The sequence below is a fragment of the Lasioglossum baleicum genome, chromosome 6, assembly GCF_051020765.1.
Source record: "Lasioglossum baleicum chromosome 6, iyLasBale1, whole genome shotgun sequence".
NCBI classification, from domain to species: Eukaryota; Metazoa; Arthropoda; class Insecta; order Hymenoptera; family Halictidae; genus Lasioglossum; species Lasioglossum baleicum.
Window position 1 is genome coordinate 3,134,415 of NC_134934.1, and position 260,697 is coordinate 3,395,111.

The following is a 260,697-nucleotide window of genomic DNA, read 5'->3' on the forward strand; positions in this document are numbered from 1 at the left end:
TTACCCCTCGAATGAGGTTTAGGCCCATAAAAAAGGGTCGCGATTCACCGATAATAGTCGAAGATCGATTCCAAGGAACGATTTCCGGCGAACTCGTGCAGATGCAGCATCGACCACGATGTAAAAGCTTTTTTTCTGCCGCGGAGTGCAACAGCAGCAGCAACGACGCCGATGCATTAGCTCCGCAGAACACAATGCTTACGGTGCGTAATAACGGTGAAAAGAAACGGGCAGGATGAAAAGGGCACCGTGCGGGGAGAAAAGAGAGGCGAGAAGAAACGTCGGGTTTCGCTACTCGCGGTTCGTTTCCGGGGTCGCGGCTCGAAATAGAAGTTGCAAGCCATCGCTTGGCGCGCATCATTCTGGTTTTAGCTTCGGTTTTACGGCCTGCCTACGAGCTATCGGTCCGTTTGACGGCTATGAATCTCCGCGTCGCCGTCGTTGCCGGGTTTTTGACCGCGAGCTGTCACGAACTCGCCTGGCAATTTGTCCGTTGCACCGCGAGAAAATTCGGAAAATTCCGAGCCGCGAGCTTTCCTTGAAATCCAGGGGTTCAAAGTCGTTTAATTGTGGCTGTGAAGTTGGTGGGAGCATCACTTGGCCCGTTGCAGCATTGGCCACAGGCGAGAGCAACGGTACGGAGACAAAAGGGGCCTTGATGTTGAAAAATTGTTTGCGCACAATAATTCATTCTATATAAATATCTAATAATAACAATTCCACATCTATATATTTACATATATAATTGCCAGAAATTTGGTACACAGGCAGCCGGCAGCCCAAAGGGGTGCACGAATATACTTTTATCTCGAAAATCCTACAGGATTAATTGCTGGAAATAAATTAGTGGCATACCTTCAGAAATAAGTCAGCCGTTGATTTTTCTACGGGATTATCCTAGTAATTTCAATATTCACGAATAAAATGAGCGCATAACAAGCGACTAGCGGTTCGAACGAGTAATCGCATGCCCTTAGAAGGGGTTGACCCGAATCGCAATCGGATGATCGTGATTTTCCGAGACTAATCGGTTAATTCGTCGGCGTAGGACCGAAATTCCGCGACCTCTTTATAATTCCCTGTAGCGACATTTCAGTCGGCTTCTGCACAGATGAAGTTGAAGGGTGAGGTCTAAGGTCGTCGTAGCAGGGGTAAGCAGGGCGGCATGCACGAGTGCCGCTCCCGATGGAAAAATTAATAGAATCATTTTGCCGAACTGCTCGTCCGTTCCGTTTCAGTGTAGCTTCTCTCTCCTCTTCCTCCTTCCTCGCGGTTCCTTTTCCGTTTTTCTTTCCCCGGGATCCACCGGTATTATGATTCTAAAGTCGAGGGGGGTCAGGGCTCGCGAGGGCAGAAGGGACGAAATGGAAAATATAGCTACCCTAACCTCTTATCCCCGACGAACAACTACACTGCCTTTCTTGGATAAGGGAGAGTTTTATGCGCTTAAGCAGCCCGGCCGAGATTTGTCACGAGCTGGTTTGCTCGAGCTCTCGTGCCCACTGTCTTCCACCCCCGAGTCCCTGATAAGAATAAGCGCGGCCAAAGAAGCCGGGAGAGTCGAAGAAGCCGTAACTTCCGGAACTCGTTACTTTGTCCCAGATTCCCTTCGGACGTACCGCGATCTAATTTTCTCCCGAGAGCCGACGACGCGACGCGACGAATTCTGTCCGAGCACACGTACGAGACGTCAACGTGTCCCCGCATTTTATCATTGCGTCGCGGTGCGTCGCGACGACTTTATCACTCGGATTACGATTTTATCAGTCGCTGCAACCAGGAAACACGACCTCGTGCAACGTCTTAGAAAATTCTGCGCGTTCACGTTGGAATTAGATTGTTTTCAAATCAACTGTAGATTGGTTTACTCGAATGAATTGTTCATTGCCCTCTTAAATTGTTTATTAATCCCTTCAGTACTATGCCGTAGTCGTATACGAGCGATCCAATTATTTTGCTACACTTGAACATTCATTTCTACTCCTGTATGGTTAAATAATGTGGTTGGTCAATAACACATGGTTAAACTATTAGAAATAATCTCGAACTAAATAGTAATCTCTTTGAGCCACGTGTTCACCTCAACCAGTCACAGAACATTGAGACTTCTATGTCTTTTTATATTCAAAGCAAATATACCAACGTTTACACCATCATCCACACCATAATATGTTCCTAAAACCAAGTCCACAAATAAGTCGTCCATAAATAAAAGAAAATAGTGAATGAGACGTGCAGTGTTCGGTACGCTTCGTATTGGAATAGTGTCGTTTTCAGGTGCGTCCTAGGTCCTAGGTGGTAGCACATCGAGGTCACCAGCCAGCCCAGAAAAAGGATTAAAATAATAGCCAAGGGAACGATCGTTTACACGATATCGCTGCAAGTTTACTAGGATAGCACTCGAGACCAGGACAGGCCGAGTCGAGGCCAGATTCTCGAGATTATTTGCGTTTCCCTCGGAAAGGTGGCGCGAAGCAAAGTTCTGGCCTTCGGTCACTCTCTTCCTCTCTCGGTTTCGAGAGGGTAAAAAAAGAGGATCGTAGCTATAGGAGATGGTCTGAACGCAAACTAAACACCCGGAGAGTCACGGGGGAGAGCCACGAGGCGCCACTGCGACCTCCTACGACCCCGAACCATCCGTCACTCCACGGAATCAATGTGCCAGGAACGAAAAGGGTCGGGTCACGAGTCCGATCTCTCGAGTCGGCCCAAACGACTCTTGTCCCTCCTCCGATCTCGCCGTCCTTTTGTTCGAACCCGAGTTATATTCTCTCCTCTCTCTCTCTCTCACCTCTCTCGCACACCTTCCTCACACACACCATTAGGCTGCTTCTCTCGAAGCGTCGAATCCTCCGAAAGAGTCCCATCCGAAGATGACCCCGCGTTTTCATTGAAATCGTCCGGCTACCGCCTTCGCGGTAACCTTAATAAACCGAGGAGCAATAGACTACTCGATGCTGGATCGATTCCTGCCCTGTTGATATTCGAGGTTCTTGTTTTCTTTTCCTGTGCTTTTCTACCCTTTCCTGCTTTTTCCTTTGGCACTGGTTTTGTTGTTCTCTTGTTAGAACACTATTTTTCCTGATTCTTCTTGTGCTATTGTTTTCGCAATTCTTCCCTCGTCGGAGAACTACTCTCTTTTCTGGAAAAAATGATAAAGACTGTTCTTATTTCTTACAAGGATCCACAACAGCAGTCTAGTCAACAGTTTTTCAATAGGATCATTTTATCGATCGCAGAGTATAGCTGCATCCTGGCCAGAGACCCAACGACACGTGTGCTCTCTCTACCTGCCTGCACGGCATTATTAGAGTCCCTCTAACCGTCGCGGGTTGCATTGTTAAACGACAAAGCGGGAGAAGGAACAAAGGGCAGTCTGTAGCTTTTTCTGCGCGTGGGCGCGAGAAGAGTCGGCTGGCTCGCGAGAGAGGTGAGGTGATCTCGCGATCTCAGACTCGTCCTTCGAAATATCGAGGTCGGACATTTCACACAGTACCCATACGTACTCGTCAACAAGCTGAGATCACCGACAATGTTTTCATCTACATCAAGTTTCGTCGACAATGTCAACATTCACATCGGGTGGTCGACGTCTACTGCGTATAATCACAGTACGGTCGTGGAAACTTTGGGTAGACGAAAACATTGTCGGTGATCTTAAGGTGTCGATGAGTGTCGGTGACTGTCCAACTTCTGGCAGGCCACAGATTCGTGTCTGTCCGGTCTCCAATGCCATTTTCTCAGAATCTTCCAGCCACCAGACATTTTCCAAGACCGCGATCTCCCAGCAAGAAAACCCCGCTGATTCCACAGCTCTTCAGGGTAAAATATTTCTCTCTCTCTCTTCTCCCGACGAAGCTGTTGTCTTCGTAGCAAGAAACTCGTCCGTGTTCCCCGCGGGTTCGTACTCGCGTCGAGGAGTCTTGTCGCTCGTCAGAATCGATAGGGACAAAGCGGGGCTGACACGTCCTACGCTCTCGGATCCTCCTGCAACCTGACCCGCGCGCGGGTACAGTCATCGTAGTCATTCTCCTCTTACTCCTCCTCCTTTCGTACCGGCAATCACAAGCTCGATTCCACGGCGTCATCGTGTCGCGGTCGATGCGTACGAGGGAAAGGCCAACATGAATGGAAAGAGTGAATGGATGGGCTTGGGGTGAATGCATTCGAATTACCAGGCCGAGGAGTTCTTCTCCGACACGGGCCCCAGAACTAGAAGAGGAGGGAGGAGAGAAGGGAAGCCCCGGGACGGTTCAGAGCCGGGTCAACGATGGTATTGTACCGGTACACCCACGATTGCGTGTTTACAAATTGTCTAATCTTGTCGACGAATCGGTACCGGGCCCACTTTTCGTGCCCTCGAGCTCTCTGCCTCGTGCCAGCTCCGTCCTCGACGTGTCAGCTGACTGGCGAGGCAGAATCGACACCCACTTTCGGCCCAATCGTTGCCACAACTCCGCGCGTTCGATCTTTCACAGCTACGTGCTGAATGAAAAGGCCCGAGGCAATTACTCGGTCGCCACCGAATCCTCGGAAGATTCACGGGGTAAATCACCTTCAGAATGGATACTGTGAAGGCGCCACATTTTTCGCTCCAAAAATTTTTCGCACCACAGACGATGCAATCCATCGTACAAATTAGGTTGCTTCAACCGTCTGAAAGACAGTTGCAACGTTTGTGGTGCGGTTGTACAACTTGTGGAACGACGCGGTTGAACGTACGACAGGTTTCACAGTTTGTTGGATGATTATGTAATAATAATAAGGATAGCGCATGTTTATATTAGAGGCGACCTTGTAATAAGTGGCCTGCCCATGCAATAAATCTCTGCATGCCGTCATTTGAAAACGATACACAGTTTTGTAAGCATCGAGTAAAGTGAGCGTCGCGTATTATAATGACCAAACGTGTGGAACAACGGATATATTACGGATGCATTAAATTTTGCCAGAAACTTGGGCATTCTTGTTCGAAAACCATTGTTGTGGCTTCTAACGGACAATACTTCGAAGAGGACATCATTGATATCAACCAGGAATGTTACTTCCACCCGCTACAGCACAAGGTCGGGTACTTTCCGGACAGACCACGTATACTAAACGTACAGCTGCATCTACACGAGCCTGTCATCCCGACGGCTATCGAACTAATGTGCTCGGAGCGAATTACAACCGATAGAAGGGCGTAATGAACGGTTGGACCAGTCGATCGTTTCGCAACGAACGGCTCGGATCTCCTCTCCGGTATCGGGACCCGCGCAAGAAGAGATCGGGTCTGGCAGGAAAGGCAGTCCTAACGGCTTGTCCGGTGTTTTGCCAGTTATAATTATACAGGCTCGTTTTTCGTGGGACGATCGTGTGGGCACGCTCGGGAGTGTTGGTTCGGTGCGCGCTAAGAACCAACGCGCCTCGGCTCGGTTCTTTTAACGGACGGCCATAACGCACGACCGGGGTACAGTGGCTTTTTATTGGCTAATTGGTAATTAAGTTGGGTTAAACAGCGGCCAGCCAACGCTTTCTTGCCCGCCTCGAGTCGTTCGGCGACTCGCTAATTTAATTTGCGGTTTCGTCGCGTTCGTCTCACCGTCGAACATACACCCGTGCTTCTCGGGGGTAGTTCTAGACAACCGCGACTCCTTCGCTCATCTTTCCCGGTAGCTCCTGTCCCGAGAGTCCATGGTTCGTTTTCTGCTTCTTGGCTCTAATTGTCTTTACGGTAAGTCCTCGAGACTCAAGGTCGATTTATACTATTCCGCACAAACACGGTACGTAATCGACCAGGCAAATATTCTTCAATGCATTCGAATAAAAAAGTGTCGGTACGTGTCTGTGCGATTCCACTACGGTCTCGGTATCTCCTAAAAGATGGGTGTAAAAAAATTGTAGGTTTACTTATCAAAAACTGAAGGTGACCTTGATAACTCTGGGAAAAAAGAGTCGACAAAGAATTTACGATCGAACTGCTAGCAACAGAGTAATCTAAGCTGATCACGCTTTGTGACTCACTCTGTATATCCGAATTTTTCGGGTGAGCTAAAAGAATATTGCGAATCTTACGAATTCATGTATGGATTAAACGGTTTTGTTGCAATTGGACAATTTTGATTTTGCATGAATATCCGCAGTCTAGTGAGGACTAGAAAGAGGTGAATGGGGAGCAGTTTCTAGCCTAAGTGAAGTCTTTAGGACATTTATGTTCCCTAAGTCAGAAGCAGCCAGGCCAGCGATCCGTCGAAATAAAGACACCCACAGATGATCTTTGACGGTCGCATCCGGTGCGATAGAAAAAGGAACGCGACGCGGAGGAGGAAGAAGGTGGAGACAAAAGGACGCCGGTGAACAGGGAAAGAAGAGAGACGGTTCTTCTCGCTCCTCGGGGGTCCTGATAATTGCCGTGCTCTCCAACTGTTATTATTAAGCCGATATTTTAACCGAGGGGACACATGTTCGCGCATATAATTTGCGAAAGCCTCTAATTATGGGTTAGCGGGTACAAGCGCGGCCAGACCATGGCCGAGGGAAGTCCTCCAGCTGGAAGAATGGCGTTAGAAGACGACAGACCGGGACCACGGGGACCTGGAAAAAGGGCGAGGCCCTTCACGATTCGCCTACGCACATTTCTTTTTGCACCTTATTATTACTAGCGTCCCGCGATCTCGTTCTCCAACCGATTTCGACAATGTTCAACATGCGTCGATGTCGACGATGCGCCACAGATTTCCATTAACATGTACGCCACACAGGCAACACGCCAGTCAAATAGGTACCCCGAACAATCTCACATAATCAAAATAATTTAACATGTTCACGCTGGCTATGGTACATGGTTATTCAGAGACGGCGTTCAACCATCAGTTTCTTTCTGTATTTTAACAATATGATAATGTTTAATTTAATTTTAATAACGTAACACAATTGTTTCAAGATAACCTATCAATCATCCGAGAGTCAAGCATCAAACGTCGCTACTTTTAAACAGCATCTTCAAATGAAATTCTTTGAACCAATTACATACAACCTACAAGCTGGCCCAGCAGACAGACGCAACATCAATCATCATTCCACCATTTCCCAGCGAAACCGGGCATACCAAGATACCAGCTCCCGAATCCCAAGAAGAAGCTCTCGCTCGTCTTCAGCAACAATAAAATCATCCATTGAACAAGTCCTGCCACCACGGTCGAAAACTGTCGAATTGGACCGCTGTCAAAGAGACGAAGAATGCCTCGAAGATCGCAGCAGGGTCTACGTGAGATTATCGGGAGGAAAAGCCCGCGAGTATGGTAGCAGGAGAAGCGATAATCGGATCGAGGGTGTCCGGAGTAACCAGAAATCGAGATCGATCTCGAAAAGAAAGCAAGATAAGTCCCGGTCACCGGGACGAGACCGCTTGTCGATCGCGATTCAACGATCCTCCTCTGCGATCCTGGTTCATTGTGTTCCGGGGGGCTCCTGGACGTCGCGGGACGTCCGCGGGACATCGGTAGCGTGCCGTAGCTATCTGGCACCTCTATCGATCGCAGTTTTTGTCGGTCGGGGACCGGGTTGCACGAATTATCGTGGCCGGTTATAAATGATTGTTCGAACCCAGCTGACGACCCGACACGTACCCGGCCCGGGGAGAGAAGACGCGGAAAAAGTGCCGGAAAGGAGAATGAGGATGAAGAGGAGGACGAGAACGAAGACGAAGAGGAAGAGGAGGAGAGGTGACGGTGGTGGCGGTTACCTTGCGGCTCGTGTTTCTCATAACTCCGGACCCCGCCGGGCCAGAAGAAGAGAAGCTTTTGAGTGACGTGAGTATAATGACGCGCCTCTGCACCGAGGTGCACATACACAGCGAAAAAGAAGAGGAACAGAGGGAAAGATGGGGGATGGGGAGGGGCAGAGGGGTGGCAACCGCGTCTCGAAGTTAGCCCGGAGGCTTCTTCCCGCCCAGGGAGCACAGAGTAGGAACCGTAAGGCGAGATAAGGAATCTGCGATTTAATCGCTCCTTACCGATCCCACCATTAGGCACCGACCGTAAGCGTCGCCCCGGTGATCGAGGCGTGTACCACTCCCGATCGCTGGATCCCGAATGATCCGGATCACTTCCTCCGAGTTTCCCCGCGATTTCTCTCGCCGCTCCGGGATCTCTCGCGTTCCTTCCCCCAGGGGAACCGAGGATCGAGCGAGGATCGAGAACTCGGGATCCCGTCGAATCTGCCCACCGCCGGCGATGACGATCATCATGGCCCGATGCCTGGGATGTTTGTTTTCTCGTGGGCGGGCCGACCGAGACTCCAACGGGCTGGCTCTCCTTCCTGCACTGCAAGTCACGAGTCAACAATAGTACAAATAATAACAAGACCGCGCGGTGGTCTACGGCGAAGCTGCAGTTTTTTGAGTCTAGTGGCTGCTACCCTGGTACCCTAAGGCCTTGTGCACAGTGATGCAATCATTAGGTCTTGGGAGAACTGAGTCGACGATTTTTTTGGAAAATCTTCCTAGTGTTTAGAGCTACCAACAGTAATAAAACTTCTTAAAGAGTTAAAGTGGACGACAGTTGGATCTGCACACAGCCGACGAACTACACCTGTCTCTGTGATCTCTTTGGCTCGGTTTCCTCGGCAAGACGCTTATCCTTCCCGATGCCTATCACCCGTAGCCACAATTTCAATCATGCGCCACCCAGAGCGTACACTGTACCACAAGTTTGAAGATTGAAGGATTCCTGCGAGCAGCATCATCCCCAGGAGCGAGATACGAAGTTGTATGGGAAAGACAGTAGTCAGAAGCGGAGATTGTGAAGAGAATTGCAACCGTTCGGAAAGTCGAGCGTTGTGCGCGTGTCTTTATTCAACGTATCGCATTCCCATAAAGTCGAACGGAGCCCGCGAGCCATAGGACCGTGAAAGCAAGCAAGCAACCAGGCAAGCAAGCAAGCAAGCAAACCCGACGTCTCGGGCCCGGGTGGTTGCTGTTGCTCCTGCTACTTTTGCTTGCGGTTGCCGCGCGCGGCTATCGTTCTTCTCCCGGTTGAGAGGTGCCCACCCACAACGCACGATCTCGGTCCGGTCTCGCTACCGGTATTGAATCCGGCGCATTGTTTTTCTCCGGTCATGAGAGGAAGAGGATTATTTGCATCGGACTCGAAGCCACCGAGTTGAAGGGAGCTCCGGCTGATATTCAACGATGTTCACATCGGTGTTGGAGAGGCTACTGCCTTCGACCGGCCACGCTTCCCGAAGGAGCTTCCCGAGGAGGATGCTAAACCCCAAACCGATCGTGACACGGTGCGAACCGAGGAACGATCAACAATCACCTCTCTCTTTCTCTCTGCTTGGCCTGCTTTCCATAAGTTTCCCCTGAACAAAATCAGGGAGCAACCTTCTACAAACCTCCTAAAGAACACCTAAAATTTCCTGCTGCAATCCCAATCTCCTTTTGTCATGCTCCGCCCCCTGCAAAGCGCAGTACTTATTACTACTGTCTACACGACAGGACGATTACTCATCAGGAGTCCCCTATCGCGGTAGCAAAGATTCGAACTAGGAAGAGGAAGGCGATCGCGTCAGTCGCGCATTGACGCGTAATGGCACCTAATACGGGCACGTAGGGTACCGTCGGAGGGCCGGTTGCAAGAAGAAGGTATAGTTTATAGTGATTACATGGGGTCAGGTCCTGGCAATAAACCATCTCATGGTGGCCGTAGCTATAAGTCTCGGGCCCTGGTCGCGGCCGTTTCCTCTCGTTCGGTCGGTGTGTGTGCGATCTCTTTGTCCCGCTCTCACTCTCTCTTTCTCTCTCCCCTGGGTTCTCGTTCTCGGTATCCGATCTTCTCTCGGGACGACGACGACGGCGACGGTGGGATGCCGAGAAGAGAGAGTCGCGCCTACGCGCGGGCGGAGCAAAAGCAAAGCGAGTATCGAGGAGAGCAAAACGATCTGAAGAGAGAGAGAGAGAGAGAGAGAGAGAGAGAGAGAGAAATAGATAGGAGAGCAAGCGCAGGGAGCGACCGGTACACGAGAGCAAAAAGCGCGTGGCTGCGCAGCCGTACGAGAGCGCAGCGCCCGTGGAGATCGAGAGCGAGAGTGAAAAGGAGTCGGCGTAGCATCGGTATCAGCCAAGAAGAGAGCCAGCAAGCGAGCAAGCCAGCCAGCAACCAGCCAGCAAGCAAGCAAGCCCGAAGAGGGACGAGAATAATAAGGGAAAGAGAAACAAGAAGAAGTCACGAGGGGAAAGGGAACGAGAAGAGACCTGGCACAGAGCGCGCGGAGAGAGGAGAGCCGCAACACCGGGAGCCATCCTACTGGAATTTAAATAATAATTATAGTGTTTAATATCATACGCACGGGGCTCAGCCTCGAGTGGACCTTTTTCTCTCGCTCCATCCTCCTCCTCCACCTCCTGTTCCTCTTGCTTTATCCCCTTGAACCCGGTCTCTCGGTTTGTCCCGACTCGTCTCGTCTCTCGTCCTGTCTCGTCTCTCGCGTCTCCTCTTCTTGCAGCACGACGAGAGACCAGAAGCCCACCGGCTGCCGTTCGTCCCTGTGTACGCGCCCGGTAAGGTTCTTCTTCTTCTACCCGTGTCCGTGTAGACACGTGCAGCCGCCGCCGCCGCCGCCGCCGCGCACCGTACAACCTGGCCGGCCCAGTCTGTAATAAGGCATCCGCCAGATTGGAAACCGATCACCGGTTTCCCCTTTGCTACGCTGTTGCTGCTGCTCAACGACGAGCCGAAGATCCGGCTAAATTTGATATTTAAATGGTATCTCGTTAAGGAATAGCCTCCACAAGATCCCCCCCCCTTCTTCCGCGAAATAAGGGTGCAAGCCTGTTAAGATACCACCACCCCATCTCACTCTCCATCGCCTTCGCCTCGTGGCTCCAATTCCGATCGCATGGTAGCCGAATAGATTTTTAGGATATAGATTTTCGGAATTACGGTGAATTAGCCCGGGAACCGACTCGCGGTGCTAGGATCAGGATAAATGGAGGTTTGTTAGAGGTCGAATGGCGGCGGAGATTTCTTGTTGGGACTAGAGGAGCCAGGAGCTAGATAGGCAGCGGGGAAGCTGGCTAAGAGTAGCTAGAACATGATGGAGCAAGACTAGGACCCGGTTAGATCCTGGTAAAGATACGCGGCTCTCGCTAGTCCTTAATAGAGCTAGCTGAGGTGTACATAGTCCCTGATGTAAACAAGACTGGTTAGCTACCGGGAGTACTACGGATAATTGCAATAAAATTTTCTTTACAGGAAAGACGTATGGGTGCAGGTTGGCGAACGGGTTGCTTAGAAAAAAGGAGACAATCGGTGATCGCCTGACGCAGTTGGGCCGGCAACACGACCGCGAAGAGTTCGCGACCAATATCCTCAGAGCTCGTACAGCTTAATGATCCCTGGCGATCGGAGGCGTCACGGTTTCGCCTTCGGAATCGCTTCCGGGCTGAAAACGTCCGCTTGGTCTCTCTCCCGGCTCGCAAGGTGGTCTACACGGCAGCCGGCGCGCCGCGCCGCGCCGGTGGATATCGTTCGGCAATATCATTCCAGTGAAGTTTGAACGCGTTAAAGCGTGCAAGGAGTCGTCGGGCCATCGGGGGCCGGCTCATTTGCTGTCGTTCGCTGCCTACGGCGAGGCCACCGGTGCCTCGAAATCCATTAACGTTCGCGCGCTGCGCCGCCGTCGGCCCGGCCAATAAATTTTATTAATACATTCGTGGCGGGGCAATAACGACAGCCGGCATTGTGCTCAGCGAGAAGAGAATCGACTCTCTCTCGGGAGAGCAAGATTCTCGGGGCTGCGAGCCGATCCGCGGACTCTTTCGTCGGAGATGCTGAACCCGGAGCCGTAAACCTCCGGCACGGCGATAATGGCAGCGTTTTGTGGCGTACCAGAACAGCCACTCCGCCTTCCGGGATATCCCGGTTGCCCGGCTTGGAACGTGGAACACGACTAATGCATTTACAGTCTTAAAGCGACAGCGTCGTGATTGCCAAACACATATCGGTACTTCGCGAGGCTGCATACTGCTTCGATTACTCTTGGCGCTAGATGGACGAAATTATTTTTCACCGTTTCTAGCGGCGTTTCGGGTTTTATTCATTTTGTCCCATTAATGCTTCAAACATTTGTCGTCCTCGGGACGCCGAGTAAAAGGTGTCGCGACCATCGAGACAGAAGGAACAAGCGTAATTTTGGATGTTTCGAGTATTCATTTGCGCGTGAATCCGTAAGATTGTTTTTCGGGTGTAATCGCGATTGGAGCTACCGCGAGCTTGGCTGAAAGTTATTGATTTATCGATTGGCTCGTCAAACGATTAGGAGGGTCCGTTGATTAATAGTCGACGTATGCCAGAAGATAAACTGACGGACAGTCGGTCGTTTCCTTCCTCTCCTTCTTGCGGCTCTTCTTCCCGCCACAGTGCCTGGTTCAGAGCTCGCCTTCAAATAACTCGCGTCATGTAAGTTATTTGTACGGGAGACGAACCTCTAACGACCGTGTCTCGCTTGGAGGATCGATGTTTTTTCCGTTCCTGTTCGCGAGAAAGAATCTCGAACGGATTCTTTCGGTCTGTTGCGCGTCTACGCTTGTCCGCGACACGATTACCTTATGCTGCCGCACTACTGGCGACCCCGCCAAACCATGCAATCCATTCCAACTTGGAAACTGTCATCGTACTATGTATTGGCAATTTATAGTTAACAGCCCCTAAACGCAGTATTCGTTGCAATACTGAACATACAGAGCAAATGACACAGCTTTTATAATTTCCAATGCAGCTATATTTATAATCTGAATAATTGTAAAATAAAAGGTGAGACCTATCAGTAGACCATCGCTGGTGGATTTAACCATTTCAGAGCTTTAAATTGTTAAGAGAATAGTGACGTTACTCGATCGGTAGTAATGAAAGTTTGCATGTTGTATTGGGAAAGAAACAGAGTTTCGAACGTAAAGAAGTTTATAACGTGGAAAATTGTTTCTGGCTAATTTAGGGGTTGTGTGCGAGCTTTCCTCACGAATCACCGACGCCACTCAAAGTACGATTTAGTTCGGAAAACATTGTTTTAATCGTCGGTGGCATGTTAGCGACCACTCGTTCTATAACGAGCCGTGACTCTCTCTCTTTCTGCTGTGCAAAACGGTCGAGACACGCGACGGTCCACCACCGTAATAGAAATTATACTATTACGGTAACGATCGAGCTGGAACGAACGCAATTAACGGCGACGGGAATTATCTCGCATCGGTCGAGCACCGAGGTCTGTACTGAATGACTGTTTGTTCTATTAATAATTTGCTTTTCAATGTGAAGTCGCCGTCTAGCCAGAGAACTTCAATCCTTTGCATCTTACAGATTGACCACTGAAGCATCTAATCAAAACAATAGGCAGAAAATCTTTACTGAAAGCGACTAGGCTAAAAACCTTTTATAAAATCACCTTTTATGAAGACATGTACTCTCCGGGCCTTACTCGCAGCCAATGGTTAGGTCGTGACGTCACACACTTTAGCCAATAATTCGACTAGAACCGAAAGTACGAGTGGAACGACCCAATCTTGGTGCTGCATTCCTTTCGAATTCCTGCCAGTAAGTGTAAGTAGAAAGTCGAAAATCTCACCCCGTTAAGGTGTTTCTGTAGAAGCCATCAATCTCTGGCACACTCCAGGTGTTAGAATACGTCAATCTCGAACACAGCAATGACGTGGAAGGTGCCTGCATTGCATCGGAAGCTGCGTTCGATTCGAACGCGGAAGACCGCGGTCATCGATGCAAAAAAAATGGTGGATTCTTTTTGCTCGGGATCGGAGCCTTAATCCGGTCGGTCCGGCGAAGAAGCGCTTAATAAAGTACGAAGTTATGATTGGCGCGGCCGGCTAACTCGATTAACCTGTCGGGTAATTAATTTATTCAAGATCCCGCAAATCGATAGACAGCCGAGGAGGAGAAGCCCGCGATGATCGACTCGCAGAAGTTCGTCGGCACCTTCGCTTTATCTCTCTCTCTCTCTCTCTTCCTCTCACTCTCCTGTCGCAGCTTGTTCCCTCGTGAAACTTACGATGTCGTTAGCGAATCCGCTTTTATCGGCTAGCTTTCGACGCGCAGTTACGCTACACACCCTCCAACTTGCCAGCTTGCCGATACCATTCGATTCGTGAAATTAAACTTTCCTAACGATCCGTATCCTACCCCCTGTGTTCGTGCGTGTTCCAAAATCCGACAACGCTTCCGCTTCGGTCGCTTATCGAAAAATTACTCTCATTCGATCTTTGAAACTCCTCCGAGGAAAAACCGTGGAGACGAACAGGGAGGAGTCGCGATCGGAAATAAGTTCCGGTGGTCAATGCTGGCGCCGGGAGTCTGTAAGTCGAACCAATTTATCGATATCAATTCCGTGGGATCCCGGAAGGCGACGCAATTCGACGAATTGTGGACGCGGAGTCGCGCTCGAGGATATTTGGCTCCCGAATCGGCGGTGGGAAGTATGATAAACCATCTGAAAATTGTTTTCGACGGACGATGCATGCTTTTTTAAAACATTCGTTGATTTTTAACAAGACTACACAACTTCGAAGTGACCCATCTCGAGGTTCCAACTATTCGATTGGCAAGACAAGTAATTTGGGTATCTTAAGGTGAAATAAAAGCCAATTTTGTTTTTGTTCAAGCAATGAAGTTTAATCGATAAAATATTTTTCATTTTGTTCAATGATATTTTGCCATCTTACCGCTGGCTTCATAATTCCGCGCTCATAAAACTGGTCCTTGCCGGCAAAAAACTGATCCAAAAATCTTCATAATATTCCAATTGGTATCGAGACGAATCCAACGACTTATAATAATATAACATTGAACCCTAAAATAACGCTACAATAGTTTTGGCCAGGAAAAGCGGGCTACTGGACCACTGTGCGGGGGTGAGTGCTCCCTCTTCGGCCAGCGGTCAATCAATGCGATTCAGTTTGTCAAAGAGGGCGATACTCCTGATCAGGGTGAGCAGGGTCTTAGGATAAGGAGTTCGAGGCGAAAGAAAAACGTGTGCGCCAGCCTGTTACGACAAATTGGGGGCCTGGCCATCGTAACAAACTCGTGGCAGCCTTGCCCCCGGAGTATCCTTCGGTGACCTTAGCTCGCGGGTTCATCTTCGGATCCCGCAAGCCGATCTATCAGTTCTCTCTCCCACGACCCTTTGTAAACGGCGCGGCGCGTCTCCTCGGGGACACCTCTAATAGCCGGATTATCTGTCCGCTTGTGTTTCTTCCGTCACCCTCTCGGGCCTCGCCCCCCAATAAGGATAACGAGTCCGCGCGGCCCCCGGTCTTTCCACGTCTTTATCGGTGTTCCGGCGGGAACTGCAGGTGGACATGGTCCGTTACGACCGATTCATCTCGGCCAACTACCCTGTCGGCCTCTGTCTCCGCTGGCGTATCGCGCTGATCGATCGAACCGCTTCCCGGTTGCGATATACAGTCGTTGCAAACTGAGCAAAAGGTGGATCTGCTGTTTTTAATTGGGGGTTTCTAGATTTTGTTCGATCAGAGTCGGTTCTAGATAAACGTACCGATCTAGACTGTCGCCAGGGTATTTTCATTCGAGGATAGTTGGACGTAAACGTTGCCGGTAGCGGATCGATAGTTCTGTCATTAATGAGGGATAGATAATTGTGCCCAGAATTATGAAAGTGGTCTAACTCATATATAGACTACTAATGTTCATGCAATTTGTATTTTTCTAGACAAAATTTCAAGAATGTGGAATTAATGTGTATTAAATTCTGTTAAATTTTGTACTCTAGCGTTTTTTGAAAATCTTCAGAAGCCATAAAATAATTTTAATCTTAATTTTAATTGGATGTTTCTATCTTGTATAGACTTATCGTCCAGATTGTCGAGAAATGCATCAAGAAATCATTCAATTACACCCGCAGAAGCAGCCGACGATTGCGTCGCGTGTCGCCGAGCGAGTGACACAGCAACGTTTTCGGCGAAACTTCGATCTCACTAATCCTTGTCCCCGAAGTTTCCTGTTGGGATCGTGACCAGCGGATTTTTCGCGAGGCTGTAACGACGCGGGTCATAGAGAGGGTGGTTGCACTACGGTACGTCGAGGAAATCCAAAGGAAAGAAATCTCGACGAAGCCCGCAGAGAAAGTCGCAGGAAGGAAAGAAAGAAAGAAAGAAAGAGGAAAGCAGGGAACGAACGTGAGCGGGCCGTAGGAAGAGAGAAACGGCAGCACGTACACCCCGGTGAGTTCGATTCCACGAGTTTAGTTGCAGGACGGGACAGGGCCGCCGCACGGTCGCCGGTGATTAATGATCAGGCCAATCAGATATAGTTGGCCGGCGAGGTGCGCGCAAGAGAGAGAGAGAGAGAGAGAGAGACAGAGTGGGAGGAAGAGAAAGAGAGGGGCCCCGTTCGATCAAACAGGGACGGTGCGATGGCCACGGAAAGGTGAACGGCGAACGGAGAGAACGAATATCGAGGATCGAGCGAAACGGAGAACGAGGAGAGGAACAAGCCTGCGGGGGAGAGGCACGAGGAACACCGCGGGAAGGGAAAGAGGGAACGTGAACCGCGGTTGATATGTTGCGCTGTCACTGCGTTGTACCTGCGCCGGCGGGACGTTGCCCGTTGCCTGGATTGTAATATTGTATTGTACTGTTTGTTGGCCCGGTGTTCCACGACCGTCTGCGCGCTCGACAGCCTGTCCAAATACCGCCACTGGTTCGACGTACGTACCGAGATAGAGAGAGAGAGAGAAGGAGAGGCCTGGCCCCGGACGTGTACCGCCTCTGGTCACCCGCATTCCATGTTTACCGGTGTTACACCCGCGATAAGGACCACCCCCTCTCATACCAGGCCGGGGAATATATTATGTCCGGCAAGACGGAGCGAATCGATAAGTCGTGCCCCAGAAACTCACGCGGCCGCTGAATGAACGGGTCGAAAGCGAACAGTAGCCGTACCGGTGGGCCCTGGAGGCTGATCTTACGCGCAGACGATTTACAGAAAGAATTAGAATGTATTGTCAGTGTCACGTAACGTGCTACACGGTACGGTAAAGGAGGATACACCTGAAGTAGCTGGTATCTGTACTAATTTGAACAAAAAGGAAAACTGAAGTCGGCGAATCAGGAAATATCTTTACAGGATAGTTTGGATAAAATCGACGAGTTCAGGTACCTACAGATTTCATACAGTTCGTGCAACTGAAAGTACGCTGGAATGTAGTTCAGATAATAGAAGCTCGGTTCTAAGTTCGTATGATTGACGGTGAATAAAAACTTGCTCGCATAAGCGAGGTGTGGATAAATGTTCTACTGTGCTCGTGACAGGAAACAGGGCTGTCGAAAATTAATGGCAGCCGCATTCTTTGCGACTTGTCATTTCTCCACGGTCGATCAAGGATGTCTGCTTCTATGTGCTGAACTCCTAAACAATGCGATAAGTGGGAACAGTATCGTTGCATTCGATTTTCATTCGACAGTAATCTGTGTCTTTGTTCGTCCACGAATTTCAGTTCCTCGTTTCAGAGAGGTTCTGAAAGTCGTAGGGACCGGAACAGACTTTGCGCGAATATTTCGCGAGAGAGGCCGGCCGGCGTCGAATCGTCGGGTTCATCTCGCCGGCAACACGGGTCCATACGCGGGTAACTTTCGATTTCGTCCGCGGAGGTTGCATTAAGTGGAAGCCCATTGCTTTCCGAGCGTTTATCGGCAACTCCGACAACATCTTTCGGCTCGAGCTTCGGCTTCAACCTCAGCAGCGTATAATCTCGCTGGTTATTAATGGCGATGGTTTGGGAAACTGCTACCGGGCAGCCGGTCCCCTTCCGTACCCCCCTCTTGTCCCTTCGATCATTCTCTCTCTCCCTCCCTCTCTTTTCACATCGTTCCTCTTCCTCGTCGATCCTCTAAATCTCTTCCTCCTCTTTTTCTTTCTCTTCTTTCTTCATCCTTCTCCCCCTTCTCCCGTCTTCTTCTTCTTCTTCTTCTTCTTTGTTCCCGTCGACTTTGCCCTTCTTCTGCCCCCACTTAACTCATCCTCGCCCTCCTCCCCCTTTCGCGAACCTGCATTCCGATCGTTGTTAGGGCTCGCCCCGCGCCTACCGAAAACTTTGCGAGCCTAAGCGCGGAGCCTAAGCGCGCGCGCGTCGCTTTAATTGCCTGTCCGCGTGCTGACGTTCCATCGGACCCTTTGGTCGGGCCTTCGCTCTGGCATAACACGCGGATCCGACCTTCCTTAATTATCGACCAACCGTCGATTACACCTCCGATCCACTGGACTTCAGAAAATCACTGCAACGAGAGATAGCTTTTTCCTCGTTTCCTTTCTTAATTGAGAAGTTTCCTGTCGCGTTAAGACGAAAGACAATATTAAATACACACTTTCACTCGAACCGAATTAGATTTGTAGCAAATCGATTCAACGTGCCATCATCTCCTGAGCTATACAATTGAAATCTATACATTTCTTCGTCGCTCCACAATGTATTAGGTTGGAGGGAAAGTTCTGTCGTATTTTAAGGAAAACATTTGAATCACTTTATAGAAATATATATTTAATATTATTCAACGATATAATTTCCATTATTTGTAACAACTTGTTGGCATCTTTCAGATAACCTGACAATTCCTGTTTCCCAATGACTCACTAGCAACACGTGTTTTCGATTTACAAGCAAAATTACCTGCTTATTTCAAGTATGACAGAACTTATCCTCCAACCTAATAAATAAATGTCAAAAATGTGAACCTCAGAGTTTTGCACTGCTGGCTAGCGAATTTCAGGTCACAAAAATCGGTTCCGCGAGCAGCATCCTTCGACGAAATAATAGACCGTGGCGATCATGGAGGCATGGAGGTCCCGGGGTTCAAGCCTCGCCCGGAGATTCTGAGATCGATACCGCGTGTCGGGTCGGAGTTTAATTGAGAAAGTCCGCAACAACGGCGACAGGAACCAGGAACGAGACGGGATCCTCCGTCCCGGGGGCGAAATCTACGGGCTGCTCGTAAATCGGTGGGCCCCGCTCGTGGAAGATGGAGAAAGACGGTGGAAGCGAGAGCGCACCGGAGAACCCCGCTAAAATGACCGTCCCGGTCGATATAAAAGAGCGCAGGAAGTTCATTTAACAGACCATAAAAAGAAGCGAGAGAGAAAAGATAGAGAAAACACGGAGAGAAAGAGAGAGAAAGAGAGAGAGAGAGAGAGGGAGAGAAAGCCGAAGCGGCCAAGCACACGGTCTCTCGGAGTGGATGTTTGCCAGCGGCATCAGCCGGTTCTCTGCGGCCCCAACCGGAAAGGGTGCCTGCCGGAGGATTTGGAATTGGGTGCTAGTGTCGGTCGAGTAGGTTAGAACGACGGGCTATCGGTGATCAAGCTCCGGGGTCGGATCCGAACGCTTATCTCTCCGAGAGGAAGGCTTACCGGCAAGGAACGCCGGCCAGGACCCTGCCTGATGCTACTCGCGCTGGATCGACCGCAGGATCGCCCGATCCTAATCTCTGACCCGGTCTTTTTCGCGTAATGCTCCTTAAACGTCGGCCTACTACACCGTTTACCGCTCCTGGATCGAGTCTCTTTTTATCCTTTCGATGAGTAGAATAAAAGGTAATAAAACAAATTGACGACCTTTCGACCTTGAAATTAATTTTGCGGCAAGCTTTCTTGCCGAGGTTGTAGAATCACGATAGTAGCGATACGACAGTAGCGACATATAATTTCTTTACACCCTGTACAATCTAGGCACTGGTCCAAATTTCTTTGTTGAGTACTGTACACCTCCTAGTGTGCACACAGATCAGTTGCAGATTGTTCCTGCAATAGAGAGTTACATGACCAACCAAACTGTTCGATGAGAAGAATGCTTGTTTCGAACGATTCGTGTCTTTCACTTATATCGGATGTCCCGAGGTATCGATAGGTCGGTCACAGGATCGTGAAAAGGCAGTTTCGCCAATAGCAACCGATGGCATTAGAAACCTCGAGACGGAATCGCGTTTACGAGCCGCGCATGACCACCGACAATGGCTAGCGGAAGGCCATTCGTCGTTCGAAGCGCACGTTTTCTTTTCTGTGTTTTTTTTTCTCTCTCTCCTCCTCCTTCTTCTCCTCTTCTTTCCCAGCCAGAGAAAAGCGTTTTACCGCAAGTCCTCGATACGCACCGCGACTCCGTCAGGGTTCACACACGCGCTGGGAAAAATGCCAGTTAGCAGTGGGACCAGTCGGTAAAGGCAACTTGCCGAGAATGAGTAATCTTGTCCCGATTTAACCCGTGTCCTCGCTTATTAACGATATCGAGCCGTTCGTGATCCCCGGAGAATCATGCTTGAAACTTCGTTAAACTTGTCTTTGACTCTTGTACCATAACCGCTTCAGCGCTTCGATGCTTCACGATCTTATCTTTGACTCGTTGCCTTGAATACTTTTAGCACCGATAACCAGCTTAAAAATTCAATGAAATCAGAACTATTAGGTTGGAGGGAAAGTTCTGTCGTATTTTAAAGAAAATATTCGATTGAATTTATAAAAATATATGTTTAATACTATTCAATGATACAATTTCCATTATTTGTAACAACTTGTTGCCATCTTTCAGATAACCTGTCGATTCCTGTTTCCCAATGGCTCACTAGCAACATGTGGTTTTCCTGTTGTTTTGAATATAGCACCGAATATAAATTAAACTAAAATACCATCTTCGCCATCAAAGTCCATGCGAAGGATCAAGCCTCTCTAGATCCCACAAAGAGTACGCAACGCATCTCCAACAGCCCAGAACAACCCCATTGCCGATCGACCGTCCAAAACGCGTTCCGCAGTATCTTTTATGGAAAATCGTTCAAGGGAGCCGGTGGCGTAGCTAATGGTGCACTTTGCAGCCCTCCAGCGTCGGCAGGACTGCAAGCGGAATTAGTGCATCCGCGCAGGATGCATCTCAGCGAACGGAAGAAGCTCTTTCGCGCGGCGAGATCGTAAAGAACATCTCGGCGAGCGAATTCCGCGGATCGTCGAAAGCGGCATTCCTTGTTACGCTCGCGGCCCACGAGGCATGTCTCTTCTGCACGGACTGGCTCTGATCGGCAGCCGAACTCCGATGATTTTCTGGTCGGTACTCCGGCTGATTGACCGTGGTCGATTTTCCGGGCCGGGTAGCACGGTAGATCTCGCGGACGTTCGCAAGCGTTCGCGCGATTTCCAGCGAATTCTTTTCCTGTCACCCATGGCTGGACTCGCGTTTTCGGTTTACAACTACCATTGCCTTCTTGGGATCCTCCAGACCCGCCAAGTCCCATAGAGAGCCCGAGATTAATCGTCCGTGGAGGAAAAACTGCGCTGGATTTCAGTGAAATGTTCGGCTTTGCGAGAATTGCGAGAATCGAGTCTCGTTCGTCGAACGTCAAAGATCCACCGTGCTGGAAAAGAGAGAGAGAGAGAGAGAGAGAGGGGGAGAGAGAGAGAGAGAATGGTGGCGAGTATCGGCGTCGAAAATGTTGGAAAACGTTCGACGCGCGCTATTTTTTCCGACCTTTTTTTCCCCCCCGGTCGGAAAACAACATCATGGAGATCCAGGTGCGACGGTGTTTGCGTTAGCAAACCGTTTCCCGGACGGACAGGCTTCGTTGTGGCCGGGCGACACTGATTGCCAATCAATATGCCCATCTCGCTGGAGTCTAATTCGGCAACAATGTTGATCAATCAGTACGCACACGGCCTGGCCGGGAAGCCCCCGTTCCATTTTGCGTTCCGCCGTGTTCCGCTCGCAATCGCGCATCCACAACGAACGAACAACGGACCGCGCCGCGCCGACCCGTTGTGGTGAGGGAACAAGCGGCTCTCTCTCTCTCTTTCTCTCTCTCTCTTTCTCTCTCTCTCTTTCTCTCTCTCTCTTTCTCTCTCTCTCTCTTTGCCCTCCCACGATCCCTCTTTCTCTCGCTCGTCCGATCATTTCCGCTTCCGGTCGTACATTGCATGGGCACCTACCACTTCAATTTCTTGTCGCTGTGTTCTACGATTCTCTATCTACGAAATCTACGATTCTTCTTTCGAGTCTTCTTCGAGTTCTGGTTGGTGTTGGATTTGTTAGGGGATAGAGTGAGGATTTATGGTTAGAGGAGCATGTAGAGTAACGATATGGGGGATGGATACTGTTTCCTCGTAACTGATGATTTCTACATTCACTCTAGTAAGTCAGTGATGTCTCGAAGCTACTAAAACGAGCACAATGGTTTTCTCTTATTAATGTCATGTGCTTCGAGGACGTAGCGCGACACTATCGAGTAGCGAGCATTATTTTCTATCGGCAGATGATTTCACTGTTCACTTTGCTAGCTTAGTACGAGAATATAGTGAGGAGAGCTCTGCTGTGATTTTTCTCTCTATGTGCACCGCTTCACTATGAACAGTCGCATTTAATTGCATAGGTTTGATTTTGATGTTCACACAGCTCCACTCTATTTATACCCTTAGGGACGTGTAAGATCTAAAAATATAGAGGACTAATGCGGTTTTCTCTCGTTAACGTGATTAATAGACTGCGGATCTTTATGCAAAATAAAAAATGTTTGCATTGACTGCAGGACACAGAAGCCAAATAAAAATTGTATCCTTCTTTTAATTATCCTATTAAGCTGAAACCAATACGTTGATGTCCTTAAATGTTTATAACATGTCCACTGCTTGAAATTATATGTATCCATTTTTGTCATGAATGTATAAAATTCGCGGTACAAGTGATTAGTAGCCTACGGATTATTACGAAAAATTAAAATGGTCTGTGTAGATTGTAAGATACAGGAGCTACATAGAGACTGCTCCTCCTCAGCAATTGAAACACCAAGACGATGAGCTGCAAACGATTCAGATCCTCTGAAACGATCAAGCGCGAAACACGGCCGAGCGGTTGCTAGTTATTGGAAAAGGGCGTCGATCGTCGCTCTCGCCGAGTGACGATCCGTAAAATAAGGAACAGCCGGACACAATCGAGGGCCAATTGTTACGACAAACGGTGTGTGCGCGCCATGGCCGCGCCGTTCGTCCGGTAGTTTCCATCGGGTACAGCGAAATGCTACAAAACGTACGGTACATGGCATATACGCGGCAGAGCAGCCGGGTGTCCGCGCTCGACACGGGCTGATAGTCGCATCCCTGATTGCATCTCTGTTTGTACGTTCGCGCGTTCCCAGCGAGCACCGCGACGTTGTTCGATTCACGGTGGGACGAGCGAGAGATAGTGTGAGGGACAGAGAGAGAGCAGCGTTCCGCAAATCAAATTCGCTGCATCGTTGATTACGGGAACCGGAAGATCGCAATCTTGCCGAGTGGGCCCGCGTAGTCACCGTGCGAGCTGGGCTCCGGACGTCTTCCGGGCGAGCGACGTCCGACATCCGAGACCATTCCGGCCCGATGACTTTTCTTCGAAACCATTACTACCCGCCGATCCGTTCCCTTCGATTTTGGTGCCAAATACTCACGTTCCTGACGAAAGAAATTCGCAACAGAACATACTAAAATTGTATTATATTCTTGGTGTTTTTTGAAGAAACGTTAAATCAATCGTCCGTTTATTTTGGATCTAAAATGGACCATTATTATTAAACAGTGGAAACATTAGAAGAATGTAATAATATTGTTCTGTTATTTTCCATCTATATCTATCTATATACAGGGTGTCTCAGCTGAAGGAGACCACTTAAATATCTCCTTTATTTTTAATGGCACAGGAAAAATATTTTTGGCATGATACCATAAATATTTTTTGTATCGTTAAAGATAGAGGAGATATTTTGGTGGCCTCCTTCAGCTGAGACACCCTGTATATAACCATCTATCATATATTCCATCTAAATTTATATGAATAGAATTTATATGAATAGAATTCAGTGTAAAATTGTGCCGATGCATACATTACGCAATAATGAGTGCTATTTAAGAATTGTGTGACACAATTACCAGCAATCTTCCCATGTCTTTCCAAAAGGAAAATCGAAGTAGCTGGATTTATGATCTCCAGGTAAGACAGTCGAGTACCAAGCTTTAATAATGGATAAGTAACCAAGCGAGGAGCTGGAAGATAGCTTCAGGCTTGAAAGTGATCATTGGATTTGTGGTAGAATGTAGTGGAATTGCTGGAACAGGATGTAAAAAGCCAGGTGAAAATGGGCCTGGAAATTTCTGGCGGGTTTGCAGAGAGCTCGCCGGGCTCGAGCACGAGACTGTGTAACCGGGCTGGACGCAGATACGCGTCATTCGTCCGCGAAGGGTTAATTTATTTATCGCGTGGCGTAACACGCGTCGAACGAATCGATTCACCGGCAAATAAAACGCGATGTCGGACTGCCGGAGCCCAATGGACAAATGTCGGGTCTGGTGTTCGTCGACGGGAAGGGTCAGTCGCTAAACCAATACAGCGACCGCTTGTCCGCGGCTTGCCCCGTGGAAGATGTATGCTGGCCGGAAGCCATCGTACCCGGAAACCATTACTGCCCCTCTAATTTCTTTACGATCACGATGCCATTGGTCACGCTCCCGCTGCGCCGTGGTTTACGGGCCAGCCTCGCGGTAAGGAGAGGACCTCTACTGGCTGTTTTTTATCTTTTCTTTAATCCTCCATCGATTCCTCCCTATTTCTCTTTCTCGTTACAAATTGCCTCGTCCCTTCACCCTCGAAATATTTCAGCTCGAGGTCAGTTTTTAAAAGTAACCACCGTTTACTGGTTTCGTAACTCGTAACTCGTAACTCCGATCGATAAAAACGTCCCGAGGATTTTCGAAGAGCATTCAAATGCGAGTTGTAACATACATTAAGTTAACATACGTTAAGTTAAGATAGAGGCAAAGGTCCATTTGAGAAAGATAGTCTGTAGCGTCTCTCAATGTCATCGGATTGTCCGTCGACGTCGATTCGCTGAAACCAGCAGGCCGTTTCGCTTTCAACGGTAGATCGATAAGGTTCCGCGGGTCGTTGCCGAGTCGTCCGCCGGTTTCTCCGTTCACGGAAGAGTACGTTCGAATTCCACGGATACACCGGTTCCTTCCGTATCTCAATCCGATCGTATTTCAGGCGCGGCAGCATCTCGCGTGCGAGAATCGCGGCGGTGTTCTGGCTGTCTGCGTTGAAATTCATCAGCCGAAGTAACGACATTAGGCACGCGCGTTCCTTGCTGGCTTGTTCGCGTTTACGATCGCAGCCGCCCTATTGTTCCGGATAGTCAAAGAGAGGGAGAGAGCGAGAGAGTGTGCTAGAGAGATTACAAGGGAGAAAGAGAAAGATAGCGGAGAGCTCGAGTTCGATAAAGGCCCAGCGAAGCAGGGAGGATCGGTGGTAGCATCGACATCGGCATCGCCGTCAGAGTCAGAGTCAGCACCAGCGTCGAGAGCGTAGACCCCCGAGGCGAAGCGTATAGCAGCTAGCTATGGCGTGGCTTGAACTCTCGGCTCGGCTCTGCTCGGCTCGGCGTGCAATGGCTTGCCGTGGCGTGGCCGTGTGCGATGCGATGCGATGAGGTGCACTCTGCCGTGGTACACGCTGCCATGCCGCGGCTTCGCTCTCGGCTTTCGGTTCGTGTTCCATGGGGTTCTCTCTCCCTTCGGATACGCGGGCTGTTCATACGTGTATCGACGCGGCTCTGTGTTGGCAGAGCGTCGCGGTAGCCGCGCCGGAGAGATGGGATTGCGCGATAGGCCGCGTGTCGAAAATAGAAATATAATCTGATAGGCTCATTGTGCCTCGAGCCACTCGCTGCTATCTGCCACTACCACCGACGAATCGTACTCGCTACCTCGACCCTCTCGCTCACGCTTTCTTTCTCGCTCTCCACGTTCTCAAACGCCGATTCCCGTCTTCCTCATGACTTGGTAAAAAAGATGGAAAATGTTGCGTCTCGATTTGGTTGGTCTACACGGAGTCCTTGGAATGAGACAATCGTGGTCCGGAAGTAGAAACGGGAGGTTGTACATAGTTGGGCTGGTTCGAATCGAGATTGTGGTTTCCGGCCAAGATCAGCGCGTGCTGATTGATCGCTATTGTAAATAAATACTTGTGCTCACGGTTTTTCGTTGCTGTAGAATAAAATTAAAGAGTAGATAGCTGTTCCGTAGGCTCGGCCAAGTCTGCGGCCGTGATCGGGTAGGAGGGAGCAAGGTGTCGCTCGCAGTCCTCCAACAGCTGCTCTTGCTCGCTGTTTACGCCTCGAAGGATCGACAAAATATCTAGCCCAGCGCTGATAACAGTGTTCGGCCGTCGCGTCGCGTCGAGTCGGCGCAACGCGGCGGCGCTAGCGCGAAGTGGACTCGAGGTACACTTTCTTTGGTATGTGGTCTCGGCTATCCACGTCGAGAAAGAGTAGTCCGGGGAGAAGAAGAAGGGCCCTCTCCGCGTTGCTTTGGTAGGATGGGCATCCGGTGGTAGCTCCCGGCTACTTCGGAACCGCATCTTCGTCCGCGGAACCCAGACCGCCGAGCCCTGGCGGCGTTCCACGTCTCTTCGTTCTCAGCTCCCTTCTTCGTTCTCCGCGCTTCCTGCAAGACGTCTCGGATCGCGAGGATGATGGCCACGCACAGCCACGCACAGGCCAACGCACAAACCGACGCACGCATGCGGTGCAGCTGTGCACACGTGTGCGCAGTGCACGTGTGACAGGGACAAGGAGTTCCACGATGGAGAACAGAAGAGAGCGAGACGGACGCAGGCTCGAACCGCTTTCCTTCCTTCGGGCGGTGCAGCTTCTCTCGCGATGGGCACCAGCGTTCGTCTCTCTTCAGCGTCCTCGTCGTCGTCGTCGTCGTCTTCGGAGCTTGCGCGTCGTCCTCCTCTCTTCCTACGAACGGAGCATTGAGAATCTCTTCTTCTTCCATTTTCTTCACTCTTGTTTGCAGACTTCGAGACTTCTTCTTCTTCTTCTTCTTTCAGAGTCTCTCGTTATCTCGAGGACTAACGAAGCGAACGGACGCTGTCCCCAGCAAGTTTACCGCTCCGTCGCTGCCTTGCTGGACCAGTTGATGCTGCTGGAGCCTAGGATTTTCCAAAGGGTGAGCTAGGTCGCAAAGACCGCAGGGTTCAAGGAGTTTCTCGAATGTCTATCTTAAGTAAAAATAAAATACTCATCAATAAAAATGAATAAAAAGAAACAAGAGGATCCGAAGAAGGGACGAATTTCCAGCGTCCTCGAATGCGACCCGTGCATGTCTTCGACGGAGGGGGATGTCGCGGGACTCCTTTGAGAAAACGTCAGAGAAGACGTTGAAACTTCTCGGGGTGGTGTTCTGGCATCCTGGTCGACGCGATGGAAAGGACTCGGCTTGACTTGGCAGATGGCTGCCGAGCAGCGAAAGCCTGTCGCGCTGCTTGGTGAGTGACGTCGAAAAAAGAAACGACCAGCAACAGCAACAGCGCCGGCAGCCGCGAACCTAGGGAAGGAAAAGCACGCCGGTTATCAGGACTCTTGCGACGCGAGCTTCTCTCGCCGAACCCTCCTCGCCCTGCGGACACCGACGACACGCGTACGTGTGTACGCACGACACTGTAAAATTACCGCGTCAAAAACAATTACGTTACACGCGAACAGTTCGCGCTGCTCGTCGTCCTCCAGACAATGAAGATTCTCCGACCTCGCTCACCCTCCAAATGTTTCGCCAACTCTTTCCGCACACTCCGAACCTTGTCTGTGTCGCTGATCTCACCCTCTCCCTCTGGATCTTCGAAAATTTCCTCTTAGACTCAATGCTTTACAGCTTTACATTTTTTTAGGTACCCGTTTTAGTCATTCGGCTGTTTTACACACGGCATGTGATTAGACTGCGGATTTTATGCATTTCTAACAAAAATTTGCACGTACAATTTAAAGTAGTGGACATGTTAAAAATATTTAAGGTTTAAATACTGAAGTTTCCGATGTTTGCTCGGTTGGTATCCTTCCAAGAAAATTATTTCTCGCGGAAATCCAACGTGTTTCCGTACGATGAAACTCGCCGTACGAAAAGTTGCTGATTGATGTCTGCTTCTCCTACGGCCCTGAAAATTTGAACAGCAATTGCGAGGTAGCGTGGCTCGCTATTTGACGGTGTTTCGATGGAGTGTTGTCGAAAGTGTAGATTGCAGCGAAAAAGCGCAACGCTGAAAAATGGTAGAATCGTCGGTCGACACGTTCGAGCTGGGTAATTGCGACGGCGGATCATGAGAGACAATAAAGCGCGTTAATGAACGTTAAACGGTAGCCGGGATTCGTCGGAAAATATTGGAGAAAAAGCTTCCCTTTACGGTGTATCGTGCAATTATCGGCCGGTATTGAGTGTCAACGCGATGCTAGGTGCGTGGTGCGTGACGCGCGCGGCGTGGCGCGGCGTGGCGCGGCGTGGCGCGGCGCGACGCGTCAAATATTCGCGAGTACGTCGATGCCTGAAAAAGAGAGAGATGAAGAGGGAGAGAGAGGGAGGAAGAGAGGAGGACAGGAGAGCCGGAGAGAGCAGGGTGCTCGATAATATCAACGATGTTGGCTCGCTCGTGGGGCGGAATCAGCTGAACGGGGACAGGGGATAGCGGTGGTGCACCGTTGTCGAGTGGAAAGGGGTCCAATCAATCAGCCGCAAATCAGTATGCACGGCACGTTCTCCTAATGCCGCCACTCTTTCATCATATTCATTTGATCGCGACCCCCTCGGCTTGTGCACGCAATCGTTAATGGCGCTGTTTAAAGATCGCCACCGATCGATGACGAAACCCTGCGCATCCGTCAGGGAGGAGCGTTCTGCCACGCGAGCGAATCGCCTGGCCAATATTTCCTCTTCTGCAAACGAATCTCGCGTTGCGAAACTCGTAGAGGTCGGATCTGGTTTGGTTTTTCGTCGGAGATCAGTCTTGCGGACGTTTGGAATGGTTCTGTGCAATAAATGCCCTCTGGGGCATTGCTTTGGCTCCGTTCAGAACGATGAAGCCACGCCTACTGTAGCTAGATCAATCAGATCCTAGCTGACCAAGCGGGCAATCATTGTGCGGTTTGGAGACAGAGGTTTAGGGGATGTATGGACCATGGTGAACATAGATTGTCTTCGCAAGCATTACCCTGGATCTGTACAGGGCAACTAAGCCACGCCTACTGAAGTTAAATCCACCAGAAGTCACGTAACGAAGTCGACAATCTTCGGAGCTAGATTACTAGGAGTTGGAGGATCTATAGTGGACATAGAGTACACGGAACAGGGGTCACTGGCTCTTAGCTCTGTCCAGAGCAACTAAGCAACACCTCCTGCAGCTAGATCAATCAGAAGCCAGTTAACGAAGTAGAGAATCGTTGTAGTCTTCGAAGATGGACTTTAAAAGAATGTAATTTTTGGACACGCTGTTCTGGTTCCACGCCAGCAAAGCCTAATCAATTGGGGGACCAATTACAAGATATCCCGTTGCGAATAACGTCGTCCACGTCGACTTACTAAACCGCCAATTTTTTAAAATAACAAAGGAAATTTTCCTGATAATTATTTCTACGTTTTCGTCAGTTCTCAGATCCTACAAACACGAAGAGATCGAGCGCCCATCGACGCAAACAAAAAAGGCGAGCGAAAGAGGGTTAACGGTGGTCCAGGAAGCCTCTAAATCCGTCATTAATCCGAAAAGGTGTTTAGAACGACTCGATCACTGTTTGCACGAGGGCTGTGGCTGTTGATTGCGTCTCGAAAATTTTCGAGTCTGTTCCCTGTTGCGATGGAAAGAGGACATCGGCCGGTGATCGTTCGTCGCGGAGCGTTAAACAGATTACGGACAACAGACGGCGCGTTGCCAGAAGGCAAATACGTCTTTGGCTCCGACTGGCACGAGAGATCGAGATGGCAGCAGGCAGAGAACCGGGCAAATACGTAATCCGGATTACGGTGGATCCGCTTAGCTTACCGGACACTTGCGCGGCGGAACGATACGGCGCCGATACCGGTGCCCCGTTTTCCCTCCTACTCTCTCTCTATCTCTCTCTTTCTCCTCTATTCTTGCCGATCTCCTCTCCTCTCTCCTATCGTACCTCAGAGCGTTATCCTTTCACGGGCTCGAAGAACTTTTTAAGAGGATTGCTCACCTAAGCCTTAATATTTTTAACGAGCGGTTCCCTCGATCGATCGACTATCGCGACAAGAAAACTTCCTCGCCCGAAAATTTACCTGACACGTAATCCCCGAGCGCCGAAAACGACTTCCGGTGCTTCGCCATCGCTGAAGACGTACTAGGACTACAACACGTGGAGGATCGTTCAGGAATGGTTGGACCAATGGTAACTATACGTCATAGAGAGCTATGAATGGTCGATCGGTATTAAACAAAAATAATCTACTTCAACTTGCTCACCTGAACAGTCGCTTCGAAAAATTGATTGTAGCTTTTGAAAAAGAGCGTATCGAATTGATTTTTAAAACATCGTTTGACGAACGTTTCGGGAACAAATGAGGTAACGAGAATGACCAAAAAACGGGAGGCCGTAACTAACCGTAGGAAGAATAACTGCAACCGGTAGCGCGGCGCTGGTGCATTGAGGAGAATCATCGAGGCGTAAGTCGCAGGAAGCAAATAGAAAATGAGTGGAAGCGGTGGCGGTGGCAAGCGGGGAGAAGAGGGGTAGGTCCAATTTAAGCCGAGCCCACAGCGCAAAAATGCTTCCGAAGGCTCTCGGCTCCGGCTACGGGCTCGGGCTCCGGCTCGGTTCATTAAGTGGAACCCAATAGCGGTTGTTTGCGTTGCCAGACAGCGAATCCGTCGCAAATTGAATGCCATATTGCATACGTTCCGCCCATGGTTCGTGTAGAACCGCGTTCCCGTGGCTTCGGGGATTTCGACGTAAACGCTCGCCGGCCCCCCATTATACCTCCAATTTCGAGAAAATTAACGGATTTAGCTACCGACGAAATAAAGCGAACCGCCAATCAGTCGCGATCGATGGACAAACCCTTTCCTTGACATTGAGACGTTCTGGAGAGACAGACACTGTGTGCCCGAGTGCAGAGACTCTTAAGACAGTGAGCGTACAGTACACTTCTCATAATCGCTTTTCTTGTAATAGTTAATTTCTAGATGTATGTACTTACATCTTGGAAAGCTCAAGGACACTCATGTATCGGAATCTTGTCTGCTGTCAGATTGCTTTATTTTTAGTTTTGGGTTGTATCCCGTTGTATCCCGGAAACATTCAGTCGCGGTGCTCGACGGGACGCGCTTCGTACAATATGTATCCGTGGAAAATACAGGACGAATATCACCGCTGTACGAAACACAGTTAAAACACAATTACCCGCGCACCCCCGTGCATCAACCCCAGGACAGACCGCGGCCGCACCGCGCTGTCAAAATAGATAACGTTCAGGGTAAGTCACCCCGAAGTTAAAACACGTCCCGTCCCTGCGCCGCTAGAAAGAGAAAGGGAGATACAGCGTAGCACGGCCGCTATAGGACCATTCACTTTGGGTTAACGTCGACAAAGGGTGTGCACGAGCGCGGGGGTGGGTGTAACGAGGGGGGTTGGTAGTGCAGGGTTGTCGCGGGGGTAGCCACGGGACCATGATACGCCCCGTGTGCGCGTCTTGCCGCTACGCGGACGGAGTCAGGGGTTGATATTGCCTCTGTCGGGGGTGGCAGTGACGTCACGGCTGATTAACATAAACGATTCGAACGGGCATCCGTTGCCCGGATCAACGGCGTCGCTTCCACCCGCTTTGCCTCTCGCGGAACGCTTCTTCGCGCTCTGCAACCTTTTAATCGCTCGCCGTTCCGCTTTGCTGGAAGAAAAAAAATAGTGCTTTCCCCCATATCGTCGCGTGACCTCTGAACCGCTTCTTTGCGTCCCCTATGCTATTGAGCACTCGCTGTTTCACATTGGTGGAAGTAAAAAATGGTACCTTCTCTCTGTAGCGTCGTGCGATCCGTCGTGAGATAGAAAATTTCTACTTACCCCCGCGGTACCGTCGCGCCAACCCTCGAAAACCGTTTCCTCGCGTTCTATAACCTTCTCATCGCTCGCTGTTCCCTTTTTGCTAGAAATAGAAAGAAAAAAAATGACTTCGCCCCGTATCGTCACGCAACACAGTACCGTCTGTGGGCGCACGTGCACAATTTCGAACGAATTTTGACAAAGGGGTGGGTCTTTACGATCGCGGGGATTCGTGGAGGCTCGGCAACCCTTTTATTACGGGGGCCGGATGACTATAACTATTTGACGTGACGACATTAGCGGACCTTGTTGGTTCGCCGTTACCATTATTATTCTATAAATGGCTGCGGCGTAGAGAGAGAGAAAGAGAGAGGGAGATACGGATTACGGGACACGAGTTGCATACTTATTGCCCTCCCCTCTGTTCGATTCGTCTGTTTTTATTTTTGTCTCTCTTCCTCTATCGCTCGCGCGGATATTTTTTTTTGTTTTTTCCTTCCCCGGGGCGAAGGGAGCGACTCGCACGTTCCTTTACCGGGGTTTACGAGCCTCCTCTACGACTTCCTCGTGACGCTCCGATGCCGGAACGACGGCTAAACGAATTATGCAGCTACTCTCTTTACTGCCTCCTCTTTCGAGAGCTGGCGGCCGCGATTTACAAGCGCGAACGCTCTGTCGTCCGCGATCACGGATCACTTGCATCGTTCCGCGCGTGCGCGCTGCGTATCGCGAGTCGGTTCCCACGCCTCGTAAAAATCGAATGTCATCGTTAAACCGGCCGGCAACCGATCGTAATAAGACCTTTATGCTCGCCAGGCGACGCGACACCACGAATTTTATCGAAACCTAAACACCTTTGACTCGTGTCCCACGCTTTTTTACGTTCGTCTCTCGGTGGCTGCTGTTTAGCACAACTTCTCCTGCGGGACACTTCAGACAGAACTTTACAACTCCAGATAAAATTTTAATGCAGCTAATTTCGAGCCAGAATCGTTTACATAATCGAGTTTGCTTCAACAAATCTCTAGAATGTATAACTAGGTGAATTTTCTAGGGTAGAATCGGAGGGGAATGGGAGAGAGATGAACGAATCACCAAGAAGGACACTTAGGTGGCTCGCGAAGGCCATCGAGGAGTCGTGCGACCTCTGTTCCGGTATTTTGGGTGCTGTCGGAGGGTTTGGTAGGTAGGAATCCGAATCCTAGGATCACACAAAGCCCTCGGAAGCAGCTCGCGCGAGCTGAATCGCTGGCCGGAGCGGTAGCGATGCATCGAGGAACACGCGTACCGGGACAGTCGTATCGAGGCATCGCGGGGATCCCATGCATTCCGCGATCTTGCATTACAATTGCTAATAAACGCCCTCTCCTGGCTCTCTCTCCTCGTTCTACCGGTTCCACCTCCGAGTTCGCCGCTTACACCTGAACTCGAGGGGCTACGTGCTTCTGTCAGCCCGTTCTCTGCCTCCCCGCAGAGCCTTTCTCTCCTCTCCTCTCCTCGATCCTCTCCTCTCTCCTGTTGCAGATGTTCTCTGCTGAACCGCAACCACGGAATCCGGGAGAGTGTACCGTCGTGAGAGGAGTACCGAGAGTGCGGGCGCCGTGAGAGACCCAGAGATTCGCGTTTGGGGAAAGGGAAAGAATCGAGGATCCTGGAGAACCTGAAGAGAATAAGGGAACTCGAAGAGGAGAGGGGATCATAGCGGGGAAAACTTTGTCTCATTCATACTTTTGCATTTGAAAGCGGGTAATTTATGCGCGCGTCGAAGTGAAACGGAATGCAACCGGGAGAGAGTAGTGTGGACCCAAAGAGGGAATGAGTTGAGAGCGAGGGAGAGAGACGTCAGGCGTTGGTGAAGGGAGAGAACGAGGAGAAAGGGGAACAAACGGCGCCATTATAATAGATATGTTAGCATGCAAACGCTGTCATTTGTACGCTTGGTCAGGGCGACGCGGTGGTGGCGATCGCGCAGGTGCGTGATGGACGGTCGTTGCGCCTGATGGATTGATCATGGTCGAACTGGGACAGGGTGATCGAGACGGTTGACGATCGGAACTTAGTTGTAGTACATTCAGCATTGGACCAGAGGGTGAACTCGATCGAGAGGTGAACTTCAGGATCATCGAGGATTGCTAACGACTCAGATCGTGGAACCCCAACGCCAACTACTATGTCCTCCACGCGGCGGAACACCTCGTGGAGCATTTCGCGAACGATCAAGAAGAACCGCGGGATCCGTGGATCGGCGGGCCAGCGATTGGAATATATAATATCATGGATGGATACGTCCCTGGGGGCCCGGAGAGTAGAACGCGGGTTGGTAGCGAGAGGGGTACAAGTCGGGTTGGGGCAGGGTAGTGGATGGTATGAGGCGGCGATCGGGTGAATGTGGCGTCGCGTCGGTGACGGTGTCGGTAGCGGTGTCGGTTCCGATGACGGGGGCGGGGAGGAGCCGAGGATCGGCTCTGCTCGGCGAGCGGCTCGACGCGGAGCCGCGCTTCGTGTCTGCGGGGCGGAAGGGGCGAGGGGAGAGGGAGAGAGGCGCGGGTTCGGGACGTTCGAGGGAACGGCGTGCGGCAGTGGTGGAGCGGAGCAGAGCGGAGGAAGGGGCGGCGGTGGCAGGGGTGTAGCTACTTACCATACTCCCAGTATACCAAAGTCCCGCGGCCGACTCGCTCCGCGGCAGATAGCAGTCGCTAGCACACCACGCTTCTCACCGCCACCACCGCTCGGGGAATCGCGAGCAAAGAGTTTTCGGCTCGTCGACCGCTTAGACAAAAACTCGGAGGAATCCCTCCTGGTCGGTCGCGGCACGCGTGCCCCGTGGGGTGGGGAGGGGGCGAAAGAGTCGCGATAGGAGCCTGCCGCGCTGTTCTGTCTTCTCGGCGGGTCGAGAAGCGAGTCGCGGAAAGGCGGGAGGGTCGCGAGGGGAACCGCGCGAGAAAGGAGAACGCGAGTGTCGAACCACGACCGAAACCGCGACCACGAACAACGAACGGCAACCCCAGCACGAGACGCGGTTCCGCGTTTCGTGCGGTTCCGGTCACGTCGGTCACGTGGTCGCCGATCTACAGACCTCCCCACTCACCCACCCTCCGCATCACCCCGCCCCCCGCAAGCCGTCGGATCCCTTAGGTGAGCTTTCCCACCGGGAGCACGGGGGAGGGAGTGTCAACGCTGGGACGGCGGGTGGGGGCGGGATCGTGACGAGCAGTGGCGGGGAGAGGGAGACGGAAACATCGAGGAGCCGCGCGAACCACTAGCGAAAGAGGAACATGGAAGGAAGAGAGAGGTGGTGGAGGCGGACGTATGACGACGGGAAGGATATCGCGAGTCGACGGTCACGACCACGTGGGGTAAGTGGACTGGAACGCGTTTTAGTTTTTCTTTTTTTCCCCTCTTTCTTCTTTGGCGAACTCGGTGGTGGCGGTGGTGGTGGCGCGACCGATCGTTTCGCACACTTTCGTAGAGCGGCCCTCGAAATGGAATCCTGAATGGAATCGATGTAGCCTTGAAGCCGCGTGATGTACATGCTCGCGAGAACGTCTGCTGCCATTTCTCTGTTTCGTTAAGTGTCATTTAATGTTTATTGATGACACTTTGGTGATCATTGTTCAAGTCGTTATTTTAATAGTCTATCGAAGTCGAAGTCTGGTTTCCTTAAACAGGCTGTTGATCAATGAAGGTTGCTGCGAGCATGCTGGAAAGAAGCTTCTCGACCGAAGGCGTCCCGTCGCGCTATAAATTCCGCCAGCAAGAAATTAAATCCGGCCGCGAAATAAGCGGCGAAAACAGCGACTATTCCCGCGAATCGAGACGAGAGAAAACAAACGAGGGGCTATAGATTATGGGCGGGAGCGGGCAATATGCGAGCCAACGGAAGGCCGTTGTCGGGCCTCGAATCATCGGTTGGCAGCGTCTGCGGACGGGTCCTCGGGCGGACCTAAATCGTGCCCTTGGCACGCGGGCTAATTGGTCGTATCTCGCGTTACCCGGCGTGCTTTATCGCATCATCCGAAGCCGGCTGAAAAGAATTCGCACTCGCCCCGTTCCAACGGGCCGTTTAATGGCCGCTCGCGGCCTCCGCCGATTTTTCATTCTCCGTCCGCCACGTGGCAGCGCACCACGTGCTCCTCCGTCATCACTCTTTGCCAAAACATCTACCAACCTCTCCTTTAACCCCTCGCATTCATTCTCTTCCACCCTTAGCGCTCAAGTGGTGACTCTGAGGCACCATTAATAATTGATGCACCATTGTTCAAAATATAGTTTACATTATTAACCCTTACCACTCGAATGGTGACTCTGAGACGCTACTAAAACTTCCTGTACCATTATCCAACATATTGTTTACATTATTAAATATATTCATATCTAATCAATTACTGAACGTATTGTAAAAGCCACAAAAAAAATATAAATTTTCTTTTCTCTTCTACGACATTTTTCGGGATAAAGTCGTTTTATCCACTGTAACTGTAAAGAAAATGATAAGGCTTTAAGAAAAGCGTAGCAGTTAGCTGCACCAGGAAAAGGTACAATGATCACTGTACTTTCGTCGGAACGTTTCAAGCGTTAGCTTCAATCTTGAAAACCGCCGCTCACCGGCCGGCGGCCGGCTCGGTCTGCGTTTTTTAATTAACCGGAAAAACTGCGGCGTCCGATCGATCGGGTCGCACGTGCGCCGGCTGGAAATCGATTTTAACGCGAAACCAATCGACGACACCCAGGGCGAGAGAGAAGAGGTTGGGGGGTATAACTTTATCCTCGCTTAATCGCCTTTTCGATAGGTACGAGCCGATCCCTTTGTTCAGACAATACCTCCACCCTGTCCTCGCTAATGTATGCAGCGTGCCGGTCCCCCAGTCCAACCCCCCTCGCCTCCTCACCCTACCGGTCCCCCCCGTTTCTCGCGCGATGACTTCGGGGCTCCTAGGATTCTCCCCGAAAGCTGGGTAAAGGGAGACAGAGAGAGAGAGAGAGAGAGACTCGTACTCGGTTCGCCTTTATTGAATTTTGGGACCGTTCCAGTTGGAACTGAGAGACAGAACGAGAACGAGAGAAAGAGAGAGAGAGAGACCTGAGGGGACAGGACTCTTCGCGGTCTCGCGCAGAGAAAGGACCAGAGAGAGGCGGCGCTCTACGGTGGGTGGAGTGCTAGCCCCAGAATTAATTCTCATCCCGGTGCATGGCTTTTTACGATATAACTGCGGTTTGTTAGTCGTTATTCACGGCCCGAATTCAATTCCCCGACTGCCCCCGGGTAGAAACGCCGAGCTACTGCCTTTCTTTCTATGGTGGCAACGGTGACACGCGTCGCGGGTCGACACTTGTATTCCGTGGTCCAAGGAATGAGGTTTGACCCTCCATTATGCCGTTGTTCTTGTCTTATTCTTCAGATGAAACAGAGAACTTTCGAGGACAATTTGTATATTGCACAAAAATCCACTGTCTAGTCGTCAGTCATCGGAAGCATAATTTAACACCTAACTTAAACAAAACCTACTGAGCACTAAATGTAGCTGGTCTAGCGTTATGAAAATGAGTGTGCAATGTTTATTGTATAATAATATATGCTTGAACGAAGAAATTTATTCAATCATTTCCGATGAAAGAATCGTTACATTGTCGAAAAAACGTAAAATTTCAAACAGGTCATTTGAATGTCGCTGGTTTAACCTGTTCACCGTTCGCGATCAAACGTTGTATCCATCGCAGCTCGCGGTCTGTATCCACGGAGTATTATCTCTCCCGCGGGGAGATTAGGGCAGGCGTGGCCGTGTTACACAATGCTGCAAACTCGGCTGTAGAGAACGTGGGGTACACAGGATCCCTGGAAAGGAGCCGGAAAGACGCGATGAAGAAAGAAAGTAGACCGTAGAAAGAACAGAGAACGAGGAAGCCCGAGGACAGGCGGGTTGACAGGACACAATATTGCAATAACTTCAATTACGGCGACACGACGGATCGCCGTGGGGTGAGGCGTATCCCCTCGACCCGCCGCAACCCTCTTCCACCCTCCGCGGACCCGCTCGTTCCATTTGTATAGGCGAGTGACACAGACGTCGCGGTCGAATTGGCTGTCGGATCCGAAATGGGGCTACCTTTAAACAAGTGCTTCTTAATAAACCATTGACGCGCGAAACCACCCTCGAAAATTTGCCCCTTGGCGGTCTCGCTTGGCCACCCTCTTCCACCCCCGCCTTTCTGTCGTGCTTCTCTCTCTCTCTCTCTTCGCGTCGCCATGGGACGCCCCGTTCTCCGTTACTTCGTTAAACTCGAAATGCCAGCCGGTTCTTCTGCCGAGAACCGGCCGCGGACGTAACGAAGCGTTATTCCGTTTTTATTTTCGGGGGAACATTTTGGACAAGAGCCAGACGCGAATAAACTTCGCGCCTCGTTCGCGTTATCCAACCAACCCCACCTCTCCCTGTCCACCACCCTCTGAACTGTGAAATACGCTGGCCGTCAGACGATCCGCCATTAATACCGGAAGATTATTCGTCGCGAGATCGACGAGCCTTCGCTCTTTTGTTCGAGATTCTTCGTTTTCCAACCACCCCGACTTCGACGAGGGCTGCTTCGACTTTAATAGATCACCGGGGGGATGAAGAAATTCCCCGCTCATTGTGAGTCTACGTCTACGACGATCGCTCCTACATATTGATTGCTGGAAAATGCCATTTCGACGAGGCTCGATAAAATGAATAATACGGAAGCTTGTTACCGAGCTGACGATCTTTGTGCATTTAGAGTAAATTCTATCCCGGGAAATTTGCTGGAAATAATTACACGGTCCAACAGGAGTTTAAGCGGTCTCTGTGGGCCGAATTCTGGCCTGGTTTCATTGATTGGCCTTCAGAAATTTTTCATTCGCGTTCGTGTGCCGCTGTGTACACTTTTGTCCATGATAAAATTTTCTTTGTCCAGTGTACATACATATGTAGATAGGGGTTAATCTTTTTTTCAAAATGACCATTGATATGGATATTTGATCTTCCGATGCTGCATGACCGGTATACATGTTGAAGGATTAAAAAGACAATTTTACAAGCTCGAAAGAAGGGGTTGAAATTTTCTGGACACAAAGGGTCGGTGAATTTTTGACTTTTAAGTCCGCGAGGCGAACGGCGATGACTTATCGACCGTTCGAAGCGTGGAAAAATCGTGCAGAGCCTTTTGCCCTGCGGGCTAAGGGTATTTTTAGTGGGGTGGGCACGCACCCCTGTTCGTTCTCTCGCTCGTCCCACTCGAAATTTCGCTCGGGCAGCGCTTTTTTCAACATTTATTTGACAGCTGTCGTCCGCAGTGCGTGCGCGTTTACCTATCGCGCTCTCTCGCCACCCCTACCGCTAGAACAAGGGGTGGTTTCCGAGACGAATATCGGCCGCCTTCGACTCCAAAGATTTACGGTCCTCCATTCAGTAATTGCTTCGCGCAACAATCACGAGACTCGCATTTATTCTTTTCTCGGGAATCGGGAAATAAGAGTATGGGATCAGAGTAAATAAACACTAGAAAGGATTTGTTTTCAATACCTTTGTCCGATAACAAAAAAGACAACAATGTAAACCCTATATAAACATCGTAAGAGCCGGTTAAGTGTCATGAATAGACTGCGGATCATTATGCAAAATAAAAATTGTTTGCATCGATTGCAGGAGATAGAAACTACATTGAATTTTATATCTTCCCTTAATTATTTTAATTTTTTTAATTTTTCAACTTCGAATTTCATCTACCTAATTTCACACAAAGATCCGCAGTCTAGTCATGAACAACCAAAAACAATTATTAATTGAAACGTTCACTCCTTTAATTACACATACAATTAAAAGAAAAGTTCTCCAATCCATTCCTCTCCATTCTCGCGCAAGCCTGGCTCGCCACGCTTGTATGTATTGTACATTGCGAATCGACGAATAGGCTTGATAAGGAGGAGGGTTAAGTTGATCGCGGAAGCGCGATTTGTCGCGAATTCTCGGCGCTCAACTGTCACGTAAACCTCTGTCACGCGACCGCGGAAAGTATCAACGACAACGGCATGCTCCCGTTTAATTACTCGTGGCGAGGGGCGCACACGGGGTGCGTGGGCGTAATTCCTCGCATCGTTCGCGGACACGCGAAAAATAGCCGCGAAATAGCGCGGCGACACGACACTTTTCCACTTTCGTTATCCGCCGCATCGGAACCGCTGATATCTTAATTCCACTTACGGGCGGCGATTAGTCGGCCGCGGATGCCGGTTCACGCTCGACGAGGTTCTCACGGCTGCGTGACCGCATAGTGTTCTCAAACAACGAATTCTGCCTGGAGAGAAGACCAAAATTTCATTCTAGAACTGTGTACGTGAGTGAAAATTATTCCGAACTTCAGTTCTAATGAAAGAAATTTTAAGTACCGTGGGTCTTCAGAGTTAAATTTAAAAAAAATTAATTCTGCATAGTTTTTCAAAGAACGAAAACATTTCAAATTGACATAGTTCTCGGGAAACATACATTGGATGGGGAACTAAGTCCAATTATTTCTTCTACATTCAAAAAATGTGTTCAGGTCGTTGATATTGATTTGAAAAACGTTTCTATGTTTTAAAGTATGCAGGTAGACTTTGATCGAACTACTAGCGACAGAGTAATCCAAGTTGATCACTAGACAGCGGATCTTTATGCAAAAAAACGCACTAAAAATATGCACTAAAAGGTATGAAATAATTTCCATTTAATTTATGTGAATATACACACGAACTTAAATACAATACAATTTTTTGGAAACACCGTTTTTGGACACTGGAAATTACGAAAATCCTTAAATTCTTCAACATGTTTTCACATACTAATGTATCTTCTCTTCCCACCTACTGATTTCCAAGTTCACCATATTCCAATGAAATCATAATCAGCAACATCTGTCAATTGGAAAATTTTCAATTTTGCGCCGCCTCCGAAAAGATTGTATTGTATTCAAGTGCGTGTGTATTCACATAAATTAAATGGAAATTATTTCATACTTTTTAGTGCTTTTTTTAGTGCGTTTTTTTTAAGCCGGTTTAATTTTTTTTATAAAATTTTTTTATTTCGCACTTTTTAGTGGAACGAGCAGAATTTGTAGAACACCGTAGGCTGGTTTTTCGGTATTATTGGTTATTTGCAATAAAAACTGCAAAGAATGAAAAAATGCAAAATTTGTTTTCACGGGACCATCCCGGGGACATACTCTACAAGATGCAGAAGGTTTCGTTCCGATTGGTCCATCCATCTCGGCGTAATCGGTGAACATATATAGAAAAAAAAGCGAAAAAAAGCCACATAAAGATCGAATAGAGTAACCTCCTCCTTTTTCGAAATCGGTTAATAAACATTTCTTTTCGAATTTGTGTAACCGGTTGAGAATAATGTAACAGTATTATTCAATTCTCTTAATCTTTTTACTGTTTTAAATTTCACCTGCTCATTTTTGTCATAAATGCATACAATCCGCTGTCTATTGATCACGCTTCGTGATTCACCCTGTATATTCTCGAGACAAAATCAAAAATTTCGAAGTGAAATTTAACATTTGAACATTTTATTCTCTCTTTCTGTTGTGGTCGGCCCGAAAGAGTCTGTCTGGCGTCGATTTTCCCCGGAAGTGAATCTCGTTGCCCGCGATCCAACCATCCAAAACTCGATTTCGGTGAAGGAGAAACCGGCGGCGCTCGGCCACGTTGAATTCCGAAGGCCGGACTTCTTTTTCCCCGAGGAAAAAAGAGAAAACGATGTCGATACGGGAGCACGGTGCGCGGCGTGCTCGCGCGCTCGAAACGTGTTCGTCGGCCGCGTGCGTGTTGCGCCGCGTCCGAGAGCCTGAGAACTTCGTCAATTAGAGGGAACAATTAGTCGGCGTGGCCGCGATCGAACGCCGCGCCGGCTCGCACGGACGATAGGCAATAAGCAATAACGGGGCCTGTGCCGATCGGTCGACTGTCGACGGACCTGTCGCCGCCGCGCCGCGCCGACCGCCGACAGACCATGTGATGCAGAGAACATGATCGCGTTCTGCCATGCCATACCATGCAGTCCCTTTCAGAGACGTTTCCCGTGTCGCGCGGCACGTTGCGCAACATTTTTTCGATCCTCTCTACCGATCCGGCATAAATCCCGACGCGGCGGTTGCACAAATAATAACTGGTCTGAAACGGTAACGATCTACCGCCGTGACCGATGACGAAATCGTTCTTCGGCAACTCGTTGCAAGAAACCGCAGCTTTCTGAAATCTGGAGATGCTGCTCGGATTCTGACGTGGATCTTGTCTGGGCCACGTAAACAAGAGTATTTTACGATCGGAATTATTAATTTTTTATTATTCTTTTATTAGTTCCAACCAAAGAATCGACCCGACCTCATTTGTACCATAAATTATGAAACACCCGGTATAATCGTTTTTAGTTTCCTCCGTAAACATAACGTAAAGAATTGCATTAGGACCAGCGATCTGATCGTCATAGCGTTAATTTCTCTCGAAATCGCTGGAGGACCGCGGCAGCCTAGTTTCCAGAGTCCGACTCTGGGTAATAAGCTTTCGTTTCACCGTTCGATTTGCAATTCAATCCTTGGGGTTCCGCGGTGTCGTCGCGACAGGTCTGGTCGCGGTCTCAGCGCTCCGGGTCTCATCGAATCTTCAATTACCGGAGACCGAGAAGACGATGTCTCTGATTTTTCTGACGCTTAGTGTCGGCCAGGACCGGTGCGAGGCGACTCTCGTTGGCGGCGTTCGATAAAAATCGCGTAGAATGTCTGCTCGGCTCCGAGCCTACTTTCCCGACGCGACGAGCGAGCGTCTCGCGTTCCCGTTTCTCGTTCCCGCTTCGTTCGGCTCGAAGGAGGATTCCTTCGATCAGTCAGCGCCGGACACCGGACTGCCAGCCGAAGAAAAACCCGACTGCCAGGCCTCTCGGTCTCTCGCGTACGTGAGTTACGTGACGCTTGATCGGCTGTCGATTTATCGCGATCGTACGACGCGTACACCCGACAACCGGATGCGAGATTCGTTCCTGCCGATCCGTGCGACGCGACGGACCCACGACGTTACGTGATCTGACGTGACATGACGTGACGCAACGCGACGCGACGCTGTTGCTGCTGCTGTTTGGATGGACGCGAGCCGACCAGCCAAGACAAGACCGGACGATATTCCTCGTCGCTTCTGTTAGAGCGCGATCTTCTTCTCTGCCGTCGCAAGTCGCAAACCGTGATCGGCCACCGATAAACCCTGCACGCGAAATTCTGGTCGTTTTCCCTGAGAGCTCGTCGACCAACCTGCGATCTCTTCTCTTTTCATGTTAGTTGCATTGTAGACATTTTATATTCGATTTCTGGTTGTAGAAAAAGCTGGCGAGACCACGATTATCGGCCGTCAGCCGAGCTGTAGTAGGCGTGGCTTAGATGCTCATATTTTCAGCCTGGGCCCTACACTTTCTAAAAAAAAAGTACTAAACTTATTTCACGGTGTATTTAGATCGTTCTAAGAAGACCATGATAGAAGAAGGCCTTCATAGCTCTTGATTCCACTGGGGCCAAGATAGTGCCCCACAGGGCAATCCCTGGCAATTCCGCTATCGAATGCCGAGGCCCAACACTCAGGAGAGTTCGGTACGTTATGGTAGATCGAGTGTTTGGTGGTTCGGGGCGTTGCTACCTCGCAACTCCACCGTGCCAGGAGTTTCGTAGAGGATCGGAAGAAGACGCCCGGAGGGTTGGATCCCCGTCTAATTTGCCCCCGCATCTTTACGACCGTAATTTCACATTCCGCTGGAAAAAACCGAACTATATTTAGGCGGTCTCCTTAAATAGGCCAGGGGATCGTTCCGCGTTTCGCTTCGTAGCCGATCCGAGAAGCGGTTGCCACGAAATCGACGCAAAAATATACGTGAGACGTATTCTCTCTCTCTCTCTTTTTGGTCGGTGGCTGGTTTTCGGGTGGTTCGTGTGTGGAACAAGTCCGAGAGGGAGATCTACGGGGTCCCGCCGGCCTATTACAGTAATTTCACGGTACGACGTCTATTCCTGCGGTCCACGGAGGAGCAGCACTAATTTCATTAGGGATAAAGATCATCATTATTTCGCGACCGTCCCGAAAATTGCAGGCGTGCCTCTCCTTTTTGCGATACCAGCCCGGGACGATCGTGTTCCGAGCTTCTTCCTGCCGCTGCGTTTGCCCCGAGCCAGGCACTCGAGCTACGGCAAAACGGTGCCGTCTTTATCGTCGGCCCGCGAAACACGGGAACAAGCCCCGGATACAATGTAATGGAGGCGGACAACACACCGTATAGAATGCGACACGCGATCCAGACCTAATTTAGATCCAGACGAAACGAATGCGCGAACCTCCGGTCGTGATCGAGCGCGCCGATTAGAACGAGCGTCTTGCTATGATGGTTTCATTATCAGCAATCGGATGAGGCATCTTAAGCAGGTTTCTAGGCTGATGCATTCGTTCTTCCCGTAATTTATATGGACAACTCTTCGTATATTTTTCGTGCGAAATTTTTATACAGGGTGTCCCAAAATTCCTTCAACAGCCGGAAGTGGGAGGTTCCTGAGATAATTTGAAGCAACATTTTCCCTTGCAAATATGTTATCCGCGCCTTTGTTTAGGATTTATTAACGAAAAACACGGACCAATCTAGCGCGAGTTGGCACAGTCGGCCCGGCGCGCCAACTGTCTATTGGCCGACTGTGCCAACTCGCGTCTAGGTCGCGCTCTGATTGGTCCGTGTTTTTCGTTAATAAATCCTAAACAAAGGCGCGGATAACATTTTTGCAAAGGAAAATGATGCTTCAAATGATCTCAGGAACCTCCCACTTCCGGCTGTTGAAGGAATTTTGGGACACCCTGTAGAAACTGCCATTTTAATTGCATTTTAAATCCTCGCCGCTTTGACATCGAGGAAACAGGCAGAAGCCTGTATACGTTGATTTTCTGCGTTGAGTAGGCGTGGATTTGTTGCTCTCGACATCGATGGAGCCACTCTTATTCTTTGACAATTTTAAATAGAAAACATCGTTGTCAATGTCATCAAATACACAGTGTAGACAGACGAGATGTCATATAAGTAGCTCCATCGATGTCGAGAGCAACAAAGCCGCGCCCCTTCCAGACAAGCCACGCCTACTTAACGCAGAAAATCAACTTATACAGGCTTCTGTTTGTTCCATCGATGTGATTTGTTTCGAAAAATTGGAAAATGATAGATCGTCGGACGTATCGATCCTGGGATGAACAAGATTTTCTTTTGCACCTGCCCCAGCAGCCTGTCGAACCCCATTACCCGGGGAACCGATTTGCGGGGCTCGTCGACGTCCCGTGGCCCCGCGACGACACCATCGGGACCCGCAGCAGCCCCCCGAGCTCGTTCTGACGGAAACAATTGCTGCCGCGGGGCATCATTTACATCATAAGCAATCATAATGATCGAATTTTCGGCGAACGACGATGATCCAACGAGTGGAACGAGGGGAGCCAATTCAGAAGTGGGTACCCACTTACCCAGCCGTACGAACCGACGAACGAACTGTGTGTGCTCGGTCGCGAGAGAGGAAGAGGGTCTCTTCTGACCCTCCTCCACCTCTTACAACCCCATAGCTTCGGGCTACCTGCGCCCGTTTACTCGAGCCGCCAAAAATCCCCCCCATTGGCTCCTCGAACCTGGCACAATCGCCTCCAATAAAAATCCCTTTCGAACGATCTAGCCTGATCACAGACCTCGTTGTACTACAATCTTCAACAACACTCGAGAAGCTGTTACTTTTATACAGTTCATACACCATTTGTTTACTTATACAAGCACTGGGTTACACTGTGACAGCATTACAGCGTGGGAAGGTTAGTGCATAAATAGGCAGTTTTTTAAAAATCAAGTACAGTGTCTGTTGAAACCTCTTTTGAAGGATTCAGACTGATCGTGACACTGTCCTAGCAATAAAACATGGGACGATTAATAGGCAACTAGGTAACAGACATTCCAGGCAGAATAGGGCAACAATCAGTTAATATTTAAAAATTACCAATGGCCTTTTTGGATGTTAGTCATAGCAGAATAGTCATTAGTCAAAACTTTTTGATTAGTTAGTGATAACTAAATGGCAAATCAGTCACAGCTCTAAGTAATCGTTAGCTATTGCTTATTAGTAAATTAGTAGTTGATGATCGCACCATTGTGCGATTAACATACATTAATATTAATAATTAGTTATCCAATGCACAGAGAGAAAGTGAATAAGAAAAAACAGCGTCTCTAATGAACCTTATCACAACTCCGGGAGCAAAGATAAGTCTAAGGCCCGTCCGACCGTCTTCGCGACCGGTTAATATGTATACTCGTGGCCGCTATAGTTCCCGAATTTCCGGCGACTGGGCGGTCGTAGGCTCTTCAGGGTTACGTCCCCGGTGTTTTCCATTCGCGTTTTACCAAAGACGGCAACAGCTCTGTTTTGGGCTTCGACGCTCTCTCTCCGTACATACTACGGAGTGCCGGACCTATCAGTATGCGGACCACGAAACGTGGTCTGAGCCTCTGTCCCCTCGTCCCTCTGTCGTTTTCCTTCCTCGTCTCTCTTCGTCGGGTCTCCCTTTTTGTCTCTTCCTCTCTCTCTCCGTTGTCTCTCGTTATTTCTCTTTCTATCGCGACTCGCCCCTCGCGGCTTCCTCGTTCCGCGCGTCTTCTGCCCTCTCGTTTCGCTCGTGTCCGTCGTGGAACGTAGGCTGTTTCCGAGAGAGAGAGTGTTTCCATCGTAATACCGAAACAGTATTGATTGCAGCCCGCCTAGCTTAGCTCCGCCACCTACTGCGATATACTAAACTTGCCTATTCTCGACGATCGGCCTGCATCGACTTCTGTCAGCTGGCCTGCAGAAATCGTTCGTGCACGTGAAGGACCAATGATATTCATAATTCGTATAACTTCGATCTGTATCTTTCGGATCGAATTTCTCGTTTTAACCTAGATGTAACCCAGACCTCATTGTACGATGAGAATTTTTCCAGAATGAAGCATTTTGTAATAATCAAATACAGTAAATTCTAGACTTACGCGGTTAACCTAAGGGTTCTTGGCACTCGAGTGATGACTCAGAGAGAGGGAGAGAGAGAGAGAGAGAGAGAAAGTCACTACTAAAAATTGCTGTACCATTATTCAAAATATTGTTTTGATTATTGAATATGTTCAAACCTAATCAAAACGTTTAAGTATTGTATGAGGTATTATATCAATTTTATATTCGTACAAAGAAAAAAAATTAATATAGAATGGAATTATACTCTAGGTTGGAAGAAATTTATTATTAATTATATATTATTAATTTAATTTTTGAGTTAAAGTCAGCTTTCTTAGATCTCTGCAATCCATGGATTTTACGTGCGTGATAAAAACTTTTTCGTTATAAAAGTTCAGTTACAAAATCTTTTCGTATTAACAATAATGAATTTCAAGGAAGTATAATAGATAATATAATAAATAATTTATGGATTATAAAAATTTTTTAAAAATACTCGAGTATCAAATTCGACGGTTTTTATTTATTTTCGATCTAAGAATGCTATTACCAATGAAAATAGGATTTCACTTGGTCCCACTATCTTAAAATTTCTCTAGAAAACTTGAAAATTGCATAAACATCCGCAGTCTAATTATTACAAATGATAATGTATCTCTATGTCTCGAATTGATTGCTGCCGATCGGTTCGATGCAGGATTCATAGAGAGAGAGAGAGAAAAAAAGAGAGGAGAAAGAATCGACGGGTGGATTTGCAAGATGGACCCCAGTAATCGTTCGAACGGTCAGGTCAACGAGGATTCGAATGATGAGATCACTGGAGGCGAGAGACGCGCAGAGAAGACCCGTCAGTCTATATTAAATCGTGGAGACCGGTAATACTTCGGGACTCGGAGCGTCTCTCGATTACCGGGCCTAATTATCTGGCAAGCCGGGATAGGGCAACCCCATCGGCCCGAGATGGAATTGCCGTTCCCACCGTCCTACGAGAGTCACCCACCCTATAGCTACCCAGGTCATTGTTACGTCGTTACTACCCTTTAGTACGGTCCTCGGGCCAATTTCGGACCGCGACGACGACGACGATTCCCGGCTGACCCGTCAACGGCTGATCGAGCACCGGTTTCAATCGCAAAACCGATCCGGACAACGATCAACATTGCTCTGAGCCGCGATGGACGGTCCTTGGATTTGCTTCAGAGCGTTTTATTGGATTCTGATCCTCTTCGATGACCCTAGAAAGTCAGCCTTGCGTCTTCTAACTGTTATGCTTGTTCTAGAAAATCGCTTCTTACAAGAATCTCTTCGAGCTGTCATGAGGTTGAATAAGCAAGTTGATTCAATAAATTTCCAGTAGAGTATCGGTATAATTTCGAGGTCCTCTATTACGTCTTGTTTTCGTGATCTCGTGGTGTGTCTTGCTCGTTAGTCAGATCGTTTAGGCGATTACGGTGGTTCACCTAGAAAATCCAACCGGAAAATTAACCTCAGTACTCTTTCCCCGCCCCAGATTCTACCAATCGATGTCAACCTATTCCCAAACACAACGGCCACGCAGTTTGACGACTCGGGGGAACGAAGTTTCCTCGATATTCATCGATATTGAGCAGCAGCAACCTCGGAACCGGCACGATTTCCACGAATTCCCATGAAAACAAGGAAGTCAGAGTTCAGGAGGTCCTGGCGGGTGACCGGGGTTTTTTCGGCGACATAATGAGCCCGATAGATTGCCGGGCATTTACATCACAATGCCGGACACCCCCTGCCGAGCTATTGATACAGGAATTTCGGAAGAAACGGGGAAAAAGTACGGGGAGACTTTCTTTCGACAGAGGGGGAGAAAGAGAGAGAGAGAGAGAGAGAGACATAAAGTAGGAGAAGGGGAAAGAGGGAGATACCGGCACCAGCGGGCTTATTAGTCAGCAATGTGATCTATTTGCCCTGTACTCGCATAAAGAACCTACGTTATTGTGCCACTATGTTACGAAGAAGGGCGTTATTGCCCAATAGGGACCTCCAGTTAGGTCGTACACCGCGTTACGCCGCACGGTTATGGATATCGCTCTCTCGTTCTTTCGCCTTCTCCGCCTCCGCATTCTCTCCATCTTCTTCTCTCTTTCTTTGTTCTTCTCATTTCGTTCTTTTCGTTCGTTCTCTCTCTCTCTCTCCGACGTCAACGGCCCCCCTGCCGACCGCCGCTAATACGCCGGTAATTTTTTCCCCATTCCGGATATCGCTTTATTATTTCCTGCCACCAAGCCGCGTTACCATTCCCGGCGAATTCCGCGCGTCCCCGCGAGATCGTGGGAAGGGAACTTCATGAAGCCGATGAGCTACGGGGAGAACGTGTGACTGCGCGACACTTTCCACGTGGAAACCAGGAAAATTCCGGGGATTGTTGTGCTTGGCGGGAAATCGAAGGCTTGGGCCTCTGCAGATTTTTTTTCTCGAACATAATTGGTGGGGAGTATTGGTGTCTGGATGCAGTGAAGTTGCTAACAATTATTTAGTAACGTTTGGAAATAAGAGAAAGTGTGAGTGTGTTAATAAAGAAGCATCAGTACGGTGTGAATTTAATCGGTATCTGCAATGAGGATAAGTGGGAGCTAATTGATGTCCGAGTTGGAGAAATTAATTACTAATGTTTAAAAGCAAGAGAAAGTTACATGAATCTTGAACAATGCTTTTACTGGGGTGGGCATAATGTGTTTTTACTCGAATGGATCGGGGGTAGTTTTTGGTATGATAAATATTCTTCATAAACTATCCGTGGTCTGGCATTTTAATGGCTTGTAAATCTATCTGACTGAAAGTTATTTGGTTTTCTCGATAAACGTTTCAATAATAATTTCAATGTCTAACAATTTTTTAAGGATTATCATTTAAAAGAATATTTTAAGCTCATCTTTGATATAAAATAGTTATCGGGAAATCTATTATAATGCTTCCGGTAGAGAAAATTAATTTTTCATGAAGTCTCCTGAATTACCACCCTTGAAATATAATAACCCTACGCGAATTATTGGAACTCGTTTTGAATATATCTAACCAACGTTCACTGACAATAAGTAAGCGTCTGTCACTGTGATTGATAGACTATGAAGCGCTGTGTATTAATACCACTTACAAATTGTTAGTATATTGAAAGCATTGTATTATATATAGCATTTTCACTTTAACTTTAATTCCAAGGATTTTCTAGTCGATAAGGTTCTCTTTTTTCCCGTTCCAATTTTTCTGAAACAATCTGCCGGGAATATGAAACTCGGGATTTGCAAGAAAATGCACAATTTAGTGATCGTATACCTGTACTTACTGAAATAACTACGTAAACAAGCAGTGCACTTAAACATTCGATTTAGTGGAGCATTTATCTGAAACTTAGCGGTAAAATGATTATGCTCTCTATCCTAACACATTCGCTGACTTGATAGATGAGATTTAGGAGGTGAGGTGTTTAGCAACAATCGAAGGCAGAAGAGTGTCGCAGTTTCCCGAGGTCGATTTCGTGGATTATTTCTCTGAATCTTTGCAGTACAATGACTATACTCTCTATCCTAACACATTCGCTGGCTTGATAGATGGGATTTTAGAAGTGTTTAGCAAGAACCGAAGGCAGAAGAGTGTCGTAGGTTTCCCGGGGCCGATTTTGAAAGCGAAACCCGCGTAGAATCGGAGAAAGCTGAGAGACCTAGGCGCGTTTCGTTGTTGGAGGACGCGTCGAGGCCTCGCAGGGCCATCGATGGGACTCGGCCAGCGGTTTTTCGTGCGTCGAATTTTAAACGGGTCTCTCGATGGAACAAAAGTGACGGTATCGACTTGTCGCCTCTCCTCGCGACGGCCACCTTACGCACCCGTACTCGGCCCGAGGAAGGTGTACCAGTACGTGTGTGCACGCGCGCGCATTCTCCTCTACCTATCTGAAATCTACACTGTCTGGCCTCTCGGGAGCGAAGCGTGCAAAGGAAGAGGGTCTTCGCCATATCTGGAGGAGAGACCGTCATTCCTAACATACACGGTGTCTCGAAATGACTGTCTCTTGGCTTCCATTAGCTATCGCTGCTTCGATTTCTTCCGCGAGGATGTCTGGGTCCATTATTAACCATACGAGTCGACGATTAATCCGTCGAATGATCGAGTTCTCCGAATAGCATTGCGAAAGCGGATCCCAATTCGGCGCGAGGAAACGCTCGGGGTTTTAAGCTTGGCACCCGATGACGCGATTCTACACCTCGCCAAAACCAGAGGCCACGACATGACGGCTGGATCCGATCGGGCGGAAGCCGATCGCGTGAGTCAGACGCCGATGAATCCGCGGGATGCTAAACAATGCCCGTCGACCGACCAAAACCGACAATGCCATCGAGAATGGAAGCCGTATCGTCGATCTATCAGCGACGATCGCACGCCGAGTGGCCCTGAAACGTCCCAGCTGATCGAAAAAGAGGCTCAAATTGATCGCGTGCGATGGGAATGCTGTGCCGATCTGCTGCTGTGCACTGTTCGTCGAAAACAATTAGAATTACATTGATAATTATTGGATAAATTTGTAGAATTCGTAAACCGGGTTTCCGATTAGAAGAAATCGGTTCTGATTTAGTACCGGAGCACGGTAGGTGGCTATAGTTTGCATCGTTTCGAGAAAATGATTTTCACGGACAGATTAGTAGAATATAAGACGATCGAGGAAAGCCAGAGAGGGTCGCGTTCCAGCTTATCGATCGCATCCCACGATCGATTCAACGTTCTTCCACGAGTCGCTCTGGAAATTTCAACATTGTACGATCGACGTTCCGCAAAACATAAGTCTGTAAAAGCTCGAGCGGAATGCCCGGCGCGATACCGAGCTCGTTACCGATCCGTCGCGAATTATGAAGTCCTTAGAGTCGGTCGGTGCGTTTTTTCGTGAATCGCGATCGCGAGGTGTTGTCCGATGGCGCAGCAGGCTCCGGACGATCGCTGTTATTTAATCTTCGAGAGCCTCGTTACGCGGCAATTATAAAGCCCTCTCGGATCGACGACGAGTTTTTTAACCGACTGTCTTTTTTCTTGTTGTGGACAATGAGAGAGGAGCGAACAGAGACGAAGAGACGGCAAAGAGAAAATAACTGGTCCATTTTATTGTTCCTTCTGAAATAGTCGCGAATATCGTATGAACTCCTAACCGAGCCTCTACTGGTACGGAAATATAGAGGAAGCGGCGAGGTGACCGTAACTATAAACACTATAACACTATAAACAGTCGCATTTAATTACATTTGTTCTTCGCCACTTTTATAAGACTTACTACACATAATGTACATTACAGACTATTCCACAGTATAGTGAATAACGAAAGCGTTAGTAACATGGTGGGAAAGAAAAAAAGATTAAGAAGACCCTTAGGCATGTAGGTTACAAGTACTTAGAAAGGCTATCATATATACGCACGCCATAATATTGGGTTCAGTTATTAAACAAACTTTGAAAGCGGCAAATGAAATACTGCTTTGGAAAGGTTTTGCATATCTGTACCCTTATGCGAACTACAGTAGCATTGACAGAGCGGATTTCGGGGCGACGCGAGCGCAAAAGTGACACTATTTCGACGTCCACGATTACAGGTTAATGGAATAACCGCGTCGACGCGCAAGACGGAGCGTATCGTTCGGAAGCGAGGGCCACGGTTCTATCGGTCTAGTTCTTTTCCTCGTCGACGGAGACGTTCCGGGTGGCCAAGGTGACGGCTTTCAGCGTTCCCGATGACATTTTCCGCACGATTCTCCCGGCTCGAGGCTCGAATGGCTTGGTGGATACCGAGGAAAAAGGGCGAGGCGGCGCATGGTGCCCGCGAAGCAGCGAAACGCTTTCGGAAAATCCATAGCGTGAAGGAATATACAGGGTTCCAGCGTGGCGGAACACAATGGCGCGTTGTTAGAAAGGTAGGGCGATAAGAGCAAGCAAGAAAGAGAGCCATTGCTGGGGGAGGAGGGTCTGGGAAAGCTGGAGAGAGAAAGAGAGAGAGAGAGAGTGTGTGTGTGAGAGAGAGAGAAAACTAGAGGAAGGAGAGGGAGAGTGAGGAACAAGGAGAGAGGAGAGCTTGCGGCGTCGGTCCTTGCCCCGAGTACGTGCTTCGAGTGACAAAGCTTCCAGCATGAGACCGACCGACCGACCGACCGTGCGGACGCCGCGCCGCACGGAACGATACGGCGCATCAAGGTCCTCCACGATCGATAGGCACACGCTCGTCCAAAATCTGACGCTCCTCTTTCTCATTTCTTTCTCTCTCCAAACCTCCTGCTCCCGTCTCCCCGAAAACCGCATCGAGATTCACGGAATTCGCGGATCTTCTCGGACCACTCACAATTTGAGAGCAGTCTGGCGTGAACACGTACCTTCAGAATACTATACCAAACTGGACAATAAGATGATCATGAATGAACACGGGCGATAGAAAGAGTGTCACCGTGCTCAGCAACACAACGCCTCCTCCATCAACAGGGGCACTTTGATAACCGGTGGGGGTCTTCGTGGCCGAGTACCTGCGAGCAAGCGTGAACTGGCCCGAAGCGTTTGACGCGCTTAGGCAAATGTGGCACCCACTACGGTACCGTGACGCTTGAATGGGGCGAGAGAGACGAAGAGAACTCAGGAGAGAGGGAACGAGAGAAAGGACACGGGGCGGCGAGGGCAGAAGGCCGTGTGATGTATTTGTAAAAAGGTGTCGGCTTGGAACTAAGAAGGCCCGCTTGAACTGCGCCCCGAGGGAGCGTAACCGGCGGCAGGGAGGTGGCAGATAAAAGAGAATTGTATAAAATGGGGTGTACGGCCCCACGAGGCTGGCCAGGGGGGGCACAGGAGCGGTTGAAGGGAGTTGGATGCCCGTGGGGCACCCTGGAGGTGCGAGCCACGCCATTTTACAGCTCTCGAGCTCTCGTGAAATCGACCAAACCAAGCGAGACAGTCTCGGGACAGGCTGCGAGAGCGAGAGAACGCAAGAGAGCTTCGAAAGATGCGAAGAGAGGCGGCGGAAGGGGGACGGACGTCGATCCGATCTGTCAAATTTCATTTCACGGTCCCGGGAACCGACACGTCCGGCTCGATGGGGCCAGATACCGATCTGCCGACACCTACGTACATACGCGCGCATCAACGACCAGCCTCGATCCCCTAATCTGTCACTGTATACTCCTGCGCGACGCAGATCCTGCGGATGATCATCGGGGCGCGTTCCTGATGCAAGAGACACGAAAATGTTGGGCCCCGATCGAACAACCTGACCGATAAATTAGATCGCTCGAAGCAGATAACGATGGAGATATTGTGACGGTGGTCGACTCGTTTCGCGATACCTCGGCGCGGAACGGAGAAGTCGCTGTTGGATCAACACCATGACGATACTTCGTGCATTGTCTAAAGCTGAACTTCTGTTTTCTACAACATACCCAAATCGCCAGTTCTTCAAATCTACTGTAGGTTTGCAATTGAAATTGCTGTTGAAGGGAAAGTTCAGTCGTATTTTAATGAAAACATACAATGATATTGTATAATTTCCATTATTCGTAACAACTTGTTGCCATCTTTCAGATAACATATCAATTCCTGTTTCCCAAAACACTAGCAAACATGTGTTCTTCATTTACAACAAAGAGACTATTTTAAGCAGAAGTTTCGAAGAAGAATGTTCCAGAGATCTCAAAAAGCGGACCAGGTATCTTTTTTCGAAAAAAGTGTGATTCAGGGCACGAAGCTGTCTTTCGATCTCGATGTCCATCGGCGACGAAGCGAATCCGATGCGATTACGTATCCCCGTAACGAGTTTCCTTTTTTTCTCTCTCAGGCGTCCCAGGACCCGCCCTTCGACCTAACGAGCGTAATCTGTCATCAAAGCACCAGAATCTCTCTCTCTCTCTCTCTCTCTCTCTCTCTCTCTCCCTCTCCCTCTCTCTCTCGGTCCTGAGGAGCGATCGTGATCGCAACACCCCCAGACATTTGATCGAGCGACAGCTGTCCCCGCATCGAAAACCAAATTATATGCTCAAAGGATCGGCGATCTCTATTTAGATTTTTATCTGCGGCCCCGGTGATGCAACGCGCTGACAAAGTGTCAGCGAAACAACCGGCCGATCCTTGATCGTCTTTGGCAACGGGCCTTAATAGCAGGACGTGTGAACCTCGAACGGCATCCGATTTCCTCGCAAGGTTTAATCGCGTTTTCTTCGGGGAAGCGATAGAGATCTAATGGGGGCGCATACGGGGTGCGTTTCCCCATAGAAATAACGTTCTCGGACGTGGTCGTTCGAAGGTGTTCAAACGGAAAAGCTGGAAGCTAAATGTTCATAAAAGAAAGACCCAATTTTATTTCACCTTCGAACGTACGATACTCAATAAATGAATGGATTGTTAAGTCTAACGAATATGAATGTTACGTGTTATACGTTTGTAATCAATATTTAACCAATAAAATAAAACCATACAGCGTCAATAAATTATCTTTTCTCTTCTACGACATTTTTGGAGATAAAGACGTTTCAATCGCTGTAACTGTAAAGAAAATGTTACGGCAAGGGGTAAAAAGGAGACTTTTTAATATCCAATCGTCTTCATCAATCACTTCAATCTGAAATGCTTAATGATTCGCAGCAGTAAACAAAAATAGGGGTTGATAAATGAAGGAACAAAAATTAAAGTTCATTTATTCCGCAGCAACGACCGAGCCCCAATAAAAAGTCCAGAAAATTATTTCAACCGCGTGGTCCAGTTCCGTGGCGATGGCCGTAGTGTCCGGTGCAACCGATTCCTTTTTTGCCCCGGGCTCGCCTAAGTGGCGAAACGAAGGAAGGAAGCTACGTAACGCAGAAACATAAAATTGAAAAGTTTGACGTACGGCGGTTTACGGGAGTTTTAGAACGTAGTAAAGTCGCGCGTTATTTCCCCTTCCGCGGGTCGTTATATTTTTCTTCTCGCAGTTCACGGGGCTCTCGGCGAGTTTTTGTCCTGGACGTCGTTGCCCGTTCCCGGGCCGTTTGTCGTTCGAGCGAATCATCCTTCTCTGTCTTTCCCTTTCTATTTGGCAGTTGGTCTTGCTTTTCGTCGATTTTACGAGTCTCCGTCCTCCCACTGAGCTGCCACTTTTCCGCGAGCCATTGGCCTTCGCGAAAACTGTCTCGCATCCCCTCGAATTACATTCCCCGCGAATCGGACCATCCGTGAACGATTCCTCGTTCGCGAAAACATTTCGATTCGTAAACACTCGTTCATCCCCCAAATGTCATCAGCGTCTCCTGTTTCCTTACATAGCCGAGTATAATACCAGATCAAGTCACAGATCACAGATCATAGATCAACCCCAAACCCTTAACCCTTAATCTGTCTGACTTCTACGTCACTCCAACAAGAAGCAAATAAATAAAAAACTTAACAAATCCCAAATATTTATTACAAAATTCACTGAAGCATTAACGTTTCTTTCACGGATACTCTAATAGAGACAAATTTACGTTTAACAAATTCATAAACCTCCCCTGTCCGACTTAAAACATCGTGCTAAAACAAACTACAGTATCTTCAGCACATCATCTAAAGTATACGAAGACCTGAGCAACGTCTCTGGTGCAGCGTTTATTAAAACCCAATGTAAGATATTCTCGGATTCGCGATTACAAACGGCCGAAACGACTTCGTTTTCCTCATCGGACTATAATTAGTACGGGACCAGAAATTCTGTGGGATAGAATCGTGGTGGTTGAAGGGACGAGTCTATGAAAGAAGTTGTTCGGCATTCCGTGTTCATTGAACGGCCGCATTCCATTCGGGGAGGATCCCCGCGGAACGGTTAATTATCCTCGGATTTTTGGCTGAGTATCCGAGCGGCAGCCCCGTTCGAGGTCGTCCACGAGGGTTTGCCGAAGAAGAGAGTCTGGGCCTAAGGGGTTAGCTCGATGAAGTTGGACTCGCTAATGAAGCTTGTCCCCTTCCCCTTGGTCTAAACGAGTCATCGCCTCCGCTTCGGATATATTTTATTGCGCGGCCGGTCTGGTTTATTATCGCCACGGTCTCTTCTTTCTCCCCCGCAATCTCTCTCTCCGCGTGGACTCGGGCTCCACCCTCTCTCCCCCCGGGATAGTCAGCGCGTTAGGCGTTTCTGGCTAGATCGCAACCCTTCCATTCCTCACGCCCTGCGATCCACCCTCTCGGAGAAAACAGTGGCGCTCAACGAGCCGTTCCATCGCGCACGAGTTCGGCCGATAGAAAAGGGTTGTCGCGAGAATAGAGATCTTGATAAGCTACCCCTCTTCAGGGCGCTTGGATAAATCGCGGGGTTGCGCTTGCCGCGAATCGCTCGGCACCCCCGCGTTTTATTGACCTACATTAACTCTTCGCTCTTTGTTAGAGGGCCCCAACAGGATCCTTTAGGATCTAAAACGTGTAGCAGAGCTAAGTTTTCTTTATATTAAATATTTAAATTAATTCTTAGCTCTTTGTCAGAGGACTTGAGAATTTTTCTACGGGAACTAGAAGATGGTTAATAGAGCTGGGTATTTTTTAAATTAAATATTTCGAACTGTAGCTAGCCCAGACCTACATAGATTAATTCTTAGCTGTATGTCAGAGAACCTGAGAATTTTTCTATGGGATCTAGAAGACGTCTACTATAGCTAGGAACTCTCTCTATTCTCAGAATGTGCAAGTAATTGCTATAAAAACCTTGCCTTCTTCGTTCTCGTATCTTCATTGTCGACTTCTCTTGAACTATTCAACGTTTATTGTCTCAAAGAGTTTTCCGAGCGAGCCAGAAGCTTTCAGGAGACTAGAGCAAAGACGCCTCTAGCATTTCGAGCGAGTGGAATCTCTAATGGGTCTGTTTGTATCCAAGATCTCGGTCTTCCGGAAGGCGGATCTCCCTGCGCGCGAATTATTCAGGAGATATGAGAACCGGTGGCTTTTAACGGGACGAGCTTAAAACTATAATGCGTCCTAATCCGGCAATATCTCATGCTGTCTTGCGGGATTCGTCGCTCACGCGCAGTCGTCCCTATTTAGTCGATCATATATATTGCACCGTTCTCATCGACGGATCAACCCCTCGGTGTGTTTTCACCCTTTCCTCCCTCTCGAGTTATGAACCGTTTTTCTCCATCTAGCCGTGGGATTCGTCGCTGGACGGTTTGCGGACCGTTGACGGACGACGATGACCAAGAGAGGAAACGCGAGAGAGAGAGAGAGAGAGAGAGAGACGGGGATTCGTCGACGGAAGAAAATCCGTGGGCGGACGGAGTGTTACCGGGGGGTGTATAAACGGGAGGAACGGTGCTCGACGGGTTCTAAAGCGAATGATTTACGAGCGAGCGGTCTCGGTGTGGAAGCGGAGTCGCGGTTTCGACGCGCGCCGTGCCCCGAGGTAATCAAAATCGCGGTTGCGACGGAGCGGATAGCGGACGAGGCTGGTTCGGGGGTGGTACTAGACTCGGGGGTTGGAACCTGGGGGTGGCCGGGTAGCGAGCGTCTTAGCGGGCGCATCGGCATCTGTTCGCGAAGGAATTACGACGTAACTTTGTCTCCCAAGATAGCGGGACGGTTTCTCTGGAGCTGAGTGCTGCTAGCCGGGACACACGTAGTATGAGGCGATGTGGCGCGATATAGTTGGTGGGATCCTTTGGATGGAGGTTAACGGCGCTGAGGAAGAGTAAGAGGAGGAGGAGGAGGTAGAGGAGCAAGCGAAGGTGGTGGAGACGGTAGGAGGGTGAGGGCGCGAGCGAGCAAGCGGCGAGCACGAGAGTGTGCATGATGGGTGAGGCTCCTCAGAGGCTTGAGTTTCCATTGGGGTTGGTTCTTGCGATATAAGCTCTCGCAGCCACAGAACCACCAGCCAGCCGGGGCCCCCGAAAAGCCCCTCTAACCCCCTCGAAAGCCCGGCTCGTCTCTCGCAGGCTCCACACCACGCAGCTCGCCCGCAGACCCCTACGAGACATACAGCATACCCACTATCACCCACAGATAGTGGTGGTTCGGGTCGTCTCTCGGTGTGCTACGGGGTGTCGCGAGCCTCATACATATTCAGCGAATGCATCACCCTCTCGTACCCGCTACGTAGCCCACCCCCGCGCAGCCACCACCGCCACCACCGACGCCGCCGACGATGCCGACGACGACGCCGCCCGCCACCTCGGCCAACCTCGATCCTCTATACCCAGACCAGCGGTCATCTATTGACCCGACATCCCTCGGGGCATGTACCTAGCCACCCCTGGACCAAACTTCCACCGGCCGAAACCCGCTGTCCTGCTACTAAACGAGAATTACAGAGCAGTTTTCGGGACCGATTGGTGTTTAGACGGGTCGTCAATACCGAAAAAGCGGATACGGATTAGGTGACTGTGCCGGCATGCTTTTCGTAGCGTCGATGACGTTCGATGGGCTGTTGGTTGGTGTTTTACGAACTTGTAATTTCTTTTTCCAAGCATTTAGTCACGTTCAGTGGTAAGAAAAGCCTTTTGCAATTGCATCCCTGGAATGTGTTGAGCGGCAATAGCAAAACGATCAGGAACCGGAAGCCCATCTTCCAAGGCTCTATCCACATCGAGTGGCCCAGCAGCCACTTAAAATTGCAGCTTCGGGATACCCAACGAGGTGCTAACAGTTGAAACGATGCACCGACGAGTGCATCATCGGGATCGCGGTGATAGTCGTCATCGTTGATGTTTCTCGAAAGGATAGGCTCGCGTGGACGATGTAGGCACGCGAGCGGGTCCTACCGGCTCTCTCGGGCCCGCTCGGAACGTTCGGATAAAAGGGGAGGGCGAAAAGAACAGGCAACGCGGACCGAAGGCGCGCAAGAAGGAACGAATGAACCGAGGCCAGGTATAGAAGCCTAAGTATATACAGGAGGAGGGTATTAATGACGCACGCGTGTTAACTCCGGCACGTGTTCATAATATTATTTATTATTTATGCTAAGTTATGCGGAGCCAGTCCATGGATACCATAGGCTGGCCAGCGGCCACGGTCTGCCGTACGTCTGTCGGTGTGCCGTCATCGCTCGGCATATTTATATCAATTACGTGTTATTCCCGCGGCTCGGATTATTATGTAAATGGCTGTTCTCTGTCGCTTCGGATGTCAGCGGAGAGAGCTGGCCACACGTCGCCCAGACAACGATACCTTTTTCGAGCTGAATCGACGGTTTCGATCTATCGATCATACGGTTCTACTGATCTCGAGGTTCAAGAAGATCTCAAAGCTTGAAGAATGAGCCTGAGGTATCATCTTAGCGGAGTCCATCGATTTATTGCAGCTTAAATGAAATGCTACAAATATGCATCCCAATGAATTCGATCAGCGAATCATGTAGTGTTTTTCCTACCAAGAACCTGAAAGTTTCGCAAATTTCCTGCTGCAATCGCCGCACCGGTGCGGCGTTTTAGGTATATCGGCGCGGCGGTCCGCGACGGGTCTCCGACGATCGATCGCAATTCCAAGTAGGCTGCCGGTCGGTGGTGATAATGACTAAGAAGAGAAACGTCCGGTAGCCGTGGGCCCCGGGTGTCTCTTTCGCGTGTAACCGAATAGCGATGCTAATCTTGTCGCGGTCCGTGGATACGTGGAACGAGAGGGGTCTGCGTGTCTCGCACCCATCCGGGAGGCGAGTTCCAGTTCCAGTTCCAGTTCTCTCTTTCTCACTCTTGAAAGAGAGAGCGAAAGTGGGAGAGAGAAAGAGGAGGGGACATTGCGCCGGCTTTGGCTCTACTCGGGTGTCCGTTTCCAGTCCTAATACCCTTTATCGCGAATTAAGATGTTGTCAGGGTGTGGTAGCCGGCTTCCCCTTTCTCCGAAACGACACTGTTGGTCGATTCATCGGATCCGTCGTCGTATCGGCCCTGGACACCCACACCACCGTAGAACCCATGGTGGAACTTGGCGAGCTCACGTACGGGGCGCGCGTGGACGCAGGTGCGCTTGTGCCCCGGCGCGTCTTCTTCCGACGGGAATCGTGGAACCGGGTTAATTATTACCGGGAACAGGCAATAAGCATCGGTGGAATGCGATTCACCGGTCCGATTTAACGAGACCGGCATGCATCTCGATTACCTACTGGCTGGGACCCCGTCCGCGGTGCCCCAACGGGAAAGTTAATCACCCTCGGCACCTAGCCTGCCAGAAAACAGGATACGAAAACTGTGTAACGATTCTTCATGGTCTATAAAGTTCCTGGAAGCGTGGCAGCGAACGGATCGACACTTGGAGAAACCTGGTCGGCCGAGTATCGGGCTGCGAATCTTCTGTTTTCAATGACCTAGGGGAAAATAGGGACTAGATGGATTCTAGAACTTGTTCCAAATTGGCTCGATTTGTTCTCTAGATATCATCTAAAGCACCTGTACTCTCTCACTGATGTCTAGATCATCTAATTGCTCTAAGACCACTTCTTACTGTACTCTAAATGCATTCTACATGTCCTTCAGCTATGGAGCAATCATCAAATATTCTTATGAAGCTATCCCCTAACTATTCACCTGCTTAACCCCTGTCCTTTAATTGTTCTCCAATTCTCTAATTGTTCTCGGATTGTTTCGTAGCTTATCTTCTATCTATTATCTAGCTTGTATTCTAGATATCCTCTAGCCATGCTCTAGCCCTAATTATGTCGTAGATAACCTCTCGTGTATCGTCTAATTACGGTCTATCTATCATCCAACAGTATTCTACCTTGTCTCCTACTTATCCCATAATTATTCTACAACTACAATTTTCTACCTTTTCTGCCGTTTTTGCCTTTTCTACCGTAATCCAGCAAGTACAGTACCTAAATCGAATGTCTAAAGCTCGCCGTGTGCATCTTTCCTAAAAAGCGCGGATCATTTCGCGAAAATATGACAGCGCAAACCGTACTCAACGACTAGTCCCCGTCAAGGGGCAAATTTATAGTATTCCCGGTCTGATAAAATCGTACAAATCGTCCATGCCCAGTAAAAGTCGCGGTTTCGGCCATCGAGTGTTGGCACCGAGGAAACCCATCGGTTCATGTCGTCCTGTAATAAATTCGTACTGCGGCTCGTACAACGCAGGATATTCCGTTTTGCTTGGGATCCGCACAGTGGTCGGCACGTCGTAAATAATCGCGCGATGCTCGCGAGAGAGTAGTAAACATTCAATAAACGAGGGAAATCCGTTTATGGGAATGCGTAATGCCAAGGAGGCACACGCGGCCGATACTAGACGTCGGCTTTTACGGTGGGCGAGAGGTGGAGGAGAGCTGTGGATCGCCGAAAGTAAAAATTATGGTCGTCACTTATCTGCCTCTTTAATGAATACGACATGCTTCGATCGATAAGCATCGGCCAATTAAATGGGGAATTAACCCCTTGCCTTGTAATATCCTGTCGGACTCGTTAAGAAGTCTTCGGGACAGAATTTATTAGACACGCGGACGTCATTTATGCCTTTTAAATTGAAACGAACCTAAATAACATTTTATACCAAGTAATTACGTACGAAATGTCTTCGTTTTGTCGCAGGAAACTGTTAATCAGTGTGAGATCGTACGGCGGGGGATTAAAAAATTATTTTACTTGTACTTACCCTGTTTCCTGCTGTCGAAAATTGTCGAGCATCGTCGGGAAACATTGTTGGTTAAAAAGTTGCTTCACTGTACCTTGTGTTTTGTATCGTTCCAATTTTTCTATTAAAGAGGACCTAGAAATTGTTAACAGGGTCGATTCTGAATCGAAACATGAATGAAAATGGATTCGCACGACAGTGAGCATTAACACAGGTTAGGACAGCGGTTCTTCCGACTGTGTACGGTCGTCGAAGCAGGGGATCGGCATTTTACACTTAGAAATTGCCAGGAATCCCAGGTCGTTCGAAAAAACGGAAGAAGAGGGGTAGGTTGTCGGGACTCGGATATTTGATTAAGCTTGTCGGGTAGAAGAAAGAAGGAACGAACGAGTGAACGAACGAACGGTTGTCCGGCTCGCTCGTTCAATTTCCCAAGGTGCTCAATTTCCATCGTGGTCTCTTTTGCCAGGGCGCGAATATATATCTACGGCGAAGGATCGTCTGGACGCGGCAGAGAAATTGCAGGAGCGACGATCGCAATTTATCCGCGGATACCTTCGGCGCGGAGCCGATGATCCATGAGTGGCCCGGAGGAAGAAGTGATCCAGTCGGCAATCAAGGAGCCGGGCCGGGGCATCTTCGATCGGTTATAGCAGGCCAAGAGCCACGGTGGCGGCGGTGGCGGTCCGCGCCGACAGGTTTATCAATGCATATTGGAAACAAGTTGGCCGTTAAAGAAAACGTTCAGCCGCACGCAAAAGGAAGCTTGCTGTCGAGGGTTTTGGGTACCGACCTCGACGCTTCTCTTTCTCTCCATCCTCTCTCTCTCCACCCCGAAGTACAACGAGGAGGGATAGGTATTCAAAAAATACAATATTGCGCAGGCTTCTCTTAAGTTTGGGTACTGCACTCCATTTTTATATAGCTTTATTTAACTCTTTGCACTCGGAGCTATTTCAACTCGAAAATGAAACATTTCTTCCGACCTAGTTCCGTGTAACCCAGAAGTTATAAAAGGGAGAATGAAACTTCTATTACTCCTGCTTGCTGCAAACAGTTTTCATTTCGTCTGGGTCTGGTCAGACCCAGGTCCTTCAAACTCTAATTTACCTCGACAGGGTGTAGATAGTCGAACAAGAGTAGAGTTCCAAGACGAAAGACGCAGTAATCCATTAGTATCGCTTTTAAGGCCCCTGGGATTGGGCCCGGTGATCGACCGAGTCTGCTGCGTCCCTGCCCGTCCATGGGGGGCTAAGCGTGGGCCCTTATCTCTCAATTCACTCAGCGAACGAGCGAGGCGCTTCTTGCTTCTACTTCGTCGTCCATCCTCGTTCGTTCCTACGGTTCGCCGATCTCTCGACCAGCCAGAGGAAGAAGAACGAAGAGAGAGAGAGGGAGAGAGAGAGAGAGAGACAGGAGGCAATAGAGGAAGAGAGGACGATGAACAGGGTGAGGAGGAGAGGGTGAGGAAGAGCGACGCGGAGGGTTCGGAAGACACGGCTACCGGAATCACGACTTAGCCTTCTCCACTCTTCACGGATCGACCCGTTATCTCTCCGGCCATTTGCATATTAAACTAACTCACAGCGCGCGGCATATTTCAGGGAGTGAGCGTGCGAGCGTGCGCCCGAGCGTTCGATGCCTGGCGCGGGCGGTTGCCGGTGACAGTGTTCGGCTGGCTTCGAATAAAATTCACAGACTGAGATAAACAATTTTCTTCCATTCTCTAGAAAAGAGTTCGAATTTGTTGAATATTCCGTTAAAGAAACAATTTTTCTGGAACTTTCCTGGCAAGATGCTATTCTTGGATGATCTTTGAAAAGCGTTCTCGTGAAACAGATTAGCAAAATAGAAACTGTTTGTATATATTTCAAGGCACTTTCCTAATCGTTTCAACGGGTTAGAAATTATCCAATAACGTTTTCAAACGGATTAAACCTGTTCACCGTTGAAGCTCTACTTTAACATTTCTACATGAATTTTTTCGAAGACATTTCCGCGATCACGATAGCGATTGTTCGCCAACAAGGACATATTCCTAGTCCTGTTCCGAAACGTTCGAAGTCCATCAGAAGTCTGAAGCTAATGAACGCCGACCAGTCGATTGCAATTGAACAATTTCGCGCAGCATCCCTGACCGCTTAATACCCCAACCAGCCTAGCCTGACAAGGTAAGCTACGGCAAGGCAAGGCGACGCGTCGTGCGAAGGTGTGTATCTAGCCGGAGCATCCTCGAGTTACGGCACTTTCCGTTCCGTGTCCTGGCGTCGAGCGTGATCATCGGATAGAGAGAAGGTGGCAAGAAGCCTGGTCCGAGGATCGATCGTCCTCGGCTGGTCGGTTCTATCCTCTCGGCTGGTTCCCGGTGAGAAAGAAGAACCGTAACGTGGTCGTGGCCAGGGTAGAACTTGGCTGACGAAGAAGAGAGTAGAGGAGAGAGAGAAGAGAGAAGTCGTGTCTTCTTCTTCGGTATTCGTGGCCTCGGTGTTGGTCGGTGTCGAAGGTGTGTAGGAGGAGGCTCCACGGGGGAGTCGAAGGGGGTTAGTAGCTAAGGTAGGTAAGCGCTTCATTAGGCCGCGAGAGCTCCCTAATTACACACGGCCTCATTAGCGGCTTCCACTCTCCGCTCGCCCCACCTCGCCCTCTGCTCCACCGCTCTGTACCTTCTACGTGTACACCCTGGGACCTCTCTCTTCCCCCCCCCTCTCTCTCTCTTCATCCTCTCTTGTAGCCATATCTCTCTCCTCGTCCTCTCTCGCAGCTATATCTCTCTGCTCGCAGATATACGAGGGGAGAGAACGCTACCATAGAGTAAGTGAGAGAGAGAGAGACAGAGTGATTCAGCGTCCAACGGATAGACGGACGGATAGACAGAGACGAGAACAGCTGTGGTAGGTGGCTCGAGGGGGCGGCCGAGAGAACCAGCGAGCTCGAGGGAGCCACAACGCCGTGTTCCCTGCCGCAACGAGCCTCCCGACAACCGGCTGCGTCTCTGTGTCTGTCTAAACGAGCCACCAAACCACCAAATGCTGCTTGATCGTTCTCCCGAACACGCCGGAATTACGCCGATCCACGCCCCCGCCTACCGCCCCCAATTATTCCGCGAAATCTACGGATTTTTCCTTAATCTTGCACCCCTTCATCACCGAATTTCAGTTTTCGATGGTGGACACGATTATTCAGCCTTGTTGTATTGCCCTTCCACGGGCTGAATTTGTTTTGCAAATGGAGAAGAATTTGGTGGAGATGATTTTTTAATATACAATTTCGAACGTGTGTTGCGAGAAGTCAGTACTTTAAGATACATGTATCTGTGCCTGTAAGGAAAAACACCGCATGTTACAAGTTCAAGAAATTAAAATTAAATTTTAAATTAATTTTTAAATTAAAAAAAATTAAATTTGTGTAGGATTTACGTATTTACCAGAAAAAACGTCATGACAACAAAGTCCGGTGTGAAGAATTAGTGATGGAAACCATAAACGGCAATATCTCGAAAGAGTGAAAGTTCCTTGTAACCACATGTATGTATATTATTGTTGTTTTGTTCCCTATATTCCTTCGTTGTCTAAAAATTAGAATAAATAAAATTCTTGACTACAATTCAAGACCTGTCTGAATTCATTTTGAATATTTTTTCGCTAGCCACATTCATTCATCAGATTTGTTCGAGCAAGTAATTTACAAAATGTTTACCAGCGAGATTGGTTTATTAAATCTTTATCAGACGTCGTATGGGGAAACGTTTGTAAGACTTATTATCCTACAACAAAATGATTTGACAGGCATCCGGAACGTCCACCATTAATATTACAAGCGATGTACAAATTGCCAATATCCGTGAGCGCGGAGCGTCAGTAAAAATGTCTCCCGAACGAAAAAATCGACAGCTGTCAAAAGCGAACGCGGTCGCGGGAAAACCGTGTGTGCAGACACGTCGAAGGATAATTGTGATTGGTAATATTTTGTGTAACGCCGTTCTCTGTAAACGACAGAGAGAAGCGTGCGTTGCACGGCCGGCTGCTATTAAAGAACGTTAATTACACGATTTCGAAGTTTAATATCGGCGAACAAGGCGGCCGTTGACGCGCGTGCCTCGATTTTCGAAAGACAGGCAAAACGCGCGGCTCGGTACGGCGTACCGAGCGACGGCACCGGCGCGATGACAATGTTTAATTTGACGGCTGATCGATCCCTGTTTTATTTCGCATTACGCGGTTTTGAATTTTCATTCCGTATAATAGCCCGGTCCCCGGTTAATTTTTGAAGGACAGAAGGGGCGTGTCAATCGGGCTCGCTCGCTTCGCGCGAAACCCTACATCGATTTCACGGTGCCGCGGGAATCACCACAGGAACCCGTAAAATTAATCGGACACGACGGGCTGACGCGTGTCCATCGAAAATTCCGCTGCTCTTTGAAAAAACAGCGAAAAAGAGAGAGAGAGAGGGGGGTGGAAATTCGGGAGCAGTGAATGTCGGCAGAGGAGATCACCAAAAGGATTCTGACGACCAGTGGATTAATCGATGTGTATACTGAGTATATTTAACGCTAAACCTATCATATATATCATATTTTTCATTTTACAATTATTAAAATTACGAAGTTTTGTTTACATGGAAATTGATTCGGTAAAGGTTTTTTATCTAATCTCATCTTGGGATAAAAATTGCAGAAAATTTAAAGAAACAAAGCCTTGTCATTTTTATATATGTCGTTTCATTAAAAAGAGTGCTTTCTGTCCGCTTTTGCCGTCGATTGAAAAGTCAAAATGATTATGTAAAGTGAAGAAATGCTGAAATACTATTTAAAGACTCTGCGAACACTGAGTTCTCAAGGCCTTATCAACCAGTAGCTATAAATTAGCGGGCATCGTTGGTCTTAACGACGCGTTAAGCGACGTTTAAAAACGACGGTCCCCGTGTTCGGGGGTTTACGTTCGCGCACCCCCTTCAGCCCTGTTGAAAAGGGGTGACTTACCGTCGCTATTTTCGATTTCCTCGTGGGGGAGAGATACGAAAGGGGTGAGCACAGCTCGGAGCGCGGCGAGACGTTTTAAATGCATAAATAATCGGCCGCCCACCCGGCAGCAGGACGCAGAGAAACACGCTGCCTGGTCCCGTTGCATTTCCGGTCGACGTCCTATCCACCGAACTGTTAATCGATACGAATTGCCTCGCAAGGTATCGGCCCGTGGATTTCCCTCGATGTCTCGCACACCCTCTTCCAATTAGATAACGCCAACGTGTCGCGATATTTAAAATCTCCCCGATTGCCTTTACTCGACAGGCGAAAATAACAGCAGCCCCAAGATTCATTTCTTTCGACATTATCGAATATCTACCATTTCAAAGATTGCCTGAAACGCAACGATCCCTGCTAAAAATACTATAAAAAGATTTGCCAATTCGAGTCTTATTTGTAGAACCTCTGCAAGTGAAACGAGCGCTAACCCGTTGAATCTGAGAAGAGTTGAGTATTGTGGGGGTCAGGTCGGAACCAGGCGTTGGTGGTACATCGTTCTCCACCGATGGAACCTTCGGAACCCTTTGGAACAGGCTAAAAAGCCATTAGGACTTGTGATCGCGCAACCGTTGGCGCGATCGCGTTAACGAGCCCAATCGATCCTGTTCGATGTTGGTTCGACTAGACGCGTGGTCCAGAATCACGTACGCAGTCAGGCAAACGTGCAGGCTAGCGTTCGAGCCAGCCAGTCAGGCAGAGAGTCAGAGACAGGCAAGCAGAGAGAGAGAGTGAGAGAGAGGCGGAGAGACAGAGGGGGCAGGCAGAGAGGCAGGCAGGCAAGCAGGCAGGCTGGCAGGCAAGCACGCACGCGTCCACGTGCATAATGGGGGTGTATAATACGCGCGCGTGGAAGACAATGGACGCATTGTGCAGGTAGATACGTATACATACATGCAAGGGGCGTACAAGCCGAGCGTCGTTTGGGCATATTGACAGACTAATGATCGCGCGGAACAAAGGCCAGACCGTCACGTGGTCACGTGGTCACGTGATGGACCGTTTCCGGCGCGATGAAACGCCGCGAGGAGGACCGCGAGCTGCATTCAACCCCGACCGATGCACCGGACCGACAGACGACACGCATCAATCAGCCAGCCCGACCGAAACCGCCGAGCCGAGCCGAGCCTGAGGAGTCTGCGCGAGCCGTGCCTCTTCTGCCCCCGACTTTCCTTCTTCAGGATCCACCTAACCGACCATACTACTCGCTCAGATACTCCTCGCCCCCGGTCCCTTAACTCCTCGCCTACAGCGGGATATTAATCGCGCCGCCGGTGGTCGACGACAAGTTGCAGAACGGTTTCTAAGAATCGCTGCACCATTTTCCGCGAGACCGTCTTCTTCTTCTTCTTCTCTTCCCCCGATGCAGGTGAGATGCTAAATGGTAACGATGCATTCACGCTTTGTTCGCAAGCGAGATTGTTTTAGATCTTCTTTGCGTTGTCCCGTTTGACAAATGAGTGTCGGCTAACTGTGGGAAGATCGTCTCACGATATACAATATGGAATAAAACATACTATTCGATATTATTCCAAAAAAATATAACAAGCTCCATGATGTTGCAGTAATAACTTGACGCGACGAACATCAAGTTATTACTGCCGACATAAACTGGTTTATAGTGTAAGGTGAGAATTCCATTATCCACTGCCTAAGTCCATGATAACCCTGATCGCTTGCACGAACGAAATAAATGAAACTAGTGTGAATCGCAGAAAATTCGCGCGGCATTCAACGCGATAATAACCTCGCCACCAGGAACATTGTACGAAACGAAATGTTAAGAACCATTCCGGACGTAGCGCGGCTCTTAATAATCCCGCCACCAGAAACATTGTACGAAATAATTGCATAGTCGACTGCACAATGGTTCCGAGGGCGCAGTGTGCAGCAGGCCTGTCGGCGCGGCGAGGGTTAATCGCTGGCGACGGTCGACGATCGTTAAATCGTGGCTCTTAATTGCCACGATCCCGCGATCAAAGGCAGCTCTCATCGTAAACGCGGCTTCGTTTAGCCACGGTTTCCCGTAGGAAAGACGTTCCCCGTTCCGGGAACGTCTCGCGTCGCGTCGCATCGCTTCGTATCGCAACGTATCGCATCGCTGCCGTAAATCGCTCTGCCGGTTTATTGGATAATCCCGCGGCGTTAATGTGTCGCTGGCACGACCCCGCTAGCGTCTTTGTCTGGTTCGCGATCCTCCGAACAGGATCCTCGACGATCTTCCTCGATGATCCCGGAAGACATCCCCTAACGCGGCTCTAACCCGTCACCCCCTCGAGGAGCGTGCCAGCCGGAGCTAAATCCAGACATATGATGCGCGGAGCCGTGACATGCAAATCTGGTCAAAGCCCGCCGCCATTACGTTTTCAAATCTTTAAAGTGTATTTAGACAGTCGGGGCCTGGTCAGCACAGGACACGCGATCGGCTGAAACGTTCGAGCACCCTCCACGACATTTCCCTCGAACGTGTTTCTTCCACTGATATTTCTCGAGCTTTCACCACTCTGCTTACTGGCAATTTTCTAATAGTCTTCTTCAAACCGGAGATCAACAGTCGGCGGACTAAACTGTTTAACCTTCACTCTGTGCGCATACAGTTGGTGTACAAAGTATTCGTACATCTTTCAAAAACGAATAACTTTTCTCAAAATTCTGTTAACTAATGAGATTACAAAATTTAATTGAATTCTCTATGAATCGGATTAAGAAACTTTATAATTTCAACAGCATTCCTAAGAGAACTTTTTATTAGTCTGGGGTGCGTTCACAACCGTATACTTAAAGTGAAGGTGATAAATCACAGCAATTTCATTCATAACTCTACAACATCATTATAATTTCAATAATTCTGGAACAAGCAGTGGTACATTTAGTGGACGGCTCTAAATATATTTTCAAACGATCTACACTATGGAATTTCACGTGAAAACCAGCTTTCTCGACCGTCAACGGAAAAACAATATTTTTCAATGGTTGATGAATAGCGATAAATAGTAAAAGAGCGAAACAAGACGGACAGAAATGAAAATTTCCAGTCGGTGAATAGAAATTGTGGCGCCTTGAGGAGATAGACGGGTTATGGCGGCGATAATCGTAAAGATCGAGGCTTTCTCGATCGCAGACGAGGTAGCCGTGTTCTTGGAAGCCGGCGACGGTTCCACGGAGTGGATCGGCGGGGCAAAGAGACGCGTGGCCGGCGTAAACGCTTGCGGATCGAGCGGTGCGATCGTTCGACGTGGACGATCGATGTCCACAGTCGGAGACGAGTTTTTGCCACACGCTCCTGCAGCCCGAGCAGCAGCAGCAACAACGTCGACCGTTTATTTCGTTTAACTTTCGATTCGCGAAGCCGCGCAGGGCGGTCCGGCCCGAACCTGTACGCGTGTGCAAGCGTGTTCTGCCCGTTCCCTTCGGGAGCCGCGCAACCTTCGCGTTTTATAGCGGGGCCAATTAATGCGGAATAAAAAGTAACCCGGGTTCGAGGGTGGTCGACACCCACTGTAGATCGCAGAGATCTTGCTCGGCTTCGATCGTGATGATGGAGTTGCTTTAGCCACAATTCGATACGTCGCGAGATACTGTTCCCGAATTTTGTCAAAATTCCTTCAAGTTCTTTAATCCTCTCGTTCCCTAGACTTTGCGGATCTTTATACAAAATAAAAATTGTCTGAAACAAATACCATTTCTCCATCTCTTGTCATCCTTTAAAACAGCTTAACAGAAGAAAATCTCCAAAAATTTTCTAGGACTGCTATTTGTGATATGATCCAAATTTTTTAAGTACGGTACACTTATTTTTAAAAAAATCAATCAAATTTCACAAATGCTTATTGCATAAAGATGTATTTCTGTTTGTTTTATAGAGGGTTGAGGTATAGTGTAAAGAACAGTCTGTTATAGCTCCGAAGAACAATGTATCTAAAATGGAATGATTTAAAATAGCAAGTGTGTAAAATCCATTTGACTATGTTTGATTAGCAAATCCATTAGTGGCATTTGTTTGGCTGATGAATCTGCGATGAAAAAATTTTTCCATCATTTATTGTGAGATTTAATTGATGATTGTGTGAGGACTGTACGTGTATAGACGTTTTTATGGCGCACAGTAGATGGATCACCCGAAATTTCATTTAGCAGAGCAAAAGAAAAATGCAGCGAGGTCGGCGCGGCAAGAGGAAACAGTTCTGATAAGAAGAGAGACGGTTCCAGCCAGGCCCGTCTCTTTTTTGTTCCTGCAATCCCACGGGTCTCCGATTCCTCTTCTCTCCCGTAGTCGCGAGATCATCGGTACAAAGAGACGAAACGCGATCGATTCGCGGTATTCCATTTCTTGTCGGCTCTGATCGCGAACCAGTCGTTTCACAGCGGTGCTGACAGCAGAGCCTGGTCCTGGATTCCCACTTTTTGGCAGGGACTGGTTCACGAGACGGTCGCGCCGCCTCGACACCTTTGTGCGCCGCGCCGGAGATGTCTTTTTCCGAAAATCGTTCAAACTAAAATCTCTCTACGCGGACTAAAAAATGTTTTCCGTCACTGAAATTATAATACACTTCAATATTGAAATCTTCCTTTTGTAATAATCTCTTCAAACTTGATCTACGCTCTTCCCGCTGTTTTGTGGAACTTTGGTTAACAAATTTTTTGATAACTAAAATCAATATGAATTTAAAGATTGAATCGTGCCCTTTATAGCAGGCAATCAAAACCTGCTATACAATTTTCGATTGCCGCTTCATCGATCTTTGAAGTCTTCCATTGCGCCATTCGATTTTCACAGTTTGGCATGGAACGGTTCGCGAAACGTGCGGCCGACACCTTCGCGATGCCTTTCAGCTCGAGAAGACGGTACCGGTGCATCGGGTCGGCATCTCGCACGAGGCGGGTGAATTCCTGCGTCCGATCGGGTCCCGGCCCGCGCCGATACCCGCGTTTGTTCCTGTTGCATGAAATAATAAATACGCGGAGCTGACCGAATGGTATTGCGCGGGGCTAAACTGACTCGTAAGCGTGGAAGCCGTGGAACAATGGGCGCGGACTCGATCGAACAGTTGGGGGGGGCAGGGGGGTAGCGAAGGGGATACGATGAAGGGGGCTATACTAAAGAGGGAGGAGGAGGAGGAGGGTGCCGGTCAGGAGGAGCCGGGAACGACCGTCGACACAATGGGGACCAAGTTGGCGGTCTGACCTCCGACCTCCGGCTCCGCACCACCGGAGCACCTTATTCGCATTCGCATTCGGATTCGTCCGTTCGATTGTGTGCTAATGCCTCGCGCGGTCTCCGCTACCGCGGGCTTTGCGCCGCACAACACACCGTCTCCGTCTCCGTCTCTCCTCTCCTCTCTCTCCCCTCCCCGCCCGTCTCCCTCTTTGCGAATCTAGCCGCTTTCTTTCTTTTCCCGCCGTTTTTGCAAGCCGCCGCGAACCCTTCTGAAAGATAGCCGCGCTCTCGCGTTCCAGATGGAATTTCCATCGTTCGATCGGCTACGGTCCAACTACGGCTCTCCTTGGGTCACCTTTTGAAGCATGGCAAGATTTATCATAGTACGACTTGCAGCTGTGGATTTTATGCACTTATAACGAACGTGTGTAGACCCCTGATTGGAAAATATAGGAATAAGAATTAGAAAATTAGTAACTGTGTCCTAAGAATTGTAATGCGAATTAAAATGCGGATACGTTAATACACGTGTATTTAAACATACGTGAAATAGTATACGTGTATCCGTGTACTTAAAATGACACCTACTGAAGTACGTGTACGTGAAATACACGTGAAATAGGGATCTAGCTACGTAAACGCGATTGCGGCCTGGATAGATCTTTTATCTAACGTTTTTGACTACTAAAAACCCCATCGCATGCATTATCGAGAAATGAGAAGGCGCATCACGCATCCTTGCGATCCTGGAAACGAGCCTAGCCCCTTGCTTGGAAAGTGTCGACGGTAGTTAGAACCGAGTAGTTTAACTGCGGAAGACAGTTGATGCTCGATGAAATGAAGGAAAATGGTGGATCAAGGCTGGCGGGTGGTTCGAAGCGCGACGGGTCGCCTCGGCCGGTTCTGGCGGGAACGCGAGAGAATAAACCGGGTTTCCGGTGGCCTTGCACCCGAATTTGAAACTTTCCCCGTTAGCTGGAGGCTGGGGGCGGCGGGGAAACGGCGCGACCGACTGGCAGAGGGGTCAGGGTGGCAGGGACCAGGGGTGGAACGAAGGTCAGTGTCTGCATAAAACCACGCGAGCCTGGAGGCTACAGGCTGTCGGGTTCGAGACTACCGCCGAGGCGTTTGCTATGCGGGCTGCGCAGCCCGTGGCTACGTGCCCTGCCTGACGAGCCACGACTCAAATTCAACTCAAACTCGGTTTTCTGCATCTGCTGGTCCGCTTTCCCTCGTTGCTCTTCCACTAACCCGGCTCTGGTCCTTGCTGTCCGCGCGTCTCCTCTTCTCTATCCTCTTTTCTCTCGCCCCCTCTCCTCATCACTCTTCTAGACGCCCCCATGGACCTCAACTTCCGCCACCGACTGCCTGTCTTACCTTTCCGCGTGACTGACCGTCGTCTATTAATTTCGTACGGATCCGGTCGCGCATCTTAATTCAATCGCTTTCCTCCTCGCTCCTTCGATTCTTGTTTACTGATCGAATGATTGCAGCTGACCCTTCGGGCCTGGGCTGTTTTGCCGTTCACCTCGACCCAGGTGCCATTTAGTCTTAGGAATTATTGGTAATCTTTTGGGAAATTGGAATTAAGGAGAGAGCAGGTGATTGTGAGTGTTCATCATTTTCAAAAATGGTTATTGCGAGTCCCAGCATCCTGCACGTGTCAGAAAAGCATGTAGTTTATTCTAACTGAAAAGAATTATCATTCATATTTAAAACAGCCCCTCCATAATAATTGTTCCAATGTCACTCTACTTACATTTCGCTGCTCCGGAAGTATAATGACGCAACTGTAAAATTTTGTGAAATTGACTTTATTATGTTGGCGGGCTCAAAAATGCATTTACTAGATGTTTGTAAATCGACATAATGTAAATCGAGGCTGGTATTTATTGTTTTATAAATTGAAATAACTTAAAAGTTGCAATAATAATCCCCAATGTCTATAAACTACTCTCATAGAATAATTAAACCGAATCTTCAATTTTTGCAGTTGTGTCATTAGACTTCCGGAGCAGCGATTTACATTTCATATTTTTGTAACTTATGTTTCTGTAACCCACGGTAAAGCTAAATAGGGGATGATTGTACAGGAGAGTAGTCTACGGTGTAACACAAAATTTCTATTCACAATGCTTTGCTTTCAAGAAAATCGTATTTGAAAATCCGTTCAGCGCTGGCACATTAGCATACACGAGAAGTAGAAACAGCCAGTCATGGACAGACCATTAGCCGACGCATTCGGTAGCACGCGTATCTTACAAATTCCCTACCTTGTTTTTCATGAAAACAGGATGTCCCGTAAAAAAGTTTCTACTCTACTTTTTTAATCCACTTGTTTCCCTCGAATCTAATCCTACTATCTTCGTACATCTAGAATGTAAAACTCTGCGAGAGTTTTTGTACCTTCAACATGATGGTGCTCCCCCGCATTACAGGTTACCAGTTCGCCAGTGGTTAAACAATCGATTCCCACTATGTAATTGTAGGATAGATCGGTAGAAGAGGTATTATTGAGTGGCCACCAAAATCACCAGATCTAACTCCAGTCGACTTCTTTTTGTGGGGACACTTAACGTCTGTTGTTTATAAAACACAACCAGAAAGCGTCAACAATTTGCGTCGCAGAATTGTGCAAGAATGTAGAGCTATTCCAACAGATACCTTCAAAAATGTTCGTTCTGAATTTGAGAATCGTCTGTATTATTGTTTACAAAACAACGGAGAACATTTTGAAAGTTTGTTATAGTTATAAAGTAATTACAAACTTTCTCGCAGTATAAGTATGACTCGCTCTACTTCTCTTTAAATATCTCCGAAACTAGTGCGCGGATAAAAAAAAAAGTATCCCACGAAAATTGCTAGTCTTTTTACGTACAATAAGATGCCATAATAAAAAATATAGGTTTCCATTTGAAAAAACAAAGTTGACCTTGAAATAGCCTTGAAAACTCCATCCAAATAAAAAACTAATACTACCTCCTTCTTTCCCCCTTGAAATCCTTGGACACGTGTTTTACACTTTTTTGATATCTTTCATACTTTTCAAGATATTTGGCTGGAAAGTTTTCAAATGAACACCCTGTATATGCCCATAATTATGAAAGTGGTCTAAGTGATATATTTCTTGTTACGAGATATTTAAAGGAAAAGGATATTAACACTAAATGACTATCTAACGGTTCATTTTTCACAATATCGTAAAAATTACATTGAATTAATTTCGTTTAAAATAATGTGATGTGAAATAACTGATAAACTCACTTTTTTATCATTTTCACTTAAATCACTTTTATAATTATGGGCATATATTGCAACGGTTTCAGTCGACTTCTTCCCTTGAAATTTAATTTAACATTCTTCCGATATCTAGAATAAATTCTTTCGAACATAGACGAACTGAAATCTTCGCCGCAAGATTGATTGCATCTTCGAAGGAGTCAGCTATGCAGCTTCTCCGACTGAAAATCGTTTCATTCGGTTCGACGGACTCATTCATTTCCAAGAACATTCGTCAAACGAACGTTTCCCCCGGCAATAAAATTCGCGCGGCTCCCAGGACGTCATCGACGCCGCTCGAAATGTAGCAGGATATGCAATCAGTGAAATAACCGGGTGTATAGGCAGACGCGGGCGCGGGAAGGTTGAGCGACAAGCGTGACGGGTCGGCGAAGCGGCCGATTACCTGCCCGGCGATAATTAAACTGAACTAAAAATCCAATCTTGTCGATCCTCGCCCTGAATGTTCCCCTACGGGCACCACGGTTCTCCGTGTTTTTCCTACCTCCCTGTCGTCGCCTCCGTCCTCGTGTTTCCCTCGCTAATCACCGTCGAATAATCGCTTCCGGTCATCCTGGTTTTTCGATAACGACTGCGATCGACAGAGATTCCACCCGAGATTTTTTCACTCGGCCATTTCGACCACACAGTTGGCATTCTCCGCAGATCCTTTCGTCTTCGACACTTACATACTATTTACTTTTCATTCCTCGGTTCTTCAGCTCTCTTCACTTTCTTTTTTATACAGATTTTTTAATACTGATAGCGCAGTTTGATCCCCTGAGTTTACGCAAAAGTATATAAAATGTAGAGAAAAAATTTGTCTCCATAAGTATTTGTGAGATTTTATTGCTTTTTAAAAGATAAGCATACAATACTTAAACAATTTAAAACATATCTCAGATAGATTCCCAGAAAATTTTTGTAAATTGTCCATTCGTCAACTTTTGCATTCCGTTTTTGTCAGCCTGGGGTGCATTTGCACCCGATAGCACAGAGAGGAGGTTAAAGAAAGGTGGTTGAAATCCGCAGTTGTTTCGCCGGAAGAAAAGCTGGGCTGGAATGAACAACGTGTCGTCGGGCGGGAAGAGCGTACACAATGCGAACGGAAATCGATTTTTCGAAAGGACGGAGGTGGTCGGCGAACGACGGCAACGGCAGCGAGGCACTTAACCTCCGTTTCGCCGCGCGATAGCAGCAGGATCAGCTGACTAGCAAAACTGACCTAATTATTATGCATTTATTCGCGCGTATTCAAATGCGCCGGACGGCGGCGGTGGCCGTTTCGTTTCTCTCTCTCGCTACCTCGTTCTTTACCACGCTCCGTTTCTCTCTCTCTCTCTCTTTCTCTCTGACTCGTTCTTGGTTCTGCGCGTGTCCCTTTCGCTCTCCTTCGCACCAACACGCTCTATTCTCACAGACGATCTCAACGCGCGCATGAACGCGGTTCTGTCGAGGAAACGGCCGCGCGAATTTTTCTACTGGCACGCATTGTCATCGAAATTAGTCTTCGACAGCATCCACTTTTGATGAAATTGTTGTCCTTAACAAAGTCATGTTGAAAAATCATGTAAGCAAGTCAGAAAACCAGAACGTACATATGCCAGAACGGGATCTTTGTCCAATTTTCCATCAACATAGTTGGTTTATTTGAATTTTCCTTTCAAATGAGTTCATATATGTACAAGGTGAGTCACCTAACGTTGCCACCTCAAATATCTTTGTTGTTTTTACAGATACGTCAAATGTCTGAAGGACAAAGTTGAATGGTAAAATGGAGCTCACACACACATACGATACAAAAAAATTTTTGTTTTTATGTAATTTTTTTTTAGAGATATAAAGTTCACCTTCATTTTTTAAAATGGAATGTCCTATTCTTTTATTATACCATAGATCGATAGAGTATGAAATTCTGAGTGTAAAAGTGTTGATCTTTATATGTCCTAAACCTAATAGTTAACGAGATATTGTCGAAGCAATTTTCTTTTTTCTTTGGATAATATCTCGTTAACTATTAGGTTTAGGACATATGAAGATCAACACTTTTATACTCACAATTTCATACTCTATCGATCTATGGTATACAAAATAAGACATTCCATTTAAAAAAATGAAGGTGACCTTCATATCGCTAAAAAAAATTACATAAAAACAAAAATTTTTTGGTATCATATGTGAGCCCCATTTTACCATCCAACTTTGTCCTTCAGACATTAGACGTGTCTTTAACAACAACAAAGATATTTTATCATGTACAAAGCAGATCGTATTAAAAAACTTTCAGCGGTGGCGCTGTGGCACTATTCGATTTACGCGGTTTTTCGACTTACTGTAATCGTAAACCTGCTAGAGATGAGCGGTTATCCCGCTTCTACTAAACAAAAATGAAGGTAACACAGAGAGACGGTTCAGCTGAGAGATCTACATCGAGAATTTTTCCACGGGCACGCATTGTGGAAATCGGCGTCGCGTCGGTCGGCTTCCAGTTTCGGTAAAATCGTAGTCGCTAACAGTCCCGCGGTCGTGGCTGGATCTTGATCCATTGCGGGAGACGCGATCGCGATAAGAATCGTTTATTATCGCTACAACTAGGGCCCGCGATTTAGAGCGATCGGCTAATTGGACGGGAACTATGCGATCGAGGATTGCGAAATCGATCGCTTGCCTGTTAGCAACCTCTCTCTCTCTCTCTCACTCTCTCTCTCTCTCTCTCTCTCTCTCTCTCTCTCTCTCTCTCTCTCTTGATTGCACTCTAGCGTGCACGGCCGGCGACAGCCGTTCAAGCTTCAAGGACGAATTAGCGGAAGCAAAAAACTTCGCGAGCGTATACAGTCCATGTTTTTTTCTGCTCGTGCACACGCGGCCCCTCCCCTCTTCACCCCTCGATTTTCCGCTGCACCGGCGATCGACGCTCTCCTTGAACCGCCGATTACACCTTTGCGTCCGGTGCCACCGATATCTCCTTCTCCTCCCTGCACCTCGTGCGTCTTTCCTCTTGAACCGAGAGGTGCGAATGTCCGTGACACCGGACGTAACGAACGGGGACACGGGAGTTTGCCGTCATCGCTACGATTCAACACGGTTTCAGAATCTTTTTTCGCTGTGCAGACACCTTTATGTACCAAGTTTTTCTGAACGGCGTATTCTCTAAATATTGTTTCATACAAATTGGCGAAGCTCGGAGGAGTGTTCCGGAGACTCGATTTTCTTCAGACAATACCGTTTCTCATTCTGTGTTCAATCTAGGCTCCGTCTAATTTAGACCATCGAGATGTGCAGTGAGAAATACGTAGTGTATACGTCACTGAACTGTAAGTAGATTAAGTTGGAGAACTGAGTGTGGCTGTACTTTAGGCTTTTTTTGGCGAGGATTGTCAAAGCATCGATATCCTAGAAACAATCCAATGATGAGTAGGCTGCGGATCTTTATGCAAAATAAAAATTGTCTGCATCGATTGCAAGAAGTAGAAACCAAATAGAATGTTAAATCTTCCGTTAATGATTTTAATAGAGGAGAAATCATATATTGACATCTTCAATTTTTAAAATATTTCAACAATTTTGAATATCATCTCAATTTTACTATAAATGCATAAAGATCCGCAGTCTAATGATGAGAATAGAAAGCGGACTCTCTCAGTATACAATAATTAATTTTTCTTAACTTGAAACATCACATTTTCTTCAAATTCAGAATAGAAAAAGAGGATGATGGATTGCCAAACGATCGTAGAAAATCTCAATTCACTTCTTATGATATGATGTATGTACGATGAATGCCGCTATCAACGAAGAGAAGTGACAGTGGCATTTAGCTACTTTGTTGGTCGTTTAAACATGTAACACGTGACACGTGACATTAGTAACATTTTCAAACAATAGAGACTCTTCTGTGAGTCAAAATTAATTCATCCATGATTATTCATTCTCCAACAGCTACCAAACGCATCGGCTGATTATTTCCAAGATCTAACCTAACCTAATACCGTCGTATGCATTTGTTGCACTATTGTCCACATTGGCGAACATTGTAGTATGCTCCCACATTAAGAATCTTTACTTCCTGCTTCGCGGAAAGTGGGGTAACAAAGTTCATCGGGGAACAGTGGAAATCTACAAACAACTTATGTAAAAATCATTGACAAACAATTACGATGTATTGTGCTCGTGAAACGATCATTGCGTGCATCAGTATATCTACAACTAAATACGAATATGTAGTGAAAATCGATTTCCATAATCCAGCAAAAAAAAATTCCGCAAGAACAGGGCACACGAGTTACACATTTTCGTACTATTATTTAAAACTATTTTTACATGCGCATGCTTGATCGAAATCGCTGAAAATTTCAGTGTCGTACTAAAAGTAAGTAAATCCTGTAGAATGGGAATATTCTAGGTAAAAAATCTGTTGTTTTTGGAATTAAAACTGCTTCTAGTGCAAAGGATTGAAGAAACAGCACGGACCGCTTTCACTGGAATCCTCCGAGAGAGATCCGAGACCCGTAAAACGTCTCAAAATCCAAAACAACGGTTCTAAAAACGGTCCTGCGTGCGAGCGACATCTCGAGCAGGATTCAGGGGCAAAGGAGCGTCGCGGTGTCATGGAAATAGGCGTCGGGGCTTGTCCGCCTTGTCTAGTCGGTATTTCGGTCGGTCGGTCGGTCGATGCTTCGCTTTCGCCGTTGTGGAGCGTGTGCTGGGTTCCCTGTGATCCTACGGGATGCGAGAGAGAGAGAGAGAGAGAGAGAGAGAGAGTATGCGGGTATTCTCACAGGCTCACGGGGCGGACAGGGACATAGGAGGGTGGTTGGTCTGTGTTGGGGTTCGTGTACACACGTAGCAGCGTCCAGGGAGGGTCGCGGGAGGGCGTCTCGGCGCCATGCTGATTTGCATGCGCCGCCATGACGGGCGCCGCCGCTCGAGGGGGGTTGCGCGACGCACGGGACATGGGGGGAGGGTTTCGGGAGGTTGAGTGAGGGTTAGGAGGGTTCGGAGGGTGAGCATCGATCGCTTTCTCCTGTCCGCCCGCTGCTTTCAACCCCCCTGCACACCCCTCCGGTCGCCAACTACCCCTACCGCCCTCCAAAAGCCGGCAGCCGACAACCCCCACAGGCTCCTCACTCTCTCTCTCTTCTCTCTCTCTCTCTCTTGCCCCCACTACCAGGTTTTACATTTCGCGCTCGTTTTCTCTCGCAGCTCCGTTTCTTTCCTCCGTCCTCGTTCATTTTCCTCGCTTCACGCTGTGTTATCTTTTCCTCGTCCCTCCCTCTCCCCGCGCATCCCCCGCCGTTTTTCTCAACCCCAGCAAGCGCGGGAGCGCGCGCGCGAGCGAGCGGACCGACGCAGCTCAACCCCAATAACCGACGCCGACGTCGGAAACCAGAAAACAACGGACCCTGTTCTCTATCTTTTTCCATCTCGTTCTCTCTTTCATTCTCGCTCGTGTTTGTTCCCCTTTTTCTTTTCCGTTCTTTCTTTCAGGCTCGTCGCTTCTTCTTGCTCTGTTCACCCTCTCCCTCTCTCTCTCTCTGTCCTCCACGCTTATCATTTTTCACGCGCTCGCGAGAAAATTCCCTTTCGTCGCGGGTGAAAGCGACCCGAGTCTCCGATCGAACACCCTTCCGGTTACTCGAGCTCTCCTTGCTTCGCCGTGATAGTCGTTGGTAGCGTCCAAGCTAAGCGTTCTTTTCTGCAGAGTTATGGTGAAATTCGCAGAACTGGTTTTATCGAGATAGACCTCGGTGATAATGATTCAGCAGATAACGGACTTGACCGACAAAGATCGTAATCGACAGTGGTCTAGTTTTGATCTAGTTCCTGTTGCTTTCGTATTGTTGAAAAAGATTGAAAACCGATGCAAAGCTGTGTAGAGTAGTTCTGGAAATAAGATGCTGCAAGGATGTCTGGCCATTGATCAGCCTAATCTACTCGTCGCTAAACAGCGAATTGTATGCATTTCTAATGAAGGAATTGTTAGCGTTTCTTTCTGGAATAAAAACACAGAGCTCAGGGAAGAAGGAAGGTTTGAAGCGGGGAAAAAACGGATTGGGAGCACAAGCGGTACGAACAAAGGACGCAGTCGTCTATTTACTTATGCGGCCGCGGATGAGTTCCGTGGGGCGGCGCTGCATGGCGGGTGCAAGGGGTCACTGCCTCTAGCTCTGTTTGTTTTCGTTGGACCACATAGCGTGATACGTTTGCGTAATGCGCCACGTCCGTCGTCCTTTCCTCCCCCGCGATCCGCCCGCTCTGTTACCGCTGAGGGTGACGCGAGCTGCGCCGGAATCTGCCCGACGATAACTCATGCGTGTTATCCTTGGATGCGTCCTCCTGCGTTCTTTTATCGTGGAAGAAACTTCCCGTGCACCGGTTCACTTCGAACGCTCGAAAATGGACGAAAATTCGAACGCGGTTGGCGAATCTAAGAATCTTACATGTTCCAACTGCAGATTTTGTACCAATCTTCATCTTCTGAAAGTGAGTAGACTTTTTGTAAAGGGATAGTAAGATTTTGATTACCTTTGACGTACAGTAGATTCCCATATAACGCGATGAAAAAATTGTTTAAAATTACTGCATATTTATATCTTGTGTATTGTGATTTTTCGTTATTACAGGACCTATATTATGAAATAAAATGGTACTTACTAATTTTTGCTAACGTAGTACAAATTTTCTACCTGACTTGCAACAAACTCCTCAACAGAGTAGGGCAATAATCAACTAATATTTAAAAATGGCCAATAGTCTTTTTGAATGTTAGTCATAGCAAAATAGTCATTAGTCAAAACTTTTGTCTATGACTAATATTAAAAAAAACTATCAGTCATTTTTAAATATTAGTTGATTATTGCTCTACTCTGCTCCTCAATCAGCTTTTGTTTGTCCGATACAATTCTCAGTTGCCTTTTGTCCATAAAATTATCTACAATTCTACAAGAATGGTGAACATTGTTTGAACATTCTCCGTTCGGTAACAATAAAACAATAAATCTATGACGATGAGATGACGGATTTCAAATTTTTCCCGTGTCACGAATGATCGAGATTTCAGCGAGGCTTTCGCGAACCGGAACAGAAATGAAGATTTCAATCAACCGCTGATTCTCCGCTATGAGAAACCGGAAACTCGGAAAGAATGAAGGTGTCAGAGCATCCGTGAATCGCAGCTGTTAATGTGTCCCGTAACACGCGGTCGGCCGACGTGGATGATCGCACGCGCGTGTAATAAGATAATTGACCGTTCCGTTCGGCGACGAGCGAATAAAGTTGGCAGGTGATGCCGTTCGATGACAGCAATTTGCGTTCGCCAGCACGCCTAGTAAAGCGGTCGTTTCCGGTCGGAGCGTGTTGCATCCGTGTCTGCGATCGGTTCGAGAAGATCGCGGGAGAGACCTCCTTAGTCAACGGAGAAGATATTATTAAGTCTGCAAGGGACGTTGAAGGGATCGATTAAAAGGCTCACGCTCTGCGAGGAAAAACTGCGCTCAGAAACTGCACTGAAGCTGCGCAAAAACTGCAGCTGGCTTAATCGGGAAACGCGGTGGAAAGCGAAAGTCGCTTAGAAACGACAATATTGTTGTGCTGGCGGAGATAATCTTCAAGATTCAAGCTACAATCTGAGTTTTTATTGAATATTACAACTTATTGAATATCGTTCGCGTTACTAGGATCCTTCTACGTTACTACGATAAGTGGGTTACTTCTAAATATTCATTGCTAAAGTGCGAATGTTTATGGAATTTTCAATTTTTCTAGACTTTTGAAAAAGTGCAAAAAATTAAATCTGATTTTCAGTGGTAGTAGCCTTTGTAGATCTGGAATAAATGAAAATCGTACTAATTTTTCTGTAGAATTTTATGTCATAGCAGTTTTTGAAACTTTTTACACGGAACTTTATGCAAAATAAAAATGGTCTGCATCGATTGCTAGAAATAGGAACCAAGTGAGAAACAGCTCGTCGGCTAGGTAGACCGTGGATTAAAACAGTAAGTAGCGAGAGCAGAAGTATCGTTGGAATTGAATAATTCCAGCGACGCGTCCTCCGGTTGCAAACTGTTTAAATAGTGCGGGTGTCCGGCGATGAGTTTGCAGTAGCAGAGCGCGCAACAGTGTAGCGACGCGTGTTCGAGCGGGTAAATAAAGAGGAGGTTCGATTCCGGTTGCGTAGAACACACGGTAGAGCAGGAATCTCGCGTTTCTCGTATCGCGTCCGTGCGCGGCGGACAAGAAGGGCCAAAAGAGGACAGAGATCGGGATCGAGGGTGAAAAAGACGACGCCGGTGACGAGACGAGCGGGACAGAGAGGAGGAAGACTAACCAGACGGAAGAGAGAGAGCGAGAAAGAGAGAGAAGAAAGATAGAAAGAGAGGGTTACGGAGAGTAGTACGAAGTACGGGGCGAACGGCGTGGACCCCTTGGATGGTTGCCTCATGAAAGATGCATAAGACGACTCACCGGGGGCGCGATAAAGAGTCGACAACAGACAGACCGACAGTCACCCCCTGCGCACCCCCTAATACCCCGATGCAATACACTGCCACCCCGCGTCTACAGGAATACTGGGATGCGGCAGCCACCCACCGCAGGGGGGTGGTTCCCACTATCAATTAATTATAATCTAGATTGATGGATCCGATCCACGTCCGTATCGGAGATTAGTCTTGCTTCTGTCGCGAACGACGCCCGTCAGTATCCACGGCAATAGACAGACTCCAAAAATTCCGACAACCCTCCGTAACAGCCTTTTACGCAGCCCTGGACGCAACAAGATGGAAGAAGATTGCATCTTCGGGTCGGTAATTCTTGTTTATTCGACCGACTGTGTCTTCATTCGGATGTATCTGAGATTCTTTGTCTTGTTTGCAGAAGGGGATGAAAAAGACGCTAATTAAAGATATTGAACCGGTAGTTTGTTTCGGTTCAGCTTTCTGGTGTTTTTTGTACTTTCGAATAAATTATCATTAAATTCAATGCATAAAATCCTAAGTCTAATTGTGAACAACGTTCTAGTCGTAGAAAGTATGAAAATTGTAGTACAAGAGGTAGATCAATATAATGATAATAAAATCTGAAGCACTCAGTAAACGATTTACAATTTGTAGAAATGGGCAAGCGTGTACCAATTACCGAGAGGTTTTCGGTAAGACGTTTCGAGGACGGAAAATTCGAAAATAGTGGAAGCTTTTGGACGGAAAGCTGTATCGAGGGACGATAAGACGAGAGAGGGACGTCGACGTACGTTCCCGAGGTCTGTGGGCTAATGGCATGCAAGCGAGCGATGGCGGCCGCCTCTCGTCCCCTCGCAGCACGGCCGGTCGATAGGAATTAGCATTTTTATGGGTCTATCCCGCTTACGTGCTACGGTGCCCCGTGGCACCTAGATTCTTCGGCGTTGTTCACGCACCGCTCGCGCTTGTCGAATGTCTCGAGCGTTTCGGCTCGCGAATTCTCTCGCGAATCGCCCTAGCAGCGTATCTTTCTCGCGTCTCTCCGCTGAAGATTTATAAGACAAAGAATTGCTGAAGATATAGACCGATTCGGCGAAGGACGATCGATGATGTATCGATCGGGAGCGTTCATCTTTCCACGGACGAAAAAACTTGCACTTGTTCCTGATCGACTTCTTCGGCAAATCGAGGGACTAATTGGCGAGCGTGCCGTATGATTGACCTTCCTCCCATCGCTGCAGAATCGATGCGAAAAAGTATGTTCAGACGTGAATTCTTTGTCGAGCGAAATTATAGAGGTCTTGGATATTCTCAGTTTAACCCGTTAATCTTCTTCGTTTCAACTTGTACGTCAACAACCATTATTTACATCCAATGATGTACAGTTTCAATGCATAGTTTTACCATATGTAAATTAATCTGTGGTCATTCGAGAGCACAAATGTGCCCACAATTATGAAAGTGGTCTGAGTGAAAATTTGACAAAAACGAGTTCATCAGTAATTTTTATAATATTGTGAAAAAACGAACCGTTAGATCGTGCTTGTTATTTCAACGTATACTTTAAACATTTCCAGACAAGAAGTATATGACTTAGACCACTTTCTCATAATTATGGGCAGAAATATCTACAATCATTTCGCTGTTTGTCCACGGAAAAAAGAAATTGAAAATGTGTATGTACATGGTTGATACGCGACCACAGCTGTATCACAAGAAAAATGAACGTGAGAGAAGAGAAGAACCATTTAGGGTCCGTTTATATCGAACGTGAAATTACAATTCCGCGCGTAGCGTAGGAAGCGAGAGTCGTCGGTCGGAATGACCGCGTTTCAGCGTTAACCTCGACATTGTCGGATGCAAATGCGATTCGGCGCGTAGATCGCATCGCGAAGGAGTGGATAACGTTAATGCGGAATCCGCGATAACGGAACGCCGCAGTTGTGCTATTCCGGCTTGTATATACGAGAGAAAGAGAGGTGGACGTTTGGAAATCGCGATACATCGGAAGAGAGATCGGAGCACACCTCGGCGACCTCGTAGTAGGTTGTAAGGGAAGAGTAAAAGCAGCGTCCGTGCTACCCCATAAAGGCCAGCCGGCCAGCCTATGGGGTGTTTAGTGCGTATTACGGGGAAAAGGCGGCCATGGGGGTTCGCGAAAGGGAGCGTCGAGAGGGAGAGAGCTGGGAGAGAAACGAGAGAGGATGAGGCTTGTCGAAGGGCCGGAGGGTCTTTCGAAGGTGAGCGCAGGCGCGTTTCCATGGGCAACGTGTCTATACGCCCCCTCTTTCGCGGATAGGGGGTATATATCCCATTCCAACGCAACTCGTTCCCCCTTTAGTCACTCCATCTCATTCTGTCACCGTTCGTTCTCCGCGCCCTGCTGCCCACTTTGAGTTCCTCTGCCCGGAATCCTCTCCCTCGATCCCTTTCTCTTCCTCTCTCTCTCTTTGCGATTCTTCTCTACAGGCTCCTAGCGACGCCACGTCTACAAGGAATCCCCTGTTCGACGACGGGTGTCGCCGATTTTCTTCGACAGCTAGGCCGATTTCAGGGTCGCGGATCCTGCACCCTTTAGGCTTTTCCTGTCGCGAGCCTCGATCGATTCCGCCTACGTTGATTCTAGATTCAGCATCTTGCCACTGCGTCTAGCAACAACCTGATTATCCTAGATGTCAGTAATGTTTGTCCGTTTTGATGGATGTTATCTTTGAAATTACAGGCGTAGGATTCTTTCATTGGAGGTCAGGTTTCGAGGACGTTAACCCGTTGCGCTCGGACCTATTATATTTGAAACCAAAAACCAACCGTTTCCTCTGATCAAGAATACTTCCGTTCAGCATGGTTTCTTACATTTTATGAAACTGTGTATAGACAGCGGATCGTATGCAAAATCAAAATTTTCTACCCGAATTGCAACAAGCTGGAGCGAAATGGAAATTTATTTTCTTTCTTAACCCCATGGCGTACTTTGACGAGGCAGACTCGTGATGAAGGTTTTTAACAAAATTTGATTCGTTTGTAATCAATATTTAAGCATTAAAATAAACGTAGCCATACAAAATACATACATTTTCTTTTCCCTTCTACGACATTTTTGTGCATTCGTTCTAATCACTGTAACTGTAAAAGAAAAGGCAAGGGGTTAATGTGTTTGACAGGCTGAAAATAATATAGCAAAATTGTTAAATTGATCTGATGCAGTCTACTGATATGACAGAATGGGGGGTTAGTCCGTCAGTCGCGATTTGGGATCGGCGTTTCGGAAACGCGGCTGTTTCGAAGTTGACCCAATTAGAGCGCAGGGTTTTCGCGCGGCGTTTTTCGGCTGGCTGGTAGGATTGTAAGTGAAAAGGCTGTCGGCGAGGATAGGTATTCGATTTGCGAAAGGTCCGTGGCAAAAAGCCATCCCGCGATCCGGCGTCGTCGTCGCCGCGTTCATTTGAATAATATTCGTGTAGCGCGAGCGAAGAACCGCGCGTCCCCGCCGTTTTTCGGCCCGATTCCGTCCTCGTAAAAACATCAGCTCGCGCAGCTAGCTTTCTCTCTCCGTCTCTCTTTCTCTCTCTTTCTCTCTCTTTCTCTCTCTCTGTTCCTCTACGTTGCCCGGGCCGTTTCTGTTCAAACAAAACCACCTTGTCCGCCACGGTTTTTTTCGACTTTACATTCAGGTCCACGTTTTGTTCGGCGACTCGACGACGCACGGACGGATGGCCGGCCGGACAGACGGACGTGAGACGAGGACAGGTAGAAAAACCCGTGGCTGCACCGAAAGTCGAGAACACCGGATGGAACGACGCGACCGCCTACTTCGTCCGCGGGACACGCTCCGTTACGCACGCACGCACTCACATACACACCGAACTATACCATCTCTCTTGCTCTTTGACGTTTTAACTGTTGGTCAGTCTCTGTCCGATCACAAAACCTCTCTTTCTCTCCTTGACCCCATCTTCACCGCCCTTTCCCATTGTTAGTCCCTTATCATTTTTCCACTAATCCCTCTTTACGCGATCTAGGAGATCGTGGTCCCTGATCTCCATCTCTAGCTCTCTTTCGTTGATATGTATTAACATTAATTCAACAACTAGTCCTGAACAAATTCGCATTTATGAATTAAAAAAAAAATCTACCTCGATTTACTATACACAAGTGCTGGCAAATCAAACATTTTACAGCTCCCAGAATACGTATTGTACCTCGAATGAAATCCTTCTTCGAGGAGACCGCAATCTCTGACCAAAAATAAAAAGTCCGAAAAGAAAGAGGCTATAAAGCAATAACTCTATATGATCGTTGCTTATACAAGAACACTATTGTCCCTCCGCACGATCATAGAACTTCTCTCCGTTTCTTATTCTGCTTCCTCTCCTTTTCTGTTATCCTCCGTTGTCCTCTCTGTACGATCGTGGATGTCCTGCGAACCGGCTGGTCCTCTCGCATGCGCGGCACGAGTGCTTTTAAATATATCAAGCGGCGGTAACCGTGTGCCTGGATGAAGCCGAGGCTGCACTCACGGTAGCCCAAGCCTCGATCGTCCACTTTCCTACCTGGGAAACTGTTGCCCGGTGGGAAAGGATGTTTGGAGGTGCGCCAGGATGTCAACAGGACATGGAATTGGCCGCGATCACGATTCCATCGGATAATCCACGAAGATGGATATCTAGACCTCTGTGATCTTCAACTGATGGTCCACTGTGTTCTCTGATCGCAACACAACAGTAAAAATATTGAAAGAATTTCGGGTAAATGTTTACAAAAGGGGACCCAGCTCCGATGACCTTCATCTTCACGTATGTTGTCAAGGTCAACATACCGAACAACTTCTTTTTAGCCAGAGTGAATTTTATTTTAGACAGTGCTCGCGAGTGTGCTGCTGAATTCACAAGATCTAAATCATGTGGCTTGGCAACGCCCCTGGTTACAACTACAATGTAGATGTAACTCAACAAAACTAATATAAATTAATTGTAAGTCGGATACTAAGCCGCATTGTAACATGATCATTAGACCACGGATGTTTATGCATTTTCCAATTTTTCTAGACTTTCAAGAAAGTGAAATGAAATAAAATCCTATTTTTAATGGGATCAGCCTTTGTAGATCTGAAACAGATAAAAATTGTACAACATTCTATCGAATTTTATATTCCAGCCTTTTCTAAAAATTTTTATAAGCCGCTATTAAGCATAAAGATCCGCGGTCTAATGATCATATACGGTATAATTTGTAATATATATGCTATATAAACCTTATTACGGTTTAACGCACAATAAATGGATAAATAAATAGATGACAACATATCTTGACAAGATATTTCAAGGCCTGGGCCCCTTTTGTTAACATTTGAAAAATTTGTTCTAAAATCCAGGCAAGTAATAATGGCAGTCTGCCATTTCTGGTAGCACCGAAAATGTTAACGTTTCTGGAATCGAGTTCGGGCCACGAGATCCCTGGAAAACCAATCGAAGCCGCATCGTGTATTCCCCAATGGGAATTCGACGAAAATTAACCGACGCGACGGTTCCGACGAGGATCGAAGATTCGGAAAACGGATAGCATACAGTTGGCGCGCGGAGACGATCTCACGTCGGGAAATACGCTTGGCTCGTTTGCTTAACCGCGGTCTCCGAGCGCGCACACGAATGCTTAGAATTTCTCTTACGCAACAACCTGTTTTACGAGCCGCATTATCCCACGCGATTCGTGTCGAGCGTGGGCCACGGCATTGACTGGCCGTTGCGTTTATGACGAAGTTAGCGAGTCGCACGATAAATAGCCCCTGAGACCCTTCGGAGCGAAATGCTCGTAGCCACCACACCTCGGAGATCACGATCTCGTCCAAATCTACAAAAAACGTTGCAGAAGAATCTTTTTCCGACTTGAAAATTGGTATATCGATGCATTGGGTTCTCCGTTATGCTTTCAAAAGTCGGACAAGTCTAGCAGATTCGCTGTATAGAAATAAAAATGTTCTACCTGAATTATAACAAGCTGGAGTGAAATAGATATTTATTATCTTTCTTAGAGTGGTTAACCCTTTGTAAAGATGACTATAACGTTATTCAAAATAGTCTTAATATTATTGAATTCGTCTATATTCTATGAATTGCAAAGGTTCCACCGTTACATGAGAAAACAGCTTCAATTTTATGTACGCAATGCGAAACAGATTACATCAAATAAAAATGATCCAGGTTTGAGAAATGTCTTCCAATGTTGTTACTGTTTTATATCACACCTACTCATTTTCGTTATAAATGCATCAAATCCGCTGTCTAATGACGGTGCGTTGTTTGAAATTGTTTGTCAAAAGAATGGGTTACACAAATGAAGTTTCAGTGGTCCTTGTCCATGGTGTTTAATCCAATTTAAGGGAAGCAATTGATGGGGAAATACAGGAAAAAGGAAATTGATCGTAGGAAAACGGTATCGTTGGAGAGGAGGCCAGTTTACTTCCCCATCGAATCGGTAGGAACGCGGGCCGGTTAAGCCCGTGGCGAAGGGGCCCCGGTTGTCGGAATAAAAAAGGCTGTTTATGATTTTTCTATTGAAGCGTAACTAGGTGGCACGCGAGGTGGTACGGGGTAATAAAGTCCTTTACGTGGCAACTAACCGCGCGCACAGAGCGTTCGAGGGTTCTCTCTCTTTCTCTCTCTCTCTCTCTCTCTCTCTCTCTCTCTCTCTCTCTCTCTCTCTCTCTCTCTCTCTCTCTCTCTCTCTGAGCGAGCGCCGGCTGCGTTTACCGTTTACTATCGGCCGTTACAGCCGCTCGTACACATAAATCGCTTTACGATCTGTCGCTAAAAACGGATTTCATGCGAAAGTAGATGACCGGCAGCGACCGCAACCATCCGATCCCGCGGATACCGCTTGGCCCGGATCGACGTGTCTCGTTTTCAGTCTCCTGTGCCCGTTAACCAACGACACGCGTCTCTGACCTCGATCCTGGCCTCGATCTAGTGCACCATTTACCGTATAAACCGGCGCCTCTCGGACCATATCACTCGCAGAAAAATTCTGATTGGTGCCCTGTTAAACGAAAAATTGCAGAAATCAATTGCGCAAAAATCCCGATCAGCTCGAAACACGAACAACCCCACCAGAGGCATCTTCACGCAATGAATTCCCAATCTTGGCTCGCAACTGGTATTAATAAGACGATTGTTGCTCCTCGAAGGCCAAGTTGAGAAATATCAAAGAATCCCTCACCGTCTGAACAGTAGAATGGAAAGCCGCATAAATCCGTGGCTCTTTGTTCCCTCGTTCGCCTCGCAATTTTAAAGATGGTTGTCCTTCAGTAGGAAGAAGAAGTCTGGCGAGTGCAAATGAGTGGTTGAGCGGTAGGCTAGCATTGAGGGCTAGGGGGTGAGAAGGGAAATGGAGGAGGAGGAGGAGGGTTGGCCGCGAACGAAACGGAGGACAAGATGATGGATGGTCCCTCTCCACCCTTGGCTGGGCTACGCGAACCGAGGGCGTCCCGACGCTGACGACGATGCTGACGCTAATGAGCAAAATATGAGGCGCCACCCCCACACTCCTCTCTCTCCCCCAGGCCTCGCTGTCTAACACCCTTCTCGATCCCTTTCTCACCCCACCCGACCACCTCCGTCTCTCTGTTCGTTCGTTCTAACCTCGCGCCAGGTATCGATTGTCGCCCCCGCCCCCACCCTCCCCCTCGTCCGCCACCCCACCGCGTACTCCAAAAGAATAAGATCACGAACTGGGGGTCTGGGAAACCCGGAACGAAAACAACACGATCTATCCGGCTGATTACTTCGCCCTCGCGGAACCCGATGCTTCGGGAAACCGACGAAGACGAGCATGGACTACGTTGACTCTGTCGAAGTTCCACTGTGGATACTGCGAGTCTTGTCTTTGTCTTCGGTCCGAAGTTCCTGCATTGTGATTTTATTGGGACTGTGAATACCCAGCGACGATCATAAGGACTTCATGAAGTTCGAGGAATTTGGCTATCCCTGGCAATTTAAGTGAATGCCTCAATATCGACAAGAACATCATCCAGAGTTATCCTATTCCCAAGATCCACAAATATTTACCGCACCCTGTAATTATGACCGTAACAACTGCGAACTGATCTCCCCATAATGTGCTTATAACTATGTTCAAGTGTAACTCTTGTGGTCGCTAGCGACCTAGATGTTCATGCGACCTGTATAAATGAATAAATTTTTAAAAAAAGTTCGAGGAATTTGGTGGTCGGAAGATTGGGAACGAGAATGCTGTGGTTCTGATAATGTAATATTTGCGTGAATTTTCATGGAAAAGCTAATTTCTACAAAAATTCGAAAATCGATGAACAATGATCACTCGAAGAACAATTCGACGCAACAGAGAGGTCATCGACCGTTGTTTTAGACCAAGATAACAAAGCGTTTGCATAAGCTAGGTCCGTTCCAATCTCTCGGGAAAGTTTTCGCAGTCGGAAGAAGGAAATCGCCGGGAAACAAAGCCAGTGTCAAATAATTAGTCGCGGCTCCGTCCGCGCCGCAAATTTCTCGAAAAGCACACCCCCGGTCGGACGCGACGTGGCGAGGATCGTTGTCCGAGGGGCAGCTGCGGTCCAGGTTAGTGCCGGATGTCCACACTCGTTTTTACCGCGAACGAGGAGAGAGAGAGAGAGAGCTCCGGTCGGTGCAAAAGGGACCCGTTTAATTTCATTTCACTGGCACCGCCCCCGTATTCTCGACGCCCGAAGCGACGAGGCGCTTCGCTCCGCTCCGTTCGACTCCGCTCCGCGAAAAAGGAGCTGGTCGACGAGCAGTTTTACGAGCGTGGCCGGCCTCCCCTCGCTGCTGTCGACGCGGCGCTGCCTCTCGGCTCTCCGCGTGAAAAGATACTCGACGATTTTGCTAGAGACGCCCATCTCGATCCCTCTTTGTCTCTCTTCCTCCCCTGTGTTCCCTATCCTTCTTTCTTGTTATACCGATCTCCGTTGATCTTTCGATCTCCGCTCCACGCGAAACGAGCCGCGTCAATTATCATTATAGATATCGATTAAAGGTTGCCGCCCACTCAACTGTGCACTGAACGACGCCAGCGTTCACTATTTAGTTTATTGCTCGATATTCTCGCAGGCTGATGAGATTAGCCTCCTGAGATTTCTTATATTTTACTGTTAATGAGGTCACTGTCGCACTGTCATTCACAAAACATTCCACGACATCGAAATAATTTAGTCGTTGCAATCGAACTTGCTGAGGTGAAGCGAAACCAAGTCTGTCTAACAGCCACGAGACATAAAGGAATATTATTATATCTGAAATATTAGTAATATTAGTAATGTTATTCGTAAACAAATGAACATCCCCCAATTGCCATACCTTCAATCTACGCATAACCTCTGGGACGAGCTGGGCATACATTCCCAAACGATCACAGTTCGAATCCCAAAAGAAGAAGGAAGCATCGTTTCTCGGAGCTAAGGCAGAGGCAATCAGCAACGTGACACAGCTAACGTAGTTACATGGACGCAGTAAATCCGACACAGTTAAACGAACAACAACCTCGAAAACCAAAACCACCCTCTCGTCCTCCTCGAATAAAAGCGAGCGAGAGAAAGAGGACACCCTAAGCATTCCCCGGCGTCGTTTCCCGCGTATTGGGTCGCCTTATTTTTGCGTTAACGATCCCGTTCCTCCTTCACGCCTACCAAGAACTGGAAGGAAGAGGATCCGAGAGGGTTGAGGAGAAGAAAGAGGAGGAGGAGGACGGTTTTTACGTGACGCTGGCTCGCGAAGCGTTCTCGAAGAGAAACGTTGCCGGAGCCTCGTTAGAAATTAACCGCGCGCGGCCCGTCCTTCTCACCGTTAATGAAACCCGGCCTCTGGGGCGAAGATTATTCGCGGTTTTTGTGCTCGCGAGAGCTTGCCGGACGAGGCACAGAACAGAGAGAAGAGAGAGAGGGAGAGAAGTGCTCCTTCAGTAAGAGAAACCGTGGTTCGCACAACAGAGTAAGAGGGAGAGCCAATTAATTTGGCAAATCATCGCGTCCCGGTGTAAACAGGGTTAGTTCGATCTGTCTTCGAGGTGGAGGGGCAGAAGAGGGTGGTGTAGGAGCTCGACTGGGGATATCCGAGGGTGGATATCAAAGGGGAGACGAGGGATATCAATCCCCGGAAAAGCCACGGGCTCGGACTCTTTCTCTCGCTCTCGCTTCTCGCGCGTTCGCAGTTCTCAACCGCGAAATCCTCCGCTCGAATTTATCGCCGTCGTAACCGAACAGCCTCCTGCTCTTCCTCCCGCCTCTTTGCTCTTCCTTCTTCAGCTTCTGCTTCTGCCGACACCTCGAACCTTTCTCGCGCTTTCACCGAACGACGGATCTCCGCGACCGAGTGAGAAACCACCGGGATCATCCTACAAGATCGAGAGCTTCCCCCGATCGAGCCACCCCCGGTCCTCACCCTTTCTAGCTGGATGTGCTTTCCATTTTACAGGCATATCGCGCCCCGTGCTTTTCCCCGATAGAAAGGGTGCAAGCTGCGATGGCAAATTGTCTTCTGGGAGCGGTTAATCAATTTGAAATGGGAACGAGTTTGGGGATTGATTGGTGCCCGTGATTTCGATCACTGATACATCGTTACTAATTAATTCTTTGTAAAGAGCTAAGTCGGGCAGTTATTAAAAACAATTACTTCATCTTGCGAATACACTGCGGACGTTTCTGGAAAATAAAAATGGTTTAATAAACTGCATGTACAATCTTCAAAACCCCAGAAAATTTTCCAGAGAACGATGAACAAATCGTATCAACTACAAATATTTTCCAACATCCTCCCCTTCAATATTCTACTTCTTCTGCTCCAGGCTCCAGGAAAGATACTCGGTTAGCCGAAGATCCACCTCACCACCCAATGTTTAACATAGTTCTGCCACCGATCTAGATCTTCTACAGCTTCGATCAACATCCGTTTCGGATCGAAGAACGCCATCACTCGCGATCCAGTACCCGTCTTTCCGGCGCGCCGGCCTGTTCTCACCGTGTTCTCGTGGAAGGTTTTCAGGTCGCTGGAATCGAACGGCGCGGCGGAGGCAGCTTCCAGGCTAGCGAATCAAGTGGTTCCATCTCCGGAAGTCTGTCTAATTTTGCGGAGGACGATCCCATCGAGAATCGTTGGAGGTCGTCTCCCGGTTATCTTCAACCACCGACAAAAGCCGACGAGGAATATGAAGGAAATCGTACGCCCCCCCCCACAGCTCGTCGTCGACGACGACGACGACGACGACGACGTCGACGACGAAACCGTCTCTCTTTCTCGGCCGTCTGTCCCCATCTATCTATCTATCCGAGCGGAGCAGCTATCGCCCCGTCGCCGCCGACGACGACTACGACGACGGCGACGGCGTCCCGTCTCTTTCTCTCAAGCACGAGATAGGGATGCCTAAAGGGGGGCGCGCCGGGCACGCGGGGGTGGTTCTTTCCCTCCTGTGACGGAGGAGTTGAGAGTGCCGTTGAATATGCATGAGGGAGCTCTTGCTCCTATCCACCGTCCTAAAAACATCGGGCCGACGCGAACCGAACCGACCGATGCGAAACGATGCCGTGCGATCCGATGCTGATGGCCCCGCTCTGCTCCTGTCGCTCGCCAATCAATGTCTCCGACAGACTTGTGTCGTGAAACCCGGCGCACTCTTCTTCCTCACGGGAAAAAAACCGTCCCGCGAATCACCAATCCACCCCCGCAATCGAATTTCTACACACTCGCTCCTTGCCTCGCAAACCTTGCAGCTCTCCGATCTTACTTTCGCGATTTTGCTTGATAAATTCACCCCTTAACCTGTCCCTCATTTCAAGAACTGAATCTGTATCCGTCAGCGTGAAATTGACACAGTGGAGAAAGATCGGTAAACTAACAAGGTAAAATAAAATTAAAAGTGAATTTTGCTCACAAGAAAATTACTTGCGTCGAACTTCGTTGGGGTTCGTACGATCTAATAGAGTACGAGAAGTAATCTCGGTGACAAAGTTTAACTAAAAAGATTTGTTGATGGTGATTGTTCAAGAAACGCACTGTATTGAATGATCGTAGAAGAGAAGGAAGGATCGCGTTGCAAAGTGATCGAAGTCACGGCGAACTCTCGGTCCCGAGAAACACACCTGGTCCCCGCGTTACGTCCACGTAACTACGCAAACGCGTGTACGCGGCCAGGCTTAATGCATTCAAATGATATTCACTGTGGCGCGCTGACGCGAGTGCTTTCGACAAATTAACGCCGCGTATCGAGTGACTATCTGTCGCTGGCGTGTTCACCGACCGTGCGCGAGAGTAGTTCCGCCGGCGTCTTGCGGATCGAACGGCGTAATTGGAAGGCCCGATAAGATCCGACACCAGATTCGGACCGATTCCCCGACTGGGCCCTATCCGCTTTAACTCTCGCATTGGGCCGCCTTGCTGCTCTGCCTTGCCTGGGCATAACAGTCCGTTTCTACTTCCCATTGAACGTCCCTTGCATCTTCCAATACTTCAAGATATCAGCGCTTTCGATCGGGGCTTCGAATCACTGTTTGGAACTGTTAATGCGAAGGCTCTGATTAAGTCATCTGTACCAGATAATGGTTAGGGTAATGGTTGGAAGTTTTGGTCTTTTGTAACAATTATTAGTAATGTAGGCTCTTCGTAAACCTGTCGAGAATAAATTCATAATGCAGAATCTAAGAATTCTTTAACGTTATCAGCGTATATACATGTATGTGGTGGTATAACAAAAAAGGTTTGAATTTTCCTCCTGATGTAAATCGGTTACTTTATACTAGGGGAATAGTAGTCTGTTCGTCGAAATGGGATACTTTGAAAAAACCACATCTTGAAGTAATAGACAGTCAACGTAAGACAAGTGTATACTATAAATCTTTACTAAAAGATAAGCTGCAACATCCTCGGTATTGGCAATGTCTTACACTGCTAGCATAAAGAAGGCGCTCACCTATCAGCTGGAAGAAGCCCGAAAAACGACCATGAAGCTCCAAAGCGAAAGTGAAAGAGCTTCCTCCAGAGGAGAGAGGGTACACATCAGCAAATTGTTAGCCAGCGGCTAGGGGGTCGCCTCGCAAAGTCAGCGCGGTGGAGCGAACACCGGTAGCCTGGCCGGAGCCAGGCAAATGAGAGTGCAAGTCGAAAGTCCTGGTCCATTAACCGGTATTTAGTGATTCAAAATCGAAAGGCACCGAGGAGGGACGTGGTCCTGTCGCCATCTCTCGGCAAGGTTGGGAGGTGCGGTAGCCATTTTGTTTCTGGAGGTGGCCAGAAGGTCGCCGTGGTGTCGCGGCACACCCGCGCATGTCCATTGGTCCCTCCTACGTTGTCCTCGCGGTGGCGGAGGTTGCGGTGACAGCGACGGTGGCGGCGGTGGCACACGGCTCCTCGCTCTCGTCTCGGCACGCTTCCTCCCCGGGGCCCTCTCCGTCCTCCCCCCTAGCCCCCACAACCGTGAGCTCCCCCCACCATGAGTTTTCCCCTACCTATCAACCCCCTCCATCGAGCGCGATGCCTCCCGTCGAGCCCGCAACCGTCGCGTTCCTCCTCCGACGCGACGACCTCCGTCTCCCCGCCGCTTCTTCATCGCCCCTTCCATCGCCAACCACATCGACTGCCTTCCCCACTCCTTCTCCTCCTCTTTCCTCACGGAGCCGCGCTTCTTCCTCCCCGGCGACGAACCGGCCCGCCGCGACCACGATATTATCACTCCGTTTTACTCGCGATTTATCGACCTTTATCAACTACACCGAACGGCCGACGACGACGCAACCAGTTCCCTCCTCTCTCTCACTCGCACATCAATTGTCTCAGTTTATGCTAGTTTCCTGCAATACACTAACCTTGGACGCTCCGACTCCGCGATTCGACTCCGCGTGACAAATGACCGCCTCCCGCACCTCCGCCCCAGCTTCGCGCACGCGAGATGCAATCAATTTGCGGAATTAAAGGACTCACGACACGCGCCGCCCACGATTAATACCCGCTCCGCTTGTCTCACCGCAGCGAACTGACACTGGCTGCGGCGATCGACGATGTTCAACGTCGAATCTGATGCCTAAGTTTGTGATGATCGCGACAAAATTTGGGCACAACGTTAGTTTTGCGTTGCGAGCTCTAAGTTTTCGGAGATGATGTGGCAAACGAACATTCACTTGTTTCGTCTAAACGCGTACATAATGACGTGTCCTAATTGAACGCCGCATAGCACTCAACTCACTGTCGTTTGGTCGATCAACAAGACCAATTAACACATTTACTGGCGTGGCGGATACCGATCGCCGACGCTACGGATTTGCTTGGAAACGATTGTCATAAAATTAGTGGCACTAAATATCAATTGATTTGGTCCGAAACGAACTAAATTATTACGAGTATTGTTACTTCGTTACCAAACAACCAATGATAATTATTAATTACTCCGATCGTTTATACGTATGAAACAGGCAAGACTCGAGAGTGAAACACGAAGTTCCTGCGCCGGTGAACATGTTACAAGGATGAAAAATAAACAAAACATTCTGTGTACACTATGTTCAAATTAGTAAACCGTGGAGCAACTTCAAATTGCCAACAATTTTCTAGCTGAGGTACATTCAATTATTGTAGAACGTAACCTGAGATGCGATGCAACTCAAAACGGAAAAGAAAATTGCTACCTAACCCAGGCCGAATGTGTGAAACATAAATAAAGTATTTGCGTAACGTTTTCGTATCTAGATGCATAAATTTGTTAGGGGCCAGTTGAGCATTTTGTTCGGTATATCAACAATGCATCAAATAACAGATCTTATGGTCAGTTTCCTGCTTAATCGATGCAGAACTTAATTTGAAAGAAACACGAGGAATTTTTATAAAAATCGTTTTCGGACGCCTACCGTTTAGGGTTTGTAAAAGGAGGATTATTTCGTATTGTTTCGATCTTGTTTCGGAAGAATCGATCAGGTTATTCCGCAGTAGAATCGCCGCGCGGTTTACCGTCTCGTAAATCAACGCGGCTGGCTTATCGTCTCGCACCCGATGGACCGACGTGTCTTCCGGGGCTCGCGTATTCTCAATCGACACACGTTGCTCCTCGTGTGCTTCGACTTCTTCCCGGTGTTCCCGGCGATCTACGTGCGCCTGTCGCCACAGTAGATCCCGTAAATCAACTTCCTCGTGAGAACAAGCTTCTACGAGCCGACTCGGACGAATCTGGAAACGTAATAGCACTCTGCGGCTACACGAAAGCTGCCGGATAGAGAAACCTTTAGCGGAAGCTTCCTCGCGCCTTAGAAATTCATTTGGCTTTCAATTTATCCAGACAACATTTTTCTGATTCCTCCGATTCCTTCGAAATTCACATTTTTTTAACCAATCCAAGCGATTCGACGATCCATCGAAAACGTGAATATAATTACTAGACTGCGGAACTTCATGCAAAATGAAAATTTTCTTCGTCAATTACAAGACACTGAAATCATATGAAATTTCAAATAAATTGAAAATATCATATGGACGTTCTTAGATTATCTTAATATTTTTACTGTTTCAAATGACATCGACCCATTCTTGTCATAAATACATCAAATCCGCGGTCTAATAATTGCAGTTGAGAAAACTTAGAAGTACAAGTTAGAAGGCAAATTCTAAAAACTGCAGAATCGTTTACAATGATAAATATCATAATCAGTTTCTAATGAAGAGAACAGTTTCCTCTACGAATTATCCGTCAACGATACAGCACCCTGGATCTCTTTCCGGAATAATGAAAATCACCACCGGAAGCGGTGCGATCATGTGAGCGGAGACTCGGGCAAGGGGTTAACAATTACACCGAGGAGGTTCTTCTTTTCTCGTTTAACCAGGGCCCAATTCCGATCGATCCTAGCAGTCTTTAAGAGGGAAAGTTTTAACGGTACGCGCGTACGGGAACCACCGTTTCGAGGACTCGAAATATGTACTTGCCGCACGCTCTGCCAATCTCTATTCAACGCGCGGCGCGTTGCTGTCATAAATTAGGGAGTCGGGTCACGCGCGGCGAACTGGTGTATGGAGCGCGGATATTTACAAGTATTTACAAACTGCGATATCTTGTGGCATTACTGTCCACCGGCTCCCGGCCGAATGACGATAATTTAATATTTCCCGAATCGATCCGCTGCTCGTTGCACGGCCAACTTCGACCGTGCAGATTTCCTCGTTTGGTCTTGGGAACGACGAACGTTCCTTTCCATTACCCGAGTTATACTAAACGGGTAGTAACACGATTTCACTGTTAAGGACATTGACCTCTGATGTATCTGCACGTTAACAATTGCACCGATCAAGTTGAAACGATGTAGACTGAAGAAGATGCTGTTGAAACGATCGGAACAGTGATCGTCTTTGGATGTAGCTCTGCAAACGTCGGTAAGACATCGACATTCTTTCTTTTGTTAAAACATGGACAAAACATTTTTATATTTTATTTTAGACCGACGAAAGAATTCGTGGGGACACGTAGCGAGATTTTTATAAGAACGCAGGTTAAATGTGCCCATAATAATGAAACTGGTCTAAGTGATGTATTTCTTGTTTCGAAATATTTAAAGGAAAAGGATATTAGCATTAAATGAGTATGTTCTTCTTTTTACGTATTACTGAACGATCAGATACTTACGAGTTCTCGTGTACTTATAATTAGACAGCGGATCTTTATGCATTTATAGCAAAATTGAATAGATGAAATTCATAATTGTTGGAAAATTTTAAAACTTCAAACTGTCAATATATGATTTCTCCTCTATTCAAATCATTAAGGGACAAAATAACATTCGATTTAGTTTCTGTTTCTTGCAATCGATGCAGACAATTTTCATTTTGCATATACAGTTACTCGAATTCATATTCGGACGCTCTAAAAAAGACGATAACTTTTTTAATATTGTACTATACGATTTTAACTTTTTTGTAAAACTTGAGCAATTAGTTTACTACAGGATGTGAAATTTTTTTTCAAAAATAGCAATTGATCGGAGCTGTAGAAAAAATACTAAAAGTTGCATTTTACAGCTTTTTTATGTGGGCCTACATTGAAAATTTAAAAAGTACGCTTTCTGGTCTGTGTCAATTATATGCACTGTGAAAGTTTCATCGAAATCGATTGATACTGGAAAAGACGACACGCACTGAAATATGTAAGAATTCTTAAATATAGGCCGAAAATTGTAAAACTCTGCAATTTTTATCATCTTGGAACGTTTGTAGCTCATTGCCAACGTCGACCGATTTCGATGAAACTTTCACAGTGCATATAATTTAAACGGATCTAAAAGATCACAAAAAAGTTGTAAAATGCAACTTTAATATTTTTTCTACAATTCCGATCAATTGCATTTTTTGAAAAAATTTCTTTTCACATCCTATAGTAAACTAATTGCTCTAGCTTTCCAAAAAAGTCAAACCGTATAGTACAATATGAAAAAAGTTGTCGTCTTTTTTAGAGCGTCCGAATATTAATTTGAGTAACTGTAGACCCGCAGTCTATTTATAATGAAAGAGCGACGTATGCAAGATAAACGCGTCAAAATGAACCCTGGCATATTCACTCAATTAAACAGATCCGTATAATTCTACGCGTACGCCGTACCACCATAAAAGTCTCAGAAAAAACCATTTTCATAATTATGGGCACATATACATCATTGACGTTCATTTGGACGATGCGCAATAAAAGACTGAGCCTACGGGACGACCTAGTACACATAGAGGCCGGGATCGTTTGTATAGAACGATCGGTGGGAATGAAACGCGGCAGAAGCGAGCATCTCGTGCAGTCGACGCCGGCCGATACGCGAGATAAGATGCGAGATAGCGGGGATGCGCACGCTGAGAAATCCGCGGTTCAATCTGACGTTCGATCGCCTGTGAACGTGGGAGTCGAAATCCGCGGTCTCCCCGGCCCTCCGATGATGGCCGCGATCGTAAATTACCGAGCAACCGGCCGCCGCGCCACGGCCCGGCCCGACGATTCCACGTAACCCGCCGCACGAACCCCAGAAACCGATACCCGCTCCGCGATCCTTGTTCCTCTCTGCCATGCTCGACTCGAATTAGCCGCGGACCACGTTAACCGTTTCCCGACCACTGCCCTTTAACCCGTTCCACTCCGCTCCGATCCGCTCCGATCAGCGCCGTCTGATTTTTCGACCATGACCGACCGAAACCTGACTGACAATCAGCTGCGTTTTACCTGCCGTCTCTGGCGCTAATTCGCGCACCGGTACCCGCAACGTATACTTATTAGTAGACTGCGGGTCTTTATGCATTTATATGAAAAAATTGGTTCGGCGAAATGTAAAACAGTAAAGGATTAGAAAAATTTCAGAATATCGTAACGTTGGTTCTAATGTGATAAACTCCTTAAGGGATAAAATTAATTTTTATTTTATTTCTGCTTCTCACAATCAATGCAGAACATTTTCATTTTACATAAAGATCCGCAGTCTGCTTGTTAGTAGACTGTGGATTTTATGCGTTTTTATGAAAAAATATAATTAAGCGCATTTTGATCAGCAAACGGATTGAAAGAATTTGAAAATATCAATCCGTTAGATTGAACTGATTAAACATATTAAAGTGACCGATCGACCGTCACTTTGTGTAATGCCCGATTTAAATCATAAAATTTGAAGCTGTACGCATCAAATCAAAGTACGAAGGCCCAACCGTTTCTAATTGGCCAATGAACATATTTATTTAGCCATTGAGGGATATTCATCAGAGGCTGTAGATACAATCAGCTAATCATCGAGGCATCTCGGATCGATCGAGTCTCCTAAAAATCGTGGTCAGCTCGCGTCTGCTGGCACGGGACCGCCATTCCTCTTTCTTTCCGCTGTGCCGAGGATACCGTGGAAGGTATATCAGAGGGAGGAAAGAGGAAGAGGCAGAGAGAAGGTAGAAGGTAGGAGACGAGGTAGGGACTCAGCGATTCCATTTCCCGTCGTCATAGTCGTCGGTTTACATCCTGTTGGGTCGGGTGCAGGAGAGGGTGTGCGCGGTCGCGAGAACGACGGACGACGTGGTCCCTCTGTGTGTCCGCGAGTACGCACAGTAGGTATAGTAGGTAGAGGTCAGTCGCGCGTGGTGGTGGGCGACACGATGGTGGTGGACACGGTGGTGGTATTGGTGGCCGGCGCGACGGTGGCCGACAGCGACGACGACCGACGACGATGATGGTAGTGATGGTGGTGGTAGTAGGCGATGCTGGTAGTGGTGGTGGTGGTGGTCGGGTGTATATAGATCGGAGCCACCGATGCACGGTAGAGTGCTTTCGAGGCGAGTGCAGCAGAGAGACTCACGGTGCTGCACGGTCTGGTGATTAGCGCCGCCCCCTGGGGACGGCAACCGCCAATCGGCGGACGGCGCCGCGACGCCCGCCGTCGTCGCTTCACCGAGCGAACCCGCCACCGGGAGTCCCCCTGCAGGTCCGCACAATCGCGGATATAACGGATAGCGTCAGGCAAAGCCACGACAAAAATCAATCACCCGCTGCTTCCTCCTGTTCTCTCTCCTCTTTCTCTCTCTCTTTCTCTTTCCCTCTCGGATCTCTCGACCCCTCCATCCCCTTTCTAGGCTCCTCTCTTTCTCTATCTTGCTCCATCTTTCACCCAATTCATCTATATCCCTCTTTGTCTTTCAGGCGTCCCTCTTCAGCCTCTTTCCCTGCCATAGCTCTATCGGTGCATCGGCTCGCTTCTTCGACGAACCCCTTCTTTTCTACCCCTTTTCCACGCTGTCTCCAGCTTTCTCTATAGCTGCCACCCTCTCTGTTTGAAATCCGTGGCAACCACCCCACCGGATTTTCCACGCCGCAGACTGACTACTGGTCCGTCCACCGATGATATTCTCCGTCGACGGACCGATGCCCGGTCTTGTCGGACGGAAGAATGCCTTCGGTTCGGAACGACCTGAACGCTTGATCTTGAATAATTCTAGGCTCTTGAATAATCTGCGTACCCCGGTGTACGTTGATAAAGATATTTGGGTCGTTTGCGTTAACCTTGATTCAGGGGAAAGGATTACGGACTTCAAATCTGCATTTTCATGATCGTAGATTCGCCTTTTGTGTTTTGTAGGTCTTGAGCGAGTTGCAGATTAGTACAAAGCTACGCTAATGGTAAAACATGTTTACTTTCTTGATTATCGCGTAGCAAAAATAGAGCGGAACTGAAATCATTCCATTTTAGATACATTGTTCCTTAGAGCTATAATTACAAGAGGTTACAAGAGGGTTGTACAGACAAAGTGTGTGCACACGAATATAATAAAAACAAATAAATATACATTTTTCCTCACTTACTAAACATAATATATTCTGTGTTATCGATAGACAGCGGATCTCGATGCAAAATGTTGTACCTGAATCGCAACAAACCGGAGTGAAGTGGAAGTTTATTTTCTTTCTTAATATGTTCAATGAATTGTGAAAATAATGTAACAGTATTTTGAAATTTTGCATAAAATCCGCTATCTTTATGTATTTATGACTTTTGAAAATTTTCTAAAAATCCCAGAATACATCCTTCGACAGAATTTAGTGAAATTCTCATATATTTCAGATCTAAAAAGGCTACTACCACTGAAAATAATATTTTATTTGGATCCCGCTTCTCTTAAAAAATGCAAATTGCATAAACTTCTCTGGAAGGAAGAGGGTGAACAACCCTCTTTCCCTAGAAAAGATCGGTCACAGCCAAATAAGGAGTCGACCAGCGACCATTTCCGATCAGAGCACAGTAAACTAAGGTTGTAGATCGATGGACGACGAGAACACCGTGCCTCAGTGGTTCCCGCGACGACATTGATCGCGGACGATTTAGCCCGCGACATCTTCCCACGTTCTCGTAGGTAGCAAACGCGGTTGTATCGATCCCGTGGTCGACGATCCACGTTCCCGTCGACGTCGACGACGACGACGATGACGCGTAACAGAGAGGGGACAAGGACAAGCGAGAGATCTCGTCCGACCCGGACTGACCGACGACCTACCTTGAATTTCATTCACACACAGGGAGGTCGCGCTCACTCGACGCTTACGCGGAATACAAAACGACGTTCCCAGGGATCGGACTAACTCTCTCTCTCTCTCTTTCTCTCTCTCTCTCACACACACACACACAGAGAGAGACATTCTCTCTCACGGGATGTAGCTGCTCTCACTGCCCGAAATACGCAGCGAGTCTACCTCGTGACCGGTGTACACAGAAACGGACTCTCTCCAGAACGAAACGCGAAAAACACGCGGCAGCTGTTTCGCTAGACGTCCGAGCTACGGTTCCCGAGGGTTAACGATCGGCTGGGAACCCGGACGAGAAACCAATAAACCGATTGTATGTTAATCGCCAAGTATATTTCGGTTGTTTCTGCGACCAACGCAAACGATGACCCCTTCAAACAACGTGTGCACGTTCGCAGATAACACTTTTATTGTTAAGTCGGTTTCTTTGCGATAGGAGAAAAAATGCTTGCGAAACCAAGAATAGCTCGAGCTTATCGCGGTGTTTAGTAGCTCGACTGGTATCGCTTGGCGAATATACGCGTGTATGTATATGTATGCAGTGTGGAAAGATCTGAGCGAAGTGTTCCAGTTTTGATTCGCTTTTATGGTTTACGAGGGTCCCGAAAGCAGAACGAATTTTATGGTGGAGTTAAGAGAATACGCGCGCGGGACAGGATAAAGAAATAGCTGCACACAATGTGCGCGTGAACGATGCAATATTTCTTTTTTTCTTTCTTCCACTCAAGAACAACAAAAATCTTAAAACTCTGGGGAAAAGCATCCCGAAAATTTCACAATTTTTTGTATTTTCGGGTTCGCGAGCGTTGTTTGTAAGCCACAATCAACCATCTCCATTGTCTCCGGAGCCTCTATCAGGTGCTAGCATGCTAAAACAAGCAGCAGCGTCGAATCGAAAGCTCGCCTGTCGAACAAGCAAACTATCGGTTCGCACGACGAATGGAAAACGAGCTTTTTCACGACGGCAGTTGCTGGCGACGCGACGGAATCCGTCTCCCACGGCCGAGCGTGGTCTACCGTTACCGAACGCGCTCGACTTTTCCAGTAACGCCAATTTCCTGCGATCGCACGGATTAACGAAGGCAGCCGGCGCGGTGGCTGGCTGGCTGGCTGGTTGGCTTGACTATAGAGGTGTGTTAGATGCTTGTGTAGAGAGCCTGGCGGACGCGGAACGGGGCATCGGCGGATCGAGGAAGCAAGAGCCAGAGAGCGCGGAAAGTGCAGGCCGTGACTGAAAACATCCCATGGCGATAAGGATCTCCCGGCGATTAATTGGTACGACAGCGGCACACATTGGCGGTGCGTTAACGGGTTACACGGCAGCCGTGTGCGGTAACCGGGTATCGTGCGCGATATCTCCTTATGACGCCGGTCGACGACTTCCTCCCCGTCTCTCCCTGTTTGCCCCTTCGATTCTCTACCAAACCCGCCGGCGAAGGAAAAAACAGCAGAGAACGAACAGAGTGAGAGGGAGAGAGGAAAAAAGAAAATGAGAGCAAGGTTCCTGGGAGCGCCGATAAAGAAGGGATCTCGTGGCTGTCGCGCCACTTGCCCCGGAACCAGAGTTCCGGGCGAAATCCGCGGGGAAGTCAGCTGCCGGAAGTTGCCAAGGCAAGGCGCTGCCGACTGCGAAAAGCTCCGCCATTCCGACACAGCAAGCTTCCATCCCGAGCTGCAGGGATCTACTTGCCCGAAACACGGGCTCGTATTCTCTCTGTGACCACCCACGCTCTAGCCTCCTCTCCTCTCTTACGCCAGTGATAACGTAGGGATCCGCGGGATGATACTACTCCTGGATCCCTTATCCTGGGAATCCTGCTGAAGCCCTGGGTATGATAAGCGCGAAACTTAAGCCTTTGCTCGGAGAGTAGCGGTGGGTTTGCTACTCGTACTTTCACCACTTAAAGTATACTTTTTCGAATTCGTAAGGAGTATTGATTGTTCTAAAAATGATTGAACGTCTGGCTCGGCTTTGATGCTGTTTGGTTGCCAAGGAATGTGATGTAACGCTCTTCAATGTATACGCTTGTGGAAACTTTGAAGTTTTTCGAAGTTTTCTGTATTTAAGACGTCTTCTTTCAGACGTTCCAACGACGTCCAGTGCAGGTCGGAAACCGTTCAGAGCTTAACGAGACGAACTCAACATACCGAGACAAAAAATTTCAGGATCATTGGTTACAGCCATTAAAGTGTATAAATGTCTTTCTAGTGAAAGTATAACATTCACTTCCATAAATATGCACATCTTGTTTAATCATACGAATTCGAAGATGCTATAAATAAATGTTGTAAATTCTACTGCACAAAGACACGCAGCCTAATCGCCTCTCCTCCAGAAAGATTAATCTCCTCGATTGATCACAGTCATCAAGGCCTGCTCTAAACGAACAAACGGGTCCGATCTACGGATCACGATCGATCCCGCGCCTCGTTCCAGGCTACATAATTGATTTTCCGTTCGACGCGACGCGTTCCGCTCGTAGCCGTTTCTACGCTTGGCCGTCCGCTCGCTCGGTACGATAAAGCGCAGCTGCACCGGGGAATCTCTCTGCGATTGCCGCGGTCTCGAGGTCAGCCCGATCCTCGTGGCACACGCCGAAGATCGTTGGTCCACCTGCTCCACCTCGCACAGCCGTTTCACCTGCGCTTCCTTCGTCCACCGACTCCGCCACGCTTTCTTTCGCTTTGCACGCGACCAGCTGATTCCCACGAGACGCATTCGCGAGTTTGATCCCGCGGATACGTTTCAACTCCGGTGGTCGACCGTTTTGTTCTTAATTCGAAACCTGCATGCAAAGATTTATCGACCTCGACAACACCATACTTCTCATTCTAGCGGTGATAACAGGCGGAAGTAGAACTACTTCCGGTTTACGCCGACGGTTCTAAGTCTAATGTGGAAAAGTCCTCGAGGTTTATAGGCGCGCTTTACTGCTAAGCGATTTTACGACCGTTCAGAGGATTAAGAATCGAATGGGATCCTTCGCTTGTTGGGCTATTGGTGATCGAGGTCGGCCAGGCCTCGCAATCTACTGATTGAGAAAAAAACATTCTTTTCGAAATTGATCTCGATGTTTTCCTTAAATTTTAAAATTTTCGGCTCACTACACAACCTAAAGCAATCTCGCACAACTTTTGGATTTTGGGCGCTTTCTACGTCGAAAGAAATGTTCTTTTCGATCCGATCTAGCGTGCGTAGAGTAACGAAGAAATGAGAAGCAATGTTTTCCTTCATTCACTCTGTTACATTGATGTGTGATTTTATAAATAAGAAGCAGAAATTTTGGTCTACATGGAGGCTTTTGCACGTCGTTGCATGTATGTTAATTGCCGTGTAATATTTATCTGTTCATCGTTACTCGAATTAGTCCACGTACCTCATTTTTTCCAATTTAATTTGCCTCTTGTCTAATAGACGCAACGTGTCTGATGAGCGATGTGTAAATCATCAATATGAAGAAAGGTTAAATAATTGGCTACGTGAACTCCTTTAAGGATTTTAAATCAGGATACATAATAACACGTTGTTTATGCAGAACCAGTGTAAAATGTGTCAAATCGACACGGGAGATGGATAAGTACTTAAGTTACACGAGGTTCCCTGATATATTACTATTCATTGCGCGATAATGCGTGAGTTTGTATAATACGCATTGTAGTAACAACAGAATCTTCGTTAATTGATTTTAGAGGCACTTCTCGCCGGTACATTTTATAAATATTTCATAAAGTCTACGCGTTTTATACTGTTGCTCGAACAAAGGCTTGCAAGAATCAGTTTATCGTTAGTAATTTTCTACCAGGGAAATAACTATGTTCGTACTAGGTGTGCATTTACTGTAAGAGTTCAATATTCATAAGCGGGGAACAATGGCGGGGAATATTCATGTTTATTATATTCAATCCAAATTCTGAATATCACGATGCGACGCTACGAATGGTTAGTGGAACGAGGCACACTTTTCTCAAGTGAGCTGGATCTAAATGATATGAAGTAGAGGCTGTGGATATCCTGTTATAGTGACTCCGGGTAGCATGAGAGAGGAACAGATTCCAATTTTACATTCGCTAATTTTATATAACGCGATGAAAAATTGTTTAGAATTACTGTGGCATGTAATGTATTTGCACTGTACATTTACTGCAACATACAATACGTATATACAGTTTTGTACAACTTTTCATTTTCATTAGGAAACTTCTGCTAAATTTTGACTGAACGAAATTATTCGATGCAGTGTAACTTTTGTTCGAAATATTTTCTCGTAGAACAAATAACTTGCGAGTAGATAGCTTATTGTATGCATTTATGTATGACAAAAATGAGTAGGTGCCATTTAATCAATTAAAAAATTTTGTTATATTATTTTTAGCCTGTCAAACACATTAAGAAAGAGGATACATTTCCATTTCACTCCAGTTTGTTGCAATTCAGGTAGAACATTTTTATTTTGCATAAAGATCCGCTGTCTGCTTACGAGTTATTTCAGATCGGCACGTTACGAGACTCACCCTGAATATGGTTTAAGCTTTCGATGGGCATTGGAGAGCGTAGAATGAACATGTATCAGAGACGTTACGGAGGGACCGTTTTCCTTGGCCGAGGAATCGTTGTCGACGTTATGGGAAGGAGTTTGGGAACACCTTGCGCGACAGGTGCCGCGTGTAGCTCGCGAGCGTGTAGCGTGTGCAGCCAGGGCGCGTACGAAAAGCTGGTTGCCCACGGTGTCGTCTATCGTATCGTTCGGTTGGTGTCCGTGTCCGTGTCCGGTCCCGCTGGTAGACGGTATCGCCGGTACTTAAAAATATGTTAGCGACCGGTACATAAGCACCGTGACCTCCGCGATACGATCTAAAGAGCGGCGGGCCCCAGGGCCCAGGGTCCCGGACCCAGGCCTAACCCAATGGTACGGCGCAAGAGCGGCGTGTGCGTCAGATGCTTTTACAGGCCGACACCGAAGGGTGACACGAGCTGAGAACGACCGTGACTGTAACCGTCACGCGGTACCCGCGCCGGAAAAACGCCGAAACCGAGTGCCACCCGTTCCCTTCATCGATAACGTGCCGCACCGGCCACTTAGGCCTTTCTGGTCTGAAAACTGCTTCACACTCGCCCTACCTTCCGGGGATCCCGTTCAAATTCACCGGGTTCTAGTGCACGAACAATTAGGGGCAGTTTATGTCATCGCTTTGCTCAACTTCTCCATAGAAAACGACAGAATACATATTCGTCTTTGAATAAACTTCCAAGCAATCGTCTATCTAATAAGTGGTACGGAATACACATATTCTGGAAAGAATGAGATTGCGGATGTTTATGAAATTTTCAATTTTTGCAGGCGAATTTTAAGAAATTGGTACCAAATAAAATCCTATCCTATTTTATTTTAGCAAAATAAAAAATGTTTGCATTGATCGCAGGACACAGGAGCCAAATATAAATTGTATTCTCCCATTAATTATCCTGTTAAGCTGAAACTAACATTTTTACATGTCCGCTGCCTTAAATTGGAAGTACTCGTTTTTGTCATGAATGTATAAAATCCGCAGTCTAGGAATAACATTTGCAGATTCAAAATTAATAAATATCGCAGTAAATTCTGTCGAATTTGATACTCCAACATGTTTTCAAACTTTTACGAACCATAAACGCATAAAGATCTGCAGTCTGATCATCAGTTTGCTGAACTTCTCCATAGAATACAACTGAAAAATAGATCTTCGTCTTTGAATAAACTACCAAGCAATCGTCTATCTACTGTTTGGTACTAAATACACAGATTCTCGTTTTGCTGCAGCAGATAATCTGCCAAACTTCTCAGCGCTCTCGCCGAATACGTTCGCCGTAAACGATTTTCATCGGAATCGGCGGCGCGGTGCGGCGCGCGCCAGAAAGTCTCGAAGAGGATCGAACATCTTCCTCCGCCCCTCGAAGACGAAGACCGATGCCCCAGAACATCGTGGCGGCTTCATCGGACGTATCCCGGTCAACGGTTCTAATAATTCATTTTATGGAAATGCCGTTTGGAAAACAGGGACGGGTGCGGCGGCCCGGGACAGCATATTTTCCGCAGAAATTTAGCGAGGCCGATTTCGAGCCAATAAATCAAACTGACCGGTGGTCTCGGGGATGAGTCCGGCCGGCTGTATCTCCATATCGAGATTCTTTAGCATATAGAGTGCGGGTTGCGTAACCCCTCGGACCTTGCTCTCTCGCGGCCAGTCTTCCCTGGACATCGTCCTTTCGGACGTAGAGACGCCGAGCGTCGTCCTTCTCGTTCAGGGCGTCTCGCGGCCATCTGCCCACGCTGGCGCGGCGCGGCGGCTGGCTGGACCCGTTGTTTTACGAGCCGGCTTGCGCGGAGGGTGCTCCTCCGCTCGACTGAATAAAAATTACGGAATATGTTGCATATAAAGTAAGTGAAAAACAGAGCGAGATGATGAATTACCGCGGCGACCGAGCCGGGGTAGCCAAGATAACGCCCAGCGCCATCGATCACCTCGGCTCTCCTCTACACCGAGAGATCGTCCATTTTGGTACTGATCCTCTAGTCCCTTCAGTTACAGGAGCGATCGATCTGTTGAAGATCGTCGAACATCGCGATCCCCATCCGTGGAAGATTTCTATTGGGCGTGATTTTCAATCGTGTTAGATAAATCTGCCCATAATTATGAAAGTAGTCCAAGTCATATATTTCATGTTTCGAGATTGGATTACACACACACATTTGAATAAATTAAAAAATATTTTTACGTTATGTAAGATTTTGATTTAGAATTTTATTAGTCTTTGAATCGACTTAGACTTTCATAATTATGGGCATAAATGTACATTGGTATCATCTCGATTGTTTCATTGCGTTTTTAACCGTTTGAGCAACGTCTATAAGCAACCGACGAGTCTTTATTTGTCTGAAGGCATTTGTCTGAGCATCGAAAGAAGCGAGGCGGGCCAGAGAGTGTGTGATCGAGAATCGCATCGAGCGCAGCCGTGCCCGAAGGTGTAAAGTGACTCTAAGCGCTAAGTAAATCCGCGCCCGTAGAGAAGCGTCGGAGCGAGGAAAGAAGGTGCGTCGGATGAAAGATGGTACGAAAGAGAGGGAGAGCAGAGAGACGGAGCACGGTGAAGTCGAGCGAAAAGGGTGGAGGGATCGTACGGGGAGGAGGCGTGAGAGTGGAGCAGCTAGGGAGATAGGTAAGCAGGGACGCCGGAGACGCTTTCGAGGCTCGAGAGTCGCGCGAAATCTGCATTTCAGGCTTCCATCGTTCCGCTGGTTCCCCGGCGCGTCTCCCGCGCGGCTTCCTGGAGCTCCGAGAGCTTTCGAACCGCTCGCAAACACTCGGCAATCGCGGGAGAGCTCGCCAGGCATCTCTCTCTTTCTCTCTTTGGGTGTATGTGTGTGTGCGTGTGCACCCTGTGCTCCGTGAAACGCGAGCCCGCTTCCGCAGAAGCCACGCGGAATCCTCGAACCCTAAGGCCCCCTTCCCGCAACGTCATCCTACTTTTGCTTTCGGTATTTGCCCAAGGAAGGAGCGCAAGGAAAACCTTTTTCTCTCCCTGCACAAGGGCGATCGGCGTTTGGACACCGGCAGGAAGTAGATTAGTCCCGTCCCGCGCCGGCTGAAACGTCTTCGAAATTCGGGGATCTATTTACAGTCTCACGGTCGACACTTCGCTTGTAGGACTCGGCGAAAATGAGTGATTCTAAAGAGAATAGGGGAATCAAAGCTGAACATCATTTGAAATACTGAGGCGACTGAGAGTACGGTGGTTTAGTTGATTCCGCTGTTTCGAAGACTGCATCAATTTTTTTATTGGCGATTTTATTGATGGACGATGGTTAGAGGGTTCTATTGGTGGCGTACTTGTAGACTGACATGTAACTACAACTTTCTCAAAGTCCATTCCACATCTCGCAAAACAGCCAGCTTGGGAATCGTATTGGGCTGCGAAGGTTCTGTCTGTAGTGTAATTGTAGACCGACATGAAACTAGAACTTTCTGAAAAATCAAAAACTGGACTTGATCTGCCCCTTCTTCTACATCAAAGTCCCACCCATTCCACATCATCTCGCAATACAGCCAGCGTCCGAGTCTATAGAACCAAGCCTGTCGTCGAGGGTGGTCCACGAGAACGTGTCCAAAATTCCGCGGTCGACGGCGATGAAAAATCGTTTTCCCCGGCCGGGCCGACCGGAAGGAGGGCGAGATCCGTCGGGGACGCCGCAGCAAGAAGAGGCGAAGGCGACGGGTAATTAATCCGCGGTTTTTCCTCGTCTAATTAGTTGGATTTATTCCGTTGGTTCCCCTTATCCAGCGGTCCTCCTTTTGCTCCCTGCGGTCGTCAGTCTCCGCAGCCGGCGAGCCCGACTCGACTCGAGTTGAATCGAGTTGACTCGAGTCGAGACGGCAGCACGAGACCCGTCGGTCGGTCTTTCGCTCGCTCTGCCTCAAGTTGGACGGGGCTGATGTATGGAAATGTATGCGGGGAGACGGAGGCTCGCATTTTTCCAGCCACGCTGCCTTCATTTCTCCACCCCCGCCCACCCTCTTTCGACTCTTGCGGCAGGTTCTTCCGAGCTACCCCCGCGTCTCGGCCGGTCTGGCCCGCGTCTTTCGACCGGAGTCTTAAAACTGTTATAATATCGATCTCGCTCCTTGAAACCCTTACGGAGAACCTCCACCCCAAACGTTTTTAAAAGAATCAAAATTTTGAACTATTACCAAGAACCCTCCCCAAATGTCTTCATACAAAGTCGACATTTTCAGCTACTACCAATAAGGACCTCCACCCGGAACGTTTGTACAAAAACGTGGTAAAAAGTGGAAACTTTCAACCCCTATCAAGAACCTCCACCCCACATGTCTTTATAAAAATTGCGATAGTCCCTTCAACAGCAAAAACAACTTCAATTGTGAACTAAGTCACCCCTAGTAACGTCGTCTAACAATATTGTCTGCTATTATAATGTCCAAGAAAATTTCTAAGCTTCCTTTTGGTAGTCCGCTTATTAAGCCCGATACATTTTCATCCTCTGTTACTTAATTTCTCGAGAACAATGGAATCCGCAACAATATGAAAATGTAAGTTCCCATGAAGGTTGAATTGCCAAGAAGATCGCGTAGAAAGAAGCTGGCGATCGGGCGTCGTCCCAGAAGGGTTAAATTCGCGTCAGGTCTGCCGTTCCGAGAATCCGTGCAGTGCAAGATCCAGAGAGCCCGCTTAAAGAAGGGCTCGGCGTGCTCGCCACCCGAGATTTTCACTTTCCATTCTCGGGACGGCGTTTCTCGCGATTTCTCGCTTGTTTTTGCCGTTCGAATCCGCTCGCCGGCTCGCTTATAAGGTCACACGCCGGCTCCTTGGCAGATCCACCGGCGTGCACCGTGGGCCATTGTTTCGATCCGAGACCAGTCTTTTTCTCCGCGCCATTCGATAATTAGGCGAACCGCAGAATTCGAGAGAAAGAGAGATGAGAATTCGTGTGTTCCTTTTCAAGTGATTTTTTGAAAACCCTCCCTCCCCGCCTGGTCAGAAAAAGAGAAAGAGAGAGAGAGAGAGCCGATTTACATGCCGCGTATAAACGATCCGCGGGCTCGTTTAATATTTATGCTCGCGATACGCGACCCTCGGCGTACACGATTTCCACCGGACGAATTTCTGCGCTCGTTGTAATAATTAGCGGCCGGTGATGCAACGGCGATCGCCGCGTTTTACACGGTTACGTGACCGAATTAATTTTTCATCGTGCGATCTCGCGTTCGGCGGCGGCGGCGGTCGAGTTTTAATTAAACGCGCGGTTTCGGATAAACGCGACGGACACGCGGTGACGCGGCGTTTCGCTCGTATAATGAGACCTCGAGAGGACGTATCCCGTGAGCGATTCGAATCGAGAAAGGGTGGAAACGCGCGACCACCGGCCCGGAGCCATTCGCGTGAACAACGTGACGACCGATTTCGCGTGACGCACTCATACACGCGCACGCACATACATAAACCCAGCAACGTCGAAACCTTCGAATCGCTACGGAGAATCGACGCTCCACTGAAATATGTTTATTAACCCCTCGCAGACGCTCATCTGAAATTGTTGCACATGACATCCACCGATAACGATTCACCAATTTCTCCGGCCATTCCGAATCGCTAAGTGAATACATACTTCGTACTTTTACACTTTATCCGCCAGAAATGGCCGCATCATTTTCTTTACAGTGTTAACAAGTGTTGATATGTATTAAAATACAGCAATGGGTAAACCCCTTGAAATTTTATATATGCAATCTAACTATTTTACATTGATTTGAAAATAATACAAATGTTTGCCTTTGATCATACGTTTTTGAAAAATATCGAATACGTTCGAACTAATTGCAATTCATTTATAGTGTGATATTATATCGGAATACATATATTCTATTCTGGAAGACCAGCAGGAGAGAATAAAACATTGTAGAGTACCATGAAGGACGCATGAGGGTAAGTAAAGTCGACAATGTAGCAACGAATAATTGGAGTATGTTGCACCTTTCACTATGACCATCAATAGTGGAATGTAAGGGTCATTAAATATGCGATGAGCATGTGTTTCGAGGGTCGTTGGAATACGATAAGACAAGAACAAGCGTTGGAGAGATCCAAAGCTATATGTGAGCACTGAAATAATGCGAATAGCAAGTCGCAGTGCTCACGATTTTTTGGACCACTGGAAGGCGGATAAGGTCTCAATTTTGAGTCCTGGACTGATAGATTTTTCTTAGTAGATATGGGCCCGGTACATTCGAGAATACCGAATGTCGAGCCCCACACTTTCCCCTCGACCGTCATCTTTAGGGGGGATGTCAGTGCGTAAATGCACTTTTTCTTAACAGTCCTTAAACTTAAAAAAAAGGCCGAATAGGTAGGAATATGTAACACGCTCTGGAACATTGAGGCTGTTAATGCGAAAAGGAAGAAAATTCGCCAAGGATCTTACAAATTGGAAATGTAAAGAGCCTAGGTGTTGCATCAATTTGGTATCCATAAAATGAAAAAAAAAAAATGATATAGAATGGAATTATTCTAAGTCAGAAGAAATGTTCATTTTCCCGGTACTGCAAAGGGTTGATAAAAGAATCCTGGAAGAACCTCTACATCTTCGACTGTAATTAAAATCGATTTGGAAAGCGGAACTCGATAAAAAATTGCCAATTAGGTGACTGATTCTGTTGAACCGTTTGATTCACGATCGTCTAACGATGGCGTGAGTAAACGTCAGTCAACCTCCGTCGTGTCTCGGTTTCACGGAACAGTGTCGTGTCCCAGTGTTAACTTCGCCGGCGCGGCGTGAGAATACCGAACGGGGTTCTCGAAGTGAAAAACAATCGCGAACACTCGCCAGCGGCGATCAGCAGAGCGGCAACACAAAAGAATCGCGTGGCCATGTCCCGGCGTTTCTCTGCTCTCGACCGTCGCGCGTCGTCGTGGTCGTCGTTCTCGCTGATGCTTCTCCGAACGACGTGCTTTATCCTGCAACACAGACCAAGCAGAAGAAGAAGACGATGAAAAAAGAAACAACGAATTTTGTAACATCTTACTAGGTGAGTTATCGAGGCAATAGATAAAAGACGATAAGCGCGCGCGCCGCAATGAATAATGCATCACCACGGCATACGCGATAATTGCCGCGCTTCATTAAAACCAGATCGCTCATTGTCAAGGCAGCAGCGAAGCGTCTCGCGAGCTGCTGGACTAACCAGGACCTACCAGGCTCGTTTCCCAGAAACCCTTAGCGATCGCAGACATATTCGATGCGAGCCGAGCCCTTTTCGAAACGCGACAACACTCCATTTTCGATCAAACCCACAGCGACAGCATCGAATGTAATCGAGTTGCTTCACTTGTACCGACTACCTTGCACAACGATTCGGAGCTGCTAAAAAGACTAGCTGAAATGTAAAGGAGCTGTGTTCCAGGTTTTCTTTGTCCGCGGACTGCGGATCTTTGCGCAAAAGAAAAATTACCTTCATCGATTACAATTTCTTCGCTCAATGATTTCAATAGATTGTAAATAATGTACCATCGATACAAAATGCATGCGACGTTTCTTCCATTATTTTAACTCGAAAATGAAACATTTTCTCTGACCTAAAATAATTTCACTGTATATGATTTTTTAACACCTCCGCGAATACTTAAATGCTCAGTAATTGATTACATATCAACGTATTTAATAAGCTGAACTATATTTAAATAATGGTATAGCAATTTTTAATCATAAGGGTTAAGCAGTATATTTGCATCTCGATTTTGTGGAATTGCTTAAAGGAAGTTTCGATCTAGTTGAAAATACGTAGTCTGTTTACCGTGCATCATGCCCTAGTATCATTGAGGAATTTGACACGAATACACCACTCGGAAACCTACATTAATATTCATTAGCTACTTAAGACCATTCATCGTTGCACTCTGTGTGAATCCATGAATTGTTTCAATCTCAACGCTCATCTAAATTTACGTTTCTTATACCGTACGTTCCTCTAATATGCTCATTGTGTTTTGTGCTTGCATTACTCGACATTTTCCTTCTATGTATGTATTCTTTTACTGTGTTCGTTCCGATGCGCGCTCTTGATAGGGTAACGGCAATAAAATAAATGAATAGTAATAGACAGAGTCGACAATTCAATTAGGTTGGGCAAAGAAGTGGTTTCCGACCGTGTGTTAACGTTTACATATGAGCTCATCTTTTTATCCATCTGCCAAATTGCGTTTTGTAAAATACTTCATAGAAAGATAGTACCGTAGACTCCCATATAACGCGACCTGAATATTCTTTAAAAAGACTTTATATATGTATTGTATGTTGCAGTAAGTACACTTACTCCCACGAAAGATATAGATATTAGAGGTGTGCGAGAATATTCGTGAATTCCCGGATTTTTTCGGGATTACCGGGAGTATTCGGGATTCCCGGGATATTCGGGTTTCCCGTGAATTTTTTCGGGAAATTCCTCTAATAACTCCTACTAGAATTTTCATGTAATTTTATCAATTCCCTCATTTTTGAGGTCAGTGGAAATTCATAAAACAATACCAATTGATGAAACATCGATACGACAAAGCTGATTTCTTGGTAAAATGTCATTAAAATCATGGATCCAGCCCACTGTGCGGCGGCCACGTCCACGAAGTGAGATCTAAGGCTAGTAACATCTCGATGGATAGGTGTCTCGTTCGATAAACTTAAGAGAAAACGATTCTCGTCGGTAAAGAGTTTCTTTGGTTACGCGATCACGATCCGTCCGTGGAAACGTGGACTACGCGTAGATCGCGAACACAAGAGGGGAACGGAAACGAGCAACAAAAGCGTAGAGGGTAAACCCCGAAGGAAGACGACTTCTAAAGAGAGAAAGAGAGAGAGATGGAAAGGGAGAAAGAGAGTATATATAGCGTGTGTGGCAACGTACGTGGAATCCAGGTACGTAAGGCTGGTATGGCGCGGCGATGCCCAGGCACGTACCTAGCAACGTACGTAGGTACGTAATGGGTAGTAGCCAGTAGGTGGCAAGGCTGCGTGACGAGGCGATTGCGGACCGTGACTAAAATATTTAAAAATATGTATCTTTCTGGCCGGACTGCCGTCCAGTTCCAGTTCCAGTCCCGGACTCGAACCGGAGACCGCCGCATGCCGCGCTGCCTCACCCTCGCCCCTTGCCACGGCTGTATTTATTTCGCGTTTCCTTCCTGCCACGCCGCGAGCCGGCCTTCGCTGACGGAGGGCTGCTGCCCCTTTTACTTTTTGAACCCTCTCTCTCTATCTCTCATTCACTATTGTCCCGCTCTTTCTCGCTTTATACAGCTGAACGTGTCCCGTTCCTCTCGTCACAAATCACTGACAGACACTGGTCAATCACAAAACAATAAAAAACGAGAATAATCGTTCTAAACCAACCTCATTTTGCCAACGGGTACCATGAAAATCACCGACGCAGGTTTTATTGACAATATCTTTGGCCGACAACGTCTTTATCCGATAGTGTAGCATCGTTACCAACAGCCAAATAAAATTGATATAAATAATAGAATTGCAAAATAAAAATATTCTACCTGAATCACGACGAACTGCAGTGAAATATAAATTTATTTTCTTTCTTAATATGTTGACTAGGTTAGAGGTTTAATAGGTAGAGGTAATAAATGCATCAAATCCGCTGTCTAAGGATTAAATAAAATATAATCGTTCCAAACTCATTCGAAATCCCGTTCAGCCTGCCGAGAGTCAAATAAAATGGAGAAAATGACCGACGAACTGTCCGATAAGGATTAAATACGATAAATATCGGCGAATAACCGTTGAAAAGGTGCAGGAAGAAAGGTCGCTGGCAGTAGCCGATTAGGCGAGGCATCGAGTCGCGAGATACGTTAGATGCAGTCGGTTGCGGCACGGCACGGCGGCAGGTGAGCTGCAACAACTGCAGGCCGGGGCTGCAACTGTGTTGCCGTGCCCCGGGACCCCGAGTGTCCGTGCGAAATGCCGGCAAACGGTCGTGGCCGGGTCTGCGTGATGCATATTCATGATTCTTTTTTTAACTGATCGGCCATCACGGGAAAAAGGAAGTGAGTTCTGCTGGGCGCAACGCGTCGCCGCGCGTTAAGGACAACCCGCAGGGCATCGCGACGCGACAGGGCGCATACTAATCGGGCCCTGGTGTGCTTTTTTCCGGTACTTTCGATCCTCGACAATCCCCAAAACCTTAAGGAGAACACCTTCGAACACGAACCAGGAAACTAGGTCCCCGATAACCAACGACAGGCCCTTATTTCCACATTGTTACGATAAACGAAACCGTGAATGTTCGAGTAGAAAAATTTCCCACGTATCGAAACGCACGCTATTTTACAAGCAGGTGCCGTTGCATGCAGGTGACGTATAAATAACTATTTACTCGGTTCTGTTGCAGGTTTTCCTAGAAGAAGACGCAACTTTGTAAAACGGCAATGAAACGTGGAAAGTGTACGAGGTTCTGGTAAGTGTCCAAGAAAAGCGTTCTTTCTTCCCGTAAATTGGATTCGATGCTGGTATCCTTGTCTTTCAAATAATTTCAAACGAAGGAGGAACTGGAAAGAGGAGGAGCAAATGTCTGGCCGGCTGTACCGCTAATGAGGCATTAAATAAAAATATTCATTGGCAAAGCGAAACGACGGGGGTCGCTACGCCGCGGCTTACAGTTTTATGGAGCTTAATTGTGAGCGGTACGCGGGCATTCATTTAATTCGTACCGTCTCGTAGCCCCTGTTCCATGGTCGCGAATTAAACTTGGCCGAGAAAAATCCCCTGGTCATAGGGCTCCCTTGAAAAATGAACTGCGAGCATGCTGGATGAAATATTCACCGCCCCATTAACTTTTCATTTAACGCGTTTCGCCTGCGATTTCCTTCCCTGTGACGGATCGGCACTCTCTGTCTCCCCAACAATTTCATTCTGTTATGCGAAACGGTGTTTAGATGTACATACTTTCGATTTTGCTTCTATCAGCTGCCGTTTCTCTGTGTGCGATTCAGTTCATCGTTCAATTTCATTAATTCCCTTGCGATTGATCGATGATGAAGGATCGCAGGATCGCGAGGAGGTTCCAACGAATTTCGAGAAGGTCGTGGGAGGAACTCGGAAGGAATTCTCGGGTGTGGCGAGCGGAAGTGCCGTGGAACGTCGGCAGTTAGCGCCGAAATAAAATAAGGATGGAACGAAGTGAAAGACAGGAAAAATAAGTCGGGCCCTTATCTCGTCCTCGTCCCGTGCCGTTTGCCCTATGCATATTCAAAAGCAGCGTTAGGGTCTCTCTCTCTCCCTCTCTCTCTCTCTCTCTTTCTTCCTCTCGCTTCTTCTGCAGGCAACGTAAACTCTCCACGAGGCATCCCCCTTAGGTTCTCGTGGCTCGTTCCACCGGGCCGACACTATACTTACCTACGTCCGCCACCCGCTAATTTCTAGGCTTCCTTCTTTAATTGCACCGGCACGATAATAACCGTGCGCGCGCGGCTCTGTGTGTACATCGCGGCGCGGCCCGTGAACGAATCCTTGCGGACACGAGGGGACTGGCTGGCTGTTCACCACCTAAGTAGGTGTACATTGCAGCCGTACAACGAGGTAGCACCCGCTCGATGCACCCTCGTCATCGGGATCGTCTTCATTATCGTGCGATCCTTCGAGCCAGCAGTTTCTTTTTTTAAACCTCGGAGAAGTTTGATGCCGTTTAATTGAGAACTTGCTAATCGCGGTTCGCACAGACTACTGGATACTTGTTTGTCGAGCTCAGTATTTACTTTGGAATTCTTTCACTTGTTGAAGTTTTAACGCTTTATCCGGAAGCCTATTAAAATTACTGTGTAACTGTGTATATCTTCTGTGGTATGAAACGTACATTTTATGTACTGTACATTTACTGCAGCATAAAATACATATACGTATACAGTCGTTTTGATACTGTACCATTATTCACAATATTGTTTATATCATTAACCATGTTGGAATATAATCAATTACCACAAATTTATGCATTGTACGAGGTATTATATCAGCATCATACATCATATACAATTGAATTATTCTAGGTCGGAAGAGATGTTTAAGTACTGACATTTCGATGACATTGGGTTAGTACTTTTCTGTTCAAGAATACGTTAAAGAATAAGTTTATATTAAAGAATACATTGAAGAATAAAGTGCAATTGCATCGGTGCATCCACATAAAAAATAAGCTCATGGGAAATTATAACGTATTATGACATATGATTTTTTCCTCTATTATTTCTTTCGATTTTCACTTAACCCTTACGAAGTCAACCAAAATGTATAGATTATTAAAAACCTTTCTGTATTTAACATGTTTGCACAAATTCTCATTATAAGACTATAAATTAATATACTAGCGAGTAAAGAATGGACATTCAGAGAAATTTTGTAATGTTTTTTGGAGGAACATTAACAAATTGTTGAAAGAAATACAGAAAATGGGTTAACTGCACAAGGGTTAAAACAGAGCAGTAACTTGTTCCAGTTCCCAGTGGACAGCGAGAAACAAGTCCACCGGTTCTTGATCGAGAATCGGGGCGGGGAAGAATTTTCGCGAGTTTCGGACAGAGAAACCGAGCAGAAAGTGGCGGATCTGCGCGTTATGTAAAGTCGGTCGCGCGAAGTTCGCCAATGCCTTGACCCGATCGGTCGAACCGCCGCTGCTCCGCGCCGCGCGCCACAGCACGCTCGGCGACGATTTAACATGCGAGCCGCGTATATTTTAGTGGAATAAGGTCAGAACCGGGCGACGCTCTCCTGCGTTCGAACAGCTCGCGTATGGTATCGGTTTTGCCGAACGGAACGGAACAGAACGAAACGGAACCGGAGAGAGAGAGAGAGAAAGAGAGAATGAGCAAGCGGCCGACACAATGGCGCGGCGATATGTGCTCACTCGGAATGGAACGAAACGAAACGAAACGAAACGAAACGGGACGAGTTTGCATTGTCCGTCGTGACACCGCACGCTCCTCCTCGTCTTATCGCATTCTTATGACGCGCGTGACACGCGGCTCTTCGCTGCGCCTACTTGGAGACGCCAGTGCGGCCTTACTGCCTCCGCCCCCGCATTATACTACGGGTCCATTATGGCCGTGGAAAACGGGTCATCGATCGATGATATTTACCGTCGACGCACCCGACGATACACACCATACGTCGCAATCTCGCGGAGGTACGTTGACGGTGCCGAATCGGACTACTTAGAAACCGAAACGGTCGACGAACCTTATCGCGACCTCCACCAGAGGTAGTTGAACTCGGTTCAACGCATTAGGGAACAGATATAGTGGCGAAGATCGAGAATAGCGAGGTGAACATCGCGGCAAAATCAAACCAATGTATTAGAATCGAGCGGTGCACATACGAGGGTCGTCTGAACTGTTTAAACCTCAACATGAAGATGACGTTACTCGTCAACACCATTCTGGTACTACAATGTAATGTGCTTTGAAAGATGCCTGTGAAGATTTCAGGCATTTTGTGTTCCATGTTGGGCTGTAAACTTGTCAGACGACCCTCGTAAAAACAGAAATCACTGCGACGCTCCACTATATTCCCGTACTTACTGTCTACCTCAATTGCAAAGTGAATGAAAAATCGAGAACGAAGATCCCTCTCGATTGTTTCTTGCGGACGTTCTGAATATTTCGAGGCTACGCAAACGCAGCGAAAAAGAAGACGTCCTCGAGACGCTCGACACAAGAGAAAATACCGATCGGTCCTCGGACTGTCCCGTTGCTAATGGGTCCCCGCCAAAGTGTTACGATCCATGAGCATCGGTTGTTCGACCGACGACTACCAGTTTTACCCGTCGAAGTGGAAGCAGTGTCCCGTTAGGCGCCAGCGTCGTTGCCAAGCTAAATTGACTAGGGTCAAAGTGCCAGGATGAGAGCTCGCTTCGGACCAGAAATGATACCTTCTTCCTGGTGCACCGTCGAGACTGATTAGAAGCTTCGAATTCGTCAAAGAGGATTATTCCTTGCAACAGCAACACCTGGGACGTATTTTCTTTCAGAAAAGTGTCACCCAGTATATTAGGTTGGAGGGAAAGTTCTGTCATATTCTAAAGAAAACATTTGAATGAATTCATAAAAATATATGTTTAATATTATTCAATGATATAGTTTCCATGATTTGTAACAACTTGTTGCCATCTCTCAGATAATCCGTCAATTTCTGTTTCTCAATCACTCACAAGCAACATGTGCTTTTCATTTACAAGCAAAATTACCTGCTTATTTCAAATACGACAGAACTTTCCCTCCTACCTAATAAATGGACAGACATTAAGCTGTGCGAATGGCTCTAACAATTCGATCATAGTAAATGCAATCGATAGACGAGCTGATCCTCTAAGCAGAAGGAAAATCGCATTTAGCAGAGCACATAGGATCCCGTTAGCGCCAGCAGGTTCGCGGAAAAGCGTTGAACGCGTGCGTCCTAGGTGTCTAGATCGAAAAGCTGTTTGGATATATCGTAGCAATTAGCTTGCGAGAACTATAGTCCGAGGTCGCCGTTCAGATCAACGTCGGCGTCGGCGTCGGCGTCGGCGGCGAGCAGATATCGAGGAAAGATGGGCGCGGCGCGCAACATTCCTCCTCGAAGAGCTCCGATGGCATTGTTCCATCGCGTCGCACCTCGATCACGCCTCTGTCACGTGGCACACAATTCACGGGACGTGACTCCTCGAGCCCTCTCTTCAGCTTGTCTACGAAACGACCGTCACACTTACACCGCGACTCGCTTCTTCTTCGCCCGGCTATTATATTCCTCTCCTCTCGCGCGCCTCCTTTCTGTCCTTTCCGCCCGACGAAACGTAACGTCGCGTTGCAAAACGATCGCCGACTGGTAGACGCGTGCAAATCGTCGCCTCGATTCACTCACGGACGCTTAAGATCCTCCGTGACACAGGGGCAACCATTGAACACCAGGAACATTATAATACTCTTTCATGTATTCTTCTTGGATCAGCTGATCCTTTATTTTGCACAATGCGTCAACAAAAATGCAGCGCTGCCATAGACAATCGAGTACGCCTTTTTCTGGAAAGTGAAGTACGATACGCAGAGTAACACTAAGACACTAACAATAAAAAATATCAGAAATTGTTCTTCAGGTGAAAGAAAGTTTGTAGGAGGCTCGAAACGCTGGGACAAGCCAGCAAAAAGACACCTAAACGAAACGAGCGTGTCTATAGCGAGAGGGAGGGGGGATGTAGCGTTGCCATAGACGATCGAGGAGATTTATCGGTGCTTGGGGGGGATGACTGTTCGTTTCTGCGAAGGGTGGTCGGTTTATCCCCTCGTTTCGGAACGAGAAAGACACGCGAGGAGCGTGGACTCTCGGCAACGGGCTTGATTCCTGCACGCACTCCTTGCTCGCTATACGCTCGGCCATGCCAGGAGAGAAACGACGGGGCCGTGGTAGCTGGTAGGGTGACGAGTTCAGGAAGTATAACCATAATAGGCAGCAAACGGTGGCGAGCCGAGGGATGGAGGAGGACGGGCGCAGGAGAGCGAGGCAACGAACGACACGAGAGCCGTGACGCCGTTCCTGTAGGGATTAATTAGCGATAAGGCTTCTAATGAGCGGCAGGTGAGCGAGCGAGCGAATCAACGTACGAGTAAACGAACGGACGAACGGATGGACGGACGGACGACGACGTCCGACCACAAACATCGGCATCGTGTGCCGACGTGAAACTTTATCGGAAACGTATTAACGAGAACCCTATCGGGACACGACGACGGCGAGAGAACCCCGTGATAATGCTAACTAAATTATATAGCCGCCGCAGAGGAATGCTGAGGCTGATTCTCTTGATTGCCCTCGCTGAGACTTGGCGTACTTCGAGTAGTTTAATGCAGTAGCGTGCCGCGTCGGTCGTGTGGGACCCACATAATTTTTCATACCCGAACATCCACTTTCAGTACAGTCTATGATGTGAGGAGTTTATAAAAATCGTCGTGAAGCACTAAAGATTGATGGGACGCGAAAATATTGTCCAACTTGAAAAAGTCGATCAACGAAGCCGCAAATGGCCCCCAGCACCGTCGAGAGTCTAGAAGACACAGGGATTCATTATCGAAGAATATCAATCAGTACAAAAGTCAGGGGGGACGTTGGTTTGTGACTACACCCGTTGCTCTCGAGACAACTTCGACTGTTAAATGAATTCTCTGACCAGTCTGAAAGCCTCCTCGACCAGAATCCAGTTAAACGATCGAGACCATCGATCCCGGGACTCCTGTTAAGCGGACAATCGCGCTCGCGACGAAATGATTCTCTCCGACGAATTACGCAAAGAACCTTTTCACGAAGGCGACGCGACGCGACGGGACAGCGCGCGGCAGCGTTCACAGAGAAAACACACAACCTCCGATCGGTACAACCGATTCGTCGTGGTCGTCTTCTTCGTCGGGAGACTTCGCCGTTGTCGGCCGTCCACTGTCCACGCCGATAACGCAGCCCGGCGACATTTACAATAATGTATTCAGTCAATGTGTCAAGAGGGGTCGATCGTTGTTTCAGCGATCCGCGACGTTGTTAAGCCACTTAAGCCCCCGGGTACGCGACAGCTGGCATAGGTCAGTATCATTATCTCGCGAGGAACGAGAGTGAAACGACGAATCGATAGACGGACGTACGGGACATTAATAAACATGAAGAGACCGAGCGCGGGGGACCCCCTACCTTCCAATCAGGAGCCTGACTCGCGGCATCCTGTGCTCTTGAGGACGTCTTCTCGTTCGCTCCGAGAACCGTTCCTCGTTTTGGGACCCTTTTCCCAAGCAACGACACACGATATTCAATATTTCCGTATGTTCTGGTAAATTGACTCACGATTTTCAAAAGATTTTTCTTCTGAGCGAGTTCTCTTTATAGTAGGAAGGTCCTCTTTGAAATTTCAGCCTCGCAATTCATGAAACTTTACCTTACCCAAGAATTAAGAAAGTTTTTGGAAAACCAGCCTTCCCGGCCTCTAGAAAAATCGATAAAACAGCCGTCAGACTACCAAGAATTAATAAGTGATCAAAACAGACTCTTGAAGACCAAGCTCGCCGCCCTTAAGGAAATCCCTCATCCCGGAAAGATCTCAGAACATCATCAAAATCGAGCAACACCTGTCGCCTTGAAGATGCGCGCTGCTCTCATATCGGAGGAGAGCACGAGCGATGAAGCGATCTTCGAAGGGGTCGGGATCCGAATCGTTTTTTAAACCATCCGACACGCGATGCGGCAGGAACAGCTGTTTTAGCATGGACGAGCGTCGATGGTAAGACTTAATCGAGCGATGCGCGCTGGCTCGTAACGCGGGAAAGAAAGCGAGAGAAAGAGTGAAACAGAGCCGAGAGAGATCCGATGGGGCACGGAGTAACGAAAAGGGGGAGGGAGGGAGGTAGAACGAGCAAGTAGAATGTGTGGAACGAAGACAAAGAGCCCAGATAGAACACCCACCAACCAGCGGCGTAGGCGCGTGAGTCGAGCCGGCAACTTGTTAATTATTAATCAGCATGTTTAATTCATATTGCGCGCGCCAGCTGTTTGTTTCCTTGATGCGCGCTAAGGTCTTGTACTTACTACACCGCTTAAGCGTTACCGCAGGTAAGCATCGCTCTCGCTACGGGTGCTTAGGAATTCTCTCTCTACCGGCTCGCTGTGCCGGACCTCCTCTTCCCCACTTCTTCAACGCCCTCCGTACTCGCGCGCCGCGAAGAGTACCCCCCTTCGTTTTATTTGCCTCTCTTTCCTTTTCTTTACGGCCCGACCCGTCTCCCACGCCACCGCAAACTGTTTACTATGTATCTGCTAACGTAACGCGTTCCCCGCGTCCATATGCACCTCGTGCATCGCGCGATCACAAGGTCGTCTCGTTCGCGAGCCTACACGGACACCACCCCTCCTCCCCCTCTCTTTGTCTTCGCTACTTTCTTCGTCTCTCGCGATTATGCGCGACGTTCTACAGATTAATTGTCCCGTTCGACGAGATATCTGCAGATTCGTCCTGCCATTGTTGCGATTCCAATCGACAGAGCCATTCTTCTTCAGAACCTATTCTTCTTCGTTCAGAGCATGTCGTTAGACTGGCGCCGCTACATTACTTCAAATCCATCAAACCTGAAAACAGAAGAAACTACGTGAGAAATTATGTAATTATAGATTAATTTCAGTGGAACGTTGTACAGTTGTATACGCTAGAAATAGTTCAAGCAGCTACACTCAACAAAATCATCATGATCCTCCTCTCGAGGACCTCCCGAGATCGTTCAATCCACGAAATAATAAATTCTAGGGGTATATACGAAACAGTACTGGTGCAAGTGATAGAATCGGGTTAGATCTAACTTCCCAGCATGATCTCCAGGCATCGAGATCGCCGGGGATCGCCAGATCAACTCCGGAAACTGCATTCTCAGCGTGATCGACAACTAACCAAAAATCCCTAGCAATTTCTATGGGGGTGGGGTAGAATATTCGAGTAGCGTTCCATAGACAGTGGACGCGGCCCTGTCGTTTCCAGAACGCTCTTCCGCCTTCGTTCCGTGACTCGCAGGGGTGTTTATGGGATTATTATACGAACGGTGCTAGGAGAAGGTCCGCAACTCGCGCGAGGAGATCCCGCGAAAGACGTAGAGCCGCAACTACACAACCAGCAGAACCAGCACCAACACCGCCGCAAACATCGTGTGATTCAATAGCGAACGATAGCGCGCGAACTATATAGTGCGTACAGTATAGTATACACAGTCGTGGAAACATCCCTTCGGGTCTGGCCGTCTGGAGGTTGCACGAGGGGGAGGTCATAAAAAAATACCCGTCGAGTGAAAATAAATCTAACCTCGGGTCGGGACGACCGTCGGGTCTCTCCCTTAACGCGGGGTAATAGAAACGAATGGCCCAAGAGTGAGAGAGGGAAGGGTCGAGAATGGATGCGACACCGGGATCTTATGTAACGCTCGACTACGTAATACCGGAGGCTTTTTCCACCGTGTCATAAGACACTTATGCGAGCCTGGATTTTAGCTTTGTCCGCAATCTCCTGCCGCGAATGCGCGGCCGAGTGGATCTTATTTATGAGACCGGGTGCGTGAAACAGGGGTGGAAAAGCGACGAACAAACTAGAATAAATTAAACGATTTTGAGACTTAGTTAAACACCTATTATTGTACTTTCTAGAAGAATGTAGTGGCAGAGAGAGAATCTAGATACAGAACGAGAGCGAGCTAGATGGAGGGAGGAAGAGCAAGAGAACCAGAGAAAGAGGAAACGTAGGAAGCCAGAGGGTGGGGTGGGATTGGCAAGAAGACAAGGGAAGAGTGTAGGCGAGGCACAGTGGGTTTACCGCACTGCTACCACCCTTAGCGCGCGGTCTGAGTTCATTGCGCGAGTCATCAGTATCCATAAGCGATGAGTTACCTCCCCAGGTTCCCTGCCACCGGTAGTCGATGGAAGACAGGAAGAACGGCCGAAGGACGTAGGAAGCAGGACTCCGGAGAGAGAAGGACGAGTATAAGGTAGCCTGGTGAACGGAAGGAAGGAAGAAAGGAAGAGCCAGCCGCCTCCGGTGGAGTTGAAGAGGAAGGGGTGTCGGGAACAGAGGGCTGGGAAAAAGAGGGTTGAGTCGGGGCACCTGGTTCGGTTGTTCCGTAGCAGTCTCTCTCTCCACCCCTCGGGTCCAGGATGCTGCAACGAGAGGAGAGGACGAGGGCCGTGGACGAACGGTGTCGGTGCCGGTGCTGTGGGTGGTTGATTTTCTTAGGTCAACGTATAATGAAGCTTGCCAGAGGGGGCTGGGGGAGAGAGAGAAGAACGTGGACGTCCTAGACCAATCCCAGGACGCCGCGGCGAACAACCCCGTGACGGGGGCGAGCCAACCGGAGAGTCCTCTTCCAGAAGGAGCCTCCGAGAAGGCACCTTCCGGACGGAACCGCTGCCTTCGATACGCTCTCCTTTGGACGAGCATACTCTCTCTCCCTCTCTCTCTTCGTTTGTCGTTCTCTCTCAGTCGAATCTAGCCCCACTGACGGAGACGTTCACCAACACCACGCTAGAATAGCGTACTCCCGCGTATACGCTCGCGGCCAAAGTTAATAACGGATGATGGTCCGACGGTGCACGCTTCGACGATTGAATTAAACGAGCCTGGCCAACACCTACGCCCTTATTCCCTTCTAGAAGCTTCTCTCTGTCAATGATTAGATTCCGGGGTGGGGCGGTTTCTGAGGATGCGGAATGTTACTGAGGTGAGCGAGACGTATGTGGGTCATGATTCTGGAAGTTAGAGAGTAAGAGCATTTTTATATCCGATGATTTTTTAATGGTGGTCCGTTCTTGTGTCTCGGGTTTGTTCTTTACACTGTGGAATCTTTGACCCTGTTCACCCGGCTTCGATCTAAAGTACCGTATTTCTTGGTGCGGGAGTTACAACATTTCTGCACCCCTGCAGCAACATCATGATGCTCCAACCCACAAGTAATTGTAACAGACTGATCACCCATTACAACCATAACCGCAACCACTCCCTCACCGGAACCTCAGAAAATACCACAACACAGCGTTTTGATCTTCCGATAGAGGATCTCTAACATCGCTCTAGAGCGATGCAGAGCATGGCAGAGCATGGAATCCACCATAATCCTTTCCGAAGCCTGGAGAGAGACAGGGCAGCGATGTTTCCGGTTTCGAGTCGCGTAGTCGATGCTCGCCGATGATCCTGCTGGATCGAAGAACGGTCAAAGCGAGCGAGCATCATACGAAAGACGAAGAGTTCGAGTAACATCGTTCTCGTAGAGGAAAGGAGGAGGGCAGGTGACCGGTCGGTTGGTCGAAAGTCCGTGTTCTTGGAGGCAAACGGGGCGCGATGGAAAAATTGCCTCGATGTAAAAACATGAGAATCGTTTCTCCCGACGTCCACACTCGATAAAACGACCCCCGAGCAGACCCTGAAGAGATACGCGATCCACCGGACCGCATAGAAGAGAGCACTCGGCCGAGAACACATCGCCGGGTACAAACGGACCCGATCGTTCCTTGGTTCCTTCGTCGAGGAAGGAAACGCAAAGAGAAAATGGTAGGGCTCTCTCTCTTTCTCTCTCGTATCTCCCTCTACGATGGTCAAGAGAAAAGAGAGAGAAAGAGGATCGCATCGAGTCGAGTGGTCAGCTATCGAAACCTCCTACCCTTGAATTCCACCCCCTCCCACGGGGACCGGCTCCATCGGCCAATAATAAAAAAATATACGATCTGTTGGCTCACACGGACAAGACCCGCCGGCACACATACCAGAACCGACTCCGCCGAATTATACGTCGAGGCTGCTTCTAAGTGATCGCATTTCCACATAGACGAGCTGGCCCGATACGATATGAAAGACTGGCCGGTGGCGTTATTGCCCCGTGGACGGTGAAAGGGGGTGGAAGAGGGGGTTGAAAGGGGGCTGTGCACCGCGGGGCGCCTACTACGAGAACCGTCCCGGTATTATCGAACTGGATACTTTTCCGATTCTTTATGAGCACCGGCCAACCCCCGCGGAAACTTGCGAAAAAAATAACGCTGGACGATAAACGACCTGTGCACGGCCGCTCTCGCACGTTCTTTGTGGACGTTCGGGTAGACTTTTTTCAGGGAGAAAGAACGATCTAGGAAAATTATTGCTCCTCGATGTTTCTCTTCTTTGCGGAGGCTACTCCAGCGTCGACCATTTGTTATTCTCTGTTTCTCAGATCGGAACGTTTCCGACATCTCTGTTCTGTCACTTAGGGTAAAGGTACCGGTTACTAAACTTTTCAAAAATTATTAAAAATAACATCAACAACGTAGTATCATTTTATTTTAAAAAATAAAGATATTGAGAACATTAATTAAAAACCTTATTCCCCGAGACAATGCAATTTTTGTTATCCATTTCTTGTGTCCGGTAATTAGAACCAAAACTTCCGATTAAAACTTCGTTAATATTTCTCTTGCTGTTGCACAAAATCGTTCAGAAAAATTTGACAATACAGAAAAAAGCCCTACGTACTTTTCAACGAACACGTCGAATCCACTGAAAACGAATGACAAACTAGGGTAAACGTTTCCTATTACGCTAGCATTAAAAACGTTACCAGGAACACATAATTCTCTGGATTTGTTCGCCATCATTTTTTACGCGAAGAGGGAAAACAGAGCGCGGACAAAATAATTAATGTTTCCGGTCGGTTTTGCCGCGCAGAATAGAGGAGAGCGGACCGTGAATAATTACGGCGAATCTATCGGCGCTCCCTCTGCGGCCGGTCCGTGTGTCTAGGGGTGGCGAGCTAACGAAAGAAAGATGATCCATTCGTCATAATATAAAAATGGCCGTGACAGCGTTATCTGCGGCCATTTCCTGCAGCCGTAGCTCCGGTTCCCCGATCTCACTTGTCACTATACCGGAGGTAATGATCATTACCGGGGGTTGGAAGCCCCCGCGAAGGATACATAAGTATAGCGAGTGAGAGGAGCGAGGCCGGTGGATGGCTAGGACCTTGGAGAGAAGGATCGCTGGAAGAAAGAGACACTCTTAGGAGAGAGAGGGAGTAGGAAGACCGAGAAGGGTGACTAGAGGGTTGAAAGTAAAAGACAGTGATATAGACTGGGTTTTCGAGCCTGGGATCTTCTCTCCTTCGTTCATCTTCCTTTTTCTCTCTCTCTCTCTCTCTCTGTTTCTCGTGTCAGCCATGGGTGGGACAAGATGGCCGCTGCTGCTAGGACTCGAGCCGGGGCCCGTTCTCGGGTTTATGCGTCGTAATAAATGGTAATTTAAAACAGCGAGAACTAACAATTTCTTTCTTTATTTCTTCGCCGGCACCCCCACACCCTGTACAGTCACGGCACATATACGAAGAAGGGTAGTTTTCTTCGAAGGTGGTAAAAGGAGAGGATCCCCTGCACACCGTGGGGTACGTGGGGGTACAAGGGGTGGTAGAGAGAGGTCCGAAGCACGATAGGCACTACCTTTTCCACGAGGATATACACCAACCACCAAGAACCCGGAGTGAACCAAGCCAGTCAGCCAACCAGCCCACGTAATATAAAGAGATATGTGCTCGCGGAATAGCATTACCATTAGGAGATATAGTTTAGCCGAGCCACCAGATGAGATGAGATACTGCGGCTGAATCATGCATGAAGCCAAGGTGCGATCCACCACCTCCGAGCTAAAGGCGTTAGACTGCTGCCCTTCTTTTCCTTTCCCTCTCTCTCTCTCTCTCTCTCTTCCGATTTCTCACTGTCTTTCTCGGTTCCTCTGCGTACTACGATGTCCGTTTCGCATCTTGGATACACTAGCCGCCACACCTGACGAGTTGTCTCTGGCTAGGCTTCTTTCCTTCATTCGTCTCGCTGCCTTTTATACTGCTTCCTCCTTTTTATTGTTGAAAATCTCTTAAGAGGTTTGTCTCAACATGGTACAGAATTCAATATAAAAATGACGACCAAGAGAAATATTTACAGAATAAGAATATGCAGATACACAAACATTAACACGTTCCGTGCTACGTGTGCCACCGATGGTAGGCATTTATTTAATGCGCTAAAAACATATATTTTATAACAAGTTTAACCTTCGGTCCATCTACAATTTTCTAGATTGTACTCTTGAATCGTCCCGTCAAATTTCGAAAGACAGCGCGCATTGTCTGCGGGACAGCTTCATCTCGCGATCATGCTCCGCAGAGCGATCGCCTCTTTTTTCATCGGGATCCCAGGGTGTCGTGTTTTTTCCCTAGGCAGTCTCTCTCCCCGAGAAAAGTGAATATGCCACGGTATTCAAATGGCAGTCGCGCGACACTTTATTAAACGCGCTATTTGCATCGCCGACACCCCTTCGTCGCGCCCCTGTCTCGATAGAGGCAGTGTGTGCTGTCTCTCTTTTATAGTTTTTTTTTTTTCGTTAGACCACCGTCAAACTACTCGACCGGAGACTGATTAAAAAGTCGCCAGAGAAATTGGCTGCCGTCGCTGCGCGTTACCAACACGACGTTCTTCCCGTCGCACAGTCAGACGTAACGATCTGACGGCAATATCAAAAATCGATCTTCGTTACATTGCGAATTAGAAGGAAAAATTCATGTTACTCCGGAAAGAATCAAATCTACAATAATACTGTACACTTTATGTTTTAATATTTGCTGTCGTTGTCTTGCAACCGACGCTTGAAGTCAGCAGGAAATCACAACCAAGAGGAATTGTGATTCCATAACATTAATTAATTCATGCATCTGAATGCAATTTACATTCTCTACAAGCTGATTCTGGGAACTGGGACAAGTTATTGCTTCTTTTTAAGCACAAATCGAAAAAAATGATAGAGGAACAAGATCATATATCATAATATGTCCTAACTTCCTATGACCTTACTTTTTATGTGGATGCACCGATGCACCCGCCACTGTTGGATTAATACTTTTATATTTAAAAATACGTTGAGAATACATTAAAGAATAGTGTGCATTCGCACAAAAAATAACGTTACAGGAAGTTAGGACGTATTATCACCTATAATTTGTTCCTTTATCATTTTCGATTTTTACTTAAATCAGAGCAGTAACTTTTGCCTCAGTTCCCAGAATCACCCTGTATATTCTCTGCGACAGCGGGGAAACAAAACACTGGAAATATTCTACAGAGATTTTCGATCGCCGTCAAGTCATGTCGTTCCATTGTGAGTCGCTCGTTTGAAGAGCGGCCTTGTTATGGTGCCTATAGAAACATGAATGAAGCGAATGAAGTGAATGAGATGAATAAAAATTGATACAAGGGACATCCTCAAAACGTGTCACGCCGGAGCAGATATTAGCGGAGGAAAACACCCCTGAACTACTGCCGAAGGGGTGGCTGAGGCCGCGCGTGCACACATTATGCTAATTTGTCTTTTAATCTCGTGCCACCGACTCTGCGATCTCTCTCTTTCTCTCTCTCTCTCTCTCTCTCTCTCGACTTCTCTCTTTCTCGCTCGAGTGACCCAGACGCTGCCTCCTCGTCCGCTAGATCACAATCTGCCTGGATTGCGTGTTATTTACTCGCTGGGAACACACCGCCAATTTCGCCGCCCGTAACGACCGCCGAGATTGTTCTTTCACCAAGATTCGCGCACCCGAACTTACCCGCCCATGGGGTCCGGGTTCCTTTAACCCATTCGATCATGGTGATTGGGTCAGTCGATAGGACCACTTCGAAGTATTTATTTTCGCATAATAGAAGAATCACCAATTAGAAAATTTCAACCAGATCATTTTTTACTAACATCACTACCTTTCCACTTTTCACCTTTTTGTATCTATTTAGTAATTGGTGGAGAATCATCAATTAGATTTTCTAACCATTTAATTACCACGCTTATATTAGCTTGCCGAATTGTTGTTGTGTGCGTCAAATCTTGTAATCGAATTTTAAACCACTTCCCGATGAGCTAGAGACTTGAAACTTTAAACGTAGCTCACAGAACTGGATGACAATGCAATATTAAAAAACAAATTTTTAAAAAAATTGTACGTCTAGGAGAAAAAAAATTTTTATATTTACCATCACACCTCGCCACGCGACGCTCGGTAGTACGTCATCGCGTTCAGCGATCCCCACTCCGCGCGTCAGCGCTCAGTACTCCACTACGTGTTCCCACTCCGACTCGTCCCCACTCCGCTGGCGCACTTCGCACAGAAGGAACTCAGTGTGGTTGTGGTGTTCCGTTCATTCAGTTCCATTTCGGACAATTTCGGACTCCATCAAGAGACATCGTCTCTCGGAGTCATCCCCTCATTCTATCTCGCGTATTTCCATATCTTGCGTTTCTATATCTTACTATTTCATACCAGTATTACTATATCTTGCGTTCCATTTAAAAAAAACTAAAAAGTAGAAAGTAAAAAAATATATAAAAAGAAAACTTTTCAAAAACCACACTTATATTAAAATCCACTAAAAAGGAGAAAATAATTTTTTCAGACATTGGTGACTATAATGTAGTTTAGCGCTCCACGCTTTTATTTGTAGTCACCAATGTCTAAAAAAATTATTTTCTCCTTTTAAGTGCATTTTAATATGAGCGTGGTTTTTAAAAAGTTTCTTTTTACTAACATCACTACATTTCCACGGTGTCTGCACTTTACTAAGAGATCAATCGATAATACAAATTAATGCGTAGCCGTTATAATAGCAATTTTATGTCACATAAAAATCGGTTGAATTCATATATTTTGCTGCAAGCAAAATGAAGAAAGAACGGAAATTCTTTTTTTCTAACTGTTTCAACTCACAAAAGTCACATACCGTCTGCACAACTTCCTCGAAGAAATAAAACACCCTATCGAAGTAAAAACATTTAAGAATACGAAGCAACACAATCAAGTCGAAAAGCTGGAAGCAGTAGTCTAAAGAAAGATTTCCTCAGGTGTTTGACTTTTCAAGAAAGACAATGGGTAACACGTAGCCAGCTTGATATTTTCATTTTGCATCGACCAGAATGACTTTGTTCGCACTGTTAGGGTCGTAGACGGCAAGATAACACGTCGCTAGGGAACAAGGAAAATACATTTGTCAGTGGGCTGGCGATCAGGTCGGATTTGGTTCGAAAGGGCGTAAGAAAGCGTTCCCGAAGAAAAGAATCCGGAATCAGGCCGTGTGGCCGTGATAGGCGGGAAAAGCAGGTGGTGGTGGCGACGCCCGGTTGGTGGGAGCACTTATGCATTTATGCATTCATATTTCCGTGGTCTCTCCAGACGAGCTCGTGGAAGAAGAAGTTGTCCTCGTCGTCGTCCGACGTCGACGAAGATGAAGACGAAGAAGAAGAGAACGACGAAGAGGAGCAAGAGGACGTCGGCTGTGCGCGCGATGGTACAGCGTTTCTATCCCCGAAGAAAGAGGAGAGGACGTCGCGTCGCTCTGAGGAAGGGGAGGGCAACCGAGAAGGCGGTGGGCGTAAAGTTGCCCCGGAATAATAATACGGACAGCTCGTGCCTGCTCGAGGAAAAAATCTGAATACATGAAACGTAATGACGAGTCGCGGCGTATACCCCTCTTTCTTCGCGGAGGCGTCCCAGCCACTCCGCGTGCCCTCCCGAAATAGAATTTCCAGTCTGTAGTGCTTCGCCTGATCCAATGGACCCCTGATTCCATGACGAATCGGATGGCGAAAGACGAACGATTTTTTGGGCCGATTCCAAACCGATGTTCGATCGAGGGCATCACAAGATGTTCGAGATTAGGTTGAAGGACGAAGGGAAAATTACTGTACGAAGTCTGTCAAGGGAATTATGCTGAAATTTTTATATTCGTTTTATGTGAACGACTGTTTTTACTACATTGGGAAGAAGCTTCGGAATTTTCTTTCATCTAACAACTGTGAATAAAATTGTTAGATTGTATTGTTTCAGGTGATTGAATTGTCGTGTTTTGAGTTGACTTGAATTGATTTCTACGTAGTATTTAATAGTCTCCTGTGGATGAAAGTGTGAAGATATTTTCGAAGTCAGGATCTATTCGAGATTTTTGATCGGAAGTAAAATACATATTAGATCGAAAACGGTGCAGGTTTCTATTTACATTAGAATAGCATTGTATTATGTCTACTGTTACCAAGGATCGTATTCAATTTTTCATCTCCGTTTGAACCTCTTCAAACCTCGTCTTAGTGTCTAAGGCGCTCAGTACACCCACCACAGTATCCTCATAACCCTCAGTCTTACTCGAAGCTCATGATACAGCACAAAATTGCTCGGTAATATCACCAGTCAGTGGATTTTATGCACTTATGACAAAAATTATTTTCAAGAAATAAAATCAATTTCTATTTCACTCCAGTTTGTTGCAATTCAGGTAGAAAATTTTTATTTTGCATAAAGATCCGCTGTCTATCACTAAAAACAGCCGAATAAAGAGATTGTCAAAGATCCAGAAGAAGGGCTTCGGAAAGTAATTCCAAAAAAAATCGGAGGTGCACAAGTACGACAGTATGGCGTCCACAGAATGTTCAAAAAGGTTGTCTGTACTGTATCAGAGGTGACGGATCGACACGATCGGTGGTATACAGAGGTGTAAACGATACAGGATACAGGTCGTAAGTACAGGAAGGTGGATAAATGAAGGAAGGAAGGAAGGAAGGAAGGAAGGAAGGAAGGAAGAAGGAAGGAAGGAAGGAAGGGCGCCGTCGTAGCCCGGGTGCCTGTGGCTCCGCCTATCGGTGCGCCGCCTCGCGGTGGTGAATACATTTAGCCTGGTTAGTTTACAAATGAATACAGCGATTGAAGCAACTTATAATATCAATGTACCTCAGGCGGTCTCGCTCGCACGCCGGGCGCCACCCCTTGCGGGCATCTCGCTTCCACCCACTCTCTCGCGGGGTTCCATACAGAATGGCCATATTAACTTGATAATTAGCTCGGTTATACGACTTGCAGATGAGGAAAGACTCGGGACGGACGTCGGCTACCCCTACCAGGAGTGGTGCCAGTGTTCCTTGCTCTGCTCCCTATGCTATGCTCGACTCGGCCCGGCTCCTCGTCGCTCGTCGGATGGATATAGAACCCTTAGTTCGTATTCCTCTCCCTGTCTGCCAGGAACCCCGGCGTGTTCTGTCTGTCGGGTAGCTGTCCTTGCCATCCGACGCGCCTTCTCGTTGTTCTCTCCTCGTGGTAGTCTCTTCATGTTCTCGCCGCGTGTTCTCCAACGGCCTCTCTCTTCGCGCGGTCTTAGACGTCAGTGCCGGGAAAACCTGCGTAGTGAGCTAAGGGTGGAAAAGTGCCGTCGACGAGATGTCGCCGTCTCGTGTGACCGGTCCCGGAGTACCTGGGGGATCACGTGTTAGCATGAGAGAACGGTCACGTGCTCGCTGTAGGAGGCGGAGCGGATGACAGGAGCCACGAGAAAACATCGTCTCCCTCGAGGATGATCATCGCTTTGGCGACTGACAACGGAGGTAGGTCACCAGCTAGAAAAGAGTGGCAACGAGCGAGGTGTTCGCGGGTTAGGTAGCGTGAAACGTCGGCTCTCGAGGCGATACGATAGAGTCTCTTTTGCGGTGGTCGTCACGGTAGACGAAGCGGAGAAGCGGACTAGGTGGCGCCTTGAAGAGCCAAAATGGCCGCGGAAGAGCACGAACGGGAGGAGAGAGGGATCGGTAGAAGGAGATGGATAGAGGGAGGACCAAGGAGGATGGAAAAGGAGAGAGAAACACTCCGATGCGGTGGCGAAAAGGTCGTCGCGCGCGAGGACAGCTCGAGCGGAGCCGAGTCGAGCCGAGCCGAGAGAGCCGTGGCCCCGTGTCCTCAAACAGATCAACGCGAAGGCCTCTCTGCGACGCGAGCCTTCTTCTCTACGCGGGCTCTCTCGCGGACGACAGCAGACCAGGAATACAAAGTACGCTCCGTTCAGGCGCATTCCGGGAGATGACTGGCATTGAAAGCTGCCTTTGGGGCCGCGCCTGGCTGCCCGCTTCGCTCGCTCGCTCGCTCGCTCGCCTCGACGTCTACGACCGGAATACAGAGGATGGCGGCCATATTAGGCCTCACCTCCTTCCACCGCCTCCTCCTTTCTTCTCCTGGCCTGTCCTCCTGCCGACGAGGCGCTCTCCTACTGGACACCCATCGTCCTCGGGACTACTCACCGGAAAACTCGAAGAGTGCTCTTCTATGATCGCTCCTGGAGGATCGATGACAGTCAAACTGACGGGGTTGTCTTGTGCCCTGGGATTTTTACATTTCGCTTGAACATCGGAGGAGGACTATGACACGTGGGAGTAGGTCCCGAGGGCTGCGCAGACTGCTGAAACACCTGGTGCCTGCGCTTTGCTGGAACTGGTCGTTCTACAGGGTGTTTAATTGTGGCTCCGGGATTTTATTGGCTCCTGCTTCAGATTTTTACGTGATTGCGATCTGAACTCTAGATTGATAACTACGACAGATACACTTCAGGGTACTCCAAACTTGACGGGCCTAACAATATATGGTGTCGTATTAGGTTCTTTAGACTGTTCATTAGTCAGGGATATTCAACTGTGATTCTGTTGATTACTCTACCGATTATCCTCTAGATTCAGGATTATTAATAGAATCAGCACAGACCTTGCTACACAAGGCACCTTCTTAAATTGCTCCACCTCTGCGCCTCTCTTTTATGGATCGCAAGGATTCGCAGCAGTTTGGCATTGACATCGATCGCCAGTAGTCGAATCAGGTCTGTCACTGGATCCCCTGCGCGTCGGAGAACAGTTTCATCGGGTTGGCGGTTCGGATCGGCTCCGGCGGGACCGTCCGATCGAATCTTCCGCTGAAACGGTCCCGACTAATGGCTACCTGTCGTCGTCCGGATGCTCGCAAACGACCGGTTCTAAGACGCGCCGAATGTTGTGGATTTATCGCGAAGGTGTTCGCTCCGGCTACCTGCTATTACGGTGCACCTGCGCACGCGATCCCGCCGCTCGTGCCCCTTGTCCCCTACTCTTCTCTCGTTCTCGTGTGTCCTCGCATCTTCGGGGCACTCGACGATATTCGCACCTTCGTTTCGCGAGGCGCGAAACTCTTTATCCTCTCCTCGGACTTTTTCTGAGAGATCGTGTAATATTCTCGCACCTTCGGTTCGAGGCGCGAAGCTTTGATAATCTTTGAATCGAAGACCGGTTCGTTCTCTCTTGAAATTTTTCTGGCTTTTCTTAGCGGTCCGACACGAGAAATGTCAATCGTGTCTCTCTTCGAATCGGAAGTCTCCTCGGATTTTCCTAGGAGATCGAATGATATTCGCACCTTCGTGGAGAGATGATCAGAGTTCCCTCTTTAGATCTGTCTGGGAGTGTAACGCATCCTCGCGGAATCAAGAAGAAGGACACAGATGTGGAGGAGGGTCGGCGAGAGGCGGACCCCGCGATGCGATACGCGTATACGTGCCGTCACGTACGCGACGGGCTTTTTACTGAAATAAAATCTAAATACAGGCGGCTCCGACGAGCACACGGCTGCCACAAATTCTGTTCCCATGAACACGGCTGCCGCCGGCCCGTGAGAGACTTGCCCCGGTTTATCAACCGCCTCGTCGCTTCAAAGACTCGCCCACGCCATGCTCGTAGACCTGCTTAGGCTGTTTCCTTACTATTTTCTGCAATAGTACAACAGGTAATCCTAATCTCTTCCATCGTGTAATTATCGAAGAATGACCAGAGCAGGTTGTAACAGTCCCTGAAGGATTAAGAGGCTAGACGCGTTTCCAGGATTGCAAAGATGGATTGCAAAAATGGGGTTTTTCTCAAAAGTCTTATTTTTACGTATACGAAGCGGCAGCTGCCAAATAAAGCAAATTACGCCTCGTAAACTTAAAAATAGGACTTTTGATTTAGATCTTTTATCTAGCGCTTGACTACTGAAAACTCCTATACCCTTGCAATCCTAGGAACGAAACTACGCCTTTAACACGTTAGAGTGAACAGCCATCTATTTCTACGAATCGAGGATTAAAGCGGACGTAATCGCCGAGGACAGCAGGCCCCAATTTGTCCGGCCAGGGTCGCAGGAAATGTGATCGTGTCCATACAGAGCCCCTGTCCATATGGTGAGCCATAAGTCCGTCGACCTGCGCAGCCTGGTTTCTGGGCAGGTTGACCCGTATCGCGCAAGGCCGAGGCTAAGCGATCAGGTCGTAGACGAAAAAGTCTGTTTCGTTGTGGCAATAAATTTGGCCGCGGAGTTATCGTGGATAAGAGAGTGGAGGACGGGCGCAGGGTGTGCGCACGGTAACACACACCTGCCCGGTGTGGGTGCCACGCGGAGGGCAAAAGAGGCCGACGAAAATAATGTATGCACCCCAGTACGCACAATGGAAACTCGAAGAGCTGAAGCCACCTGAGCCTGCAGGCGGACACAGGACGGGAGCGTCATTCGAGCCGGCTGTTTGGTACTCACGCCTTCCATCGGCCAACACTACACGCCACATTGTCGTCGTCGTCGTTATCGTCGCCGGTGCAACTAGCTTTCGGTCAACGATTTACTGCACTCCAGCCACAATTTTTACCTGCACTGGAACGAGTTACCTAAGCTCGTTCGATACTGGCTCACATTCGAACGTCTCTACGAAGCTTAATCAATTTTTTACGCGACTCGGACCACCGTCGATTTGAAGATTCAACTCTCCCCTTTACAATGATGCCGCAAAATTTGCTCTACAATTTTTCGTTGCCATTTTATCACACTTTGCAACGAGTCCCACCTGCAGCTAGGGAGCGCCATTCGAGTCGGCGCGCCGGCGGCTGTCCAGTATTCACGCACCAGCCAATATTGCCGCATTGTCGTTGTTGTTATTGCAACCGACGTAACGCGAAGGGACGGGTTGCAGACCAGCCTAATTATTCCGGCAATTTTTCTTGCGCCAGGGGAAACACGATCCTACGAGTTACGATAATTGCGTGAAATTGCCCGGCAAGAGTCGTACGTTTCCAGCCGGCGGCGAGCGTTATCTAGACCGCGCGGTGTGTCCGCGCGAACGCCTCGGACAGAATAATTAAGAAACATCCGCGAAGAAAGTTACCGTCTGCCCGATCTAAACACTTTCTCCCGCCAAGCCGAGCCGAGCAGAATTACCGTCTGCGATCTCGCGTGCCGGCGAAATCTGGACACGCAGGGTACGCAGGGTACGCATGTTGTGCTTCAGTATTTCTGTGAACTCTTTGCTAGTTTTCTGTAATTGGTTAGGGTGAAAATTGTGCGGGATCGAGGAGAATGTTGTAGCGAGGATTTTGTAAAAAATTCAAGAATTTTTGTTTTAGTTTTGTGTTGAGGAAATCAGAATTATAAGCCTAGTAATCTTATGAACTTAATTTTCTTCCATCATTCCATCATTCTTCCATTTCATTTTGTTCGAAGTAATAAGTATGACGAATATACATAGAATACAACGAAAGAAAATATAATATCATCGTTTCGTTAGCAAAGATCAAAATCGATAAAAAACCAGAGAAAGTTTGCGGTTTAATGTACAGGCTATTGATAAAAGCATAGTACAAGAGCAATTGATCTCTAAGGAGTGAATAATTCATCCGCGAAAATGGATTTTTCAAGTTGATCGGAGACGCGCGCCTAAGCATTTACACCAAGTAGAAACAGTGTGTCATGCACAGACACGCTAGCCGGATTCAATGCATAGGCACGCGTACTCGAAGAATTTTTTCAATCTCCATTCTCTTCTCCAACTCTAAATATATCATTTAAAAAAGAGCTACATAATAGAAGCCCATGCATTTAATTAATCAATCAATTTCTTTCTACATGTGTCGGAACATTCTCTAAAACGCGACGTTATGCATGAAGGAGAATTGTCAAATTAAAACAGCAATTGAAAAATGAATGAGCCATAATCCCAGGCCCATCAACTCAGCCAGCGATGTATCACGGTTAATGGAATCAAATTTTCGACGAGGGCTATAAAACGAGATGTCGGACAGGCTCGATGGAGCGTCGCGTCGCAAGGACAAAAGCCGTAGGACTGCGGGAAACGGCAACAAGTCCGACTAAAACGTAGTTATCGTTGCCCGGTGGCTCGCCGTGATTATTTTCATTACGGTACGCGGGTGATCGTTATCTACGGCTTCCCACTGTAGTCCGCGCGGCAGAACCGGGGCTTAGATTTCATGTTTCTTCTTAATGATTCGAGCAATTAGCCACGCTGAGTGCTCTGACTTCTCGTTCCAGCTCTCGCCCCTTCTCGTCTCCTTCTCCTCCTTCTGCACAGAGCTCTCTCAGCGGCTCCTTCCTTTCTCGCTGCTCTTCTCTCTTTCCCTTTGCTCTTCATTCCCCCGGTTTCCCCGACACCTCGCGCGGAGGGTGAACCACGCGAAAACACACAACCGAGAGGGAAATAATAATCGCGGGGCTGAAACTATTGCTTCGACGATTGCGTGCGATGCTAGCCGCCTCCCGCAGCGGCTAATTAGGGAGCCGCCGGTTAGAAACGACGGTTATCCCGCGTCGAATCGGATCTCGCGAGTTGTTTGCCGCGCAAACCCGAAACATCCTCCTCAAATCCGACGCGGAACGCTGCCGTCACAGCCGATCCTTATCCGTGGCCGCTCAGAAGCGTAAAGGACGCGCCGGACGATCTTTGTCTGCCACCTAGTTGTGCGATTTCGTAGGTCTACAGGCCGTTCGATGGACCAAATTAGGCTTCGTTCAAACTTCACGAGAAATCTCAAAATTGACGAGCATCCTCGCAAACGACCACCGTTGAAGAAGACCCTTAGGAAAGCGACCGCAGCCTCGCCATTTTGCGAAACAGAAAAATAAAAAGGATATCCTAGTACTCTGCAAGGTCGGGGCAACAAAGCCCCGTTAAAAAATGTTCGACCCACCCATCCATTGTTTAAACAAAAAAATCCGAAAGATGCATAGAATTTTTAGAGGGACAGAATACTTTAGCGCCTCAACTACGAGGTCGAACTACTTTCAAAAGTACTGATCATTGCAAAATTGATTCACGAGGACGGAGGGAGGAGGAGAGGTAACAAGGGGGCGAGGAAAAACGCTGAGACGGTCGGTCGGCGCGCATTTGCGTATTGTTATGTTAACCGGCGAACGAAGTAACAATCGGCCCGAGCACAATAGCGAAATCCTCGGGCGAAAGAAAAGAGAGAGACCGGGTTCTTTCGGCTTGAGAAAACGCAGAAAGAGAGAGCGAGAGAGAACGAAGGCAAAAGGAGCGAAGCTGAAGAACAGGAGGGTGGTGGCGTTATCGCATTATCGTATTGCGGCGCCTCGCTGCCGGCTAGCCTCGCCTCGCTTCTCTTCTTCGCCCTTACGTAAATTCCTGCAAACAAAGATTTACACCGATACAAGTGTGCTCGTCGCGTAACGCGCAATAGTCGCCCCCGCAACCGCCCCGAATATCGCGGACTTGGAGAGGGGAACAGTCCATTTTAATATTCCTTTATTTCCATAAAAACCTGCCTTGGAGACTGTCAACGGGAAGATTACGCTTCAGACTGGCCGAACCGCGATCGCTGCTCACGCAAAAACGGGACCGAACCGATGATTGAATATTTACGAGCGAACGTTTCGATGTTTACGCGATTCCTAGATTTGCAAGTAGAAAATCGAGGTGACTAGAGAGTTGTACATATCGTTCGTATTTCTTCGCAATTCAAATGAAATACATTAATCTGGAAAAATGAACAAGAAAATTGTCCGTGATTCGAACCAACCCGAATTTGAAGATCAAAGTCTCCCATTTACGATGATCCCTTAAGATTCACTCTACGATTTTCCGTTAGCATTTTCCAACATATTCTCACCGGCCGAAACGAATTCCCCAAACAAATTGGAACCTCGTTAGCCGAAATTAGAGCAAAGAGAAATTCGCGGGTAAGCTCGTTTCTTGCAAAATTTGTAAGGGCGAGACGAGGGGAGCGTCGCTTTGCAACGGGGTTTCTGGAGCAAGGCTCGGTGGTCGAGCGAAAGCGTCGGTTCCCAGGGCGGGCAGAAGGTGCAAAAGTAGTTTTTCCAACGGACAGCAGCCCCTGTCTGGCCAGGGAAGGGTGGGCCTAACGGAGGAGAAAGAGGAGAGGAAACGATGGAAGAGGACAAGGGGCGGATGGTGCGGCGGGTCATGGGTGGGTGGTGAATATGCAAATGTAATTGATATTACTTTTTAAATATTCCCCAGTCTCCCCGGCGCTGAGCGCGCGCGGGCCACCCGTCTGTTGTTCGTTCGTTCGCTCGCTGCAGAGGGTGCGCCAGCTTTATACACTCTTACTCTAAGTGCCTTTTACCCCCGGTGTGTCCCTGCACCCTCCCCCACCTCCCAGTTCCCCACCACCCAACACACCCCTCGGCGCCGCCCCTCGAGTCCCAGAAGCAAAGGTAATTAATAGGCTCGAAGATCTACTACGAGATCAGGACGGATAACGGGCGAACGGCTATCGTTACAAGTGGACCGTAACGAATTATCGCGAACGGAAAAGAGCCACGCGATTCGACTCGATTCGTTTCCCTTCCCTCTCTCGCACCTAATCCGCCTCGTTCGTTTATCCGACCTTCTACTCGTGTTTTTACTACGATCTACATTCCCATTCTTATTTTATCTGCTCGGTTAAACGTGCGATACGAAGTACAGTCGCATCCTCGATAGCTCGAATCTCAAGGGAAGAACTATGATAAAATCTTCGATTTATAGAAGTTTCGACTTATCGAAGCCTTCGAGTAAGGAAGGTTTACCTTACGAAAATTCTACTTCCAAAGGATTTGTACAAGAGTTAATGATTGTAAGAGTTTCAAAGAAAGAAAATTTTAATTTTTGGAGATGAGTTATTTATTGTATAAATATTATTCAAGTAATCTGTGATATTACTCTGCGCGAATGAATTAACGGATTGTTGATCAATGGTATTTTCAACGGTATCAAGGTTATGGTATCGACATCGAGATATGGTTATCGAGGTTTGACTGTACATTCGAGGCTGGTCTTGATTTTTACCATTTCGACGTCCCTGTGAAGTTGAACAAACTGTTTTTGTCACTGAAAAGTCAAGAACTTGAAAGTGAAACCCGTTTTACAACGGCCTGTGTGTTTGTACACGATCTGCCCTATTATTTTTACTTTGTTTCTTCATTTAAAGAGGGTCAATGGTTTGGTATGCGTAGAATGAATATGCAGTGTTAGTACACGTAATGTAGACGTAATGTAGACGTAATGTAAACGTTCAAATGAGGCACGAGTGCCGAACGAGTTCACCAACAAGCGAAAATTGTTTGCTTGAACCTTCTGCAGATCGTGTTTGGTAATACGAGGGGCTGGAATTAGGATGAACCGTTAATTTAAAGTAGTAAGGGATGCGGTTGAAAATTGTAGATATTAAAATAGGAACAGTTTAGATAAGCGGAGCAACTACGACTTACTTTTTAACGGAGAACAATAGTGTTTCGTTAGAACCTCATCAGCCGGCGATATCGCCACTGCACAGTGCTCAAGAACCAAGGCAACAGAGCCTCGCCATCGCTCACTGGAACAAGCCTAACCGCAACGGATGCAACTATCGTCGAATTTTTTGGTGGGATTCGTCAAACAACCCCCACCGCGGATCACTGATCTAATTTCGTGCCGGGAGGCAGAGACCCAGCGGATTACCATACATTAATTTGCGCGCAACGGTGCAATGAATTTATTAGTTAAATGCATCGCATTGTCCGCTCGATAATTACAATTTATGACGCAATAATAGACCCGCCCGGATAATTGTTCCACAAAGCGCGAAAAACCGCGAGACGAATCGCTGCACCATTGTTCACCGGTGAGAAGAGAGCTCGCAATACACACCGAATGTTTATTATCGTTAGGGAAAAGTTGTCGCGAATTCACGTGGAAAAATTCACATGCCTTTTTTTTCCTCGCACGAAAAACCGAAACAGGAACGGCCGGGCCGGCTCTGTTTGCACGATTTTCGCGTTCTCGCTCGAATTATTTAGCGTTCTACTTAGCGGTCGGTGAGCGTGCGCTCTTAAGAGATATTTATGGGGGCCCCATAGGCCATGGTATTCTCGCAGGTACGCGTTTGCGTATAAAGGAGCGTGCGCGCCCGTTTTGGCCCGAGGAATTCGAGGCGTCGGCAGCTTCTTCGACGCGCCGTTAAATTAATGTCCACGCTCGAGCCGCTCGCACCTTTCCCGCCGGCTCGAATTCCGCTCCAGGTGATATGCGCCTCTTCCACTCGCGACGAATCATACCATTTCAACCAAATTCCAGAGCGAAACGCGGCCGCTGTAATTTCAACAAATGACACCCGCGAGACACCCCCTCTCCCTTCGTCGGAATCTCCGGAATCTCGAAAAACTCCCTTTGTTCAAGCTGTGGATGGAATTATCAAAGTTTGTACACGAACCATATATTCAACAAAACATATTAGGGTGAATGTAATTTAATCTCCAATGAGATTGAAATACGTGAATATAAATATTGTGCCCTCAATAAATTTGTACAATTCAGTGAGATTGCATTCTCATTGGCGAGGCAAACAAAATTGTCAATCATTCTCGTATTTTTATAATCAACAAAACATTCTTCCTAAAAGGTAGAAAAATAAGGCCATTTCTCTCCAATCTCGATCACCAAAGCACTGTTAAAAGTGTACAAAGAAACTTCTCTTGCCTTTTTAATAAAAAAAAACTTCAGCCCTCAGCATTACATACATTAAAGCGAAGGTGTGGTGTGAATTGCGACTACGATGAGAAACGAGCTTCTTAGCGAGCTTTTTAGATTTACCTGTTTGATACGCGTAAGTAGGTAGGATACGATTGTACATAAAGAATAACAAATACTACAGTAACAAAACGACAAGAGTAAAGATAGTAACAAATATAAAAAAAAAACAACGTGAAGTGAAGTACACGAAAAGATCTACTTATAGAACTGAAAACGAAACATCAAATTCAATGTAATTAGAAAAATATGCAAGTGCTCACGTATTGCTCTAATTTATCAGAATTACAAAATGCACGGGATCGGACGCTATATTTATTCATGAGCTTGTAATTCAGCCAGTGGACGTTTTAAAATGCAATCCAGTACGTACAACGAAAGAACTTATGTATATACCGCACTGTAGTTTATGCATTGTACTTCGTTCTACGATGTTTTCGTGTTTAAAGTAACGCGCACCCCATGCGCAAATATGGAGATTGCCATTAATTAACATATACATATATCTACATACGGAGAACATAGTGGGTGCTCAAACGTAGTAACACCGTAATGATATGAAAAGTGACAAAGATTCTTGTGTACCTTCACTCCAGAAAAACTGGATGTTTCATTGCCAAGGCTGCGGCCGCTTTCCTCGTAGGTAGTTCTCGATTGATTTTAATCAGTTTCTGGTAATGGAAAAGAGCGAGTTGAATAACAGCTACATCTTCTTCCCATTGAAAGGAGAATGGCATAGCAAGTTCTTGCGCCCGGTGCTGGAAAACACAAAAACACTGGATTAGAAGCGCATTAATTTTCTCTGTTGTGTTACGCACTCTTCAGAGCATCGCTAGAGAAAGGACACACGCGATCCGCGAGCGATTAGCATATCGTTTCCGCATTCCCGTATGCAAGGTCGCGGCGAGACGCGTGAATGTCATAAATATCGTTCTACCGTAGATCTTGGCTTTCACTGATTCGTCAGCGCAGCGAAGTTCATCAGCCAATTGCGAATCTTCTGAGCATGACTTTTCGGAAACTCCTTTGAGCCGATCAGATTCGCACAGGCTGCGGTTCAGCGTGCTTGTCGGTTCGCATAATTATTCTCGAACTTGTAATATTTATTCTTGGAATGAAGATAATCGGTGAGACAAATATCGTTAGGAATATTTTTTTTACCTCGAGACATGCGATTTTATTGCGGATGCTAGTCAGCGTAAGTAAACGATCAACTTTCTTTAAATTAACATTCGAAATAAGCTACGCAGCAACTTGATCGTTTGCACTTTTATGTAAGTCTGATTCGCATCAGTGTCATGAGAACCTTTGTATCGAGTGTGACTCAACATTTTTTAATTGTTTTTGAAAAGTTGTTTAGAATGATGACCTTGACAACATATTTCAATTTCATCCAAACCCGAGAGGAAGTAACGTTTCGACAAGTTTTTACCTCTTTTTGCTTTGATAAGCAATACACATGTATTCAGTTATTCGCAATACAATTAGTACAAGAAATTGTTTAAAGTCGGTACCAAGTATAAGGAACTGTCTCTTGATTTATTATCTGAAATAAAACATTTCAAACAATAGAGAATCGTTGGGAAGAAAATCTAAATGATTAAGTGTACGTCGCGATAGGAAACATAAATCGACGAATTTCTATGAAGATGAACTAGTGCGAGCAGTTAAGAAGATTTAATTTATTGTAACTATTAGCACTGCTGCATATCTGATCTTCATATCGAGTTAATGAAATGTAGAACATAAGATTGAAGTGTGCAAACAGTGACGATGGACACATTAAAGCAAACGATGAATACGATAAGGAACGAAAAGGAAATCAAGTGTGGTTCAACGAGTTTGTGAGTAAAAAATATTATTAATGTATGCAATGTGTCAGTTCTTTATGCATGTTGATGAGGAATACGAACGATGATTATGAATTATGACGAGGATGCTCCAGTAACTTCATTATTTACATACATGCTAGAATGTAAGTATTCGTTCGAGGCATAAAGTTCCTCGTATATGAATGAAACGATAGTTCAATTTTTGAAAAACGCATTTCTATAATATAAGTACTTTTCGAGTACAACAACAGCGTGTGTTTGCTTTTCAATTCTCTAAAGTGTCCATGCAGTATAGTAAAAGAAAACCGTTCCCGTTAGCTTCCTCTGATAAGCCACTCAAGGAAACGTTCCGCCATTCTAAAGTAAAATTTCTGGCCGTAAGCAAAGACCTTTAGAAACTCGCGCATTATTATGAAATCCTTCCGCAAACGTTATTGTACACCCGGGTGTAATAAAGTGCTTCGCGCGCGCAGTTTAACATCCATTCACGCAACCGTAAAAAATAATCGCCGTTTTTGTTTCTCGTTCGCGATCGGGGCCGGTTCCAAAAGATTTATGATATTGTAGTCGACCGTCGAATAATTCGTTCATTTATCGTTGAAGATCTCCGTCTGTTCCGAGGAGCTCGGAATCGATATTATCGATCGATTTCTGTGAACCCTTTACGTTCTGAATAATCGCTTCTCTTATAAATCTTCAACCTTGAACGTTCTCTAAATTTTCAATGACAAAAGTCAAGATTTCAGAACAGCGAACTTTCCTGATAGAATTTTTTTATCGGGTTCGAGGTTTTTATAAAAACATTCAGCGACACGTTGAGAAATGTTTTCGGTGTCCCGTCAGAGTTTGAGGAAGCCGTTCTCTGCCCCGGCCTGCGAAACGAGAACCGGCCTACCAGATAATCCGCCATTTCGAAGCAGAGTGACAGGAAGCCAGATAATTACCAGCAGCGTGCGAGCATAAAGAGCAGCGTGGAACACGATGGCGGCGGCGATGGCGTCCGTCGGACGCCGATACGCGTCCCACCCACGCCACAAGTCCCGTCAACAAAGACTCCTTACCCTTTTCGCTTTTCTTCTCCTACACCTCATTATTTAGGCTGCAATTTACCATCTAGGCTGCTCTTTACCACCAAGGCTGCATTTTATTTAAGCCATTATACATTTCACTGTTTCACTGAAGCGTTCAGGAGAGCGGTGCGGTGATTTCATTGAAATAATAAAAAAATAAAAAATTTCTTTGAAATTGGTTAATTGATTTAAGAATTATAAACGATCAAATATGGTAAAAATTGCAATTTTTCATGATTTTCGGACTGCAATGCCATTTTTACCACGTTTGATCGTTTATAATTCGTAAACCAATTAGCCAATTTCAATGAAATTTTCAGAATGTATACAGGGTGTGGCCGGACGGGTGGTACAACCGAGCAGGGGGTGATACTACATGTAGAAATAAGTCGAAAAAAAGGGATAACAATTTTTCGTTAGACGCTTCGTTTCTGAGAAAATCGAGTTTAAACTTCCGCCATTTTCGCGTACTTTAGTATATGCAGAAAGTAGAATTGGTTGATCATGGTCAGACGCGTCAGACGATTCCTATGCAATAGCACGTGTATTCGCTGCATTTTCAAACTCGATTTTCTCGAAAACGAAGCGTCAAACAAAATAATGTTATTCCTTTTTTTCGACTTATTTTTACATGTAGTACCACCCGTCCGGCCACACCATGTATAATTTATACTAGTTTACAAAACACATCTTTGAAATTTTCGTCATTGGCCTTGCTAAAAAAGTTTTAAAAATCAATTTTTACTAATATTTTTCACAATTCCGATCAAGTGCATTTTTTCATCATATTTATTACACGTCGTTTACTAAACTAATCCTTCTAGCCTTACAGAGAAATTGAAGTCGTTTGGTCCATTCATAAAAAAGTTATTCTGCTAAAGTGTGTGTGTTAGACAGTAGAAGCATATGACTAGAAGAGTCGAACGAGAGTGAGCACTCCTGCTACAATTATCTTCGATCGCCTAGATTGAGAAAATTCACTTAAACTCATCACCGAATTCAGATAATCGATGATACATGTATTGAAATTGTATTTTTTGAACAGGACATTTCAGGAAGCAACGACCACCCACATCGCACGGCACATACATAGTATAATAGCGCTGAATAGGCGTGGACCTAAACGTTAAAGTATTTACTGCCTCCTGTCCCGACCATTACCAAGCTTGTCTCGTTTCGCAGCGATAACGTTAATCGGCGAACACCGAGCTGTTGGAAGCTCGCCTCGTTGCCTCGAAGAATGGCCGAGGATGCAGCAGCTCGTTAATCAAACGACGCACGACTAACCTTCCCGCGGGATCAAACGAAGCGCGAACTGTACTCGTAATACTTTCGATTTTGCGGATCCGTGAGAGATCCAGCGAAGATCCTACGTAGCCCCGGAGTCTCGAGGCAAGCCTCATTAAGTGGAAAGAGCATTAGCGTTATTAGCGCGTAGGGTTAATGGCTCGTCAAGATGCGCCGCGTTTCCAACGATCGGAGTCCGGCTCGTTTGCGACCGAGACGAGAAATTTAAACTTCTTTGGACGGTTATCGACGACGCCTAGGAATGCCTGGCGTCTATAATATTCCACGTGGAACCTCTTCCCTTCATTCGTTTTCATTAACTCTGATTTACTGCCCTTTTTACTTTTCACCGGTTTTCGTTCCCATTTTTCGAATCAGTGAATCGATTAGAATTTTAATGAACGATGCTGAGGAATCACATTTGAGAGCTGTAACGCGACGTGTGGGATAGGTAAATCATATGTATATAGGTGGATCGCATAAAGAATTTGAATTTTATTTTCTCAAAGAAAATTGAAAGCCAATTTTTCACTATTTAGAAGGAGTTTTATAACAATTTGTTCTATGATCTTTTTCGCGCGATTTTGCAGGCAACTTGAACATCCCATGCTCGTAGAATTTCTGTTTTTTAAAAAATCATCTTTCCGAACGACCTAATAATTCGATATGGTTTCTGACGAGAGTTTTACTATTGAGAGGAACAGGTACTTCGCATAATTTAGGATTTGTAAGTTTAAGGTTCGGCTGTACGGATTGATGAAATTACTTACAGTTACTTAAGTTTGTCGATTCAACAAGCATATCCCTGTTTCCATCGATTCACAGAGGGATTCGAAACTTTCGACCGGTGCGGCGGTGTAGGTTACAGAATAACTTTAAACTCAATTTACCCGAAACTTCGTACACCGCGACGCAACGCTTTCATCCTCTGAACCCTTCAATTGTCACGCAAGAGTTTTGTCGCCAGTGCAGTGCGCGCCTATGGTGTAACGCCACGGTTTCACTCGAGGAATTACAGTGTCGTGAGAAACACGCGAAAATCTATGCGACTCTGTTCCTCCGTCGGATCAACAGGACACAATCAAACACACAATAAAATTTTGCAAAAACTTTAACAGCTTATATCTCAATAACTATTTGTTTGCGACATGTGGCTTCTTTCAAACTTTATCTTTTCTGGATGAGTAGAAGGTATTGATGTAAAAACAATTTCAACAACAATTTTCTTTGTTATAAACAATTTTGCAAAAATGAAACGTTAAATAGTGCTTGTTGTTTCAACATCATAAGGAATTCATTTAGTGTTAATATCCTTTTCCACTTTCATAATTATGGGCACATATACATATCTTGTTAACAGTCTCTGCTTATTATTTAAATTAATCATGCACTTCTCTTACAAGATTCAACCCTCGCTAGGAAACTGAATCGATTTGACCCAGAATCGATTGGTATACACTTTCTCTGGCTATCGACATATCGATCTTGAACTGAAACTTTCTTATATCCTCAAACATAGAGTTAACATTCTATTAAACAAGTTTAACGATAGCAGCAATGATTTAGTAACTCCTTGACGTATGTATCGGAGAGGTCGCATCAAACAGCAATTTCTTTCTTCGGTAATTCATCGTTTTATTCTTTAACGATCCGTCTTCAATTTCTTTGAATCTTTTCACTGCGCCAAATCACACGTCTGACTTGTTGAGCAGTATTTTGACAAATCAGAATCGACGATGTTATTGGTGCATATGATCAGGGCACGGAAAATTGAAAAAATCAGGGGAGGGAAACGGTGTAGGCGAGAAACCTCAGAGAAGGGTGCAGCGAACGCGTAGGAACGGTCGTACAGGCATCGACTTTGCGTTAGGTGGATTGCGTGCCGCAGGTAATTACCGGGTTCCCCGTGGTAACGCACCAGCGATGGCGGATCCCCCTGAATCCTGCTGGCTACAGGCATTCGGGCATTCGGCCGACGACACGGCCACGGTGTTCCCGTCACACCAGTGGTTTCAACGCCAATTAAACACCCGCTTGTCAAGGAGGGGAAGCGAAACGCGGGCCGATTCTCCGAGACCGAGAGAACCCGAGCCCGGCCCGATTCGGTGTGTCGCACGCGATGCCCTACGCCTCCTCTCAACCCCTTCGGCTCCCTTATTATTAGCCCTTATTATCACCCACGCGACCACCAAGGACTCCATTCCTCTCGACGCCCCTTGCACCGGAAAAAAAAAATAAAATGGACGCCACCCAAGGCCCGGAACGACAAAAAGTTGCGCTGGGATTCGTGTATGTGTTAATTGCACAGCTAACCCCTTTGCTCCACAAATTTTCTTTCGTCGCCGTTTCTCAGAAGAAACAAATTTACACAGCCGTTCGTAGAAATAAAACGTTGAACTTTTACGTCTTTTGCTCGAAAGAACGATGATATAGTAACGATCTTAACCCTTAAAAATTGTTTAAAAATATTATTGAATATGTCGGTATCTAATCAATTACTAAATATTGATTTCATATCCATGAAATTGAAAAAAAATCATAAGGAATGGAAATATTCTATGTCGGAAGAAATGTTTAATTTTCGCGTTAAAATAGCTCCGAGCGCAAAGGGTTAATGTACAGATGAGAATGGTCAGATGCGTGTGCAACATCATCAAGGTTCGTTGCCAGTACCTCGATCGAGCACAAGCTCGCGAACAAACCTAATTGTAGCCGACTTCTCGGCACGAGAAATTTCGGATTAATCCCGCCTATTTAATGCGGCGTTGGAGCGAGCGCGTGCAGGCGTTTTTTCCACCGTTTCAATTAGGTCTGCGCAATATTTTTTCCCGTCATCCGTCATCCAGCGATCTGGATTTCGAGGCGAGAAATGCCGTGGCCGGTCATTTGGCCGGTGGAAAGCGTCACTGTACGACGAAGGTTTGCTGCCTGTTGAGAAAAACGCGGCGAGATATCCCAGCGACCTGGATTCGAGGCGCGTAGACCTACGCGCGTTTTACACCGCAGCGCCGCATAATTATAAATAAACTCGGTGCGTGCACCGGAAGAATAAAATCCGCCGCGTGCAGTTTGACAAACGTCGCGACTTGCTGTAATCCGGGCTAGAACAAGTATACTTATTGTTAGGCGAAATCGTATGCGCGTTTGCCTGCCGCAGAACTTCTGACTGCGACGCTTCTAGAGAGACTCAGGCTTTTTCTAGATTGAGTAGATTTTTTGAAATCTTTCAGGAAGCTACCCTGCAACTTTTCTGGATTGAGTCGATTTTTTCCAATTTTTTCGATGCTCCGACTCCTTCCTGTGTACGGTCGATTTTTTTAACTTTTCAGGAAACTACCCTGAGACTTTTCTGTGGACTGACCCGATATTTTAAATCTTTCTGGAAGCTACTCTGGCACTGTTCTGAAGACCGTCGATTTGTTTAAACATTTTCTGAGACGTTCCGAGGCCTTTCCTGAATCGAGTCGATATATAAACATTTCTTCAGACAGATGTTTTCTGATGAGAAATAATTGTCGATGTTGCTCGTGTACGGTCGCCGCAATTTATAATCCACGGAACGCAGGGAAATAATGATCTTAATCAAGTTGTACGCTGCATGCGTCGTGAACACGGCCACGGGAAAGGGGATGGAATTATGCGTAATTTTCTTTAGCAGTAATTAGCGGCCGGAATTGTGAATTCGGTTTAATGTCGTCCGGCTGGTTATTATTGTTTCATTTTTGTCGTGACGATGCGGTTCGCAGTTGTACGGGTAAAATGATTTAAGGTTCGATACGATTAGAGTTCTTCTGAAATTCTTCTTAAATTACATGCACGCAATAGAAATCATGCAAGATCTTAATGAAATTTCCAGACAATATAAATTCATTCAACTCTTGTTTCTCGCAACCAATTCACATTTCTTCTTACCGTAAAGACTCCGCTCGTTACTCTTGGAGGTCAAGCTCGATAAATTGATGCTGATTGTTATACTCGGACTAATAAGCTCGGTGTTCGCCGGGACAGAACTTCTGCAGCAGACTAATATAATAATATATGGTTTGGACTCAGGGGGAACTACGTATCGTCGGATCGCGCGGCACGCAGCCGTTCCGTTCCCTTCGCGAGAGGGAACAGGAAAAATTGCGGATGCATGTAGGTCGCGGCTGGGCCGTAGAAACAATAAGCGATAGCGAAAACGTATTCTGTGCGTGCCCCGATAACACACCCGGTGGAAAACTGGAGTCGCCTGGTGAGCTGCGTCGTTGATTCTTGAACGAGTTCACGCCTTACCGCGGGAACAGTCGTGTACAAGTTCGAAGACGCACGGTGAAACTCCCGATTCTTCTTTTTCACACCTGACCAGTGAAATCTATGATTGTAAAGAAAAACGCCGCATGTCACAGTTTCAAAAAATTTCAGTTTATGCATTAATTCACCTCTGTAATAATAGGATTTATGTATTTACCAGAAAAAAAGTCATGAAAACAAATCCGAAAGGCTGAAAAAAATAATGCAATTTAACAGATGTCCAATAATGCAATTCAACAGATGTCCTTTAGCCTCATCTTCCATAGAATAATTCTATTATATAATAACACTGCATACAATACTTAAATGTTTAGTAATTGGTTGGATGCCCCAACATACTTAATCTAAACAATATTTTGGAAAAAGGTACAGCAATTTTTAGCGGTGCCTCAGAGTCCGCTCCTCATTTCATGTACTTTGAGATGCTACAAATGGTGAAACACGAGACGACACGAATGACATAATTGTAAGAACAATATATTAGGTTGTTCGCGGAAAATAATTTAGTTTTTCGCGTAGGGGTAGCCTTGCTTAGGTTTGTTATTACTTAATCTAATAAAAGGCAATATCTTGGCAGCTGACATTTCGGATGTCATTCCTGCTTTCTAACCTTTCAAGCATTTTTTTGTCATCGCATCAAATATGCAAAATCAACTTGTGTGCAAAAGTATTTTACTTTTTTTATTGCAAAGAAAAAGTTGCGTACTGTTTGAGAAGAGGATGTACCATTTTTTTCATTTTTTCGAACATTTTTTCTGCGGCGCATACTTCAAACGAAGTCGTAAAAATTCTCAATTCATTTCAAGTCGCCTGAAAAATCACGACAAATCATAGAACAAAATAAAATGACTTCCTTGTGTTGTAGAAGATGTTTCAGGTCTGCAAGTGTGTTTCGAAGCTGTCTATTAGCTTGTGGATGTTCTTAACATTTTAACATGCGCTGACCCAAAAGCGGCGAAGTGTTCTTCTAGGTATCGTCTACATTGAAATATAGTTTGCAGAAAATAGTGGCGAGGTCGGACCATTATACGATAACGATCGGTGCCCGCGTTATCTTCGCACACTGGGGAATTGTCAGCAGGCTGTATCAGCCGGTAAATGCGCGTTTAACCTCGCCAATCAACGTCAAAACTCGGAGACGCCACGGGAAAGTTCTAGACACACGGTGACGCTATCGAGAAGCGAATATCAGCGTGGCCGAATACCGGCGATATTGTCAAACGGTTATTTATGACTGGCCTGATAACGAGAGGGCGAATCGGAACGTTGCTAATTTCCGAGCAGCAACGATAAAGGTTGAGACTCGTCGCTGAGCTTCCTGTCAAACTTCTGAAACCTTCAAGAAAACGCCATTCAAACGAACCCTAGGATCCATTTATGGCTCCCATAAATATAAACACTTTGATACCGTTGTATAACATATAACAAAATTTAGCGGATTTTTCATCTTGACAGCCAACTAATTTTTACCTAATTACAATTTCTCTCAACGTCGTTCATTCCTCATGGTAAAAATTCATTCATTTTTTAACATTCACAATCGTGCATTCATAATGTATCTTTCCTTTTTGTCTGTGCGGTATCTTTAAAAAAAAATACATAAGAAGGTTAATGTTAAACAATAGAAATTTATTCATATCCTTTTACTTGTAACGACAGCTACACTTATGATTTGCGTTAGAAATCTTCAAAGTCAGTATTCGAAGATACATTTCATCAACATTTCTAGACATTACTAGACATTACAGTGACATATGTACTTCGAACACGACATATTAACATTTTTAAAAATCATTTTACTGTTCGAACGGCTTAATACAAAACCAACGAAGTCCGACCGAACTGATTTTCGCAGATAAACTCCGCGCTGAAAAACGTAACTCACAGCCTAAACGAAATCGCTAAAAAATCTAGAAAGAAATTCAGATTTGCATAAAGATCCTCAGTCATAATACCGGATGATCTACAGTCTGCGAATCGGTGGATCCGTGGGATCGCAAAGCGCAACGCAGAGGCTCGTCTCGCACGAGAGCGCGACCGCAGCGCACAGTCTGGATCACGATTTCTCGATCGCGATTATCAAGCGTTGCGGCGCGGGATCGGTTCCCGTTCGCGGGGCGTTACACGTGTTGCTCTTAAGGTTTAGTGGTCATTATTATCCTGGGATCGCGCCGTTCTTATCGTTCTATGCAAATCGAAATCATAAACGGCGCGGCGTACGGAGAGCAGGTTCGAAAACTATTCACGGCCGTCGCATCGTAGCCGATTGCCGGGCACCGGAACGAATTGGCGAAATAATACCGGTGGATATATATTGTATTATATCGGTTTTACGATTTCGCTGATAGAATCGGGGGTTGTCTCGCGTTACAACTGCCTCTGAGCAAACAAGCCTCTCGGAAACGGAATGAAAGGTACATGTCGTTTCGTACTCCGACCAGTTTTGATCCCGTCTCGGCGAAATCACGCTCTCGCAATTTCCAACGGGTTCCCATTTAGATAAGCAGCCCCGGAACGCGCGAATAAAGCTAATAAAGCAGTCGGACACCGTGAACGAGTGGGTGTCCCGATGAAACAGCCCCATGGGTGATAGCGGTACCAAGCCCCACGACGTCGACGTGATTAAAACTGGCGTTGAACCGTCGCCCAACGACGCGACGGGGGGCTGATTGCCGGGGGTGGGTTCTACACCCTTCGCCCCTCGATTCTTGCTAATTTATGGGCGCCTCTTCGGGCCCAAACTCGCCGCTTCTCGTTCCATCTCCTTCCCCCTTCCGAATGATTGTATTCATTTCTATGCTGCACACTTGTTCGAAAGTATTCTCTTTAGCCTTTGCAATCGGAGCTATTCGACATACAAGTGTAGAGGTTGAACGAGCATTTTCCAGGATATCTTTGTAACGACTTGAGGAGCATCCTAAAAAACACAACAATTAGTCTTTGCCTTTTACGATGATATTTTCAAAGTCCTTCAAATGAAAATTGTGTTTTATAATTTGAACATTTTTCGGATTTCAGCGAAACTTTGTATATAACTTGCTTAGATTTACAAAATACATGTTGTAAATTTTCTCTTCACTTTTCTCTTCGCAAATGCCACCAGTATTTAAAAGAAAAATTATTTACAGATTAGCGAGTGAACTAATTCTTCTACCGTCTAAGAAAACTCGAGCTGTTAGGTCGAATTTTGAAAAAGTTATTCGTTTCGAAGAGGTGTACGAATACGTTGCACATCCATTGTATATTAGATCGAGGAACTAAAATCCTGAGTCCCACGGAACTCCGCGGGATTGCAGACCCTGCACGGGCCCCATGAGGCCCGCAAGAAAGTGCGCAGAACGCGGGAAGCACAGGGAAGGTTTCGAGCCGATTGCGTTGTTAAAATTCCATGCTTATCGGGTTGGTTCGCTCGTTCGATGGCTCGCGCGCGTTCCAGGTTCGGTGTAACCCGCGCGGAAGCCATTTGCCAGGCACGATGGGTAATTAGCGCGCGAAACACCGATTCGAGGAGATAGCGCGCGGCCTTCCTCTTACGTAACGAAGCTCGAAGCCGAGCGGAGCCGAGCCGAGCCACACGATCCGTAAAAAAGTATCGACCATCCAACTATCTGGCCGCTGGTTACTCGAATCCCGTGACCAACAACCAGGACGGGCGAGTTAGGCTCTTTTCAAACTCGTGAGTCGTCCGCCGCCGTCAGATCTCTCGATCAAGATACACGTACCTACAACTAGCGCGCGATTTCTCGCGTTTCCCCGCACCCGGAAGTAGGAAAAGTCGGCGAGGCATTTTCTTGATTGCCCACCGACGCCCACCGATGCCGGCGACGGCCACGCGATTTCTATCTATCGAGCACCGAGCCGACTTAATTACACGCTTCCGCTGTATCGTCTATAATTTCTTACATTTTAAAACGCGCAACGTGCGAAAACTACACACGGCCCTCTCCCGTCCTCGATCTTAGATCCTTTCGACGTCCTGCTCTCGGCCTCAGAGATCTACGAATTTCATAGACTATGAATCATCGACCTTTATGCTAAATAAAAATGTTCTCCGACGATTATGATAACCAGAAAATAAATAGATATATCGATTTCCACCCTTAACCCCTTGCCGTATTTTAACGAGTCATCTTTTCTGATATCGAACCTCGGTATGAGTACGAACAAATATTTGTACTGTTTCCAATTTGATGTTTGTGTACCATTACGCTAAACATTTTTATCCACACGTAATTATAAAAAGCCTTCTCGGTTCACGTCTCTCATTGCCAGTCATGTTTCCTAACCAACGACTTTTACAGGACAGCGAGAAGTCCCGTGTCTCGAAAACAAGCAGAAAATCGATGGGGGTGAAACGTGGAAAATCGCGAAAACTTACTGTCTCGGCCGGCACGGCGTAAAAGCGACGCGCGATGGCTTTTGCCGGCGCGGCGCGCAGAAGGATCAAGGAAGGCAGAGCAGGCTTTGGCATGTCGAGCATCGGCACCCTAAAGAATTCAGTTCGCGAGGGCCCCGAGGATTTCGCAGGATTTGCGCGTTTCCTCAACCAAGAGAGCGTGTGTTCGGTTGTCCCCATGTTCGTAAAGAACCATTGCCTCTCTCTCTCTTTTTCTCTCTCTTTCTCTCTCTCTCTCTCTCTCTCTCTCTCTCTCTCTCTCTCTTTATAGAGTGAAAGAGAGCCAACTATATTAAAGCCATCCCCTAGCTCCCCACGGGCTTAACCCGGGGAGGCCTTCCATCATTTTAAAGCCGGTCGTGATAAAATTAGACGGACAATTTCATTTGGAGTTCTTCGAAGCCACGATCGAGCGGTGACGGTTTAATTTCACCGCCCACGGCGATCCCTCGACCCCTCGCGGAAAAGAGCCACAGCCTGGCCGACGCGCATTAACAAATTCGACTGTCGGAGACTCGCCTAACTTCGTTCCGATCACACCCCTTACCTCCCTTCGTCTCTTCTCAGTTCATTCCTTCAAATGGTTCCTCCCGAAAAAGTTTATACATATTCTCATGTCTGTCATTCGAATTTGTAGATAGTCTATAGATATAATCTGTAGATAGATCTTGATGTTCTCCGTGTTCAACGGTGTGAATTAATGTTTATTTTGCACAAAGATCCACTACTTAATTGCGCAGATGGAAGAAGCTTCCATTCGATGCAGTACACTTTTATTTCTGCTGCCTTATTTGTGGAAAGTGATAAATTGGAAGAATTGATACAAAAGTCTTAGTAGAATATGTTTTTCCTTTCATGTATTACTGAACAACCAGGCACTTACGAGCTTTAGCGTACTTATAATGAAAGAGCGATGTATGCAAGATAAACACGTCAGAATTAACCCGAGCATATTAACCCAATTAAACAGATCCGTACAATTATAAGCGTACCCCGTATATCCATAAAAATCTGACAAAATCGAAGTACATTATCTACCGGAACACGAACTGGGTAATAACAATTACTCTATCAACCTTCTTCACGATGATAGGGTAGTTAATTCCAGCCGGTATATCGATATAAACATAATTATGAATTCCGTACAAATAATTACATCGCCCGTATCCACCTTACACTGCAGACTACGTGTTAATTGACTGTCGTATACGCGGATCACGTTCTTTGTTCTTTCAATAAACGTTTTCTATCGTGAACATTTTCAAGCGCATTCTTTTAATGTCACAAAGTTAAATTGACGATCAAGAAACGGTAAATGTGGCAATAGTTCAATTTTCCTCCTCGTTGAGAACACTTACACTTGAAGAGAATGAAATAAACTTTCATCAAAGATCATCGTTATTCTCAACGAATTAGTCGAAAGGCTTCGCCAGGAAGATCCGCTCTCGAAAATAAAGAAAGCAAATCAACCAACTTCCACTCATGAAGAAAAACCGTGTACATTGAAGATCAAGTCTACCGTCGGAATACATGTACCGTGAAAAGAGCGGTCGAAAATAGGGCTTTTACTTTTCCGAAGCTACGACTCTTCGATGATCAGAAGGAACGAAGGGAAGTTTCAAAGTCTTCGAATCGTATGAAGTTGTAACTTAATCAATCTTTTAACTGTGGTGGCGTATTTTTTCGAAATATCGGAGTGTCTGTAACTGTATCAAATATAACGTAGCAGCGAAATTTCGAAGTTCAAAGCTTCGGAACTCCGTTTCTTTGAATCCTCTAATAATTTACTACAGAGGTTCGAATTTCGAAGCTTCGAAAATTCGGTTCTCATCACTAGACAGCGGATTTTATGCATTTATGACAAAAATCTGCAGCTGTAATTTAACACGGTAAAATTATTAGAAGAATTGAAAACTATTGTTGTATCAGTTCCTATCAATTAGACATATTACGAAAGAAAATAAATTTCTATTTCACTGCGGTTCGTCGAAATTCAGATAACAAATTTTTATTTTGCATAGAGATCCTCTGTCTACTCACCACCTTCGAAGTTTCTGAAATCGAAGCTCCAAAATTCGAAGGTTCGTAGCTTCAAAATCTTCGACCGAACAAATGAGATGATCGGACCGAACAAAGTTGTGGCCGAAAGAGGATAAGGCTCGTCGAAGAAGAATCGAGCGAGGCAGCCGGTGTGTTCGAGCAAGTGGTGGTCACCGGCCCGCATTGCGGAACGATGCGCAACAGCTGCACCTGACACGTCATTTGCAAGGAACTCGTATCAGCACCGGCGACGCCTAATTATTATTCCAGTCGCGCTAGTGTGTGCACGCATGCACGCACGCACGCACGCGTTTATCCATCGCGCGCGAACGGCTATCCTTTGCCCGTGGCTCTATCCTTTGCTCGACCACAACAACATTCGTCTCGTCGTCGCCGAGTTTTGCGCGCCGCGTCGCGCCGCGGCTTTCTGCTCGCGGTTTTCCGCGCCTCGTTCCAAAGACGCCTGCCGACGCGGGATTTATTCGGCTTCGACGCACGCGACGTGGTTTATTCACGATCCCTCCCTCCCCCTCACCATCCCCCGTTGCTTGGAGAATCCAGCAATCGGTATTATCTAATCCCGCGAGCCAAACTGCCGGGGCTGCCCGCGTATTTTCACATTCGAGGCACACGCGAGCAACGTTTATGCGGAATTGCAGCCGGGCAAGAGGGCGCGAACCGCCTGCGCCTGTTTCGCGAGCCCGACCGCTTGATTTCTTTATCGAGCCCATCCCGAGGGAATTCTTTCGCTGCCTCTACACCTGTCCCCGAGCCAGAGCTCCCTGGAATCCGAGTTTCGAGACACCAATTCGCATAACTCGATGCCGATCGAGACCGCTTCCAAGAAAACGCCCACGGAGACGACCCTGAACGATGTTCCACGGAACCTGATTTGTTAACGCAAATTGTCCGCGTGTTTCCTTTGTTGTTGCTCTGGCATCCGCCACATCGGTGCAACGGAGCTGGCGCACTTAGAGCAATCGTTTGGTATATTCACGTTTCACTACTGTGGACGAGATATTTCGCCTTCACGATGTCGAAGAAACGATCCTATGGACGAGACATCTTGTCACCATGATTTCGGCGTACAATGTTATGCGCGAGGTATTGTGTCCATAATGATGAAAGTGGTGTGTATCAGTTATTTCCCATGAGAGTATTTTAAACTAATATTAATGCAATGTAATTTTTACGATATTGTGAAAAATGAACCGATAGATAGTGCTTGTTATTTCAACATTATATGGAATTCATTTTGTGTTAATATCCTTCTCCTTTAAATATCTCGAAACAAGACCATATGACTCCGGAACACTTTCGTAATTATGGACGAGATATATCTTGTGTATCTTTATTACTAATATGAAGCGTTTCCATTGTAAGTTTCAGATAAGTATGTAATTGGTTTTTAAGACATGTCATCGTTGGTGGAAAGTACTTAAAGATGGTAAATATTAAATACTGCATATTCGACACAATTATAGTTTTTATTGTTTGTTTTTTATGGAATGCTTGAAAGCATGGCGGAATGCATTATTTGACGGAACAATTTTTACAGAAATTCTTCCGTCGGCCATTTTTTTTATAAACTACACATTCTATTGTTGGATGAGATTTTTTTCTGTGAGTTGTATTTTTGTGTATTGAATCTTCTACACCCATACAAAATAACGTTCCGCCAACGTCAAATTTGCAAATGATACACTTCATATCAATGATGAAGACACACGAGAAATGTATCCGTCAATAGCATTCTACGACGATATCATGTTGTCGAGATATCTCGTCCATTGCAGTGAAAGGATTAACTGGGAAGCGAAAAGGAGCGAAACGAGCGATCGAGCGCGAAAGAATGTGAAGAATGAGAAACGTTTCCAGAGGGTGTCTCTGAGGTATCTCTCCCACGTGAAAAGAGACGAAGGTTGTTTCGTCAACGGTACCCACGGAGCCTGATACCCTAATACACCCGAAAGCCAAAACAACCTGTACCTTCGCGCGCCGCGAACCCTTCAATTACCAACAACCGCTCCGACGCGCTGCGAGAAAGGTTCACCGTCTGCAGAGAGAAGGTGAGCGAGCGAACGTATCGGTGCGGCGTGACCGCGAGGAGAGACGACGCCCAAGAACAAGAACAAGAACAAGAACAGGATCCCGAATTGCGCCGGCGGAAAGCACCGGGCGAGGAAACAGGCGTAGGTGCTGGCGCGAGGGAACGATGCACGTACACGGTAGCCGGGCCTCTGTAATGACAGCGAGCACGCGAGCCGGCCCGATCCGACCCGACCCTGCTTCCATGTATCGGATCGTTCCACGAGTAATGTCCTTCTTGTACCTTTAATACCCTGGCGAAAAAAAAACGACCAGCGAAAAAAGACACACGAGAGCCGAATCTTGCAATTACACTGTCCGGCAAATTTTATGTGGACAGACGAATTTGCTGGATTTGTTGATCGCGATTCAGTGCGATTTAATGGACGGCGGACGAACGATTCTTATGGATTTTGATGCGATCATTTTTAACAGTTATACAGGGTGTTGGGTCAGGTAGATTCTATGGTTAGAAATAAGACGAAAATCAAGTATAACGAATTTGCGTGGAAGGCTTCGCTGTCGAGAAAATTCAATATAAATATCAGATGATTGCATAAGTTCGTGCCTGATTTGAATTTTGAATATAACAACGGTTAAATTTTGAAGAATATAGCTTTATTAATCGATTATATAGTCACCATTCTTTTCTAATTGTAGAAAAGTGTGGTGACTGTACATATTTTCTTCATTTCATTTTCGTCTTATTTCCAACCATAGAATCTACCTGACGCAATTTGTACCATAAATTATGAAACACCCTGTATTGGCCTACCAGGCTTACGAAGTTACGAAGACAGTAGAATGTGTATTGAATTTGTTGGACGGGACTTAGTGTGTTTCGATGACCATTATCGAATTAAATATCACAAATGCGAAGACTTGTTTTAGAGAAGAACACAGTAAACTTCAGCAACCCCATATTATGGTACAACTAGTATTACAAGTTTCAGCTATAGTGTCATTTCGAAAACGACAACCAAGAACCTGGTGTTCTGTTAGTTGGCTACGTTCAGAGACTCGGAGTCTCGTTTATAGGGCCCGATTTGAGAATCCAGTCCCGAAGAGCACCCCAGAAAAAATCAGTGTTGGCAATCAAGAAAACAGTTAGCTGGTCGATCGAAGTCGATGTCTAACTCAAGGGGAGTTAAGATAAGGCCAAGATGGTCGAAGGAACAACAGCATTGCGGCACAGGTCGTTCATTACTCTCGGTAGCAATCGAGCCAGCGAAGTAGAGTAGATCTTGCAGAACACGGAGGGAGAAGGTAGGCTGCTTCCCACGGCGATTCGCGAGTCGCTCGTCACGAATCGCATGACGACGTGACGACTAGGTCGGGAACGGCGACGGACTCGGTTAAAAGCGACGACGAAAAGATTGTGGCTCTGTCAAGTCTGTTCCCTTGTCCAAAACACAGGCTACTACCCTCGGATTCGACCTACGACATTTTTCTGTGGTACTATATTGTAATGCATGCGTTGAAAGACTCTCTATTCTGCAAGAAAGACGATCTGTCTAGCTCTCAGCCTGAAGATCAAGGACCGTTGAGCTAGGCTAGAGCCATACCCATCACCGGAATCACGAAATCAGTATCTCCGAGCTATGATAGAACCATTCGAGCAATTCCAGCTCCCAGCTCAGAAAAGACTACCTTGCAAACTTTAATAATCGTGGAGATCGTCGAGGAGGGATCTTAACGCTTCGGATGTTGAAGTTACCGCGGTGCCACAAAAGACTTCATCGACCAGACGCAGCCTTGCATCGTCGAGTTACGCCATCGAAAGAGTATCCTCTAGCAAACGTGGAAGGACGAAGGGAAGGGTGGCGGGGAGGCGCGGTGGAGGAGGTAGACGCTTCTAGCCTAGATCAAAACCCGTAATCACGAGGTAATAACACCCGATCACGGAAGATATTGCACATTTCCCCGGAATCACTGCTATTCCCAGGGAAGATGCCCCCGTCGGGGTTGTTTGGGAGGTCTTACTGTTCGCCGACATGCGATCCCGAATTTCTCCTTCCAGGGAACCGCGTGCTGCCGATCGTGCGGCTGCCAGAGGCTCTTTTACGGCCCTCCTCGTTCCACTTTGCCCTCGGTTTTACTTTTACGTGGATCAACGACTCGGCTGGCCGTGGAACCTCTTCCGTCTGTAACTGTTTCGCCGATCGCGCTGATTTCGACGATCTTGACATTACGTAGCTGGTGATTCGGACAATAACAGACAAGAATGCTGGCGACTTGGATAGTTGAACTTGTTAGACCACTTCGGGATCTAAGAAGCGTCGAAGAGGGAAGCTGGTAACACTGATAATTAAACTTGTCGGACAATTTTTGAACGTTTCTGAAGTTCTACAAACGCTGAAGAATAGATGCTTGTATCGCGGATACCGACAGTCCCGCATAACGACGCTATCAAAGCTTTTTCTACTGCGTCCCGACGCCTGGAATCCTCTGCTCGTTGAATAGGCGAGTCTGCGACACGGTGATGGACGGTCCAGACCGATAGCCGAGGAATCGAACGGTGAAAAAGAAACAAAGACCACGACGATGACGTCGGGGAACCACGAAACACGAGCATCCAGGTAGGACGGGTTTAACATAGTACGGGCTTTTTTACACCGTCGACGAGAACTACGTTTCTCGAGGGCTCGTGGACCCAGGAGCAGAAAGGGCCCCTTTTCGTCGAGAGGAGACGGACCAAAAGGTAGTGGAGGCGGTGGTGGCCAAGGGAGGACAAGGACAGGGGAAAGTACGTCTCGAAGGGTGCCCGAAGCCAACCGTACCATTAATCATCGGGGTAATTCCATAGATGGCTGTTGGCCGCTCCGAGGAGCGAGCGATGCATGCCAAACTTACCTCGTGCCTCGCTTACCGAACGACCTGCGAAAAGACGCGTCATCCGCCTGTTCGGGCTTCTGTCGCCTATCCGGGTGGATAACGTGACCCTTCGGACCTCTATCGCGGTCTTTATGGGGCGGTTTAGTCGGGGGTCGCACCTGTAACAGAACATCAACACCTGATGCTAGCGTCTTTAACTCTGTATGCGCAATCGGACCCGCGAAATGTTTCAATTTATTCTTTGCGATATGTCCCCATAATTATGAAAGTGGTCCAAGTGAACATTTTTACGATAATGTCAAAAATGAACCCGTTTTCTTTAAATATGTCGAAACAGTATATGATTTACAAGCTGTTAGACTAGTATCATAATTATGGGCACATACGATATTTAATCAATCTTGCCATATGTTTGACTTATTCAAATTAGTGAAAGAGACCAGACATTTTGATATTCGTTAGGTGTGCAAATGAATTTGTGTCCTTGTCTTCATAAATACATTTCGGGGTAGGATGCTGTACAGTAATGTTTGCTGTGTCTTCTATTCTAATTCGTTTTCGGGCATAGCTTTTTCGAAACGAAAGGCGAGACGAGCGAGGAAGATGAAGAAAGCGTGGGGTAAAAGGAGGTCGCAAGTTCATCAGAAAAGCACGATTAATTGGTTTCAAGTAGAGATGGTTTTGCAGGTTTTTTTCCCCGGAGGTTCGCCGCTGCGACCCGGTTTTTCTCGTGCGCGATCGACCGCTTATTGATTTAATCCGAGGCCGTATATCGTTCGGTTCTTACCGCGTCTGCCAAACCGCGAAATTTATGTTGCACCGGCGCAAAAACGCGTGCCACTCTATATATCACTCGCTCCTCCCCGAGAGTGGCGAGATGGCGAGAGCGTAGCCGAGGCCTGATGCGTACGGTGGCGCTGTAATTAATCGAGGAGGTGCGAATTATAAAGGTACCATTCAAGGGTACATATTCCGTTTAGCTAATGCCCATCTTTATAGGATTTAATTAACGAGCGGAGCCTACCCCGCCTCGCATCTTTCTTACGTTGGTAGAGGAGACTGACTCGACAGCTAGACGGTCTGGGGCAGAGGGAATCCGAGCGATTTGTTCCGGGAGCACTATAGACTGCCCTCTGGGGCAACGAGACAAATCCAAATAATACTCAAGAAATAGGGAAGAGACATGCTTACATAAAGACATATCAAATGATTGCATAAGCTCGTGCCCGATTTGAAAATAAAATTCAATGGCTAAATTTGAAAGGATACAGCTTTATTAATTAATTATATGGTCACCACTCTTTTCTACAATTAGAAAAGAAAATCATCTAATACTTTGATCGTAATGTAAAAGCTACATCTTGATTAGTCGACAGCGGATCTTTATGCAAAATAAAAATGATGTATCTGAATTGCGACAAGCTGAAGTGAAACAGAAGATTATTTACTATCTTAATATGTTTGATAGGTTGAATAGTATATAACAGTAATTTAAAATTCTTCCAATGTTTTTACTGTTTTAAATTACACCTACTCATTTTTGCCATAAATGCATAAAATCCGCTGTCCACTGATTAGATAGAATTAAGTACCCCGAGTGGGCGTGGTTTTATTGTTCCCGACTTTCGAGGAACTATGTCCCATTCCAGTCTTAGAGTCTGCATTATGAAATTTTCTCTGCTAATTAGAGTAGTTCGAGAATCCCGGAAAGACTCTAACGGGGATACACTTGATAACTTCCTGTTAAGTTAAAGCTGGGCAGGGGTAACAAGTGCTCCACGGATTGCCTCTGGGGCCAACTGCCATCACCGAGAGAAAGATCTCTGTGTCGTGAGTTAATCATCGACGACGGCAGAAAAGCATCTATCTTCTTGTACGTTGTGCAAAACGTTCTTCTGAGTGGGCGTGGTTTGCTCTTAGAACCTAAGCGAAATACATGCTCTCTATAATGTAATCCTAGACTCCGTACTCTCTAAAAATCAAGCTGTTCATCTTTTCATTAAACTGGATGAACTTGAGTCTCCAATGAAAGTCCATATCTACTGATCCATTCAAAAGTGGGCGTGTCCTCGTTGCTCCTGTCGCCATTCTATTGCCCCAGGTGGCAATCGATGTTCTAGAAGGACGTTGCATATTCCGGAATCTGGTATCCGGCGTAATATGCATAGCAGTTCATCGAAGCAGTTCCGATTCGCATCTCGGTCACCGGACGACGCGTCGTCGGTTCGTAGGCGTTCCTCTGTATCGAATCGCATCTGGCATCGATACCACCGGCCGTCGCGTCGGCAAATTCCCCGGAATAATTCGATGTTAATCCGAAGGCAGGCGGAGCGCGCGTCGGGACTGAATAGTCGGTGGCGGCCGCGTCTAATTTCCAAAGCACGATGTCCACGTCGTTTAAGGTATTCCCTCGGCCGCTAATATCCATCGTTAACGAACTGGCTAGGGCTTGTAGCCGGTCGTCCGTACACCGTGTATTCCGTCCAGTTTCTTTCTCCGCAAGAAAGCCGGTACATCGTGAGGCGGCGGGACTCGTCTTCTCTCTCTCTCTCTTCCTCTCTCACTCTCGTCCTCTCTTCCCGCATCTTTCTACGATCTCTGTCAGTCTCTCTGCGGTTGCTCGTTGTTAAATCCGCGGCGAACAACCCGGCCGCCGGTAGGATAGCCGCTCGAACACGTCGTCGAACGTGAAATAAGGATTCGAATCGCGATCCAGAACGATCGGTGGGACAAAGATGAGAGGCGGATGGACCTCAGGGGGAAGAGAGGATCCTCTCTCCGCCGATGGCAGAGAGACGACAACGACGGGGCCATCCGCAGAGAGACTGAGAGAGAGGGGCAAAAAAGATCGAACTCATCCGCGGAGACACGGTGGCCACCGGGCCGTCCGAACGATGTCAGCAGTTTAATCAATGCATTTAGCCGAATTCCTGTCTGGCCCAAATAAAAGGCGAGACAGGGGAAGGCCCGGGGAACAAAAAACGCGACGCGCACGACGGATCTCCTCTCTCCGCCTTCTTCTGCATTCTCATTTCTACGTCTCTCCTCGGCGTTTTCTCTTTGCCCGGGCCCACAAAGTCCTCGGAGGCCCGACGCGGCTGGCCCATTCGACCCCCTCACTCTCTCTCTCTCTTTCTACAAGCAACGTCGCAACCTCGTCCTCCACCGCCAAAAGTTGTTAAGTATTCCGCGGATGTATTCCCCACCCCCTCCTCCTCCTCATTCTGTGCCGTGTGTCCCCTTCGCCTCACCTTTGGGGCTGCGGACAGACTCTTCTTCTTCGAATAAGGTACGTCAACCGCGAGGATGACAACCAGACGGAAAGCGACTGTGACTGTCCCCTGTTCCGTCTCTCTCTCCCTCTCTCTCTCTTCCTCTCTCTCTCTCGGGACAAGGCCCTGCTAAGGGTTTCTTCTTCTCCATTCACCTTTACGAACCGAGATCCTCTCCTCCAGGCTACCCGACTTTGGGACACACTTTTTCTAGCGACCACCTTGCGCCGGACGAAATCACCCTGAGGATTTGCCGGGGTGCTTCGGGGGCGGTTGAGATCCAGTTGAAGTACATGATCGGGGCGAAGCGTGGAATTATGTTCTATTACTCTAGAATAGAAACGTTTGCGTTGAAACACTGAGATGAGACTACAGATGCATTTCATGATAAGATTATGAATAAGATTTTCTTAGAATAGTATTTTCTTTAGAATTCTGTCGGGTAAGCTTCGTTCTCAGTATAAATGTCAATGTAGACTGCTCTTTCAGCTCTCGTTTGTGTTTATAAACATGAATAGTACCATTAATCTTCTTCGATCCATCATGACGACAACGTTTGCTATGTGGAAATGATTATAAATAAAATATTTATTAGTTCCTGGGACATCTGTTCGAAGTGAACGAATATTTTCAAAAACAGGAGAGATACTGTCAGATTGGAACAGAAACAAACAAAACTGTTTAAAAATGACTGTACACATACTGACACAAGAGATACATATATGTACACTCAGTAAAATAAGTCTCCGTGCACCCTTTAAAACAGAATAACTTTTTTAATAATTATACCAAATGACCTCATGTTTTGTAAGCAATTAGAAGCATTGGTTTACTGAATGATATGCAAAAAATATTTTCTAAAAATTATAATTTACAAGGTTGCATGCAAAAATAAAAAAGACACTTCAAAAACTTTTTTATTTGGGCCCTTAATGAAAATGTAAAATATATGTTTTGTAGATCTATGGTAGTTACACACCTGCTGAAAATCTCATCGAAATCGATTGACATACACACGAGCTTCAAGCGGTTAAAATAGGTAAAATCGTAGTTTTACAAGACTTTCGATCAGTTTCTGCTTAAAATCCACAGAATCGTATATCTTTGGATGCGTGTCGTTTCTTCCTGCGTCAACCGATTTCGATGAAATTTTCAGTATGTGTATAACTAACATAGATCTACAAAACATATAATTTTAAATTTTCATTAGGGACTCGAATAAAAAGTTTTAAAAAATGCTTTTTTTATTTTTGCATGTAACCTGATCAATTGGAATTTTTATTCTTATTGATTACAAATAATCGGCTCGTTTGGAATAATTATAATAAAGTTAATCTGTTTCAAAGGGTGTACGTAGACTTACTAAATGTATACAGTACTTCTAAACAATTTTCTGATCGCAGAAGTTTACCGTATTGGATTGGTTAAGGTTTTTTCGAGAGATTGGTCAAAAAAGCCAATTTTACAAGGACACCAAATAAACGAATGAGAAAACACTGTACCCTTATTACTGCTTCCCTATAAATACACTAAAGAAAGACATTTTTGACCACCTCGCAACGTAAAGATACCCTAGACGGTATCGTTCCTCGGTTGCAAAGAAGCTCAAAGAGCAAACGCGCGATTTCCTATGCCGTAACAACAACGTTCACGAGAAAAACAACACCCCGGTTGATAGACTACGAGCGCTCGCTATGTACTTGAGAGTTTCCTCCACGGTTCTGGAGACGATCAAGCGTTTCATTGACAGTCTACAAGGTCCGCCGAGTTTCCTGTTCATCTCGGCTATCTCCGCGAGCATCTCGGACCTCCGGGAATAAATTTCGTGCCCCCTGTCCCGTGTACAAGCCTTTCTTCACCGATTCGAGCCCTTGCGAGCGCCATTCTACATGTCCGCCGTTCGGAAATGATGGGAATGATAGATTGAATAAGGATACCATATGCTGAATAAAGTTATTTGTTAAGTATTAAACAGTAACTTGTACTATCTCATTACATTCCATCTCGACTCAAGTAACCCGCGGCGTACAAACTTTAGCGGAGTTGAACCCAAGAAACAGTGAGTATGAACCATAACGTAATCGAATCGCTAAGAAACTCGATCGAGACTGCGACTTAGCGGGGTAGACTCGTTTTCCAGGATTGCAAGGGTGCGGGATGCGCCTTCTTATTTCTCGATAATGCACAGATGGGGTTTTTCAGAAGTTACGTTCACGAGCCGTAATTTGCATTATTCGGAAGCGTACAGCTGCGCATGTAGTTATTTTATAAAGCTGCGACATCTACATGCTGCCAAATAATGCAAATTGGACCTCATAAACGTAAAAATAGGACTTTTAAGGGGGTTCGCGGCCTGGATTGATCTTTTGTCTAGCGCTGTTGACTACTGAAAAACCCTTGCAATCCTGGAAACGGGTCTACCACCTTAACACTAAACCTACCAACCCTTAAAAGTAAGTGGTACACACATGTTCCCTTATAAAAGTGACAAGATTGATTTTATTTAGACTTTGTGCGGCCGCTATTGTAATACGTGCTCTACCAAAGATATCTATACAACCATTCCTTATGAAATCATTTTTATTATTTCAGTAATTGTAAAATAAAAAATCTGGAACCGGTCATTTTGATCAGTGGTGGCAGGTTTAGTGTTAAGCTTCTACCATCTGGAAGGAAACAGTCCAGCAATCCAAGGTGGTAAATCCGCGGCGTCGATTCCGCGGATTAAGATGAGAGAAAAATATCATCGTCGCCGTGTCGAGTTAGCCGTGGGTGATTTAATGGTTTCCGCGTAGAAGCGGAAGGGAACGGTCTGAGAAACGGCGGCGCTAAATTTTAAGGTCCTAATAAAGATTGCTCGTAAATTGTTTTGCTCTTGTTCGTCCAATAAAGCGGTGGCGGGGTACAATGGTGGTGGTTGTACGCTCTCTTTCTCTGGCGAACGCGCTATTGATTCTTTTTTCGTTAGCCGAGAGGACGGAGAGACCGCGTAAGACCACGGGTCCGACCACCGCAAGCTCGTTACGCCTGTCGGAAGTATAAATCAACCGCAAAGTTATTCCGCCAGGTTGTCGGGGAACTCCCCGCGGGGCGACTTCATGAAAACCGCTACCACCTTCTTGCGAGCGACATCGCTCCTCCGGGTACGTGTGTCCGGGCCATTCGTTGCGCGTTCGATACTCGACGATCCGTTACGATAACGACGATTTACGGCGAAATAGGCGAACCAACCGATAACGAACGACCATCGGACCGATTGCCACTGACAATGAGAACCCGAGAAACATCAACAGACGTCTTTGCTACCGGTCCACCAGGCGAATCATCTCTTGAAAAGATCCTCTTGAAAGGATTTCTCGAGATGTTTCGAGCGTGGGATAATATACAGTTACGCTCATAATTGATCATACACACTTGAAGTCAGAATAATTTTTTTTATTAATGAACCGAACGCGACTTCAATTTCTCTGTAAGGCTAGAAGGATTAGTTTAGTAAATGACGTCTAATAAATATGTTGAAAAAATGCATTTTATCGGAATTGTGAAAAACAATAGTAAATTAACGCCAATAACGAAAATTTAAAAGATGCATTTTGTAAACTCGTATAAATTATATACATTCTGAAAATTTCATTGAAATTGGTTGATTGGTTTACGAATTTTAAACGATCAAAAGTAGTGAACATGGCAGTTGTCACTTTTAGCGATGACATAACAAATGTTTTTAATGCAATGTAAATTTTATCTTTTTCTCGAAGCCATTTATTCCGGAACTGCCAAGGTCATCGAATATTTTTTTCTTGTAAATGTATATTTCTTTTCCTTGCATATTCTACTTGTATCTAATCCATTATTATACTAAACATTTATGTATGAGGTATTATATCAATTCCATATTCATGAAAAGATAAAAGTCACGTAAAATCGAATTATCCTAGGTCAGAAGCAAATGTTTAATTTTCGAGTGAAAATATAGCTCCCAGTGCAAAGGGTTAAGACGCCAATGGAGGGATCCCTTAGCACGATCGACAATGTCCCAGCCCAATGTTGCTTCACTCAAGGCTGCAGACACAGAACTCTCAGGTCTCAGCTCGTCGGCTCGGCGTAAACGCGGGGACGCGGCTTGGTAATAAAAGAACCTTCATAATACCCTGAGAATCTAATTGTGGAACGACCCCGGGACCCCGCGAGGAGGCATCGTTTTCTCGATAATAAAGGAAGAATAATCGTAATGAGGCGGCGAGGGGCCTCCGCGTGTGTACAGTTAGTCGCAATCAAGCGGCTCCAGCTGGGGGAAAAATTATTGCCTAATAAAATAATGAGATAAGGGAACGTTGCACGGATAATTGCGAACATTGCACCGGCAACATTGTCGTGCGGTAATGCCTAATTGCAGATACGATGCAATCTAATAATTATTCCGGTCGTAATTGTATCAAAGCCTAACGTTACTCCGGGGGGCGATCCCGGAATAATTCATCAAGCGAGATTGCACGGAAACCGTCCCCGGAAATCTAGCCGAACACGTTCGACCGTGAATTCAGCGGTTGGTCGTCGGGTTTGGGCCAGCGTCGAGGGCCCAAGACCCGCGAAGGCGAAATAGGAGTCGAGATTTCAGGGCTGAAGGGCGATCCGAGAGGAACGTGCGCCGCGGAACACGGTTTTCGAGCGAAGCGTGACTTCCTGCGTTCCCACGGGACCTCTGGGCCCAACTTTTGTCCCATGATCGAGCGGCCCGCGGACTTGGGCCCTGTAGAAACCGAGGAGGATGCTTACTTGTGCACGCACTCGTCACGGAACGACGACAGGCACGTAGAAACCGACTTCTACGTGGACCGTACAGTCCCCGACAGGAATTGGGCCCGGTCCATTGTCCCGGCTACTGAGCCCTACGCACTCCTCTTCGCGAGAAGATCGTAGTTAGGGTGAAATTTTTGGATTGTGGTCTCTCAAGATGGGATTGGAGCAGTGGGAAGGTTTAATGGGCCTTAACATATTCCGTGCCGAGCCGTTTTTTCTCGACAATTAAACAAACTTATCTGCTTTTATGCCTCATTCTTTTCGTGGAAATATATTCTACAGTGTTGAACTTGTTATAATAAATATGTCATGGACGTGGCACGGAACGTGTCAATAGTTTAATTTGGTGTGGGCATACACAAGAAAATTTCCCTAAAATCAAGAAAGGTTTCGCGACACCATTACAGCTGCACCGTTACCTCAACGACTCTTTAAGCGAAGAAAAAATTTCAGAGAAGATCCCGTGCCAAGAAAGGGCACATTCGAACGTCGCAGAATCCTCGATAGAAGAAACGCGACGGGCTCGCAGAAAACTTTCCACGGGAGAAAATGCGGCATGAAAAAAACGTCCGAATATCGTCGAAGAAATCCTAGAGAGAGAGAGATTCTGCCGCGATGATTTGTCGTAGAAATCCGCGCTCCGAACCACGAACGCGACACCGCTTTTTCCTTTTCCCTGGGATTTAATTGCCCGCCGATTAGTTCGCGCTCGCCGGGCTGCCCGCTACGCTCCGGGTCCGCCTGTTTATAGGTTCGCTCGTTAACTCGTCGCTTTTAATTGCTCGAGCATCGAGCGGCTACCAAAACCGCGCTGCCGAGCGCGCCCGTTAATTTACGGGTCTCGAGCACGCGGCTTCTCCGCGCCGGACGGCCGGCCCCGGTCATTTAGACCTGCATAAAATTAAGATTTTATACCGGCGCGACAGCCATTAAGTTATAAACTTTTACGCTGATCCTCGTTACTGTCGCGCGACATTCGCACGGCCCGCGCAGACGACGACAACGAGATCGATCGCGGATCGCTCCTAGGAAATCGCGTATTAAAACTTTGGTTTCGTTGTTGGAAATAGTCCGCTGAAGTCTGGGTTAATTGGGATTTTTTAGACAAATTTCGAGTAATCTGTGTTGGGGAAGAAAAGATGCAATGCTAGAAGATTATTGCACAATTGAGTTTCTCCTAGATCGAGCTTATCTCATAGTTTACAATATCACAAATGCTTGAATATGCAGTTTCGTGTGCAACAAGTGCAGAAAGATCCAAAATTAATATCATTAGCGATGATTAATATTGTACGAACGACAGAAAGTGGTGTTGATTCATATCTAAGTGGTGTTTATTGGCTCCACTGTAATTTCTGTTGTTGTACATGCATGGACAGGAAAATTGATTTAATACAAAAACACTTTGACGATGCCGATAATGGTAAAACGATTAAGATTAGAGTTAATAATAATGCTAGGTCTTTATCGATCATTATTCACTGAGAAATGCAAAGGAGAATATGCTTATGCGTATGAGCTGACGTACCTATATAATAATGAGAGTAATCATGATGTACACCGATTAGGTTCACCGTGTTTTATAGCCTGCATATCGGAGAAGAAATCTCAGGTACGCAAATGGTCATAGCGGCGTCTCTTCCGAAACATTCCTTGTCGCTATTCACTTTCGAATAGACGTCTATTCTGTATGTCGCTGTACAGTAGATGTAATTACAGTACTATTTTTTAATTGATCAAAATTAAAGGGGAGCACTGAACTGTTATTGAAAAATTGTGCAATAATCATTCTCAGGTAACTTTCCTCACGGAAGTCATTTCGTATTCTCAAGAGGAAATGAAAGCCAATTTTTTACCATTTAGAATAAGTTTTACGACATTTTCACTGATGACATACTGACATATATTTAATAATAATGTAAACAATATTTTGAATGATGGCACAGCAATTTTTAATGGCGCCTCTCTCTCTCCGAGTGTTAAGGGTTTAACGAGGAGCAAACTGCAAGGCTCGTAGTCTCGTGGAACATACGTTTTTTTATTATTATTGAGAAAATCTCATAAGAAATTTATCACAACGTTAGATACAAACAAAACCAAAGTATACAGATCAAGCAACCGCTACAAACTATTAAAATAAAAGTAAGGGTATACCACTTTTTCAGGTAGGCTTCGACATTGGGCCTACCCAAAAACATAGAAACGTCCAGAGGCACAGCTGAAATCTTAACTTAAAAAGATTGTTCAACAGTAATGATCTTTGCGTATTGTATAAATTACACTGCTAAAAGACGTGGTTAAGAGTTTCACACTCGAAGTTGCAGCTACACATAGGGTTGTCGATGGGAACATAATAATATGTTGGTTTGGATCGCTTCGGAGAGCGATTCAGAGCTGTCGGCAAGTTTCTTAACCCCGAGGTTGAGCTGGGAGGGTTTGAGCTCAGAGCGGTGAATCCGGTCCCTCTGTGAGAACGCTCGAAATTCGTGTACGCGTTTTCCATCATTGATGAGAGGGACTGTACCATACGCGACGATAATACACGGCGGAACGTGGAGAGCCGGGCCACCGGTGTGTACGTGACGCACGTCGTCTACGTGGGTGCTGGGCATTTTACGACTTTCGGTGCTCTTGGAAAAAGCTCTGTCCCGGCGACGACGCTTGCGACGAGGTTCTCCTCTCTCTTTCACGGGGACTGTTGCTCGCGCCGAGGATCGCGGGCGCACGCGCGAGTTCCTTCTGCCTCGTCTTTCGAATCTCCCGTCAGATTTCTATCGGAGCTTCGTTAAACTCGCATCAGATGCGAGGGTCCCTTCACCTCGCGTCTCTCTCGTTTCTACAAGCGCCATTGTCGTGTTTCCCTCTGGTTCGCTCGATTCTCTCGGCAACCACTGCTCGCCACAGACGGCAGCTAATTAATAATTTCCATGAAAATCGCGTTCAACGGCGTGCCAGTGTAGCTATGCTCGCGGTTTCATCCGAGCGACCGCCACCGAGCTAGACAGCCAGACGGCCAACGAAACGCTTTCTTTTCTCAATTCGTAAATCACTTGGCTCGAGCCAATTAAAGCTTGCAACGCGTTCCGTGGAGCGGCGCGAGCCCTGGCGCCGCTAAATCAAAAGAGATCTAGACGGCTCGGTGGCAGACCGACAGCGATACATACACTAGGAAAACGCCGCGCCGGTACGCGTGACCAACAATGCCCACGGTCTCGGGAAAAGTTCAAACTTTCGGCCGAAATGCAACTGCTTCGTGAAAACGCGTGGTTCAGGCAGGAACACGCGGCACTTCTGCAAGCCCACGGTCCCAATGAAAGCCCGCGGGTTCTGACACAGCTCTCGGTCGCTATGATACCCCTCGGCCCTTCTAAAGGCCCAGGATCTCTGTGATAGCCCACGATCTCTGTAAAAGCATCCGTTCCCCTCGACAACACGCGCTTCGGCGAAAGCCCACGATCGCAGAGAAGTAAACCGAAGAACAATTTTGTGAAAGTTGAAACAAACACTACACAAACTTATCATCGCTGTGCTCTACTATTAAATTACCATTACATATTGTACAAGCATATTCTTGAAGAATTCCAACTGATTTAGAAAATCATGAAAATGGTACAGTATTTAAAAATTACAGATAACATTCAGCAGGATACATTGCAATCTACAAGTTGCAATCCTAACGAAATATAGCAACGATCAAGAGGGAATTACCTCGTAATAAATGTAATTACTATGTAATTGCTAGTGCAAGACGTTATGGTACAATTAAATTCAACAGCCGGTTGGTTAATAAATGGAAAAACAGATTTATGGACACCAGACGAATACAATCGACGAGTTAAGCTGTCTGTCTCGGTTAACAGGTTAATTGGACCACACGCGCACGAAGCGCGCGAGTATCTTGGAAGATTGACCGACGAATCAGCTCGCGACAGAAGAAGATGGTCGCGAGATCCGCTACTGTGACGGCTGATTTTTCGTTATTCTCTCTCTTCCTCCATCTCACTCTCTTTCTTTGTATTCTCTTTTTTTCGCGTCTCGTCGCAGCACTTTTGGGGTCTCGGCTCTTCCGCTCGTTAGGCGGGCCGAGTCGGGGCTTATGCTAATTTTAAGCAGTTCCCCTCCAGTCGATTCTTTCCTAAAGCTATTAGGCGATCATCTCGGATAATCCCGCGATTCCGGATTTACTCGGGACACGACTTTTCTAAGTTTTCTTCCTCCGCGCGAGCGTGGATTCGTCGAAAGCCGTTGCGTCGCGTCGGTTCGCTCGCTCGCGGGATACTATTTTTTCTTCTTCTACGGAGAGCAGACGTATATATATATCCGTCGGCGCTCCGGGAAACGTTGCTAAGAGCTTGGATTACGCCAGAGAGGTGCGAACAAGTTCGAAGTTTATAGCTAGTCGAGTCAGAGAAAAAGCTAGCCGGGTATTTTATGAACGTAAATTAAGTTCTTACGTCTCCGGTTGTGCTATGGTGGCTCGATCGAACGGTATTTTAATTCTTAAAGGCTACTTTTACTCTATTGAATTATTCTTAACAGATGTCGATCACTTTGTTCGACAACGTTGTGTCATACTTCGGTGTAACAGAAGTTTGAAGATCAGTTTCCATGAATGTTTCGAATCGCTACCGCATTTCTTTTTGAACTTCTGTGGCCCTCTCGCGAAGTGCGATCCTCCAGCTTTAATTCAAGTCCTAACACGTTTAAAAATTCGTACTGGAACACATTCTAAAATCGACCTGAATATCCTAACACTTCACTAACAATGACTTATAGCTAATCGTCGGCTCTTTAATCATCGCCGCGAGAAACGATCGAGGTTTCGTGGCAATTTACCGGTGATAGAGATACAAGGGTGGCTCGGTTTCCCCGGAGCGATGGTCAGGCAGCCGGTCAGGTGCATCTTTCCGAGCTGCGCAGAGGGAAAGATGCACCTGTCTCGTTCGAGAGGCAACCTGTCACGTTTTATAGACACCGGCGGGTCTATCGTTGATCTATCCAATTGGCCTGAGAGATAAGCGAATAGGGGAACTGGCAGAGGGCACATGACGGTGAACAACACCGTGGCTGATTGCACAGTCCAACGATGTAATTTTTCACTTCGGTGACCAGTAGACAATTCTCACAACCGTACACAACGTTACCCGAATACACACTATCTGGAAAATTCTACACGTCTCCTAAGAATCACCCGTACATCTTCTTTGGTTAAGACAGGGCCAATTCTCTTTTAGCTTCTCTTTAAACAACCAACATGTTATACAAACTTTCTAGAGTTGGTACACTGCATAGACATCGGATAAGCAAACAAATTAGCACTGTTTGGTAAAATAAAATGTTACAATAAAAAATGGACCCTTCCTGGCCGAAATGAAAATTCTCAAAAATTGATTTTCTTCGTAAAAAATCATTGAAAAATTAGACAGGAATATTGGCTAATTATTTTGTCTGCGTCGCCCTGAAGACCCAGACAAAATTATCTTTCGTCACCGCGTGTCTCGCCAATCTCACCTGCTCGCCACGCTAAATGGCTACTCAGACCCTCTCCCTCAATCTCTCTTCCCCTCCTCTATCTGTAGAATCGTTACGCTCCTCTCACGCAGTCGACTTATCGCAAGGGCGCGTCTTTAACGACTTTTTCGATTCCCCTTCGGCCCCCTTTTCGCCTCTTTTATTCGACCTGTTTCTTTGATCTTCGCGGATAACGCTCCGTACCGTCGCGCGATCCTACGCGATAGCCAGTGCGCGCATTTTATCGCGTCTCGACCCTGCAAAGTGGCGAGAAACAGGAGAAACGCGACTCCCTACCCGACACACGGCCCTCTCAAATTGAATCGTGGCCTTCTTTGTCTTGCAGGTGGTGGAAATACCGCGGAAGAAATTCGCTGATCGCTTCTTGGCCTGAGAATTGATAGGGGATGGTGAGTTTCCACTTTGTACTGTCTTCAGGATCACCTTTGCGAGCTATTTCGGAAGCTATCTTAGAGAATGCGTTTGAGAATTTGCTTTATTTTTGCTTTACCGATAGATAGAGCGATTTTTAGTTCCGTGGTACTTTGTGTACACGTTAATATTGTTTCTACATTTATATTAGACTGATGTCCAAGTAAATTTCTACTTTTACGAGTATTTGCGACTTTATTTGAAATGAAATTTGCGTCGCATAAAAAATGTTGAAAAAATAGTATATGCTCCCCTTAAACATGCATTGCATTTTTACCCTTGAACTAATAAAAAAGCAAAAGGTGATGGAAATGCGTACTTCGATTTTGCAAAAAAATTGCTTGTAAGGTTAGAAAGCACTACAAGACAGGAAATGGAGTTCGAAATGTCAGCTGTCAATATACATATACTATATACCACGACTTTGCGATTTAAAATAGGATTAAGTAATAACTAGACTGCGCGGATCTTTATGCGTTTATGCCTTATAAAAATCTACAAAAAATGCTTGTTGTCGATCTACAAAAACCAATGAAAGTACAAAATAAAAATGTTCTGCTTTGATTGTGGGGGGGAATCAGGAATAAAATAAAAATTTATTTATTCTCTTATAATAACTTTTTTTGCTACATTCAAAACAACATTACGATATTCTTAAATTTTCCTAATCCTTTAATGTTTTATATTTCACTCAACCAATTTCTTCATAAATGCATAAATATCCGCACTCTAGTAATAACAAATGGAAGAGCAATGCCATCTCTACACGAAATAACGAAATTACTTTCCGAACGACCTAACAGAATTGTCGTGTTCGCGGTCGCAACAGCATTTTCGCCGAGAGCCAAACAGATTCGGCGAACAAAGGCTCGGCGATACGGCTAATAGATCCAAGGAGAGACTGTTATAAAAGTTGGCCGCGCGATATTCAAATGAACCCGCAAACTTCCCGCGGAATGACACTCAGAAGTAATCCGACTGTTAAGTCCCGCGACCTTCCTTCCTTCCGCGCCGAGTTTCGCCGGTAAGCGTGCATATAAATTACATTATACACCGCCGCGAGGCACTCGTAAACTTTACCTCATAAATATCTATCTACGAATGACGACGTTCGATCAGCGACAGTCCGTGGGTGTCCGAACTTGTCCAAATCTGCAATCGAATGTTGCGTCCATTTCGGAGGCTCTCGGCACTTTAGGAGATTTATTATGTTATATTACCTTCCTTTACCTTTTATTACATTACCTTGACCGTGGTTGTTGTTTGTTCTTGTTCCTTTGCAAGTTACACGATGCAGCAGCTCGGTAAACTTTTAATTGTTAACCCCTTTCCGTATCATTTTCTGTATAGTTACAGTGATTAAAACACGCCTTTCCTCTCCTAAAATGTCGTAGAAGAGATATAATAAGAAAATTTATATTTTTTGTATGGCTACACACACACGCACATTTATTTGAATACTTAAACACTGATTACTAGACTGCGGATCTTTATCCACAATAAGAATTTTCTTCATTAATTACAAGATTCTGGAGCCAAATAAAAATTGATTACTTCCTTTAATACTGTTAACAGGACAAAAGTAATGTGTTGATGCTCTTAGATTCTTTTAATGTTTCTACTGTTTAAAATTGCGGCTGCTCTTTTTTGTCATAAATGCATAAAATCCGAATGAAATTACAAATAAATCGAATTTTATTTGATTTAAAAAGGAAGGCGTAACATTCGTATTTATTAGACTTTGTTTAACATCTTCGTGACAAGAGTGTGACTCGAAATCACGAGTGTATTGTATTTTCGAATTGGACACAGCCTCATACACAGAAGCGTATCCTTTCGATGCGGTTTTTGATTCTTGGACGGCAAAGAGGATGCAATCAGTATAACTGTAAAATAGATGGTGGTGCAGGGGGTTGAAATCGCGTTTGTCGGAACACGTGAGGAGCCGCGAAACGGGTGGTGGCGTTGACGGAAGCTAAGGTGAGAGATTTCCCCGTAATTTCCATCGTGATCCTGGCGATACGTGCTTACAGCCGCGGCCTCGCCGTATTTCTTGCTTGACTTTAATATGAGGCTCGGCGCGTAAGTAGACGTTACATAAAATGGCAAATATCGGAAGGGCTTACGGCTGTATTATGCCGACGGTGGCGGCTTTATTGCGCGACATTCTCCGTCGAAGGAGCGAACAAAAAAAAAATAAGAAAAATAATGGAGAAAAAGATAAAGGGAGAGAAAGAGAGGCTCAAGACCACCGGCAGATGTACAGGATGTCGTCGTTCGAATTCTGGTCTCCACAGGCTTTTCCGTCGCGTGTACATACGGGGTGTCCCGCGAAGTAACGAGCCAATCGAGACCAGCTCCTTTTAGAATTCTAACAGAGCAGCAAAAGTAGAAAGATCCCGTCTCGGAAATAGCAGGAAACTTGCGAGAGACGCTCGATCTTCGACGGATCGAGCCAAGCAGGTGGAGAGCGGAATTTCCTGCGATAAATCCTCGAGGATCGCATTAAGGGACGAGTAGCATCCGTGCAAACAGTCCGTTGATCGTTACGATCCAGCCTCCCGTGAAATATATCCCGGCCGCGAAAACCGTACATCTTCGGCTGAGCGTTAAATTCCGCAACTCATCGGCAATCCCGGTTATCGACACCCTTTAAGGATCGAAGATGAGAGATCAAAGGTGGAGCCTGCAGACACGCGTCTCAGACTCGGTCGAATCGATCCCCCGGATCGTTAATTTTCAACGATCTTCGAAAGAAACTTGGAAGGGAGAAACACAAGATCTTCGTGTCTTCTCGCGAAAGGATGAAAAGATCGACGATATTGGACGAATGACTTTTTATCTTGGCAGGAATGTGCAGTTCTTCGATTTTATTCGTGGAAGGGGTCCAAGATGGTCGAGGGGTTAAACCGAAAACACAGGAAAAACGAGAAGCTCTTCAATGAGGATTTTTGTTCATTGAACGAGCGCGAGATTCTTCGTTGATTTCATACGAAGGAGAGGAAACGTCAATTTTTGTTTTCAAGGGAGGACTGCGATATTCTTCACGGTTTTGTCACTTCGACACTGTCATCTCTGGAGAGAATCTGAGGGTCTTCGTGATTTTCGAAGGAAAGAGTGGCAAAATCGTAGGCGTTCGTCAAGGATGATGACGCTGGGAAAAAAACGCGAGGATCCTTGTGATTTTCGAAGGAAAGAGACGGCAAAATCAGGGGGCGTTCTCCGAGGATATTTTTTCTCGGTGGTAACGCGCCAGATTGTTCGGACCGTTGCAAAACGGTGGCGTTCCTTGAAAGGAGATTTCCTTGGAGCCTCGCCGCGACGTCTAACAGAGATAAACGAGGTACGCGTCGGGAGCACTCGAGACGGGTTCGCAGACGATTCCCGACGTTATTTCCAGGCAAGAAGAACTGCGATTAGAGCGATTAGAGAGACCACGGGCTGCGTGCGTGTGGAACGGAACGGTTCCATATATCTAGCCAAGCTTTGCGCAACGTTCCAACGCGCTTCGTCTCGGCCTCAATTAACGCAATTACCGGGCTCCCTCGTCTAATTACCTATCAAACGGAATTGCTATCGTGAACGCGCGGACGCGCAACTCGCCCGCTCGCCTTGCTCGCGCGAGTCCTACACGCTGTGTAAGCTGCCTGGCCCCCGCCAGAGGGAAAGAGAAGACTCCTCCGCCTTCCCGGCTCTTGTCTCTAATGAACGTTATTAATTGCTTTATGATTTTTCGATAAAACATCGCCGCAGCCGTAATCAAGTTATTATCCCACGTTGCGCGTCCTCGTTCCTTCTCCCTTCTTCCTCGCCCCTCTCGTTCCCACTTTTTCGTCCCCGTACCCGATCATTTGCGCGATCTTACTGGAAAACTGTCCACGACCAACTTCTATGTATTATCATCAGTAGACTGCGGATCTTGATGCATTTATGAAGAAATTGATTGGGTGAAACGTAAAACAGCAAATGATTTAAACAATTCAAGAATGTTGTAATCTTGCTTTTAATGTGACAAAGTCCTGAAGGGATGAAATCAAGTTTCATGTTGTTCCTGCTTCCTACGATCAATGCAAAACATTTTTATTTTGCATAAAGATCCGAAGTCTAATCATTGGTAGATATATATAGTTCCCTTCTGTTCTTTGTAAATAAGCTAATGTAAATAAGATCTCCGCGAAAATATTTATTCCGGGGAAGGATCCACGGTTCGTTTATTAAGTCTTATATACTAAAGAGAAAAAATTCATTCAATCAATCCGTTTCTGTTTAATCGGTGAAGATCGCGATATCAAAAAATCTACTACAACGGGACGAATTAATTCGTTCTCGCAGCTGGATCGATTAAAATCGCAGCCTTAATCGACGACGAGCCATCTCGGACCGTTTTTCCGAGACTCCCCATCGTTCCATCACCTCGAAACTACTCCACGCGAGCAGAATTCCGATTTCCCGTGGCCGATCACTGAATTCCGTGTGAATCGAGCGTCGCGATCGCGACCACGATCAAAGTTAAGATGTAAACGCACAGCGAAAGAGTCAGGGGACTACGAGGCGATGGTGTTCCATGGTAAGCGGTGTAGAAAACATAAAAATGAAGAGACGGCGACACCCATCCACTGAAAGCCGGCTATACGTAATATTACGCCCCATTTATTGAAGACAGACTATCGCGAGCGTCCGGTTGGCCGAGCGTTTCGCCGTGAAAAGCGATAACGCGTTCTTTTCCCTCTTACACGTGACGTATATGTATACATCGCACGAATACGGTTATACGCGAAAACGTATCTATCTATACTATACGCTAAGCAGAGTGTTTCGCGCGCGCGAGAAACAACCGAGAAAGACAAGTATCCAATTAAAGCCAGGGTGGAATGCTTTCACGCTATCTTGTATCGCGGCGCGCCGACCGCGGTGCTAGGGTATCGGCGAAAACGGGCCGAGAAACTCGTGTTTAACATAACCAGAATCGTTATGACTCAATCCGGCCATAATTGGCCGATATCGGGGACGCGTATCGCCGTGACACGGGACCGACAAATTCCTCAACGAAGACACCGATAATACTTCTGCCTCCGGCTGTTTCGCTGGCCCGGAGACGTCGATTTTTCACGATCGACTTCAGACGTTCATTGCGATTCCTTCGTGTTGCCAAAACCGCGGGAGAATTGTCGAATCACGTTAGAACGCCGTCAACAATTCCAGAATCAAAATATAACGAAAACACCGCCGATGTATACCAACGTCATTTCGTTCTACATTGATATCCGGCTTCCTGTTTTTCACTCAAAATATTGTCATGTTCAAAACTCTGACCATACCACATTCTAGCCCTTACAATTCCTAAAACCTCCACCATTCAAGTTAGAACCCATATGTATAATGTATATTGTCCACTTGTTTCCGATTTAGTTCCGTTGTATCCTACAAAGAAAATACTATAATTAATTGAATACAACACCGCCGATAATGGTAAGAAAGATTTTCAAGTTGAAAACACGACCGGAAGCCAGATCGTCTCGGTGTTGCATCACCGGAGCCTTGAGGAGCCATCCTTTTTTCCCGAAACCGTTTCCTCATCGGCAGCGGAGCGAACAGTTATCTTGCGAAACGGTTTTTTTTTGCGCTAATTGGTGCTTCGTCGGAGCGTTTCCCGTCGAATTTCGCGTTTCATCGAAGGTTCTGTTTGCTGAATAAATCCCGTGGCTAGATGTGGATCGGTGTTATGCGTCGGCGTTGGCGTCGACGCGCGGGAACGCGCGTTTCGTATGTATATTGTATTCATATTTATGTGAATAATCGCGGTAATGTTGGGTCGAGTAATTGAGACTCGTGTAAGCGTTTACGAAGTTAGCGCCGGCTCATCGACCCTCCCTCTTCTCATTTTCATATCTTTCCCGTTCTCTCTCGCCGTGAGAGATCGTCGAGGCCGATCGTCGGCTGTGCGTCGACACGCTTGTCGGCTAATTGATCGAAGGCATCGATCGTAGCCTACCTACTGGCTTCTAACAGGACCACGGTTTTCGAACGGATAACAATCGCGGCCAATCCTCTCCCCTCCACTTCCTCATCCTTTACGAATGGTAATGTATTCCCGATCCAGCCAGCTGATAGCTCGATATTAGGTCATCCCGTAAGCCTTGTCGTTTGTTATTATTCCTACGGTGACCAAATCCTCTCTGGTTACGGTCACCTTTACTTCACGGGGATTTTCCTGTAAATGCTCCAAAAAATTCAATAGTCTTTCGTTGCATTTTTTCCCCACATCCGTCCCTCATTTCACAACGAAACGTATCAAATTGACTAACTGTATTGGGATATGGGTATATAAACTCTTTGTGTGTGAAAGAAAACTATTAAGTTTATTCAAAAACGGATTTTCATCGATCACTTTGATTACGTCCAATTCAGTTAATAAGATGCGAATTCGAAACTTCCACACACACTATATTTTTCGCCGTCGGAAGGTTTAATATTCCTTCTCTTATATATCTATTGTCTTATTATAGCTTCCTAATATATATTCCTAGCGGAATATATAAACTACACTCTTTGTGTGGTAAGAAAACTATAAGTTTATTCAAAAACGGTATATCAGAGGCACGCGCAGAAACACGTCTTTGCAGTTCGAAAGAAACGTCGCTTCAATTCCTTCTAAAGAACAAATAGACTGATTTTGTTCTTAATTTATGAACTAACATAAATTCCAACGAACTATAAGTCAAATCCGCGATTCTGGTGAATGTGTGAATAAATTACTAAACGCTTAATAAATCAGTCTGACATGCATCTACCGAAAAAGAAATCGTGTAAAATGAAAATCCTCTGGATCGGAAAAAATGTTTGCAGAATGAAAATAGCTCCGAGTGCAAAGGGTTGATCAAGCGAACAACAGCAACAATACAAACAAACAAACTGTACCACGATCACATGAATCCTTCGAGAAGTACGAGGTTGCGATCTGTCCGGAGCGACGGCAGAAGACGAGATCGGGTCCGAAGCGGCGCTGCATGTAAAATGGTAAAAAGGGTAAATTAATTGGCCGAGGTTGAGCGCGCGCGGATTAAACCGGGAGGGGAGGTCCAACAGAAAACGAAGCGGCCGGATTATTATTTCTTCCGGTAGATAAAGCGGGGACACGGAACGAGGAAATAAAACGTCGAGCTGTGAAACCCGGTTAGGTAGGCTGGACCCATGGTCGGTGGTGTGCCACGGTGGTCAGAGTTACGGGTCGGGTACCCGACGGGGTCACGTTTAAAACAACGCCGAGAAATGCACATTTTAATCGTATCGCTAATAGCTGGACGTTTATAAGCCTCGCTGTGTCTCATGAATACGCATGTTCCTTGCCGGTGACAACGGCGGAGAATTAATGCCCGGCAGGATGCGCGCGGCAGGACACGAGATTTTCGTTTTGGTCGCGATTCTTCTTTCGGACCAGCCAGAGAAACTGCCCAACGTTTTCCCGAATCCGTTTCCGACCCGTTGCTAACCCAGCAAACGATATTAATTACGGGTTACGAAATTGTACGCTAATTAGCGAGCCGTTGTGCGCGGCATCGGTTTATTTATTAGGGGATCTAGCAAGTCCATCGTGGTCTTCTTGGGAATTTACAAACAGTGGAGGCACATTCTTATCTGTAGAAATCGTAGACCATATGAACCCATTGACACGGAATGTGTATAGTATGTATACAGGAAAATCGAGAATCCATTGAAGCAAAGATAACTGGATCATGCGACGTCGCCAGATCATTCACAGAATCTATGTATAAGTACAACCTGTTATCAAAAAATATATTTAATATACAAATTAAAAATAACTCAACTCGGTTTTTTGAATGGAACGATATAGTTTTTTATTTATATTCTAACAGTGTGATTCAAGACAAATGATCTATTACGAAGGTCATTCAAGATCACTTAAGGTCAACTGCAATAGAAAATAAATTGTCTCAAAAGCACTCTCTCTCTCTCTTCAAATACTTAAAATATTTCTTTTAATCTTTTAATAATTTACTACGGAGATTCGAAATTCACCAAGCTAATTTCTTCACAAATGCATAAAGATTCGCAGTCTACTCATCATCTTCGAAGTTTCAGGAAAAAATCCAAGCTTCGAAACTCCGATTGTCATCATCCTCGAAGTTTTAGAAACGGAAACTTCGAAGGCTTGAAAATCTTCGACGTTCGAAGGAAAGTAACAGGCCTAGTCTGTACAAGTGGGGCCCGGATCGTTATCCGTCATTAAAATGTCGGGAGTGTATCAGCGAGGAACAACGTTAACGTTCCGGTGTTCTGGTAAAAAGCTGGCCGGTAAACGAATTCATCGAGGCAGCGGAGAAGAAACGGTAGAACGACTTTCCTGACAAATAGAATTGGTCATCGGTCGAGTAGGGCACGCGTTGCACCATGAATTGGGGCCCAGGGACTTGGGGTGTCGCGTTCCCGGAGCACCGACGGGCGCCAAACCGCATTTTAGGCGAGCTATCCATACCAGGTGATGTTCGGGACCCGTAAGGATATCATTCCGCGGTCGGACAGCCGGAGAACGCTCGGCACGGGAACGACGACCAAGGAGGGAATGGGGAATGCAAAAAGGTCCTAGCCCGTTCTCTCTCTCTCTCTCTTGGTCCGGCTCGGCCCGGCCCGGCCCGGGGTTCCCGCGTTTTACAAATTATTCAATTAGCCCCGCGAATTAAGGTATGCATATTCATCGCTCTCTGATACGCGTACGTGCGCTCCGCGGCGCTCTGCCGCGGCTACATTCACCGCGCATAAACAATTCGGGCTCGCACACGCGCGTTAGACGCTCTAACGAACTCGCAGCTGCATCCGAAATGCATCCGTTTTGCAACGATGCGGACAGAGACCGGCCACCCCTCCCTGGACCCCTATGTCCGCCGGCGGACACGTTCCGCGGTCCTCATGTTTCGGTTTTATGCTTTTTCTGAGGACCGGTAGTTGCCAGTATTTTTTTCGATAAAGATAGTACAGCGACTCCTGCAATAGTTTCTAACGTTCTACCTGACTGAAAGATGATAGGATGGTATGTTCTTGGCGGGCGCTGGGGTTCAGCAAATCAATAAATTGATGAGTAACCTGTGTACGATATTTTCTAAAAACAACAATATTCATTAGAAATAATTTATGACAAAGCGGTACAGAATTAATCAAACGCATTAAATTATATAGAATAAGCCATACAGCAATGCTGTAAAAATATTCTAGGTCAAAAGAAATGTTTAGTTTTCCTGTCAAAATAGTTCCGAGTGCAAAGGCTTAAAATACGACAGAACTTCCCTCCAACCTAATAAATATACCTTGCAATCGCCATGGAAAACGCTCCAACACTTAACGAGGACCTGATCTCCGCAACGAAAATTCGCACAAAGTTCTACGAAACCCAGAACGTTCTCGACCAGCTCGATGGACAGGCGATTCGATGATCGTGCCGTCAGAGTGATCGGTGAATCATCGAAGGAGGAATCCTGTTATCTGATAGAACCGAGGGGAGCCCGCTCGACAAAGTGTCCCTTGGTCGTCTTCGTCGCGGCGAGCCACGGGACTCGATGACGAAAAGAAGCGAGGGCAGAAGCAAAAGAAAGCTGCGGAGGAGGACGAAGAGAAGAAGAGAAGAAGAAGGAGGAGGAGGAGGAGGAGGAGGAGGAGGGTGGATGAACGAAGAGCGGGCACCGTGGGCCTATTCCCCCTCCCCCTAACGCTGATGAATGGGCCCAAGGCCCTCCTTACTTATGCGATGCGTGCCCCCGACGGCATACATCACTGCCAGCTAGCGTTTTTACGGGGCACGATCCGAGCAAGAATACGATTACTCGCGTTAACATTCTTGGAATATCGTTGGTCCGCGGTCGTTCGCGTCCAAGGATCCGTCGGCCATTCGTCTTTCCCGAAGAAACCAGCCGAATAGCGGCGAGCCGAGCAACCGTGTCATCGGTCTCGGTTAAGCTTCGATTTTCGCGCAGCCGGAACAAGAGCAGCCGATTCCGCGAGCGGAATACAACCACGGATTCCTCATCCTCCCACAGACTTTATTGCGCGTGAAATTGCCGGAGCCGATGATCATCGCGGAGAGCGCCGAGAAGTTCGCCAACACGCGTCTTCTTTACGCTGCACGCACCCGGCCCGTCGGGTAATTAACTCGTAATTATGATAATCGGCCACCGAGAATGCCGAGAGCGGTTCTTCCTCGTTCTAACCGGATCGCTGATTGCGCACGACTCGCGCCGATCCTCCACAATCCGGCGAATTAATCGCTCGAGACCACTCGGGCTCTGTCGATTCTGTTTTCCTACCGGCAACTTTACGCGAACAACCAACCGAAAGATACAGTGGAACGAGAAGATCTGTTTTTCACTGTTCGTCGATGATTTCATTGTAAATACTGCAGACTACCGTGTAACGCGACCAGAAACTTGTATTTACATGTATTTACAATCTGAAATCTTCAAATTAAGTGTTCCAAGCATAAACAAAGGTGTCGACCAAAGATGTCTTGTAACCAGTTGTGTAGAAAGTGGAGTGCGAGTAACTGAAGGTTCAAAAGACTGTATGTGTATTGTGTATTGTATGTTGCAGTGTGTAGCAGAATTCGTACTAAAAGTTAGGAAGTGAACTGTAGAACAGTGGGCAGATTAATACAATTTAAGAGGGTGCTGGTGTACATTATTTTCGACTCTGTTGAATTTTTATTCAGCCATGTATCTTATATAAAATAAATATGGGAGTCTACTGTACTATCTAAGAGGCTCTCGTGTATTGACTCTTCCCAGTCAAACTTTTGTAATTCCAGGTAACCGAGCTTCGTTGCTTCACTTGGGTCAAAACGCACTTCGATTCCGTTTGGTAACCTAGCAATCAGGATCGCTCTCGAGCTTAGAGGAACCAGTGCCACGGCTCCGGGAATCACGGTTACAACACGGTAGTCCCAAAGGAGGATAGGTCTCTATCCTCGGTCCTCCGATATGTCAGCGATTCGGCTCGACAAGCGTAATCCCCGAGCCCACTCCTGAGGAAATCAAATGTCGCGCGATCGACGATTTAGCGACAAAGGGCCGCGGCGACGCAACCACCGACTATCTCCAAAGTTGTCAGGGGTTGGTTTCTAACAGAGAGGCCCGAACGCTTTGTTTCTCTCTCTCTCTCTCTCTCTCTCTCTTCCTCCGTCTGTCTGTCCGTGTGTCCCCAAACAGAGAGAGAGAGAGAGAGAGAGAGAGAGAGAGAGGAGGGGGAGAGAGGTGCGAGTCTGCCAGAAGTCCTTTGATCCTCGGCATTCGGTGTCGGTAAACAGGAACTCCGCTGGTGAACGCAGCCACCGGGCTTTAATACCTCATGCAAATTTCAGGAAAAGGGCACCCCGCGCACACACACACACATAGAGCCACGTTCTATACGTATACCGAAGCACCCCATACGCCTCATCCTTCTCGCTTTCCTTCGCCTCATACTCCTCGAGCACCGTGATAGCCCGCTATATTGCTTTTCGAACAAATCGTTATCCGGTTTCCGTACGCTTTACCCTTCTCCTGGCTTTCTGTCTCTTTCGCTCCGCAAATTCCAAATTTAACCTTCCCCCCTCTGACTTTCACTACTGTAGACAGAGGCCATGCTTTCTTTACAAGCTCTTTGCCGGAGAACTTCCTTGTTATTCGGAATGCTGGACGAAGGAAGAAGTCGGAGAACAGACTCCTTTCTTAATAAAACTCTCTCTTTCTCTCTCTCTCCCTCTCTCTCAAATGTGGTCTCAATACCTTTCGAGTTAGACCCCGTTCAAACAGGGCGGAAACGAAAAACGGTCCGAGATGATTCGTCACCAATTATGGCTGCGACTTTAATCGATCGAGCTGCGAGAACGAATTAATTCGTCCCGGCGCAGTAGATTTTTTGATATCGCGATTTTCACTGATTCAGCAGAGATGGATTTGATCGAATGGACTTTTTCTTTAGTATACAGGGTGAGTCACTTAACGTTATCACCTCAAATATCTTTGTTGTTTTCAGAGATACATTGAATGTCTTGAGGACAAAATTAAATGGTAAAATGGGGTTTATACGATACCAAAACATTTTTGTTTTTATATAATTTTTTTTAGAGATATCAAGATCATCTTTATTTTTTTTTTAATTGTACCTCTTTAAACATCTACAATGATAGTCCCTTTCATTACGAATTCAGTGACTATAATTACTCAAGATCACGGACAGAAGAACTTATAAAACTAAAATATGGAAGCAGAATACGTTTATCACCAGTGAGACTTGTAGTAAGCATGCTAAGGTCCTTCAACGCTATGGAATGTTTTCAAACATTCCCCATAAGAACTAAAATTTTTTTGGTATCGCGTGAGCCCCATTTTACCATTCAACTTTGTCCTCAAAACATTTAATGAATCTTTGAAAACAACAAGGATTTTTGAGGTGATAACGTTAGCGACTCACCCCGTATAAATAAGACTGCGGATCTTTATCGCAAAATAAAAATTGGCTGCATCGATTGCAAGAAATAGAAACCAAATTCGATGTTGGAGAAATCAAGTATTGAAATCTACAATGTTTTTTTGCTATTTCTTCCCTTAATGATTTTAATAGAGCAGAAATCATGTATTGACATCTTCAATATTGAAAATCTTTCAACAATTTTCACTTTAAGATTTAAGATTTAAGAATTTCAGAATTAAGACTTTATATATCTTTCTCCGGAATAAATATTTTCCACATTAGCACCCGTTCAGACACGATGGAAACCGCACGGGTCTTATTTCCATTAACGTCTTCGTATTCGTTGACGCGTTTCCGCGCGGTCGAACGATCGAAAAGAAAAATAGCGTGATCGAAAACGCATGGTTTCCGCCGTGTATGAACGAGCTGTTAGTCTTCGAATGATCGTTGTCGCGAGCATAATCTCTGTACGAGGCATGAAACATTGCGTCGCGTCGGGGCTTGGCATTCCATGGTCCCCGTCACCGATTTCGCAGCTATAATTTGCATCGGTAACTCTTGTCTGGCCCGAGACAATTAACCAGCCTCGTCGGAAGCGAGATTCTGGTGTCTCGGTATGAGGATCGGGCGTGTTCTCTCGCGACAACACCTTTTCAGAGAGTCAAGCTCGCGAGGTTGACGAGGTGCGTCGAGAACCCGTAATTCACCAGGAATAAATTCGCTGTGGGGGCCGGGACCAGGACGGATGGGCCTTCTCGCGTGCCCCAAAAGAGAGGAATAAAAAAGGGGACAGACGGAACGACAGAGGACAGAAACGGTTGGTCGCACCTACGTACGCTCTCGATCTAGCATTGCGCCGCAGAGCATTGTATGTATATCGAGCGGTGTAAAACGCGCGGGCCAACAGCAAACTGCGGAGGTAAGAGGGCGAGGAAGATCGCCGGGGACAAGGGGCCCACGGGGGACGGTCACGAGGTACCTAAAAGAACATTCCTGCCGACGGAGGGCAACCGAGAACAAGGGTTCTTTCCGGGACGAAAGCTTGTACCGCGCTCGATACAAATTTCTTTCTTCGGCCGACGCTCGAAGTCTGTACTTCTTCGACCGGCTCAGCGGAAGACACATTTAAGGCTCTTCGGGAAGATGAAGAAGTGTTGAATCTGGGAGAAATTATCAACCATCTCTATTCTCAAAGATTTTACAGGGTGTGCGTCTAACTTCCACATTTTAACGAATCAGACTCGTCGTGAAGATTTTGATCAAAGTCTAACAAATATGAATTGATTGAAAAAATATAAATTTTCTTTTCCCTTCTACGACATTTTTCGGGACAAACACTGTTTTAATCGCTGTAACTGTAAAGGAAATGGTACGGCAAGGGGTTAAGTGTATTTTTAAGAAAGATAGCGCAATGAATTCGCCTCGAGGAGAAGTTCAAGATCATCGTTATTCTCGCCAAAAAAGAACTCTTGGATTTTCAGTTCTTGCCGAAACTGTTTTATCACAACAGAGGGAAATCAAATGATCCAGTATTGAAATTTCAAACCCTCTTTTCAAACTTTTCGATGTCCAACTTTCCCTGGTGTCCCGAAAAGTTCCCCAGTGTACGCACGCCTCCGATTTGCCAATATCACAGAATCAAATAGCTCCATGAAATAATGAAGATTTCAACGCCGCCTGAATCTCCTCAGCATCCGTCGCGAACCAACAGCGACGATTTCACATAGAAGCGCGGCTTAATAGAAATTCGCCGATCGTTGAAAATTCGACAAGGTGTCCCCAGATGTAGAACAGAAGAATTTTACAGACGAGGCGCAGCCCACTCGCAGTTTCCGAGGTTTGGGAATTGTCGATCGGGGAGGCGGTCTCGATGACCAGCTATGTATTTGTCTACGCACTCATGCCCCAAAGCCGTTCGTTCCGACCAACGAACCGCATAATCCTTGACGAGAGAACCTCGTCAATCACGGTCTCGATGCGCCAGGCTAGACGAATCGATACGAATTTATCCGCGAGCCCGGTTGTACCCGCGCGGACCCGCTTTCATCGTTGATTCGCTCTCTCGTCCGGATCACGAAGTCGATGAATCGAGAGCACGCTTCTCGACATCGAGAGCCGCTCTTGTGTTCGGAAACCGACTGTCCGACCAACCGCGACCGGTCCGTTCCCACGATTGCGCGTTCCGAAACGGAACATCCGAAAAAAATCAGCAAAAATATACAAACGCGTCGGCTACGCTGGCTCTCGCTCGTTCGTTCGCGGAAGCTCAAGCTTGTCGCGCTTTCATGCGATCATGGAGGGACGCAGGATTGTTGGGAATGATGGCATTCGACACCGCGGTCTGTCCTGGGTGGAAACAACGGAGATCCGACTGTTCCTTGGAAGATATCAGAGATTCCAGTGATTAGTAGATTCTGGATTTGATACATTTACGGCAAACATGAGAGAGTAGGTGCAATTTGACACGGTAGAATTTCAAGGTTCCAATAATAATAAAAGGATTGATTCCGCGATTTATCTTACGACAGATGTTCGGATAATGGATTCACTTTTGCCGTTTCTGTCAAGTATATACATTTTTCGAGTTTCAATTAATTGCGCAATAAAAAGCCAATTATTCGATAGGTTTATTAATGAGAACCTTTCCGAGGCAGTTTCAGTGATTTTTCGACATCGCGTCGAGCCCAGGGTAACCAGACCGCTGGATACGTATGAGAAAACGCGATTCTATGTGAAAATCTGTGGAAAATCGTTCCGGCGGCTGTAGGAGGCCACTGTCGTGGGCACCGTGGTCCGAATCACCGTCGGAGGTGGTCCGTGGGACCAAGGTGTGTACCAGGAGGGCACCGAAGGCCGCTGGAGGAAGCATGGAGTCGCCGGTTGGGCTTGGGTATCTTTTTTGCGCCACGAAATGGCCCGTAGAATGTCATCCAATGAGGGTGAAGTAAAGGGAAAACAAGTAAAATAATGATAAAAGGCGGAGCCCGGGCCGTGATTTGATTGGTCGAGATATCGCCGGCGTTCGAGTCAACCCGCGAAGAAGAGGGGGTTGTCCTCTCCTTTCTCTCTCCTCGTCTTTCTCTACTGGCGCGGGCGAGTTCCTCTCTCTCTCCCTTTTTCTCTCTCTCTCCCTTCTCTCTCTCCCTTCTCTCCTCCCTGACTCTTTCTCACTCTGTCTCTCTTTTTCTCGCTTCTCTCCGCAGCTTCGTCACGCTGTTCCCTCTCGATCCTTCCATCGCCTCCTTTCTCGTCTGCCTCGTTCCACCCGCAACGTACGCGACCTCTCACACACTCATGCCGCATCGACTTACTTTATTCCTGCTCTCTTTTTCTCTCTCTCTCTCTCTGTTCGATTCTCCATCACTCTCTATCTCTCCCTACCTCCCTGTTTCTCTCTCTTTCTCTCTCCCCGTCTCTCCAAGCGGGTCCATGCTCCGCGATCGTGTCCCGACTGTGGCAGAACCATCGGTTCTGCCTTCTTCTCCCTCCTCCGACCACCTCCACGATTCTTCGCTCTCGTTTTCTTCCTCTTCAGCGTCTTCGTCGTCGTCGCCGTCGTCGTCTTCGCCGCTACGCGTTTCCTCGCGAGAAGTCGAGTATACTCGACGTCGTATAAATAGGTGCGACGACTGTCCATGAGATCCCCGTGAAATATAGATTTCCACGAGAATGGAGAAAAGCTCGGGAAATCTGGATTTCGACGCGGCGAACGACTTCCTCCCTTATCTCTCTGTTTTTACCCAGTTTTATGCAGCTTTTGATTTAATCGCGCCGCTGCTGCCGGAGCTCTCTGTCCGCTGAGAAATCTCGCCGGAAAGAATTATTGGTAGCGGTACATTATACGATAGTTAGGTAGTCAGAAAATGATTTTTACAAGTTCCTTTTTGTAAGAAATCGAACGCTGTAACTCGTATACAAATCTCACTTGGGTACAGTACCGAAGAAACCACAAATTGTCGTTAATAACTAGAGTGCGGATCTGTGTGCAAAATGAAAATTTTCTTCGTCACTTGCAAGATTGAAGAACCATATCTGGAGGATCTTTAGGAAAAATAAACATTTTCTATCTAAATTGTAACAAACCGAAGTGAAATAGAAATTTATTTGTTTTCTTAATATGTTCAATAGTTTATTAATATATAATTTACTGTTTTAATTTATAATACGCCTACCGATTTTTTTATCAGAAATGCATCAAATCGGTTGCATCAGCGGTCTATTAATAACAAAGGAAAATACAAGCTTAAACTTTATCTGTCAGATCAGCCAGAATTCTTAGGGTAGCAACCCCTAATCGAGAACCCAAGTCGGCCAAAAGTCGAAATAGTATCTGGTCGAATGAAAGAGTGGCGGCTGGTCGCGGAACCATATGCGATTGGCACAGGTCAAAGGAGATGATTAGCGTAGCGAAAATTTCGTCCGGGCGTCACGTGTTCGTGCGTAGAGAGAGAGAGAGAGAGGGAGGGGGGGTTGGTTTCCGCGGGCGGAAAAGTATATTGACTCGTGATACGCCATCTGTGCGGAGGCGGCACCCTCCCCTGGCATTATTGGCGAAATTAATAAGCCCCGGAGATCTCTGGCGGTGGGTTTCGGGAACGGGAAGCGGTTAATTCTGGCTTTGCTTCGCGGGCCCCGATGTTGGCGGATTAGAAACCTTTCCGAACCGAACGGAAATTGTTTGCTCGACGAGAATAACTGCTGGATAGGGTGGTGAGGAATACAATCGCTTCCGAAACTAACTGTCGAACTTTGTTACATCAAGCTTCTGAATCAGTTGCCTTTTTCCTATGAATATCAGGTTCTTGTAAAAACAAATTTGTTCTGTTCTGATAATAAGAGTCCACTTATGATCCTAATTTGAAGACTGCATTTATGACGAAAATAGGTACGTACAATTTAAAGCAGTGAACATATTAAAAGAGATTTAAGGACATCAGTGTTTCAACTGTATAAGATAATTAATGTTTTTTGGAATGGATGTAGACATTTTTTATTTTGCATAAAGATCCGTAGTCTACTAATTAGTGATGGGGTGCAAAATCACTCATCGTGATTTATCACTAGACTGCGGATCTTTATGCAAAATGAAAATTGTCTGCATCGATTGCAAGGAACAGAAACTACATTGAATGTTATTCCTTTCTTTAATGATTTTAATAGAGGAAACATTATATATTAACGCATCATCAATTTTCAAAAATTTATCAACAATTTTGAATTTCATCTACTCAATTTTTCTATAAATGTATTAAGATCCGCAATCTCAGCAATGTAACTCACAATTTTCTTTTGATATTTTGTGATTTTGCTTCTCTCCGAAACACCATCAACTCCTTGACCAGTAGAAAACGACTTGACAAAGGGGGAGGCAGTAGAAAAACCAGTGCAAAAAAACAGTGCAAGTAACAGTGCAGTTCATTTTTTTCAGGGTTCTCTGGCAAGTCTCAGAGGTATAAAAAAAAACGATGCACGTTCATAGATCGATTCGCTCGACGATAAATCTAGTCGAGTAGTGGATGGACTCTATAAACCGTTCTGCCGTCTCGGTAATTGCCCCGCGTAATCTAACGAGGCTGGGAAGATCGCTATAGCGAACACATGTAGCGTGAATTTTTTTCTGTTTTCTATAAGGAGGCTGGCAAAAACCTCGAGTTCTAAACGAGAACAAGGGAACACGCTCGCGGGGGGATAGAGAACCGCGATAAATCAGCCGGGAAACGACAAATTACCGGCGGCAATTAATCGGCCAGCCTTCCCCGCGACGCTTATTTGGAGAACTCGTCCTGCTTAATGCGCTGTAATGAGTATTCGAGATTACGGCAATCGAATTCATCGGGGCGACGCGCAAATAATTTATGACCGGTGCTTCTTTAGGATGGCAGCGAGTCTGCGGCCGCCGCCTGGACGACAGCTAACCAACGCCAGCCTCGGAAACTGTCGCAGCGACGATTTCCGTGCATCAAACAAAAAAAATCCCGGAGAATCTGAATTTCGAATGAAAGTTGCAAACAAACGAAATTTCTCGTTCCATTAAACTGTAACACTTTTATACCTCATCTGTCCCTCATTTCACAAACTGAATCTGTCCCTCGGCGTCAAATTGACACGGTGATAAAAGATCTCTTTTTTAAAAGGTAAAAGAGGTTTTTTATTCAACTTGATGGGTTAACATTTAGGTTTTTCGGACAAACTTACCTACGAATAACAGAACAGTATAACTGATTTCGGGAAAACTGTGTCAAATTGTCGCGAGGGATGGATGAGGGTTAACCTCTTGCCCCACGATTTATTTTACGGATTCAGTGATTAGAACTTCCTTTGTAGTTCGTAACTTCCCAAAAAGAAGAGAAAATCTATTATATCTATTGTGTGCTTATATGTTCTCCGATAACTATACATTAACAAAACCAAAATAGAATTTCGTCTCGGTTTAAAGGAAATTAATAACATACATATTTATTAGACTTCGTTCATAAATTTCATCACGAGTCTGGCACGATATTGTAGGGCAAGGAGTTAAACAGCTGCACGTCAAATTCAGAGGACTGCGATATGCACCTTCCGGGAATACAATTCGTAGAATTGCAGCAGGATTTAGTATTCGGTTAGCGACGATTTTGTCAGGCGATTATTGTCACTTAGTACTACCAGCAATCGTTATCAAAAGGAACCACATTATCGGGGCGAGCCAGATTTCCACAGGCATCATCGCACAAGTCTACCGATATTTCCGCCTGCGTTCTTTCGGCCGCGTGCGTGCAGCCGCGTTTAGAAGCGGAGGGCGGAGGACGTAGGGCGCGGAACCGAAAATTAACGCCACCGCGAATCAAGACGACAATGTGATTCATCAGTTAAATCCGCGTGCATAATCCTTTACACAGCGTCCGATCCCCGTCCACTAACGTACCGACGGCCGAGAGACGAGGGATAGGGAAGAGCGAGAGACGAGCGAAGATGAACAGAGGGAGAGAGAGAGAGAGAAGGAGAGCAGAGAAACGGGGTTGACGGTGGTGGTTGGTTCTGTCAGCAGGGACTACGAATTATAATCACAGTTGTGGTTCATGCGGCCAGGGGGTGGGTGGACGGAGGTGGACGATAGAGGCGGAGGCCGTAGGAGGATGAGGATGACGACGACGACGACGCTCGTCCGCTCGAGGGGATGGAAAAGGGTGTATTTATCCAGCAACGGAATACACCGGCGCCACCGAGGACGGACCTAGATGGAAATCTGTGGCATTCAGAGGCACTGGCCAAGAAAATTGGCTGACAACATTTCGCGCCGGTCGTCGAATTGCCGATCCCCCTCCCTCCCTCCCGACCCCCCGGAACAGGACAACCCCCAGACCAACCTCGACAGAAGGCATCCATGATATTTACGCTCGGCGAACCACCGACCACACGAGACGCTTCTAATCGCGCTAACCGCCCTTTGTTCTCCTTTCACGATCCACCTTCCTGAAAATACGATTCAATATTCCGGCCGTATCTCCCGTGATTAAACTCTACGATACTCATGCTAATTCCCCGTAATGATTTTACAAACGCCGCGGCCGTGCTGGGACAAGAGACGATTTTCTTGTTCGACCGGGAAACACTTCCGAGCAGAGAGGTCGCGGACTTATTAGATCGTGAGTTTTCTGTAGTTATGTGCTATGGTGTCTTTGATGTTGGAAACTCTTTTCAGTGCTCTAGAACTGTCCTCCATAATTGGTCCTGCGTCGCGAATGTTGTTTGAAACTTCGACAATTGGCTGTCGAGTAAATTACTGAAACATTTTACCACAAAATTATCTAGCCGCGATGGTTGACGTTTATCATGGTAATTCGTGATTTAATTACGTAAATAAATGTAATGAAATAAATTCGTATTGAAGTCAAATATTAGGTCGTTCGGGAAGCAATTTTGTTTTTTTTTATGTACGTGACACTGCTTCCATTTATTATTACTAGACAGCGGATCTTTATGCGAAATATACATTTTCCACCTGAATTGCAACAAACCGGAGTGACATAGAAATTGATTTTCACAGCGAAATTGAAGTCGTTTGGTCCATTCGTAAAAAAGTTATTCTGATTTCAAGTGTGTGTGTGATCAATTATGTGCGTAACTGTATAAATAAATGTGCCTGTGCGCGAACAAGAAAGGCACCTGACAGTGCGATAAAGAGGAAGATAGGTACACAGTGAGCGTCGAAGGCTAGATCGAATAGCCGCGTTTATTCCAGCGAAAGGCTGGGAGGCGTTTCCGACGAGAGAAGCCCTAATGACCGCCTCGTGCCGGCAACCGCCGAATCCCGGCCAAATAAATCCGACTTGATTGAATCATTGTTAAGCGAAACCGCGTTAAATACCCGTGAAATTAACTCGGACGATCCGTGAGAGCGGGAACAACGCTAGAATGATCGTTCGCGCGCGTTCCCTCTTCGGCACGCGATCGCTGATTGGCTCGAGGGTATCGCCTTTAAAGTGCCATTTAGAGGGCCTCGTTCGCCATGTCAGAACCATTGATTAATGACGTGTGTCCGTGATTGGGGCCCGTCCTTCCCGCAGCTACCATTCCACGGAAAAAGAAGTCCCCGAAATCTGAGCTACCCTTCCGCTTCAATTCACTTCTTCTCTTCCCTACAGCAATATAATACTTATTCATTTCGATTTTAAATTTGTCGAATACTGATTATATGTATATCTATAATAGATATGACAATTATTCTCTGGTCCAGTGGTCTCTCTGTAACATATTTAATTACAATATATTGACTTCAATTAATGTAAACATAGTTGTTTATAGCATAGTAATCCTGTAATTTATGCGTACACTTCTTTCATTTACATATTTATTCTGTTCCGCACACGGTAGGTTTTGAAAACCATTTTTCAAAAATTTAACCATGTATATTTCTAACCTTTTCGTCCCATCGTCTGTCATTTGCAATTTCAAGATGGCGATGAAATGATTCATGTTAAAGAACTATGCAGATAAGTCTCCGTACTCTTACTCCATGATTGCAATGTTCCTAGAGACAGCCATTGAGGGTTAACGCCTCGGTAAACAGCTCTGACATAAATATCGCTCGATGAAGCGCAAGGGAAAGAGAGAGAAAGCTGGATAGCAAAACAGAGAGATGGAGAGATGAAGAGATAGAGAGAGATGGGGCTGCGTTTACCGAGGTGGCAAAGCAGCAGCGCAAACCTGTCGCATCAAGTCCTTTTCATTTCTCCGAGCAATTCCATCTCGTGGACAACACAGGCCCATTTGCCAGGACTCGTGAAATCCGTGGGCGGACATTAGGGTGATGGCGCGGACATATGGGAGCGCCATGTGGCCACACCATACCACACCACACCATTCTGTGTGTATCGTTTTCGATGGAACCGAGAGAGAACCCCCTTGGATTGCGAAAGGCGACCGCAGAAGAGGTGACGAGGGGGCTATGGAAGAGACCGCAGAACGGACCCGACCCGGCTCGGCTCGGCCCGATCCGATCCGATCCGACGCTAAACGCTCGCCGCAATTTGTAGCAATTTGTTAAGTAGCCGGCCGGAACATTACCTATATTGCGTTTACTCCCCTTCACCGGAAGATATACGGGGGGCCACCAGCAGATTTATCGTTCCCGCGAACGGGATGGATCGGAAGAGAGTGGCCAGGCAACCTCGGGTCACGATCAATTCCTGAGAGGCGATAAACGTCCCGCGAACGTCCTTCGGAATTACCAAAGACAACTCACCCGGGAACTCGATGAGGAAGCCAGAAAATTCCATTGTTTCAAGAACATCCGCAAAGTCGCGGTGGGCTGTCATCTTTCAAAACCAGTTAACAGGAAAATAGCATCCCACATAATTCACCCGACAGTCGCAGCTCTTTTAAGGGGGTAGACTCTCGTTTCTAGGATTGCAAGAGTACGGGATGCAGCTCATTTCTCGATAATGCAAAGATGGGGTTTCCAGTAGTGAAAAGCGCTAGATAAAAGATCAATATAGGCCGCAGTCGCCCTCAAAAGTCCTATTTTTACGTTTACGACGCGTAATTTGCATTATTCGGCAGCATGTAGCTGTCGCAGGTTTATGAAAATATCTACATGCGCAACTTTATGCTTCCGAACAATGCAAATTACGCCTCGTAAACGTAAAAAGAGGACTTTTGAGGGCGATCGCGGCCTAGATTGATCTTTTATCTAACGCTTTTCACTACTGAAAAACCTCGCATCCCGCTCGCTTGCCTATCCTGGAAACGAGAGGCTACCCCTTAAAAAAAGAGCAGAACTCCTCGACGACCATCAGCAATCAACAGCAGAAGGGCAGTTCCTCGATGGCGACTGGATCTGTTGGTCTAATTCGATAAATTTTCTTTTAGCTCGGCCTTTTATCGAGCCGGTGTCCTCGACGAACATCGAGGAATAAGCTGTGCACCGGTGAAAGCATCATCTCGGTGCTTCGCTGCGAGAAAGAAAGAAAGAGCAAAAAGGAATCCAGTGTAAACTGGAAGACTGGAATCGAGGTTGGTGCTCGCAGACAATTTGAATCGTAGGTAAACTCGTCGAGGGAACTCGTTTTATCCCTGGGGCCGAGCTTATCGAAGTCTCCCAGTGCTCTTTGGCGAGAGAGGACCGTCGGCCTCTCTCTGTTTCTCTCTCTCTCTCTTCTCTCCTCTCTTCTCTGCCACGAAGAGAGACCGTGGAGACCCCGAAGAGGGCGACGAGATTTCAGAACGAGAGCGGAACGACGACGGTTTGGTCTTTCGTCGGATGCTTTTAGCCGATGAGTTTCGCTTCCCTGCATCCCGTTTCGCTTTCGTCTCGTTCTGTACCATCGCTGTTCTCTGGCCTAACCCAGCTCTTCTCATCCATATGTAACAGTCGCCCTGGTATTAATGACAGGGGGAGAGAGAGACGGGACGCGACATGTTAGGTTCTTTACCCTAGAAGACTTCTCTCTTCTCTTCTGTTCCCTTTTGCCAAAATGCCGTCCTTCTCTTCCTGCATTCATCCGACAGACACGGGATATTGCGGTCTAACAACGGTGCCCTCTCGTTATCTGATTAATAGGCTGAGGAATTATTTGCTCGACGTTTGTTGCGCCATTACACGCCGATACATCGCGATACTGGCTGCCAGTTGTTACACTCCTGATTTTAAGGCTCCCCACGATATTCGGTAGACACAATTTTGAATGTGCCCAGTATTACGAAAATGATCTAAGTGGTTACTAGACTGCGGATCTTTATGCAAAATAAAAATTTTCTTCGTCACTTACAAGATGGAGGAACGACATAAAAGTTTTTGTATATCTTTAACAATTTGATTAACTTGATAATTACATATGGACATATGTTAAATCGTCTCAATGTTTTCATTTACAACCACACATTTTTGTCATAAATATATAAAATCCGCAGTCTAGTCATTACAAGATGAACCACGAATCGTGATCACTAGAAATTACTCTGTTATCAGCAGTCCGGTCGAAAATGTTTTTATCAGATACAGCATGGTTTCAAGAGAGCTTTCACGTGATTATAGTAAATTTTTTGTCTATTCTTTTTTTCATGATTTTTCAAGGACACCTTCAATTTTTTCCAAAACGAATTCAGTAAATATCATAACATAACGAAAAAATTGCCAAGAAGAACAAAAAGACAGACAAAAGCAATTTTTTTTGTTTTTATGGGCAGAAATAGCGGGAAGAGATTAAAAGAATTTCAATTCTTTCTTGAATAATTTTAACACGTTGAGAATAATATATCTTTAATCTTCGGCCATCTGAATTTTTCTCCTGCTAAATTGCACGAACCCATTTTTATTGTGAACGCATAAAATCCGCAGTTTCAATTTTATTAGAGACAATTCTTTTTATTTTGTTTAAAGATTTGTGGTCCTGTTATTAGCAACAAGAGCAACTATAATGGTTATACATATTATGCACTATTGTGTACATTATACATAACACGTTTTGTTCTGTTTTGATTGCAGAGCACAGAGGATATTTCTCATCTGTCAAGATGAAGAGAAGTCCACATCGTGATCGGTGAAGGTAAGGACCATAAATTACGCATATAACGGTGAAAACCGAATATTCGCGAAACGTAATTGTACCGATAACGGAATCTTGTAGATTGTATATGTACCAAGAGACACGCAATTTTCGATCTTGAAATAAATATTCATAAACAAGCAGACGTTACATTATACCCGAGTCAGTCTGCCTGGTAAAAAAGAATTGGCGACATCCGTTGGTCGATTGTTTTTCGTGGAAGACGGTCCTCTGCCCGATTAGTATCATTAATGATTTTACGGTTCGATAGGTAGAAATCGGTGTCTGCCATGTTGTGTATCTGATCTGCTTGACCGTGGAAAAAATACTACACAACGTTTATTTGAAAAACCAAGAATAGAACTCTGAATCGTCGAAATAAATTCAGCAGAGCGACCGAGGCGTTAACTGGATTTATTTTGCTAATGACAGGTACCAAAAGGTAGAATAATGATCCCAACAGTATAAAAATGCTCTCATTCTTAATGTTTAAACTTCAATTACTTGCACTCCACTTTCTACATAACTGGTGACGTGGAACTTTACATCACTGTAACATAAATAAATTTTTATCCAATGAAAGAACTACTTTAATGCAAAGTAAATATTTGCTAGTGTGATCGACACCTTTGTTTATGCTTGAAACACTAATTTTTAAGTTTTGAGACTGTAAGTATCATATACAACATTAGGGAATTCATAAAAATAATTCCCCATAAATACAGCTTTACAAGAACCGTGACTTCAGTCTCAGATAAGATTAAGAGGGCACAGAATTTTTGTGCAATGACCTAAAGCAGAAAGGCACCGCCGAAAAAGCCAAGTATCATTTTTTCTCAAGGAAAATTTTCAAAAGGAAAGATTACAAGGTTTGCTCTCTGCTGATCCCTGAATGGTTTCGGCGGTCTTTGTGTCGAGCGGAGGGACACATGTCGGAATTAATCACAACGAGAGCTCGGGTACAGGTTGAACGGATCGGAAGGACAGATCCTCGGACACGGGGACAGATTTCCAGGCGTCCGCAAAGTGGTTGATAAAGTGGCAGCAATCGGTTAGGTCTTTTCGAGGCAGGCGCGACGACGCGACCCGACGGCCACTTTACCTGCAGCCCGGTGGCACTCGGACAGCCGTCGACAATGAGATGAAAAGACTCGAGAAAAGAAGAGAAACAGCCGCCTCTTCAACACCAGCTTCGTTTTGCTCGTCTGTCGTCATCGGTTACGCTCTCTCATTCTCCGTCCATCATCGTCGAAGAATTTTGTCTTCGTAGTTGTTCGTTTCTCGTCAATTTCCACATTTCTGCCCACATTATTTTAAACTAAATTAATTCAATGTAATCTTTCTACCACTTACACCACTTTCATAATTATGGGTATATTTCTCTTCCTTAAATCGCGTTAACTAATCATTTATTAGAGCAACAATGGTACTCCAACCTCACACGAAGACTTCAAAAATCGCTCGAAAAACGGACCGATCTACTGAGTAAAGCGAATATGCAAAATACCAGAAAACTTTAATAATGCATACAGTGATAACTAGACTGCGGATTTGTATGCATTTACGAAGAAATGGACTAGATGAAATATAGAAACGGTAGACGATTAGAGAAAAATCTCAGAATATTGTCTTTGATACAATAATATCATTAAGGGATGAAATTAATTTATAAATCCGCATAAAGACTCGCAGTGTCGATCCAATCGCGATGCAGTCGCTGAAACAACCCGAGAAGTTGATGCGACGTTTAAGCTCGTGAAGAAAAAGAGAATCTCTTTATCAGGAAGTTTCGATCTCGCAGGTGTCGGATATCGTGTTTGGATCCCGAGGATGTACGAAGCTCCCTCGGGAGGTGGAATCCATCCTGAATTAATATGCTCGCGCCATTCGGAACGAAACTCTTCGGCGTTGACTGGCATAAGGTCCCATTAACAGCTAAGTAGGATCGATTCGATCCGTGCTCTTGGTAAATGCTCCCAGCGCGGCAGTTAGTCCCGTGTAAATCGTCTCTGGTCGATCGTCCGTCTCGTTTCCGTCGACTCTCTCGCTCTCTCTCTGTCACGTTTTTGCGTTAACCGTACAAATTACACGGGCCCCATATCCCCGAATGCTAGGCGGACAGAATGGCCCGTGCCCCGCGGCTTGATCGACGATGAGAGAGGATAGAAAGAGAGAGAGAGAGAGAGAGAGAGGGGACGAGTCAAGATTCGAACATGTGGCATCATTTGTTACGTACAAAGTGGGGTCCGCATGTGAGCGGGCATGGGTTATCTAAGCTCGCTTTAACGCGCCCACGTAGCCGGAAAACGAATGGCGCGAAGGAACGGGGAATCAATGAACCATGTAAATGCGTCTGCACGTCATGGTGGCCCGGCAAGGGTTCATCCAAGAGAAGTTCTTCTTCGAAATGTGTGAAACCAAGGAATTCCTGTACCCCAGAACATAGGGTAATTGTTCCAATTACTGCGGTATCATTATTGTATCTATAATACTCTTCATCTAGAATAGTATCTTACCTACTGTGCGTAACACGAGAGAAAGCTAGCGGGAAGGGAACGGGGAAAGTAGCCTGAACATTCAGATTGCCTTTGCGTTCCTCTGGCCCCGTCCCCCTCCCGCTAGTTTTCTCTCGTGCTCTGGACAGTACTTACCTGTATCGAATAGCTACCTAATATACAACGTTAGGTTGAAGTGAACCTCGTTTCTCATCGTAGTTGCAATTCACACACCGCAGTATTACTGACATTCCTAGTGATTTCTGTGCCGCAGTAGTGAGCTCCTCCTTCACTTTAGTTGTACGATCGCAGAATCACGATCACGATCGTGATTTGAACTTCATTCACGTCGTGATCGTGATTTTTGATCTAGAGTGAATCTGCTCACTGTCATCCTAATTCTTCATCTCGATTGAATTCTTTTTTTACATACATCAATTACATTAAAGAAATGTCAGTATTTAAAAGATTTCGAAATCGTACAATATAAATAGTATACAAATACAGACAATTTCTTTTATGTTCATGTATGCATATGCTATGGATAAAGTTTTACAAAAGACCAATGTATTATTTAACAATTATAGGAAATGCAAATGATAGTTTGAGAAACGTCTTAAGAAATCGAATAAATTTGATAAAAATGCGATGTACTTAAGTCGCAATTTCTCTTGATCACTGTGAAAAATCACCATGATATATATTGGTAGTGACTAGTGGCGACTCTGAGTCGGCCCTTGACTGCTAAGGGTTAAATGGTCGAAAAGAAAAGCGCAGACACGGGCCTGCACAACGGAACAGACTGAATCCAGAGGAAAAATCGACCGGTAGCGATTAAAAGCAATTACCGGACAAGTAAAGTGGTACAGGTCGTGCAGGTAGACGTTTGCACAGTGGTGGACGATCGCGATAGTTAAAACGACAGTGTAGCAGCGTGGACCTGGCTCGCGTGGCCTGGTCGTGGGGTTTACCATGGGGAGAGATCCTTGGTTTCCGTGGACATATGGTCAGCCATGGCTGGCCGTGACAAAAAAACTGCGCTACAGAGAAACGGGCGACAGAAGTTGGGAGTGTCGTCGGGCGATATATCAGGGCTTAAACTGTCCCGTCTAGGCGAGCATGTCCTACCAACTCATGGTCCTCCGCGCACCCTGGCTGACTGACTGCGCGGGATGGTCGGGATTGCTGGTTTAGCTGGTTAGCTGGTTACGCTGGTTGGCTGGTTTCGGCTCTGGTGCGCGCGTATGGCGTCGACTCGCGTTCAACAGGGGTGCACGAGCATTAGTTAATAGGGCCGGATAGATCGGGGACGCGTTAATGCCGAAGGGATAGAAAAAAAAGAAGAGAGAAAGAGAGAGGATCTCCTCTTGTCCGCAGGATATAAAAGGTGGCAGTCTAACCGAATGCGGTTTCCAATCTGTTGGGTTTTTACGCCTCGGGTCCGACGGGGGAGGATTAGCCGATTCCGGCGATTTTCGGGAATCCTGTTCCACCTCGGCCACCTGACCCTCCAAAAGTGGCAGAGGAGACGATTAGATCGCGCACACACGTTACTACTTTATACTCTCATTTCTAGACTGCGGATCTTTATGCTAAATAAAAATTTTCTTCATAGATTGTCAGAAACAGGAGCCAAATACAAATATCTTGCACTCTTTAAAAATTGTATTGAGTTGAGAATAATATATCGACATCCTCAAATTTTTGTAATCTTTTCACTGTTTTAAATTTTCACCACCCATTTTGCTCGTCAATGCATCAAATCCGCAGTTTACTTATTTCTAACCGCTTGCACTGCGATTTATTTTAATTGAACATCGATTAGGGTACAGATATAGTGCAGCGGTGAAGATTCCGGCGAAATCAAGACAATGTAATTAAGTGCGACTGTTTGGACCTCGTTCAGGCACGGCGGAAATCGCACGATTTTTCTTTTCGATTGTTTGACCGCGCGCAGACAAGTGTGAACGAACACAAATGCACATAAGATTTTTATAGTGGATCGGTGACGAGAGAATAGCGGTGCACATAAAATCAGACCTGTTACTTAGAACCAGGTCTAAATACACCTTGCAATCTCCACAGAAAAATCAGCACAGCAGCGTTCTCAAAGCGAAATTGCATCGAAATCGTTACGCTCGCATCTTAGCCGGTGTTCCCGGTGAAAGATCGCCGGCGCAAAATTTCGCGGAGATCTTTCCTGGCGGTGTGTGTACGTCGGAAGGCAATTTGCGAGGTCGGTGGACAGATTTTTTAAAGCGAGGCAGCGTTAGGCCGAGGGCGGCCGCGTAAAGGCAAAGCTAATCAGAGAAGCGGGGCCGAGTCCACTTCTTGTCGCCGGAGAAACTTCATTACGCATTCAGCTTGGCTTCGGGATTATCATATCCGGAGGATCCTTTGACGAGGATCCTCGATCCCCTGGCGGGAGGACTCGAAAAATATATAAAACTCGAAGAATCTCGGCGCGATGCGAGCGGCCGCGTCTCCTCCGGGCCCGGCCGCCCTGTTCGCTACCAGAAACGACAGACGACTTCCAGTTAGAAGGGCAAAGCTCGTGCCGTCGGAGCGGGGCGCCGCGCAATGAATAAAAATCGTTTGAAGTATCGCTAGCTGCAAATTAACGCATAATCGTCAAACGTAATGAGAACCTCTCTCTCTCTCCCTCTCTCTCTCTCTTGTCCGTCTCTCGCGCCCGTCGCGTCGCCCCGACGTAAACGAGACTCGGAACGACGCGGAACGATTCCAGAACGCGCCAGCCGTGGAACACGGCCGTATCCTGCTTCGGGAAACTTTGATTATTTTTATAATAACTTCTCTGCGAGTCTTGGCGACGCTCCACCATCGAGAGTGCTCGCTCTTTTCGCCGATGCTCCGCGTTCAGATGTCTTGACGCGAATGGCTCATCTCGCAAGATGAGGTGGACCTTTTTCAAGTCGCTTTGGCGAGGATGCTGGGTGGTATAAGTTGAGATTAACGCGTGTGCTACAGTTGAGAGTATGATCTGCTAATCAATTGTTCATCGTACAATTTATTCTCCTTACGTGATTGAGAATTCTGCTCACCCATTGATCACAGGCAAATCACACCAATATTCATCTCCTTCCAGCAATTCGGAGAAAGTAAAGTCGAACGCGAACGTTGAGATGAGCCAGAAATTGCAATGTTATATTATATTATTAATATAAAGTGTATTATATCGTCGATAATTAATCAGCATCGTCCACGTCGATTCCTCTTAAATATATTAAACGATCGTATTCTTAATAACACTCTCATGGGAGAAGCTTAACAAGCTTCCGTCCCAAACAGGGTAACTGCTCGTTAAACACAGTCCCGAAGAACTTCATTCGCATTGAACGCGAAATTCCCAAATTACGGAAAACCCACAAGGATGCAAAAATACATCCTCCATAAAAATACGAATGCATAATACTCATCTCCTCCATAATACTCGCGTGGATCGATAAAGCTTAACAAGCTTCTATTTCTTTGGATCCATCCCAAACAAGGCAGCAGTTCATTAAACACAGTCCCAAAGAACTCGAGTCGCATCGGACGCATCGCAAATTCCCCAAATCGTGGAAAACCTACAGGAATGCACCCGAAACTGAATAAGAATAGGACGGTGGTCCACGGGACACCAAAAACTACGACGGGCGGACGTTCGTACATTGAAGACTCCTGCATACACGTATTGTACATTTGAGGATCCTGTTAATTCGTACACCACTGGGAAACGTCCTCGACAAACATTAACGAACGACCTAATCAAATCTAGCGAAGGCTGATTCTAGTAATGCAAACATGCTTGCCTGCTATATTCTGGTTACGACGAATCCAATTTATAATTTATATCAGCATCATCTGCCCCTTAAAATACCGAATGTCTTACCCATATCGTCCTCACGCATGAACAAAGCTTAACAAGCTTCTATTTCTTTGCAACCCGGCCCAAACAAGGCAGCAGTTCATTAAACGCTGCCAAAAGAACTCGTCTGGTGCGCATCCCTAAATCCCGAAATCATGGAAACCCTGTAGGAATGCAGTGAAAACATCATACGAATCCGCAGGACACCAGAAAAAAACTCCGTCGAACTTCGAACAATCTCGCGGGTGCAAGGCGTGCCGTATCGGCCTCGCGATCTCATTAATTTCCTGGGCGCAATAAAAACGAGCTGGTACGGGGGGTGGGCGTGGGACAGACCCGCCCACGGGACACGATTCCTTCAGGACCTTACAGAGAGAACAAACGAAAGAGAGAAGCGAACCAGAATACAGAGGACAAAGGGGAGCGAAAGAAGCTGTCGAATCGTGTATAAATGCTTTTTGGCATCGGCGTTGTTGTTTGCCTTCGGTATTTCGTATCTGGGGGCGTGCGCTTAGGGATCGACGTCGATCGTTTGTCGATCGCGCGTGGAATCGGGAGTCACTCGGTGGCATTGTGCGCGGCACGTGTCGTCGCAGGAGAAAACGAGCGTGGCCGTCGTTCGAACCTAGTCACCGAGAAAGCGGCCTCGGCACGGTTACAATGCTGCTTCGAACTCTCCTCTCCTCTCTCTCTCTCTGTCACTCTTGCGCTCGTGCGCGCGTCAGATATACGGCCGGAATTAATTGATACCGCGTGCCCGGGCAAGCAAGCATCGGGCAAGGGTTGCGTAAGCACCGTGGAAAAAGCACCTCTCTTTCGCCGTTTCTTTTATCCGATCCCGTTCCCCCCTTGCGTCTCTCACTCCACCCATAGCCTTCGCCATAGTTTGATTACTCGTTGGTGCTGCTGCTGGCCAGCCTCTTTTCTCGACGTGTGTTTCCGCGTCGCACCCGTCCGACATAAAACGCTTTTAAACGACCCGGCGCGTTTCTTACGCTTCGTTCGCCTCGTTCACTGTGTCGGCTGGCTCCCGGCCGTCGATCACATCGCCAGGACACGTACCGATCGACACACACGATCGTTATTTACGTAACGACGCAGGTGCGTCGCGACGGTAATTGCGAGAACGTCGCTCCGAGGTCCCACAGGACGATTTACGCTTTTTCATACGTCTTTGCCAGGTTTTTTCAGCGGCAGCAGGATCGAGAGGGATCTTCGTTACCCTGCTGCGATCCTCGGTTTCGTACGTACCGCTGGTGGTACACGGTGACGTATATCCGTTAAAAACATACATATATTATATAACCGGTTTTAAAACTGTAGACTATATTTCCGCCAAAAGAAGGTGGCATTATAAAAAATGCAGTATACAAGAAAGCACATAAGTTTGCTTAATTGTCGAGCAAAAAAGGCACGGAACGTGTTAAAATAATGTGATGTGAACACTTTCATAATTATGGGCACATTGTATGTTGGTCGAAAAAGAAACAAAATCATTTCGACTCGTGGAACAAAATTGATTCGAGAGACAGTAGAATCTTCGTTCATAGAAAAACGCGCCCGGAAAGTTGGCCCCCAATGATTTGCAGACGAGCGATCCATTAGCGATACTAGTGTACAGCGAGCAGAATCATCGTCGCTCATTCGTCACGATTGGTCAAGCCGTCCAGACAGTGATTTGCGGTTCCAGGACGAGTGGAAGCTCGTGATCTCCCCGAAATCGGAAGCCAGAAAGGGGGTCCAGGGTTCATTGAAGCGCGACGAGTCGAATTCTCGATTCGATCGCGCGCGAAACTCGAATACTACCGTGAGACGATGATGAATCGAGGAGAGTCGAGTAATCGAGGAATCGCGGGAACATCGAGAACCATGCTGCTCCATACGATACATCTGGCGCGGCTAGGAAAAATCCGCAAAACGGAATCCTCTACATAGCAAGGAAGCCTGAAGGCGTGGCGCTGATGGATGAAGATCGATGCGTGGTACGCGACCCATCGTGCACCGCGTCTTATCCTTCAGACCTTATCCTACCACCCTCGCGATGTCGTTACACCTCATATCCTCCCCTGCCGACTTAATATACTCCGACACGCGCGGGGATACCGTTTACGGGACGCGCCAGGTGGTTTTCGGGACTTTGCCCGAAAAGAAGCTCAACTATAGTTATACCCCTTGCTACTTGAAGCAAGCAGGTTCGAAACGAAAACAGGTGTCAGGCTCTGGAGCTTGCTGCTGAATGGATTTTTCGCATAACTTTCTTAAAATTAGTCCAAAGAACTTGAATTTTATTTAAGATGTTAGACCGACTAGATTCTGCTAGAGAATGAGTAAACAAAGATTTTTTTAGATTGCAATTGGTAGGGATCATACACTTAAAACAATCTTTAAAATGACTTTCTTTCAACTTTTTTATCAGAGTCTGTAACGATAATTTACGAAATGCGTTTTGTAGACTGAAAATTTCATCGAAATCATCTTGAAACGTGTGCAGCTCATTGCAATGTTGACCGATTTTAATAAAACTTTGAAACGCATTATTTAAATTATCGTTACAAGCTCGGATAAAAGAAAAAGTTGAAAGAAAAAGCATCATTCACAAAAATTTTTTAAATTTGTGTATGATCCCTACCATTGCAATCTAAAGATATTTGTGTTTTTCTCATTCTCTAGCCAGTCATCCTCTGGTCAGTATAACATCTTTAAAAAATACAAGTCCTTTGAACCAATTTTAAGAAAGTTTTTTATAATAAAAAGGTAATGTATCATTTTATCGTTGTTGAGCTACCACGGCGATCAAATTACGGACTTTTTGTTTTACAATTGCAGAGATTGTGAAGACGATTGTTTATTCAAGCACGGACTGTGACAAAATCCGAAGAAAATAAAGTCAATATTTTCACTTTCATAAGGCAACATTGTTACTTTTAATGTCCGGCCAGTTCAGTGTTAAAGCTGTTTAACCCTCTGGAATACTGCTAACTAATTTGCTTAACGATGACTCGTATTGAGCCCACAAGAAGCCACACCGGGGGATCACGTTCGTCCCCTAAAAAAATTGACGAGCAAGATCCGAATGGGCCTCTACGAGATCCCGAAAAACCTCAGCCGTGGGATGCTTCGTCTAACCTTAAACGAAGATCGGTCCCCTAAAGGGCTAGCACGATCACTGGTCCGCGAATAATGGAAGCGTATCGAGTTCTTTTTAACTAGCGAACGATCGCTCGTTGAAACCGGGGGTGGGATGGCATCGGACACCGAACAGACACGCGAGCTCGCGCGAAAAAGTCGCATAAATTGCCAAACTTTCTGCCGGGAATGGAAGAAACCAGCCGGGGGAACACGGTGGTCTCGCCGCGCCGCGCCGGGGCGGTGAAAACAGCCGGGATCGCTCGGCGAATCAACTTGTCTTTTCTTCCCCTGTGCAGGGCTCCCGACTTTTTCGATGGACTACAGTTTCACTCGACTTCGAAGCCATTCGCGGAAATATGCTCTCGTCAAGCTGTTTTCCGGGAAACTTTTGCAACTCCCAGGCGTTCGACACGTGGAAACGACTGGGTAGCAGATCGAGCTGTTTTCATCACGAAAATACGAGAACCACTCGATTTAGAGTTGCATCCTTCGTCATGGATTCATTGCTCAACCCTTCGCCGTCCATTTTGACGAACTTAATTCAGGTATATTACGTATAAGTGAATAAAAATTAGTTTTCATATGTACAGTTGTGGAATGTACGAATTTATAAAAGCCAATGTTTATGAAACCCTAAAAGATTCCCTTTCTGGGAAAGATCAGATCGCAATTACTCGTATTCGAACAGAACACTGAAGATATATGACTCATGACTTCCTGCGACTATCAGTATCCACCATACACTAATCGAATGTCCTAGATTTTCTTTGGACTCAATCCAGATTCTCTATTGAAAATCACCTCAAGTCGAATCTAAACGAAGACAATAACAGGAACGTCCTCCTCTTCTTTTTTCATGCTATTGTCTCTCATCCTGATGACAATGTTGACTATAGGCCCTTTTACAAATTACATCTCAAATATCTTAAAACCAAGTGTAAACCATGTGGTCGCTAATGACCTCGCTGTTAATGCGACCACGTTAAAGTAAACTGTAAATAAATAAATAATAAATAAGAAAGCATTTGTGTTGTAAAAGTAACAAGATTTTTGGTTTGTGGTTCGCACAGTTGTCGATTAAATTCCAATGGTATCGATTAAACGTCACCCAAAGTCCACGAATGATTTCAACCCCGAAGTAATCGTTCTTCCAAAGGTTCGAACGAGTCCGTGATCGAGAAGGATCTAAATCTACGAGCAGAGTCGAGCGTTTAGCCCGGGAAAGCTGTCAGAACGCGATTATTGATGACGTTCATTGATGACCGACGTGAAAGACCGCTGACCGCTGTCTTCGCCGTTGGCAGCGTTCGCTAACGCGAATATAATGCCTGGCATTTTCCCTCGCGAGGGAGTCCAACAATACAATTTTCATTTTCGGCCGAAGGGTGAAGCTTTTCCCCCGTTACTTTCTCCTTTTCAACCCGATTCTCTTTATCTACTCTCCCTAGCCAGTTCTCGCCTCCCACTGTCTTCTGGCGTCACAGCCGTAGCTGAATATCATAACAATAATCCGAAAATCCGTAACTACAAGTAAACTGTATAAAAACATTTTGAAACTTCATATTTTATAAATGCATAAAGAACCGCAGTCTAGTAATAAGAATATGATATAATGAAAATGGCAAAGTTCGAAGTTGAACCCCGTTCAGCAAAGTGAACTGTGCAGAAAATAGTACGGTCAGTGTAATGGGCTTTCAACACTAAACCTACCATCACCGGTCAAATGACCGGTTCCAGACTTTTTATTTCACTATTATTGAAATTATAAGAGGCGGAAAGACGGAGAAAGTGGGAAGAGGAGCGTGAGCTGTAAGAATTGTAACCCTGAGGGGAGCAATAGAGTGATACATATTGAAATTCTAAAGATGCTTTCGCGGTAAATTATTAAATAAATATATTTAGTAGCGCATATACTATAACATGAACCGCACAAAGTTCAAATAAATTCAATCTTGTTATTTTTATAAGGCGACACGTACCAGCTACTTTAAAGGGTTAACTCTTAGCGCTCGAGTGGTGACTCAGAGTCACTAAATGCTGTACCATTATTAAATATGTTGGTTCCTAATCAATTACTAAACATAAAATCAAAAAAATCATATATGTAGAATGTAATTATTCTAGGTAATTATTGAAGCTCGACAAGTTTAGTGTTAATAGGGAGATGCGTTATTGAAGCAAGACCGGATGCAATTTGACAAGCAGGAAAGAAAAAAGGGAATGGCACCAGCGGCGACGTCGATCTTCCCTTGGCAGTCGTCGCTCGGTTGTCGTCCCGCGAACACATCGGAGGTAATGGCGCGTGCCCTTTACAGAGAGAGAGAGAGCCCTCCGTTACGGACGATTTTGTCCCGAGCCGACATTATTTATCACTTTCCAGTGAAGTTTCGAGACTCCTTCCCGACCGACACCCTTCTAGGAGACTCTTCGCGGCCTGTACAAGGGGGAGGAAACGAGCTGTGGACGTTTCTCTGTCGTAAAGCTCGGCCCGCGTGAAGAATACTCTTCCGGTCAATTGTGTCTCGGACAGTTTTGCAATTACAGCGACGACGACACTCGTTCGCGCCCCCTCCGAGTACCTCGTCCTCGTCTTTCGGCAATTTATTTAGTGCTGGTCCATGTTGCAATTTACGGCGGCACCCATTAAACTGAACAATCTACATGTTAAAACACCCACAAGTCATTATAGATGTTCTACAGTTCACAGATGATTTAGTCTCTTTATGATATTATGTTCGTAGCAGTGTTGAAATTCCAGAAAGATGGCGATATAATGGACTAACTCCTTTATGTTATATTTATGTATTTGTATATTCATATTCTGCAAAAATTTCTCTTGGTTGTCATTCTTATATCGAATTATGTTGAAATAAATCACGTATGAGATTTTCCACAATAAAAAGAAAATGGATCGGAGTGTTTACGCAGCTGACAATATAATCTTGCGTGATATATTGAAAAATATTCTTTAGAGTCTCAGTGCAGTGTTCAACCATCATCCTTGAAGAATGAAAATGTATCCACCTTCGTTCGATTAAATCGAAGTGAAAAGCATCGATATCTCTTCACGAGCCTAAAAGTTAGTTGTCTACTATCGAGTAGCATTCAGTGAATCATTTAAGTAACTCACGATCGACGAGGGTGGACCAGCAAAAGCAAAAAGGATCGCGTTAGCGAGGAATCATGCAAACATAGCTGACGCAAGTAGCCGGCACGTGTGTTTGCCAGCGCAGCGAGAGGTCCTGCGAGTGTCCTGCAGGATATTTCAAGGAGCGTGTAAGTGTAAGGTCTCGGTATCATGCTCTGGTGTAATAGTTGGCCCCGTGATGGTCCTACATAGGTCCACGCGTTTCGGAGGGAATCCAGCGGGAATAGGCTCTCTCTGACCCGTTGCGCAAATCCGTCAAGGGGAAAGTCCCGGCGACTACGGAAGGGATCGGGCTCTGCCACGTGACGAGCGTGTTTGCTGGGTACACAGAGCCTCGGTGTTTGGTACACACGGCCTTGGAAGGCACAATGCTCGATGGGCTCCGCCAAAACAGCGGCGCGACGCCGGCATAAGCGATATTTGTGTCAGCATAAAGGACCCCCTAACGCCGTGTTAAAAGAACAACCGTGTACCCCTCCACTTCTACGCCCACCCCCTCTTTTCATCCCTCTTTCTTTCTCTTTCTCTCTCTGCGTTATGCTCTTTGTTGGTTACGTTCACCGCGATCCGTGGCGCAACAAAGATCATTCGTCCCTCAGTGGAACCTCTCCTTTCGCTGCGAGACTTTTTTTTTATTTATTTATTTATTAAGGTCGCGTCAACGAAGGCCCGATACACTTTATAGCAGTGGATTACATACAGCGACTCGGATTAATATTCGGACGCTCTAAAAAAGATGGTAACTTTCTCAATATTGAACTATACGATTTGAACTTTTTGGGGAAGCTGTTTTGGGAGAGCAGTTACAGGATGTGAAAAATTTTTTTTTAAAAATTGCAATTAATCGCAATTGTAGAAAAAATAGTAAAAAGATGTAATTTTAGTATTTCAATTTTGCTATAAATGCAGTCATGCAGGCATGATGAACTCTACTGACGAATTAAATTAAACGGACGGGAATGTTTCGTGGATTTTTTGGTGACGTTTGGTGGACGGTGATTGTAAAAAGACTTGTCGAAAGGGGTAGCGTTTGGCAGCCGAATGTCCGAAACCAACGTTGAACGATTCCTGTACGATACGGGGACTGCAGTTTCCGGTGACGCGCGTGCACGTTCCTCGATTAACCGGCCGTGATTTATCGGCTGGTTGATTGCATTCCCTTTACGTGTTTATATCGTGTACCGACGTACCAGGAATTCTATACCCTCGGCCGCGTTTGCATATGCAAGCTAATCGCTGGCTCGCGATCGCGTTCTCCTACCTCTGTCTTCTCCCAGTTGCTCCACTTTCGTTTTCCTTCAGAGGAATCTGGTCGAAAGACCGCCCACGATTCGCTATACAACTTTGTTAACTAAACAATCTTTGCAATACTGAAAAGAAATCATATTCTTACGAAATTACGTGAATGTATAATATCGTATCTCTTCTTCACTGTACACCTAGAAGAGAAAATGTTGTTATTGTTCCTAAATAGCTCTATAAAAGATTCTAAATCGCCCTACTTCGTTTCCAATTGAAATGAAAACATCTCCAATTTTTATTTCACAGTCACGATGTTGCATCTCTTTTTTACTGTACATCTAGACAAGACAATGTTGTTATTGTTCCTAAATTGCTCCATAAAAGATTCTAAATCGCCCTACTTCGTTTCCAATTTAAATAAAAACATCTAAATGAAACCACAGCGAGAAGAATCTATCCCCAAGCAAAGTATTTATTTTTACATATTTTAATCTGATTGGAAAAAAAATACCGCAGTAAAACGTACACCCGCAGTAATAGACGCATTTAGCTTATAGCAATCACTTCGATTCTGTTTCCGCGATTCCATAGAGTTTCATAGAAAGTTTCATAGAGGTAGACGTGGACTCGGCTAGCATCCGACCTCTCGCAATCGGCTTAACAGCCGAACGTGGCGCGGAGCGTCGGCGTCGTTGACGGCGCGGGATTAATTGGTGCAGATAGTCAGGCCAGCGGAAGACTATGACGGCTTAACTAGAGTGCGCCAGCTCCCACGGAGATCGGACACCAGACAATCCTTCCTGGTCGTGGTAGACTTTACACGGCGATCCGAGGCCAGATATTTCGGGGTCTCACACAACCTCGCACGTTCTCTCACCGTCGTTCATAATACACGCTCGCGGTCTAACAAGAAATAATAACCGGCGCGCGATGACATGTTTATTACGTGTAATCTGTTGTGCGCGTGTTCCACCTTATCCTGCTTACAAATTTGCACCGGTTCAACCGCGATACGATCTTGCAATCCGTGCTCGTTAAGGATCCTTCGCTGTCTAGGATCCTCGTCTTTCGATGGAAATCGTGGATACGCGAGTATTGAAAGAATCTGGAACAAAGTGCGGTGTTTGTATTCCCCAATTATCCAGATTCCGCGTTCGTCGCCCTGCTTATCGTTCTCCTCCCATGGGAAACCGTTCGTTAACCACGAAACCAGATTTTAAAAGGCCGGGGAGAGGGAGTAAACAATTAACGAGCTAACGGAGAAGAAGCATGGAGGAGCCGATCTCCTCTACGAAGGTCCTCGACTTCCGTGCGAAACGAGCAGCTGAAAAAAATCCGCCAAGCAACGAGGCGGAACCCGAACACCGTGAACCCCGCGAGGATTTTCAGCCTAAACGACCGTTGGCTAATGTTCGGAAACCTCTCGCAGCCGGTTTACGACGACAGTCGCATTAGCCACAGGACGAGGTTACAATGGACCCCTCTGTTTTTCACGCTCGATCGAAGGGCAGGGGGCCAGCCCACGTCCACGAAAAAACCCCCTCTTTGCTATAGATCGAGCCCCCTACTTAGCGGGGAGGATTTGTGAATCAGAGTGAGAACGATAAATTGATAAACGACAAGGAATTCACTGTTCTACGGTGTCCGTTCGACGCTTCAACTACGTCTATCATTACCACACTGCGGATGTCCTTGCGAAATCAAAGTTCGCGTGGATCAAAGTATCGGTCGCGTGGAAATCCTTTTTATTTTTCTACTGTTCCATGTTTCACTTTGTTGGTTATAGGAAGCAGATTAATGGAAAAGAAAAGACTGCTCTCAAACAACTAAACGAGTTTTGAGATTCTACGAAAATAAAAAAAGAATGATAGAGGAAAAAATTATCTGTCATAATATGTCCTAACTTCCTATGACCTTAGTTTTTATGTGGATGCACCGATGCAACCGCCAGGTGCAATTGCACTTTATTCTTTAATGTAACCCAACATTTTTGTTCAACCGGATTTTATTATCCTACGAATTAAAGTACTAGCGATAGTTTGGATACTTCTTGTAGTAAAGTACGTTTCTGACGCAAAGCTCAGGTCCCAAAGTCACAACCAAGTGCACTGAATATCGGCAGACTTATTCATTCTTGTCATAAATGCATGAAATCAGCAATCTAATCGTGACTATCGACGTCCTTCAAATAGCGCTTCCCTTGGGTTACCTATGACAAATGTTTATCATGGATGAGTTTGTAAAAAGACGTAATCCTGGAAACGTTTTCTACGATAGTTTGCCTTCTGACGTCAATGAACGACGAAGGTCATTCTTTTCAAATCATAGGGTGAACATTCATGAATATTCGTCCAGTGTTCTAAATACATATAATGTGGTTTTGGTTTAAGTTCCACGATAAACGTAGCGAGCGCAAAATGGGAGTGATATGCGCTACCTTCGAAAAGTGACAAGATTGAATATATATTATGTCTTATGTAATATGTATTATGTAATTTTTGTACTGTTCTAAGCTTTCCAACAATTTAACAAAAATTCTGTAATACGTGTGGAACTTCTTATTTTAATATCGAAACGTGAAACGTTCAAATCGTTAATAGGAAACATTTCGCTCCGGACATGTTCCGTAAGGATTTAAAAACAATTTTGCTTGCTAAATAAATCAATCGGTTTAAAGCAATAATAAATAAATAAATAAATAAGCGACCCTGCTTGCAGACGGAGGATTAATATTATTAAGTAACACGAGGGTGTATACAAACAACGTGATCATCTGTTCTTTCATGTTTTATTGTTTCCTATGGTTCCTTTTATATAGCAATATTCTTTCTTAAAAAATTAGGTTGAATTTGCATCGAGATGTTTCACGACTTTTACGTACCACTAATATATGTATTATTAATACGGTAAGTTTATTTTGTTGTCGATTCCAACACGTTGTCGTCGGAAAACGCGTTCTCCCCGTTCGATGACGTTCCAGCGTGGCATAGGGGGTGTTTTTGGAAAGTGTTGGGAAAAATCGTCGCCGATCATGATCCTCCGGAGTCACAGACTGGTTTGCGCCGTCGGTGTCACGCTAAATCCCCGACGCATTGTTCGCACCCCCTCTGCCCGTCACGATTTTCCATCGGCACCCCTCGGAACCCATACAGTCAACTTCCACCCCATATTCCTTCCTCTCTCTCTCTCTGTCCTCTTGCATCGTGCAGCGTTGTACATCCGTACAATCCAGTCTCCGCGACAGTTACGATCAGCAACCCCATAGAAAACGCGTCGCAGTCTCGCGCGTCATCATGCCGAGCATGATCCGATACTTTTTGTCCACCCACTGAAAAGTCTAACAGATTTTAGACGGCTGAAAATGTTAGTCCATTCTGTCCAACCTGTCCAATCAATGAATACTTAGCTGCATAATATGTAGACAGCGGAATTTATGCATTTATGTGAAAAATGAGTAGGTGTAATTTAAAACAGTAAAAACATTAGAAGAATTTAAAAATACAGTTATATTATGTTCAACCGATTAAACATATTGAGAAAGAAAATTAATTTCTACTTCCCTCCAGATTGTTGCAATTCGCGTAGAAAATTTTTATTTTGCATAAAGATCCGCTGTCTAATAATAAGATCAGAGAAATGATTCTTATAGAAATAAGAACAAATTATAGCAGAACAATTTTTCCACAATAATCTGGAGAAAGAATTTCGAGCGCAAGCTGCGAACGTGCCCCGAGGAACAATGGAATAAGAAACGGTGTCGCTGTAACTGAAAAATCTGGGAACCAGGAGAAGCGAAGCTCGGTTCCGGCGTCGCGGGTTATAATCGTCGATGGGCGCCGATTGGCGTGATTAACGGGGACCGATTAATAATTAAGATCGTGGCAGCGGCCACCCTAAAAAGGCCGCGGGGCATCTCTCACTCTCTGATCGCGCGGGAACGCCGGGTAATGGCAATTTACTGCGTCCCACGGGGCCAGATAACTTCGTATCTTCCCGGTAATCATTTATTCTCTCAATGGGCACGATATTGCCAAATTGAATTAGATAAGCGAACGGCAGCGACTGTGCTCGTGTATCTCGTACGTGTTCTCGCTTCGAAAGAATCGCTTGATTAAGTTCCCGGCAAGCTTTTTCTATCTTTCTGTGTTCAAGAGCGGGGAGACACCCTCGGACATATCTATTACAATATAGGGCTGTTACTTTCCTTAGAAGGTGAAAGACTTTGAAGCTTCGAATTTCGGAGCTTCGATTTCGGAAACTTCGAAGGTGATGAGAATCGAGTTTTCGAAGCTTCGAAATTCGAACCTCCGTAGTAAATTATTAGAGGATTCAAATAAACGGAGTTTCGAAGCTTTGAACTTCGAACTTTCACTGCTAAGTTATATCTGATACAGTTACGGGCACTCCTACGGAGTTTCGGGAAAAAATACGCCACTGCAGCTAAAAGATTGATTAAGTTACAACTTCATACGATTCGAAGACTTAGAAGGCTTCGAAGCTTCACGAATCTTCGCAGAGTCGAATCTTTGGAAAAGTAACAGCTCTATTACAATTTACAATCGATAATAACGCTGTAGGATGGCGAGTAGAGAGAGAGAGAGAGAGAGAGAGAGAGAGAGAGAATTATTCACGGAACAACGGCATTGCACCCTGGTATATTGACCCTCCGTCGCTAAATACGTCCGCTTGACGTTCACGCTCCGGGAGAGAGAGACTCGCAGGGACGCGTGCATGGGGATCGGACGTGTTTCATAAAGACCTAACGTCGTATTAGAGTGAAAACGGAAACAACCGTGACTGCGGCCGGCTTCCCGTTTCAAAGGAGACAACGCCGTCGCGCGTTGGTTCTGCTCGTCCGCCGCCACGATTCTTAATCATCGCTGACAGATTACGTCGATTCGTCATCTGACAAGGATTCCGAGGTGTCCGGACACCCACGTGGCCTGTCAACATCCGTCAACGTTCAGCGAGTATAATAACAATCCCTCAACACTTCGATCACCGACGACTTCAAGCCAAAGCGGATGAAGTCGGACTTCATTTTTTCGTATTCTCGCGTTTATTCTGTCCGTTACTATTCCTTTACTTTATTTTATTCGATTCCATTCTATTCTACTCGGGTTATTTTATTTTTCCACGACGAGCATTTTTGTATCTCGACGTTTTTCTAAAAAGTGTGCTTGTTCCAATAAAAGGTACCTTTTGCGCAGGGACCACTAGAGTCAAACTGCTCTCGTTTATGATTAAAAATATCGCCAAGTTGAATCGTAAGAGAACCATAATAATTAGACCGAGGATCTTTATGCAAAATAAAAAATGTTCGCATCGATGTCAGGACACATTAGTCCAATAAAAATTGTATTCTTCTGTTAATCATTTTATTAAACTGAAACTAATGTATTGATGTACTTAAATATTTTTAACATGTCCACTGCTTTAAATTGCGCGTGCCCATTTTTGTGATAAATGCATAAAATTCGCAGTCTCTAGTAATAATCGTCCGAAAGAAGCAAAATAACACGTTTCACTAGGATTCTTCCTTGTGTACCTGTTCCGGTGTCTCTCGTCTGTGGATGGCCACTTTGCTCGGCAAATAAATTAGCGTGGGGGTCCAGAGCTGCTGTTGGAGGGCTTATTCGAATAAATAAACTCGCGGCGATGTTTGGACAGAGGAGGGACAGCTAAACAGGCTTGGTTGCATTGAAACTTGCGAACGGTGCCGCAAGTGTCGCCGAAAGTACCCCGGCTGGATCTTTCTCTCTCTCTCTTTCTGCCACGTGGTCCCATAACAGCAGAGAATGTTTTGTTGGCCGGCCGTGCGATCCCAGCCACGTGCCGGAGATTAATGTGTTTTGATTTTTAGACTTCGTATTATAGTCGGGCGTAAGCCTTCAGCCGCCATTGTGAGAAGCCGCGCGGGCGCGCGTGCACCGCCGCTCGCCATAATAGTCGGGAACCGGCAGGAACCACGCGAATCCTGCAGGATGCACCCGGGAATGGCAATCGAATCGATCTCTTTTGACGGCCTGCACCCCCTATACACCCCCTGTGGCTTCGACCAACCCCGGTTATTACGTGCAAAAAGAAGGAACGATTTTCTGATGCGGCTTCAACGATTCCTCGCAAGTAATCGACTCTAGTGTTCAGTTTAAAAAATGATTCATTGATTTTTTTAATAAACGCTGTGCCTCGTACATAATTTCATTGTTTGCGAACAGTACGGAGAATTTGATTTTACATTTTCTACGTTCCTCCTCCTATTCAACCCGTCAGAAACTTTCTTGTCTAGGAGAAAAAAAATTCCGGATGAGGGATTAATAAACTGAAATTGTAGATTTAAGATAAATATACAGCGGATTTGATGCATTTATGACAAAAATGAGTAATCTAAAACAGTGAAAACATTAGAATAATTTTACATTACTGTTATATTATTTTCAACCTATTAAACATGTTAAAAAAGAGAATAAATGTCTACACTTCACTCCGGATTCTTGTAATTCAGGTAGAAAATTTTTATTTTGCATGAAGATCCGCTGACTAATGATAAACAATAATTCAATTGTCACTCCGGTCACAAAGTAAGAGAAGCGCATAACAAAGTATTAATTCGCAGCAGGGTTAACATTCTACATAATCAACAGCGACAGTACAATCGAATTTTCGGGAAACCATCTACCGATGATTCTTCTACGTATCGCGGAGTACCTCGAGGATTAAAAAATCTCAGCGACAAGGTCGCGAATCATCGCGGGGCCGTCGGTTAATCGTGTGCTTTTGGTGGGAGGAGCCAGGTATTCGCACCGTTTCAATTTATCTCTGGTTTTTAACGGTACAATTTAATTGACGGCACTCGAACGACAAAGATGGGCGCGGCACGGTCGCGGGGGAAAGAAGGATGGGGTCTCGGGGTTCTGGAGAGGCAGAGAGTAGGAAGAGACGACCCGATTAATTCCTTTGTCGCCTATCTGCCGGTGGAATAACAAACCTCTTCGGCGGACGGGAGTCGAGAGGATACAAGGACGATAAAATCACGAGGGTCCACGGGACGCCCGGATAAAAAGACTGTAAAGCGAGAGGGGTGGGAGAGAACGAGCAATAGAGTGAGAGAGAAAGAGAGAGAGAGAGAGAGAGAGAGAGATCTGGAAAGGGTGAAGAGAGAGGATAGCGGACCTCCAGCCGTCCCTTCATTTTCCGGCATCGGCCGCGCGCCTCGGCGGAGGGAGGAATAGCAATTAAAAGTATCTGGCACAATCTTCGTTAAACTTCTTCCTCGTTCTTGGTCGACGGAGGGAAGGCATTATTAAAACGTGCCGTCGGCTGCAACCGCTACAGCGCTTCCTCCTCTCACAGATTTCCCTTCCATCCCCCAGACTCTTCACCCTCGCACACCTTTCTTCCTCTCTCTCACTCTTCCGCGTTGCGAAAACCGTACTACGACTCTTTTGCATAGAAAATGTCGCCAGCCGAATCGGCAGTTGTAAGTATCGCTGTTCAAAGATTCCGACATCTTCCACGAACGGCGAATTTTCCAGCCGGCTCCGACTCTTTCTTTCCCGCACCTCTTCTGCTCTTTCAACCCCTTATTGCTTAATTATCGCTCGGTGATTACTGTGGCCGAACATGGTCTGTGGAATCTGTTCGCAATTCTGGTATAGAGGCAAAGGGTTCGTGGTACAGACGACAGTTTCCCGAGTACCTTCCAATCGTTCGCTTTTTGTCGTTCGACAGCAGATGTTTGTCTAACACTAAACATACCCAGCTCTGAAAATGGCTGGCACGTGTTGTCTTATAAAAATCGCATCATAGAATTTGTATAGATTTTTGGTGATTTTTATTATATTAAAGAAAACAAGAATCGTCCAAGATCTCCGAAGTATTAATTTACCCGTTGCGAGAAGACGGCGCGGTGCATCTCCGACTTAGAGTCCACTTTTTCAAAGCCCCGGTCTTCGCAAGGAGCATAAAGTAGTCGCATTAAAAGTCCGCGGGGATTCTCTCCGCGAAAAGTTGCCGCGTTTCAAGGTAAGTTTCCGCGAGTCTACGGGAATAATCGGGCGATACGGGGGATGGTGGCTGGTGCCAAACGTAAACGAGGCGGCCGTTCTCAGCAACTGTGACATAATGTCCTCGTCGGTGACGTTCGCGTTACGCCGACAATATAAAGTTTCGGTGGAATCGCGGGACAATCTTGCGGTAGATCGTCGATCTCCCCCAAGAGTAAAACGACGAACCAACGAAACGTTCGACATCTGGCTACCTTTCGTGTTTCACACTTTGATTACCACCGTCTCTTTGAAACCGCGAAGTGATTTGTGATATTAATTACTCCGGTTCGGTAGTCCTTTCCTGAAATTAAATTGCTTAAAAATAAGAAATATCCACTAACAAACTCAGCGCAACGATTAGCTTGTGTTAACCCTTAGTCACCACTCGGTGACTCAGAGTCATCGCTAAAAATTACAGTACCATTACTCAAAATATTGTTTAGATTATTCAATATGTTGGTATGTAAACAATTACTAAACATTTAAGTATTGTATGAACTGTTATATCAACTTCATATCTATAAAAAGAACAAAATCATGTATGTAGAATGGAATTATTCTAGATCAGAAGAAATGTTTAATTTCTTTAAGAATACTGATGTTTCTCGTGGGAGTAAAAGGAGAATACGCAAATATTTCGCGATTAGGAAACGCCCATTATCGACTGTCACAAAAGCGAATAATCGTCCGCGGGTCTTAACAGGGGCCGGCTTTAGTCCTGGGAATTATATGACGACTTCTGTCTTATTTGGGGGTGTGCGACGGTCTGTGGGGGTGTGCCAGAACAGGGTGAGAGACACAAGTAAGACCTCTCTAACTCCAGGTATTTTCATCCTATATTCCTCGACCTCCGCCTGCCGCCGGCAGGATTACTTCGAGAGTCCCTGAGAACTTCTCCCTTTCTTACCGTTCCACGGAACCTCTCGGCTTCCACGCGGCCCAAAGCGTCTTCTTCTTCTTCATCTCTCTCTCTCTCTCTCTCTCTCTTTCCTCTCTCGCCATCCACTTCTCACCCCTAGACACCCCTCGCATTACCATTCTCAAAATTCTCGATAAACCGGGGCTTCCGCCCCGTGACGTTTTGCTCCCGCTATTCCAACGCGTTTCGCAGCTTCTACTTTCTGCCTACAACGATCGAGACTCCCTGACAATGCGATTAAAAGATTTCGATGCAGGGCCGTGCGGTAGATTCTCTCAATATGAGGCAAATCTTTGAAACGCCGCCTCTTAAATGATTCTAAAAAATACGACAAATCATAAATCGTAATCAATATCGGAATAACGTGGACCAATATAGAAAATCATTGCGTAAAGATTTCTAATTATTGAATGGTTCAAATTGTATTATGATTTCGTTGCTTATATGCCGCCCCTTACGGTGTCGCCTGATGCGGCCGCCTCTCTGTATCATAGCACGACACGGCCCTGTTTCGATGTCTGCAACAATCATACATTTTTTAGATGCTGAACGATTATCCCTGAAGAAATCCAGCGAAATCTAATTAACCCTTAACCCCTTGCCGTACCATTTTCTTTACAGTGTACTGTCAAGAGATGAACTGCTAAGATCTTCGACTAAATTCTTCAAAGAAGCGAAAACCAAGGGTCGAAATCGTAGTCCTTCTTGCAGTCCAGTTGCTTAGAATCATTTATCTGTCCCGACAACGTCCGCTTTTCGTCCCGGTGCCTCGCCAGCGGAGGTTCGCATGAGTTCTCGTTTCACAGCGGAAAATTACGAGAGGGTTCTCGGTTCGCGAGCAAGTAAATTTCCGCGACGGGTATTTACAAACGAGAACGAGCACGCGAGTGACACGGGGGGCGGGAGACTCAACAAGAGAGAGGAGATGTAGAGAGGAGAGGGTGGATGAGCGTAGCTTGGGAGGGCGAGAGAAAGAGGACACTTCATTAAGGCGTAGGATGATAACGAGGAGGATTCGAAGAACGTTCGAATGCCCGGGTACGGTTCGCTTTAGCGTGAAGGGTCTCGCTTACGCGTTTACTCGACGCGAGAACAACGCGCGAAACGTCTACGGGCTCGTACCAGGAGATACTCGTGGCAAGCGAGACGAGAGAGAGAGAGGAGAAAGAGAGAGAATGGATAGAGAGATGAAAACTCGTGGAATCGTGAAACGAGAGGACGAGGGCGCGGCATGACGGAGGGTTCGGGTGTAGGTCCGCCGCCCCTGCTGGCTCGTTGGAGATGGAAGCAATAGGGATCAACTAGTATGCAAATCGCATGTAAATATCGTTCACTCTCCCGGTACCGAACCAGCTAAAGCCTCTTTCTCCCTCTATCTTTCTCTTTATGTCTGTGTCTCTCCATTTCGTGTCTCTTCCACCTCTTTCTCTCTTTCTCTCCTGGCTCTCGGCTCTCTGGAGTACCGAACAGAAGAAATCAAAGCAGGGGACAAAAGCGGGCGCAGACGTGATCGTGACGGAATTCTTTCTCGTTCTTCCGTCAACCACCCCAACTCCCCGCAACAGCCACCCTCTAGAAGGCATTTGCTTTCCTCCGACGCAGTTATGCGAGCGAAGTGGGTGTCACCGCGGCACGATTCTTCGTCGGTCCTCTCTTAATTAATTTATTTCGACTCCACCGGCTGCGGGCATGATCGTTGTCCGACGATGACAGGCCTCTCTCTCCCTTGAAATCGCTGCCAGAAATTGACAGACCGGAGAACGAGATTCGCGTTCCCAGGGATTGTTTGAAAGGCGCCGGGTTAATGAACACGAACAAATAAGTCGAATAAAATCAAAAATGGTAAAAACTGCCATTTTTACCACATTTGATCGTTTATAATTCGTAAACGAATTAACCAATTTCAATGAAATTTTCAGAATGTATATAATTTATACGAGTTTACAAAACACATCTCTTAATTTTTCGTTATTGGCCCAGCTAAAAAAGTCGTAAAAATCAATTTTTACGATTGTTTTCACAATTCCGATCAAATGCATTTTTTCAACATATTTTTTAGACGTCACTTACTAAACTAATTCTTCTAACCTTACAGAGAAATTGAAGTCGCGTTTGGTCCATTCATTAAGAAGTTATTCTGATTTGAAGTGTATCTGATCAGTTATGTGTGTACCTGTATATGCATGCGGAGGAGAGAGGTGTCGAGCCTGCAGTAATTACGCGGTGTAAAGGGACTTTTGTGAAACTTATTTCGGAATCGCGAGCCAGAGATAAACGAACCGCGGGAAAAAAGAGATCTCGATTCGACGACGACGACGACGATGAGAGAGGGAGGAAGGGCAGCTGGCAAGCTGTTTCCGGACTTCGAATCCGCAGGATTAAACGAGCCGAGCGTAATCAGGTCATATAAATGTGGCTGGCTAATTGCAGATAGTCGACTAGGCTGCTGCAAGGGGCTCGCGGATAGGTAAGTCCAACGGTGATCTCGGCTCTCCTGATGGACGAATAAGAAACGAGCTGCTTCCGAGGGGAAGAGGGAGGGAGAGCTTTCGCTGGTTTCCTATCTCGCTAGCAAATGGGGTAGCCGAATTAGTCGGGATAATCGAGTCGGTGGAGGAACCTGGAAGGAGGAGAAGCTTGTTTCCTCCTCGACGTAAAATCTCCTCCTTTACCGGCGCTGTCTATTACTCTATTATACACCCCCCATTTATAAATATTGGCACATTGGATCTTTAACCTTGGGACAATAAACCTTTTATAACATCGTCGCTTCTATTAGCGACCTAGTACTCGTTTACCGTAACTCTTTTAACAATTTTGTTTATATCCTAAAAAATATCACAAGATCGCTACCAATGTCTATTCTTTAGGTCGGGGGTGGCCAACCTGTCGCGCGTGCGCCAAACGTAGCGCTTTGTATCTTTGCGCCTATTTATTCTTTTGAAGTAGGCGCCATAAACTGAATCCATCGTCATATTTTCAACACCTGTGTGCTCTCAATTGAATTCATACAGCCTTCTTCTTTATTAAATTATTTTATATCAAATGAATTACTAAACCTTTTAGTATATATGTATGAGTAAATTGCATCAATTTAACATGCATAAAATGAAAAGAGAATCATATACTAGAATGAACATATTCTAGGCCAGAAGAGATGTTTAGTTTTTGCGTTAAAGTGATACCGAGTTACGAAGGGTTAAAAGATTTCGATGCCGACAACAATGAGCGAAACTGTCAACGACTATAAATCGAGGTTCGTCGAGGACGAACGGTACCCTAACTTACTGTCGTCGCGTTTCCCAAGCCAGAGGCTGCAGTCTGCATCGCCGCTATCGTTTCTCGACCACGCGGAATCGTGTTTAGAGGTAAAGCCCGGTCTCGAACTTTTCTTCGCGGCTTAATTAACCTCGGCACAGGATAAGGTGGGGAAGAGAGTGGTGGTAGCGAGAGCAAAAGAGAGAGGGACCGTTCTAAGCGCCACGATTCTATCTGTCCGGTCTCCCATTTTTCGTGTCGAGGTTGGGCGTCGAAGAGGGTGCAGGGGGTTGGGAGGTTGGGAGAGAAGCTGTTTTTAAGAGAAGCAAGCCACGGGTCCGTCGAGGAGGAGACGATTGATATCTGAGCGTGGTGCCACGTGAGCTCCCGAAGCCACGGCGTCTAATTAACTCCGTGACTGGCTGACCCCACGCGACCCCGGGGCTCGTTGCATGCCTGCCCGGCGCCTGTGTGCTTGCAGTCCTTGCACATGCACACGGTCATGCGGGGGCTCATCCGCGCGCACACGTGTTGCATCGACTCTCGCACACCTAACGGGCCCGCTATTCCATCGTGGATAGAGACATCATCGTGCCACCGGCCGCTCCGGAACGCTCCGAGCCGCTCGAACCCGCTTCAGCCCGCTCCGCGCCGCTTCGCTCGGCTCCACACGGCCTTATAGGGTCCCCTGGATGAAGGAGACAGAACTAGAGAGTATTCTGAGAGCGAGAGAGCAAGGAGAGGACACGAGCACGCTGATGCATGAACTTGAGAACGGCCGGCTGCAGGACCATGCCCCAGGAATTCACGAGCGAACCGTCTCTCGTCTTGCGATCGGGAATCGGGACAACGCCAACCCTATCTCCTCTCCTCTTCTCTCCTCTTCATTCTTCTTTGCACGATGACGAGATAATTCCACGCAAGCGGCTCGTCGCCGTTCGATCAGCAACGATCGACGCATGATTAGGACTCCTTTCAGGATCTTCACCGTGGCTACTGCGTGTAGAATTACTTCCTAATCGGTTGTCCATTGTATATTGGACATCCTGTATTATACAAACATATTATAGAAGAGAAATTTTAAATAGTAGAAAGAGGTAAGAAACAATAGGAAGGAGATTGATGAGTGGACCGCGAATCTTTATACAAAATAAAGATCGTCTGCATCGATTGTAAAAAATAGAAACTAAATTGAATGTTATTTCGTCAACAATTCTTTGAATGTTATTCTTTGAATATAGAAGATTCATATCAAATATAGAAGATCTGGCAACCCCAATTGTATTGGTTAGGTTTACGTAAACCAAGTCTAATTTCTTAGCCGTGAGGTTGAAATAAAGTATATATTATTATTATTATTATTATAGAAGACAAATTAATCTAAAGGACAGAGCAGTGAAACAAAGGCGAGGTGTTCAAGTCTCTCGTCAAACGATCTCGTCAGTTCTTCCCGCTTCACAAAGCGCGATCACGCGAAGATGATTTCGCGAGGGTGGCTTATAAAATAATCGCGAAAACACGGGTCCACCGGGTTCCGGTGTAAAGCAAAGCGGAGCAGTACGGGCGCGGCGCGGAGAGGTCCGGAGCAGAGAGATTGCGCAGCCTCGGTTTTTCGCACGCTCTCGTGCAAACCGAGAGACAGACGTACCGCGCCCCCGTGGCCCCCGGTGTTTCGTTAATTAAAATGAACGAACGAACGAACTGGTTAATTTTATGCGAGTGGCGAATCGGGCCGGCGTGCATGGCTTTCCCATTACCGCGCCCACCTCGCCCGTCCCCTCCCCCACTCTCGATTGGTCATCGTTGTCAGAAGCGATCATGCTCTCCGCTTCCGTGCTCATCGTCATCCGCTCGGTTATCGACCATGTTACGCGCCGCCGATGCCAAACGCAGTTTTGCAGCACATTAACCCTCTTTCTTTCGTTTCTCGTTTCTATACCACCGCACAGGGGTTCTTTCCATTGATTTAGCTGGCCAAAATTATTTACAAATTTTCACATAGCCCCTTTCCACATTTTAAAAACATTCTTTAATACTTTTTCTTTGAATAAATTGTCCAACGCGACCGTTCCGCGACGGAATTGTTTTGGCTAGAGGAGATACCGATTCATTCCGCTTAAGCCGAGAAAACGCGCGCCAAGCAGCATTTAATGCTCCCGGATACTGTGATACACTGCTTATTGCCGACAGCTCCGCGGAATTTTGAGCAGCCGCGACTATGGCCGCCGCGACACCCCCGCAACTTTTACTTCACTGCTACACCCTTGATTACGCGGCTAATGGCGAATAAATCTTGATGAACGTTCGTAGAATGAAGGACGATAATCAGTTTAATAGATTGAAGCTCTGTCGAAACTTTCAGTTCTTTACATTTTGTCGCTAGACTGCAGATTTTATGGAATTATAATATTAGGTCGCGCGCGCGTTCGGATAGTAATTTCGTTTTTCGTGTAGAGATGGCATTGCTTCCATTTGTTATTATTAGATTGCGGATGTTTATGCAATTTCTAATTTTTTCAGACAAATTGCAAGAGAGTGGGAACAAACAGAATCTTATCTTCAGTGGCAACAGCCTTTACGGATCTGAAATATCAATCGAGAATATCGAGAACATTTTTAGAAGATTTTGAACATTTTTATCATTAATGCATGAAGATCCGTAATCTAATTATCACTTAACCTTATTTTAAATCGCAAAATCGTGGTATATCTCGACAGCTGACATTTCATACGTCATTTCCTGGCTTGTAGTACTTTCTAACCATTCAAGTATTTTTTTTGTCATCGTATCAAATATTCAAAATCAAAATACGTATTTCTATCACCTTTTCCTTTTTTATTACCGCGAGGGTAAAAATGCAGTAATAGAACTGTTTAAAAATACTGACACAAGAGGCACGTAGAGTATAGATAAATGTATAGATACATGTATAGAGTACTTTTAAACAATTTAAGAGTTAATTCTTCTTGTCCGGCAGTTCTAATGTTAAGAAGTTAAGTTGAAGATTCAGATACAAAGGGATGTAGGGAACGTTCGCGGATGTTTCGAATTTAGTTAACCGGTAGACCGAGAGCGATTTCAAAATTCCGATCGGTCGCAACGAGGTTCGAGGGTGCAGAGGCGGTCTGAGGCCGGAGGGAACGGTACGGGGGTGGAAACCAGCGTGGAAAACAGGGTGTGGCGCGTGAGAGCTGGCTCACCTGAAACAACACAACGTTTTCAGATCGCTGATCCCATAAGCGTCCACGTTTGATCCCTCTGTTGTTTTGCGAACGCATTCGCCCGCCTCCCCGGTTAATTCGCGAAAAGCTGTAACCGCATTCTTCGACTCGAGCGGAAAACTACGCGTCTCCTCCTCGTGTCTTCTTACCATTCGCGCGGAAATTCCATTCGGGACAACCAGCTTTTTGCAATTGAAGCATCAAGCCCCGAAACCAGTCGAACTTCCGTATTCTACAAAAATTATTCTATCGACTCGCAAAAACATACCGTCCGGAATTAATTCAGTTTATGGTAAATATTTACAAAAACGACAATTGCTTGTGATCATTTTTAATGTCGTATCGAGTGCGTATGCCCTCCTCCATTGATAAAGTAACCAACGTAATGCAGACTCACTTCTGATCAACCCTCGTTCTCGATTGGTACCACTGCAAAGGCGTTCAAAAAATGAGTAAGTGTAATTTAAAACACTAAAAACTCATTAGAAGAATTTCAAAATACTGAGTTACGTTATTGTCAGCCTGTTAAACGTATCAAGAAAGAAAATAAATTTCTATTTCGCTTCAGTTTGTTGAAAATCAGGTAGAAAAAATGTTTATTTTGCATAAAGATCAAAAAATGTGTTGGTGAAATGTGTGATTTCAAACGGTGGAAAGATTCCAAGTAATTTAAAGGAGAGATAAATTCCTATTGAGTGTCTATGTCTCGCAATGGATACAAACAATTTTTATTCTATTATTGAAGTAGGTAAAAAGCAGTGAAGGGAGGTTCACGATCGACGTCGCGTCACATCGGAAGAAGATACTTTCAGGATTCGACTGTTCGCAGAACGGTAAATCTGGAGTTGATTGTACGGCCTTTTCGGCACCGTTAATTAAAAGAAAAGAGTGCACCGTCCGCTAAAGGGGGCGTGTGTTAACGCGGTTATTTTTTTCAATTGCGCTCTTTAGCTGGTGGGTTGAAGAGAGAATTTTTGTCGAGAGGGGGTGTGCGAGAAGAAAGGCGAAAGGCAGGGTGGAACTCGTCAAGTCATGCAGAATAGTAGAGATATATCGTAGCGTAATATGCAAAGCGGATCGGATGTACCCAGTAGGGGGGCAGAAAGGGGGCGAAAGCGGGAGCCAAGGGGTGATTAGCGGGACAAAAGCTGGCGCCGCTACAAGTGGAACCAAATTGGTAGAAAATTGATAATCAACCGCCAATATCAACCTCCATTGGGAGAGAGAGCCTGGTTGGGTCGTGCTGCCAACGGGAGAGGGCAGAGGATTACGTGGAAACACGCGCGAAATATTTATCCGGGGAATATAAAAAGCGACACGAACGACGTGCTCGATATATGTACCTATCGATACCTTCTCCGACAAATACGCTGAAATACACAAAAGCGTACACTACGGTGGAAATCGAGCAGTTGCGTGTCTCTTGAAATTCAATTAATCTCGACCGGTAATGGTGATTGTCGTCTTAAATAATTAACCCTCTCGCTGCGGGGAGTCGCGTATATCAGCAGGTTCGAACAATAGACACTAAACGCTGTCTTTTATCGCTTCTGTAAAAGTTGTGTGGCCTGCGTGTCATTTATTCGCGAATATCTGCTCTGCGATTGAAGAGGAATGCTTCGAGCTCCCCAGTAAACAACAAGAGTACATCAACATGTACTAAAAATACAAACGAAAGTATATGTACTGAAAATACAAACAGAAATACATCAACATGTACTAAAAATACAAGCAAAAGTGCACCACAAAATTATATAAATATGTACTAAAAATACAAACAAAAGCACACAACAAGAGTATATCACACACAAAACATGTATTAAAAATACAAACAAAAGTACGCGACAGTGTACTTCAATCGCAGAGCAGATATTCGCAAATAAACAGCATACAGGTCACACAAGTTTCACAGACGCGGCAAAAGACGTATGGAAATTGACAAGAGGGAAGATAAAGATAAAATATAATGTGTCTGAGAATGAGTTCTAAGGTTCACAGATCACAGAAACGTTGATCTTGCGTCGGCTCGGCGATGCGAGAGGGTTAACTGCGGTCGAGGTAAGCGTTTCACAAGCAATTTCTGGAGACATTTACATTGTATTTCAGGCGAGCACGGCAGGACGGTATCCGGAGAAGCTGGTGAATAATCGAGGAACCGCACAGTGGGCTCGATTGAAAAAGTACGCGACATTTTTGAATAACTCTTAAACCACTGAAGATATTGCAATGAAATTTGAACTGAATATATAAAAAAATCATTCCTTTTCAATGATTTTTAACATAATATATTTCACATTTTTTTTAACCGTTTTTATTAATTTAAAACAGCTTTATAAATTATTTATTCTATAATGTATTTAATATTTTCGCTATTTAATGCAAATAGATACAATGTTTAAGTTTTACATTCTTGAGAAAAATTGGTTAAGGCCGAAAATATTGAAAAATTGCAACTTTTACCACTTTTGATCGTTTATAATTCGTAAACCAATTAACCAATTTCAATGAAATTTTCAGAGCGTATATGTATAATTCATAACAGTTGACAAAACACATTTTTTAAATTTTTGTTATTGGCCCAGCTAAAAAAGTTGTAAAAATCAATTTTTATTATTGTTCTGGACAATTCCGACCAAATGCATTTTTTAAACTAATTTATTAGACGTCATTTACTAAACTAATTCTTCTAGCCTTACGGAGAAATTGAAGTCGTTTGGTCCATTCACATAAAAGTTATTCTGATTTAAAGTGTGTGAAATCAGTTATGCTCCTTACTGTGTATGAAGTTCTAAAAATAAAATAGAATTGTTATATATTAACTTACTTGATGTATTATATTAAATAATATGAACAGTTCATAATATGAATACTTCTTCAATCGAGCCCACTGTGAGCCGGCGGGAAGAAAAATTGAGCGACGAAGAAACGGGATCAAACGATCAAACGCTTCGAGTGTAAAAACAGCTTTGGGTAAGGAGCTGGAGCCGTCGGCCAACCCCACTGTGAATAGAACACGTGTACGGTGTCGCGTCTATCGGCAAAGTTCATCGTTACAGAGAATAAGAGAGAGAGAGAGGGGGAGGGAGATCGTCTGAAAGAGTTTCCCAGAATGTGAGCCGTGACAGGGCCATGGTGGCGAGTGCGTAATCGAAGGAATCGTAGAACACTTTTCTCATGCAAATAAGGCCGATGCGGGCCCCGTCGAAGGGACAACGAACTTCTTCTCCCTTGGCCCGGAGCTGAAACTTCGAACTTCGGTCCTTTTAAATTTAAATGATTTCCCCGCTTCTCTCTTTCTCTCTCAATGTGCGTTCTCGTTCATTCTTCCTTGTCCGACGCAAGCACGATCCGCGATAGCACGATAATAAAACGGGCCAAAGGACGCACATCAGACGAATAATTTTAAAACAATTTCCGGATAGCGCGCGACGACCTGATCGCGAATCTACGGTTTACGAACTCCGGAAATAAGTGTACTGTGGTATCTTACAGCTTCCGGTTAGGTCAGCGGTTTCCAACCTTTATGCTACTACGATTTCCCGAGCAAAAAATTTTATTCCGCGCCTCCCTACCTTTTATTTTTTTTTAATAAAAATCATACTTTAAACACGTTTCAAAAACTGTTAAATTTTATTGATTTGTAGATATTATGGTATGAAAATTAGTTTGTTATTAAGAAATTTTGACGCCTACCCTGGCAATAGACCGCGCTTCCCAAGTTGGAAACCGCTGGATTAGGTCGACGACTTCAGGATTATACATCTAATCCCTGAAGGAACACGGATAAAAATGAAAGATATTTTTACACATTAACCGAGTAACGTACACATATTCAGTAATTAATGTAAATACATTATATTATATTGTGTTTCAATTACATTTTATTTCAATTACATTGTACGTCGATTACACTCATGGTTCGCGTAATCAGCAATTAAACGAAGTGAAAGGTTCGAATTATGTAATACAATTACAATCTAATTCAAATACTGTGTATAGAAAATACAATGTAATTCAATTACAATGTATTTAAATTAGCACAGCTCTGCTAGTAGATCACGTTATTGTAGAGAACGTCCTGCTACCGCGATTGAACTGAATTTATGCAAAATATTCCAAAGGAAACGTTTTAGATTAGATTATCAGAGACACTTTGTTGCTACAGGTAGAAAATCGCGATCAGAACCAATCAATTTCCTAAGAAAAACGGCGAGCCGTCGATCACGGATCTCTACCTATTAATTACGGTGGGGTAGGCGACGTGTTAATTAGAGTATCCGTCGGGACACCCTGTACACGGGTTCAGTAGCGCTTCCTAGTGGAGTTCTCGGGGATTTTACAGCGCTCGTAAAAGAGCGAGCGTGCGTCCGGCTCGGTGATTATTAAAACGAATAAAATGTTCGGGCTGTACGTAATAATAAGCGGGCACGCGCGAATATACCGGTGCTCGGCGATAATTACGAGGTCGGTGGCGGGATCGCGCGGCTACTGTGCACGGTATAATGTTAAATATATCAAAAATTATCGTTTCGCCGGTACATACGCGGAGAGAGCCAACACCGGGCTCTGGCTCACCCGGACCAGAATCCAATGACCAGAAAAATATTTGACTATAACGGGGATACGGGCGCGTGGTCACCGGCGCAGCTGGATACCGCGGTCGCATTTGAAATTCGAATTATTATAATCGTGGCGGTGGCACACGATTAAAAACGAGAAAGCCAGAGGGCACGGGCAGGAGAACAAGCAACCGAGCTCTCCGCGGCTCGATGATATAATAATTATGAAAGAGTTACATGCTGCGATGCGTCTACGAGGCGGAACAGTTAATTTCGAAATCTCATGCGCATTCGATTACACGTCGATACTCGACCGACCGCCCGAATCGCACTTTTCGCTATGTTGATCGAAAGGGAAGATGGTATGAGGCTTTTTGAGCTGTGTGTTGTTAACACGTTGACTGCCATTGAAAATAAATTGTCTGTAAAATGTAAAAATATGTATTTCGTTGAATGAATTATCTTGATTTCATTGAATTCTTTAGGCTGTTCGATTGGCAGTCGGAGTGTTAATGAATGTTCGTGTTAATGAATGTAAAAATCATTGTAATAATGCGTTCTTTGTACAATGTGAGCATCTCAATAAATCGTGTGTTATTCTTTTATGTGTAACTTGACGCGATCACAAATGGATAAATTATTTGTTGTGTATGTATTTATTTTGGACCGTTTCACAGGAGTGATGTAAATGTACGGCGGTATGCAAAAGACTCAAGTTTCAATTGTATAATATTATACATTCACTCATCAATTCGTTTATCAACCGTACAAAATTCCATTGTACGTTCTGATAGCTAATGACTTCAGATAGCGAACAATCTAAGAGTTTAGTATTAAATATTGCATCCTAGGCAATACCTTACATTCGCGAATATTAGTTTCGTCTTTCTTTAAAAAGAAAAAGAAAAAAATAAACGCTTGATCTCGATTGATAAAAAACATTCTTGTTAACGAAATGGAACAGATGTGTAGATTTCTCTTGTTCATCTCGCAAAGTATTAAAAAATGAAATAAAGCAATGAAATCGGAATATTATATTAAATTAGCGTTGCAACGCGATAATAAGTCCGAAACAGAAGTACGTATTAAATATTGATTGTAACAAACAAAAACGTGCTCCGACACTTTACGAATAAAGTACTACTACACAGATTATTAAACTACGGAAAAAATCTGTTACTTCTGGCCACGATTTCGGTCGAACTCACCACTGTGCGACGGCTGGCAGAGATTTCAGTTGACAGAGGCGGCCGGCATTAAAAGCAGATTCTTTTTAATGGCGGCTTGTGTCGGGAATCGCGATTCGCGGGAAGAAAGAGCGGATGGATGGCGCAGGAAGGAAGAGGCGGTCCCGCATCCATCCGCGGTGACGCTCGAATTCCGTGTACAGAGAGAAAGAGAGATGGAACCGGAGTGACAAGGTAGAAGGGGCGAGTTATTAAAATGTAAATATGAATCGACAATCTGTAACGCGGCGCGCCGCGTTAAGCACGTGTGCGCCGCCGTGTAGATAAACGTGTCGCGAATATTCGCGAGCAGTCCGCGAGAAACCCGTCCCGGCGAAACTCTTTTATCGACGACGATCCTCGTGTATCATCCTCTCACTTTGTTTTCGCCTTTCCACCGTGTTTCTCTTTCTGAGGAAAATAAGTTTCGCGAGAAGATGATCCGCTAAGAGGCTGGACTCGTTTCTAGGATTGCGAAAGTGTGGGATGCGTCTTCTCACTTCTCGATAATGCAAAGACAGGCTTTTTCAGTAGTCAAAAGCGCTAGATAAAAGATCTAGGCCGCAATCGCCCTCAAAAGTCTTATTTTTACGTTTACGAGGCATAATTTGCGAGTCTAACCCCTTAACACGAATTATGAACAGCGATGTCCACCAGTTTCGCACAATCAGCGAATTCGAAGCTGTACCACGCGATATTCCCCTGAATCTGCTGGAAATAAAAATTCTTCAGAGCTCTGCTTCTGTTTTTTACGGTGACGGTCATAAATCCCACAAGCATTCTCCCGATCTCTCTTCTCATCTCTTGGTCCTTCTTTCTGTACCGACTTCGCAGATTTATGTACTTATAGATTCTTCCTCCTTCCTCTTGAGTTCGTGGAGGTGGATCCGAACCAATGCCTGAAGATTCGTCTTTCCTCCCCCCCCCCCTCCTGTTTCCTAGGCTCCTCTACCACCCTCTCGCAGCTGCACCCTCTTGCTACCACTGTGGTTCGCTCGTTCGACCCGCGAATTATACGGAGGTTCAGAAAAAGACTTCTTCTCCACTTGCCCCAGATACGTTTGTCTCTAGTGTTTCTTCGTGCTCCTTAGTACCTCGGGACCACGCCTGTTCTCGTCGTTGCTCAGCTACTACTGGCGGGGAGAGGTGAAGCATTTGGGAACGGTGATTATGGTCCTCCACCGTGGAATTTGCAATCTGCGATTTGTAGATGATACTATATCTGTTCAACTTTTCTCCTCCTTATTTCTCTGTTGCTTTATTTACTTGTTCGCTGAATCACTAGTCCACGCTCCTTCTTCAAGTTATAAGTGGACTGCGGATTTGAAGGATTTTGCTAAAACGACTTAACCAATCTATTATTTTTAACTTGGAAAAGTTATTAAAGAACGAAATGCTCGTTTGCTCCAGTCTCTTGCAATTAACTTTTGATTACTCGCGCATATAGTACTTGCAATCTTAAATAATTAAATTTAGTGTTTCAAGCATAGGCAAAGTCTGCAGTAGCAAATATTTATAAAGTCATATAGTCATATATAAATAAGTCATAGAGTCATATAAAGTTCCATTTAAACGAGTAACTGTAACTTAATGCAGACCATTCTTATTTTGAGATCTACTTATGTATAAGGAAATAGGATACAAGGAATGACACAGTTTTACTCGATATTGAATTTACTGATCGAGACGTTCGAAGAGGATCGTCTGATATCACAAGATTAAATAGTTCCAATCGTCGTTTTTACGAAGATTTAGTTATCCAGTGTTAACTACCTGATCCTAATCTCCTTACCAATTTATCTACTCATCTATTCATCTGCTCACCCTCTGATCCACTCGTGTACCACTCTACTCATCTCCCGATCATCTTCTGAACCCATTTACTCATCCACATCCGTCACTCCCGATCTCTCTCGAAGAAGAAGAACAGTCTGCAGTCTCCATGGACGCCAGAAGGAAATGAGAACCGTTTTTCTTCGGGGTGGCACGGGCCGTGCAGCCGGGCCATGCAATTATATCCTGCAGGATAGCGTCTCGACGGAAGCATCGAAAGCGAAATCCCACGAGATGACAGTAACCACAGGCGGTTCCTTTCCATGGCCGGTGGAATCTCATTCTTCGTCCCCTTTGCTGGCAACATCCCCCGCGCCGCGCCGGTCGGAGAGGGTCCGCTCCTCGATCTTCTTCCTTCCTCTCTCTATCTCTCTCTCTCTCTCTCTCTCTCTCTCTCTCTCTCTTCTCTTCGGTTCTCTTTCCCCAGGTTTCTCTGTTGATTGCTCTCTCGCGGCTCCGCTCGGTTCGGTTCGTTTCGGCGCGGCGCGGTGCGGTGCGGGCCCGCGATAGCTCATAAATATTCAATGGCCACGCGGCCAAGATAAACTAATTAAAACTTAGATCTCGGTAGTCACTTTAGATTTTTACTTACACAAGAAGCATTTCAGCGGCGGCCACTCGGCCGGAAAAAAAGTCTACACGGAGCCGCGAATCCGATTCGACTTCCAGCGAGAGAGTAGCCAGAGCCGAGAGTAGAGACACTCTCTTCTGCTACACAAGCGGCTTCGAAACTCACTCCCTCTCCCAAGATCCTCGGCCAGCAAGGGGACCGCTCTTCCAGGCAAAAGGACGCGCAAAGAAAGCTTTACTCTGTACTTCTCATTAAGGAAACCACGCTTTCTTTTCCCTTCCCAACTCCTTCCTCATCCTCCGCCATGTCTTTCTTCGTCTTTCTTTCCTGCGAGCAGACTTTCGTCCACGAAGGGCGCGTCCAGCCCTCCTCTCACCCTCCGCAAGACCTTCTCTTTTCCTCTTTTTATCGAGTTCGATCCTTAACGAGATGCTCGGAAGAATCACGACCAGCGGGAATCGTCAGTGTTTATTGCGCTCTTAAAATCAGGCTACAGGCCCGGCTCGAAATTAACGCTGCCAGGTGGAAAGCATTCATTTTCTCAGAGTAATTCGTGTCGCGGAGCGGGATTAAGGTCTACGTGGATATTTAGGCTCGTTCTGATCGTTGCACTTCGCGAAAACTTGAAGTAAGGTAATGTTCGTAAGAATTTCGGGCAAATAACAGAACAGTATAACTTATTTCGTCAAATTAACACTAGGGACGGATGAGGGTTAAACAGAGTGTTGGTGGACATTGGCATCAATCTAGACCCTAGACAATTACCAAAAATATTAGCATACATTGGAGTTAATCCGTACAGTTCGATAAACAATAGAATGCATCCGAATCATTCCAAAAAAATCATGATGCATCAGGATCAATTGAAAAATCGTCGACCTCGACACTTTCGAATAAAACAAGAAGCAAAGCATTGATCTAATTACTCCAAGGATCTCGATGAATCACAGGAAAATAGTCGTAGTCCACACGTGAAAGGGACCTTGATGTCCGTCGACGGACCTTGGCGACCGTCAAAGAGCCTAATCCATAAAACTTTTCCTCCTGCTACCCGCCATCGTAACAACGATGCAAAAGAGGCGGGCATTTGTCTCGCGCAACGGTCACGCTAGTCACTTGCAATATCGCCGGCGATCGATACGAGATCCGTGAATAATCGCGCGATCCATTATCGCCCGTCGCGTTCTTTAACGTCTCCGTCGCTAACGAAATGATTTATTAACATGACCGAACCGGCGACGTAGAGTGCAGTCTCACGGTTTTTCTTCTTCTCGACGCGTGTTCCACGTCTCGACCTAACTTTTTCCCAGGGAACATAAGAGACCACGAAGAGAATCCGTCCGACGGATCGACGACAGACGTCCGTCAACCGTCGGCAACGATCCCCGAAAGACGCCGAGAGATCGACCGATCCCTCGTTAGAAATTCCACGCAATCATATTCGAGCAAATAATTCGTTAGGCCCTCTCGTCCCGCGGCTTGTTCGTTAGTATAATTAAAATAAATTCAAATGACTTTCTTGTCCCCTGTCTTTGGTCCTCCCTGCGGAAGGAGGGGGAGAAAAGACTTGCCAGCCTCTTGTCCTTCTTAAATCCGTTGATTAGTGCAAAAATCCGCTTACAAATTAAGCGACGACGAAGGAGAGAGGCGCCGAACTCCCTCGGGAACGAAAGCAGAAGAGAGGAACCACCCCCGAGACAGCAAGGGAAAGAGGACGAGAAGGGTGAGTACTTTAATATCTTAAGTAAACCTGGCTCCGGATAAAGAGGAAGAAAAAAATAATTCCTCCGCAAGGAGGAGCAAAGACAGAGAGAGATAGAGAGAATTGCGAAGTGGTGGTGGATGCCACGCGAAAAACATGCGCGCCGAATTAAAATACGAGGAGGGGAGAAGAAGGAACCAAGCTCCTCCAGGTTCCAGAAAATATTTCCCTCCCTCGATTCCTTCGTCGGTGAGAAAACGAGGAGCTTGCGATGTTTGCCACGATGATTTTTACTTGGTTGTTGAATTAACGTCTGATTTCAACCGCCAGCTAAAAATGTAAGAGCTGATAGAATGTCCCATTAACGTGTACACTTCTCTTTTCTTGGTCCGCCTGAAAAATAGGAATCAACACTCCTAACGAGGAACTAAGACGAGTCCTCAAGCTTTACTACGTTTAGTAAAAGTATGATAAAGTATACTAAACAGCGTATAGCGCGATCCATTTCGTTGGTCAGGGGTTGCGGTCCCCCTGGTCATAGGACAGTCACGGGGAAAAATAATTCGAGTACGTCGGCGAGACTTGTCGAAATTCGACAGGTCCGTCCCCTTAAGAGGGCATCGTTAGGGTTGTTCCGATTCTCCGTGACTCATCCGCGTTGCTCTCTCTCCCTCTTTCTCTCGATATATCGAGGCTCTCGCACACACGCGGCCGATTCCACCATAAAACGTGCACGATCCTCGTGGCCTCTTCTCGGTGTGTTTGAATGTGGGCGGGGTGGGTTGCCATTTGCAATGCAAACGATAACACAGCGTATCGCACGAAAACGCGCCCGCGCGCGCGGCTGCTCGAGTACGAGCGCAAACAGAGACAGTAAGAGAGAGAGAGAGAGAGAGAGAGAGAGAGAGAGGGTGAGAGAGAAAGCAGTCTAAACGAACCGGAGGGACAACAGAGACGAAAAGGTTCGACAAAAGAGAATCGTCGAGATTCCGTGCAGACGACCGTTTCTTTTTCCATTTCGTCTTCTCGCGGTATGATCTCCCGATAAAATTATTTGCGATCTGAAGAATACCCAGCCACCTCTGCGACGTACTCGCCCCGTCACACTTTCGCACGTATTCGCATATCTTCGCCATTTTTCACGTATTCGCACCTTAGCACATATTTGCAATCGCCATTTGCCTGCACACAGTGGTCCGGGAGCCCGCTTTTTGTGGCGAAAACTATTGTAGCGTTATGTCAAGGTTTCATAATTATGTTATTATAGGGGTCGTTGGATCCTTCTTGATACCAGTTAGAATATTACGGAGTATGGATACCACAGTGAATATTAAAAAAAAATTTTTCTTCCATTTTTCGTATTGAAGTTTGTAGACAAATGAATACCGATTAATGGACTACAGATTTTATGCATTTATTACAAAAATGGGTAAATGCAATTTAAACCGATGAAAGGATTAAATGAATTTAAGGGCGTTTATGTATTATTTTTACCTTGTAGAGATTATTAATGGAAGAATGAACATTTTGTATGACTTATGTTTCGCACAATCGTTACGAACAATTGTTATTTTGCATAAAGATCCGCAGTCTACTGGTCAGCTTTCGTTGGAAACATTGTTCCGAAATATTTCAATTCAAATTCTCCTAAAGTTCGTAACCGCAGGTATGGTAACCTGAGATCCAGGTATGGTGGACACAGGAGAGGCTAAACCCGGTAAACAGGGGCAGTTAATAAAACGGAGCAGGGTGCGAGAACTAGTGTGCCGGGCCATCGATCAGCGAAACAAGGCACCAACGGTTTTTTCTCCCGTTTCGTGGCACGTAGCGCATTTCATTTACGCGAGGGGCCAGACCGCGGTATCGAGGCTCGCGATCTCCTCGTGGTTAGCTAGAGCCACGCGAAGAAGGAACAACAGCACAAGGAACGAAGGAACCTGAGGTTTCTCAGTCTAAGGTTCTGCGGAGCTTACGCAACTCGCAGGAGGGGGTAGGAAGGCAGTAGGGGGTCAGAGAGAGAGCGTGATACGAAGGGGGTTGAAGGGGTTGGCGGGCAAGTGGCAGCAAACCGTCGGGGGCCACCGAATGCCGTTCCATGGCACGCGGAACACGGAATATCCGTTTTAGAAATGAGCTTACTTTAAGGCCGTCCAACGACCCGCCTTCCTGCGGGATCCCTCCGCGCGATGGAGATCGGTAATTAATCATTTAGGAAGCTGCCCTATAGCCCTCCTCCCCTCTCTTTCTTGATCATTCTCTCTTGCTTGCTCTTTCTCTCGCTCGGTTCTACAACGTGTGTTTCTTGGTCTAGCCTCGAGGTTAAGACTCGGGGGTGGTGTTGGCGAGCCAAGGGTGCTCGGAGGCAGGGGTTAAACGGAATAAAAGGCAAGCTCGTGTGTGCACGACCGGCACGACCGAGGAAACGCCAAATGGCCAGCGTCGACTGAGATTGGCTTCGACCACGAACGCCGGCGTTCCGGCTTACGTAGAACTGGGGCTTCCTTTACATACGTACCACCTACCCGACTACTGGCGTAGAAATTACACCCTCCCGCGTCCTAGGTATACAGGGTGATTCTGGGAACTGGGACAAGTTACTGCTCTTTTTTTAAGTGAAAATAGAAAAAAATGGTAGAGGAACAAAATCATATCTTATAATACGTCCTAACTTCCTATAAGCTTATTTTTTATGCGGATGCACTGATTCAGCTGCCAGGCGGAAAATGCACTTTATTCTTCAATGCAACCCAATTTTACAAAAGTACTAATCCAAGGTAATCGAAATATCAACACTATGAATGCGTTTTTACGTGAAAAAAAATATAAAACAGTAAAAAATTTTTAAAAATTCAAGAATGTTGTAATGTTGCTTTCAATGTAACAGCTAAGGGATGTTTAAATCAATTTTTATGTTATTCATGCTTCCCACCATTAATGCAAAACATTTTTATTTTGCATAAAGATCCGCAATCTAATCATCACAAATAAAAAAGATATTCAGATGGCTACATTTAGGTGGACCAACCTGTATTGCTTTTCAATTGTTCATTCTTGTTTTCGGGAGCGATGAACACTTCCTTTGAAACGAAGCCTACATCTTGAGCAGAAATGTGAAATATTGATAAAAGTACGTTATGAGGAAAATGCGTAGTTCATAATACACACTTACAAAGTTTAATAAGGAGCATTTGGGGGGATGATCTCGCAGATCCGATGCCGTGGTTCGCGGGGGTTGAACATTTTCGGGTCCGTTTCCCAAGGAATTATGGTCCCGATAAATAACGCAGCGCGCTTGTCCACGCCGAAATTATAATACTCGTAAACGTCGCGGCGGCCGCTTTATGCGCGGCCAACGATAATTTACAAAGAACGCCGGCTCGCGCTTAATTATCCGGCGGTGGTTGCGTGCACTGCTGCGCGGCCTGGCCTGGCCGCGGCGCTTTTCCATCGGCCGGTTTTCCATTGTGCTTTCAATTAATTTTAATTAGCCGGGACGGTGCATCTTCGCGCGCCGACCGGCCCGACTCTCCGGTAAAAATAATATACACTCGGCTCCCGAACCCAGCTCCGTATAAATCAGCCGCGCGGATCTCTGTTGCTCCGCAAATTAGAGGATTTCATGGTTTCGGTTTATAAATACTGGTGTGTGCGAAGGGGGAAGTTCGCGAGGGATGGAGAACCAAGAAGGAGAGAGACGAAAAAATAAAATAAAAGGAAAGGAGACCTTTGTCCTTTCTGGTAAGGCCTCCAGAAGGCGATATCCAACGGCGATGGTCGTTAGATCGCCGTTATCGCCGTCGCCGTTAGTTACTCCACCTATTGTAACAATTTCATAGAGGTCCGTGCAGGGTGTGTAAAACCCTGCAACGGCCTCGCGTGTCGGAAGACGATAGTCGTCACAGTGACTGTTATATCAAACGGGGTCGAGATTGCGATAACGACTGGAACATACGTAGGATACACGGTTTACGTACCTACACTCCCGCGGATGTAGTTAGCGGGAACGTACTTTCGTCCTACGCACGAGAGGGTTGCAATGTCGTAGGACCTTTCCTCCTCCTCCTCCTCCTCCTCTTCGTCCTCCTTCTCCTCCTTTCTCGGCAACCCATTAAATTTTTCCTCCACGCGACACCGATAAATTGCGCGCAGGAAAGGGTTCTGTGTCGTAGGTAAATATAGTTTAAATCACAGGCCTCGCCAACTGCATTCCGGAAGGGAAACGGTCTATTAATATAAAAGAACGTTCTACCTATTACGGTCCCGCGAATTCGCGTGAAAACTCGACTTTTCGCAAGCATTCTTCTTCCGTGCTAGTTACGCAATCATTTGGAGAAGTTTCCAAGAACGTAACTGGCAGTGTTGTGGCAAGTAACGCATTATATGTATGTACCAGGGTTTGCAAACTTTCTTTCTGATGCATTTTAAGCCCTTGAAGGGTCTCTTAATATTGTCGAAGCTCCTTGTGCAGTTTGAAGGATAGGTAATGGTGACATGAATGTCAAGAATTATTCATACGTAAAATTATTATAGTCAAAATGTAGAACCAAAGCTTTATTATTAATATTTTTTCGCGAAGCACTTGCTACCTTCCCGCGGAACACAGTTTGGGAAACCCTGCATTAGACAATGCGTGTCTGTGGAAGGACAGCATTTTAAACGCTGAAGGATAACTTAAAAAGTACGTGAAAGACGGCTTTTTAATATTAGCCATTAAGCTTGCAGACTTAAGACTTCAGAGTTACATATCCACAGGTTCTCACTTGTCGTTGCTAATGTCAGTGATATCGACAAAGCTCCCGTTCTGGCAATCAAAAAACGTATTTCACAGTTCGGAATTCATTTTCTGATTCGCTTCTAAGAATCCGCGTAAGTCGAGGACTTGCCGTAATTCGATAAAATTGAATGAAGCAATTCAATAAATCTCGACACGAAAAACGATTGATTCTTCAACAAATGAACAGCTAAAATTCGTGATAACTTTTCGGCGCCGAAATATTGTGAATGAACGATAGGACCTAAGGGATGATCTAAGCGGATAAGAAAAATTGCGTCGCTTAGATAGCCGTCAATTAGGAGATACAATTAGCGAAGAGGACACCGAGGTGGACCAAGAAGACAGGGGTTGGACATCTCCTGACAGGATCCATAAACGCCGTGATCCCGAACAGTTAGAAGGTGCTAACGAGCGTTCCCTTGCCGGAGTCGATCCTTCGAATCGCGACGATGTCCCAGGGGCTGCCATTACCGCTGCCTTCGCTGTCCCCGCCATTATCTGCTGTGCTACCACCCTCTTGCAGTCTCTTCTAGCCACCCCCCTGGAATCACGGCCCTCCTCGTTAACCTCGAAACGATCTGAGGGTGTTTCTCCCTCCAACTCTTCCCTTCCCCTCTCTCTCCTCATGTTTCCACTATTTACCGTTGCTGTTGCGACCCTCCCACGTTCTACCATTTCTTTTCGAACTACATCCTCGACCCTGTTATGGCTCGGCTCACGATTTTGTTCTTCTATGTTTACACAGATAGCCAAATGCTCTGATGGGAGAAATGATCAAGCTCATTGGGAATGGTGTAACACGATGATCGATCTAGACACTTGTTGGTAGTACAAGTATACTCAATACATTGTTCGATATCATCTAAAGTTGTCTTGTAAAGTCTGAGTGATTGTAGTTCTTTACTGAATTAAGAAATGAACTATGTATAAGATTTAATTGAATTTTACTTTACATCATAAAATTCATGTAACTACTATATGTATGAAAAGTATGAATCTTTTTAAATCGATGTAGTAAATAATTGAGTTTTTTATTATTAGATTTACTTTATCTTTATGGTGGCACATAGAGGGAACGTGAGTGTGCCAGTAGTTTTTGATTTTAGATTTTGTTCATTATGAAATTTCAAAATGATAAAGTTAAAGATATTCCTTTTTATCTGTAAGTACGTAGCGGATTTTTATGCAAAATAAATTATGCAAATTTATTTATGCAAATTTATTTTCTCTCTTAATATGTCTAATAGGTTGAAAATAGTATGGCGATATTTATAAAAATTCTTCGAATATTTTTACTGTTTTACATCACGCCTACTCATTTTTATCATAAGTGCATACAATCCGCTGTCTATTCATATCTTACATGTATACTTTTTCAAATTTCATTTCTAGTTCATTTCATGATGATTTATATTGAAAAAAAGGTATTTATAATAAAAACTGCACCACTAAACGGCTTATAGCGGAGACATCTACCTTATCGCGGTACAAGCGCGACTTACAATAAGCCGAGCTCTTAGCGAAGTAAGATCGTAGCCAGTGAAGATTTGCTTCGGATCGCCGTACGGTTGGAAAGACGCGGCTCGCTTCGAAAAATCCTCGAAGCATGTTTTCACAAACAGCAGAGAGAACGCGGCACGTCGCATCGGTGTGTTCGGACCCCCCAATCGAGTTTCCCGCTTGCAAAAACAAGCCGCCCGTGTTTTCGCGCGATGATCAGTCCACCGTGAATCGGAACCGAACCGACGCGCGGCACAGCGGCGCTCTCTCGCGCGCGTTGGCGTACCTTGTGTTTTCGCGCGCGCGGAGAAACAACAGTTTCCCCGGTTGCCCGGCATAACCGAAGCCACACGATGGCCCATTATATTTCGCGCAGCCCCGTGCAAAAATATAGGACCCGCGAGGCAAGTCGAAGCGAAGCGAATCGACCGAGGCGAACGGAGTGAGCGAAACGATTCGATCGACCGCGAAACGGAAAGATTCGAGGGTAGAGAGCGCAACAGAGACACATAATACAGAAAAAGAGAGGGAGAGAGAGAGAGAGAGTGAAAGGAGCGGCGCACAGTGGCGAGGTTTCCCCAAAGTCAAAGCCAATAGTAATATTTTTATACCTACGATCAATTATTGGAATAGATTGCACAATTATCACTCTGAAATGATAACAATGTACTTTTCGAATGTTAAAAGTAGACTGCGGATTTTATGCATCCATAAGAATAAGGTTTAAGATAGTTTAAGCGATGTATTTGTTCTTTCGAGATATTTAAAGGAATGAACGATTTATGTAACGATTCATTTTCACAATATCGTAAAAATTACAATAAATTTATTTAGTTTAAAATAACGTGATGTGAAATAGGACCACTTCCATAATTATGGACAGAAATGTGTTATAGTTAGAATTACTTGTGGAAGTATCTGTACTTTTACTTGTCAGTAAACTCAGTATACTCAGTCAGTACTTGTGTCTGGCTCCTATATCTTGTAATTGGTACGGAAAACATCTTTATTTTGCATCCATTGTAAGTAGAAAATGAACTTCGTTTAAATTTTGTTGAGTTAGTTTCTTCAAGTGTATTACATCATATTGAAAGAATTGTACAATAGAAACAGGTATCAGTAAAAAATCATTCCTAAATCACACATAAATACATAAATATACATACAAAGTCTTGTTGCTGACGTTTGGTCAGAATTTCGGCGACGCATGCCACTGCGAGAGCCAACCGGAAACAGCGTAGCGCACCGGCGCGCTATGCTTTCGGATTTCATCAACCCCTGGGGCTGCGAGCATCAACCTTGTGTGCCTCGTTGGGTTGATAATTAAGTCGGCAGAACAAATGAGATTCTAAACGGGAGAGGGTGACTGGGTTTTCACACCGATAACTCTAAATATAAAACGCGTGTACGCGCTCCAGGAAACAGGAGACAAAAGAGAGAGAGAGAGAGAGAGAGTCGGAGGCAGAGCCATAGCGCAGACCAGACACCATAGACATGTTTCTCATTACACTCATTGTATGTCTGTCCGCGCGTCGGGTTTCTAGCCAGTCTAATTGCCGCTACCGTGCCGCGATTACGCTCGCCGATAACGAGTTTGATTATAACTGTTAATCGCAGAGCCGCAACCGAGCCGAGCCACGATTACGCCGAGATTATAACTAATTATTGACTTGAACGCATCCACGGGAGTAGCCCGAGACGGGTTTCCCTCGGCGTTTCCTCCCCCCGAAGGGGCACAATACACATCGAATTTCTCACGCGGATGCGTGGCACGCATCGTGAACCTCTCCTCGCGTGTTCAAGCGTTCAATGAATCTGCTCAGGGACGTTGAACCGTTTTTCCAACCTCCGAGGAGGATTGCTATCGTGTAAGCTGCACGAGGTTTCCGGTCTCAATGTCCCTCGGGAAACCTCGCATCCCCTTACAGGAATACCAGCGAGAGAAAGAGGAACACACATCGCGCTAGCGATTTCAACGCTTTCAACGCGATTTCCACAGAGTTCGAATTTACCCAGTCGGAGATTTGGTTACGATCGTTTGTCGTCTTGTGGGACTGCGATATTCGTCACTAGATCTTTGTGCATCTATAAAAATATTGGTTGATTTCGAGAATATGGTAATGTTGTTTTTAACGTAACAAAATCATTAAGGGATGAAAATAATATGTATTTTATTCCTGCTTCCCGCAATCAATGCATAATATTTGTATTTGCCATAAAGATCCGCAATCTATTTATCACTATAGACTGCGGATTTTATAACGAATATACATAGATTGGTCGAATACAAAACTGTAGAAACAGAAGAATTATTAACATGATTGGGAACACACACTTTTATTCAACTTCGGTTTCATATGAGCGACTTGGACAATTTATATTTTTATTATCCCCAGTCTAGCGATTAACACAGGTTTTCCACACCACATACACCATTTTGCAAGTCAAATACACTCTTTTGCAAATCAATTTCAAATGGGCGAAAAACCTATGCAATCTTTACCCAAAATAAACATTTTTGATCGCGATTCTTCAGAAAAGTTGAATCCCGAATCTCGTTACTAACGTTTTCGTTATTTACTGTACACTGTAATACTCTGTAATATATTATACATTACGTCGTGATAAGTCTCATAAGAGATTTCCTAATGAATAAAAAAACAAAAACGTATTCCTATCAAAACTAGGAAAATATCTCGTTCATGCGGGATGCTGTTAAGTGGGCAACAACCTCGCAACGATTCGAAGTAGAAATAAATTTCTGTCTGACTTCTGTTACTCGGAATGATCGAGACCGATCCGTTTTCCCCTAAATCTCGACTGTAGCGTCTATCGGCCCGTTCCAGCGGAAAAGTCGCCGTGCGAGTGTTTTCGATAGGACAGTCTTTCCGCACGGATACATCCAGCAGTATTTCATGAGAGCGTACCGATCGGAGAGTCGCATAAATGCATCGCGCGGAGGCCTTCGAGCGAGGAACGGAAGCGAACATGGTGCTTCTAGGCTGCCAGATGCACTTCGAACGTCGATAAATCCTCGAGGAAGATTTTTGTGGACAAAGCGAAGCTTTATCGTCAGCAGGAATAATTCCAAACATCCAGAGGTTTCATACAATATGGTAGCATTCGCGATACATCGCGTAATTCTTCTTGAATATCATTTGCATTTATATCTGATTCATTTTCAATCAAAAGTATTGCCTGGGGATTGGTTCAATAATTATAATAATTTGTTCTCCTCTTGCGTCATCTTGCGTAAAGAGTTTTAATTATCGAATGGTTTAAATTGTATTTTGATTTCTCTCTGAAATGTTCGAAAATTCTGATTTCGTTCTAAAAAGTGCTAGAAGCGCGGAAAAACGTGTCAGACATTTTCCAAAGTGAAACTTCGTAATGTTCTACAGTATCTACAGAACGAACCGAATTTTTTAGACAAGTTACGCTTACGCCAATCGAAAGCTACTAGGTTCTAGGGCTGTTACTTTTCTGATACTTTGACTCTTCAAAAGATTCGAAGGAACAAAGGAAACTTTGAAGTATCCGAAGTTTCGAAGTCTTCGAATCGTATGAAGTTATGTAACTTATTCAATCTTTTAGCTGTGGTGGCGTATTTTTTCGAAATGTAGGAGTGACTGTAACTGTGTCAAATATAATTTAACAGCGAAATTTCGAAGTTCAAAGTTTCGAAACTCCGTTTCTTTTAATCCTCTAATAATTTATTACGGAGGTTCGATTTTCATCACCTCCGAAGCTTCTGAAATCGAAGCTTCGAAAGAAAATAACAGACCTATATATACTAGGTTCCCGTGTGAAACCACCGTTGGTTGGTCGCTGTGCGATTTTTCTTTGGCGAATCACGTTCGGTATAACCGCGCCCTTAGAGAATCGGGTCGGTTCGATCTCGTACACAGGTAGTCGGTATCGAGGAAGATTTATCAGCGGCCTGGAGACGGGGAGGCTGATCGGGAAAGACAACCGCGATTGAGTTACGTTGATTTTATTCTGCATTATTCCTCCCAGAGCGTGGCCACGATACGGAAACCGCTTCTTGGCCGGATCGGGGAATCTTATTTTCCGCAGCGCGCGCGGAAGAACCACGGAAGAACCGCGGCCCCCGAATCCGCTCCGAAGGAGATCCCGTTGCTGCTCTCGCGCCGGGATTAACGTCATTGCGGTTTTTAAGCAGGCAATTTCCTAATTCGGTTGCCCCGGGGATCCCTGATTTATCGCGGTTCTGCCAGTTATTCTGTACCCACCGCGTCGGTGATTTACGACCCGGTTCCGCTCCCGTTCCACTTTCCGCGCCGCTTTTCCCGTCTCTCGCTGTTTTCTTCTTGTCGAAACGCAGTCGAGACGATGCCATTTCCGCGTTGCCATTCGATTACATTACTAAAAATATATATCGGTATCTAATCAATTACTATACATTTAGGTATTGTGTGAGGTGTTACATCAGTTTCATATCCATAAAATTGAAAAAAATCATAGGGAATGAATATATTCTAGGTCGGAAGAAATGTTTAATTTTCCAGTTAACACCCCTTGCACTACGATTTATTTTACGGTTTCAGTAATTGGAACTTTTTTGTAGTTCGTAATTTTTTTCGAAAAAAGAAGAAAATTTATAGCTATTGTATGACATAACTAAAAAATGCAGTATTCTCACAATAACGATTTTAATCGGCACAGTGCCGACATCTTTAATCTAGCACGTAGAGGCCAACTAAACGAATCTATCACTGTTCCAACTTCCAAATCGTCATTTTTTTAGTAATAGCTGTACAAACCGGTCAAAATGACCGGTTCTAGGTGTTTTACTTTACAATTAGAAAGATAATAAAACTGATTTTATAAGAAACGATTGTATAGATAGCTTTAGTAGCGCACGTATTACAATAGGAGCCGCACAAAGTCTAAATAAAGTCAATCTTGTCATTTTTATAAGGGAACATGTGTACCAGTTACTTTTAAGGCTCGGTGGGTTTAGTGTTAAAAAATATTAATAACATACATCTTTATTAAACTCTGTTCAGAATCTTCATCGCGTGTTTAACTCGATATTGTAGGGCAAATTAAAATAGTTCCGAGTGCAAAGGGTTAACACGTATGTTTCACTGACGACGCGACGCCAGGTGGCGAATACTCGCGAGAATGATTGCGCCGGACAGGTAGAGCGCGTGTCGCGATAAACGGTGCGTCGAGAGTATACCATTGATACGCATATCCGGAAGTGGAGGTTGCGGATGTTCCGCGCAAGAAGCACAGTATCGGAGGCGGTGGCCGGCGCCGGAACAGGTTGGGACGAGGCACGGCTCATTTGAGCCGAAATCGGGCTCCAGTCGAACGTAAATCGGATGGATATTTTACGGGAATAGCGCTGGCCAGATTACAGGCACAATTAGCATGAGACTACATAATTAATAACTCGATTAATGCGTCGAGGCGGAACGTATGTGCAGTGGTGCACGGTATGCTCGGCAACCCGTCCGTCCGTCCGTCCATCCATACTGGTTACCTTCCTCGTACGTACGTCGTGCGTTGGTTCGTTTGTCCCGGTCACGATTCGTGATCTCCTATTTACAGCGGGTCGCAGTTACGACTCGTAATCGATTGTCGTCGTATAATATCGGCGTCGATCCCGTTTACGCTCCGATCGTTCGCCGAGAGCTCGAGAGAGCTCATCCGTGCACCGCCAAAACTCATTAGCACGGCCGATTCCATATTCCTCGAGGGAAGTCGGTCTACCGCTCATTGTCGCTCTCCGAAAATCTGCTGCGATACCCGTTCCACTTGGGCATTGCACGACTCGGCGCAGACAGACACAAGGTCCACTTTTTATAAAAATTACAGTTGTTCAAGATTTCTACACACTTACAGTTGTGATCCCGTGTAACGCGATCACAAAATTGTTTAAAATATACGATACACGTGCTATTGCATAGGAATCGTCTAACGCGTCTGACCATGATCAACCAATTCTACTTTGTGCATATACAACTAAAGCACGCGAACCTGGCGGAACTTTAAACTCGATTTTCTTGAAAACGAAGCGTCAAACGAAAAATTGTTATTCCTGTATATGTATCTGTTGTGTCAGTAAGTGTGCAGTCTTTTTAAACAGTTTTTGTATGGAAATGTATAAATATGCAGTCTTTTTAAACAGTTTTCTATCAGTTGTCTTCTCCTCTTCTCTATTAATAAACAGCTACGGTTTCAAAGTAATAATTTCCTGAAAAATGGTAACACTGGTAGAATGGTAGAATTGCAAAGGGTCCATACAAAGTGTCGGTAGGTAAAGTGTTAATTAGGCAAGAAACTGTGCTAAAACAGAAATAGATTGTTCCGTTAAGCTATCGAAGTTCGCCGTTAATCTTGTAACCAACTAACAAAGGGTTAACAACGGTCCGTTGTCCTCGGCAGTCTGCTATATTTCCAACCGTGTGCTTCGCGGTTCTATCGCAAATCAGTGGCTGGCATAAACTTTTAACGCTCCCGTAAACCCTTTATCATCTCGTTTTAGGGTAGCTGAGGGGGGCGTTGATAAAACGTGCGCGGAATCTGTGATAGGAGTGGAATGAAGGGCGTGGGAGGTCTTGAATCGCGCCGACATCAAAGCCAGGGCCCTAGTCCCGATCCCTTAAGGTTTTCTCCTTAAGAATCCTCGGCAACGGGCACCTGCCGTGCCAGGAAAGGTGCACACACAGCCCGGGAACGGGTAGCAAAGTGTGCACACTTGGTTTTCTGGTGCGGGGTGCGTGCAAGAAGCCGCGCTACGGTTATTACACGCGTCACGCGGCACACCACGGTCACGCACCCTTTTCGTTCACCACGAGGCAACAACCTTATCGTCACCCTCTATCTTGTCAGCCCGAAGGGGTAGCACGCATTACAGCACTCTTGCCAGAGGCGCACAGACTCGGACCTTCCTCGAAAAACAGGTCGGGAACCAGCCCAGAACAACCTCGAACCGGAACCCACACGCGAACCAAGACGTTACCGACGACGATGCGACGCCACCTGCGATCCACAAGCATGATAACGCGGCTACCCTAATCGCGAGAACCGTCCTCCAGCGTCGCGGCTCTCAATTTCAATCGATGGACGTCGCACAGTCGAGTATTTGCTCAGAAAAGCTGAACAGCACTATTCCAATGTTATTTCTAGTCTCAAGGTCATAATTAGAATGCGGATTTTATGCATTTATGCTGTTTATGGCAAAAATGGGTAGGCACAATTTAAAGTAGTGGATATATTAAAAAGATTTAAGGACATTAGCGTATTAGTTTCAGCTTAATCAGATAAGTAAAAAAAGAAATAAATTTTTATTTCGCTCCTGTGTCTTGCAATTGATGTAGACATTTTTTATTTTCACCTAAATATCTCCTTTATGCTTGATGACATAACAAATGTTTTGATGCGATGTAAATGGTATCACAAGGGGCGAATGCTTTGCAAATGTTATTCTTCTCTCAGTCTTTTTTTCGGGAGTTTTCAAGGTGATCGATATTTTCTTTCCTTGCATATTCTAATTGACATTGAAACGCATTCAGAGATATTAATAACAATATCTCTATTAATATCAATAACAGAAAGTAAAGTAGCACCAGTAGCACCTTTAATCAGCAGCACCAAAGGAGAGCTTCTAAATAAAATGTCTACGAAATAAACATTTAATCAGCACGAACGGAGAAATGTCTTTGACAAATCAGCATTCGATCAGCACCAAGGAAGAACGTCAGTCAAGATGAAATACTAGGCAAAGAATGGCTAACGTGCTCTTTTGTCCATTCGAAGCGGAATGAGTCAAATGTTCTTCGAACAAACGTTGACGGTGGACTAAGTGGTTTTTAATGTCTTGCTCTAATTGCGTTCTATTTATACCACCTCATTTGATATTTACTATACATATATTCACTTATACTTGTCTTCTTGCGACCCTCATGACGCCAGCAATTTGCACATGCGAAGGTGGTAATTGCTACGATTTGTTATCTAGGATTATCATTATCGTCCTTCTTGTTGAAGAGCATCTGCTTTCGGTCGGCGTCCTTTGCGACAACATGTTAATAAATACATAAGTATTACGTGCCCCGCAGTTTCAAATTGGTCGCACTAAGACGATCAAAGTTTTAACAACGCATTCCCCATCGATGCAAATAAGAAAATGCGTTATAGCACTTTTACCATGGCTGGCAAACACGCAACGACCACGGTGGATATTAAGCGATTAACTACGGCGGCCTTTTTCATCGTGAACGTATCGCAACAATTAATACGGAACGACTTAGTTAATCTATATCGAACAAGCTGTCCCGTATAATCAATAATAATGGGGCTTCGCGGCAACGTGTCTCGGAAAGAGAAATATCTGCGTTCTGTTAACAAGCTGACGACAAACACATTCGTTATGGTCAATATTCTTACGTAAGTTTTACTGTTCACAAATGTCGGGAACCGGGCCTACACAAACACGTGATGAACTCCTGAAAAAGTTTCGTCATTGAACAAATACTGAATTTTTACACACACCCACGTAATTCTATACTATTACTTTGTACGTTAAATTCTCATTTTATCGGCTTCACGAACGGATGCTTTGGAATGAAACGAACACAGTCGGCTCCCGTATAACGCGATCACAGAATTGTTTAAAAGTACTGCAGACATATAATGTATCTCTTGTGTCAGTAAGTGTACAGAATTTTTCAACAATTTTTGTATTTAAAAATT

The 260,697-nt window shown here is 46.2% G+C and overlaps 1 protein-coding gene across 5 annotated transcripts; it reads left to right on the forward strand.

The window, feature by feature from the left end:
* The first annotated feature begins 34,501 nt into the window (after window positions 1-34,501).
* Window positions 34,502-240,976, forward strand: LOC143209766 (uncharacterized). 5 transcript variants are annotated; one of them, XM_076425879.1, is made up of 6 exons: window positions 35,105-35,241; window positions 88,037-116,978; window positions 120,342-120,407; window positions 181,906-181,969; window positions 206,416-206,476; window positions 237,912-240,976. In XM_076425879.1, exon 2 carries the CDS (start codon window positions 106,268-106,270, stop codon window positions 106,634-106,636), a length of 369 nt encoding a protein of 122 aa, XP_076281994.1. In that variant the 5' UTR covers window positions 35,105-35,241; window positions 88,037-106,267; the 3' UTR covers window positions 106,637-116,978; window positions 120,342-120,407; window positions 181,906-181,969; window positions 206,416-206,476; window positions 237,912-240,976. The 5 variants fall into 5 exon arrangements, 1 of the variants encoding a protein (XP_076281994.1); XR_013009142.1 differs by lacking the exons at window positions 88,037-116,978; window positions 237,912-240,976 and adding an exon at window positions 226,222-237,895 and having other exon boundaries at window positions 34,502-35,241; XR_013009141.1 differs by lacking the exons at window positions 88,037-116,978; window positions 237,912-240,976 and adding an exon at window positions 206,748-226,214 and having other exon boundaries at window positions 34,502-35,241.
* Window positions 240,977-260,697: the final 19,721 nt, after the last annotated feature.

Excerpts from the sequence above, each read along its gene's own strand:
- LOC143209766 (XM_076425879.1), top strand. The coding sequence starts at position 106,268 with ATGCTAAAACAAGCAGCAGCGTCGAATCGAAAGCTCGCCTGTCGAACA.